General features: G+C 40.1%; 23 protein-coding genes and 2 non-coding genes across 31 annotated transcripts in view; 11 read left to right on the top strand and 14 right to left on the bottom strand.

Moving 5' to 3' along the window:
- Positions 1 to 11029, top strand: part of LOC128362539 (endothelin receptor type B-like) — a 13170-nt gene extending 2141 nt beyond the window's left edge. Inside the window, exons 2-8 of the mRNA XM_053323318.1 lie at positions 2932 to 3467; positions 4726 to 4838; positions 4923 to 5127; positions 7033 to 7182; positions 7272 to 7405; positions 7518 to 7626; positions 8152 to 11029. Of these exons, the coding sequence (XP_053179293.1) occupies positions 3081 to 3467; positions 4726 to 4838; positions 4923 to 5127; positions 7033 to 7182; positions 7272 to 7405; positions 7518 to 7626; positions 8152 to 8292 (1239 nt within the window). The 5' untranslated portion in view covers positions 2932 to 3080 and the 3' untranslated portion in view covers positions 8293 to 11029. The remainder of the gene's footprint in view (positions 1 to 2931; positions 3468 to 4725; positions 4839 to 4922; positions 5128 to 7032; positions 7183 to 7271; positions 7406 to 7517; positions 7627 to 8151) is intronic.
- Positions 11030 to 13846: 2817 nt separating this feature from the next.
- polr1d (RNA polymerase I and III subunit D) lies at positions 13847 to 17256 on the bottom strand. 2 transcript variants are annotated; one of them, XM_053323337.1, is made up of 5 exons: positions 17191 to 17256; positions 16547 to 16644; positions 16106 to 16182; positions 14779 to 14861; positions 13847 to 14162 (listed from the first exon to the last, which is right to left on the bottom strand). In XM_053323337.1, exons 1-5 carry the CDS (start codon positions 17227 to 17229, stop codon positions 14115 to 14117), a joined length of 345 nt encoding a protein of 114 aa, XP_053179312.1. In that variant the 5' UTR covers positions 17230 to 17256; the 3' UTR covers positions 13847 to 14114. The 2 variants fall into 2 exon arrangements, with proteins under 2 accessions (XP_053179312.1, XP_053179311.1); XM_053323336.1 differs by lacking the exon at positions 13847 to 14162 and adding an exon at positions 14169 to 14466.
- Positions 17257 to 17983: 727 nt separating this feature from the next.
- Positions 17984 to 24333, top strand: sybl1 (synaptobrevin-like 1). The gene is made up of 8 exons (XM_053323330.1): positions 17984 to 18172; positions 19129 to 19306; positions 21373 to 21430; positions 21805 to 21942; positions 22313 to 22403; positions 22520 to 22587; positions 22733 to 22825; positions 23250 to 24333. The coding sequence occupies exons 2-8, from the start codon at positions 19161 to 19163 to the stop codon at positions 23322 to 23324; spliced, it is 669 nt and encodes a 222-aa protein (XP_053179305.1). The 5' UTR covers positions 17984 to 18172; positions 19129 to 19160; the 3' UTR covers positions 23325 to 24333.
- Positions 24334 to 24649: 316 nt separating this feature from the next.
- Positions 24650 to 54849, top strand: mtus1a (microtubule associated tumor suppressor 1a). 2 transcript variants are annotated; one of them, XM_053323306.1, is made up of 15 exons: positions 24650 to 24752; positions 29911 to 31982; positions 32073 to 32307; positions 33584 to 33823; positions 35961 to 36053; positions 36584 to 36691; positions 42190 to 42407; positions 48640 to 48706; positions 50842 to 51056; positions 51233 to 51338; positions 51501 to 51574; positions 51717 to 51812; positions 53034 to 53150; positions 53265 to 53362; positions 53542 to 54849. In XM_053323306.1, the coding sequence occupies exons 2-15, from the start codon at positions 30015 to 30017 to the stop codon at positions 53768 to 53770; spliced, it is 3864 nt and encodes a 1287-aa protein (XP_053179281.1). In that variant the 5' UTR covers positions 24650 to 24752; positions 29911 to 30014; the 3' UTR covers positions 53771 to 54849. The 2 variants fall into 2 exon arrangements, with proteins under 2 accessions (XP_053179281.1, XP_053179280.1); XM_053323305.1 differs by lacking the exon at positions 24650 to 24752 and adding an exon at positions 27287 to 27743.
- Positions 54850 to 55778: 929 nt separating this feature from the next.
- On the bottom strand, positions 55779 to 61043 carry pdgfrl (platelet-derived growth factor receptor-like). The gene is made up of 6 exons (XM_053323319.1): positions 60817 to 61043; positions 59779 to 60052; positions 59542 to 59693; positions 57656 to 57949; positions 56928 to 57064; positions 55779 to 56040 (listed from the first exon to the last, which is right to left on the bottom strand). The coding sequence occupies exons 1-6, from the start codon at positions 60869 to 60871 to the stop codon at positions 55852 to 55854; spliced, it is 1101 nt and encodes a 366-aa protein (XP_053179294.1). The 5' UTR covers positions 60872 to 61043; the 3' UTR covers positions 55779 to 55851.
- A 995-nt stretch (positions 61044 to 62038) lies between these two features.
- On the bottom strand, positions 62039 to 76053 carry slc7a2 (solute carrier family 7 member 2). 2 transcript variants are annotated; one of them, XM_053323311.1, is made up of 12 exons: positions 75745 to 76053; positions 72818 to 73198; positions 72563 to 72718; positions 70893 to 71058; positions 70598 to 70734; positions 70296 to 70518; positions 68089 to 68225; positions 66295 to 66397; positions 65470 to 65681; positions 65192 to 65358; positions 64997 to 65105; positions 62039 to 64342 (listed from the first exon to the last, which is right to left on the bottom strand). In XM_053323311.1, exons 2-12 carry the CDS (start codon positions 73185 to 73187, stop codon positions 64161 to 64163), a joined length of 1962 nt encoding a protein of 653 aa, XP_053179286.1. In that variant the 5' UTR covers positions 73188 to 73198; positions 75745 to 76053; the 3' UTR covers positions 62039 to 64160. The 2 variants fall into 2 exon arrangements, with proteins under 2 accessions (XP_053179286.1, XP_053179287.1); XM_053323312.1 differs by having other exon boundaries at positions 72818 to 73195.
- A 4673-nt stretch (positions 76054 to 80726) lies between these two features.
- Positions 80727 to 91806, top strand: mtmr7a (myotubularin related protein 7a). Its single transcript, XM_053324364.1, has 14 exons — positions 80727 to 80893; positions 81218 to 81340; positions 81569 to 81731; positions 81916 to 82073; positions 82167 to 82295; positions 83667 to 83801; positions 83978 to 84110; positions 86917 to 87026; positions 89082 to 89207; positions 89627 to 89676; positions 89754 to 89954; positions 90195 to 90329; positions 90498 to 90624; positions 90714 to 91806. The coding sequence occupies exons 1-14, from the start codon at positions 80870 to 80872 to the stop codon at positions 91053 to 91055; spliced, it is 1956 nt and encodes a 651-aa protein (XP_053180339.1). The 5' UTR covers positions 80727 to 80869; the 3' UTR covers positions 91056 to 91806.
- Positions 91807 to 94347: 2541 nt separating this feature from the next.
- On the top strand, positions 94348 to 99616 carry cnot7 (CCR4-NOT transcription complex, subunit 7). Of its 2 annotated transcripts, XM_053324379.1 has the most exons (7): positions 94348 to 94502; positions 95172 to 95295; positions 95386 to 95579; positions 95975 to 96136; positions 97426 to 97570; positions 97689 to 97799; positions 97909 to 99616. In XM_053324379.1, exons 2-7 carry the CDS (start codon positions 95179 to 95181, stop codon positions 98038 to 98040), a joined length of 861 nt encoding a protein of 286 aa, XP_053180354.1. In that variant the 5' UTR covers positions 94348 to 94502; positions 95172 to 95178; the 3' UTR covers positions 98041 to 99616. The 2 variants fall into 2 exon arrangements, with proteins under 2 accessions (XP_053180354.1, XP_053180353.1); XM_053324378.1 differs by having other exon boundaries at positions 94348 to 95295.
- Positions 99617 to 99729: 113 nt separating this feature from the next.
- On the bottom strand, positions 99730 to 112418 carry zdhhc2 (zinc finger DHHC-type palmitoyltransferase 2). The gene is made up of 13 exons (XM_053324373.1): positions 112091 to 112418; positions 107975 to 108001; positions 107142 to 107236; positions 106285 to 106405; positions 106043 to 106112; positions 105901 to 105933; positions 104891 to 105011; positions 104279 to 104411; positions 103624 to 103750; positions 101829 to 101921; positions 101517 to 101632; positions 100998 to 101072; positions 99730 to 100908 (listed from the first exon to the last, which is right to left on the bottom strand). Exons 1-12 carry the CDS (start codon positions 112215 to 112217, stop codon positions 101032 to 101034), a joined length of 1104 nt encoding a protein of 367 aa, XP_053180348.1. The 5' UTR covers positions 112218 to 112418; the 3' UTR covers positions 99730 to 100908; positions 100998 to 101031.
- A 4571-nt stretch (positions 112419 to 116989) lies between these two features.
- On the bottom strand, positions 116990 to 135076 carry micu3b (mitochondrial calcium uptake family, member 3b). Its single transcript, XM_053324397.1, has 15 exons — positions 134822 to 135076; positions 132753 to 132912; positions 129953 to 129972; positions 129629 to 129707; positions 126879 to 126926; positions 126698 to 126780; positions 126538 to 126609; positions 124824 to 124865; positions 122824 to 122919; positions 122123 to 122211; positions 121731 to 121902; positions 119914 to 120022; positions 119601 to 119758; positions 118809 to 118877; positions 116990 to 117420 (listed from the first exon to the last, which is right to left on the bottom strand). The coding sequence occupies exons 1-14, from the start codon at positions 135074 to 135076 to the stop codon at positions 118809 to 118811; spliced, it is 1452 nt and encodes a 483-aa protein (XP_053180372.1). The 3' UTR covers positions 116990 to 117420.
- Positions 135077 to 135661: 585 nt separating this feature from the next.
- On the top strand, positions 135662 to 137970 carry fgf20b (fibroblast growth factor 20b). The gene is made up of 3 exons (XM_053324390.1): positions 135662 to 136253; positions 136565 to 136668; positions 136842 to 137970. The coding sequence occupies exons 1-3, from the start codon at positions 135962 to 135964 to the stop codon at positions 137085 to 137087; spliced, it is 642 nt and encodes a 213-aa protein (XP_053180365.1). The 5' UTR covers positions 135662 to 135961; the 3' UTR covers positions 137088 to 137970.
- Positions 137971 to 157799: 19829 nt separating this feature from the next.
- her11 (hairy-related 11) lies at positions 157800 to 162587 on the bottom strand. Its single transcript, XM_053323532.1, has 6 exons — positions 162534 to 162587; positions 161316 to 161411; positions 161110 to 161203; positions 160747 to 160933; positions 160344 to 160677; positions 157800 to 158003 (listed from the first exon to the last, which is right to left on the bottom strand). The coding sequence occupies exons 1-6, from the start codon at positions 162585 to 162587 to the stop codon at positions 157800 to 157802; spliced, it is 969 nt and encodes a 322-aa protein (XP_053179507.1).
- Positions 162588 to 165383: 2796 nt separating this feature from the next.
- On the top strand, positions 165384 to 166378 carry her5 (hairy-related 5). Its single transcript, XM_053324392.1, has 3 exons — positions 165384 to 165434; positions 165546 to 165641; positions 165896 to 166378. Exons 1-3 carry the CDS (start codon positions 165384 to 165386, stop codon positions 166376 to 166378), a joined length of 630 nt encoding a protein of 209 aa, XP_053180367.1.
- Positions 166379 to 170579: 4201 nt separating this feature from the next.
- pfdn6 (prefoldin subunit 6) lies at positions 170580 to 173888 on the bottom strand. The gene is made up of 4 exons (XM_053324395.1): positions 173701 to 173888; positions 173446 to 173516; positions 173196 to 173320; positions 170580 to 170898 (listed from the first exon to the last, which is right to left on the bottom strand). The coding sequence occupies exons 1-4, from the start codon at positions 173762 to 173764 to the stop codon at positions 170778 to 170780; spliced, it is 381 nt and encodes a 126-aa protein (XP_053180370.1). The 5' UTR covers positions 173765 to 173888; the 3' UTR covers positions 170580 to 170777.
- A 571-nt stretch (positions 173889 to 174459) lies between these two features.
- mmgt1 (membrane magnesium transporter 1) lies at positions 174460 to 177590 on the top strand. Its single transcript, XM_053324394.1, has 4 exons — positions 174460 to 174569; positions 174889 to 174941; positions 175786 to 175889; positions 176657 to 177590. Exons 1-4 carry the CDS (start codon positions 174491 to 174493, stop codon positions 176811 to 176813), a joined length of 393 nt encoding a protein of 130 aa, XP_053180369.1. The 5' UTR covers positions 174460 to 174490; the 3' UTR covers positions 176814 to 177590.
- Positions 177591 to 178423: 833 nt separating this feature from the next.
- LOC128363371 (NLR family CARD domain-containing protein 3-like) lies at positions 178424 to 182678 on the bottom strand. Its single transcript, XM_053324360.1, has 6 exons — positions 182491 to 182678; positions 180546 to 182312; positions 180288 to 180461; positions 179896 to 180069; positions 179121 to 179167; positions 178424 to 178989 (listed from the first exon to the last, which is right to left on the bottom strand). The coding sequence occupies exons 1-6, from the start codon at positions 182646 to 182648 to the stop codon at positions 178424 to 178426; spliced, it is 2886 nt and encodes a 961-aa protein (XP_053180335.1). The 5' UTR covers positions 182649 to 182678.
- Positions 182679 to 188313: 5635 nt separating this feature from the next.
- On the bottom strand, positions 188314 to 199457 carry ints6l (integrator complex subunit 6 like). Its single transcript, XM_053324362.1, has 18 exons — positions 199190 to 199457; positions 198987 to 199064; positions 195482 to 195631; positions 193843 to 193932; positions 193525 to 193708; positions 193263 to 193391; positions 192604 to 192767; positions 192092 to 192244; positions 191756 to 191888; positions 191404 to 191498; positions 191171 to 191281; positions 190237 to 190452; positions 189973 to 190099; positions 189666 to 189808; positions 189336 to 189567; positions 188818 to 189228; positions 188578 to 188671; positions 188314 to 188416 (listed from the first exon to the last, which is right to left on the bottom strand). The coding sequence occupies exons 1-18, from the start codon at positions 199352 to 199354 to the stop codon at positions 188314 to 188316; spliced, it is 2778 nt and encodes a 925-aa protein (XP_053180337.1). The 5' UTR covers positions 199355 to 199457.
- A 1269-nt stretch (positions 199458 to 200726) lies between these two features.
- mospd1 (motile sperm domain containing 1) lies at positions 200727 to 206046 on the top strand. The gene is made up of 6 exons (XM_053324389.1): positions 200727 to 200821; positions 202729 to 203029; positions 203127 to 203202; positions 203513 to 203745; positions 205013 to 205174; positions 205272 to 206046. The coding sequence occupies exons 2-6, from the start codon at positions 202876 to 202878 to the stop codon at positions 205301 to 205303; spliced, it is 657 nt and encodes a 218-aa protein (XP_053180364.1). The 5' UTR covers positions 200727 to 200821; positions 202729 to 202875; the 3' UTR covers positions 205304 to 206046.
- A 1543-nt stretch (positions 206047 to 207589) lies between these two features.
- pabir2 (PABIR family member 2) lies at positions 207590 to 211777 on the bottom strand. 3 transcript variants are annotated; one of them, XM_053324380.1, is made up of 10 exons: positions 211338 to 211777; positions 211095 to 211173; positions 210946 to 210999; positions 210520 to 210563; positions 210346 to 210400; positions 209922 to 210023; positions 209293 to 209381; positions 208649 to 208713; positions 208423 to 208519; positions 207590 to 208188 (listed from the first exon to the last, which is right to left on the bottom strand). In XM_053324380.1, the coding sequence occupies exons 1-10, from the start codon at positions 211460 to 211462 to the stop codon at positions 208050 to 208052; spliced, it is 849 nt and encodes a 282-aa protein (XP_053180355.1). In that variant the 5' UTR covers positions 211463 to 211777; the 3' UTR covers positions 207590 to 208049. The 3 variants fall into 3 exon arrangements, with proteins under 3 accessions (XP_053180355.1, XP_053180356.1, XP_053180357.1); XM_053324381.1 differs by having other exon boundaries at positions 209293 to 209378; XM_053324382.1 differs by having other exon boundaries at positions 211322 to 211460.
- On the bottom strand, positions 210116 to 210264 carry LOC128363541 (small nucleolar RNA U109). The gene has a single exon (XR_008321696.1). It is a non-coding gene; the product is annotated as a small nucleolar RNA U109 (small nucleolar RNA).
- On the bottom strand, positions 210764 to 210903 carry LOC128363542 (small nucleolar RNA U109). The gene has a single exon (XR_008321697.1). It is a non-coding gene; the product is annotated as a small nucleolar RNA U109 (small nucleolar RNA).
- Positions 211778 to 212673: 896 nt separating the features above from the next.
- On the bottom strand, positions 212674 to 218805 carry hprt1 (hypoxanthine phosphoribosyltransferase 1). Its single transcript, XM_053324387.1, has 9 exons — positions 218619 to 218805; positions 216368 to 216474; positions 215633 to 215816; positions 215432 to 215497; positions 215184 to 215201; positions 215009 to 215091; positions 214797 to 214843; positions 214588 to 214664; positions 212674 to 214417 (listed from the first exon to the last, which is right to left on the bottom strand). The coding sequence occupies exons 1-9, from the start codon at positions 218643 to 218645 to the stop codon at positions 214370 to 214372; spliced, it is 657 nt and encodes a 218-aa protein (XP_053180362.1). The 5' UTR covers positions 218646 to 218805; the 3' UTR covers positions 212674 to 214369.
- A 1804-nt stretch (positions 218806 to 220609) lies between these two features.
- On the bottom strand, positions 220610 to 228476 carry phf6 (PHD finger protein 6). The gene is made up of 11 exons (XM_053324374.1): positions 228282 to 228476; positions 225768 to 225932; positions 225194 to 225295; positions 223532 to 223665; positions 223382 to 223428; positions 222655 to 222815; positions 222419 to 222562; positions 222172 to 222276; positions 221952 to 222085; positions 221659 to 221788; positions 220610 to 221488 (listed from the first exon to the last, which is right to left on the bottom strand). Exons 2-10 carry the CDS (start codon positions 225897 to 225899, stop codon positions 221659 to 221661), a joined length of 1089 nt encoding a protein of 362 aa, XP_053180349.1. The 5' UTR covers positions 225900 to 225932; positions 228282 to 228476; the 3' UTR covers positions 220610 to 221488.
- A 4106-nt stretch (positions 228477 to 232582) lies between these two features.
- On the top strand, positions 232583 to 235778 carry cab39l1 (calcium binding protein 39, like 1). The gene is made up of 9 exons (XM_053324376.1): positions 232583 to 232867; positions 233402 to 233547; positions 233649 to 233813; positions 233988 to 234106; positions 234732 to 234900; positions 234990 to 235049; positions 235133 to 235198; positions 235320 to 235463; positions 235584 to 235778. The coding sequence occupies exons 2-9, from the start codon at positions 233431 to 233433 to the stop codon at positions 235773 to 235775; spliced, it is 1032 nt and encodes a 343-aa protein (XP_053180351.1). The 5' UTR covers positions 232583 to 232867; positions 233402 to 233430; the 3' UTR covers positions 235776 to 235778.
- A 9493-nt stretch (positions 235779 to 245271) lies between these two features.
- Positions 245272 to 283746, top strand: part of gpc3 (glypican 3) — a 107108-nt gene continuing 68633 nt past the window's right edge. Inside the window, exons 1-2 of the mRNA XM_053324365.1 lie at positions 245272 to 245428; positions 252994 to 253155. Coding sequence (XP_053180340.1) covers positions 245272 to 245428; positions 252994 to 253155 — 319 coding nt within the window. The remainder of the gene's footprint in view (positions 245429 to 252993; positions 253156 to 283746) is intronic.

The raw sequence follows: 283746 nt of genomic DNA, 5'->3' as shown, positions 1-283746 counted from the left end.
TTTTAAGATCTGGAGCCAGCAGAGCTAAAGGTCAGCGATGGTTACTAAAGTGAAATCTATTAGATTAAGGGGATCAGCCCAATTAAAACTCAGCTTTCCAATTAGATCAGACAATCCTGCTCTAACATAGACTAATGAGTTACCATCTTGTGTAAGAACAGGCCAGCACAAAGGCATTATTGAGATGATGGGGAGGATATGAATGGCAGATGGCCAAATTTTTCAAAACTGATTTCTTGTGATATGTGTGTGAGTTCATCCATGTGATTTTGTCTTTGTGTGTTTGAACAGAACAAGCCTCTGTGTTCTTGAGTTGAATGCAGCAATCAATGGTAGTTGTGTTTGAGAGTCTTTGTGTGCATGTGTGTGTGTGTGTGTGTTTTTATGGTGTGTAAGTGGCTCTGAATGCAAGTGTAAGGACATGCTGTTTTATATTAAGTATTTGTCCACAAACCTTTGCCTTTCCAAACCATGGTGTTTGCATCTGTTCAAAGATGGCGAGGTCATTGAGTGTGTGATTGTGTATGTGTGCATGTGTGTGCATGTCTTTCTGTCTTTGAGAGAACCAATTCAGTTGAAAGCAAAGTGAGGACACTGCTGCATTGTGAGGACATTTTGGGCAGTCCCCACAACTCCAAGAGGAATTAGAGGGTTAATTCTTGGTTTTATGGTGAAGGTTAGATTTTGGGTTAAGGTTCAGTTTAGGGTTGGATTTAGACATTTAGTTGTGATGGTTAAGATTAAGATAAGGGGCTAGGGAATGCATTATATCAAAGAGTGTCCTTGCAAAGTTTTAAATACAAACATGTGTGTGATTGTGCACCCTTATAGTGTGTCTCTACAGTTATTGTCGCCATTGTCAATCAGCTCATTTATCTTGAGAAACGCTTCTGGGCATTGTAGGGGCTACACGTGATTCTTTGGAGGCTCAGTCTTGGTAGAGTCGTCTGTAAGAGAAAGAATCTCTGTCAGACAGACACTCACTAACACGCACACTGAAGCACTGTTTCCTGTCTAAACTCTAAACTCGGTTATCACTATTCGTCTGTTTGGTCTGTTTTATCTTCCACCACCACACTGTCGTTCTGTTTTAGACTGGGTGATAAACTGATGACAATAATTATCTTCATATAATTTTCATTGATAGGAATAGAACAAATGTTCCATAAATGTTAAACATAATTAAACTGAGCAGCTGGGTCATCTTGCACCACTGACTGGGGCCTGGCTACCTACAGCAGCTAAAGATTGGGTTTCCATGCTGCAGAGCACATTTCCAATTCACAAAGCCTCACCTCCAAATCGGCAAATAAAGTACATTTATAGAAAGCCTAAATCCATTCCCTTGTGCTGTCCACTATGGGACTATATTTCATAAAAAATATGAATTATAGTGAACAGTAAGAGACAATTGTTTGATACTGTTTGAAACGATCATGAATTACAGTTCATCGTAAAACTGTTTAAGTATCATTTAGTTTGGTGTGAAACCACTCAATAAACTACATCTCTTGTCTCACACAATATGTCACCAACACCAACATGGCTAGGTCATTTAGTTAGCTAGCTATGTTCACCACACAGATGTATTTTACCCTATCCAGCGAGTCCTGGTCCTTTTGTCAACTGGTAAGTCAACGATTCCTGTTGTTGACTATTGTTCATATTTTTCTGAAAAAAGGGGGCTCATGGTGGTCCAGTCAAAGGGAAGCGACTCTATTATATGTTCCATTATCACTAAAGGAGGCATAAACATAAAGAATAGCTTAACATGAGACACACCTAACAACAGAGAGCAGGAGAGTCAGAGGCAGAGAGTGAAACCTAGCTGCTAAACTAAAGTAACTTGCATATCTTGTAGATCTGAATATTTTGTTAACAACTGTGGGATTAACGAGAAAGTTACTAAAAGAAGGGGAGAGCTTTGAGTGTTTGAGCAGAACTAGTGTGTGTTTCAATAAACAGCAGGTAGATAACTTATCTTGTGAGGCAGCTGGATTTGCAAGATCATGTTTGAATCTATCTTGTCAAACATCAAGTTATATGTACTTGTGTTTGGACTAGCATCCGATCAGCGTCCCATGAGGATTCTTGTGTGATTTTTTGTAAATCCAGCTGCCTCACATGATAACAGTGATAGACAGTAAACGAGGGTTCATCCTATCACCTGCTAAGTATTTTTTGAAAGTGCCTGCCCTTTTAATGATTCAGTGTAACAAACCATATGGTGTGTCATGTAATAATTAGCCACTGTAATGAATAAAATAGCTAGTTAACCTAAAAGTAAATAAGTTTAAATAGAAATAATGCTGTGTCATTTATTGTGACATTTGTAGATCTCAACTGATAAGAACATTTTTATGGTAATAACATTTTTGGCCATATTGCCCAGCCCTACATTTCAATCACACAATTTGTTTAATTTGACTATCAGTTTATCTTTTGGTTATTTAAAAAAATATATTAAATTAAGTTGTTAATAAGTTTAGACTATAAATAACAGTGAAAAAAAATGATCATCACATTTTCCTAGATTCCAAAGACGTGTCTAAAATGCAAAGAAATTTTACGTTTACAATACAAAAAACGCATTTGTGTGTGTTTGTGTGTGTACCCTACATATGTAGCCTAGATATAAAACTTGTGAAACCTAAGATGCCAGACAAAGACTGACATCAGCCTCAAATGTCACACAAATTCGTCTCCCTGCTCTGGGGATGTGTGGATGCAGTTTGGAGTGGTTACAGTAATCTTTTTGTTGTTAACAAATGAACTCGCAAGCCTCTTCAGTTCATTAAAGTCTTAAGTATCACCAGTTCAGTAAATAATCCCAGCATGCATCTTGGAAAGCCTGTATCACCATTTTTCTAAACACATGCAACTGCTTTCCTCTCTGTGCGTAACATCATGGTTTGTTCATTTTCTCTGCAGGACAAACAAGTTCTGACGCCGACCAACGCTGCCAGGCCCACAGCAAGGCCCATTGTGTGATTATGTGTGTGTGAGTGTGTACTTGAAGACTGCTGTGTGACTTTAAGTGAACAAACGTCTTGCTGTGTGAGTGCAAGGCTCGTGTGAAGATGAGGGCCGTTGCTCTGCTGTGTCTCCTGATGGCCATGGAGGTTGGAGCCTCTCGGTTTGTCCGCGATTCCAGGAGTGGGATTGAGGCTTCAGAACCCTCCAAGAACAACGCCTCCATCCTTCTTCCACCCTCACGGCCAGGTCGACCACGGGGATCCTTCCCCCCCATGTGTATAAAGCCTACGGAGATAAAGTATGCCTTCAAGTACGTAAACACCATCGTGTCCTGCCTGATCTTTGTGGTGGGGATCATCGGCAACTCAACGCTGCTACGGATCATATATAAGAACAAGTGCATGAGGAATGGACCCAATGTCTTGATTGGGAGCCTGGCACTGGGGGACCTGCTTTATATTATCATCGCCATCCCCATCAATGTGTTCAAGGTAACCACGTTCATCCTGTGTGTCTGTTTCCTCTGACTGATGACCTCTGCCAGGTCTCAAAGAACTTTTTGGAACTGTAGAACACGCTTTCATCAGTTATGAAGCGACTAGATAAGAATTGTTCCATTTGTTTGATGTAAAATCATAAGATGTCTCGTAACATCAAATCTTGATTCAATAATTCAAAAACAGAACTTCAAATCACTCAAATTAATTCAATATATTACACAGCCCAGGGCCTGTGTCTAATTTACTAGCCTATGACTTTAATCTAAAGTAATCCCCCTGCACTGCACATTCACAGCTATGGATGAGTTGTTAGCAGTGCCTTTCTTGGCACATTATGTGGTTAGATGTGATTTATGAGTTTCATGGTGCTGTTTGTCTCTATGTTCACTGAGTTCTGTGTGGTTTTGTTGATTTTCTTTTTTTGGGATAGACTGTGCAGACTTTACCACAACAACTGCAAGGGACCGTTCAACCTTGAAAACCTAAAAAAATCAAAAATAAAAGCAGATGTGAGCCAATTGTTTCGGAAAAGTGAAGTGTTGGAATTTTAGGAAAAACTACGCCTTTGTTTGCTTCACTTCCCTTTTGTGTGAAGCCAGATGTACCAGTCATGCTGTAAATATAACTGTGCGCCAATCGCAGGTTCCAAACAAAAAGGAAGAAAACAATATGTAAAATGTGTTGTACTTTCCAAATCTGATAAGATTCACTTTGATTAAATGACGCAAATACACTCTGCTGCCTTATCAAGATAAATCAGAGTAATAGTCACTTTGACTCATATTTTCATAGCTTTTAAGATTCTGTATTTCCGAGATTTTTGTCCAAAGTTGCAACTCAAACCGTAATGTTAAACATGAAGTGAGTGGGTGTATTTAAGATAATGATAAGATATAATGAAGAAAAACTATGTACGTGCTGAATTGATGACAGGTGTGGTTTTGTGTGGGGTGTTGGAAGGTCATTCTTTACTAGAGAACATACTGTAGATCTGTTGACTTATACAAAGTAGATTTGATGGTAAAGACACTGTCCTGATGCTGAACTGATTTGAACCCCCCACCCCCCTTCCTAAGAGGAGGCACACTCTATTGTTGGTTTTGGCTTTGGCTGCTGTAGTAATAAAGGAAGACACAAGGAAGAAAGGACCTCGAAATGAACCCTGAAGAATCTATCCATGTGTTTACACAGGTGACACTCCTCAAATGTCTCTAACTACAAATCTCTTTCCTCTTTGTGTGTCATGCAGTTAATAGCTGAGGACTGGCCCTTTGGGGTGTATGTCTGTAAGCTGATGCCTTTCATACAGAAAGCTTCAGTGGGCATCACCGTCCTCAGCCTGTGTGCCCTCAGTATCGACCGGTGAGTACAATCCCACTCTACACACACACACCTGACACTTACTAGAGCTTAACACAGCTAAAACATGTTTGTGTGCATGTGCAGCTACCATGCAGTGACATCATGGAGCAGGGTAAAGGGCATGGGGATCCCACTGTGGAAAGCAGTGGAGGTGACTTTGATCTGGCTGGTTGCCGTGGTGTTGGCAGTTCCTGAGGCGCTGGCGTTTGACATGTTGGAGATGCCGTACAGAGGCAACAAGCTGCGCGTGTGTCTGCTGCATCCAGAGCAGAGCAACGGCTTTATGAAGGTAGGCACTGTGAGGATTAGTTACACGTCAACATATACTGTAATTAAGAAAAGTAAAAAATATTGATTATGCAGCTCAGTAGAGAGTAAGTATCATATTTAATCAACTCAGCAGTTTTTTAACTAAATTCTTGATTGTCTGCATGCTAACATGCTCACAATGACAATGTTAATGAGATGATGGCGATGCAGGTTTACCATGTATAATTTTAGTTTAGGTCTCTTAACCTTTGCTAAATTGCTGGTATTTGGTCATAAACAAAAGTATTAGACATATTTAAAGTTGGAACTCAAGGAACTCATTGGGTTTCATCCACCATATTCCATTAATGTCTCTACAAAATTTAATGTAATCCATCTAACAGTTGTTGAGATATTTCAGTTTGGACTGAAGTGGTGGGCCAGCTGATGTTGCCATCCATTGAGCCACACTGCTAGAGTGGCTAACAAATTAGTCTTGACACCTTCTGGGCTCTGTTTATCTGAAAATGACAATCTAGGTTAAGGATAAAAAAACTGGAACGTATTCACATGGAAGTATGCGAGATCATAACAGCTGAAGGAATGTCTTTAACAACATAATAAACTCAAACAGCTGGATAATTCCATTTTCCTCAAATGATCAAAATAACTTCAGCCCTGCAGAATGTAATCAAGTATCAATTCAAAATGTTTGATAGGGATTGCATGTTATCATTTCTCCACAGGCGTTTGGCCAAAACATCCTGCACATTAGATTTCTCATCTCATCTGATTTAGATCTCTCTATTAAAGCTCACTTGTGAAAAAAAAAAACCTGGACTTTGCTCAGGCTGCACCTGATGTTACTTTTCAAGTTCTGAAGTCCTCGGACTGCTTCACTTCAAAGCTTAGCGACCGATCAGCAACAAAACAACTAGTGTGTTTCTTTAATCAAGACTTCTTTTTTCAAGCTCTGCCAACAAGAATGAGTCATCCTGAGAAATGTAATACAATACATACACACTGCATGCATCAACTGAATGTGACTGTTTCTCATAATATTTATAGTATGTTTTCGGGGCTGCACAGTAAAACGAAAATGTAAAGATATTTCCAGTGTGTGGAAATCTCAAGTTTATTTAAACCAGAAGGCCTCAAAGGAAATGAGGATATGGTAGAAATGAAGTATAAAGCTTCTGCTAAGTCAGTGAAGTGTAATTTGAGTTTAATGTCATTAGCAGCATAGACATAATTCAGACTGAGCCAGTCGTGTATTGATTTCATTGAACAAATGTCTTCAATTCACTCAAAACTAAACTTTCCAGCAGGGCCTACTAGTACAACGACCACATGAAATCTTAACAAATCTTTACCCAATTCAACATATTAATATTAACATAGCTGAACAAATTTTAAGTTCTTGGAAGTGTACTAAAATCTGTCTATATTCAATCCATAACCAGCTGTTGCAATGTCTAAAATCATGTTGCGTAGAACAGGTACAACAGGTAGTATTAAAAAGCTTTTTGTAATTCTTGCAATTGTATATATGTATGTTAGAGATTCTCATTGGGTTTTCTTATTTTATTTTTTTAGTTAAAATATTTCTTAAAACATTTAGCTGTTTGTACTATCATGCAAATAAAACATCTGAGATAAAACATTCAAAATAAGTAATTTAAAAAAAAGTGTTTCAGAAAAAAATCACTTTTAACTTTACATGTCTGCACCATATATGTTTTGACAGGACAAAGTCAAGAGCACATTAATAAGAAACATGTGTAACCTTGTTTGTAATACAGCATTTATGTTGTCATTGTGAATTCTCTGTTCCAGTGCTTTCTGGCCCGAAGGCTGCATTCCATTGCTGGAACATACTTGCCGTATGTTGTACACGTTGTATTTACTGTTGCACATGTTGTGAGCGGATCTTTTCTTATTCCAGTTCTACCAGGATGTAAAGGACTGGTGGCTTTTTGGCTTCTACTTCTGCTTCCCACTGGCCTGCACAGGAATCTTCTACACGCTCATGTCCTGCGAGATGCTCAGTCGCAAAAAAGGCATGCGGATCGCACTCAACGACCACATGAAACAGGTATACATGCAAATTCAAAACCACTGTAATCATAATCTGAAAACCTTGAAGCCACCCAGTAGCATCAATATTTGTCTTTGTCTGTGTAGAGGAGAGAAGTGGCGAAGACGGTGTTCTGTCTCGTGCTTATTTTTGCTCTCTGCTGGCTGCCCCTTCATCTCAGCCGTATTTTGAAGAAAACAGTCTATGACCAAAATGACCCCAACCGCTGTGAACTGCTCAGGTAGGCACGTAGATACAGACGTAAATACACTGCAAACTGAATCAAACCCATTGTTCTCTGCTCTGTGGTTTCCTGTAGCCTTTGTTGTAAACTTTGCCCTCTTCCCTGCCAGCTTCCTGTTAGTGATGGATTACATCGGCATCAACATGGCCTCCCTAAACTCCTGCATTAACCCGATTGCCCTCTACTTTGTCAGCCAGAAGTTTAAAAACTGCTTCCAGGTAAAAATGTATACACAGGCACAAAAAATGCTATTCCTAAAAAACACAGTCAGCAGAAGGCCATTAAAGGGGACATGCTTTTTGTAATTTATGATGTTGGATATCCACAGTATGTTAAACATGGTCAAAGTTCCCAAACCTGAGGTGAACATATGTCAAAATGCTCCCTGCAAGTCACATGCCCTAGCGTCAGCCTGTTCTGAATGCTTTGTTTTCACAATTACCTCTACTTCCTCCCTATGACCACATCAGATTGTTTTAGAAGGCAAACAAAGGGTCCGTTCAACTCCACGTGTGGAAAACCTTTATTTTAAGGTTTTGCACACGTTTTTGTTGTCCACTTGCATATTTGAGATTGGATTTGGGCTCAAGCTAAACTGAGGGCTGCATGAAGAGCCAGTCTAAGTCAAGTTTTTTAAAGCAAAGATATTCTAGTAAAGCCCCAGTATAAAAATATGGACCTGATACATCCCCTTTAATAACTGTCCCCTTTAATAACTGTGTGTGTGTGTGCTTGTCTCATAGTCTTGCCTGTGCTGCTGGTGCTACAGAACGTCTCCTCTGGATGAGCGAGGTTCAGGCGGACGATGGAAGGGCTCTTGCCACGGGAATGGACTGGACCGCTCCAGCTCCCGCTCTAGTCAGAAATACACAAGTTCTTCATAAACATACACACCCACACATTTATCACACATCTCCTCTGCCAAACCCACGTTCCCATCAGCTCCCTTTACGGAGAAACAACATCGTCACTGCTAAAAGTCCGGCGATCAGATCCTTCTGAGGAGGGGAAGATGGAGCGAGGTAGAAGTCATTTTTTACAGGACTCACAGCAGACTGCAAGACTGTAATAAAAGGATCGACCCAAAGTGATGAACGACGTAACAGGACTCTACCTGTTCGTCCTGTAATACCAACTACAAACAAGTATGAAGCTACATAAACCTGTTCATACTCGACACTGAGGCTTGTGTAGAGCACTAAAAGTCTCTCAGTGGACCACTATAGTAAATACATTTATAGAAAATGTTTTTTTAAGCTACGTGTAAATTTATGTACAGTATTATTTACATGCAGATTGCAGACCAATGATTATATTTAGCCTTAGTGCTTCATATGAATAACAGCACTGATGAGTATTACCTGTTGAAGCTTTAATACCTCACGGGGAAAGATAGAGGGAAAATGTGACCCTGAGCTATTTTCCAAAAAGCCTCAATGGTGCAAGCATTTTCATTTTCTTTTAAAGGCACAAGCACATTCTCACTTACGATCAGTAACTTTTTTTTATCTAGCCATCGACTGCATATTGTCATCACTCAACACCCATGTGCCCTGGTGACATCATACCAGAATAAAATGGGCTTCAGTCATGTGGGGAGTCGAACATCGGAAATCTTTTATCTGGAAATCATTGCTGCTTCAGGTCATGTGGAGGGCAGCTGTTGTCCAAGAACGCTGACAAATACCAGATGATTCCCATCATGCTACACAGAGGAGATCATTATAAGCACTTGTTTTATTGCAGTAATCGTGCTGTTGTTGAGTGGTCTCTGATTCCACTGTGTAAAAAGTCTTAATTTCAATGTAGCTTCTATTTTTCTCAGAAAATATTACAAAACACATGGAGCTTATTTAAACCTCCACATGGGCTGACCGGTTATAATTTTCAATTATTTAACCTCTATCGGTGTGTGGTCATGTTACAGAGATTCCTATGGCTGGAAACTACTTAAGGAATACATTTTCTAAAACTGACTCCTTTAAAAGCTTTCCGAAGGTAAAAGAAATTGTGTACAGCTGGGTGTTTTTAAGAAGTGAATGTTCTTTTTCATTTTTATTTCTCTTACTACCTAATGAGCATAGAAATCATTTAGATGTATCAGTTCTTTCCATTAAATATAGTGATCCGATAAATGCAGGTCAAATGTATTATTGATTTAATCTGGTTAATTCATCAATATTTTGTAAAGGAGAGATACAGGAAATGAATTATGTAGTTGGATGGAATAGAAAAATATCCCCAGCATTTTATTATGACTTTAAAGTTAGGACAGATGTAGCTAAAGCGTTGCTGCAGCACTCACTAGTCATGTACTTGTGATACATCTTGTGATGCCAACATATCAAGGAAAAACGTTTTGAATCATTTGGGAAAACCTTCTCATTCATGCAATAAATTCCCATGAGTCATGCGTTAGTAAAGTATTACTTAAGTATATGATTTGTACCATTATTATGAAGTGTTCCCAAAACTTTAAACCTAAATGAATCAAAGTTTTTAACACTGTTAGTAGTGAGCTCATACACTGATGTACAAGCAAGATTAATCCATTTTATGTGGTGCTTTTTTCGCTCTCAGTACATCGTGACTAAGATATGGTGTAACCTCACATATGTATCTTCTATATTACACTATTTAAAAATACGTTCCTCTTTTACAACCTAATTTGTGTTCAACAGCCAGACAATTGGCCTCATGCAAGAATATTTTTGTATTTTTATCCTAAAACTTTTTTTTGTGAGATTTGCTCTCATGAGTGTTCCAAGTCAGATTCAACATAATTACATAACACATTTAGGAGCATCAGTAGTAGGAGACACAAAGTCATTAAAAAATATATAAATCCAGTTGATGTGTCAGCAGAGCAGCTCTGTGCTGTGACAGAAATAAGGAGGGAATGCTTTGATATGCTAAAATGTCTTTCTAAAGCAAAGCACTCCATGTTGGGAGGTGGTCATGTTACAGTCACGGAGAATATTATAGTCTAGGTGAAGTTACACTGTCAGCTTCAACACAAGAGGATACTGGACACAGAGCTGCAGAGAGACACAGAGACAGCTGTTGGAGTGAGAAAAGTTTCCAACAACCAGTGAAATTTGGAAGTTGCTGCACTGAAATATGCCAATAAAAATCATAAAATCTAAAAAACATAATATTAATTTTGCATTAAATGTGTTATGTTCATTTTGGTATCATATTTAAATGTGAGGCATTTCATTAAAGACTGGATTTATATGTTTAATAGATAGATGAATGTTCCTTTGCCACTGTATCTCAGTGAGAGTTTGCAACAGCGCTCAAATCAGCTGATCATGCAGTATGTGACTCATTAACTCATCGTATCTATTTAAGCCATCTTCGCCCTGTTTTTAGCTGCATCTAAAAGCGACTGTGCTCTAGGAGATCTGAGCAGCAAGTATAGGACCACCAAGCTACACATTAGGAGGTAATGTGAGGTTGAACTGAAATGTAATGTGAATATTGGCCCTGGTGTTTTGAATTACATTTATATTGTATGTATTTGTTGAGAATATGCAGTAATAAATATTATTTTATAGCATCTGTGTCGTTTGAGTTATTTACTGATCAATTACAGTATAATTTATTAGTTTGGAGTCATTCCTGGTCACTAGTGATATGGTCTCATAGTTGCTGACATGATGTTTACATGTCACACAATATGGTGGGGTGAGTTTTCAGTTGTTGCTGCTGTTTGCTAAAGAATAGCCCAAAGGATTAATTGTTTTAAAGGTGCAGTGTGTAGATTTTAGTGGCATTGAGTAGAATGGGCTTTGAATATATGTGTCCCATTAAGAGGAAAAGGACTCTGTAAGAAGGAAATAGAAATAAGGAGAGAGAACTGAAAAAAAAAGAAAACAAACCTCAACTTGTCTTTATGAAAATCTGCTGTATGGATGACTATAAATGAGATTATGTCTATGTATGGTTTGCAACTCCTTTACGGAGTTCTTGTACTGCATTGTATGTGTAGAAGACATTATACAGGATGTAATGTGTGGAAGGAATTATGTATTAGTGTATAATACTATGAAAATATGTGTTTACTTTAGAACAAGCACTTTATATTTAAATAGAGAGCAGGTCCTCTTCCACGGAGCCCACCATGTTACAATCTGCTTCAAATATTTATTATAAAAACAAGGCTTAAGATATATTCATTGCGCAAGCATAAGATTACATTTATAAATGCTAAAACATTCCTCGTCTTTCCCTTTAAAAGCCTACATCTGTTTTATGCCAGTGCAAGCTTGACAGGAGTGAACATAAATATATTTCTGCTGCTGAATGCCTGTCAAAGGTTAACAATTATGTCATCTGTTATCTTACTTTTGGTCTACAGTACATCTGATTTCAAAGAAAGATAATCAAAAGAAAACATGTCAAATGAGGTACGAATTACTGTGAACATGCAGTTCCTGGTAGAACTGGAGACCAGTTCCAAGAAGCAGGTGTAGAGAGAAATGCTGATTAAGACCAAGAGAAGATCTATTGTATCAGCTCATGGTACAGATTTGAAAGGGGTTAACTGTGTTCTTTCTCTCTGTAAAGGTACCTCTTGTAAATAGCCACAAGCTCCATGAGGCCTTGCTATCATTGATTAGTGGTCATTTCTTATGTCGCCTCAGAGTAATTAATTAAGGTTTACCATGCGTGTTTCCACATCCACATTACAGAGACAACTATTTATTAAGAGCGGGGCAGAACTGTCTTGAGGGTTTCTCTTGAAATTCCATGAACCACAAAGAACTGGCTCTAGTCACTCATGTCATACTGAATTTTCGTACTTGAGATTAAAGACATTCAGTACACTAATGCATTAATAAACCTCAACCTCAAAAATAATTGAGCTAAATTAAATAATTAAATCCACAAATACAATACAGTACAATGTATTACAAGGGCTGTCATAAAGATATCAGAAAAAATAAGAAGAGAAAACAAAGAAAAGCTTGTTGATATTCAGTTTGGAGGAATTTCCCCTTTGTACTGGTGAACCAAACATACACTGAAAAGTCATCCTAATCTGTTTCAAATTAAACCTGGAATGAGATGGAAGTTCATCGCTTACGTACTAAATTCTGAGCTTCACGACACATTGACATTTTGAACAAAACCACATCAAGCATAGTGCAACCATTAAAATTATTGTTTATAGAGAAAATGATTTATTCACCCTATCGGCGCTTCAGTCTCCCAGTGCTGCTCTGAAAAAATGATTCTCTGAACAAACAACAATATCTTAAGTCTTGCTCCCACGCTGGATGTGATTTTGGACAACTGAAACGTTTTGGGAATTTTCCTTGATGGTTTTAAAATGTGTTGCATCATTTGAAAAACTGAAATTTAATCATGTTGAACAGTAACAGTGGCAGTTTGGGTCCTCTCAACATCAATACATAACTGACCCCAAGATACCTATTATATTAAGTCATTTTTCCCCAAAAACTCAATGCACTCAGTTTTATGCAACATTAAACGAACCGTTTGACATTATGAGAAAAAAGCTTTTTCACTTTCTTCATGATGAGAGTAGCTAGCTTTAGCTAGTTAGCTTAGACCTTTCGCTTAGAGTTAGCGAAGACTGGAAGCAGGGAAAAACAGCTAGCCTGATTCTTTCTAAAGGTTCTTAAATAAAAAATGACTATCACCACCTCTATGAAGTTGTTTTTGTATATATTAAACAAATAAGTTATATTAGTGAGTTTTAGAGGCTACGAAGCTAAGTTAAGCGCCCCCTTCCTGACTATGACTCGGTATTTACGTAGCATAAAGACATACGAGAGCTATCAATCTTCTCTTCTAAGTCAAGGCAAGAAAGCAAATAAGCTTATTTCCCAAAATACTGAATTATATTAAAATATATAATATATATTTTAAAAATATAATATATTTGAAATATATTGAAAATTAGGGAAGTCCAATATAAACAAAAAAATAGTATTGGCCTAATTCTGAGACAGAGCCCACTTCTTGTACTGCACATATATTTTGTCAAATATTTTTGTTGTTGTTAGTTGCTGTTTTTCCCTCAAACTATGTTCCATATCCGCAGAGACAGCCATGCGCAAACATGTGACGGACAGAGGGATATGATTAACCTCAAATAAACCTCATTATTTACACTTCTTTCCCTTCATTTTCCCTCTCTGTCTTCCTGGCAACGAATGAAGTCCCTCACACCACATTCCTCCGCTAATAAGGATATTCTATCTTCCACTGCTTGCTTTATTGTAGAACACCGCTTCAAAGGACAGATGAGAACAATTTGGTGTTTGAGGGTCTCATCACTTTAGGTTTGGACATCCCTCAAACAGCGTTATGTGAGTAGTTATGAAAATAAATATTAAACAGCACAAAGTGAAATGGCTGGGTGTTTTTCGCACTGTGAAAAACAGAAAATTATTTGGGTTTAAATTTAATATCTTAAACATGTTATGCTTATTTCAACAATTCAAGAATGATGGACACAAGACTGCAATAAAAATGTATCATACATTAAACACCAATTGGATCATAATACAAAAATGAAAACTGTACAAATGTTTGAATGTGAAGTAAGGAACTTTCCATACATGCAAGAAGTGGACATAAAAATAAAAATATCAAGATACTACTTTTTATACACTTGGTTTGTAGATACTGTGAGTCTGACGTCTTCATGTATTCACATATATGACGCTCTTCAGTCCATGGGCTGCTCCTGCCCGTCTTTGAACTCATTAACTCTAGCCTGGAACAAAATGAAAGAAGATGTAGTTACAGAGGGAGTAGAGACACTAGAGTGGGTGTTACATTTAATCTATGCTGACAGACTTCCCTGTCAACATACGACCAATACACAGAATCAACCAGCCAACCCAGGGTTTCTTCCTGCATCTCACATGAAAGCTAAATTACTCCATGTGTGGAAATTGAGGTTCAGTTCTTGCTTGCATTCCTCTGCAGGGAGGTCAGAGCATTGGGTCAGCCGCCGAACAGGAGCACTGCAGCGGGCCGAGACGAGGGCCCATCAGCAGGGCAGAAGTTACTGACAGCTGACGCAGGAGGATGACTGATGAGCCTCCCTGCTCAGTGCACGATGCTGCCAGACCACTAAGGATCACTAGCAATCCAATTTTGGTGGTAAATCAACAGAAAATGTGAAAATGTGCATTATTAACTAGCCAAAAATGGGTTGGACTGCGCTCCACTTGCAGCTACTTGAAATGAAAATAAATCTGACACTGAGAGACAAGTATAATGATTCAAAGCGATAAGTTCATACTCAGACCATTGCTGATTTTTCTCAGGAAAAAAATCATTGACTGGTTTACCACATGAAGGATGTATAGTTCACAAAGGCTCACCTGAAACGTGTTGAGAACATGCTGACAAACATCGCTGAGCTCATTCAGACCCCTCCGCAGAGGCTCTGTGGCTGGTGCACCACCTGAAACAAAAAGCAGACAACAACTGTTAACAATGAAAACAAATAATAACGCTCGCACTCTATAGACCAACCTTTTCTAAGCTTTATTTAGCAGTCAGAGTCTTCACAGTCCTTAAACAGCTATCTAAACCCATGCCCGTCACACTAATGCTTGATTTTGCACATTCAGTTATGTCGAGCGCAGCCATGATGACAGCTTGCCAGGGTTGTTAGAAAGCAAAACCAATAAGGAAAGAAATAGTACTGAAGGGCCAGCTTTCCTAAATTAGCAACACACAAGCTCCAATTTGCAACATGATACAAATATTTCCTCTAACTCATTTTGACGTGTTTTACGAATCAACCATTGGGTGAATATGCAAGGCCCCTGTATGATTACCAAATTGTGACAAATATTTGTGAAATGTGTCAAATCATTTGTAATGTTAACAGCGCTCACACATCACTTTTGTGCAGTCTGACCAAACTCTCAACCAAAGTAAATACAGTGATTTACCAAATAAAAGCAATAAATAAATGATACAATACTTCTACACTCTCCATTAGAAAGGTATGACATGTTAAACTAACTCAAACTAAATATGGCAACTGCTTCCCGAAGCTGATCAGTAGGTCAACAGGAAATGAAAAATGAATGTGTTACGACAGAGATTACACAAGGTTTTATCATAGATTAAATATTTTACAAAATTAAGAAAATGATCTATATCATATTACGTTTGTGTATTTTGATAATATGACTGAGTGGTGAACAGCCACCCGCCAGTTTTCATGGCCATGGTTTTGTGACAAACATATGGAAGCAGAGCTGAATGGAACTTGGGGTTTTTCCTGGTGCCTGAGAGGTAATCATCTTTTGCTGTGATGAAGCCATGAGGAAAGATCCTCCAGGCTTTCTCTAACTTTAAGAAACAAAAACAAGTTGTTGTCTCAGTCTTGCCGAGTCCTTTCATGTGACAAGTCTGCTGTTATCTGATGGCACTTTGTGTAAAGCGGCCGACAGATTATTTATGTAACAAGTGGAATGGTTATCGTTCTCTGAGAAATGGAAGTCAGTCCCTGCCTTACTTATTCGGCTGAGTGGACAAAGTGAATGCACCAGACTCCAATCAACATGTTTACTCTGCGACAGAGCCAGAAAATGTTTACTCTCTCCGGCTTTGCTACGCACGTATGCACACATAATTGAATGTGAAGAAGATGATGGCAAAACGGGGGGGGGGGGGGGGGGGGGTGTCTCTCACCTCTTGTCTGTATGCGAAAGTTGATCTTGCTCTCGGATGGATGGGTGATGGTGTAGCCACAAAACTCCACATCCGCACTGATGGAAAACAGGAAAGTGATAATCAATATTTGGATTAAAATGGGTGGAGGTGTGTTAGTGTGAATATAATTTCCCCACTATCAACTCATCCCAGCTGACTTAAACCAAAAACACTGGGAACAAAGACAGATCCAATAAGTGATTAAAGCCCATTTGGATATGATAATGATTAATATTCAAAAATATGTTTTCAGCTGTAATGACACAGATTAAAAATCAGTCATAATCTTTGTGCATTAAAACATGTCACAAGGGAGGTTAAATGATGTATACACAAAAAGAAAACAGGTCAAGCCCATGACTAATACATGCCAAGATACATAACAGTGCAATGCAGCATTGTGCTAAGAAAAGTACTGACTTCTTCATGATCATGTATCTCAGAGAATTTCCCAGTGTATGGTCTTCATCATGCAGCACAAACGTCACACAGCCCTCATCGGCTCCATCAGCCTGGACCTAAAACACAATAGAAACACTTATTATGAGATCACACATCCAACTCCAGACAGAAACATTTAAGTATTACAGAGATTAGTGAGTGGGAACTATTGTGCATGGCCAATACATGCAATACTTATTATCTAACAGATGTATACTGTCATGTATCAGTTTCTCATCATTAAGCAGTATGCTGGAAAAACTGAGGTCTTTGAAAGCACTGCCCCCCAGTGGACAAACTCTGAATGAGCTATATACTGAAAGGGAACCTTATGTAAATTAAATCAAGAGAATAGCGCTTCATATCAACTTACAGCACATTATAATTATCGATATCTAAGCTTGCATCAATAAAGACATCTGGTTTAGAGTTTATTTGAAGTGAAGTAACTGTTTTGTCATTGCTAGCTGGTGTGGCTATCCACGTGAGGAGTTTACAGACAGTGCAAATGCTATAATTAGCTTCCTTTAAACTGCCTGTTTTCTTTTAAACTCAGTTGAATGACGGTATGGTCGTGTAGCTAAGTGTGAAATGAAAAGTAAGTAAAGGTTTTCGCTTCTTACCATCTCCAAAACTGGTTTCTTTTCGCCTTGTGCTGCCATGCTTTTTCTTTACATGTCCGACTGTCAATATTAAAAACGACGGTGTTTCAGCCCTCAGCGCTGTCTGACAGGCAAGGGGAAGGGCAGCGGGGCTGAGCTGATTCTGGTAGATTGGACAAACTGATAGAACAAACAGAACAGACATAAAAGCTACTTCTCGGAGACAGTATGGCAAGCAATATGACATGAGCAAGAGCATATCTAATGAAATGCTCAACAAATAAACTGACCTGGACACTTTGACTGTGCAATATCAGTATATATTTACATTTCAACTTTAAAATCCATGCAATAATGCATAACTCAGGTGTATTATTATTTACCACCAATATTACTCTTATAATATCGGTGGTAATAATGTTCCTTTTTATTTATTTATTTTTGGGGTTTTTTTACTACTATTGTGTGTTTATCAAGTGTGTACTTACTTTATTATTTATTGTTCTTATTCTTTCTATTTTTTTGTTGCTGTTTATTTTTTTTGCTATAATGCAATAGTGCAAATTTCCCCACTTTGGGACTAATAAATAATATCTTATCTTATCTTGAATACTTGAATACTGTACAATACTGTATACTAATTACAGTTATACCATATACACAAAACTCATTCCTGTAAGACTCTGACGAGGGCAAATGAAGTTGAAATCCGGGACTGCCGTCATAATTTGACGTAGGTATGAAAACATTTGACGATGACACTATATATCAGGAAGTGAAAAAATGTAGTTCAAAAGCGAAACAACACAATTGAGTATATAGAGTGATGAACGTGGTAATAACTACATTACCCAGCATGACAGTGGATCTATTTCCGGTCTGGGTGATTTGTACAAGCAGAAGTCACTCGAAAGGGATTAGCTAGCTTGCTAGCAGCAGAAATCTTTTTAGATGTTGGAATTTGCGGTAAATGAGCTACTCTGAACACCACTGACACACCAAGGTATTTGATTTATGGTTATATATCACTGTGAATCGCGTTGGCTTCGTAGTTAGGGATGATATTTGGTGTTGAGTGAAAACAGCTGCCTACCTAACGTTAAGTCAAAAACATCATGAGCTAACTAGCTAGCCTGTTGTTTTCCTGTCATCGTTTGTCTGGTTTTCGCTTTCATTTCTGGTTAAATTTAGATCATGCAGCTAATAGTTAATATGTGATCAATGATACGTGAATTTCTATGTTATACACCAAAACACTTACACTCAACCTTGAGGTTTGCTTCTGATTCGGGGTTAAGGGAAAAGTTAAGGGAAATAATAATAAGAAATGGTTATATTTAACGGCTGATTCTACTTTGTTCAACCACTTTCACTCATAAAAGGTGTTAGACACAACCCACTTCCAGGTTTGTGAAACCTTTATTTTGCTTTTGTGTAATGTATCAGTTTTGTCGTCCTTTTTTCATGTTTTCTCAAATAGAATAAAGGTTTCACAAATCTGAAACTGTGTTTTAATGAGTTTCTGGAATCCACTAACGTAGTCCAGATTTGGCACGTGTAAGTGGTTTAGGATGAGGTCTGCATAGGGAGAAAAGCAGTGAAATCACCCTTTTTTCTGTTTTCATAAGCAAAATATCAAGAATCTGAAAATTAGGCTGAACAGCATTAAGGTTTTTAATAATATCCAAAACGCCATCACAAAAGTATGTGGTGAAAAAACAGAGAATCACAAACATGTATCTATTTATGTTTCTCTTAACTTCCCCTCAACCCTGAATCGGAAGCTAATTTCAGCATCGTCACCTTACACACAGTTTTCATCTCTACTGTTTGTAATGTCAAACATTTCAACACAAGCTTTCTCTGTTGAGCAATGTCCTCTTGCCCAATGTCACTCAGCTGTCAACCTGCTCAGGATCATCCAGTAACATCTCTCTGCTCTTGTTCTTGTGTTGTCAGCTAGCACCAGAGTTGAAAGCCCAGCTGTTGCCATGGCAATCCTCTTTGCTGTGGTGGCTCGTGGAACCACTATCCTGGCCAAACATGCGTGGTGTGGTGGAAACTTCCTAGAAGTGACTGAACAGATATTAGCTAAAATTCCCTCAGAGAATAACAAACTGACCTACAGCCATGGCAGGTAGGTGTAATGTATATATGTCTGTGTGCGTGTGTTTGTGTGTGTGTGTGTGTCTGTCTGTCTGTCACTCCCATACTGCTGTACTCATCCACACATCAGTATCACGCGCATGTCGAGCACCCTTATGTTGTGGTTACACCTGTCCATCAGCCCTTCTCAGTTTGGCAAAGTCTATATAATGTATTAGTATGTACCAGTGGTTGGGGTGATCTGTTACATGCATACAGCAATACACCAATATAAAGTACACAGTGGATAAAAACTGCAATCTTTTCTAGAGTGCTGTCTAAACTGCCTCTTAACTGATGAAATGGCTGAACCATACTCTTACTAAACTGGACTCTACATTTCATATCCCTCATTTAATCCCTGCGCTTGTCACTTTCATATATTTCTTCCACTGGACTTTACATTGTACACTGCATTCAATCTCAACTGTTATGTAACTTACCTCACATTTAATTTGTGCACTTATATGCACATATATTTCATACACTTCATTTCTTTGACCACAGCACAGTCCACATTTCTTTTGTTTTTTAGCACCACTTTGTTTCATCATCAGTATTATTATTATTATTATTATTATTATTATTATTATTACTCTTGTTCTATTTTTATACTTGTGTTCTGTTGCTTCTATTTTTATTCTTGCATTTTGTCATTTGTGGGAGGGAACACCATGACACATCCTTAGTATGCTGCTTGGCTGATGAACTGATTCTGATTCTTATGAATAATTTATGAAGGCAGACCATTAGTTCCCACCGGTTTACTCAAATGTAAATTTGTCAGCAACAATGACTATGCACACAGGCTTTACATCAGATTTGTAAACGTGATTCCTCTAAAACTCACTTCATATGTAGCTCTATGGTTGCAAAAGTTCAAAGTTGGATACTTTCCATGGGAATGAACAGGGATATATGGGAATTAACAAGAATTAATGGAAATTTACAAACTTGCATGTTAACCTATTACAGGGAACTTAAATGTAGTTAGAATAAAACATTTTATAGCATAATCTTGGCTAAACAACCAGATTTAATGCAAATAGAGAGAATATCTCCCCTATTCCTCAATCACATGCACATAGCACATTACTTACTGCAGGACCACACCCCCTACATGCACTGTGCATTCCTCCATCACATGCACACATGATTTCTGGAAGGAAATATGTTTATTTTACTCAACATTCACGTTTTTGTTGTTCAATGAAAGAATTGATTAAAGTTTTATAAATCAGTCAAAATGTAGTTTTTTGTTTTAAAAATGTTTGCTTTATTAGTTTGAATGCATGTCTGCTTATGACAAAACAAAATGTTTATATTTATGTTTGTATGCAGTTGATACAGTTTGTATAAATTACCCCAAATTTCCAGTTAATTCCCATATATATTCCCATGTAAAGTTTCCGGAAATGTATCAGAAATTTTCTGCCCCTTTGCAACCCTATGCAGCTCACCTTTACAAAATGTGCCATTGTAAACAAGACCAACAATGTAGGAACCATTTCCACTTACTCAGGAGATGTCATGTTTTACTAAATATTATTGTCAATAAGAGACAATAACATACATTTACAACATGATGTTAGCTCTTTTATTCAGGATGTCTTTCATTTACACTTTCACACATTTAGACTCAACTGTCAAAATGAGAAACCAGTCACTGTCTAAGGACCTGTGATGTCATACAATACTCAAACTCAGCAGTGATGTCATCTATATGCTCAGGTCTAGTGTGGACTGTCATGTATGAGCCCAAATGAGAAGCTGCAGAGCACTAAACACAGAGCACTCAGAGAGAGGTTGTAAACAAGTATTTACAACCTGAAACGGGAGCATGGAGTCACATGCCTCCAAAGTGCAATGTGAAGTGTTCTCACTTAAGTGTCTTGGTGAAGAGGGTAAAGGATCCCGCTAATGTCATTTAGGTTTACACTCCATTTACTACTGTTTACTTCTAGTTAAGGTTTACTCAGACATTTATAAAAACCTATTGCAATAATTGTGCGCTTCCAACTGCTTTTATGTTGACACATGTTTATCTTGTCGTTTCAGCTATCTCTTTCATTACATCTGCCATGACAGAATCATATACCTGTGTATCACTGACGATGTAAGTATTGACAGATGTGTTTGGATAAAAGGCCATCTGTAAATGTGTCATATTTGATGTGCAGGATTTAATATCAGGAGGCACTTTGTTTACTTTATAATTTCTTTTATTTAAACATGAACATTTGAATATAAACAAGAGCATAGAAGAACATTGGAGCCACTTTGAAAAATCGACACATACAATGACACACATGCCAAATACATCTGCAGCCACTTAAACTGCTGTTAGGACTAATTAGAAAATAATGATGGGAGGGATGGCCCAAATTAAATTTTTTGACATTAAGCTCTAGCAGAAATCAGATATACAAAGTTCACTAGATCTTTTCATCAATACGTAATTACAACTGATGCATCTTTTGTGTGTTTAAGGACTTCGAGAGGTCACGTGCATTCAGCTTCCTGAGCGAGGTCAAGAAGCGATTCCAGACAACCTATGGGTCACGAGCACAAACAGCCCTGCCGTACGCCATGAATAGCGAGTTCTCCTCCACGCTGGCAGCTCAGATGGTAAGCATGACAAACGCCTGAGTGTATTGAGCAACATTTGTCTTGTGAGGGCTTTGTGACTGCTGTTTTTTTCAAGTCTGTAAAAAAAGGCTCTCACATTTAAGCTGGAATTATGCCTCTGCAGAGGGTTTTATGGGTTAGTGTAGGTTGCAGATGCTTGCAAGAGCAACTCCCAAATCGTAACGTTGATACATTTCTTCATGTTTCTTACACAGATGCCTCATTCCTCATTTCTCTTATGTTTTCGTGGTGCTAAATGTGACAAATATGACCCCTAGTGGACTTTTATGTTACATCCCCAGTCTGTACAAGTATAAAGATGACAAATGACTCTTCGATCTCATTGTTCTGTCTGTTGTTTTCCATGCAGAAACATCACTCAGACCCACGAGGATCAGATCGCGTCACTGAGACGCAGATGCAAGTTGATGACCTGAAAGGCATTATGGTCCGCAACATAGGTGAGCTTCTCGTCAGTTTCCCTGTTGTTCAGTGATTCCTGGTGCGCCTTTTTGATGAAGAGCTACAAGATAATAAAGGAATCATTGTCTGTTTGTGTCTTTTTTTTTTTATACAGACCTGGTCGCTCAGAGAGGAGAGAAGCTGGAGTTGTTGATCGACAAAACAGAAAATTTAGTTGATTCTGTAAGTTTATCGTCCTGTTAGTTTTCTGATGCATGATATTTGGCAGTATGCATATTTGTATTTTGATGATAATTTAGCAAGCTATTCATACACAGAAATTATCACTGATTTTTCTTTTTCTTTTCTCTCTCCATTTTAAATTTAGTCGGTCACGTTTAAGACCACAAGTCGTAACCTGGCCCGTGCCATGTGTATGAAGAACTTGAAGCTGACTATTGTCATTGTGCTGGTGTGTTTGGTGAGTACGGACTGTCAGGGTAACTGGTAACATACAGTGTGGTTGTTCTTTACCCAAGTATGGAGGATTATTACTTCAACATTATCACTGCTGAGACATTGCCCATAGTGGGTCTTGAAATCAGAATGTCAAGTTAAAAATGTTATTTCTTCCTCAAATTTACTCAAATGAACTGCTCATAGTACACACACACACAGTACTATTTTTTATTTAGTAACATAAAATATTCCCAACATTATTAAGATATTCAGCTTCAATGAGGCTCATCAGTCCTCTAAAATTACAATAATTTACTTCAGTGTTAAGGTACTTAACACACATTGTAGCAGTGATGGGTGAATTCTCCTGGTTTGTATTTATGTGACACTTAATCAGAAAGTTGTATAAGAGATAACCGTTTTTTCCCCCTCTACGCTTTTTTCAGGTGGTTCTTTACATTATCGTCTCTGCTGCCTGCGGAGGCCTCACCTGGCACTCTTGTGTCAAGAGTGGGGATTAAAGAGAGGAAGATAAAGGAAAAAAGGAAGAGGGGGGAGAAGTGCCTGTTCAACTGTGCTAACCAGTGGACACAAAAGGAAATGCAACTTTCCTTGCTTAACTCCTCTAGCTTCGACAACCCTGGAAGACGCATGCTGCTGCTCCTCCTCCGGCCTCCTTCTTTTGCCTCCTCCTTGATAGTGTGCACATTGACTTGCCTTCAGGACAGCGAGTCCCACCTCATACCCACACTAATGGACAGCAGCCATGTGGCCTAAAACTGATGTGGAACAATAATCTTGTCTTAAACTAGTCTGGTACATTCATCCTAGCTCATGCACTTAGTGGCCTGATGTATCAGTTTGTGATACTGTCCTGCACCTATCTGTAATTAACCCATTCAGACTGATACAAGAATGAACCACAAACATAGCAAAGATTACTTTGTTAGTGTCCTGCTTTTCCTTTGATGTCAACAGAGACATATGGGACCTGCAAGTGCAGATCCACTGGTTAGAACTCCCACAATACAGTGTTGGATCCTCTGTGTAATCTCTGAAAATGAATATGTGACAAAACTGATGCAGTATACAGTATGTCTCAAGTGACAAGTGTCTTTAAAAACCCTATTGGTGGGGTCTCTAGAGTAACAAACACAGATCTTGTGATTTCCTTTATGTTTTATCACCAAGCACAGTAGTATCTTCTACAATGTATGTTGTAAAGTACAAGATATGATCATACAAATAAGTATTGTAAATTTTGATTGATATTACTAATTCTAAAGATATAATGCTTGCCTGATCTTGGAGCAAATCTGTTCCTCTGTACCACCTTGAGGCTTTCCTGTCCCTTTTACCTCTCGTAGGATGTTCAGTGTGCCCATATGTTCTCTCTGTTAACTCAATGCACTTTTTACATTGTACATACATTTGCTTCCTGGCATCATATGGTTTATTATCATGTAATTATTTAATTATTGTACATCCAGATTTGAAATAAAAAAAATCTGATGCTATCAAATGGTTGATCTCTACAGCAGAAAAACAAAGGCTATGATGACATGTTTTGTTACCTTTTGAAGTTTAGTCTGATTGTATTGGACTTCTAGACACCTTTATAATTAATACACTACTTCTATCATGAATTGATCAAAATGAGTTGTTTAAACTAAATGTTAGCTGTGGACGCCAACTCATCACATTATGCCTCTCGGGGGTCAAAGTTCAAACTAACAACACTGGTTCATCACTTCTGCGGCACAATTAGAGCTGGAGTCCAACATGACCAGTCTGCTTTTTTGATAAATAGATTGCATTAAGAGCCCGGCTGGCTCAGGTCAGGTCAGATCAGGAGGCTGTGAAACACTGAGGGGGAAAAAAACACCAGGTGAATTCTGCAACTCGTTAGTAACGCGCGCTCCTGTCGGACCTGCGCGCTCCCGTGACAGGTACGTGATTTCAGTTAAGTGTTGATTTAGGAGATAAACGTTAAATTAATGCTTTGCTACAATTTACTCCATGTCTTAATTGTCCGACCGGTGGTAAGGTAGTCTTATCTATTCTCTCCGACACTAACTAACTTATTAAATAGTTTTGTACCTCAAAGTTGTCCTCCCTGTCAGCATGAATGAACTTTATCGTTCTTGTTTGTTTGATAGCTAACGTTAGCCAATATTTTAGCTTGTGTTGGACTTTCGACCGCTGAAATTCATGGTTGAGGCCTCACTTAGTGTTAACTTCAGTGGCAGTGATTCAAAATCACTTGCTAATAATTAACTGGAGTTTATTAACATACTAGTGTATTCCCTAATATTTTACAGGGTCTGTACGTATTATCTGTAACGCTAGTGTAAACCATTTATGGACTTGAAAGAAAGAGCATTTTCCTTGCTATTTGTAGCAGCATCCTATGTTTACTCCTGTTCTAATTATAGAGCTAACTGGCTGCAAGAGGCCTCACATGGAGATAATCCGTCAATCAGGTGCAAGGGGCCATTTGTTTTGATCAGAAATGTGTGGTACAAATGACCCCATGTGTTAGAGGAGAAGGGGACAAATAAACACAGCACGATTCATTCACGCTATTTTCCGTCCTCTTAAACTACACACACCTTTATGTGACTGTGAACTCTGTTTCATCTGCTTGCCAAATTAATATGGCTGTGCTCATTGTGATATGAATTGTACTATCTGATTTTGTTTTGGTAAACAGGGACACCTTATTAAACAATACTACAAAGTACAACACCTCAAACACTTCCCTCAAAAGATAGTATATAGTTTAATAACATGTGAATATTAAATATTTTAGATACATAATTCATGTTGTCTACCTCCTGACACATTGCAGTTCATCCTGAGATACGTTTGCACAGCTTCTGATACACCTGACATGCCTGTTTCTTACTAGATGGCCACCACTTTGTCTTGAACACTTTTTTGTAATTTCTTACAGTCCATACTGAGTAATATTCTGCGTGTTGAAAGGACAGTGCCATGCCATTGTAACCAGGCTCATTGGTGTGGTTTTGTATCCTTGTGCTCTACAGAGGACAGCCTTGTCTCTGTGGTATGTTGGCTGGAATCCCCCAGCTTGACCTGCTGCCCCACTGCAGTGTGGAGCAGCTCTGTGCCTGGGCGTTTGATGGCTATCCCCGCTACCCATAACAGCCCACTGTGCAATATGTTCAGTCACCCGTGCAAAGGCAAGAAAAAGCCAGCCTGAGGCTGTCTGTGTGGTGCCTGAGGGGCTTCAGAAAAGAGTGGCATTGTGCTGTTGATCTCACGCTGAGTTTAATCTTTATTATGCAATTTGAAGGCAGAAAGTTGCATTGAATTACTCTAAAATTCAACAGAGGTCATTTGTGAGACCCCATGAAAAACAAATTGACCTTTTTGATTATTAATCTGAGCCAGATGCAACATTTGAGCCAGCCGAATAGGGATGGGCTGTTGGGATTCTGAAATGACGAGCAGATATAAAATTACCTTCAGGTTCATAGCATTCAGGGTGGGTAATGTTTAGTTGGCTCCGGTAAGATTCTTGGACTGGAGAGTATAGAAGCTCTTTTTTGATTTCTGACAGTGGACACATTCATGTTAACACACATTAAACCTGAGATTGCTATAACTATAAAGTCACTAAATTACACATTTTACAGGATATAAATCATCCTTCTTTTTTTAAAATTTAGGAGGTGACATGCATGCTCTATACCATGATTTACATCTTGTCTCCAGTCAAGATTAGACTATAGTTCCCAGGGTCGTGGCCTTGTATAGATTAAGCAGAAATAGCACGGGTCTTAGGGGTCTTAGACTCTGGTGTCAAACCACTGCTGTAGTGTTTGGATCAAGTGTCAGGCTGTTTGTGTACACCATGACGACATGTCATCAGCCAGTGACGTTGTCAGCGGAGGACTTTAGAGAACTTATCAGCTATTAAGACACTAATGTGTCCTGTTATTGCATATTGCTAATATTTTGATTGATATTGCAACTGCGATATTATTCTTATATTTATTACCATTTAAATTGAAAAACGTTTTTAAAAATTATATTATGATTTTTGAGGGCTCTGTACCTTCAGTCAATATAATGTGTTGGCCTGGACATCTCTGCAATATTTACACACATTTCTTCTTTTTTCTCGATATAAAAATTACAGTAAGCCATATTACAGTTTCAATCAACTGTTCAGCTGTAATTCAAATTTCTGGTTGGTTTCATTTCAAACTGTCAAAGTGCGACGCTCTCCTGCACCGAGGCCTCCCCTCATTCTGCCCCCCTTTTCACTTATCCCACACTAAAAAGCCGTCTGATCCATTCCCTCATAAAAGAGGGACTTTGGCTGCTTAGCAACCATGAATGCCAACTCAGCCTGGTAGGCTGTGGCCACTCCCCCCGACCCCTTGCACAGGGTTCAGCAGAGATAAGGTAACATGTTGATTTCTTCGTTTGTTCCCTCTGTAAAGTTTGGGAGTGGAGCTGAGCGCTGTCCTGAGCTGGACCTTGACGTGCCTGCAGCGGGGGAGCCGAGTCACTGCTGATCCACTGCTGCAGTAGGCCTGCTGAATGAAGTCACGTTACCTCATTGAGAGGGGAGGGCAAAAAAAGAGAGAGAGGGAGAGAGAGAAGCTAACACCAGTGCAGGGGGGCACCCTCGTCCACTGTGAACACGAGGAGATAGGAGTGTTGGGACGGGTGCTGTTGATGTGTGGTTGAAGCAGTCACACAACATCACTGTCCGCTCAGTCGGCTGGATTTAGTGCTTTGTAAGGAAAGTAGTAATGGGATTGTCTCTACGAGGGTCAAAATGAGCCAAGTGAACCTGCAAAAACTGAATGATCTGTGGAGGCGTTCACTTCTTCACTGCAAATCACTGAAAGAAGAGGACAAGTATGGATGTTTGCACTAGTTGATCCTTTTTTTTGTCAAAGGTAATTAATACTTTAAATTGTCTTTTTCCTTCAGTGGTGTTTCTTTCTGTTGGTTGGTTCAGCGTCTTGTAGCTTGAATGTCATGCTTTATTTTTCCATAAACATTGTCAGGTCATGATTTGTCTCAGGTGTGGGCGCACTTTACATAACACACACACACACACACACACACACACTGAGTCCAGTAATCACTGCTCTGCATCGCTATTTATGTGGAAATATACTGCAGCGGCCTCAGAGGGGCAGTTCTTACCAAAGTTCAATGTCCACAGCAGTGAGCCAAGCCCATATATTATATTTGAGTGTCCAGATTGCTTTGCACAGTAGAGTAACGTGTGTTGTTTCTCTGCCTCTTAAACAAACAGTGTTATTCATTCAGATTTGGACTGTCCGTCATGTTGACAGAAGCAGAGCTGCTTTGATATTTCTACTCTGTATTTCTCTCAAAAGTAAGACTGATTTTAATTTTAACATCTGGTAACTATTGTGGCATATTTCTATTTTTCAATATATGGGTCTTTATTTAGAAATATTTTTTGTCTGGGAAGTTTTGTTTTAAATGTATCAAACAATTCATTTTATAATAGACTCAATGATTGACTCAAGGATTCTCTGTTGGTCTCTGGTTTGAAGGGAAACTCGATACATTTGTATGTCATTTGTACATTTTGTTAAAAATTATATGTGCTTGTGAAAATAGTTGTGAAGGTGTCTGATCATTTGGCTATAAGGAAATAAAACTAGTGAATGCAGTTATAGATTTGTGACCTGCAGCTAGCTTTAGTGCTGCCATCATTGTAGTGACTGCAGGTGTGTTTGGGTCTTTAAATAGTTTGTCACATCACTCACTTTATTTATTCGACACCCAAACTATTCACACCTGCTGGATTATCTTTTGAAATTTCTACAAAAGTAACTTATAATTAAACACAGACAAGCTAAAGGGCAAGCAGGTAGCCATTAAAGACTGGAAACATATTTTTAGGGTGGAATTATCTGAAAACCAAGAGAAACCCTGGAGCTCAGATTTTTTTCGTAAAGTGACATGTTTCCTGATATTTGGTACAGCCTCACTAATCCTGCCCTTCTTTTAAACTTTATCTCCGACAATCAAGAGTTGTGTTGGTTTCCACTTCTTCATTGTGGTCACACCTGGGCCAGATGAAGCTATTGTATAAAGCATTTCTCTATAGAAACACGTTTAGATTAAGGAGTGTCCCGTTTACTTTAAGTGTAACATGTTCTTAACTGCATCAGGTTGTCTTGAGCCTCCATAGTGGAGCATTTTCAGTCAGTAGGTGACTTGATATCTTTCTGTCTGTTGGTGTGCACCACAATGCTGCTTTTGTTGTAGTGTCTGGCAGGCTCGGCCATCCAGTCAGCTCGAATAAACACAACAATACACAACAAAGCAGTTAAGATTGCCGTCTGTGTCTAATTTCACAGTAGAAATATGGCTCCATGTTTGGATCCCTCCTCACATTTAAGCTTGTGTGAAACAATGATTCAGCAGCAACAACAACAGCTGCTAAGTGTATCTCATAAGAAAAAGTAGCCTGTTTAACTTCACAGGTGGTTTATCGTAAGATACTGAGTCCACTGAAACTCATAGGAGTATGAGATATAGATAGTTAATAATTACTAACATGATATTAACCAGTCTATTCAAACATCTTGAACCACATAACACAACCAGGAAATGAATTACAGACTATTCCTTAAGCATGATCCTAATGGCTTTTGCATTTTTCATTGAACTAAGTCATAAATAATTTGAGAATCCAGGTACTGTTACAATGGTCAGTGGGTTCAGTGTTTTACCAGGGAAAGCCTTCCTGGAATTCTATTATTTTACACCCCCTAACACTCCCTTCTGTGGTAATGTGCTTTATATTCTTAAAGATAAGAGTGAGATCAGTTAATCAAATTTAATTGACCTTAATTAAAACATAAAGTTAGTTTACCATTCTTCCCTACAGGAAAAAACATCTATCAGTAATATTTCCCCAACCAATATACTCAATGTAAGAAAAGTGGAGCATCTGGGCATTAACATATGGCTCACATTACGATGTTCTTGCTAACATTATGTGAAATTACAAATATTTCGACATATATTGTGTTGTAGAATGATCATAACAGTTCAACCTTTTCCCTCTCTTCACAGTTATCGATGCCCGATCAACCAATTTGATGGATTACAGCACTGCCAACCAACTGTGAGTTTATTTATTACTACAGAAGCAGGAAAAAAGCTTTCTGAATTCTTAAATGTTTAGTAAGACATTTAACATGTCTACTGAGAATCACATTGAGACGGCCGTTCGTCTGCCGCACAGAGGCTTGCAGCTGGGCCTCTCTCCTGAGAGCCAATACAGCGACTCGTCTCTGAGCCCGTCACCTGACTCCCCCAGTAGTATTTCCATCCTGAGTGAGAGAGAAGCCAGCAGCTCCCCTGACGATAACATGCTGGAGTTCTGCCTCAGCGCAGCCTCTCCTGTGGATAACCCTCAGGACACAGTCTTACTGCAGGATAACTTGTTGTGTGGTGTGAGCATGAACCTCAACCAAACTTTTATCACCACACCTGTGAATGACAGCATGAATTTCTGGAATGAAAACTTGAGTCTGAGGAGCAGTCAAGAGACCACATCAGAGCAGTGCCAACCTTTTAGTAAGAACGCAGAGTGTGGAAGTAGCAGTGTGGTGACATCTCCAGACTCTGCGGGGAGGGACAGCCGGCTGAGCTCACGTGAAACGTCCCGTAGAGGGTCTGTGGAGAATGACTGCTGCTCTATCACCTCTGGGAGAATGGCGATGACGACCAACAGTTTTTGGCTGGCAGACCAGTCCCTTGTGGTGTTCTCTTCCCTGGAAGAATCTATCTCTCCAGCTGCAGTACATCCAGTGTTGCCTGCTGAATCTGACTTGGTGTCACCCACTCTGCCGGACGTGTGCGAAAAATCCACAGAATTAGTCATCAAGGACAACCTAGGCCACCCGTGTCTTGGCATGACTTTCACTGAGACAGAAAGCTGGGAGCTGCCCCCTGAGGAAAATGATATGGAAACATCCAACTTTCTAGTGCTGCCAAGTGAGAAAGAAGGAGGTATGCTGATGACCTTTACATGTGAAGCGTCTCCTACAGATGCTGAAAAGGAGGTGCAATTTGCTAGTGCTGAAGGCAAGACCTTTGCGTCCACTCTGTCAGCTCTACAAGACATTGGTAGGGATGTTAATACTTCAACACCAATACAAAACATTGGGAACAAGATACCCAGCCTCCCCTCCCTTTCAGAGTCCCCCTTCACTGGAAACGAGGACAGCTCAGGACTCCACTCTGCTAAACAGCAGCAAATCTCTGCCACTCCTACAAAACGTCAGGTTGCAGGTCTGCTGCCTTCAGCCAGTGGAGGGAAAAAAATGGAAATTAAAAAGTTTCCCAAGACAGACTTCAGCAATGTAAAGTCTAAAATAGTGACAAGAAATGTGCATCAAATGGCTTCACAGCATAAAACACCACAAGATAATCACTCAGCAAAACACACTGAAGTACATAGAGGAGCATCTGTCAGGATCAGTCCAGCTAAGGTGAGGAGCAGCTCTACAGTTGCTTCTGCCAACTCTAAAATGCTCAATGATGCTCAGAGACGGATGAATAAAGGGGCTGCACACATGTGCGAGACAATGAAACAGTCATCTGGCCACACCTCAGGGGATGAACTGAATAACAGGAGAGGATCCACTACTGATCACCCTTCACTTGCAAACACACATGCTTCAGCTGTCGAGTGCAGTAACGCCAGCTCTGAAACCGAGCAGGCAGCCTCAAGTCAACCAGCCCAGCATGCTGGCAATGAGACCTTCTGCTTCTCACCTTTAGAAAAATCCCCCGACAGAGGTGGCCAAGCAGATCCCAGACCAACTCCAAAGAAAGGCGTGTCAAAGAAAATTGAGGTCAAGTCAGGCTCCGCTTTAGGTCAAGACAAGCTTCCTGGATTCAAGACACGGCCTCGCCACTCATCAGAGAGTTTATCATTGTCCATGTCACCCAAGTTGCAGAGACTGACTCAAAGACTCTCAATAAGCGTTACCAATCCCAAAGATGACATCCACCTGGGCCAGACCAAACCAGGAAGCCTGACCTGCTCTCCCCAGAATAAACAGGCCAGACAGGCAAAGGCCACAAAGGGACTTGCTGAAAACTCTAATAGAGGGGTCAAGAGGATCAGCCTGGTGGTGAGTACGAACATCAAAAATTCAGCAACAATTAATTTCTTTTTTCATGGGGGGCTAATATTCATGTTGTGCTTTCTGCTCTCTTCGCAGGTAGAGTCCAGAAAAGCAACAGCCCCAGGAACCTCATGCAATGAGAGTAAGAGCAGATTTCTATTACAGCCATCCCCTAGACAAACAAGAGGAACACCACCGTCACAACCTCCAGCTTTTAGTCCCAGATCAGCCACTCAGTCAACCAGGCAGAGACAAGCAACCGTGGGGAGAGATGAATGCAGGATCTCCAGAGCTGTAGGCACACCACAGGCCAAGCACAAGAGTGCTACAGGTATGACTACTAATCTTTGTTTGACAGTGTTGAATACACAAATTTGTCATCCATTGAAAAGTTTGGTTTCTTCTTGAACTGGAGTATCTGCAGATTGATTCTATACAAGATATGTTATGTACCACTAAATTTAGGCAGGGTTCTTCTTGATCATCTGTTCTATGAAGGGGAAAGTTGACCTGTGACTAAGCGTTGACCCAGTCAATACACTGATAAGCTGTATGACATGGCTTTGACTAAGCAGCCATTTCCTGTGCTGTGTAGACAGACAGGATTGTGCTATAGTTCACTCTAACTCTTTGTGTCAACTAAACAACCACAGAATAGAAGTCGACTCAAACTGGACTTGAGGGATCATTTGGGATTGACAGCAGGACTACATGGTTTTGGGGGGGCGGGGGCTGTGCCAGCTGTGGCTGATGGCTGCAAAATTCTTCAAATTAACACGGCCATATTATTGTAAAACATTTTTATATTGAAAAATGGCAGATGTAAAGCATTGTCAGCAAATTTCATTTGCATTATGAAACACTGTACACTGGAGTTATTCAGGCAGTAGTTTGGCAGACTCTCCACCAGAGGGCGACATTGAGACAGTTCCTCTGTTTGCTCTATGCTCTTCCTCCTGTTTAGCTCAGCTCTGTTCCACAGGATCAGATACAGATGTCACCTCCGGTTTCTTGTCCTGTTCCTTGGGGATAAACGGCTCACTCTCCGCCCTGCTGCTCTTCATATTAAGAGGAATCCCTGGGAAGGAAGGGGACTCTTCCTCTGATGGGAAGCCATCTGTATGAGTGAAAAAACAGGGGAAGGAAAGGGAGGTTTTGAGCTCGCCAAAACTATTAAAGTGAGAACACAGTGTTTTCAAACGAGCTCCCTGAGCACAGTAAAAGCAAAAGCAGTAACATCATCATGCTCCGACTACAGGCACATACCAGAGGGATATATCATTTAACATTTTTATTGTTTCAAATTTGACATGTTTTCTGTAGTCAGAAAGATAGGTGAGTTTTATATGATTTCTGTATTAAACATGATTGTAGCACAAAGTAGGTAAGCTTTCAAGAATCTGTTTTATTAAGTCGTTTTTCAAGGTTTTACTGTTGGAAAAATGTCTCTTAAATATTTCCATGAAAAAGACTCATACTGTTTTGAGAAACTGATTGGCTGGTTTGTCAGGCCCTGTGTAACAATGAAATTAGTATTGCACCCCCCAGCTCAGGTTGTACTCATGCTGCTCATCTCTAATGTTAATTTCTATTTCATTGCATACTAGGCAGTCAGAAGGCTGAGACAACAGGAGAGCCCTCTCTAGGAACTGGAACTGCTTCAACAGCAAGTATTAAGCCCCAACTGAATGGATCCCGACCTCTACAGAATCCCACTCGTGCCTCTTTTATGGGCCATCCCCCTACTTCTGCTTCTAGACTAACACGCAAGACCCTGGGGCCATCCAGGAGCCTTACTGGGGCAAGTGTTCACAGTGAGCAGAGTGAAGGTGCTGTCAGTACACCAGGTGAGTCATACTGCATATATGCAAGTGCAAAATGGTGTCAATCAGTTTTATGTAGGTTGTTTTCCAGGGTCAGGCCTGGAAAACAACTTTTTAAGGACACATCTGAACATTGAGGGGAGGGGCTTCGGCTCTAAATGGTGACCCACTTCACTGCTGGGCTTGGGTGGAAATCTCCCCGTGGGCAAATCTTTGTCAGATTAAATACCTCCACATCTGCTGAGATACAGAAGCTTGAAATCTTAAACACAAATGGGAAATTTTTCAGATTTCTCAATTTTAAGTTCCTTCTGAACTCTGATCTCTGATAAAAGTCAGAATAAATTAGCTGAGCTCCAACAAATGTGTGTTGCCGCCAAGCTTTGAATGGTTCTAATGGGAACTTTGTAATGGTATTCATCTTCTGACTGGTGTATTGTGTTAAAGGGAAGGAGCCCTTTTCCTCTCAGCATCTTCAACAGCATGCAGGTCTGTGATTGGCTGAGAGGACCTATTTTCCAAAGTGGGGACCCCCCCCTCTTGTGTGGTTGTCATGGCAATGGTTTCTGTTCCAGTCTAGTTCACACACAGGGTTGCCCGAGTGTTGGCAGACAGGCATATTACAACTGATGTCGTTTGAGGTGAATGAAAGGAGAGAGCCACATTCCCTTTTTTATCTTTCTTTTTTTAATAAAAAGAGATGGCTGCTTACACAGGACTTCGAAGTTGCACTTGGACTGAATTTCCAGCTCATGTTTTCACCAACTCCTCTTTAGTGGCACAAGGCAGCGCGGGATCTAACTGTGATCTCACCCTTTTAACATGCCTGCTCATTGGATCCTATCGCTTTTGTATCATCCCTTTGTTGGCTGCATTTAATGGAACAGATAGAAAGCTTTGGAGAAGTAAGTGAGACTGGAAGTTGAATGGAAACTTGGGTATCCACGGTGAAGCATTTAATTTAAAAAAGCCTCTGGAAAATCTAATCAGCTCAGTGCAGCAAAAATAAACATTAGTTTAGTTTTACATGCTAGTCATTCATTCAAGGTCATTCATGTTTATTAATTGCATTCTGTTTGCTACATTGTCATTTTTGACATGATGGTCAGATTAACATCTTTTGTTAATGTCATTATTAAAATAGCAAAGAATACTCCATACTCTATAGTAAAATGCTTAGTTTTTGATATGCATGGAAACACAGTTTGAGGAGACACAAAAAGGGAATTTTATGCTAAAAGACTAACTTTGGAAGATATCCACTTAATAAGACTAACTCAGATATCTGAAGCTTCATATTAGGACTTCTGCATGTACTTTTGCTCAAAAGAGGACTGGATTTTGTCCTCCATCACTTGCATTGAAAACACGTTATGGTCATTTAATGGCAGTATGAACAGGAGGAATGATTACAGCAAGAAAACACCTTTCAATGTTCACATGGGCACCTGACTATAATTTAAAACAGATTGTGAATCTGACCTTTTTAAAAGACAGGTTCACAATTTTTCAAGTCTGTCTTAAAATTGAAGGAGGTTGTCCTTGTTGTTATCATTCCTCCTGTTCATACTGTGTTTGTAATGTAAGTGATAAGGGACAAAAACCACAGTGTGTCCACACAGTCATTCAAGTTGATCTGAAGCTTATAAGTCTTCTGCAGTCATATCAAGTGGATATCTGACACATTTACAGACTTTGTAGCATCAAATTCCTTCTTTGTGTTTCCCTGTTGAGCTGTGGTGGAAGTATAGTAATAAAAAGAGGGACTTTGGCACTAAAAAGACTGTAACGTTGAAACATAGAAGACTTGATTTCACTCATTTGGATGCCTGAAGCTTTATAGTCACTTCACATAAACTTTCAAATACATTTTGGCTCATAGTGAGGACCATTTGCATTCATTGAAAGTGCATATTGAATGATCTTCTAATGGTCAGTATGAACAGGAGAAATTATTTTAGCAAGAAAATCTTTTTTAAATGGGCATAAATATGGGAAATTGACTATTGTTTTAAAACAGACTTGGAAACATTGTGAACCTGTCCTTTAACATGACCTTACGAATCACAAGTGGTAAGCGACTGTATGAGATCAGTGGTAATGACAGCAGTAATGTATTGAAAGCAGAATCTTACCCAGAACGTCTTTACTTGTCCAACAGTTTCAGGAGGAACTGCACATAAACAAACTCCATTCAAAACTACTGCGCTGAAAGCAAAATTCACCACAACCTCGGGGAAAATCACTGGACCAAGTGAGATCACACCTGCACACACACACACTAAATTTTAAACTTGATGTTTTAATTTGTTTCCCTACTTAATTTTTGTCACCCAGCCTGCCTTTGATCACATTGCCCTTTGCAAACTCCCATTTGTAGAGTAACTCTGAGTGATCAAATAGATTTTTGCATCTTTTATCAAATCCTCATACTATGGTAGGGAAATGGCTCTGTTAAATCTGACTCGAGTGGAAAGTGATTAAAACCTCCCTCAGCACTCAACCACAAAATAAGCTATTGTCACTTCCTAATGTTGCCTCTATTGTGTTCTAACCACACGTGATTAGACCTGTTTGATCTTGATTAAATTAAATTACTTTATCTCTGTCAGCAAGTCGAACAGTATCTTTGATCAGTTCCCCCCCGATTAGGTTGTAACTTAAAAGCTCTCTGCAGTTCATCAGTTGTGGTCAGTTTCCAGTGTTCCTGTCACAGCATGGGCCAGATTAACTCCAACTTCTTGTCTCACCTGAATCTTCTGCTTGTAACATCTTTGCCCACAGCATGCAAGCCTGCAGCTTCTACCAGCAAAGGACCTTCAAATTTTACAGTCACTCCACTGAGAAGGACGGCTTCTGCAAGACTTGCTCGTGTAACATCAAGTGGACCTGGTAATATGTTTCTCTCTTTTCACTGATAACTTAACTGTTGATAAACTATCATTTGAGTGCCCCTCCAGTCAATATATAGATGTTTGAGCTTCATTGTGCAGAGTGATGCGTGTGCAGTTTGACTCTAGAAGGCTGTCTTCCCTTTAATCTGCTGAAAGTGGAAAGTTTCTCTGTGCTCATCTTAAGGGGTTTATAGTCACGAAAATTATTTGTGACATCACAACTACTTTGGAGCCAATTATAGTCTAGTATACAACTTACAGAAATGTGATGTGGAAACCTGAAGCCTCTAGTGCACAAACACTGAGGATGGAGTTCACAGTGAAGTAGAAAGCAACTTGAATCCAGCAGTTCAACATTAGAAAATACAAATATTTACATATTAATAGACTGTATTTTTAATGAGGGAAATAAGTCATTTTAAGGAGATCATTTTTGTGGAATAACGACATATTTTGTATGTCCTCAAACATGTCTAGAGCAGATTAAGTAAATAAGATGTAGACCAGCAGGATCAAATTATGGTATCTGCGGAGTTTCTGTGCGTCTTGCGAAAATGAATACACTACCTCTGTATGTGACCTCTGTTTTTTATTGACTTTTGTTGCTCTCTGCTGTTCACATATAATGACTGATCCATATTTTATTACAGTATAATTACAGGCCAGTATCTAGATGAAAAATATTACAGCCAGCACATTTTTTTGAGTCTTGGATTATAAATGGTTCACAGTCAAAGCTGAGGACAGAGACTTGTGTCAGCCAGGCTGTTTTCAGCTCAGCTCATGACACAAAACCTTGCCAACAGCAGCATGTCATCTCCTGTCATCCCGCTGCTGGTGACACATGGGCAAAGGGAGTAAATGAGGGGAAGTGCAGGGGGGGGGGGACTACACGAAATTCCCATTGGTTGCAGTAGTGTTGTTTTCCCCTCCCACTCCTCTCTCTCCCACTCCACCCCCTCCCCCTCTCCTCTCCTCTCATCCTAGCATCCTGGCTCTGTTACAGCACCGCCATCATCACGCTTGGAGATGCTGCTGCCTTGCTCTGCTGTGATAGATTTGTGTTGTTGCTGTTGGTGAATGGCTGAAGCTTGGCTTTACCAAGAGGATTAAAGGATTTTTATTTTTTTTTAACTTTTTTTTTCTGCCCCTATCACATCTATCAGGCTGTGCCACAAAACACTGGCCAGCCTTTAAACCTGTCTCTATCTTTGAGTTGGGAGACCTGCCATGCTAAACTGCGTGCTTTCACTTTTTTCAAGGCTGTCTCAGCAGTGTCACTGTTACTGTTTTTTATTGATTTACTTACTTTCGGCGAGTGCATTTGACCGCTGCTGTCACCTGAGGCATGATACACTGAGACACACCATGGCGTGTGGTTCATAGCCAGAGTCAAGCCTCTACATCTGGACACTGTTTTTTAATTTCTTTTTCTAGTAAATGTGGCCATCTTTGGTTTTTTGAGCGATGTTATGGTCTCCGAAGCTCTCCCTGTCGAACATCCACGTGCGTCTGACAGCCAAGGGTTTACTCCGAAACATTCAGCTGCTGTCAGGATACAGGAAAAACACTGTGGTTTTCCAAGCAGGTTTGTTATTTCAGTGTAAAATATTCCCACTGACAATGTTTTTGGGGTCTTTGTGCTATATTACTGAAGCAAGGCCTGTCAGTGTTCGCCTCTCGTGTAAACCTGAGCTGTTACTGTAGATGTTTCTATTTTTAGTTTGGTTATTTACAAGTCAGCGAGCAGGAGGTTCAACTTTCATTTACCTACCTCAGTCACCAAATTGTGTGACCCTGCGCAGAAATGTTTAAGGATACAAACCCTAAATTCAGAAACTGTTTTATTAGAGAAAACATCAGAACTGTTTGTTTCAAAATCATATTGACATTTTAGAATGAGGGGCACACGTTTGATAGGCCAGCTTCTTTATTTGACTCTGTGTCAAAACACACTTGGTCCTGTTTACGGGGGGAATGCCAGGGCTCTTGTTTCACCCTGAGATGAAACCAGCTTATTTTGGTCCTCGGCCTCTAGTTGAAGTGATGAAGACCTTGTTGTGGTTGTTGAACAGCACTTTGGGAATATAGAAACTTGAAGTGGTTCCAACAAAATTTAGCACATTCCTCTCCTGTTTTTGAAAGATTAGGGTCAAATATGGTAGCTTAGATTTACTGTTGCAAGTGTTTTTATAATCATCAAAAGGACATTATCTTTTAGTTGTTTAAATAAAAGACTGTATCATTAATTTAGTTTAAAAAATAATAGACACAAATTTAATGTCCCATGCATCACTTAGTTACAAGACTCATTTATTTTAGACAAGTGGTCCAGTGAGTGTTACACTGAGAATTATTGTCTGCTATTGTGTCAACAAAGCACTTAAACAAGTGCCTGATTGTGATGTGTCTCCTCACCCATCATGATTTGTACTATAGGGTGATGTCTCCTTACACCAGCAGAGCTCTGTGTCAAAATCACTCAGTATTTGATGTGAAGGGTGCTGGCTGGATTGGCACTAAATATTTATTGAATCCTTGAAGGAAGAGGAAATGAGCTGTACTGCTGCTGCAGTTTAGTATGTCCACATACTGTAACTGTAACTGTTCAGACAGTTTGATCAAAATAGCTGCAGCCTCTCTGTTGCCATTGAACAGCAGTTGAACGTAGAGACAGCTTACAGTCTTATGTAAAAGGAAATTAATTAGGAAAGTGCAGATTTGTATGTTTATTCAACACAAAAGCCAAATTCCAGTTAAAATGAGATCATAAATCCAGATGTTTGCTCATATCTGTGTAGCCCTCATATGATATGAATGACTGAGTGAAGCAAATCCAATACTCTCCCTATTAGCCTGATTATAATACTTAATTGCCATTTTATATTATTTACAATTTTAAACGTTGAAAAAAGCTGAGATGGGGCATGGATTGACATGTCTGTACTAGCCTTCTTCTTGGACCATTTTGAATTATTCAAATAGGTGAAAACATGAATTTTTAAAGTTCAGCAAATCTGTTGCATAATATCAACCTCTGGTCTTGGACACAAGCACGCGAATAGCTGGGAAAACACACATGGGAATATTTCTTCCTGCTAGTTCTTCTTTATTTGGACATGTTAAAAGTGGCATCAGTGAACGCAGCCATGATCCCCAAATGTTGTCCTTTTAAAGGCATGAAAAGGACAAACAGCAGTAAATACATTTTGTTTCAAGTGTAAAAAAAACCCTACATACTGCTTATTAACACCTACTAAACCGAATACTAGGATATTGGTTATATCATCACACAAATGTGATATTCCCACAGTGTGTTAAACCTCCACTCAGTTGTGCCAGTGGGCTTTATGCTGTATGCAGGTATGTTTGTGGTACAGAGCATGATGGCTGTGACACAGCTGGAGATGGTCTCTTACTGCTTTTTGCAAAACCAGCAGAGGGCATCCAGGTTCAAAGAAACCCCTTTTTAACATTTAATGAACTGCAGCATCATCAAAATGATGGAAAGCTGAGCAGCACAGCTCAACTGTGTGTTTTGGATCTTTAAGAAAAATGTTTTCTATTTTGACATTCATGTTTTCACACATTGAAATTGTAAGCACTACATTGCTGCGGTCAAAGCTTGAGAATATACTTGTATGTAATTAGTGAAAGTCACCAAATGAAAGCATTAGAGGTGCCAAACTTCTTACATAAGTGTGTTTTGTTTTGTTCTTTGTACTGTTCATCCATGTGCAGAACAATATTGTTTGTCTTAAAGGCGGAGCCCGTCAGAGCAGTTTAACTTGGCTGTGAAACACAGAAAGGCCATTAGAAACTAGCTTTCTGGTGAACTGCACACCCAGATACAAAGCTGTATAAACGCAAGTTAGTCTATGCGACAATGCAGTATATAATAATTCAGCAGTGTTGGATCTGGCTTTTATTATCTAATTCTCTCATAAAAAGGTGCTGATTTTACTGCCTTGATTCCTCACTTTGCCTTTTCAATTTGTTCCCTTGTCACAACAGTGTAGGAGCAGCTGTGGCTCATAGGTAGAGTGGGTGGTCTGCTAATCGGAAGATCAGCTGTTCCATCTCTGTCTCCTCCAGTCCACATGTTGAAGTGTCTTTGGGCAGCCCAAATTGCCCCTGAGGGCTGTGCCATGATTGTATATGAATGAGCAGGTTGGCACCTTGCATGGCTGCCTCTCTGAATGGGTGAATACTGGCAAGCAGTATAAAGTGCTTTGAGTGGTTGGAGGACTACAAAGCTACAAAGGAGCTATATAAATATGGTCCATTTACCATGTTCCCTCTGTTGTCCCAGCCAGTGTGAAGTGTTGATATTCTCTCAACATTATTATGTTGCAGTGATCCAGAGAGCTGTATGCTCAGCAGCTCCAGGATCAGTGAAAACACCTCCTCTTTGTTTTAATACCTACACTTGTAGAAACTGTGGAGTCTTATTTTGAAAATAAACAAGTATATGTTGCACTGTTTTGCTCAGAAAGACATCTGTGTCCCACAGATCCATGCAGGAGTTAATGTGGTATGTTATGATGCTCTCAGATGATACTCTGCTTAGTGTGTCTAAATTTAACCTGAATATGCTCCAGGTTTTTTTGTGCTCCATAAAGGACATAAATATAAAGTCTTCATTGGCTGAATTGATGCCTGCAAAGTATGAAGGCAGCTGCAGCTTTAAAGTAGACCTATCTTCAGGTTTTATTGGTATGAATTTACTATATAAATATTTTTTCTTATTCAGCTTGATTGGTTCTAGCTGCTGTCATTGAAAACACTATGTTGACAATGTGAGTGCAGCAGACAGCGCTGAGTGTTCCCACAGGCCGCTGGTGGTACTGTATTATATTCCACTCGTTAATGCTGGTATTCCTGATATTTCTCAGGCCGTACTCATTGCCATGTTACATAACACTCACTACACAGTCTCCCCATAGAGAAAGTGTTCTTATACATTAGAACATGTTTTATATATGTCAAATGTCAATAATGTTTTTCATTATGAAGTAGTTGTCTGTGGTAGTGAGGTGTGTTTCTATTCTGACTTTATAGTGTGAGTGGCAGAGTAAACAAAGTGCCCTTCATTAGTGGGATTGATGGCTGTTATACGGGGGTGATGTATTTATAAAGCTGATGTAAATCAAAACTACACAGCCTTGTTAAACCAAGCTGTCCTTGGTGACCAGTGTCTGCAGAGCACTGGATTGAATTAGGGTATGGAAAACTAATCGCATTCAGAGGATCCATTTTTGTGTCTGGGCTGTCTGTGGAGCAGCACTGGGAATCATCAGTGTAGCTGATTGGATAGAACAGTTGCGGACCACAGAACCAGCCAGGGCTTTGACACCGGAGCTTGCTGCATCTATGACCCTGACGTGAGTTGCATGTGGGTGGGTAGCGCTGCTGTCAGACCAACTGCAGCGGTTATGGAAGGTGGTGTGATGATGATCAACGTTGTCACAACGCTCAACACATGTTCTTTCACAGTGGACAAGAACAAACCCAAGGCCAACTCCTGCCAGCAACATCAGCAGCAGCAAGCATCACAACCAAACCAGAGTAATGGACCTCCGGATGTGGTACCAGCGGGTGGCGCAGAGAGTAAAAGAAAGGACCAGAGTATCCAGAAGCTCAGGGAACTCCTCGCAGCCAGTAACTGCAGATTTGAGGCATTCATCGTCGTCTTGCAGCACGCTCTGGCTGAGGTATGAACATTTAATTTATGATGAAACTATTTTCCTTGCAAGTTCTCTAACAAATATCGTAAAGGGAGGAACTAATGAAACATATTGCACTATTACTTCATCTTGCTGCCCTGTCGTCCACCTTCTTCAGAGAGGTATAGCAACTCCTTTTAATGACAAAGACTTACTGCTGTCAATGATCAGACTTTCAGCCTCATTCAGGCATTTTGCGCATTGAACCACAAATTAATTTGTGCTGTTCACTTTATAATACATCTGGGAATCATATTCTGATTCACAGCACAATATTATCACGATATGTTGCACAGTATGATGAATGCATCATAATAAAGGAAATGCTTACTCTTAATTCACATCTGTATATCAGACCTATTAGACAACACCATACCTTTCTAACTACAGATGTAACTATATACAAATAATAAAATAGAAACACATTTTGTTACATAATTTTATAAAAAGATTTAACAGTGTGCGAGACAGTACTTATTTTAGCTTTACGATCACATTGAAAAACATCTGGCAAACACAGAAATGCCAACAGAGTTCAACAGTAGTTAATAAGTTGAAGAAAGATGCTCATGATCTACACACAAAAAGTCAGAATGTATGTGACAATGATTACCTTGGATTATAACTACAAGTGTTGTAACATCAGATCCTGTGTGTTGATGCATGTACAAGGAAACCAAAATGGCATTTCTATTTACAGCAGCAGCATGGTGAGTGATTGTAATGCTATGAGGGACTACACACACGCAGTTGTACTTGGAAGTCGGCCAACACAAAACAGTCTTGTTGTTGTTGTCATCCCCCGAACAAAGAGATATTCAGCTCAGTTTAAGGCTGCAGTTTTGCACAGTTTAGTTAGATAGCATGCTGAATCCTAAAACTATAGCTACAAAACACACTACATTTTTCTATTGTACTGAGCTGCACTTCATGGTTATTCAGGTAGGTGAGCAAGTGCTTTTTAAAAAATATGTATGTTCAAGCTTACTGTTTGTTTTGGATCTGTTTTTAGAGCAGTGCCATGTGATTGGTTTCCAGGAACTGGATGCCCCAAAGGATTATTATTCCCACAGTGCATTTCAAACAGGCTTATCCTATCAGCTACCCTCTGCTCGACCCCCAACCATCGTACTCCCCTCATTTAGTTGTGGTTAAAGCAACATTAGGATGTGGCGCTTGTACTCCAAATATCTTTACATCAGAAGGCCTTCTGTGCAGCCTCATTAGTGAATTATAACATTAAATTAGATTGGCTTAATGCATTCTGCTCAGCCGCTCCATCATCCTGTTGAGCATAAAATGTCACAAGCTTTTTCAGTCACTCTGGTTCTCTGGTTCAGAAATGTCCTTGTGTAATATTTTCACACCCTATGTGTTGTTGATTTAATGTAAAGATTTAGATGATGCATTTCAGTTGTTTAACTCAATAATTTTCTTAGACATACAAAGATATTTACCGGCTCCCATGAAATGTTATGGCTCTGCCTTATCTCCTAGCATTACACCATTCACTCCCCCAGGTCCTAACTTCATGACTACAGTAATTGTTGATGCTTTTATCTTGAGGATTCCTCTTATTATGTAGGTCCTCTTTTTCTTTCAGTTGTAACATGTATGAGTAATCCTATGAGCGAAAAGCTTCAATCTGCTCTGAACACTCCACACATTTCCAACAGTTTTTATACTTTCAAACCAATCTCATGTCAACTTGTGACAGATTTCTTTATACATCTATCTGCGCCATGAACAGTGTGTGAGTTCACTACAGTATCTCACCAACATTATGGCATCTTTACATTGTTTCGAGCCATGACTCAAGTCGAGCCAGCACACTGTGAGCATTTTTCCATTACACAGCACTGCAAAGTAAAACAAGTAGTTTACCTGTTGGAGTTGTGTTGGTTGTGTGCAGCTCTTCAGCAAACATTCTAGCTGTTTCTGCTGTTTCTTATTCCTCCCTGCATTATTTCTAACTGATCCGCTGAACACAGATCTCCAAGTATCTCCAAATCTTGTCGTGTTGACCAGTAACAAGCTAAACTAGACTGGATTATATCATAACAAATACTAATAATGGTTACAATGCTGTTGTTGAGAAGGAGACAGGATTCTCATAATTCTCATTTAACGAGGATACAGAGCTAGTGGAGACTACATTTGGATGTAAAGTAAATGTAAATACTCTCAATAAAGTTACAGTTCATTTGTGTACCAAAAAACAACAAGTAAGTTTCCCTGCTTTTAGACATTTATCAGCAGTGGTCGCACCCTTTCACAAGATAAAATACTTGTTAGGTATTGTATTAATGATATGTGTAAAGTAGTGAGTTGAGGGTTATTTCCTGTGTTTCCCAAGTTAGGAAATTAGTTTTATTTTATCAGGGAGAGTCCAGATTCGGTAGTATAGGCGCAGACTTTTCCTCTAGACTCTACTGGGAACTTTCCATCAGTCTTTCTTCTTTTGCAATGACTCCTCTGGAACTTATCTGAGATTGCTGCTACCAAGACCCCTGACACACCGTCACAGAGTGTGGACAGCATATCCACTATGTGCATGCTTGTACTGTGTATGTTTTTTTCATATAACCAGCATTAATCGCTTCATTCTTCATCCAGTTTAGTATCCGTGTATCTACCTGGGTGGTGCAGAGAAAAGAGTCACTCCACCACACCTACAGTCTTCAATCCGAGCGTCCCATCGCACATAAGTAGCTGTAGTGTGGAAAGTTGGTGAATGATCATATACTTTTCTGTAGTAACAACTCCTGCTGGTTGTTAAGGCCACCTCTGCAAAGGAGGGTTGGATCCTGTAGTATTTACATGTTCCTGGTGAAGCTTATTGCTGCCAAGTTGAACATGGCTGACAAATCCCATCAGTACATTCTAAACACCTTTTAACAAGCTGATAATTTTTTTTAAAGTTGTACTACATATCACCAAGTGTCAAAGTGAAATGAAAAGGGATGCTTAACTCCTACTGTTATGCAGCATTTTAGCATCTACCGTGAGGCATGTTGCCAAGAAACAAGTGGCGTTCCCTGACTAGAATTGAATAAATGTGTGAAAGTGTTTGTGTACATGTGGTCTGCGCAGCCGAGAAGTATTTCAAAGAAAGGAAATTGCCACTTCTCTCTGTCGTAACGCACATGCCTCTTTTTTTTCTTTCTGACCTAGATTGCAACAGCTCCCTTTTACTCCTGCCTTACTCCAGAGTTTGACACCAGACAGAGCCCTTGTGGCTGTGCTCTGAATGGCTGCAGTTGTAATAGAGTTCACATCAGTCCACTTTTAGCTGCCATGCATCAGCTGCCTGCTAGTTTAAAATCAAGATTGTTCAGGAAACTTTAAAGCAGTTACTTAAGTTTCTAACCTTTTTAACTTTCTTTCTCTCTTATTTAATTAGCTTTAAGTCTGGGCTTTCTGTGTTAAGCATTTTAAAAAGCTGCCAGGTCAGGTTTGTTTTGCTACATAGGTATTCTGCAAGTGTCATTTGTCATTTTGCTCTTCAGATGTTTATCTTGTGAACAATTTTTGTTGTTGGAACAAAAATTCCAGCCATTATTTAAGCCAGTAGTAACTTATTCTTTACAGAGTGATATGGAGAAAAAATGACCAGATGGATATATGAAGTCATACAAAACAAACAAACAGAGCAGACTGTATTTCAAAATGATCAGATGTTGACCAATGTAACATGCCAGCTGATATTTAAAGCACAGTGTGTGATCTGTGAGGGTTGACTCATATCATGGCAGCGTTGTGAAACTGATTACATCAACAAATATTAAAAACACAAGATCTTTGTTAATCTGTGAGAGAAAAGCAGCTGCCTGAGCCTCACTGACTCAACTATAAATGCTGCATGCTCGGTTTTTTACCCTTGTGAATACTATTACAGTATCCGCAACACACATAACATAACCTGCATTCAGTCTCCAAACGTGAATTCAATATACTAAATTACATATTGTGTATCAGGTGTGTAAAAATAGACTAGTGTGTGTGCATGTGGTGCTGAGTGGAATCTGGTGGCCACTAATGAGACCGAGAATACCATCAGAGTGTGAGAACGTCCCCAGCCGTTGACTTGATATGGTTATGAACAGCGGCTAAACACTAAGCAAGGACTGTGCACTGTTTCTTATCATCTGTTTGGATGAAGTGTGTAAGCACTGGACCTAGTGTGCCATACCTTCTCTCATAGAGAAAATGTTGTTCATCCAGTATAGGAATGCAGACACATTTCTAAATAACCATAAAAATAATTCACTGTCTCGCTTTGCTTCACTGGCTTTCTCATATTCACAATATTATCATGACATTGGAACCTGATCTGAAGTAGCTACTTATTGATCCCAGTCCAAGATCAAGTGTTATTCTACACCTGACATGGTATCATCGTTGTATACACTGGGGACATGTATTGTGTTTGCACCCGGCTAGATATCAAGTTAGGTGATGAAAACCTCCACAGCCAATGAGATGTGGAATTACAGCAGTTTTCAGATACTTCAGCATGACTAGCAATGTAGGTTTTTAGAACTGTATAATTATAAGTAATGACAGTTTTACTATGTCATTTGATTTATAAAGCTACCTGCAAATAGTCTTCCCTCACATATACAGCCACAAAGATATTCAGCTCTAGCACACAGTCAGTTAAAATGTGGCAAACAAGTTATATTTGCCCTCAAGTGATATTGTGGAAGATAAAACATGAGCCCAGTGAGACATGTGTTTCATCCAGTATTCAGTGGTTAAGATTTGCTGTTTCTTTCACTGTTTCTAAAGCAGTCAGAGGAATAATTACTGAAACAGGTGGATATAAGTCAACAAGTGACTCATCATTTTTTCTAAGTCCATACATTGACTGTAAAGGCTCTTACTCACACAGAAACTGGAAATCTGATCAGTCACAGGACTGTATCATCACCTAATGGAGAGACTGTACCCATGAAGCAGCTCACAGTAGATCGTAAGGTACTGGTGCAGAGGGGTGAGGGGATGATTGAATGTAGGTTTAGATGACGGGTGGGGGGATGGTGGTAATGAAGCCTGTCTATGTATCTCCTGGGAAGGTCACTGCACAGCACAAGTCCTGCTCCATTAGCCTGATGTCAGACAGCTCTGTACAATTTATCTGTTTGCTCCACTCTGGCTGCTTTCAGCTCTGTCTTAAAGTGACCTCGCCTCCACGGTGAGGAAGCTGTTCTAGTGCGCAGTGTAGCCTGCCCCCTTTTTGTTTTTTTAGGTGGAATACGGTAAAGCACTCTGCAGTCACTCACCACAGCCAGTGAAGCGGCTTTTTCAGTCCTACCTCAGATGTAGTCAGAGCAGTCTAGGAGGAGGCGTGTGGAGGTGGTGCGTCCACCTGGACCACTGTTTGTCCTGGCGTACTGGGTCTCCACAGCTGGGGGGGTGGAGTGGGGGACTCCGGCACCCAAACCCCAGGCTGAGTCTGGATCATGGGCTGTTCTGGCAGCAGATCGTGCCTTAGTGCTCCCTGCTCTGCAGACAGGGTAACTGGCTTCTACATTGTTCTACTCTGCAGTGAGGAATAGATGTGGATCTGAGGAACAGTGAGACAGACTGGAATGTGTTTTTTTATTACCTGATGATCAGTGAAGTGATGTTTATCTCGTCTCATCTGTTACTGTTAACTTGTTTTGCTTCTTTTTAGTTGTTTTTGTCCAGTCATAATTGCTAATTATGCTCGTAGTGTGATGTAATGCACATCTGGTTATTTATGTGACTCAGCGTAGTCAGAGAAAGGTAGCAGACGAATGATAAACAGTTTTTGGATCATCTATGCGTCAGTTTAAGTCTGGAAAAGCACTGCAGCTACAGCGCAGCCTCCCCCACTGCAAAACTGAGTCAGAAAGGGAGAAGTAAAGGAGTTACAGCAACAAGAAGCATATGCTAAGACTGAAAACACAAGTCGAATGTCAAGTTTTGTTTTGTTTTTTTTCTTATGAGCTGCTGCAGTGCTATTAAAATATTTGCATTTGGCAGTCAAACATAATATCCTGGAAGGAAAACTGCATTCATTTATATGAGTGTGTGTCAGGGTGTTTCCAAATGCACATAACTTCTCTGATAATTGTGAATAAGCTGTGGTCTTGACTTTGCTGATTTAAGCTCATCTCAGTGTCAAAACAAATCATCACGAGCATGTGCATGACTGTTTTACTTCTCTTTTTATTTGATTGTTTTTCTGCAGCGTGATGAAGCCACGAGGCATTGCAGGGAGCTGTCACAGGAGCTGGTCAATCTTCGAGGAGAGCTGGGTAAGTCAGGTCACCTTGTTCTCACATGAGCTGTGTATACAGTAGTTATCACCAAAGTACACAGTCCTGGTACAGGGGTCTGAGTTTAAGTCTGGTGTTTAGTCATTGATTTGATTGTTGAGTTTTGATGAGAAAGTCAGGACACATTTTGGGTTATGTCTTTGTTTTTTCATCATTAGTATCTTGGTTTTCTTTTTTGGTTGTGTGATCAATTTGAGTCATTGGTGCTTTAAATTCTGTGTTTATAGTAATGAAATTTAGTCTTGAATCTTGAAGTTCAGTATAGGTTTTGTTTGTTAGAACTGGTGTATCTTAATTTAGATATTACTATTTCTGCATGCAGGGTGGGGTTTTTTTGTTTTTACTCCCCACAGAGATATACCCCGAGTGTCTTCCTCCACTTGTTAATTGCATTGTCCTGCGCTACCCATTTGTCAAAGCGCCTGTTTCTGAGTAGAGTGGTGTCAGCCCATTCCTGAGGCTGACCTCTGACCCCACACAACTGAGGCTCCCAGTGGTGGAATGCTGCACCACCTGAGGCCCTGTGAAGTCTGGGGACAATGTCTTACGTCCAGCCTAAGTGCTCCCGCACAGAATAACCTTGCACAACACGCGCTTACACACCAGCTTTTATCTTTCTTACTCGAGGCAGCAGGAGCGTTGTGGCTCCTCCCCTCCTCCTGATGCTTGTATCCAGACGTGCCACAGCCTCGGGACTTCCACATGACTGCTCTTATATTCTGAGCACTGTTATATCTGTGCTTGAACACATTCTTCACCTACGCTGACCTTAGATAGACCTTTTTTTTGTAGTGTAGTAAGTGTAGTAAAAGATGTTTGGAAGTCTTTAGCTTGCCTTTTTTGTTTGTTTCTTTGTCTCTGCCTGTTTCCACGCTGATCTCACTCCTCATACAGCAATAAATTATAGTCTTGGGCCGCAGCCAATATGTGATACAACAACACGCCCTTAGTTATCGTGCCTCATACTTAAAACTACATCTAAGAGGATCCTGCCTGTTTCAGCATCTGCAATATCAGTGACTTTCCAAAACCCTTGCCAAACTATGGGCCAAAATGTAGATAGCCTTCAAATAAACTGGGTCTTACATCCTCATATGAACCACGAGGTGTTTGTTTTGGTGGGTGGATTCGGACGGGAAAGTGCTCATATGACCAGATCTCGGTTACACATGGTTGGGGAATGCTGTCCTCCGTTAGTCGGGCTGTACATGCCAAAACCTGATAGATAGTCCCCATGTTAACTTGGCTTTTGTTCTTGGACCTGCTGCCATTATTCCAGTCTGGGCAAGGTGAATCCTTACACTCCTGCATTGCAGTATTAGTCCTTCAGAGCTCAGCTGTGCAAAAACAGACACTCTGCAGTCTAGGCAGCAACCGTCCAGTCTAATAAGTAGATTGTTTACACATCTTTTCAAAATGTCAATAGTATTTGGTTCAATGTTATATTGTGTATTTGAGACCTTCCTTATCAAAAAAAATGTACCTGCTGAATTCAGACTTTCTTATTCTGCACAGCTGCACACCATCACTGTAGCGACCAACACTGCTTGCACACAGGCACTTAAACTGGAGACAGCTTGTGGAGTTGGTCACCCACTCCAAAGCAGACATAAACACAGTGCAATGGAAAAAGTTTGAGACCAATATGAAAGGAACACAAAAGCCTCGACTCACACAAGCTTAAAAATGGCAAACTGTCGAAAGCGGAGGAGAGCACGATGTGAAATCTGTTGCCCATGTTACTGATTTCAAGATATTGTGAAACACTTGACACTTTTTTCACCATGTCTTCATCTTAGCCATAAATAACTGGCATGTGCAGTCAATTATTGGAGGCAACTCCCTGTTGAAGTCAGATTTTCCATTTCTTTTTAGAGGGCATTTAGTGACATATTTGCATCAAGGGGGATATTACTGAACTGAGACTCGTCAGTGGACATATCAAATGTCTTTTACAAGCAAATAGAAGTTTTCTCCGTCCTTTTTTTTTTTACCAATGAATATCACCCAGGCTGCACAGCTGCGTACAGTCCCTGAACATCATGTAAATGCCCTGTCACTGTTTCACCATGATGAAAGATGAAGGTTTACTGAGCGCAGTTTTCTTTTTCCAGTTTGCTCAGTCCATTCGTCTGAACGTCTGGAGAAAGAGAAGGAGGAGCTGCGATTGGCTCTGGAGGATGCGCTGCTGAAAGTGCAGGCACAGCACCAGAAGGACCTGAATGAGCTGGAGCAGAGACTGCAGGCCTTCTACCAGGCCGAGTGGGACAAGGTCCATCTCAACTACCAGGATGAGGCCGACAAGTGCAAGAGTCTCATGCAACAGCAGGTTTGTCTGAAGATGTTGATGAAAACGTATTGTACTTTTTTACACTTAAGAAGAAAACACCTGTAACTTATGATGTAATGCAGTGCTTGAAAGTGCCTAATGATCAGTACTGTTGTGGTTAAATTGAGTGAATTCTGTGTTTTTCTTCCCTTTTTAAAAAAAAAAAAAAAAAAAAGTTGAGTGAGCTTAAAGCCAATCATGAAGCCTTGAAGCTGGAACTTGAGAACAGCCATACAGAGCAGCTGCAGTGTGTTAAACAGCAGTATGAAAACTCGCTGGAAGGTGAGCAAAAATGACTGGACTGACTATATATAATATATAATTGGCTATTATAGTTCATTTATTGTATCTCAACATGAAATTATAATTTGTCATTCGCTTTTATTGTACTATTTTCTTATTCTAATGCCATAATACCTGTACCATACCATGTAACTTCTCCAGAGCTCAGGAAAACCCACAATCAGGAGCTGCAGTCTTTGGACAAAACTTTGAAAGAAGGAGAAGCCGCTTTGTCTGTAAGTTTGACTCTTTTTTTTTTTCTTTCTTTTTTTTTCCACACAAAGAATAATATGCCACAAGATGAAAATAACTCATGAACGGATGAACCAGTGCGTAAAAGTTTGCTCAGTTTGTTTGTGTTGTGCTGCGTGTCTGCAGGGACAGATTCAGGAGCTGACTGAAGAGAACAATGCCCTAATTGAGAAGTTAACGGCAGAGGAGAAGAGGAGGAGAGAGCTGGCTGAAAAGTGTCAGGTAATCTTATCTGTGGGCTTATTATAGCAGAGCTCCACTTTAGAGGCATCTCATGACTGGTGTTTCTCGCCCCTGTGCATAAAGCATGGGGAAATCTTAGACCCAGTGATAACCAGAAAGATTAATGACCAACAGGACAAAACAAAAATGAATGTGTTTTCTTAAAAGAGTTCCTTTTTAAGTAGCTCTGGAGCCAGTTGCAGCAGCTGATTTTTTGTTCAAACTTTCCTAGTTAAATGTTCAGTGCAGATTTATGCACCAGTAAATTAAAGCCAGTTGCACCACGCAAACAAGTTCTTCCTTAACAAACAGATAAAGCCAAGGTTATACTTGCTATCTGAGTAAAAGAAGTAATATAGAATATCTGACTTTTATAAATTTCACAAAAAAACAGGTATGCAGATAGAAATAAACAAAGTCAGACCTACATTCATAAAGTATTGAATTACAGTATTACAGTCAGTGATGCTACAGTGACTTCCTATTGACATTGGTTGGTCACTTCTTATTGGATGGCGTTACAGATGTTTCCTAGCAAACCATTTACATAATTTCTATCTTAGACATTTCTTAACTTTCAAGTTTTAATGATGCAACCTGATTTAGTAAAGCTAGAACTTTCTAAAAACTTAGAAAGGATTTTCTGCACAAATTAAACTGATGCAGCCCAGTCCAGATTCTATTAACCATTCTTTACCATGTAAGATGAACTGGAGAGGGTTAACTCTGCTAAACTGCTCCTCCTGCTCCTCTCTCTGGCCAGAACATAGATTGTAATTTTCCCAGAGTGCTGTGGTACGGTGAGGCTGCCACTCTTCATCAGTGTTAAGTGGCAGCCCCACATACTCAGCAGTCTGCCATGGCACAGCAGAGTCATTAAGGTAACTACCTCACATTACCCCTCCACTCCACATCTGCTATTAATAGATAAATAATAAGAGCAGTATTAGCAGCAGATCAGCTTACATATTGGTGTTTAGTTAAAAAGGACACTACCTAAAGTACATGTACAACACATTATCTTGTTGTAGATTTTATGATGAGTCATTAGTTTGACAATTAAACATGCTAATTTTGGTTGTCCCTGTGAGGTTTTAGTAAGCGATGCATGGCGCCCGCATGGTGTTTATGAGACCACCTGTATTTTACACCCTCATTTCATGAAGTGAAATTTCATGAACAGTCCCTGAACATCTCGGTGCTATTTATTTGTCCCTGCAGAAGGACTCCCACACCCTGTACCTGGAGCAGGAGCTGGACAGCCTCAAAGTGGTGCTGGATATCAAAAACAAACAGCTCCACCAGCAGGAGAAGAAGATGATGGAGATAGACAAACTGGTGAGGCCTGAAGCACATGAAAATGATTACTGGGCATCGAGACAAGAAAAAAAAAAAAAAGAACCCAAAAACACTTGAATCTTGAATTTCTTTTTTCTTTTCTTTTCTTTCCAGACAGAGAAAAATGTAAAGTTGGACGAGCACCTGAAGAAGGTCCAGCAGGAGAATGAGGATCTCAAAGCACGCATGGAAAGACATGCTGCACTGTCAAGGTAAGAGCTCCCCGCTCTTCTGTTTTGTTTTTTTCCCTGCACTCATATAAAATGATTAAAACCAGACTTTGAAGCATCAAACCACTTGTCACTGATTTTGCCGACACATCAGAATAAATGAAAAATGGAGGTTTGCTCTCCACATGGTGTCTGACATGTCTGTGTTTGCTGCTTTTCAGACAACTGTCTACCGAGCAGGCGGTGCTACAGGAATCCCTTCATAAGGAGTCCAAGGTGAACAAGCGTTTGTCGATGGAGAACGAGGAGCTGATGTGGAAGCTGCATAACGGAGACCTCAGCAGCCCCCACAAGGTTTCCCCCACCTCCACTTCACCTTCCCACTCTTTCAGCTTCCAGTCGCCCCGCAGCTCCGGCATCCTATCCAGCCCTCCGGTCTCACCCAGATAACGACGGGGCTCCTGCTTCCAGCAAGCAGACCTTCTCGTTTTTTGAGTTGTCCCTCTGGAATGAAGAGCCATGTTTGTTTCCTGTGCGCTTAGCAACACAACAGCTCGAGCCTTGGCTCCGTCAGGATTGACATTTTCTGTACAGAGACACTACAAACTGTTTAAAAAAAAAAAAAAAAAAAAATTGTTGTTGCACAGAAGCACTTAATAGCAAGGCCACCTTGTTCTTTGCCTTTCACGTCTGAGGGGGGAAGAGGGGGGAGGAAATCTCAGGACTTCTATGTAATGAAACACTATTTTTGTTACATGTAGTTGTTGGCAGAGGCTTGTCTTTCCTGAAGCTCAACACACATACAGTACATTCAGTAAAATCAATATGCATACATGTGCAGACGTAGCCCTGCAGTATGAGAGATGTCTTTGTGTGTTTGGAGACTACAGCCATGGAAAGTCTGGATTCAGAATTACAGATGCAGATGACATTGTCCCTCCCCGGGATGTACTTGTATTTAAATATGTTCGACATATGTAGCGGCTTCTTTTGGATTCCTGCACCATTTCTCACCGCTAACTGTGCAAGAGTGACACTTAAAACTGTCACGTTACCAACACACCCACTGCGCTGTACAGACCCTCCATGTACAAAAAAAAAAAAAAAAAAAAGACGTTATCGTTTTCATACGCAGGCTGTTTTCCAGCCCAGATCTCTCATGGGCATGTTCAGAACTTCCATAAGGTTATTTTTAGATCAACAGTTTTGAATAAGATCTGTGGCCTCAAACATGTTTATTTTTTTCACTTTTGTTTGTTCGACCAAGGGACCAATCCAAGTCTTTGTGCATGTGTTCGGTTCTTGTCAAACGCCCCACCCCTTAACTGAACTCCCTCACGCAGCTTTAAAGTCGGGGTCTTTGCAAAGAGTTGACGGGAAGTAGCTTTGCTTGTACTTGTCGGAGACACTGCAGCTTGGATATGTCTCAAAAGAGTATTTGTGTGGAATTGATGTTATCAGTGTGTTGATCCTGTTTGAAATATGCAATTAATAAAAGTCTTGTTTTAAATCTGGTATATTAAAGTCAAGATTTGTGTTCTAGTGGAAATATCATTAAGTGTTTTATGAAACCACAAACATTCAGGAAGTGAGGTTCATTTCAAAATCATAACAACCAGCAAAACTCAGCAAAAGGTTTGTTGAGAAAGCAAAGTGGAAAATGCAGCAAGTGTTGCGTTGGATTAAAATAAGTTCTGGGCCTGCACATCACATTCCACATACGGAGCGCATTAGTACGTCAGCCTGGCACACAGCTCAAGCTTTGAACCAGATTCTCCTCTTCACCACATGCTACTATAAACCCAGAGCAGAGTCTGATGGATGCTGCTCCTCTTTTCCAGCATCAATATTGAACTTAAATGTACCGTAGAGGCTAATTGTGATCAGTCACCCATGTTTGATAAGATGTCTGACCCAACCGAGTGCCAGAATTTACAGCAGGCGGGTGCTGCCTCATATGACAAATGAGGCTCTTTGTCTCACTGTCTAATATGCTTTTGGCTTACATTTTGCTTAAACTCCAGTCGTTTTTTTTTTTTTTTTACATTTGATATTATAGAAGTCAAAAAGTGTTAGCAGCATTCATCTGCTTGCTGTCTGATATCAGGGGTTTTTTTTGTTTTTTTTTTACAGATTTTGGCTTCTCAAATGTTCCCATTGATATTGAGTGTTGACATCTTCAGGACTTCTGATAGTTGTGATTCATGTTTAGACTCATTGTGGAAAATGAATCATTTTATCACAGCTATAAACCAGAGGAAGAGTCATGCCTCTGCAAAATAGATAACTCAGAATTGGTCAGTGTGTAATTGATGCTTTTTAATGTAAGAACTACAAAATTGATTAAACATCCCTGCACCCAGATATTAACCTTTCACACATGATGCTGTTTGTGGGCTGAATCTAAAAATAAAAGAAAAGATCTCATAAACAAATATATGTAGCAAATCTGTTTATTGTTATCACAATCTGTGATCTAAAAATACATCCAGTTTACAAACATAACCGTGATACAGGCCATCATGCTGGGGCTATTTGGAGATGATGTCGATTGTCACAATTGTCTCACCGTGCAGGTTCTTGGCTTTGCACATGTAGTTTCCAAAGTCAATGGTCTCCATGTCCTCTACAGTCATGACACTTTGTGATATGCGCGTGGTGTGACCCAAACCTCTGTTGACCAGCCTCCAGGAGGTTTGGACGTGAACAGGACGGTGATCCTACATGATAAAAATAAAACATGACTTTTGACTAACATCTTGTAACTTGCTGGTGACAAGCACTACAGGACGTTATTAACAATCATTTATTTTGTTGTAGTCTTTAACTACCAAATCATCTCAGTGTTTAAGAAGTTGTGGATGGTTATCTTAAAATAGGTATTACTGCTTATATTTTCAGGTATAGTGAACAACTAAAAAAAAATAACATATGCAGTAGTTTGTATGGAGGTTGAAGAGCGGCACTTAAAAAGACATTAATTTTTAGTGGTCATTGTAATAATTTTATTTTTATTAAGTGAGTAAATTCATTTACATTTCAACAATGCCATAAAATAACTAAATGATCATTCAATATAAATCTGTCTTTAAGTAACGACACATTTATTTGAAATAGTCTTGACTGATGTTGACACTAAAATTCTCAAATTGTGTTTTTTTATTAATATAATAATAATGTGTCTACTATCATATTCCATCCATATTGTATCCCCTTCAAGAAATAATATAATAAAAAGGTATTTGTTTGTTACTGTTAATTTTATATAATTTTCTCTTTTTATCACTCTAATTAATTTTAATAGCAAAATGTTAAGTGTAGTTTATTGTTAGTACTACTGTGACAAAGTGTACCATTATTCTGAATCCACTGTCTACTGTATGTGAAAGACTTGATATAATTGAATCATTACTGTTTCTGTTACAGAAAAAAACGTATATTTAATATAGTTATAGATATTTTCTATTACTTCTGGTTGTAAAACAAACATCTCCTTTGGCACAATAATGAAACTGAACTGAGCTGACATGTATAACCACAGTTTTTATCTAGGTGGCTGCTGGTTCCTTACCCTAACCCTTAATTTTGAGCCTAGTGTTCTTCTTACCTGACCAGGGTAAACCCAGGTGAAGTTGATGTCCACCTCTGGCTCACCCAGCACAGTGCAGGTTACATTGAGGTTGTCGCCTCCTCTCACCGACTCTGGAGACGCCTCTAGGCTCACAAATGGTGGTCCACTAGGAACTGTCAACAAAAGAAAGATATTCATTTTCTAGTTTCATCTCCTCCTTTACATAGGAAAGTATAGCTATCTACACTAACTCAATAGGAAGTGAGCTACATCAGATCAGTTACAGTTAAGTATTTTCTCTACAAATGTATTCAATGTACAGTATGTGATCAAAGCTCTGGGGTATTCCCACAGTCCAATGTATAATTTCTATTTCACTCCATCTATCAGTCAAACAAGCTATGACAGCTTAATATATCTAAACCACACACAATTCCATTTCATAAATTCATCTCTAATCCCAACAGAGTGTTTCCATTTCAGCTGGCGAGCGTCCACAATAAACTAAACTCAGCCATGAGAAGGCTTTTGACAGCTCTGAAATACGGCCATTTCTTGGATGATGATGAAGCAAAATAACCAACACTGATTCATGACTTTGTGAAAACCCCTCTCAACGTGGGTTTTGGCACTTTGAGTCAATAAGTTGACAAATTACTGTATAAAGTTACAATTTAAAGGCAAAGGAAAATGATTGCAGCAGAGGTGATGCAGGTTATTTATGATCATAGTAAGCAGTGTGTGTGTGATTTCTGCATCTTTACCCTCCACATAGAGCAGCTGGTACTTTATGGAAACCTGAGGGGTGCCCTTGGTCACAGCCTTGCAGTATAAGACCCCCTGATGTTCAAGGCTGGGGCTCTGCAGGATAAATCCCTTGGTGGGGTCATAGGTCACGGTGGTCCCATTGGCTGGGATCTCCTCAGCAGGGACCTCTCTGTGCAAGGACACCTTGGCTTGTGGGTCGGTTACACGACATGGCACCACAGCAGGTCTGTCTGGACGCAGGTACACGATCTCAAAGTGGATGGCAGACGGGACGAAAAGGTTGTCCTGGTCTGATCAGAGGGAGAGAAACAGTTAGTGGGTTTCACTGGAAATGAGGTTCATAGAGCAGATGTTTATCTGTCCTCTATCACAGGTCACCCAGTCACCAAGCTGAGACAGTAAAAGTGTCCATCAACAGCTGTTGACCTTTGAAGAAGGCATTAGACCACAGCAACACATTTAAACAACAAATTAGAGGCATCAATGTCACAAATGACACTATCAATGATTAATATAATAGGATGCAGAGTTTTGGGGCGATTATTAAAGACTTACATGTGAGGTTATAATGGCTACTAATAGGTTATGGTTTCCTTCAGGCCTGCAAGTATAACTTTGAAATGGATGCAGTTGCTCTACAGTAGGGTTGACCAACTATTATATAACTATTAATAACAATTATCACCATATAAAGTTGTTAAAGGTCTAAAGAGTTAAAGGCTCTTAAGCAGCTAATTGCTCCACTATGTTCACCTGCTAACTGCTAACTGCTGTTTAGTGTTAGGCACTTGGTGTACAAAGGTTTTGTTTTTTTGTTTTTTTTCCTGAAACCTGCTGGGGCTGAAAATGAGGTTGATGAGAGTGGTGAGAGTGAATAAAAACAGCTGCTGGCTGTAAAACCAACACAATGAGCTAAAAGATGCTACCAAGCACTATAGAGCTGATAATTCTCTGTTGGTTCCTCACTATGTCTGTTTCTTGCTATACTAAACCTTTCATATTACATGTACTCATTTGATCTGTTGTTAAAGGAACATTTTGCTACTTTATATGGATGTCTAGTCAGTGTTGATGGTAAACGTAATAAACAGAAGCAATAAATTCCTCAGTGAGTGCTATACTGACCAAGAAAACTGAGCTTTCCTTTTCACAGAGCCATGTTGGCAGCCATGATACAATTTGCACAAGCCTCTGATACCCAACACTCATACCCACTCTGGCTTTAATACATACAGCTGAATATCCGAGTCAGCTAAAACTGTAAAATGCAGCCTCATCGATAACATCCTCACAACTCATATTTTGGGATGTATCATTTTTACTGTTTGAAACATAGCGAGATTGCAATTTTAAAAAAAGCAGGATGTTTTAGCAGCATCTAGAGCATGCCAGAAATCCAAGCAGAAATAACCTTTAGTTATTCCTTAACCCCAACTATGTCACTTTACACCTCAAATCACAGCGCTGGTTTCTGAAGAACAGATCTTGTTGCTGTGTTGTAATTGGCAACAAATGCAGACATTTTTCAAACTGAATTGCTAATTCAGATGACTAGAGATAAGGCTGAAATTTGATGAAGTGATGCTTTAATATACAGTATTGACATCAATAATAAAAAAAATATTGATTGGTGCAGCCTTACAGGCTAAACAAGCAAAATGAGCTTCTTGGCAGAGATCACACACCAACTAAAGGGATACGTCACTGAAATGTGGCTTCTCAGCCTAGCAACACATACAATAGCTTATTAATGATCTGATTACTGTTAATAAAGAATGAATAACTAGTTTATTAATAACTAATACATGTCATGAACAACATGTAGTCTTTACTTCTTGTTAAAATCAGAAAATGCATGTTTGTGTGTATCATATTTAATCACCTGTGAAATAGATGTGTGAGACATATATGTGATCATGGTCCTTCTCACATTCTGTACCATCACATACAATCACCCAGCAGCTGTAGGGTCCAGTGTCAGCAGCAGAGGGCGACGTCAGGATCAGCTGACTGTACTTATCACTCTGCTTGATGCTGGAGGCGGGAAACAGAGAGATAAGACACTGGCATTAACATCGACTCAAAGCATGAAACAAAACAGCGTGTGTCCTTTAAGCACCTGAGGCGTGAGTCGTTGAAGGTATCAAGGTAAGCTGGGTACGACCAGCCGATGTTAGAGCCTTTGCAACGTAGCTCCATGTTCTTCCCAGGAGTCATAGTTGTGGTCTGGCCCAGGCGCAGGAAGCGTCCTTTATCCAACACCTGGGTCAGAAGAGACTGACCTTTCCCTCCTGCATCTTTTAGTTTGGGGTGGCGCACCTTCAACCTTTTCCCTGCTGGCCTGATGCGGTTTTCTCCTACATCTTTTCTTCGCTTGGGTTGTTGGCAGGCACCTGGATAACACAGAGAGCTAATTTAATAAAGACAACAAAGATAAGTCACAACATATCTTGTGTTTCTGTAAAATGAGTCTTGACAGAAACAGCAGAGGGTCAGAATGGTGTTCAGTATGCTCATCTGGAGAGCTACTCTTTGTGTTTCCCCCAGCTGTAACAACAGATGAACAGGAAGTGTACAATCTTTTTCACTGGCACAAAATGTCCAGAACAGCCTCTTTCTCAGCAGCCTGCTCTTTTTTTTTCCTCAGTGGGCACAGAACACATAAACCGAGAGGGAAAAAATTATTATTCCGTAGTGTAGATTTTCAGGATTTGTTGTTTTTATTCTTCAGCGGAGAGTTAATGAGAGCTCCAAGGAAAGGTCAGCAGTAAAGGCTAGTTAATTAGAAACGCCTGTTGCATGCCTCAGATGCAGCTGGTTTGAGTTGGTCTGCAGAAACACTTTGCAAAAACAAAGTTGCATGCAGCTCTTCTGTAAAGCTTTAACACATTTGAAAATATATCAAACAAAATGCAAATATAGAAAATGGGGTGGGTATAAAAATCTGTCTTCGCCATGTGTGAATGTGACTTATGTTTTTAGTAAACACACCTCCCATTCTACACCCATCACAGAGAGGTGTCCCCAGGCAATATTTACATAACCTCTGATTATCTCATTCTCTAAATACTTCCAGGCTACAGTCCAAATTCTTGTGATAAAGCACTTGCAATATTTTTTGCTTCAGTCATAAATCTATTGAGAGAGATTAACTCACCATTTTGGAGCTCCACCAAAAGCAATGCCAGGCAAAGCAGCACCCAGAGCTTCATGGTGTGCTGGCTGGATGGTCAGAGGGGTCGGAGAGATCAGGGTAGGTTTTGGTGAGGGGTTCGGTGGGTAAGGAGGTCAGACTCAGAGCTTCGCTGGAACTCTGCAGGCTCCAGCTGCCCTGTTTAGATTTCTAGCTCCATCCTCCTCTCAGACTGAGAGCAAAAGGGAAAATAAGTATAGAGCAGTTGTGTTTACTCCCTCTTCTCAGACCTTAAGAGTGGAAACTTGAACTCTGGAGCCCTCTGCTGGGTCTGACTGTCAATAATGTTTTTTAAAGAGCACATTCACACTGAATCAGGAAGCCACTGTGCTGTTTTCAAAGGGTTTTTACATGTGTGGCACATCTGGACAGTTCAGTTTAGAGTTACAATGTTATAATATGCAAAATACCTTTGTAGTGCTAACTTCCAACTATGTTATACATTGTAGTTAGATTAGATACAACATTATTGATCATAAGGTCATTGCATTACATTTAGTATATATTCAAATTATCCACATTTTACACACAATTATTTGCAATTTTATTTACTTGTGAATCATTGGTTTAGTTTACTGTGTGTCTTTTTCCCATAAACTATACAGAAATGTGTAACAAGAAAACACTAATAGAGCATATTGTATACACCTGCACAATCCTTGAAAAAAAAATTGGGAATATGTCATATGCTGTGGATAAGCAGTACAGTACACATAGTGATGGACAATTGATTGGCTGACTTTCATGATTTTTGGAGATTACATAAATCTTCAGGAATATTTGGACTTCTTAGAAAGTTCACAAAATGTCTATGTGAATCTAATACATGAACACTGAGTTTGGACTTTTAAATGTATCACCTTGTACTAGCGCCCCCTCTGTATAACTGCTTAGCGGTATGTACGTCAGCAACGTTTACACAATACACACAACAGTTCAAGAGTTGCATCAAACAGGCCGTGTCTACCAGAATTTTGCAATCAGTTGTTGGTAAAAGGTTTGAAAAGGTCCCTGTAAAAGAACAATCATGTTTTAAAGAAGACTGGATGAAACCTGCAGATGGTTTTTAATGAACAGATATTTATTAGACCAAAGGAATGCAAGAAAAAAAAAACGTTAAACTTTTTTTTTTAAAAGTGTGCTTTTATATCCTGCAGTTCAGGCGTTCAGCCACATGGTGGTGATATCTACAACAAAAACTAATCAGGTCAACCTTGCAAAAGAGCAAACATCAGGCACTGGCACGGATGAGCAGAAGAATGTGACAATTCGATGAAAAGCCTTCATCAGTTATATAGGTCAAACGTGACTGTTAAAAAAAAAAAAAAAAAAAAAAGGTTTTCCAACAGTTTCTCTTTTTTCCACATATTTGAACATGTCAGCCTCTTTTTCTCCAGGAGCACCAGTATTTTTGTGTTTTGTTTTTTGAGTGCTTTCAAAAAAAAAAAGTTTTACCCACTGATCTGCTATCTTTTTTTAGAAAACGAGTCACTTCTTTGATTCATGATCTTTTCTCTAAATCTCACTGAAATCTGGTTTTATAGTTGGAATATTTTGCAAATTGTCTCACAGACAAACATATATATATATATGAACTTGTTTAAAATCTAATTAAAGAAATGAAACGACATAAACATTGTGTTAATGGAAAATACATTTATTGTATTTATCTTTGCAGTCAGTAACAAGTGAAACTACATCATGGTTACTTTACTTGTGTGTAGGCCTACTTTATCCTGTAACATCACTGGAAGAATCTACACTGTCGATGTAGAGGTTCAGTCTAGTGAAATATGTATCTACCGAACGTCTGCTGAGACAATTATTCTCAATTTGTTCCACATGTATTTACACCACTGCACTTAAGAAGGAGTTAATCAGTCTATAGATAGATCAATTAGCAACTTCTTACAACCCCAGTGTCCAAACTCATAATTTCTCCACATCAGATGGTATAAAACCACAACAGTACAGGTGAAAGATCAGAAAATAAAAACACGTTTCTACTGTAAACTAGAGCTCACTGAGCCTCACAATTCATAGCACAAGAGAGAGACACACTGCTAAAAGCCCAGAGGAGGGAATGTAAGCTTCATGCAGTCCAGACCAGTGAAGTCTCTTCAAACCTTATGAAGCAACGCTGACTTTTAAGTACTGAACGTAGACACCAAGAACAAGAGAAGACATGGAGAATGATCAGTTTATCTCAATTACAGGTTTAAGATACTTCAGAACTGATTATGGTGTATTTTGTTAGGTGGCAAAGTATTCTGCTTAAGAGAGAATCATTTCATAACAGTTATATTCACAACATGTCTGTATCAAAATAGCACAAAATGTCAGATCAACATAAAAATGGAGCCTCTTGAGTACTACTTGAGTACAGTTCTTTATCCAATAACATCCATATTCAGATTGTAACAGTTCATAGATAAAACATATCCACGAGAGAATAACAAAAAGCTAACCTGTGCTGAAAGAGACCCATACTAACAGTTGTGAAGACCACAATGAATGTTTATGTAACACTAACAGAAGCCTGGAAATTTTCCACAGGCACTTGCCCTACTTTCAGATCTCTGACACAAAAATTGAGTCGAGTCATGACATGTAAGTGACTTCTGAAACATTTGACAAACTGTAGTCTAAATGTGGCAGTGTCTTTGTGATCTTTCTGCACAACTATCACACATGTATGCATGTAAAACAATTATGCACAAAACTGAACTAAAATGTATTTAGACATCTTAAACCTAATGTTGGTCCTTTTTCAGTTTCATGCACCTCAAAAAAACAAGTGCTTTTCCAATAAACTAATATTCTTTAAACTACACATCATTAATGTATCAAATCCTAAACAGATAGCACAGATTTTACTGACTGTACATTTAAAAATTCACCTGTACACACCTGCTTAGAGAAAAACTAAACTCTTAAAACACATGTCCATAATGAGACAGAAAAGCTTGTTGCAGTCTTCCATCGACTGCTTCAGTGTTTAAGGAAATGAACATTACTCTCCAGTGTGTTACCTGTCCTTTCAATTCTGCCTTCATGTTGTCCATGAAGCACAATGTGACCTACAGGAAGTGGTCCCATCACAGTGATAGAGATTAGAAGACAGTGCGATTCATTGTGTGACCGCTGATACAGAATACTGACATTGCAGATTGGATGCGCTTGTGACTGAGGCGCACATATGTGGAGCTGTATATACAGGTGCATCAAGACATAGCTGCTGTGTGCTTTAATGCAGGCCGCCACGTCACCAGGTGGCCTCACAGAGTCTGTAAATGAGCTGGAAAACTTTAACACTGACTGGTTTTCTCTGGGCAGATGAATTTCTCCTGGTCCTTTCCTGCCACGTCCTGCTTCTCACTGCTGGTCTTCTGTTCCTGGGTGCTGTTGCTGCTGTTGTTCTGAGGACCCTGGAGTAGGCGCTGGCGCTCCACACTGTGCCACATGCCGTAGCCAAAGTAGATTAGGAAGCCTGAGAGAGGTGATGGAGTAGCTGTTAGATATGAAATACACCAGCTTTGGCATTGTATCCTTATATAAGGCATTTCTGAGGTTTACACATGAAGATGAATACCAGCCTCATATCTGTCAGTTAAATATAAAGCATAGCATAAAAACTGGAAACAAGGGGAAACAGCTAATCTGGCTCTGCACAAACATAGAAAAACATCTTAAATTCACAAATTAACATGTTTTGTGTTTAATCTGTAACTACAACCAAATAGTAAAAATGTCACGTTGTGGTGTAACAGGGAGTTATGTGTCTGTCCATTTCTAACCCGGGAGCACTGACATATTGAGGTCTCCGCTGGTTGCCTGGCAACATCACAGTGATGACAAGACTCCAGGAAATCACTGCTCCGAGTCAAGATTAAGTATCTTTGGACCACACACGGTATATAAATCCTGATTAGTTATATACCGTCTTTGCTTTGGACAGAATCCAGTCTTTATGCTTACCCACACCTGGCGCCAACTTTATATTTATTGTAAAATCATGGTATCAATGTTCTCTCTTAGAAAGTGAATAAGGGTATTTCCCATAATGTCCAAGTATTCCTTTAAATATTCATAATAGGTCATGGCTGTTCATACTTGTCTGGACCTGCAGTTGAAAGTCACTTACCTACAGCCATCCACACGGAGAAACGTATCCAGGTGTCTCCGCTCAGCTGAACCATGAGGTAAATATTGACAAATATGCTCAGAATGGGCAGAAAAGGCAGAAGGGGCACCTGTAACAGCAAAAAACAAACATAAACTACCATATTTTTTTGTCATGGGTCAGAATTGTTCTGGACAGACTTCAGCTGCTACGTACCATAAAGGAGACCTTCTTGCTGGTCTGTGGCTGCCTGTAGATCATGTAAACGCAGCCGCTGAAGAGGAGCAGAAACACGGCCAGCGATGCCAGGATCCACACTTCCATGCCAATGATGGAGCTGTTGTGGTATGTGGTGAGATAGCTGGCCACACACACCAGTAGCACTGTGGTTTAAGAACACACACTTAAGTCTGGCTTATAAATCAATTACAAGATAAGGTATGAAGACTTGATCATACTTGAGACAGATCCTCAACCTGGCCTGCCTACAGTACCTAGCACACAGATGGACATGTTGACCACACTAGAGGAATACTCAGAGGGTGAGACAGGTGGATGCAGGACAGTCTGCAGGGTGGAGTTTCCACCTTTCAGCATGTTGAGGTGGGATTCAGACTCTGTCAGATCAGACTCGCCCTCCTCAGAGGAAAGGTAATCCTTCTCACCAGTACCTGCCCGCCGTTCCAGAGCTCCATCTGGCTGGTACCTGCAGGCATCAAGGGTCAAAGTTTGTGCTTTATTACAGTACATGCCAGAAACAAAGGAATAAGTGTTTTCATGTATGTTGTCACTGTTATTGAAAAAACTATCTACATTCCTTGAGTTGCTGCCTGTTTAAACCGCTTTAATTGTGCAATACTTTAAGGTGTTTGGTTTGACTTTGTAAGTGAAGCATAAAAATCCGGTTCAAACCAGCGAACTAACACTAACACTGTGTCTGTGTTCACTGCGGCTGTGGTGATGAGTCAGCTTGGTGCGACCGACAGAAATGCATAGCAGGTCCAGAGTTTAAGAACTCAAGTAAACACCTACATTCACTCAAGCAGCCGCTACACATTCATACAATGGCAGCATTCACAGCTCTTACATCACCACTGTGATGCAATAACATGAGATGTATGTTACACAAACGTGGTAATGATACTTGCGGGTTTTTGGAACAAGCTATTAAGGAAGCTCTTTCACAATTTTGCAGGTCATATATATATATATATATATATATATATATATATATATATATATATATATATATATATATATATATATATATATATATATATATATATATATATATAGGAGTTATCTATAAATGTGCCCACCTGAGAATCAGGACACACACAGCAACAAGCGAATAGGCCAGCAGAGTTCCAATGGACATCATGTCAACCAGTGCTTTGAGGTCAAACAGGAAGGCCATGATGGCTACGGCAAGCAAAGAAAGACAATACACAGTTATAAAAACATACATAACGCTAGTAAACATTACTGAGAGGAGCTATCAATGTCATTAAACAGATGAAAACATTAGTTTACACCAACAAACAGGAGTGCAACATTCATTTTCCTTGCAATCAAACACAGAAAAAGACATTTTCTTCTGATATAAAAAAAACAAAACAACCACAAATGATCATTAACAGATGCAAATTACTGGAAGTTTCATGCAGACATGTTTCCACAACAAGGACTAAGGAGCTGAATGTTTTCTCTGGAGTGATATGACAGCTGTAATCATCTCCATACTGAGTGTCGTTTGATGTGAGAAACACTGCGGTGCTGCTGTCAGTTTTCTCCCTTGCATCTCAGCACCTGACTCCAGTATGGAGCTGATCTCAGCAGCACGGTTCAAAAACAGAGCGGCGGTATGTATATATATGTGTATTAGTATATAAAACAAAATGATCTAAGAAAGCCCCCCTGCTCGGTTCCACCAGTTGCTCAGTACATGGCTTGCTGCATCCCTCTCAGGGTTCACATCTGCCCACCACTTCCCCTGGTCTCAATCCCACCAGCTGCATGTACTGTGCACCCGGATCCTTCTGAGCAGGAGCGCTTTAGATGTTTTTAACATCATATTAGCCACACCAGTCCAAAAGGCTTCAATTTCATCTTTATCAATAGAAGTCATCGAAGGAAAGAAGATATCATCTGACTTAAAGAGTAACACCAAAGTGAACAGTACTTTCTGACCACACCCAGTGGTGATGTCACAGTGTACTGACACACAACTGCATCACTGCTGCAAGCCAATATATTAAACTACTGGAGGTCAGCAAAAATAATGAAAGCAGGTGTTAAGTTGCTCTTTAAATATAGTCAAGTGGGGTGAAATGACTTATGTTGAAAATGACACCGCTTGAGTACAAAAGTAACAATTTAAAGGCTAGTTTCAGGAACTTTTAAAAAAAATGATATTTTATCATAATGAAAGGGCTAATTTGGTGTCTTGATGTGTCAATTTCTTTTTTTTTTTTTTTATTTTTTTAAAGTATATTTTTTGGGCTTTTTGCCTTTAATGTTCAGGACAGTGTAGAGAGACAGGAAACAGGAGGCAGAGAGAGGGGGAATGACACGCAGGATAAGACCGCTCAGCTCGGGATTCGAACCGGGGTCGCCTGCAACGAGGACTGTAGCCTCAACACATGGGGCGGGTGCTCTACCCGCTGAGCTATGCTCAACCCCGTCAATTTCAATATGAATACTAACAATAACATAAGAAAGAAAACTTAACAGCACTACTGTAGTCTACTTCTTTATTTTTTTTAAATCAAACTATGAACTATTCTTTTAAAGATGCCAGAATGCAGTCAAAGCAGAACCACATACTCAATTATTTAATTACTTTCTGGTAGCTAATTCTCTTTATTGTATTTAGAGAAAATACCAAAAGCCAAAAAGATATGAGGACTGAAGCGGTGAACTCAGATCATTTTTTAAATGTGAAAATGTTCAAGAACTTAACAGCTTTATCAATGAGTGTAATTTTTTTCTCACATGCTGGAATGGAAACATCATCACCAGATTTGACATACAGTCACCCAACACCAAAACCACCACCAAACAAGTCCACGATACCACCCCATAATAGGCGTGTCCTTGTCTTGGGAGCTTACCCGCAGTGGTACCTGCCGCCATGGTGGCAGCCACAGGCGACTGGCGCTTACTCACTTTGGACATAAATTTGAACAGAATGCCATCTCGTGCCATGGCAAAGAGAATGCGCGGCAGAGGGAACATGGAGCCCAACAGGCTAGGGAGAAGAGGGTTCATGGTTAAGTCGAGGGCATTCTGGGAAAGAAAACATGACACCTGCACAACTGTGAAAGAACAACATGTGTGTATATAGAGGGGGAAAACTCCCTCTAACGAAATGGATCATTTAAAGCAGATGGTGTAATAAAGATGGGCCAATTTGAGAATGGTTCATTAAATTAGAGAGCGGATGAACCGACTGATTCATCCGCATCTTCAACCGTGTCTCTCACAGTTGATTGGTGGAGAAAGATTAGCAGGAGTGATCTTAATTGGACGCTCCCCGGCTCTCACCTGCTACTACACCGGAGGTCATAGTGGCAATAAGTGGGGTCTTCGTCTTAGGATTGATTCGGGCTAAGACTTTGAAAAGCACCCCATCCTCTGCCATAGCATAGATTACACGAGGCATAGGGAAAATGGAGCCCAGCAGACTGCAGACAGCAGAGACATGCAAGACCAACACGTTAGTAAAAAAGAGCCCCAAACACACACACACACACACACACGCTCTCTCACTCACACACACACACACACACACACACACACACACACAGTCACATTATCAAAGCTTCAGAGCATGATTCAGATCAGAACGTGTCTTTCTTTCCTGCAGGTCATGGATGGAATACATCCGATTTTAAGCATCAAAGGCAAATGACGTTTCACTGATTTCTTGAAACAATTTTTCATTTTTTAAACTAGATTTCTGTAGTTGTCCTCAGTTGTGAAAGCTGGTTTAGAGCTTAGGTCACTCCCCATCAGTGTAAATATTCAGTGCAAACATATAAAAGCACAAAAGTGTGCGTAAGAGGGTTTTCACAACTAGTTGACATTGTGAAAACAACAAACTGCATTGCATCATAGTTTGATAGAACTGCCAAATGGCAAACAAAGTCACAGTATAAACACTGACAGAAGGCTTGTCCAAAAATATAATTGATTCGAAATTTGGTAATATGCACATGAATGTAGATCATGTGTTAGGTGACTGACATCCAATAGAAAACTAAAGAGGAACTGATGTACAAACCTTCAGGCAAGAAAGACAGAATTAAGTCACACCAGAATTAAATCACACCAATATAATGTTTTGAGACACTGCAAAAATTGCCTATCTTAAAGGGTACATATTAGTTTTTTGTGGCTTTCTGTTATTTATATACTGTTATGATGTTGGATGTCTGTGTAAAACATGGTTAAAGTTCTAAAAGTTGAGGTTAAGGTATGTAGAAACGTTCCATGCAAGTAGAAAATCAGTGTTTCGAGCTGCTATGAACACTTTGCTTGTGATGTTTTTTCTACCTGGCCAACAAACTGACATCATCTCATTATGCAAGACCACAATCAGCTGTCCATGCTGTAGTGTTGGTTGCTGCTAAAGTTTCTGCTAAGGTTTTCCCAAGTGTTGTTTGCTATGTCCACTCATATTTCAGATTGGCTCAAACATGTACATATCTATTTGAGAAGTTGAAAATTCAAGGAAAGAACACGCAAAAGTAGTGAAATCTTGCTACTAAGGTTTGTTTTATAGTTTGTTGATGTAGCCTCCCAAGCTGGTCAATCAGAACAAAGTGGGCTCATTGAGAGGGGGGCCTTAAAGAGACAGCAGCTAAAATAGCCTGTTTCAGACAAAAGCCGGAGGCAGTGTAAAGGGTCAATATAAGATAAATGAGGTGTTTTTTCTAACTGTAAATTGTGCCAATATATTCCAGTAGAACCCTAGGTTCAAAATATAGAGCTGTGAATGTGCATAATATGTTCCCTTTAAGGTATTTTAATTGTAAAAGACGTGCAGGTGTCTCAAAACAGAGAGAATTAAGCTGCGCCCACCATGTCCCATTAAGCAACAAGAATCAATCCAATACCAAGACACAATAAGAGATAACTGGTCATAATTGTTGACCACATCTCATTCACCATTATTACCTATTTACAGCATGCACATCAAATATTCAAAGTCGTATATAAATTCTGCTGACTCAAATACAGAAAAGTCTAAATACTCTTGTCTATTGAATATTGATATTTCGTTTTCAATTTAGGTTACAAAGTGAAAACTGGTTACCTGGTCGAGAGGGCGCACAGTGAACCCACCGCAACTACATATTTAGCAGGACTCCAGCCCACATATTCAAAGGCCATGGGCAGCGGGCTCTTCTCATCTAGCAGGTAGTAGGGCATCATCAGGGTGAGCGCGGCTGACACACCAAAGTACGCCAGGAAGCACACGGTCAGTGACACCACAATGCCGATGGGAATGGCCTTCTGAGGGTTCCTCACCTCCTCACCTGTCACGCACAGTCACAGGTGAAGATAAAGTTCAATCAAACCAAATTACAATCAACCAATCAGGTACCAAAGGCTTACCTGTTGTTGCAATGCAGTCAAACCCCACAAAAGCATAGAAGCAGGTAGCAGCTCCAGCTAACGTCCCGCTGAAGCCGTATGGCATAAATCCTCCGACTCCATAATCACTGCTCACATTGGCCGTCACTGATAAATTCCTGAAACAAAAGTAAGTAAAGCTGTATTTAATGAAGTCAACATCAAATAAATACATGTCCAATAAGCATGTCTTTCATTTAAGTACAACTATGTGTTAAATTTCCAATTTTAGCTTAATAAACATACAATTGCAACTGCTATCAAATAAATAAATTACCTTCTAACTATTGTGACATTTACAAGGGATTCTTCAGTTATCTTCCAGTTGTGTGTGTCTCCTTTGACAAAGCCGGAGATGATGACGAACAAGAGCACAAGGACGTTGACTGAAGTGAAGACTTTATTGACCCATGCTGACTCCTTCACCCCAAATGATAGGAGTCCTGGATTAGCACAGAGAACATTTCACATGTTAAAATCCCCCCTGTGACTCAGCATGTATTGTTATAAAGTGTTGCAATGTTTGGACTATCATGAAAAATGTCCTTTTAAATCTGATGAAACAGTGTGTGATATTCATTTGAAGTTCTTAAACAATGAAAAGTAAGTGAATTTGAAGTAAAGCAAACTGCAGTCACAGTTCTTAGCTTTGATTTTTCTCTCAGTTTTCACAAAAACATGCACTTCTATTTTTTGTTGTACAGATAGTGTATAACTGAGATACCGCATCTGTGATTCTTATAAGAACAACCAAACATTGGGGGATGGTTTCTCTTTCATTGCCCAAATACAATCATTGGCACGCCAATTTAGATAAAACACATGGTGAAGTTTTTAGGGTGCGACCTTTCCCAGAAGGTTCTTTTTGATGTCTATGCTGTCCATCCTGTGAATGTGGTGAGCTTGACGGTTTTGTTTAAATGTTTTTCTAAAATGACTGATCATCCTGAGAGCCGTAAAGATGGAATGTGACCAAATGTATCCAGTCGAAATCCCTGGACCCTCATGTACTGTCCAAGCCATTGATTGCAACTCATGGTACTCAACCATCAGCTGCTGCATTGAAGCGCCCAGTGGTCTGAGGTTATAGAGAAGCTGTAATTGTACTGGGCAGTTCTCAGCTGTGACTGTGGGGAAAAGAAGCAGGACACTGCTGAAGACTAGCAGGATTAGCAAAGTTTTTATCGTTGGCCATGGCTGGGGGCATCATATTTTCGTGTTGTTCCCATTCTCTTCTCATTTAGGAAATTCCGTCAAATTGGGCACAAACGTCCACCTGAACTCAAGGATGAACTGATTAGAATTTGGTGGTCAATGGTAACCTCACAAAACATGTTTTTGCCCATAACTCAAGAATTCATATACTCATTTGGACAAAATTACCCACAAATGTATAATAGGATAAAATTATGAAGGGATAACATTTTATATCCAAAAGGTCAAAGGTCAACTTCACTGTGACAGCATAATGTTCTGTAAAAACAATTTTCTGGCCGTTATTCAACACCATAACTTAGGAACAGAAGGGGAGATTGTGACCATATTTCATATTTGGTCAGATACTGAACTGGTGACATTAATCTTGGGTACCCACTTTGAAACAGTGGTGATTTTATTAAATTCCTTCAAAGTCGTCACGACAAATATCTGGACAGTCATGGATGTAAACTGCAACTTTAATGGTTGGCAGAGGTACACAAAAGCGAGGCGGTATTTCTAGTCGTTTAAAGGAAAGGGGTGAATGTGAGCTTCCAGTGGACTCACACATGATACATGTGTGAGTCATGCCCTACCCCATTACCCACTTATCACACAACATCCTGCCATCTCTATTGAATTATGCCAGCTGTGGCTCATTAAAGTTGGTTGTTTATTACAAAAATGTACAAATCCTAATTTCTGCTCTTCTGCTCTTTTCTTGATATCCAGCCGTTATTTGCTGCTTACCAGAGAGCAGCAGTATCAGGCACACAGCAAAGAAGTCGGGGTACTGAGCCAAACCAGGTGCGTTCATGCTGAAGTAGGTTTTACAGAATATCTCTATGTGCCCTCCAATCATTTCATCAAATGTGCCGCTCCAAGCCCGAGCGACTGAGGAGGTACCTGTGAGAAAACAGAGAACAGAATGCAATGAAGAACCAGCATCTTCTTTAGATGGTTCAGTGATGACTGTGATTGATTCAGAGGTTGTCTCTAACTCACCAATCACATAGGAAAGAATTAGGTTCCAACCAGTGATGAAAGCCCAGACCTCACCTACAGTCACATAACTGTAAAGGTACGCAGAGCCAGTCTTAGGGACACGTGCGCCAAACTCTGCGTAACAAAGTCCAGCCATGACAGAGGCCAGGGCCGCAATTAGGAAAGAGATGACAATGCTGGGGCCTGAGTTTCCTTTGGCGACTTCTCCGGCCAAGACATAGACGCCGGCGCCCAGAGTGCTGCCCACTCCCAGGGCGATGAGGTCGACAGTTCCCAGGCAGCGGCAGAGCTTGGAGTCCTCCAGGCTACTCATGTCAACCACTTTCCTGCGCACCAGGGAGCGACCGAACGACATAACCTGCTCCAGCATGTTGACACCTGCTGACAGAAGGAAAGAGAAAGCGGACAAGACTGAAAATTCCTGTACAGCTTACTGTAGGTGTGTGCTACTTTACATACATTTTTTATGATATTTTGTCTTTTGTTGTTGTCTGGTCTCTCTTTGTGTCTGCTGTGAACTGTCCTGTGTCTCATGTTGAGTTTCTTTAAAAATGCATGAATTTCTGCTCTGGTGTATGATTTGATGGATTAAATGGATAAATGATGGTAGGTGCGGAGGTATGTTTGCATGGGGGGCCTCTAAGGGGCAAATATACACCTAAAAAAAGAAACAAGTAAAATATTAAGACATAATAAGACACGAAATCAGCAGTCAGTAGATCTCACCTGAACATTATTACCACCCTTCATTTTTGCATCAATTTTTGCACTTTTTTAATTTTCAGCACAGTTTGATTCAGCTCCACCTGCTTTGCATTTGAAAAGCTCTCACAGCATGTCTTTCTGAGAAATAATGAAAAGTTTTTGATACTGCAAACAAAGGTGGGGTCAGGGGTGTTGAGTGGGATGTTAACCCTACATACTATGGCGCGCATTTTAGGAATGCAGCCAAGCACTATAGCGTGGTGAAGTTCATACAGTAAGTCCCATTAAAATCTATTGTTTGCAGTAAAAGTGCAGATCAGAGAACTCAAAGGGCTGCATTCATAAGTGGAACATGAATGCACCAGTTTAACACAATAAGAACATTCCAGTTGCTCTCTTTACTAATTACATTACCCAAAAAAAAGGAAAGCAAAGGGGGAAACTGCAGGGGTCTTGTTTTTTTTCACTGTTTTGTGTGTAGCAAATTATGGATATTATAAGATATTAAAAGATATTAAAAATAGCTCTCGTAATCTTGTAATGATGAGTTTGCAATACAATATGAATTCAACAGATTGTTACTCGATATAGCAACATGAATGAAAGATGATGGTGAATGATGAATTTAAATGAAGGATATGTAATAATGTGGAAACTAAGAACTTGTAAGTTTTACTGAGTTTTACTTTTAAAGAAAATTTGAATTACTCGATCTGACATCAACTCTTGATTAAAGCAATATTTGGATCCTACTTCGATCCATGGAGCGGCAGCCCTCAGCTGTCCATCCTTTAGAACCACTACGGTGGTTGTCTGCTAGCAGACTTTTTTCCTCTCGATTATGATGAGTCGTAGGATTGACAGACGTTTGTCTGCCCAAAAAGCTCTTGCAGGTTGATGAAAGATGGAGGAAAAGTCCAATTTAACTAGTTCACTGTTTAATAACTTTCTGGAGAGATCTCAGCGTTAGCCACACGTCAAAATCCTCAAAAATGTCAAAAACAGGCTGAATGCAAAACTTAATGATGTGTTTACTTAAAGAGCCTTTTCTCTGTACGTTTGCTGACAAAAATTACAAGACTCCAAAACTTAAGAACACTTAGATAAAGAATAACTAAAGATTAAAAGAATAAGATAAGGTGACTAAGGTAAGAATGTGTGAGGTGAAAGAAAGAAAAGATGGACAAAGCAAAACCTGAAATAACGCAAAGCCAAGTCAAGTCAAGCAAAGCTGGTTGTGGAGGGGTGCAACTGGTTTTTCTCCCTGGGGAGGGCTCGTTTGTCAGCCAATCAGATTCATCCCAGCTATACTTCTTTACTAAAAGAAGAAAGTAGAATAATGACAGTTCTTCAAATACACATTTATCTATGATCGCTGTAATAGCTGTTACAATGGAGGTTTCTTTAGGTAATTGATACTGATATAAGTAATTGGTATTGTTTAAACCACACTATTTACTGAGATGTTCTTGTTTAAGTTTGATGGTAGAAAGTTATGATGTCCAAAGGAGACACCAAAATCTGTCTTTTGTTACTTTTATGTAGTTCTTGTCACTTTGGGTTGCTCCATGGAATGTTAATAGATCTTTGTTCGTCCAAGAGAGAGACCCTATCAGTCTCTATATCAAACCTGGTCCAATTTACTCATCAGAGGGTCAAAGGTGACTCTGACCAGATGCCGTACTGATGCTGTGTCCGCTACATGTGTTAAAAAAAAAGACGCTTCTTTGCATTGATGAGACTGACAAGGATCCTGCCTACAATAATTACAGGGATAAAATATGATAATAAGGGATTGCATTTCACTGTTCTCCTCTGAATAGTTCCAAGCTTGCTTTTCAAGTTGAGGCGCCTTTTTTGAACCAAAAGCTCATTAACATTACAATGTGGGCGGCATATTACAGCGTCTCCCAAATACAGTGGATGGTCAATGAGGATTGTAAAAACTGTGGTGAAAATTCAGTTTTATAAAATCTAAACATAAATTGCAGTCATTTAGCCTGTCAAGTGAAATACTTTATAATATAATGAATCTAAATGTGTCAAGTACATTTTACAGTATGCACTTACAGTAACATTTAGTTCATATCTTGTGCTGAATATCTCTGCAGGCTGAAGTTTTACAGTTATGGTTTCTGCAAATTTGACTGTTAAATTCAAGCATTAGTTATTTCAAATTTTGTGCACAGGCTCTGTAGCTTCGTAAAGAGACATGCACCTACCTGTTAGAATGACACTGTGTGGATATGACAGATCCAAGTTCAGTCAAGGGAACCAGAAGGATGTTAGAAGTGTCAGTGTGTTTCTTCCAGCTCAGTTCTGCAGGGTGATCAACTGCACATGAAGGTAAAAGTCAAATTACTGATCCCATGAACTGCAGCATCAAAACTACACTAAAGCACTGTGCTCCACACGCATTCACTATGCTGGTATGTAAACTGTACAGAGCAGTATTTTTTACTCCTCCCCTCTGTCCCCAGTGTTTCTTCATAGGATATGCCCTTGCCTTGCCCCTAGACTCAGCCTCCAGTCCCGCCGCAGCCAGGGGAGTGACGTCCCTTGAGCTGTGAGTGGGGAGGTGAGAGAGGAGGAGGGGACCCCAGGGAATGTGGGGTGGGCTGAGTTTCATGTCCATGCTTGTGATTTGGGGGAGTATTACTCTGTGGAGGCAACATTGGACCATAAGCTCCCATCCTGCGATCACACAGCAGGACATGAGAGGAGAAAAGAGCAGGAATCTTTACGGTAGACAGTGTGATTTCTAAAGCACACTCAGGCCAAATAGATCCCAGCTGCCCAGATACTTACTGACTACTGATAAATGGTTAAGCAACTGGCGTTAACAAACATTGAGGCAGACACTTGTGTTTACCCAGTGCAGCCCACAAGAGTGCTGCTAAAAGCATGGGTGCTGATTGGTCAATGAAGGGTGGACAAGCTACAGTAGTGGGGGTATAAGTCCTCTTAATGGAAGACAGGTATTGCTCAATGTTCTCTGAGCTATTGGACCCATGAACATTACAAAATCAATAACACATCTCACTGTGGTACACCACCAAAAAGTCTGGCATCTCCGCAGCAACTTCAGTTACAATTCAGGAAAAAAAAAAGTCACATATTTTTCCTCAAACACTGCCTTCAAATAACAAATAAGGCTGGAGTTTGCAGCGGAGAGTATTTCTGCCAAGACCAGCTCAAACCAGCTTAAGACCTCAGTGGGAAGGTGGCAGCTGGCCCCTAGAAACACCATCCAACCCACAGACCAGAGACTCAACTGCATGACAACAGCCAGCTCTCTCTCAGTTTGTCCATCGAGCCAAGCTGCCAAATATCATGGCCGATCGCCCACCAAACCTTGGCTCCACGGGCTGACCTGCATGCTGATGGGAAAGAACAGACTGGAGACAATACTGTTAATGCTGGCTGTTTGACTTTAACCACACATACACATACACATACACATACACATACACATACACATTTATCTATGACATCGACCTGAATAAATTAGTTAAATAGATTACAGTGAACTACAAGGAGAGACATACAAAATAAAGTGTTGAAATAAAGAAATTGTCCTGTGTGCTTATAGAGAAATATCAAAGCGATCATTTTAAGTCATCTCATATTGGTAAATTGGATCATCCGTGACATCAAATTAGTTAGAAATGTTCATTAACATTTGTAACTACAAGAGCAAACTCACAAAACAGAGTGCAGATCTCTGCCAGGTGTGTACGGTCAAGATAAAAAGGAGGATTTATTAATCTCATATTGTGCCTAACTTTAAGTATCAGGTATAAAATTCATCAGCAGATAAGATAAAACCAAACTTTTTTATGGATGTCAGTTTTTTAGCCACACCAAGGGCCAAAATGTGGCTAGATAATCGTTGCTTTTAGTTAAGCCAATTGCCGGAAATGATTAATTGGTTTACTTGAAAAAAGCAAAATCTATATTTTGTTCATGAAATTCAGATGATTACACAAAGTATTTTCTTTGCATGACCCTCCTGGAGAATAAAAATAGTTGCTTTCGGAGTTGGCATTAAGTTTCTTTACATGCAGGTCGTCATTGTAACCATGGCAGGGATGGAAAGGAGGCTCTGGCTCACCGTATTTCATTGTTGACATGCACTAATTGTGTGAAGCCAATTGAATACATTTGCCCTCCAATGGCTGAGTGACCTAGCTTCAAAAACGTGGATATGGTCAACAGATTGAGTGGTGTTTGCCTTTGCGAACACCGGACTGCTCGCTCCAGTTAACAGTGGTGTCACCAGGAAATGTTAGAGTGAACAATTACTGGTAAGGCAGACAACAACTCCAAGTAGACTCAAGACTCCCCCTCCTCCAGGTTAAAAAAAGCAGTCTTTGGGTCACGTACAATCTTCAGTTTAACAAAAATATAATAGTTTATATAGATGCACCAAAGTCAGCTGAATGGAATATACAGAGAAGTTGGGGTAATGGACAACAAGGCCATCCAGTCTCTTTTGTGAAGAATTAATAAAGAATAAAAGCTTCTTTTTTTTAAACACATTAAAAAAGCCAATAATAAAGATTCAGTGTGCCACTGTGCCACAATGTAGACCTGAATATCTTCATCTAGTTCAGAGTAGCTCACTGGAAAAATGTGAAAACAACATATAAAAATAGGTATGATGCTTGTATGATCCATGTTTTAAATGTTGTACCTCTTGAGTTGTTAGTGTAGTGGCACAAAGCCTCCACATATTACATTTTAAGAACTGTCTCAGGACAAAAGCCTGAAGACATTACCTGATCTTAGTTTGACTTAATACTCTTTTTATTAGGTAGGAGGATGAAGCATTATCTCTGGATACATTCATTGTCACTGAGGGCTGCCTCTGAGTGCTTATGCTAAAAGTGATTTCCTGTCTATATCTGGGTCAGCATTTGACTTGTGTATGGTGCTTTCAGGTTTCTATGTAGTGGGTCTCGACTATAGTTGCACAAATATAAATGTGAGCATTATAGTTTCAAAAACAACACTGGCCAAAAGTGTTCATGTTCATCAGTAGATTACAAAAACTGTTTTCACCAGTACACATGTGCTCTACACATTTGGCAATATTATATCATAGTAACAGACTCCTTTAAATCTGTGATGTCCAAGAATCTTTTGGCCAGTAGGTTAATTATCGCCTCAAGCTGACTTTACTCCAAATCTCTCTACAGGATACAGTGACTTCCAAAAATGAATTCCACACTGAGAGGGCTGATATCACTTGATGTTCGCTGTGTGTTTGTGGACCATAAAGTCTAAATACAATTATTGCTGTAAGAAAAAGAGACTTTGTATTTTCTAATTGCATTTTCAAAGTTCCAAATTGGCCATTAGAGGAAAGTTAATCTGCAGTAAAAAACAAAATCACAAGTGTGTTTCACACTTATAAGACAGGTGGATGACAGGCTGCAGAATGAATTACAACATGCTGTATTTTGCTGTCCAAATAGAGTAAATATAGAGTTAGATTTAAACTAGGTCATGTTTGTCATGGAGCATCTCTCAGTCGTGGGATACTGTAAAATTGCCTGATACGTGCTGGGGATTTTACAGGTTTACAACCCTAATTAAATATTTAATTTCAGACCTTGCCTCTGCACTGCAATGAAAATATATCTTTTTTTCTTTTATATGGGGCTCAATTACTACATGTGATGAAACAGGTATCATAAAAAATATCAGTTCAGCCATCAATTGGACTGTGTTTATTAGTATATATAGCACATAATATAATTGCAGAATGAGACATTGTCTCCATGCTTTTTTTGGTTCCTCATGCATGAATGCAGAGCAGTAAGAGAAGGCGTGCAGCAGGGCTGCCAGGCGTCAGTAAGTCAATCACTTCTGCTTAGTTTAACTAACTACTTTTATTGTTTTTCTACTCTGCTGTACTGCAACAGATGGCTAAAGTGCCAGGTGATGTGCATAATACTGCCAAATATTAAAATACATTTGAAAAATTTGAAGATATCACAAAAAAAAATCATGTGTACTAATCCAGCTTTAACTCACTTTATATCTGCACTGGGGAGCTTCTTCTCGCAGTGCCAAAATGACTTAAACAAACTACTGATGTTTTAAGCTGAGTGACGGCATGTACTCTTACAAATTCAGCCTTTAAATAGCATTTAAACTGTTCTACTTTAACAACACATCCCTAAATGTCTTGGGCTGGTTGCACAAATATAGATTTTGATATTAGTCTTGACTGTGCTCTTAAACTGAAGTGAATCAAATTTGGCACCTTCACAAAAAAGATAGACTTGTTTGAGGCCTAAATGTCGGCCTTACATAAGCACTGCACACCTATGGTCTACTTACACAGGGTTTTTCACTCACGTTGCCTGATTAGGCCTCCTCTCAGTGTGGGCGTGTACAGACAGATTTACTTGTCCCACACGCCCCTGTTAGGCTTTGTTATACTTGTTGTGAATGATAAGTTTCAGTGGCAGGCCTTTCACAGGTGTTATTAATGACATTAAACATGGCTCAGTTAGTTTCATTCAAGTGTCTAAGTAAACCATGACAGTGTGACAGTGAGCCAGCAGGCACGTTGCCAGGACTCCGAACCTGAAGCAGCTAAATGGAATTCAGCAGTCTTATTACTTATACCTGTTGTTTTTCCACTGTGTCAACTCAAAATATTCTCAGTGAAATAAGGCTATTGGGATATTTTTCAGTTTTGGTTTCACCTAACATGAACCTCCACCTGGGGCTTTTAAGCCCTGTACTTCTAATGAAGACATCCATATTGCATTTGATGTAGGGCCTCCAACAATAACTGGCTCTTAGAAAAACAACTGTAATAGACTGGTGGATCAAAGTCTGTCCAGTGCCATCACCACATTCACCTGTCATCCCAAGTGAAAATAGTTTTGTCATTTGATAGCTGCAAACCATTCTTCATCATCAGTTCAATCTAAAACCATCTTACTTAACAATAAGAATTTGCTGAGTATGTACAGTTTAACAACTTTGCCTCCTCATTGACTTGAGTTCAGTAGACGTTTTCAATTGACCTACTTTTTCGTGGTCAACATTCACTGTCGTTGGTCGCATCCTAAAATGCTCTTTGACTTGTTATTGAGGCCTCAGCTCTGCACTTGGCGGGCTTTAGGACCCAGCGGTGCGGCTCTGTTGACGCCAGCGCAAGCAATGTAATGGCAGAGTTTACCTGAGCGGCACTGACGAACTATCTTAACCATTTAATATAACCTACAGCATATTTTAACAGTGCTGTGATACTAATACTGTCAGTGTTAGTCGTGTGACAGGCTCAGTGGTCGCAGGAAGCTGCGGCTCGTCTCTCAGCTGCTGATGGAGCACATCCGACTACCAAAGGTAACCGAGGAGCTGAATGCAGTGATTCTACATTTCCGCACTGTACCTCCAGTGACACTTCAACACAAACCGCCATGTGCACACACAGTTAACGCAGAGCTTTGATTAAAATCATCAGGCAAACATATAGGCCCAGTTTAAAGGGTGTGAGCCGTGTCGGCCACGTAGGCAGCAAGATCCTCCAGCTGCTAATCAGCTGCATCAGTGTTTGTTTATCAGTGCAGTTTACACACGTAGGCTACAGCTGTGTCACAACCATATGAGTAGGTGGTCATGTGTTGAGCATGAGTCTGTTTGTTGATGTCTTTTATCTCCCTCCTCCAGGTGGAGAATGTGAAGCTGCTGGACAAGATCTCCCCCAGAAGAAGTAGGGTGGGCACCCTCTACCTGACAGCCACACACACCATCTTTGTAGAGAATGAGGCCGGAGTGCGCAATGAGACCTGGGTAGGTGCCAGCTGGATGCACTGTAGGAATGAAAAAACAAATCAATTTTTGTTGTTCACTAATATGCTGACATGTGGCAGAGCAACAGAAGGGCTCAAATACAGTGCAAGACACAAACTGCACTCAGTCCAAACACTAAACGTCACTCACTGATTCATGCATCATGCTGCACAATGTGTTTGCAGGCCATAACAGCTCTATATTTGCTTTCCTTTTTTATCTTATCAGGGCCTTCACAGTTTGGTTTCCAGTGTGGAGAAACAAGCTGCCACCACTTCAGGATGTCCTCTGGTCATTCACTGCAAAAACTTCCAGGTCCTTCAATTTGTCATCCCTCGAGAGCAGGACTGCCACGATGTTCACCTGTCCCTGCAGCGCCTCTCCCAGCCAGGTCATCTGAGTTATGATATCAGAAAAGGATTGATTTTGTGATGTTTTCCTGCTAACATTGGGTTGTCTTTACTCTGCTATTTCACAGCTAAGTCAGTGTCAGTGTTCGATCCTTGAAATACTGGCATCACATTTTTTTTGTAGATAATGCTCTTCAAACATATGTCCCTGTGTGTGGCTTGCAGAAAGTTACGAGGAGCTGTATTGCTTCTCCTTTAAGCCAAACATCGATGAGGAGGAGAGACGGCAGGAATGGGACTTCTTGGACCTCAAATCTGAGTACAGCAGAATGGGACTCCCAAACTCCCTGTGGAAACTGTCCCCGGTCAACCATCACTACAAGGTCAGTGAGCCAACATCTAAAGATAGGTAGTAGGATTTATCCTAATATGGACAATCGCAGTTGCTTAGTCATTTTGTTTTGTTATTTTCAAAGGTGAGTGACACTTACCCCGCTGACCTGTTTGTACCTGATTCGGCCACGCCACCGGTCATCGTGGGCAGCTCCAAATTCCGAAGCAGAGGCAGATTTCCTACTCTGTCGTACTACTGCAAAGAAAATCATGTAAGTTGACTACATACCAACTCCTATTAATTAAAGGGGGATGAAGTGTCAGTAATGTCTCTCAACAGGTAGGTATCATGTGTTGGTCATCCCTGACACCGCCTTCATCTTCAAGCAGCTAAAAGTTTTATTCAGTGAAAAATGTGAGCTGGAAAGTGAGTTTTGAAAGACTGAAACGCCCCAAATAAACATAAACAGGCACCTAATATGTTCATTTCCAGCTCTATGTTTTAATTCTGGGTCTCCACTAGAGTAGCTTTGCATGAGTCACAGTTCAAAAACCTGGACATCAGCTTGTGCTGAAAGTAGAAAAAAAACCCAAAGTGTTCAGAGCACTTCTACTTAGGTTTACCTCAGTATTTGACACTTTTAATATGAACATCCGACATTGTAGTATCATATATATATATGACTGAAAATGAGGAAAAGCATAATAGTTCCCCTTTAAGTCACTGCTGTTGATTTCCTGCCATGGCCCACATATATCATGTAGTATTTTGGCCATTTTAACACACGATGTTGTATCAGTTATAGACACTGAGTCTGAAATTTTAAAAAATCTAATCAATGACGCTTTGATTGCACCATAGTAGAACCAGATTCTGTATTTAGTGTAAAGTTTAGTTGGTACTGTATGAGAACAGTCTGTTCTGCAATCTGTTTTTTTAGGCTGTTGTTTCAAGTATGCTAACATGTGAGTGTGTTCTCTAAATATGGTTAAACTGGTTTTGTACCTGTTCAGCAGAGATTCACCTGCTCAAGATGCGGGTTAAGGGTTTCCTTTCAGCAAAGTACTTCTGGTACAACACAGCTGAGGTATAGAGGAGTATTTTGTATGTCAATTCTGTTACTGAATCAAAGTATAAATCATTACTTGCTTCTACAACTTAGCTACAATCATTTTTATTTGAGCCACGTAGTCTGAACATTCAACATTCATGCTATCAATCCTTGATTTGACAATTGGGAGTGCTTTATGTGTGTGAGGTCAGCTTCCCAGGGTTGAGGGTACTGTGTGTGTATGTGTATGTGTGTGTGCGCGCGCGTGTGTTCGCGTGTGTGCGCATGTGTGCGTGTGGAGCTCAGATCGTACAAAGGGGCTCCACTCTGGTTCATCGGCCTGAAGGAGGAATCGCACAGCAATCCCCATCTCGATCCCTTGTGGCTAATAAATGGAAATATGAGAAAGCCTAGTTTATAAATTTGAACATGCAAGTCAAGAAAAAGTACTGTGAATTTGCACTAACCCTGCTTCTCACATTTTGGAATTTCTTGTCCTAAATGCATGTACAAAGTAAAACCAACTTCCTGTAACTGTCAGGCAAGTTAACATCCCCGTATGAAGCCTGAGTTCCTCTTGCCTCCTCCCAGGCTGCCATCTGCCGTAGCAGCCAGCCCCTGTCAGGTTTCAGCGCTCGCTGCCTGGAAGATGAACAGATGCTGGAGGCCATCTTGAGGTCCAATCCCCGCAGCGACTTCATGTATGTTGTGGACACCAGGCCTAAGGTGAGACCTCTGTGAACATACAGATTGCACTGTGTGTTCAGGTGGGCTCTATTTTCCATGCAGGGCTTTGCCAGCTGGATGTACTCACAGCAAAAGACTAGAAAACATGATCAATATTGTATAACAGATATTTGTCTAAAACACTTCTCTAACACTTAATTGAATGTCTTTCCCAGTTGAATGCAATTGCAAACCGAGCTGCAGGAAAAGGCTATGAAAACGAAGACAACTACTCCAACATTAAATTCCAGTTCATCGGCATCGAGAACATCCACGTCATGAGAAACAGCCAACAGAAAATGCTAGAAGGTAATTATCATATCTTCCTGAAATGACTTCCTCACACTGACTTTATTTATTGTTGAAACAATTAGGAAGTCGCTGTAGACCATTCATCAGTGCGTCAAAAATGTTTCACTATATCAGTGTTTGTGGAACAAAATGTATACTTTCTGTCATCATCTGTTGCTTCTCCACATTACTGCAACAGAGCGGGACAGCTTGCTGCCCCTGTGGCTTTCATATGCACTCATGCAGACTGGACTGTGCTGCAATCAGGCCTCAAATGAGCCCACAGGAGAATTTCTGGGTATTGTGCAGGGGTGCTCCTAGGAAGACTTTGAATCCATCTGGATTTTATTTCTGAGCTATTTTGGTTTCCTGGAGTGGACAATCCGGGACCTAATCCCCCAAAGAGAGACTGAGGGCGTGAGAATGATGTGATTTCAAGTCTGAAAAGTTATAGCTGTTCTTTAGTTGTGATAACTCTTTGCCCCCTGGCAGGACAGGGGAAGTCTTTAAATGCTGGAGACAGCACTTGCCCTTCAGAGACAGCCAGACTCTCTCTCTCCGATTCCATGCTTCAATAAAAATTTGAAGACCTCCCGCCTGGCAGCATTAGCTCAAACATTTCTTTAAGTGGAGGTCCGCTCTCTAAAGTGTTACAAAACCAAAGGTTGAACGAACTCGTTCACCTGCTCACTCTCCTATCAGTGACCACAGAGCACACGTACAGGTCAGCACACTGATGTGGTGTCAGCGAAAAACACTTTGTCACCTCTGTGAACATATGAGTGAGGAGTGAGGACATGTTTTCATAGTTATCTAAGGGTGCGCCTAAATTGTGATTGCTAATGTGATGAATTGTCCTTTGCAAATAAGATATCAACCATGTCCCTCAGTGAACCTACAAATATTTATATTGAGCCCTGAAGATAAGAAAATACATAGTTTCAGTTTTACAATGTAAACAAACAGCAGTTAGCTTTATGGTGCAGAAATCGACCAGATTTAAGTGTCTGCCTTGACTCTGTTATTATGTTTGGACATTTCTTTGTCCTGCATTGATATTTTAAAATGTTTAAGACTAAGAGTCTATAGCAAAGCTAGCCGCTCTGTAGGCACACTGGTGTTTTAACTAAACACTAACATCATAATGATAATGCTGATATCCTGATGTTTAGCAGGTATTACTGTATGTATGTTAGCATGCTAACGTTTTCTAATTAACGCTAAACACAAGGTACAGCTGAGGCTGATGGAAAAGCCATTAGTTTTGCAGGTATTTGATCATTAACTAATGCGTCAGAGGAAAAGTGGAATATGTGACCTGATGGGTGTGCTAAAGTAAAAATTAGGATCACCAAAGTTACAATTGAAGTCCAACCAATATTAAACTACCTTTTTTGTGTACTACAGCATACATATCTGCTCTGTAAATCACTTGTCCTGTGTTCTCATTTTAGAAAAAACAACAAACCAAATTTTCCATTTGAAATAGTTTAATTTCATTATGGTGCCCCCTAATTTTGCATTATTTTCATGAAATATATTTTTATCATTCACTAACGTTGCTGGATGCCTTATTATGTACAGCAAATGCTATCATAAAGCAATAATGTGGCATTTGATGACAGGCAGAGTAAACAGTCACACTGAGCCTGGTAGCATTCTACACATTCTACACAATTCAAAAGCAACTGTCACCATGAGGTGCACTAAGCTTTGAAGCCAATTTGACATAGTGGCCAAACCATGGAATTACAGCTTTCAGGTCCACCTTGGCCTTTTAAAAGCCTTTTTCCTGCATGCAATCATGGGAAAAGAAGCAGCTGTAAAACAGTGGTGGTTACATTTTTTTAGCATTACAACCACCATGAAATGGCTTAGTTCTTTAGAATTTGATTTATTTCGTCAGATAACATCTTGAAAGTCTAGGAAAGCCACATGATTGAATTATTTTATCAAATTTAAGTCAGCGGAGGGCCAAACCAGTTAGCTGGCTCAGCCAGTGGAAGTCTCTGGTGCACATGTTGTATAGGCACATTGGGCTCATTTTGCATTCATATGGGAATTTCTGTTAATGGTAGGAAGTGGCTCTTTTGGCTTCATGCGCCACTGAGCAACCTTCATAAGAACGAATGGGGTTCTGCCTCCCATGCTGTTTCCAGTTCCCTTTATACATACATGAAACAGACTCTGAACAACAACCCACATTAGCTTTACTAATCAAACATTCAGTGAGGAAAAGTGCACCGCTAAAGTCAGTTAGCAAGCTAGATAGCCAATTAGTTGCTCAGCTGCAGCACATTAAAACAGCATATAAGTATACCTGAAAATGCCACTTGGGACCCATTAGATCCCATTTGGTCGAAAACATCTGCACCATATATTATAGCAATCCACCCAATTGTTGTCAAGACATTTCACTCTACCAGCCTCATGCTAATAATACAGTAACAGTTAGATCCTTGGCCTATCACCTGGGAACTGTGAGTATCTGCACAAAATGTCACGATAATCCATTTAGCAGTTGTTGAGATATTTGAGTCTGGACCAAAGTGGTGGACAGACTGAATGTCTGTCACTGGCATAGAGACACACTGCTAGCCTGGCTGAAAACATCAACCGGGGTCAAAATTAACCATCACAGGAGAAGTTAAAAGGAAAACTGCTCTGAAAAACAATCCATTCTACTGTCCCATATTTTTCTCATGCCATGCACAGATTCCATCATAAATTTATGTCTGTATTGTGAATGTGAGGTTTAATAAAGTCTAGTGATCAGGTATGCTCTGAGTTTCCTGCCAGTGAGACAGCTGTGTTGTGGTTACAGTGTGCGAGCTGCGTTCCCCCTCCATGTCAGACTTCCTGGAGGGTCTGGAGAGCTCAGGCTGGCTGAAGCACATCAAAGCTGTTTTGGATGCAGGCATCTTCATCGCCAAGGTCAGTCTGGAGGTTAATCCCCCCTGTCTGCTTCAGCACTGCACTCAATATTAGCTTAGGTGTGTGTGTGTGTGTGTGTGTGTGTGTGTGTGTGTGTGTGTGTGTGTGTGTGTGTGTGTGTGTGTGTGTGTGTGTGTGTGTGTGTGTGTGTGTGTGTGTTGTAGCGTGTGTGCAAATGTGTTGATATTGTCTGTCTGTGTACTGTTGACACAAAGTTGCCAGTCATTAGGTCCACCTCGCTAAAACCAATACCAATGTCACATACATCCTTTAGATTACCTCCATAAAAATAAATGTGGTATATAAAGTATTTAAAACACTTCTCAGTACAACACAATACAATGTTTAACAGCTCCTGAAACTACAGCAGCCAAAATTGAAAGTTGAATCAGTAAATCTCTCAAACTGTTTAAACTTCACTTTATTACCTTCATCAAAGTACACATCTGTGACAGGCTGTTTTTTCTTTTTTTTTTCATTTATGCTTTTTTTTCATTTATTGAACTATGTTTAGTCAATGAAGAGGAATATGATTCTTCTCTCTCCTATTACTGACTTTGATTTATCCAGATCATCCCGTCTGGCTGTGTCACATATCATATAAAACTGCCTCTGCGTATCTCATACATTACACCTCAAAGACAGAACTTGTTCTCAGGCGCCACCTATGCATAAAGACCCATCCAAACGTGTTTTAATATATAAAAATACTCTGTGGAATTATGTGTCTGATGAGGTTTACCTTGTTCTCTCCTTGAAATATTCAGAATACATGATGCTTATATTTTTCAAAGTCCATTCTCAGTATATAGTGGGGGCTTCAAGTTTCCACATCGCACTTGTGTATGTTGGACTGTGATTGGCTCCAAACTTGTGATGTCACAAGTCATGCTTGTATGAACATGTCTTAAAACTCTGATTTAAAGTGAGCACAGAGAAACTTTCCCCCTTCAGCAGATGACTGTGAAAACAAACTGTTCACGTATATCATTCTGCACAATGAAGCTCAACCATCCCACTGAAGGGACGAGAAGAAAAACGTCTTTTTGAGTGGTGGGGGCCTTTTAAGGTTGTACATGGTTAAGGTTGGGGAATGGCTGTTGTTAGGGTCAGTCAGTCCAACAGACGGGGTGTTTGTATGCAGGCGACTGGAGGTGCTGAATGCTTTTTTTTTTTTTTTCTTTTTTAAAAGGTACAAATCATGGAACATAAATTTCTTTGGTAACCAACAGTTTCAAAGTTGCTGTTTACTTGAAAGCTTTTGATTACTGATAACCAACTGTGTCAGACTTGAAATAGAAATAGTACACTTCATTTCCATGTGAACCAAACTCAAAGTCATAGAAGAACTCATAAAACATAAAAACAGGAACTTGAGACATTCATTGACACCAATAGTCATATATTGTGCATTACGAGTTAGATAACAATAATCTATCTACATAATTTGGCACGTAACCCAAATAAGTTGTTTTTATGTTGAGATATTTTCAGTGGAGTTAAACAGCAGGAGGAGAAACATTACATGCTCTTACAACCATAAATCTAAAGGTCGTATTTTACTGTCAGAGTCAAAATGAAACAAAGCCAAACGTTTCGGTGACATTAAGCTAAACTCCATGAGAAGCACATACTACATTCATCTGTCACACATTTGTTATTATGACTTTTAGAAAGATTCACTCCCTTTACTACAATTTATGCCATTTATAAATCTCCATCAGTATGTTCTTTGACTACAGTGTGTTTCTAAATATATTTAGCTATCCAGCATGGGGCCACAACTAATAATTATTTTGCCAATTGTTTTTTCCATAATTTTTATTTATCAATAAAATGTCAGGAAATAGTGAAAAATGTGTGTTTATAGTTTCTTAAAGCCCAAGGTGACGTCTCATATTTAATGTTTTGTCTGATCCAAAATCCAAAGATAGTCGTATTACTATCATGTATGACACAAAAAAAGCTTAAGTTCCTCATATGAGATTTCCTGTTGATCGACTACTCAATTAATCAATTAATCAATTAATCAACTAATGGTGTGGGTTTGTGCAGGCTGTTGCAGAGGAGGGTGTCAGCGTCCTGGTTCACTGTTCAGATGGTTGGGACCGTACAGCTCAGGTGTGTTCGGTGGCCTCTGTACTGCTGGATCCCTACTACAGGACCCTCAGAGGACTCATGGTAAGATACTGAACCTTTGCCTTTGTGTTTATGTTGCAGTGTGGGATTACATCTCTGAAGTAGCACTGTGAATGTCACACACCCCTCTGGCACTCTCCGTATCATATGAATATATCTACTTACATTCTGGCTTCAGCTGATGGTAGTCCATGCTGTGCTCACAAGGATCCGCTCAGGTTAACGTGGAATCCTCCAAGAGCCACTGTGGAAAATAAATATAATAAGAGTGGTCCGCTTTTGGGAATTGGCCCTGAAGTCAGAGGAGAATGACCCCACACAGGGGGTGAAGAGGTTCAGATGTTCTGCAGGGATTAACTCTGCATTATGTCTGAACCTTTAATCACAAGTTCAAAATTCCCAAAACTATAATCATACCTCTGTTTTAGTGCATGATGATGAATGTCTTTTGTTGCACTCAGGTTCTCATCGAGAAAGACTGGATCTCATTCGGACACAAGTTCTCTCACAGGTTTGACTCTGAAACATTAGTCTCATAGCATCTACACTTTTAGATGTTTTTGATTTAATCTTAACTGTCCTCTCCAGATGCAATCACCTGGTAGGAGACCCTAAAGAGGTGTCTCCCATCATTGATCAGTTCTTGGAGTGCGTGTGGCAGCTGATGGAGCAGTTCCCCTGTGCCTTTGAGTTCAATGAGAGGTTTCTCATCACAATTCACAGCCACATCTACTCCTGCCAGTATAGCAACTTCATTGGCAACAACCAGCGGGAGAGGATAGAGCTGGGGTGAGATTTACACCTGCAGCCACCATCAGTTTCTTTTCCTTTTCACAGCTCAGACATGTATGTCACAGCTCTGAGAGGATTCAGAGGCAGTAGTATATTACATTACTTCTGCAAGGAAAGACAACTTTATACTTAAAAGAAAATAGATTATTCCAAATCAGTAACTTTCATCAAAAGCTCATTATACTTTCTGTATTTTAACTTTCCCTGTCTTTTGACCACCTCTTCACATTCATACAGGTTACGTGAGAGGACTCATTCCTTGTGGAGTTATCTGTGGACGAACCGCGAGGACTACATCAACCCTATGTACAGACCAAACCACAGCCAGACACAGGGGCTCCTCCGGCCATCTACTGCCCCCTACTGTTTTAAGTACATTATCACAAACAGCAACTAAAGCATACAACTGACTTTTAAGTCCTTTACACATATACAGTATATTTTGTGAGAACATCCATTTAATGTATAAATGAAACAAAGGAAAGAATCAGTGTTTGAGGTGTGTTCATGTCAGATTTGAAACATTCTTGCTTTGTGCAGATTTTGGAGAGGGCTGTACAACCGTTTTGACCGCGGGATGCATCCTCGACAGTCTGTAGCGGACTACCTGAGGGCCATCCAAGAGGAGACCCAGCAGTTAGAGGAGCAGCTGGCCTCACACAAACAGGTAGGACAAGACTGAAAGAATGTAAATATTGCAACAGTGGCTCTTAAAAGATGACTGTATTAATGTCATTAATTTTACATTATCAATAGAAAATCGCTAAACTGGAGCAGGAGCAGGAGTGCAATGTCACCAAGAAAGCAACCACTTTTGATAAAAGCCCCACAGCGTGGGCTCTCGGTAATGACCTGGGTCTGGCCAACACCCCTCAGGACTACACTGGGGGCTTCTTCACCAGCAGCCCCTGTCAGCCTAAAGCACCAGAGGGCAGCCTGATCCTCTTCCCACAGGACTTGAACAAAACATCCGACTCGAACCACTCCAACAGCAGCGACCCAGAGTCTGGGATTGCAGATCTGAGCTGCCGTTCACCCCTCAGTGAGGACAGCGGCAGGGATCCAGACTCTGATGAGGCCGCTTACTCTGCTGCCTAAGCAAATGTAGCATTTGGTGGAAGGTGCAGCAGCCACCAGCTGACCCGCAGGGCCACTGAACAAACACTACCTTGACATGCACCTAGTAACCCGGCTATTGGCTAACTCCAGTGAAAAAGTCTTATATGGGTTACTCAACTGACTTGCACTTTTGTTTGCATGTGGTGTGGCAGACACTCCCCGTTGCCACACATACTAGTTAAAAGTTGTTTGCTGTAGCTGACCACATTTTAGTTCTAACACACGTGAAAAGATAGAAGGTTCTCAAAGTAGGAGCTGAATATGATTCACTGTCATCTCTGTTGACAGTAAAATGAACCCAAAACTCTGCAAGCAGAGATGATGAAATACATCCTGGGCCACAGTAACCAGATTAATATTCTACTGAAAACTCAACTACAATTCATTTACATGAGTTAGGAACAAGTTAGTAACAATTCTGAACAAATCAGTGCACATGTAAAGTGAGTGCATGAACTCATCTCAAAGAATTGTGAGCCATTGTAGTGTTTGTGTCTCTACTTTGTACCGTTCCATAGATTTAATTTACTCATCAGGCATTTGATAGTTAGACGTCTACAGAAGTAAAGATTTAATCCCGGTGTGAATCGGCAATAAAAGAACAGAGACGGCGCTTTGATATGCGAGTTTTCAAAGCAACATGAGACGATCAGCAGAGCACCAAAGAGAACAAATCAGTGCAATTTCAGCTGCATTGATCTGAGAGACTACAAAATTAATTAACAGAGAGGGAAATTAGAACACGATCAAACAATGGAAAAAGATGAAACAGCAAATGGATGAACTAAAGGGATATTTTTGTCTAGCACTTATTTTTGATGTCATCACACTGTGTGGTCGCTGCTCTTTAGAGGCAGTCTGGGTTCAGGATGTAAGTCTGGCTGGAATAAGGAGCAGTAATCCAGTTCAACACAATATTTAGTTCGAATGTAGCAAAGTTTGAACCCCAAATGACATATTACAACTAAACTATAAACCCTCTCAACACACCACAGTGACCACAGCTGGGTTTTGGACTACAATAACTGATGGTTAGTTGTTGTTTGGCACCTTGTGATCCACACCAGGGTAAAGGATGTGAAAAATAAGCTTTATTTTATTGTAGACAAGCAAACGTTATACATTTACAACCTCTGTGTTTCAGTACAAGATTTGTTACGATCAAACCAAAATTCATACCAAAGGGAATCCACTGTCTGCTGGTATAAATATAGTGTTATGAGTGAATGATTAGATGTAAAGAACCAGCAGACCAGAGCATGTGAACACAAATACACTGTTTCTTAGGGCTGGAGATTACTGACTGATTATTTTGAATATTTGTGCCATCTTCTTAAGAACAATATATCTATAAATCTATAAAATTAGGCCTAATACAAAATTGCAAATGAACATTGCACTTATTATTAAGCAAAGCATGGTAAGATATTTTTGTACTTTTTTTTGACTACTGTAATCTTGCTTTAACGCATGTTGTTTTTATTTGTATCAGAGTGTCTAAAAAGTCAGGTCATAAAGAATTTTAACCTTGTATAAAAGAAAGCGCTTCATATTTCTGGGTTTTCTGTTGTGGAACAAAAGCCAAAATTGTCAAACTTATCTAAATGTGTAATTGTTATTTACCTGTGAAATAAATAAATGCATTACTGTCCATGTCTATGTTTTTTTATTAACTCCTGATTATGTTCTTGAGCTTTAATAGCTTTGGTTTAATTTGCCCTATATTTTAGATTCATTTCAGGGATTAGTCCCTCCAACTCAACAAACCATTGGTTTGGAAGAAAGTAGCTCTAATAACTGTTGACATTAGGTTTAGTTTTGTGGATTTTCTGGAGAAGCAGAGACACTGATCCATGAAAAACAAAACTACTTTTTAAAGTTGTGAGAACCACAAACAAAATGTCATTCGCCTTCATTGTACTGGGGTGGTGACAGAAATCTCACTTATATCACATACGCCAGGAAGATAAAACCAATGCTATCTGCAGGCCAGTTACTGCTACAGTGAAGTGACAACACACTTTTAAAATGTTAAAGAGTAGCAGAATTAGTTTTTCCAGTGCAGTACAGTCAGTAAAGTCTAGGCTTTTCAGATATTTGTCAAACAAACTCTGACGAGCAGTGGTGGAAAGTAACTAAATATATTTATCAGGTGCTGTACTTAAGTACATGCTAGTACTTTACTTGAGTATTTCCATTTGATGCTTCTTTATACTTCCATTCCACTACATTTCAGAGGGAAATATTTAATATTGGAATATATTGGAAATATTGTCTTTCCTCTCCCATTAATCATCTCATGACCCCTCAGATTTATCTGGTGACCCTTCAGAGGGGCCTGCCCCTAGGTTGGGAATCACCGAACTAAGTTATAAATAGCTCCACCTCCAGCAGCTACAACAATAACATGCTGCTTACACACTGATGCTTCAGTACTGATAATCTAATGTTGTCATATATAATAATGTATCAGTCAGAGGGACCAAAACTACATCCAGCTTACTTTACCTTAGGATTTTTCATGAAGGCCCTTTACTTGTAATGGAGTATTTTTTTTTTCTTTTAGTAAAGGATCTGAATCTACCACTGTTGATAAGTGAGTTGCACAATCTGGCATCTTGAGAATGACCCACCACACATTTTTGACATTCAAAGTATGTCCCTCCCTTTCACTTTTTATCATTATACAGAATCATTCATGCATATGTATAATGAGCTGCAAACTACAAAAGACTCTTAAGTGTTGAGCAGTATGAGTAAGTTAGCTAGTACCAGATTTTATGGCATTATGAAAACGGATTCACTCAATGGAAGTGAATCCTGTCTCAATGAACATCTGTCCAGCTGTACTGGCCTGGAGCCAGGCCCTAAAGCCCTGCCAGCACCAACAGAGCCGCTCTGGTTCCGACCACTGTATGCTTTCTGGTTCAACTGCTTACAAAGGCAATTTTACTCCATCAACAATGAATCCTTCTTTGTTTGTAACTATTATTAGTGAAAACAAATGTCATAGTGTTCAAATGTAATGTTCCAGAAAAATGCTCCAATGTTTCTCATGAAGATTACATTTACTTTTTGATCATTTCTAAAAATGTGGCAGTTTGTTTGGACAAAAAATGAAATTCAAACATTTTCTCTGAATTAAATTTTTTTTTTTATTTATTATTATCAAAAGTATTGAAATAGAAGCAGCAGACAGCACGTTGGTGCCGCACGCATACATACGCACATGACGTTTTCCTGCTTTACGTGATGACGTCGTGTGGTAGGCTCGGCTATGATGGCAGCCGCAGGTTGACATCGATACAATACTGAATATAAACTATTTAAAAGTTAGCGGAAACCCCCCTGACACAATAGCGTAGGTCAAACTAACCGTTTTCAGATAGTACACGCTTAAAACACACCCGCCCGGTTTGGGGAACGGTAAGTTACCGAAGCTACAGTGAGCTTTGCAGTATCAAAGTGGCACAGAGAGAGAGAGAGGGAGAGAGAGAGAGTATGTGTGTGTGCTGCTAGATACTCGCCTCTTTCTTGGTGTGCATACACCTGTTTATCTGTCGAGACCGGTGTCTACCTGAGAGCTGTGCTGAAACTGAACACACCTGTCCAGCCCACGTTAACTAGTGCTAAGTGTGCAGCCTGTTAGCCGCTACAATCAACCTAGCTGGCCCAAAGTGCTGCTGACGAGCTAATGTTCATGTTAACAGCAGCTGGCCGGGCTCGTCCTTCATATATTACTTTGAGTAGACAGCTGCTGCTCCCACTGTGTGTCTGCCTTCATATAACTTGTTCATTTAGCTTTTAAAGTGCACAAGTCCAGGTGTCATGAAGCTCAAACTCGCTCTGAGACTCACTTAGCTTCCCAGTGCTGAAGCTGACATTGACATCTTTGTGATTTGTGATCAGGTTGTGTGTCCTGTAGTTTATATTAGAATGATTTAACAGGATTTCTTGGATATGCAGGGATCATGCCTCAATACCTGTCACAAGTCTGCATGCCAAGGCAGGACTGTATAGCAGCTGTTTTCTTGAAACTACTCTTTCTTTCCCTCTTTCCATTTGTTTTTGCATCTTTGTGTTTGCATGTTGAAGTGGCACTATGCCCGCAGCTACTGTGGATCACAGCCAAAGAATATGTGAGGTGTGGGCTAACAACTTGGAGGAGGAGCTGAAGAGGATACGACATGTCATCCGAAAATACAACTACATTGCTATGGTGGGTGATGCTCAAAGAGACGTTGACATAGACATGAGAAAAAACACTGAGCTGGATTTCCTTAATGCGTGATGAGTTTTCTCTTTGCAGGACACAGAGTTTCCAGGTGTAGTAGCCAGACCAATTGGAGAGTTCAGGAGCAACGCCGACTATCAGTACCAGTTACTGCGCTGCAATGTGGATTTGCTCAAGATAATCCAGCTGGGCCTCACATTTATGAATGAACAAGGGGAATACCCTCCAGGAACATCAACATGGCAGTTCAATTTTAAGTTTAACCTCACGTAAGATGACCTTTCATGCATCTCGCACTCTTTCGTTTTCTTGCTTGCTTGCTTTCTTGTTCAGATGCATAACCCCTATGTGTCCTGACATTATTTACAGTTAACAGGCAGCTAATGGTTCTAGCTTCACAGCGTCTAGTGCAGCTTGTCTGGTCTGTTTATGTGTCCAATTAGAATTGGCTTGATTTGTTCACTTTATGGTGGCACTGGCAAGAGAAGACTCCTACAGTACGCACAGATGAGACACATTTAGTTTATTTTGAACTTTCAATCCAAACTTCTGACTATTTTTATACAATAATGATACTTAATTAACAATCTCATTCTGACTGGACTGTCTTTTGTGTTTCTCATAATAATAATAATGAGACGTTGGTGCTGTTCTTTCTCCTCAGAGAGGATATGTACGCACAGGACTCCATTGAGCTCCTGACCACTTCAGGGATTCAATTCAAGAAGCACGAGGACGAAGGCATCGAGACGCTGTACTTTGCCGAGCTGCTGATGACATCGGGAGTGGTGCTCTGCGACGGGGTCAAGTGGCTGTCGTTCCACAGGTATCCCGCCTTTGAAGTCAGCAGTTATTTTTAATACAGCCAGTTACGTTTGAATCGAGGCCACTGTCTGGTAGATGACGGCGTTGCAACGTGACTCATATCTCCTCTGTGTCCACATCATTTGAGGAAGGATGACTCAAATAAATTTGAAATGACTGAAAGTTTGTTCAATTGGTTCAAGTGCTTAATGTTTATTTTTGCTCCTTGTTTTTACAGTTTGCAGTAAAGGTAATGAGTGATAGTTGTAGCACCATAACAATACTTAGTTTGAAATGATAGTTACATTTTGAAATTTAGATCCTTCTGTATGATATGGCAATTATTTATAACTTGTTTAAATTAGTGGGTATGAGTCATCATATTCATGAACCATACTGCTTCAGTTAGGTAACAAACAAACATCAAATTCAGATAAAAGAAGGTGAGAAATATCACATTTCTATTCAGACATCAATACATTAAACACGTGATTTCTTTCATCTAAACTGTTTGTGATGATGATTTGCTGCCCAAACTTTTTTGTGTAAAAGAGGTAAGATGTTACGCAGAACAAGAACCCATTATTTACTCATAAACATTTTAAAAGATCAACACATTCTGTTAAGATTTGCATTAAAGTTTTTGTTCCAACGCTAACAAACATATTTATTGTCTTATTGGTCACTAGCGAACTACAATCTGCTGCTTAACATCTTCATTTCGTACTCAGTTTCCCACTGTGTCTCCATGGCAAACTGAGGCTAAAGATAACCCAGGCTTTGGAAAATAAACAAAGCTTAGGTTTGAAACATCACTGTCGTCTCTTTCAGGTACTTTTGAATTCACTTTTTTAAACAGGTTTTATTGTGAAGTTACTTTTGTTTACGTGTTACTGTCTTATTGTATTTTTTTTTTTTTTTATCCTTGTTTGTTGTATTCGGTTTTAATCTCATTTGCTTTTGTTTGTAATCGGTCTGTCGTGAATCAGTGTAAGTCGAGTGTTGTAAAAAGCAGTTCCACGTCACAAAGTCTTCTTGGGGATGATGCAGTGGCATTATTTGGCCTTGCATTTATCTGTATCTGTATCTGTATCTAAGTTGTGTATCTGACAGGTGCAGGCGTGACATAAAGGAATCCAATCAGCCAGTTCTTGATTCTTGACAAAATCACAATGTGTCAGAATCTAAAGAAGGCTGCTGGGGTGTGCACTTTGATAACACAGTAAACTTGTATTTGTGTGTGTGTGTGTGTGTGCGCGTACGTGTGTGTTTGTGTGTGTGTGTGTGTGTGTGTGTGTGTGTGTTTTGCAGTGGCTATGACTTCGGATACCTGATCAAGATTCTGTCCAACGCTAACCTGCCTGAGGAGGAGGTGGACTTCTTTGAGATTCTTCGCTTGTACTTTCCGGTCATTTATGACGTCAAGTACCTCATGAAGAGCTGCAAAAACCTGAAGGTACTTTAAAAAAGGATTCCAGTTGTTGTTTTATTTCACATCCTGATATGTGACCCTCAGGCTGGACTTTTGACTCAGAGAGTAGACATTGAGTGGATGGCTGTGTTATTGTTTTCAGGGGGGACTGCAGGAAGTGGCTGAACAGCTGGAACTGGAGAGGATCGGCCCGCAGCATCAGGCCGGCTCTGACTCTTTACTCACAGGCATGGCTTTCTTCAAGATGAGAGAGGTAGGAAAATGGGTACAATATGTTTTTTAAGGATAAACTTATGACTTCTGATTGTTTCCATGATGGGAATTTGCTATTTAATGAACGTGTAAATGTCCGTTCCCCACAGATGTTCTTTGAGGATCATATTGACGATGCAAAGTACTGTGGTCACTTGTACGGGCTCGGCTCCGGCTCCGCCTACGTCCAGAACGGAACAGGGAACGCTTACGAAGAGGAGGCTAACAAGCAGCAGTCGTGACATCACTCTGTAACTCTCCCATCCGGTGGTTACGCATCCACAATCAGCGCGGCGCCGAAGCCAAGCATCGACATCTGGATGACAACAGCGGAAGAACATAAAACATACACGCATCGTTTAGCAAGCTGTTTCTCATAGGTTCTGCTCACCTTAGACAACTGAATATAATGATGGTCAATAGGGGGGAGGAGGGGAGGGGGGGGGATCTCACAGCTGTCCTCACACATAACGCCGGTGCGCCTGTGTGGGTTTAGTGTTTTATTCCTACGAAGCAGCGTAGACTGTCTGGTTGGTTCAGTTACATTTAACATGCTTGAAAGAGATGGGATTTTAGTTTTCCTAAAATGTTCTGTAGAAACGTTTTGCACTTTAAAGCTCTAACCTGATTTTATATGGAAAGCTGAAAATGTTTCTGGTGTGTGTCTCTCCTCTTTGTTGCCTTCTCTACGTTCCCATGTTACATAGTGAACATGTAAACCTTTACTACCACAAAGACCGCTTTCACCATGCTCAGCCTTAATATTAGCTGCATCTTTATCTTTTAAACTTTTAATTTATTGTGCTGGTTATCTGACACTAGATGCCCCAGTCAACACTGAGACACCACAGGTCGTGGTCTTCCTCAGTCGTTTCTTGGATTCCTCGTCTGATAATGAGAAAGGGAGCTTTCAGTTAGTTTTTGTTGAGTTTTTTTTTCATATAACAATGATGTTCGTAAAGACCTAAATAAGCTCTAGAGGCCTCTAGCTGCTTATAGATGGGATGTAGAATTAAGTGAACACCACGTCCTCTGTTGTATTGGTTTTCCTGTCTGCATTCATGATAATGATCGGAATAGTTGCATACAAACATGTATCTATCACACCATATCATACTTATGGAGGAATGCTTCAACTAATGAAAGCATTGATTATTTGTACCTGTAAACGCCCTCATTGAGTCCAGCACACATGAACACAGATGCACCACATCTCTATACAGTGTTGTGCTGATTTCAACCGGGCGTCATATTCAACAGACCTGAAGAAACAATTAAAAAGTATAGAAACACTTACCTGCTGTAGGACAAGCTGAGGTTACTTTAAACTACTCTGTTGAGAGTAAATGTTCTTTTTTTTTTTAATTAAAATGAAGGTTTTGTAGTTTTAGTGTTGTAATAAAAAAAAAAAAAACTTTTACTCATCGGGGAAAAAAATTATTTTAACATCTTTGTTTCGGTGGAGTTCATTTGACTTGTAGTTTCTGGCCTTTGAATGACAATTTTTTGTGCAACTTCTTTTCTTCTTGTATTGCTTTCCAGTTCATTCATGCTGCATAGAAGAGCCGCATGTACTAAAACGTTTGAATAAATGCTGTGTTGTTGAATAGTATCCAGAACTTCCATAGGTGTGTGTTGAAGTGTAGGTTCACAACTTATTAACCTCCCTCGGCGTCAGATACTGATAACTGAAATCCTTTTTTTTGTTTCTGCGGAACATCTCTCACACTGTAAAAGAGTTTAAAAAAAAGTATATGCAATATAAAAGAGGATTGTTTTTAGATTATTTTGTAAATAAAGGCTTGAAACTTTTCTACCATAAAATGCTTGTCTTCATTGACTGATGCTAGTATCCAATTCATATATGTGGCACAATATTGAATGAGAAGACAGAAGATGAGCTCTTTTTATTCTTTTTAAGGCATTACAACTGTACAGTACATCAGTACATTGCCCCACACATCCATATTGTCTCTTGAGTCGTACAGACAGAAGAATAGAAAAATATAGATTGACACGACTGTCACCATGACGATTTTTTTCTTTTTTTTAAACAAGCATACATTCTCAAATCATTTTTACAGTCATGGTTTGATCATTTTCCAGCCCGAATGAGAAAAGACAGAATCCTCAGAAGGTGAAAATATACTGTACAAAGCAGCTGGAGCAGGTATCTCTTTTTTTTTCTTTTTTGCTCGGCAATACATCCACAACATCATATTTGTGAGTTTTAGAAAAAAAACACTCAACAGTATCTGCTTTTTTTTTTTGTTGTTGATGGTGACAGGGATGTGCAGCATCACGCGGAGGCCAGCCCTCCGGAGATAAAACAGTCAGGAAGCTTTTTGGCCGGCAGTTTAGACCACCAGATGTTGCAGCACCAGATTTCAGGTGTTTCTTGTGTGGCGACAACATCCTCGCTCATGCCGCGACGAGTCAGAAGAGCCCTTGTTCCAATGTAATTACTATGTTACTACACGTTGGTTGGTTTCCAAGCAAAAAAGGGGGAGAACATCTTGTGGTACAGTTCACAACAACAAGGTGTGTTTGTGTTGACATCCTGAGATGAAAGCATGCATAAAGTCCCACGACACTCAACATTGTGGGGTTGAAAACCTGCCCACACCCCTCCTCCAAAAAAAAAAAAAAAAAAAAACCTTCACTGGAATAAAATGAGTGCAGGGAATGTCAAATACATCACGTTAACACCACTACTAGTACAACTGTTGTAGATCATTCTGAGAGTTTCTGTGACATACAAAAGCAGCCCCGATTGATTTCCTAGTATACAAAGTGCAAAACATCCCCTCTTCCATCGCTGCTCTGTGCTTATTCATATACAAATGAAAGGAGATCTGATTGCTGGAATGCAGTTATAACTTGAATCCTCTTGTTCGGAGGCTCAATCACTTTCAGATAGCAGCGGACAATCCTGCTCATAATAACACAGGTGATAATAATTACCAGTTTTTCTCAGGTTTAGATGTAATGTGTCAGTCATGTGAACCTCTCAGAAGCAGGGTGCATTATGGGAAACAACAAATATCGATGATGTCACCACCACGTTACATTCTGGTAGGCACGAACACTGAAGAAGGGGCAGCATAGACCTGTTGAATGGAAAAAAAAGAAGTACTGGTACATGACATTGCTTTTATATCTTGACATGTGGATCATTTCTACATGACTGTAAACTTACTTTTCTGGATAGAAGGTGTCGACTCTATCTCTGGTTACGCCTCGTTTTCTATGGTCATCCCCGGGTTACTTGCACCTGAACACGCAACAAATAAAATATATCAGATTACATCTAGGAAGGACAGAAGGAGTAAAAGTAAAGTCAAAGTATAGAAACAATCCTTTAACACAATAAGAGGTCTATGGTCTACTACATCCTTGCCCTTTCTTCTTAAAAAACTTAACAAACACTCACATTTGGCCTCAGGTGACTCCAATACTGTCAATACAACATTACTAACAAACCAAATCATATCAATGACCCCAGAGCTTAAGTAATTGGGACTCCACTCCAATCAGAACTGAAGAATCCCTTTGAATGAGAGGCGAAACAAGTATCTACAACCATCCAGTTCCCCTCCATTCAACCCTCCATGAGTAACCATGATCTGGATCACTGAGAAGCTTCACAGAAACAGACGTTATGTAAGGAAGCAGCTTTTGGGGGAAAACCATTATAGGGAGGATATCATTATCTTACCCTTCTTGTCCTTGTCTGCTGCACTGTCACTCTCACACCAGGAGGGGGTGCTCGTGAGCAGCCGACTCTGACTCTCCCTCAGCGGCTTGGAGGGGAACTGGCGACCGTCTGCTGCACTGGAGACACACAAACACACATTAACAGGAGAGTAGCCAGGAATTATAAGAGTAATATTCCCCGCACCTCCTTCTTCAAATAAATTAGCCCTGAATCCTGTAATCTTCTTATCTAAATGCACAACTTAAAGCAGGGTGATTTTATCATTAAACCTACAGAGTTAATAAACTACTAGGGGATGACAAGGGGACTTACGCCTTGCTGGCAGGGTTGGAGTCGGTGGGCGATGACGGTTGCTCAGGGTCCAGATTCACCAGGCATGCAGGGAACGAGCAACCGTCTCCTGAACTGAGGAGTCATAGAAGAAAGTAGTTTTAATAACAATGTGGTGATTTAGATTATGTTAAACCTAGTTTATGTAATAAATGTAAATGCTAAAACATAGTGTAACAGTAGCTCAAGTCAGGAGAAGTCAAGCATAAGGTCAGCAAATCCTCCTAACTGTATTGAATTGAATAAGGGTGTAAGTAATTGCTCATGAATTGCACTTTTCATTGGTAAGAGAAAGATTATGGATAACGTGGATAACGTTTTTGGATAATGGAATGGAATGGGTTTAGACTTTGAGTTTATATGTCTCTCAGATTATCTTGCAGCCTACTTAGCTGTGTAGCAGTGTTTTTTTTGTTTCCTTTTGGCTGCTGGTATTTAAGGCTTTCTTGATGCAACATATTGTGTTTTCTGGGTTTTTGGTTTTCTGTTTGCTCATATTTCCCTCCTGTGTTCCTGTGCTTGCTTTTCTCTTCACACCTGCCGTCCATTCAGTCTCGTTAGTCTTGCCCTGCTCCCTGTGTCTTCCCCAGCCAATCAGCTCCCAGCCTGCCCTTATGTCTTGCCACCTGTTCCTTGTTGTTTCATTAGTTTAGTTTGTATATAAGTCCTGGTTTTCAGTTCACTTTTGTTGGCACCTCTCTTCTGTCTTGTGCTGTAGTCTGTTTTGCTCGGATCAGCTTTGTTTTTGTCTGCATGAGTCTTGAATAAAGACATTTTATTCTTCAGCTTCGCTCTGCCTACAGTCTCCTGCATCTGAGTCCACCTACTCCGTTCCACATAACACGTTCATTTATTCAATCATGCAGGAATCCTGACATCCTGATTTAGATTTTGTTAAAATATGCATGTACATAAAATGTGAAATGTGAAATTATTTGGATAACACACACACAAATATACAATCCCTCTTCATCCATTCAACTCTCTGCTCTCATATATTTATCTACTTCTACTAAATTTTTAAAATGAAACTGATGACACTCATCAGTTTCATGTGTGATGGTGTGAGCATCAGTAAAACCTTTGTTTATTTTAAATATTACAAAGTAAATTCTCTAACTGCTTTCTTTCTTTCTTATTACCATTTAAGCCAAAGTATCTTAACAGGTTACAGATTGGATTTGATTTTAACTGGTTTATTTGTGTAATGTGTCCCAAACAATGCTGCATCATTTGACTTATGAAGCAGAGCCAGAAGTCTTCGACCTAGACTCAAAATTACGGGTAATCATCCGCGCCTGAACTGAACTCTCAAACAACTTGTCTGGGAAACAAATCATTTTTTAAAGGACCAGTGTGTAGGATTTAGTGGCATCTAGTGGTGAGGGTGCAGATTGCAACAACTGAATACCCCTCCTGCTGCCCCTCCCTTTCCAAGAGAACCTGCAGTGGCTGTGTAACTCATGAAAAGGTCCATTTGTCTGTTCTAGGCTTCTGTAGAATGGTGGTGCAACATGGTGGGCTTCCTATGTAATAAAGGGCTCATCCTTTCAGCTGGTCATAAACTAATTAAAACATACACACATGAATATTATATTTCATTTTTGCCAAGTCTGCTCTGCTAGATGCAACTAAATTCTACATGCGGCACCTTTTAAACATGGATTGCTTTACTTGATTCGGCTTTTAGTTTGCACAACTTAAATCTTCAGTTTCATTTAATCTATCTCATTTGACAGATATTTTACATCTGTCAGAGCTGACCAAAGGAGCTTACCTGGAGAAAATGGGAATGGGCCAGTATTTGACTTCATCACCAAACACCTGGCGGAAATTCTTACTGAAGCCCAGACTGAATCCGTTCTTATCTGTGCCGTGACGAAACACTGGGGCACGCACAGCCTCTGAGAGGACAGAGACGAAGAAAACAGTGAGTCACATGAACACAACAGATCAACACATGAACGCTTCCTGCTGAGGAGCAACTTCAGTAGAACAACACTGAATGAAAGTGTCTTTGTTGTGCAGATCTTAGATTGTGCTGCCAGGTGTGACTTCTCTTCCTGAGCGGCGTGGCAGGGTCTGTTACTAAGCTGCTTACAGCTCTGAGCCTTATGTCTTTGCATTACACTGAAACATACTCCTTTGGATAATCCATTCGCCTCAACACAGAGACAAAGTGTGCCACTGTGTGCACATAATGAGAAACCACTCCGTCTGATACTGGCCCAAAGAGGCTTGTCAATTCACTGCGCTGATGAGGACGGTGGGAAAAACATCATCATTAGTGCAAAGACGACACTGTGCGAACAGCCAGCAGACTGAAAGCAGATATTCAAGATACACAAACATGAGAGAGCTGGGTGTAGAAACACTGCATCAACAGACAGAACACAGCACACATATACACACAATTACTGCATGCCACCTACCAAGAGTGGATCTGTTCTTGCAGACGAGCCAGCAGTGATAGATGAAGAGCGAAGCGAGGCTCACTGAGAACATGGAGGCCGAGAAGAAGAGGAACAGGATGTGGAACTTCGCCTGAGTGTCTGGCAGGCCGTTCTGAGGAGAAACCCAGATGTGAACACAGCTGCACCAGCACAGAGTATGAACAGGACCAGTATGACCTGAGGCTCAGTGGGTGTAGTCTACTGGGTGCTAAGTAACACCTAATAGATTTCCACTTCTACTAATCTACTGGGAGTTTATTACAATCTTTCTATTTCATCACTACTGATTGGTTGATTGGTTCATACCAAGTATTCTCTCAGACGGAAATGTGCTCTACCTCCAGCCTTGTAGAAAAACAAAATTATACCACATATATGAATCAGGTCGAACATTCTGATTTTACTTCATTTATAATGAAACACACAGGGGGAAAAAGGCTTATCTCAAGATCAACATTACTAGCTTTTTCATCAAGCAATGTTCAAACTACTATCTCTAAGGCTGACAATGAACGTTCACACATGATATGCATAACGTAATAAAAGGTTTGTGTTGTATAGTGTGTTGCAATAGTCAAAATCCTTGCTTACCAACCAAAATTTAATGAAGTATTTCAGATCTGTAGCAGTTACAAAAAGGCAGTAGAGTAGTGAATATGCCAAGAACAGCATGAAAAACTTATAATTGGAGAATCCCACACAGTTGTTCACCCTGTAAAGAGGAAATGATGCAGGTTAGTGTTGGAAAATGTCTCCAATACATGTTGAGACATATTTTCTAGACGTAAAGACTTTTTACTTGACATTTGAGCCGGACTATAAATATTGGAGATGGGCTAGGTTGGTGGGAGAATATTTTGCTATAGTTCATTTTATCATTTTATCCTATAATAATTATGATTATTATGTTGCTTCATTACAAATGTGTGCATATTCTATTTTTCCAGTGTATTTTGAACAAACTACAGTAAATGCACCACAACTAGCAAGGAGATATTCACTATAAAAACACCACTCAGAAGGTTTGCTTCATTTTAATGAAAGGACATGGCATTTTCAGCCAATCAGGTTGTAGTAGTGTTCATTAGGTATGTGCAGACCATTGACAAAAAAAGCCCTTCTGATGCTTGAACAACCAACATGACATGATGGAGTGTTGCATAAATTAAAAACTATTTCTCATAATCAGATCATAATTTTTCATGCTCTCAACACTTGATTTGGAGCAACATGGCAAAGACAGAGAACAAATTGATCATATTTATTAAAAAAAATACACTGACTGGAATCAGATTTGTCTCTCACAGCTGCCAAAATCCGTCAGCTGGCAGGATGAGAATTTTGACTACATCAAACTGTCCAGTAAACTTAACTTCACGCTATTAGCAATCGACTAATCAACATATAACTAAACTGAAATTTGAAGTCTTTTCCATCCTGAGCTTAAATACTTTTGATCACAAAATCATGTCACCTGAATACTTGTTGGGCCTTAAATCAAAAGAAGATGAAGTAATTTCAACACAGTGTGAGAACAGTGTATACTAGTATATTTCTTTCAAATTCTATTCCTGCTCAAATCAAAGAGTCTCACTACATACCAGGGGCAGTGGTGATCCATCTTCAGGATGCATCTGTAACACAGCAGGGTCAGACATCAGTGTAATTGAATCTTACTCTGGCTGCCAGAATGCAATATATGGTGGAGTCTTTCTCTATAGGTGCATGAGCAGAGAGCCATACTTATCACAGACTGAACAATGGTGACATCGATCAGGCTTCAGCAGCTGGCAGCGGTCACAGAACCGGATTGCTGAGGAGACACAGCCAATTCAGTCACACGGCTGTCAGCAGCAGCCTCTCCTAACACTTGACCACAGACTAACAAGGTGACGGGGGTGAAATAAGCTCTGAGAGCTGTGTGTCAGTCTAGACTGCTCCTGTTGTTCTGCATCAGCAGCACTGTGCACTGTATTGTACTGTACCTCCAGAGTTGGTGCGGGTGTAGATGGGCAGATCCTTGGCTATCCTCCTCAAGATCTCCTGCTGAGACTCTCCCCGATCTTCACGCTCCAGCAGCTCTTTGTCAGAGTAGGACAGGTGAAACTATGTTGGGCAAAAATGAGGGAAAAACAAACAACACCTGTGACTTATCGGTATCGTCATCTATGAGCAGTTATTTCTGATGAATCATAGCTTTGCATTTGTCAAAACTAGTATGAATATTTTGTCAGATACATGCCGTGTTAGTGTCAGTAATGCAGAAATATGTTTTAAGATGAAGTGCAGTTCAGTAGGTAGTGAAGGGTATTTCTGTTTCCTCCATTTGTTTGTTGTTTTCTGCCCCAGCAGGCAAATGGGAGCAAAGCAGCACAGAGCTGTGATATTACTTTCAGTCACTCAGGCGATTCATGATTGAATACTGGAAGCAAATAAGTCTGATGATAACAAACAGCTCAACACACAAAATTTTTACTTTTATTACAAAACCTCAAGAGATCCAGTGATCGCATCTCATAAAAGAAAGCTTTCATATGAGGTGATTATTGCCTGCATGTGCTTTGCCTCAGTTGAAATTGAAATGCAAGATGGTTTTTCTCTGAAGTGTCCTCTGTAAGATATGTCTGTGTGTGTGTTTGTGTGTGTATTCACACTGCAGAGCTGAAGTGCTGTGGTCAGGATCAGAGCCATTAGAGTGCAGCTCCAGGCACTTCCACTGGAAAGTATTATTAGTCTAAATGCAGCTTTCAATCACACGGGGAGGCTGTAACCTACATCTGCACTTCCCACAATGCCTCATCATCCCAGCCCGACAATAATGCTGCGTCGCAGTCACACTCACCTCCTTCAGGGGGTTCATGGGCTTGGTGAAGATAGTTTGCCAGTAAGCCCACACAAACATGATAAAAATGACATGGTACACCAGCAAGTACACGACTGAAAACAGACAGAAAACATAAACAAAATCATCATCATCTGTCATCAGGGACATTTTATGCATTGTCTTTTGTAGGCCAGTGTGAAAAAACGGTTAAAAAACTGGCAAAGAAATAGGACCAAATGAATAAAGCAGCAGAGCAGGACACCAGTTGCATTAGCAGTCTACAGATCTATCTATGACCATAAAAGACACACAAGATTTTGATCATAAATACACTCGCAGGCTCAGCATTGGTGACTAATTTATTTTTCTGAAGCAGAGGCAGATGAAAAACTGTTTAAATGGATTAGTTTGTCTTAATAGATACCAAAAATGAGACATGGTTTTGCCACATAGAGTGCAAGCTTTTTTTCTTTTTTTTTTTAAAGGTGTACATTTTCATTAAGGTGGGTGTCTTGCAAGAGAGAAATTAATGGTGAGAGGGATCATTTTTTTCTGACTTTATGAAGCTCCTCCAGGGCCACAGATGTTTGAACATGCAGAGTAGGACTCCACATGATCTATCTGCACATGTGGGCAATCTGTGGGTTACCCCTTAGAACATACATGAGATCGTTCAACACACTTCCAGCTGATCAAAGCTGATAAAAGAGTTTTGATGTGAGCTGCCTCTGCACAGACTGAAGGCAGGGAGATCCCGCTGAACCTCCTCAGGACTAAACTCTACTCAACATCTGACACAAGTTTAAATAATTCCTCCTGATTTCTGACAGTATTTGATTTCTAACACTCACCCTTCTCTCCTGTGTCTTCGATTGACTCTGCAAAAAATGAAAAGACACAGTCAGGTCTGTGTCAAATAAAAAAATATAAAAACACAGTGTGGAGCATCTTGGTGGAAAGGCTGCAGGGGTTTTTTTGTATTATTCCTTTACATATGCTGCTTTTGTTTACCTTGATACATGTTTGGATGACAGTCAAAATTCAATTTGGCAAAACTGAAAAAATGCTGACTAGTGTGTAGCTTGACAACCCCAGTGACACACAATCAATATACACCAAGCTCCCAGTCAGACAGTTCAACGCATTGTTCCTCTCGTATAGATAAGCATTACTGTGCATTCACAAAAGAATAGAGGAACATCCTGCAGGGTGTGTGCGCACGTGCGTGTGTGTGTGTGTGAGTGCGTGCGTGCATGCATGCGTGTGTGCGTGTGTCCGTGTGTGCATGTGTCCGTGCGTGTGTGCGAATGCTGACAGCTGCTACTGCTCCCACCAAAGAGGGGACTGGCAGACTGAAGCTGCTGATTGCAGGCTGACATCAGCACCCACACACTTGATGAGCACCCCAAAAAAACCTTCACAAAAACACACCTATACAGACCTGGACCCACAGGCTTCAAAGTATAAAAATGTGTAAAAGAGACAAGTGGAGACCTGTTGGAAGATGAGATGACAGTTTTATTTTTGTCCCAATACCTGAGGAATGATTAGCTGAGTATACAGAATCATCCATTTCCAGCAATTACCAGGCACACACACACACACACACACACACACACACACACACACAGCAGGAACTGAGGAAAGGTGAGCCAAGGAGGTGAATCGAGGCATGCAGCCAAAAATCGTGTGCACGCTGTCTTGCCAGAAAGCCCCAGAGTCTCACAGTGAAGCATATACTGTAGGTGTGTGTGTGTGTGTGTGTATGTGTGTGTAAGTGTGTGTCTGTGTGTGTATATGCGCACGTGTGTGTGGATGTATATTAATGTGTCTATTGAAGCAGCATGCTCACTGCCGTACATCAGCCTTCCCTCTTTTGCATTCTCGCTCAAACAAGTTACATTTCCAACTATGCACAGACTCTCCGAAAATAAACAATTATCCCATCTTAGAAAGAGAGTCAACTGTTTGAAGGCTGATGTTTGGTGCTTTAAAAGAAAGTGGGTCAACCACAGATTGCTTGGGGTGAATTATGTAAGGCAGACAATGGGATTAACTGAGCTGCCGAACGAGCGGTATCAGCTGATGATACTTTCACACAGCTGTCCTTGTGTCTGTCTGCAGAGCACATGTCCTGCCCTGCTGCTGCTGTTTTCATCTGTCTGTCCCGTGTGACTTGAATGCATCACAATTTATCTCTTGTTCCACCGGATGCAAAACAACACAGTTAAAAAGGCTGATCTAACAGTGATTTTGTTTTTGTTACCCTGCAGTTATGAAGGATGACCTATATCCCGGGAAGGCACCGGACATGGTGTCCTGTAACTCTAGAAGAGGTTCATCCTGGGACAAACGCCTCTCTGGTGAACCCACTTGCACTACATCTCTTGCAGCACTCTCAGCTCTCACAGAGAGGTCTATATGGATGTAAAAGACCGACATAAAAGTGCATACTTTCGTGCTTGGGGACATAACTGTGTTTGTTTCTGTTTGGTCTCATTAAACCGTCGCCATTTCGTCCCCCTTTTTGACAAGAGATTTTCTTTCCTAGTGGTCTGAAAAGCTGCCAAGCGGAGCACAGTGTAGGCTGCCGAGATTCCTCTGAGACATCCTAGAAACCATTACTCACTATTCAGGTCAACTCTGTGTTCACCGTTCACCGAGGAGGCTCGCTGTCTGTAACCACACTGCCCGGCGTTCAGTAGCCAGAGAGAGCAAGGAGAAAGGCAGGCCTGACTGAAATCCATTACTGTCAGACTTCTTGCCAAAAGATAATACTGGTGGTGTTGTGGTTCAGATAATGAAGCTCAGCAACTACATGAAGCTATTACAGTAAGTCTTTAAGATAGTGCTGATACAGTGGTAGTCATCTCACAGTGTAGATGAGTGAGCCACATGGCCTAATCCCTTACTGTACCTCCTGCCATAAAAATGTTGTAAAAGCTGCTTCACAATGGAGGCTATGCAAGGGATGTGAAAGTAGGAGGAAGTCACTGCAGTTATATCAAGAGTGGCAAAAAGACTAATAAAGCTAGGCTCAGGCTACGTCCACACCAATACATCCATACTAACATACCTGAATATGCAAGTAATATGACCATTCAGGTAACCTGGGGATGCACATACTAGAGTAAACAGGAAGCTGGTTTGTAGCTGGTTGCTTAGTTGCAGAAAAATACTACGGAGGAAGACGAGCAATGGCGTGAAGTAAGACCAGAGATTAAAAACTGCACAACAGCTGCTAGCATAGATAACAAGGTCAGCAACGCCTGCAATTTGTTATCCATGTTAAATTAACCACGGGTAGTTTAGACCGACACTCTTCATTTTTGTCTGCAAAAAGGTCACGATAGGGGTGTGACCACACAGGGAAATACACTACGTGACTGATAAGACTCAATCAGGCAGCAAATACGGGTGTCATCATTTTCAAAATTCTCCATTTCCACATAATCCAGACTACAAGTCTTTGTTTAGGGCGTTCGAAAATGCCAAAGTAGTTAGCATGCTAGGCGTAAAAATAGCAAAAGTTATGGATGTAGCCACCCTTTTGGGAGTTTTGGGCTAATTTTTCCTATAATCCACCCCTTCCGACAATCGGAGGAGAAATCTAGTCTACATCCTAGGTCCATACTGATGTTCGGCTCAGATTAGTTGGTAATGTGGACCATGATAGCCAGTGAGAGAGATGAGTCTGCAAGAAAACGGAAGTAAATGAGAGAGACTTTTGAAATTGCTACCACAATGAAACAACAAGCTGTACAAGTGCATTGGACATCTTAGAAGCATAAAAGGCTTGTCAGTATGTGGCAAGAACTTGACTTATCATAGGCTAACCGCACAGACAAAGAGAAGAGCATTACTAAAACAAGTTTTTGTACTATGTTGGTCTCCATTTTGTTCACATCTGCTTCCCCATGAGTGAGCTGGTGCAATATCCTGCAGTTTGTGATGCTCCATAATTTTCAAATCTTGCTGTGTTTGCACGTTTGAGATTACAGAGAAGAACATCTGTGAAGTTATTCCTAATGTGTGTGTGATGCAACCTGATTTCAAAATCAGTTATAGGATTTTTAAATTCCTGTGGCCTGAGCTCAGCTTAATTTACTGACTTTTAGCATTAGCATTCAGCTCCAATGCTGCGAAAAGACACATCTAAAATGGGAAAGAGCTGTTATGTGATTGATGGTGCAAATAGAAATCTAAGCTATTTTTTTATAGAAAGCTAAAGAAAAGAGGTTTGCAGCAATTCACAGAAACAACTAGAATCCAGGCATTGAAATGTCATGTGTGTTAGATTTTGGGGTACAGTCATATTGTGGTGTGTTGTGTACTCATCAATGAAATATTCGGCATCTTTCATTTATATTCTATGGGACTGTTAAGTTTTTGTTAACATTTATTAAAAGATGTCTATGATGATAGATGATAGTTCTACTAATGGGGGGTAGACGGTGTTAATCAACCAAGACAAACTCAGTTTTCGTGGTGAGACAGATCACTTTAAAAGTTGCTACAATATATATTGGACTTTTGTTTATTATTAAAATCCTAATGGTTGGCTGAACCACTGAAATAATGCCTCCCCACACCCCATACCCCCCCTCTCTCCTGGTAGGCTACAGTCAAATGCTGTAGGTAAACCCTTATACTTCATGTGCAGGATGCTATTATAAATTAATAACAGCATAAATACTATTTAAATATTACACTTCCTTGTAACATTAGTCTACATGCTGACAGTTCCTGGTTGAACTGTTATTGTCATGTGACTGACACTGTCCACACACTGCGTAAACAACAAGCCAGTCTTCTGCATCCAAAAAAAAAAAATCAGCATGGACCACAAACTGCTCACAAAGACGCATGTCTCCTCCACCCCATCACCAAAAAAAAAAAGAGGCATTTTCCCCTCACACAGACACACACACCTCCTCCTCATACTACCCAGACAGCTGGTTTCTTACCTATGCAAAGCTGCAGAACATAGGCGTAGTACGACCATGCCACTATGAGGGCGATGAAGAGGACCGGGATCCAGTACAAAACTCTCCAGCAGCCCCACTTGATACCACGCGAGCCCGACGGTGCCATAGTCTAGGAGCGGATCATCTCCCGTGCGCATTCGTCTGTTTCTCTCACTCCACGTCCTCCTCCCTCCCTCTCTCTTTCTCGCTCTGTCTGTGAGTGTGTGTGCGTGTATGTGTGCGTGTGTGTGTCTGTGTGTGTCTTCCTGAAGACTGTCACTGCATCGTAGCTCCGGGTCTGATCAGCCTAATCGGCAGCTCAGACGCATCATCCTACCAGCCAGCCTCCCACCCCGGCCCGCCTCTGATGCTGCTGCCACCGCCGCTGCTGCTTCTGCTGCACTGCTCTCCCACCGATCGTCCTGCTCAGCCACTACAGACTACTACACAATATTGACAACACGCACACACACACACACACATGCACACACGCACTAAGAGTCAGCACCGCCCTTGCTGCCTTTCCCACGGGTTGCCATGACGTCCACGGGATGCTGCAAGCCTGGCACATTTTTCACTGGGAGCAGATGGGTTCAATAAGTTCAAGCTCGTGTGTGTGTGTGTGTGTGTGTGTGTGTGTGTGTGTGTGTGTGTGTGTGTGTTTGCTGTCATCTCATACACAAACAGACACTCACACATTGGCACACATTTGAGATATGACGATGTTGGCTTGGGGTCAATTAGGTCATTTGGTAAACAAATCAGTCAGCTCCTGAAAAACCCAGAAAAGAAGAAGTCACTCACATACACACAACACAGAAGTGTGGGGTTTGCCTCTCTGTGGATGGCAGTGTTGGTCTGCCCACCACTTTGGTCCAGATTCAAATAATTGTCCCCAGAGGATGAATCATTTTGACTTTTCCTCTAGCGCCACCATGAGGCTCTTTCCTCTCTCTCTCTCACTCTGCATGTGTGCGTTGGTCCAACAGACACAGTGATAGCAGAAGCAGCACAAAGCAGCACTCTGCACACAGCAGAGGAGGGAGAGATGGAGAAGCAGGGGAAACACTGGATCAAATCAAAACACAGCAGTCCTGACCTCACACCCTGTGCGCTGTTATTGGTTGGGGGCTACACACCCACTACCCAAAGGCTGACACCCAGAAGCATCCCTAACACAGAGAAATAATAAGATATAATACAGGCAGAGAGCAGTCTCTGCAGATAAATACACCACCACACACTTCTAATGGTCATAAGTGATGATTGAGAGAGATTATTAGTCTATATGTTGTTTTTCTGCATAGTTTACCTTTAAAATTAAAGCATTAACTTTTACATTTCTTGAAGTATCTTGATGATGACTGGATGGAGTGCAGTGAAAACATGGTGCAGACACCAGATGATGAATAATACCTTCGCTTTTCATTAATGTGCCATCATCACAACAATTCTGTTTTCCCACTACTTATGTTTATGACCAAATACCTGCAAAACATCTCCATCTTTTTCCATTGTAACACTCTAAACTAAGATGGTAAACACCGCCTATAGCATATTGTGTTTTGACAATGTAGTTGGAAGTCTGCAAGATCCACCTGCTTCTGCTGCTATTGTCCCCAGCTGCACCACATTTTCTTTTTTCTCTATTTTTCAATTCAATACATTATAGGCTACATTACCAAGTCCTCCTACAAGCTGCAGTGTATTCATTGTGTGCCAGCTATCATCATATTAACTGAATACATTTACAAGCTGTGTAAAGATTCTCCTGTTTAAAGGTGACATAAGCTATTATTTACCATCTGTTGCTAATTTGATGCATATGTAAGCAGAGGATTAGTATGCAACGTGACGTCTCAACCTAAGAAAAATCATTCACGCCTCAGAGGAAAACTGAACCTGTTTAGATGCATTTTGAACTAGATGCAAAGAGTACACTACCATCACACTGAATCACAGCTCCCTATTTTTCAACCAGCTACAGGTCTTTCTCAGGTGAGTACTTGCGTTAAGACACTATAGTCATAAGAAGAATAAACACATTAATATGACAGATCATGCAAATATATATGATAGAAAACCTTGATGGAAATTGTGTGCAAAAAATCACAAAAATTTGCAATGAAATGTAGAAAATATTAAACATTCATTTTATGTATTAAATAGTAGTAAAAGAATTGGTGCTATAGGTTAACAATACATTTGGGGGCAACAAGAGTAATTAAAAAGTATACATAGTGTGTCCAATATAGAATGAATAGAATAGAATAGAGGAATACCACATGCCTTTTATGTATGTACACAGGAGAAAAATGCCTTTATATGTAAATATACACCTGGACTGGACTATATGTGTTACAGGCACTAGAAACAAATGTACAGTATAGACCAGTGTTCTCCAACCCTGCTCTTGGAAAGCTACTGCCCTGCATATTTTAGGTATCTCCTCACTCTAACACACCTGAATCTAATTATTAACTTGTTATCAAGCCCGTTGACAAGCTTCAGCTGCTTGATAACGAGTTCATTATTAGAATCAGGTGTGTTAGAGTGGGGCAATGCCTAAAACATGCAGGGCAGTAGCTCTCCAGGAGCAGGGGTGATGGCCGCTGGTATAGACCCTAATGACTGGTTAACCTACAAGAAGGGTTTAATATTAATCCAGTTTAAACAGTACTGAGTGAATGTGTCCAAATACAAAAAATACACAACTAACTCCATGTGTGACAATAGACAGTTTTAACATAAGTACATTTAATCACATATATGCTCTCTATTAAATCTTAAAGGCTAACTTTTGCTGAACTGCACAATTAAATGAAAATGGACCACTGAATCTCCCTTTATTTAAGATTCTCTTAAGTCACTTACCTTACAGACATCATCATTGGGTGAACAGTTACACAGATAGAGAAGAGCCTTCACATCAATATTTATCTAAAGTTAGCTATTGTTAGCTAACGTTAGGCACCAGAAGGAAGTGGTCATATCAGGCCAAGCTGTAATGAAATGTGTTTTACTTCTTATTAATCCAGCTTGTCAATTGTAAGAAGATCTTGAGCATTTTTACATTTTTAGGAAAAATGTTACACCAACCCTCAGTTCTCTAAAGGAGCATTCCAATGATTTTATGCATTTGAATTTAATAACTTGTCACAAGGAGTACCACTCAACCCGTGATGACAGGTTGTAATGTGTTTTTGTGCCGTTATTAGAGTTATCTTGGTTTAAGTTTGAGACTTTAAAATTTGAACAGAAAGCCTGATATAAACTGGGGCCCTGGACTTTGAGAGATGTGGACATTTACCAAGCAGAGAAGGTCTGACAAAACATAAAATGCATTATGGACATTGTAGTATCCAGTGTTTTTGGAGTTTGACACATACTAAGACATACAAGTCAGGTTATGTCAACCTCTGCTGATTAGTTTTAAATTGTCTCTTTTGAGTCCCTAAATTATTTGACTGTCAGCATTATCATCACACATCTGTCCCAAATATACAGGCCAGGCCAGGCCAGGCCAGGCCAGTTAAATTGCTGGGGGTCCTGTGGGGAACAGACTAGAACCAGGCAATAGAGGATGAAACTATTGTTACTTTTATACATCTAAATCCTATTTATGTAACAAACTTGAACTGATAAATCTAGTCAATAACAGATGGGGAAAACTCTAAAAAAAAAAAAAAAAAAACACTTTTCTCACAATGTACCAAATACAAAAGAAACTCTGTAATTTAACCGTTCTTCATTTTAAGGATCTGTTACACAACCCGAAGGACCCGTTGATCTTACTTCAGGAGCTACAGAGTTAGAGTGTGAGACTGCAAATTATTTCCCTACTGAATTAATCATTTAAAGATAAAAAGTCCCTGATTAGTGTGTCGTACACCCACACAGCCCTAGGTTCCTGATGATTAATACTGTTAATGATTTGCCTTGAGGTTGAGGGGGAAAAAGCTAATTTATTCTTCTGTGGTCCAACCATCAGACTGCTGTAGTCAGAAAGAAAAGGTTTGTGTGAAGCAAAGTGTGAGCAGTTCACAGTTTATTATCTGACATGTGTAAACAGCAAACATAACTGTAACTAAACTCATTTGCAGTGTGTGTGTGTCAGATTGAGGGTGACAGAGGAAGCTGAATACAAACAGGAATCCAAATATTTTAAGTTCTATTTATTCCGCCACGTCATTATAAATACACCTGGGCTTTAACATGAGTAAAACAGTCGAAGCCTAATTAAAAAGAAAGGCAACAAGTTTCCAAAACTCTTCCAGAGGTAGTCTAACTAATCAATCCACACATCCAAAATAAAAAGAGAAAGTAGGCTGAAATACAAAGACATTAGTTGGGTTAATATTTGAGCGTGTCACATTTTGTTACCTTCATTCAGTATTTTTCAGTACATTAACTCCACCCAAAGCAAACATCAGACCAGGACACAAGTCATTAAAAATTCTCAATAACAAATAGTACCAGTGCAGATATCTTTACAGTGTAGACTATGCCTATATAGCCTAAAGGGAAGGTCATTTTTAACATATTGCTCCTTTAAATACGACACTAATTTAAGCTGTGTGTTCCACGAGTGGGACAAACGTATGGCTTCACTATTCTTCATATTCAGTTATAGAAAAGGGAACTCCTACCGGTGCCATGGAAATAGCACTTCTTTTTTTAATACAAGAGAATGAAAAGTGCTCTTCAGTAAGAAATGATTAACACTGTTAGCTGCCTATATTTAAACAGTGAGAAACACAGACTGAGCAAGTGTGTTCAGGCCTGCTGGCTCTGGGAGGGGAGGGGAGGGGGGGGGGGTGGGTGGTCCTGGAGGATTTTAGCTGCGGTGCTTTCGGAGAGAGGATGAGGAGAAGGAGGAGGGGAGGTGCTGTCCTAAGCTGATCTGTACAAGGGGGGGGGGGGGGGGGGGCTGCCAACAGGAACACGTATATAAGCAATGCTGCCGCTATACAGAAAAGATAATTGCATTGGCAGAGCAGTATTAAGACAAAGTAGAGCCTTTAAATAAATAAATAAATAAATAAAACCAGTGTTAACAATCAACTGATACATATATTTACAAGTAGATGGATCAATAAATAGTGTAATATCTTCTCAACAGACTTAAGAGGATTTCCTTGTTACATTCATCATGGGTCACCTCTTTCAACAGCTTCCCATGAGGCTAACCACATCCTGTTTATTGTAAAACTAAAACATAGTGAAATAAGATGCTGCAACATGCATTAACTCTTCTATCGTGGTAGAAAGCTTGAAGGAGGCACAGTTCATCCAGTTTGTAAGATGTGCACTGATGTTGGGATCTTCACCTGGTGACGACACAAAGAGAAAAAGATCAATTAAAATCCAGTGAATGCAGAGTATGATTAATAATCTGTATCATTCCAGCACTGGAGCTGCAGGCAATTATTTCTTGCGTATTATAGACCAGAAATAAGGTACTGAAAACCTAGAATACATCTTACGCCTCTTAATGAAATAGTCATGGAGCACAAGTTTTGCAAGCATGCAGAAAAATATCTGGGTCCTCTCTCCACAGTGACCACAGCTGTGCATTTTCAGCATCCAAAGCTAGTTTTAAACAAGCAGCAACCTCTAACTGTTCCCACATACCGTATATATAGAGATTCCACACATTTACTAAATTATTAAAAGGTAAGAGGTGAAAAAAAAAAAACATGAACTGAAGAAAAAAGTCAAAAATTCTCTGACAAATCATTCAAAAATATTAAAGGAATTGACATTTTGGGAACTTTCATGCTGAGATGAGAAAATGAATATCACTTTCATATCTGTCTGTTAAACACCAAGAAGACTACAGGAAGTCATTGGTCCCTACCAAGAAATAGTTCACACATGACCCCCCCATAAAACCACAACATGTCCGTTTTAAACTCTCTAGAAAAGAGATAACAGGCAGATGGCTTAAAGGCTGGTTCTGCTTTTGGTTGGTTGCCACTGTTGCTAAAAGCTTGTTCATGGGGGAGTGTTGGGTCTCTTTAAATTAAATTAGAGTACAGTCTAGACCTGCTCAATGTGTTTTGTTGTGATTTGTTGCTATATAAATGAAACTGAATTGAACTATATGTTAATTAATTAGCTTCAGATGTATTGTCGGGTGGATTTTGTCACTTTTGGACAGAGCCAGGCTAGAAAATGATGGACTATTTCTTTAACTGCTGACAAAGTTACACATATGAAAGTGAAATATTGACTATTGAGAATACTTCCATCCTGATCAAAACATCACAACAATTGTAGTTAAATAGTGTTTATTAGTGTTTGTTTTCACTTAACACTCTCTAGATATTGCAGCTCAAGTCCTTTTATCATGTATTATCATGGCAGATTATCAAGCCCTCTCCACAGAGGTGCATTACCTTTGAAACATTTATACGGCTTTAAACTGCACTGCTTGCTGCTCATGTATGCAGACTTAAGCTGGTATCTGGTGGCAGTTGATCAGGCATTAATATTACAGTGTAACTCGATGCTTTGGGTGAGGAGAGCGTAGGCCTCAAACGCATCTGAAAACACTGACTACATACTGGGACAGTGTGCATGGGAAGCTCTTTTAGGGAGCTGTTTTAAAAAAAAGATTTTACATTTTTGCAGCTGCACAATCATCATTTTAAAAATAGCATATTCATTGTCACCTCATTTTTCAGAGAACGCTGACAGTGGGAAAAAAACTTACCTATTTGCCTGAAAGCGTCTTCTTCAAGCACGACCTAAAAGAGGTGAACTTCTCCTCCACTCTGACGCCCTGAGAGTATATATATATGTGTGTGTGTGTGTGTGTGTGTGTGTGTGTGTGTGTGTGTAGAGAGAGAGAAACAGAGAAACAGAAGGGAAAATATTATGAGAAGATCAATTCCCTGACGGCCCGCTAGATGGCAGTATAATTTCACAATAATCACTAACTCAGAGGTGAGATGTGTTTCAGTGATAAAAAGTGGCAGAGGGTAATTTAGACATTATGGTACAGGGTGTTTAAGTATACCACTACCTAAAAGAAAAAAAACTCATAATTAGTGCTTCCTCAAAGCCATATTTAAGCAGGAAAGGGGTTATTTGTGTTACTAATTGTTGCTTAAGTGTTACTAATTTTGTACAAGTACTCTTTTTTGAGAATAAACGTGTTTTTGAGTTCAGCATCCACCCTTTTTTTCCTATGTGTCCTTTATTGCGGTAAATCTGACTTTGCATCTGTGCTTCCATCTTTGAACCCTTTTTTTGGCAGCTCTACCCATATTTGCCCGGACAGATGACACATTAAGAAGTAGCTGAAAGAAAGACTGATAATGCTGGTATCTTTCACATCAGCGACACCTGTGTGCTGCTTTTACCCCTGGTCAGTTCCTCTGAGAAGCTGCTCTCACGAGGGAGGAGGAGGAGGAGGAGGAGGAGGAGGAGAGTTGAGTGGGCACATCTCTTCTGTCCCCTTCAGAGTCATAAAACAAAGATAAACATCTTGTAGCTGTCTCACCCTTTTGCCGCGGTGCAGCCGGTCCTTCATGATGCCGATGAACTCCTTGTGGCTGAGCTTATCGTCGTGATCCTCGTCAAAGATCTTGAAGACCGTGTTCACCACGTGGTGGGTCAGCTTGATGTCCGTAGCCACATAGACGGCGCGGCTAAACTCCTCTGAGGGAGAAGAAAAACAGTCGATTAGGTGACCTCCACTCAACATTTCCACTAATATGACATTTAAATTACTGGTTGTAGTTTTTAAAAGTTGCTTTAGACCATAACTCGCCTAAATCCATTAACTCAGCTGTAGAATCAGTGTTCGACGTTACCTTGACCAATAGAGCGGTTGGCAAAGTTGTACATTTGCATGGCGATGGTAAAATCCTCCAGGTTGTTCAGGAACAAGAAGAAAGCTCTGAACTCCTCGAAGGTGATTCCCTGCAAAGAGATGGGAACAATAAAAGGCATTTATTTCATGGAACATAAATCTTGTGATCTACAACATGAGATATTATAGTCGCCGCATGAAACAAACTGGCTGCATGTGTCAACACTCGGAGCGAAGGATAGCGCTCCAGTCCACACAATACATAATCTGCTTTCTTTCATCCTGAGGGGGAATCCTTTAGTGTGTGTGTGGGACCTTGAAGCCATCAGATAGATAACACACCCAAACAGACAAAGTATACATTGCTGGATTTTCCCTGCGCAGTATGGACACGCTGAGCTGTCAGCAGCTGGGGGAGGATTGTAGCTTTTGGGAAGAGGTCAGGCCGCTTGCAGACTTTTCTAAGGCAGATTAACCTGATACTTGAATAAACAAAAACAAAAGTGATGAATCCCCAAACATCTCAGGCTTGGCTGATGACTCAAACACTGGGGCTATTGATCTCCACTCAACCATCCCGCGGCTACTAGCTCCTTCTCTTGCCCGGGGCCCCGCCAAACAGGCTACACACACACACACACGCCTGGGAGTAATGACTAATCTGTGACGCTTTGCTGTTTTAACAAGGCGAGGGCCATAAAATATCTCTCAGCCTAATGATGAGACCCACTTGATTATCAATGGAGATCTAGCAACACGCTACTCGAGGCGGCTGAGGAGCTGCTGGTGTCTTTTCATGTGGGTCAGCGTGCCGAGGAGGAAAACAAATTAAAGCTAAAATGAGGATGCTTCACTCAACGGCTTATTCACAGAGCAGAATCAAAAGAAACAGAGTACTCACATACTCACATGCAACCAAATACCTACAAACCTTAATAGTTAAAGCTGCATGTAGAGTATTTATGTTATGTAAACTATGTTTCCAGAAAAATTAATACAAAACTGCTGCAATTCAAGTGTTGTGGAATACTGCTAAGTGTCTTTTTAATGACACTAAGTGCTGTTGAAATTTAACACACTGGGGCTCCCTTTTTCCTAAATGAATAGGTCTCATAACAAAAAAAAGAGGAAAGGAGCTGCCAAATGCAAAACAGTGAGAAAATTAATTATGCTCAATATATATGCATGAATAGAGGCAGTAAATGATGAAGAAAACAGCATCGGTGCTGCCTGAGGAAGACTGCCAAGCTCAAACATGCTGCAATCCAGACTAGCTGCTGATCCAAGTGTGTGTCTGTGTTCTTCATGCTATTTAGTATATTTAGCAAATCACATTTTTTACATTTGATGGCTCTTCCCACATGCACATTCTGTGTTTTCTGTGACCCAATTGGAAAGCCTTTTTTCCACTGTTTTCCTATGAAAATGAATAGGTCACATTTGGGGGATTAGCTCATGCACTTTTCTCTTGAGAGTGAAAAGAGACGGATGCTCTCATGCCTGTGCATATGGAGCTGAAGGCTGGATGTAGTTAGCTTAGCTTAGCATAAAGACTGGAAGAAAGGGTAACAGCTAGTCAAACAAAAAAACACATAAATAAACCTTACCGTTACCTGTGAAGGTTACTAACTATCAATATGTATTTTCTTTTATTGATCTGTTGGAGTTAAATACTTTAAATGTACTGTATTCCTTTATCACTTCAGCACTTAATTATACATTTTGTAGTCATCATTGTTCTGTGTATCATATTGTGAGGAATAGCAGTTGTCTGCTTTCAGGGTGACAAATTGAACCTCGGGGGGAGAAATAGTGCACCTTTTCATCTGGTATACTGTGGCGAATGTTCTCCATGTATCCGCTGATGTCGACCACGTTGGTGTAGCGCAGAAGGATCCGAGCGAAGTCCTCCTCGCTGATAGTGGGCATGCCTTTGGAGTAGGAGAGGAACTCTATCTCAAGCATCTCTGTCTGCAAGTTGTCCATGAACCTGGAGGGGGGGGGAGGGAGAGGACGACAGCCGCTGACAGGAAACGCCACCACCAGAGTCTCGCACGCACAAAGGAACACTTAACATGGTGACTAAGAAAACCACAACAGGTTTAGTGTTTAGTGTTGTATTGGTGTATATTACCGTGCACTGTACGATAATCATTTTTCCTGGGAAGTCATGATCAATCACTGAGCAGACAAAAGGTTTCAAAACTCACTTGTAAAAGTCTTCAAACTTCAAGTCGGCCTTCCCTTTTTTCCCAAAGAAGTGCACCAGCAGAGTTGTCTCGATTTTTTCATCCACGTGCTATCACAGAAAAAAAAAGACTAAATTATGCTTCCTCATAGCTTTCATTATCCACCTTACATGTCATTATTCTGTACAAGACACATAAATGCAGCAATCCACAATGCACAACTGATTACTGCCAAACTTTGTGTTAATTTGCACAAAATCTCTGTTCCAGCAGCTCTGTGTATCTAACCAGGTAAACATTAACAATGACATTTATTTAACCATGCTGTAAGCTTTAAGTATAGATGTTAGTTAATAGCTATGCCCAGATTCAGCTATTGAATAATTACTCAGAGTTAATGGTTAATGTGCCTGAAACCAAACAGAAGGCGACTATTTCCCATTTTCTGCATGATACAAGTACGTGCCATGGAGCAGATTCATCAAACATGCTACAAGGCCTTGGTGCAGATGTGCTTCTGTTACAGGAAACATAAGAGCAACTTTCTTTTAATATGTATTCTTACTAACAAAGGTGGTGTATAAATCAAGAACGTGTTCCACTGTGCTCACTAACACAGAACCTCCAAAATGAGAAACAAAATGATAGTGAGCCAATACATGATATGCTGTATGCCGTAAGAGCAAAGTCATGTAGAAGCATCTTGAAGAAGGCTTGACTACCTCAGTGAGATCAGAAAACAGAACTTGACTTGTGCCGCGTTTGAGAACATCCCACATGCCCCGGGCCTCCACATGCTGACTGTCTTTTTTAAGGACCTGTGGTAGCAGTTGAAGCACAGCTGTTAGAAGACAAAATAAATCTGGTGCATGTTAGATGAGGGAGAAGGTGACAGACAGACATCAAACAGGGACGCTGTGGAGAGGTAAAACTAGATAGGAGATGAAGCATCTGACACATGTAACAGAGCACAGACAGGTGAGCATGCCGTCCACAGAGACAGAAGGACTGACTGGCATTTATCCACACTCAAACAGGCAGAAACAGACCGAAGCTGACACCCATGTATCTGGCAGGCCCTTCAGCCCTGACATGAGCCTGCTCTGCAGTCATGCATGCAGGGCATTGAGCCGACACAGCTAACACATGCCCAAAGCATGCAGGGTGACAGACCTGAAGGATGATTCATGCTGGGTTTACCTGAACTGAAATACATCATCATTTGATGCTAAGATGCAAGGTAAATGCAGGTTATCAGACACCTTCCATCTCACTGTTGTGAAATTGGGTCAGATATTGATCATATGCATTTTTCTGGAACACTTTTAGTCTTTTATATGTCTCTCAAAGCTCAAATATAATATTTCTGATGTGATAAAAAAAGCTGTCTGGAACAAAGAAGCCACTCTGTGCTATTTTTCTCAATGAGGTCATGCTGCTCATCTTGGATTAACCAATCATTATTATTATTACAGTTTACACTACTCTCTTCACTCTCCCTGCTGCTGTGGAGCTATTATAACTACAGCTACACCAAACACACAACTGTCAACAACAATTTGATTATAATTGGTTTTGTGTTCACTCTAAAAGATCACAGAGAATCTGTGTTCCAAATAGTGTAAGGAAACCCAGATTTCTCACTCCCATTCATAAACTGAACCAAGTTTGGTGCCTTCTGCTTTTTCATTTGATTCCTCTCAAGTCTCGACATCACCTCAATCGAAAGCAGCGTGAGCACACCAGAAACTAACAAGAGACAGCCAGCCACTCTCGACACGTGTTCTTAAATACTGCTTGCTTCATTTCCTAATATTTATTTATCTTATTCAGTTTTTTTTTCTTCATCTCCCAGGCCTGAGGGGGAACGTGAGACAGCTGATAACTGTCTGAACAGCTCTTCCTCTGCGCCTCATCGCTTTTTACCAGAGAAAGATTTATGACATGATCCCGCAACTAATTACGGAACAACTCTTTAATGCGCCGCACCGTTCCCATCTCATCCCATGAAAAGATCTTGATACACTTGTAATTAGAATATGCTGGGGAAAGCCCAACCGCAGGACTAAAGACATGTCTGTTATGTGTTTTTTTTTTTTTTTTGAAAAGATTTGACTTTTGAACTTTTGCTGTAAAGATTCCTACAGTAATGCCGAAGGAATCAAAACAAAAAAAGACACACCTGAAGGTAAAGTCTTCAAACGGCGCCCTGAAAAGATGGGTCTGTCCCTCCGTTAGCTGTAGTGTGTGCGTTGAGTGCTTTTCATAGCACTGCTTCTCCTCTATGACTGGCATCTTCATGGTCAAACCCATCACAAAAGGTAACCTGAGCCCAAATACCACTCCTCAAGAAACTGTAAAAATAAAACATGGGGGTCTGGGCGAAAACGTTGTCAGTCTTCAGGTAAGAGCTTTTTGAAGTGGAATCTCTCGCCCAACGCTGACAAAAGGTGAGTACATAAATCATCTGGCCTGCACTACCACACACACACACACGCACAAAGACAATATGTCAGATAATGTTGTAGTAGGCAATGATGTATTTCAATTTCAATGAATGTGAATGAGGTTATCTGGTTTTAACAGAGACAGATAGGGGTGGTGTCAGTCCCCGAGACAGATTTTCTTTGCTAACTCACTGTGCAAAAACATTTTCAGGCAGACTGCATGCCAAAAATACATGCAACAAGCAGAACAGAGGGGAGAAAGGAACAATAAATACACTGTGAGGCTGGGATTTACGTTGACCGTACAGTTGCAGGCTCTGAAATGTGCATAGGTGACAAAAACACAGCAGAAAGAGAAAAAATCATGCATAATTCATCAAGTATTTTAGAACAGAAAGATGTTTTGAAATAGCTTTCAAATGATTGTTAAGTCGTAGCCATCAGGTTTATATGATATGCCTTTACCCATGATCCAAGATCAGTCCTCCTATTCTTAAGCTTTATGAATGCACCCAGAGTCTCCATCCTCAGCTTTGTTTTCCTGCAAGGCATCATTATATTTCCAAATCTAGAGTACCCTTTCTAATGATCTTTTTGATGGTTATATGGGCTTCAGATTAATGTAAAACTGTCCAGAGATGCTAACATTTGTCCCAGCAGAGTAAGCTCCTCCATGTTGTTTTTGTGCGATAAGACCTCAAAGAGTTGCTCTTATCGTGCTTTTCAGCTCTGCCTGTTTACATCCACCTGCATGCAGCATAAGACTGCCCTAAAGAGATGAAAGCCCCAGGCATGTTTTACCTTGTATGACCACATTCACCTCTGTGCAGTCTGTGTTCTCTCTAGGAACATTATGTTACATGCAAAATCACTGCCAAGTTAAATTTCTTCCAATTTACGGTGCAGACCAATGTCTTAAAGCTGCTGTAATTGGTAGTTTGGCCTTTCAGGGGCAGCACCAAGGTGTAAACACAACATATTGTTATTTTATAAAGTTAATGTGCTAAAGCTTATCTGTTAGCAAACAGTTGTCTGTTAATACCATTGACTGTTTAAAGATGAACAATATAACAGCTCCCCAGGAGTGAAGCAAAAAACATCTTGATTGCCCCCTACTGGCTGGCTGCGGTATAGCCAATAAATCCTGCTCTCTCCATGTTAGCAGATGTGGGGACATAAGTACACGTCAAATACATTTATCCCAAAGATGGTTTCTGTCTTTTTAGATAGTCCTTACCACACTCATGTTTGTTCAAGTGCTCATTCTTCCGACACGTTTGTTTTTAATTAGTTATTTGATTATATGACATCATGATTGACAGCTGTGATTGACAGCCACCCACTAACCTCCGCCAGGTGTGGCAGACAAGCTGAGTGAATGCTGCAATTTCTGATGGAAAACACTAATGCATGTTTTGGTTTTTGACTCACTACCATCTGCAGCTGCAAGTATCCGGCTGATTTTGGCTGGTTGACTCTACCGTGCAGACTCTGGCTCCAAATTACATTACACAAGCAAGATGGCAGCTCCCAGGGAGGAGATATTTTGGCTTCATTTTTGCATAGTAGTTGGAAGTGGGGACATTTTTATATACGTGGCTTCATTAGCACTCATCTGTAGTCTGACTGTTTCTGGCTACCAAAGAAATTAAAGTCCAACATTCAGACCATTTTAGCTTTGTTTTGGCATCACTATGTTCACCAGCAAGTTGACAACTTTGTCTGTCTGCTGTTTGGGGCTGGTCAGTGGGTTTATCAGAGCTTTTTTAATGAAAACAGCTGCCTGTTGTGTCTGCACCATAACAACGAGTAGAGTGAAAATGATCTGTGGCTTCTTAGCTAACTACTGACTCCTTTGAAATTACACATAGCTATCAATTTATCATTACAGCTTTAAATCTGCATTGATTGATTTTTTGACCTCAGTGAAAAAAGTTTAAAGCACTAAACCTGGAAAATAATATAAAGGCATGTGAAAGCAATTCATACCTGCTGATCAAATCTTTGCCCATCTTCAGTAACTTCCTTTCTGTCCTTTTTCTTACGGAAAATGTCTTCAAGCTGGTAAGAAGATAATAAGTTATGCAAACTATAACATAACTTATCTGATGTATTTTCATATGTCACAACATCAAGATGAAGCTCATACCACTAAGAACTCCCTCTTGTCCACCATTTCATTCCCATCTGCATCAAACATGTTGAAAGCAATCCTGAATCCTGCTTGAGGCTCTTAAATAAAACAGTAGTGAATTATATTAGACATTTATCTTTTAAAGTTAAACATATCCAAACTAATTCTGCCAAAGTAAGTTGAAATAAATACTGACTTGTTAAAATGCAGAGCAGGAAGAGATACTCCGTGTAGCTGATGACACCTTTGAACAGATAGAACAATTAGTCATGAAACAAAAACCAAAATGTTCCTTTTTGCACACAAGACAGCATCAAACACCACTAAGCAGTTAGCCCAAGGTGTTTACAGATGTTCAAAGTCGTGTCCCAGATGAATAAGCCATCCAAAGAAACAGTGCACGCCTTCAGACAAGAGTAATCTTCTCTTGCTCACTGATAACATCTCAAAAGGTGCCTTTTACTTCATGCTTGGTGTTCCCCTCACACAAACACAGGCTTTACAACTGAGCTGACCTATCCGGACACAAACCCAAACAAATTTAAGGCCTACGGCTTCTGATCGTGTTTGGGTAACAAGTTGTAATACATTCTCTAGTGATCTGTCACTGATTGAGAATGGCCGATTCAGGTTTTTGTGTCGTGTCCTTCAGCTCCCTTTGTTGTATGACACGGAGAAGGGAAGAGTAAGTGTCAGGAGCCATCTCAGTCGACTCAGGAGGCTTCTCCCCTCTGCCTCTGAAAGCATTCCCAAGCTTTTGTTTGCTCGGGAAGATAGAGAATCGAGCACAGATAGTTCTGGGTGACTGCTCTGGGTGTTATGGGAAAAGAATTCAGGTTTGGGGATTGCTGCAGGGAGATTTCCAGAAAAAGGAGCACTTGAGGGGGGGAAAAAATACTCCAAACTAAGATGTAAAGACAAGTTTTTCTCCTCTAGAAGATGAAACTAAGCTGTCAATAGGATGACATGGAAGCTAGTGAAACACATAAAGTGAGGTGTGAAAAGAAAATTAGCAATGCGTGCCATTAGGCAAAGTTCATGTAATAATTCCCCACAACAAAGGGCTCCGTCTTCTCACCCCAGCTCTGTCTGTTTGGCAGGTACGGCCCTATAATGACAACAGATCTCTAGCTTCAAAGCCTTTAAAGCTTAAATGAGTTGAGGAGAGAGAGAGAGAAAAAAAACTTTTAAGATTCCAGCCATGTCTCACCAATACCACACACACCTTCACTCCTGGAGGGAGCCCACCCCTCCTCTCCCTCCTCCCTCCAGCTCAGCCTCTGAGCTCAAGTAGATGTTGTTAGACAATACAAAGAATTCCACAGAAACACTTCATACAGAGTGGCAGTCCCGGAGATGTAATCCAATGCCATTCTTAGGCTTCATAATGTCCGTGGTGATCAGGGGGGTGGCCAGTGGGACATGTCTCGACATAGCTGGGTTCAAACAGCTCCCTCATTCTCTAAAGCAGCGCTTTGTTCACAGATCAATCCAGTCCTTTTTTTCCTGACAAAGCCGCAACGTTTAACAGCAGGATTAAAAGCCCCAAATCCCAGCATTGGCACTTAGCTAAAGCAACAGGGGAGGGAGAAGAACAGTGAGATCTGATGCTCCACTGGTTCGTCTGACCCACTGAGAGGGAGTGTGCAGGCCCAGGTGGGAAAATTAAAAAGATCCCCGCTCACACTCACAACTTCATTTTCTTCATCCTACGTTACTATTATAGTTGAAGAGTGCCGTGAGGATTGAGAGAAATAAGACCACGAAGGCTCTGAGTCCAGTGCTCACACACATGAGTCAGTGCAATAAATATCAACGGACATATTGACGGCCTGAGAAGTCCTCAAGGCAAGTCCTGTTGCCTCTTTTCCCTATCAGTCAGGATTTGTTGAGCTACGGCTTAGAAGACACACAGCCATAAAGATCTTTAAAAAGTTTTAGGGCTGCACCAAATGACAACTTTCATTATTGATTAATTCACAAATATTTTCTTAATTAATCAGTTACATGTTTTGTCTATTAAATGCCAGATAATAGTGAAAGTTTCCCATCACATTGCCCCATAGCCCAAGGTAATGTCTTTGAGTTGCTCCCAGCCACAAATTAAGTGACTGAAAGCATTGCTGTAGCATTTTGTTTCTTAAACAATTAATCAATTAGTCAAATAGTTGCTGATTTATTTCTGTCATCTGACTAATCCAATGATTTACTAATCACTCTAAACATGTTATGCATGGCACTTAGCTACACAAACAAAGGAAACATCGGGAAAAGGAAAGAAAAAGATTTATTATCAGCAGTGGGAGGCATTTCCACAGCTTGTAATACTGTGATTTAATCTAGAATGGTCACATAAAGTGCTGCAAAAGTCATATCTAAGTTTCATTTTGCAATAGTTTTTCAAAGGTTTTCTTTTTTTCCCCAGTGAACTGCTAGAGAGCATGCAAAAATATGAAATTCAGGAGAGTATATACTGTAAATCGGTTTATAAGTTAAATTTATATTTACTTTTTCTTTCAAGAAAGTTCCTAATTCCCTTATTTTGTAATACCAAATTATGTAGCTATTGTGTAGAAGCTTCTTGGGAAATTATTATAATAGACCTGTAAAATAAAGCAGTATCAGATGTTTTTATTACATAAATAAGGGAGGATCAGGCTGTATCAATAGACCAGGCCCTCCTGCAAAGGTCACTTGAGAATAAATCTACATCATGTAACCAGACTGATGGAAAGATAAGATAGCATTTACAACACACACTGTGCTGGATCTGAATCATACAGCAATGTTATGCACAATAGAGCTCAAATGAAACAACCAAAGGACATAACATAACATAACATAACATGACATAAAACGTTAAAGCATAGAAGGGAATGACTTCTACTCAAGGGATTTGTGTGCGCAGCTACAACACATCGTGACAGACAAGAGGTGTTACTCTACCTTGCTCGCGAAGATTTCTAAACAAATTAGATGATCCTTTCCAAACAGGTGGGGTATCAGCCAGCATCTTGTCTAATTCCTGCAAGAATAGAAGAAAATCCCAAATCACTCATTCTTTTCCAAATCCTCAGTACACCAGCAAATCACAGTGCAATGCAGTGTTGTTGGCATTACAGTAATTAAAGGTTTTGCACAGATAAAGAAGAGATTCACCTCAAGTTCTACAAAAAGGAAGAGATAAGAGTCTTTTTTTTATGAAGAGTTTCTCTAATTGAGTATTTATTTACCTCTTAGGATATGTGAAGAGCATCAAATACAGCTCACCTTTTTTGTTAAGGACTTCCTGCATGTCGTCTTACCTAAAGAAATAAGGAATAAACTGTTAGTTTATATTCTAGTATATTATTGTGACTTACGATAATACTTTTCAGATTTGAGGACTATAACGGGAATACAAAACAACAAGGAAACAAAAGTGAAAACAGTGTTTATGTGGATGGCAACACAAGCTGTGTATCCCTATGAACGCATTCCGATGGTCAATAAAGCAGAAGATAAGATGGAGACGTCGTAAAAACACCTAGCTGAGAAATTACATCGATAACAGCGGCAATAACCCTCTGCTGACACTTTTTAAAGCGTCTGAAAACAGGATTATGACGGCCAGCCATGTGATCGCCTGCACTCCACCGATGTGAGGTGTCTAAGTGAGTAAGTGAAGATTAAAGGGTGATATTGTTCTCAATGTAAGCACGAATATGACACTTTCAATTAATGTTTCATAACCTGTAAAGCCTATGGAGCTGATATGAATAATTTAAGGGACAGCACTTTAAGGTTTTGACTCAAACATGAGACGCTACAACTTCTTTAAAGGGAGCAGAGAATCTTCCAGATTACTCATACACTTTAATGCTTCACGTCCATAAATCCGTCATTCTCTAGCTGATATGCTTCCTCTGAAAGTAAACCATCAATGATGCAATCGTCATGTCCAAACCGCCCTAAAATGAATGAAGGAATTTAATTTTTTTTTATTTTAAGCCCCAATATAACCATAAGACACCATGATTTCTCTATTGCAACATATTAGCCATGACGCAGAGAGTAATGACCTAATGCATGTTATTATATTAGTGCGGACTTTGTGTGCCGATGAAGTCGTGTTCAAAACATTACAGCAGGTCACACACTGCCAATCATAAACAATCACGGTAATCAGAATGTCTTATCATTACATTTATGACATCTATGCAGCGTTGTTTGGTCTCTCTGGGTCTCGGGTTTGTTGCCATATAAATGGGCCATAAAAGTGGGGTTGCTGGTAAAGATGTCTATCTTTATGCAGGTGTTTTGACTGAAGCACTTCAAGCCACAACTTATTGTCCGATGACACTTCACGGGCCCACAGCAACAAGTACTTTTACAGGAAACAACACTGGGACTTTTAAAAATCTCAAATATTTGGATGGATGAAGTGACAGGGATTTATCTGATGACTTGACGTAAGTGTAATTAAGCAAATGGCTGCTGATTGATGTAGTTAATTTATCCACAGAGTGCAAAGATTAAACAGGCTGTGTGGCATTTACAGGAAAAACACACACAGTTACAGCACAGGAACACTGAGGAAAGATGGGCTGCCACCTCATACAAAATGACTCATAGCAAACATTTAAATCTGCCCTAATATTTTTAAATTGACAATAACTGAATGACAGAGAATTTTCAAAAATAATCACCCCACTATTCACAAACTGTCAAACAGCAGTGAAGACAGTGGAGCATTTAGGAGCTCAAGAGCCAAGGATATCTTTCAGGAGTTGGTGGACACCAAAAACAGAGCAAAAAGATTTCTAGACACATGCATGCTAATGAATGCTTATGTTGCTCTGTGTCTCCAGATGTGTACATAGTAGGGATGCAAGTTTTAAGCAATTTCCTCAATCAATATTCGGCCATGCTAACAATTCATTACCAATCAATCTTTAATAAATTATCAAATATGGTGGATGTATTTTTCCTTAATCAACAGTAAATCTGTGACCTGTAACTTTCTCCAGTAAGTATTAAACAGGTTCTGACTGGTTTTATACAGTAGTGTGCACACCTGCTGGAAACAGCTGTTCAGCTGGAACAGATGTACACGTACTGTCACTTCATCTTTATCTGTCTTAATCTTTTCACATTAAAATGCATTTAAACTCAGAGCAGTAGAGAGTGTCACTGATACAGTTCAATACGTCAGTTTTGATTTACTTAGCTTAGCATTTGTAATTAGAGTACTGCTTGACACTGACAACTGACACTCAGCCTGCGTAAACCGAGCAGTTGCTTCTCTACAACATGCGAATTAGCATTAGCATGGGCCTCAGGGAACTAGGTAAACTGGACAGCCACCAGACAACAACTCCTTTATGCTAGACCACTGCAGTGAGTAGAGTTGTTTTCTTCATCAGGCAGCAGGGAGGTGCGCTTGTTTTACAGTTTATGCCATAAGCAAACGCAACTCAACAGCAAAGCTACACAACAATTTCTAACTGCTACACTTCACGTCTCTCATCTTCTGCATTATCATTTAATATGTTAATAGATAATCATTAATCACTGATTAATTAAATCATTGATTAATTTATAAATTAATAGATAATCCATGAATCACGGACATCCCTAGTAGATAGGCAACTGTTTGCTGATTCATTTGCTACATCAGCTTTAAAATATAACAGTAAGTCCATGTTTTACTGCCACCAAGTGGCCAAAAAAACAATGAATAAAGGTTTAAAACACATTTTAAAAAACAAACTTAAAAAACATATAACATATTACAGTCTTATAAAACCACTTTTACAGACTGACTTCATTAATAATTAGTCTATTCTATTATATTAATTAGTATCTCAATTAATTGATTAATTTCTTCTTTTGAAGAAAAAAAGCCTGTGGTGATGAATTCAAATTTCTTGATGAACAGTCAAGGACCCAGAGATAAAAAAATAATAGCAAACTCACTATAGAAGTTAGAACTGCTAATGCATTCAATTCACTAATTGATTAATGGACTAAGTGCTGTTTCTTTTTCCTGCAGAGGATGTGGGGTGTATTGGGAGGGAGCTGAGTAATGAAGCACACTCACTCTTGGGTTCGCTCAGCGTGACAGACTCGATGAAGTTGAGTGGCGTCATGTAAAGCTGGCCCTCACACTCCACAGAACTGAACAGACGGAATCTGTTTTCATGGGACGACATGTACACGTCTCCATCATCCAGGCCGTAGTTCCTAGCCTGTAAACACACACATGCACACACACACACTCATGAAATATTGCAAATCATATCGGCAGTGATAATACTGTCTGAAAGATGCTTTTTATGAAATCCACGGGAGCTTTTCTTGTCACGAAAAGCCTCGCTCACACGGAACAACAAAGAGGCCCATACTTTAATTCAGTAATGGGGCGCGTGTTATGTCAGCCCTATTTTTCATCCCTGTGCACCAGATAATGTCCCTACAACTGTTCAAACCCAGCCAGATCAGAAGGCTGGATTGGTGAAGACAGAGTGGATCTCTCTGTCAGGTGGCACGGTGCCAGGTCCACTGGGCACAGAGCAAACACCCAGGGAATGTGTGCCCCCCTCTGCTTAACCATTAAACCCCCTCTAACCACCCCCGCCTCTCATCAAATGTCAACCTCTCCGCCAAGACCCAGTGTCCAGTTTCCTGTGTCCCTGGATTCCTGCTGCCTGTGGACACCAGTCAAGGTTAGCTCCCTCCTAACTGCAGATCTGAAATAAGGAATCTGCTCTCAGGAGGGAAATGTGCAAACCAGACCTGGTTCACATGTTTACATGGTTGTTCACACCTCCAGTGATCTGTGAAATTCTTATCAACAATACCCGAAACATGTCAACATGTCTGAGCTAAAGAGATTTAGAACTCCTGGAGTGTAATACGGACAAAATATTCAACACCTGCTGTAATGCAAATAATTACAACAGTGCTGCAAAAACCTGTATAAAGATCATAATTACTGCTAGATTAAATCATCTATTAATGAATTAGTTATTAAATATGAAGTCATGCAATGAACACTAAAGATTAATTGTTTAAGACATTTATCAAGCCAATGTGCCAACATTTGCTGGTTTTAGCATTGCATGTGTGGGCTTGTGTACCTTTGGAAAACCTTTAGTGTTCAGTTGTTGTTGATAATGTATCAGAAAGGTGTTGATTATTTTTTTCCAGGCCAGAGTTTGTGGTGTTGTTGTTTTTTTTATTTCATTTAGTGTGTTCCTATTTTTATGTCCATTTCAAGTATAAAGAGTTTAATCAGTAAGTCTCATTTTCAGGGTTTGCGATTGTTGGTAAAACAAATCAAGTAATCTGAAGACTTCCTCTTGACATTGATGTTTTATAGACTAAATAATGAATCTCTTATTTAAATAAATACTGAATAAGTTAGCCAATATCAAAAATAATCAGCCCTACTCATCATGTTTGGATTTTTGAGACTATATAAAAGATGAGCTGATTAAACTCTTGTGTTTATATGTCTGTAGATACTGGACAAAATAACAAGAGCATCTCATCTAATAACACCAACAACACAAACATGGCCTCAAACACTGCCCCAAATATTTCAATACACTTCACTCTCCAGTTGGTCTGTCAACTCTCTGATATCAACAAAAGCTGATCACTGCTTCCTAAAGATGTTATACATTGCCAGGCTACTGTATTAGTTTATATCTTACAGTCAGGTGTTCTTGTTATATTGTCCACAACCTAAAATGTAAATATAAATGTTGACATAAATAAACATATACACTGTATCTTTAATTGCATGAGGTTAGCGCTGAAGTAGAACAGCAGACTGAATCTTTGGTTTTTTATGGTAGCTGTTAGGTCACGTGATCTAAGACGCCTTTGACCATTTTGCCATTTCAGCACCAAAGGTCGCGGATAGCTCCATGTAGTCACGGCACATCATTATTGTGGCTAATTTCACGTGAAAGAAATGATGTCATTATAGATGTGGTAGACGTGCAAAAGCTGTAGTTACCATGTCATAAATACCGACACTGACTCTGAATCGTTTTTAACATGACTGCGGGGGTTTAGGGGGCAGTATGTGAGTCTATAGGTCTGACTCTATGTGAACTCAGTGTTGTCACTAAAGATATCTCACTGTACCTTGTCGGTGGCTGAAACTGACGGTAAAGTCAGATGCAGGAGTCGAGCCTCGACATGGCTCGTCAGTACCGGGCGCCTACCGACCACCGAGCAGTAGTAACAATAAGCGGCACCGGCCACGGCGGTGACACACGCTCCGGCCGCGACAACTTTCAGTGGTTTTGTCGTCTTTGAAAATGTTTGTTTCCCCGCCGTAAACGTCCCTGTTGCGGAGCTGCTAGTGAACGAGCGGATAAGCCTGCGCAGGGCAGCCATGGTTGTTTACACTAAGGTGTCGTAACCGATAACTACTGCTGCTGCTGCTGCTGCTGCTACTCCGAGCTCGCGAGACATGCCGTGGGTATTTCAAGTGACTGTGGGATTAAAGGGCGTCAGATTCATGACACTGAAGGAACATGTTGAAATATTTAGAATAAACATAGAAATATTTACTAAATTGTGTCTCATTTAAAGTGGGTGAATTTGAAGAGTGTTACATGTTGTGTTTACAGGTTTCATTTGAATTTTGCGTGATGTAAGTGCTCAGTATCAGCTCACAGACTAACATCAACTCTCTCTCCCCTTATGACTCTCTTATTTTATGCCTTTGGGAGAAGGAAAAAAAAATCCCTGCCAGGGCACGTCTGAACTGTGACAGCCCCGCCCATTACTAGTCCTGTGGTTTTGCACCTGCCTCACCACCCCTGCCACTTTGAGCGCAAAATCTCCAGGAGCTCCTTTTACCTGCACTGCAGCGTTTACTCAGCCCCCTTCTCACTCATTCCTGCTCCGCCGTGTCTCCTCCACGGACCCGCTGAGGCATCACCATCCGCTATGAACAGGTATGCAACATGAGGGCTCTCTGAGCAGCAAACTGTCTGCAGCCCACCTCCAGCTGATGAAGACGCAACGTTAAAAAAAAGAAGAAGGGAGAAAAAAAAGAGGAGAAATCGGTGCAGCCAGAAACGGAGATTTGGTGAGTGTTTCATGTCAGGGGAGAGAAACCCACGCTTGTCCTTGCACAACGGGGACATGTGCTAAGTGACGGAGGAGCTGGACGTAAACATGCAATAAGTGACAGTGGCAACCAGGTAGCCTACTACGCAAGAGCGCTCCCTCCGGACCTCCTCACTGAACTTTACCCGCTGTGGTTTTGCCGAGATGGCTGCTGCTGCTGCTGCTGCTCTGGGGGAAGTTGGAGGCGTCTTGCACGGCATCGATGGTATCGTTCACGCCGGGTCCCATTTCCTCCTGACCCCTCTCGGAGACAGTCCGACCCTGCTCGGGGAGCACCTCATACCTGGGGACAGGCTCTCTCGGAGCACCCCAGCGGATTTAACGCACCTCAAAGGGATTCTCAGAAGGAGACAGTTGTACTGCAGGACTGGATTTCATCTGGAAATACTTCCGGATGGCTCAGTGCAAGGGACGAGAAAGGACCACAGTCGATTTGGTAAAAAATTATACACTTTATATGTGTGTGTGTGTGTGTGTGTGTGTGTGGGTGTGTGTGTGTGTGTGGGTGTGTGTGTGTGTGTGTGTGTGTGTGTATGTCTGTGCGTGTGTGCGCAACAGTTATTTATTCTAACAAAACAAATGATTATCAAAGGTAACCAGCAAGAATGAAAGTGAACATGAGTTATCAGAGTGGTAGTGCTGTAGTATGTCTGTTCATTTAGATATTTTTTTGCACCAAAACTGAGTTACTAATTTATTTCATCTTTGTCAAAGTCTGTACTGAACAACTGTGTTATTCTTCTGCAGGTATTTTGGAATTCATAAGCCTTGCTGTTGGGTTGATAAGCATTAGAGGGGTGGACAGTGGACGCTATCTGGGGATGAATGACAAAGGAGAGCTGTATGGCTCAGTAAGTATTATTTTGCTTATTCATGTTGCCCAAATCATCATTTTTGATGAACAGATACCTTTTTTTTAGTCCTCATATTTGTAGAATTTGCTTTTTAGGGAGAGAAATACAAAGTTTTTCTACTTCTGCATCATCAGGTGGAACTTCTCTTATGTTGTCATATGTGTTTTCAGGAAAAGCTCACAGCTGAATGCGTCTTCAGGGAGCAGTTTGAAGAGAACTGGTACAACACATACTCCTCCAACCTCTACAAACACGGAGAAAAAGGGACTCGGTACTTTGTGGCATTAAATAAAGATGGGACACCAAGGGATGGGACTAAATCCAGGCGACACCAGAAATTTACACACTTCTTGCCCAGGCCTGTGGACCCCGATCGTGTGCCAGAACTGTACAGGGATATCCTGGGACACAGCTGAGACCTGTGGAGGCCTGGTCCAGATCAGGAATAGCTGCTGAAGCCCTCACAGGCAGGGAGTAGAGAGAGAGAGAGAGTGGGGGGACGCAGGCAGGGATGTGGCCAGTGCAGGCTGGTGGACAGCAGCCCGACCAGCAGGGATAAAGGCATGTCTCTCAGCAGCCAGCAAGGCAGGCTACAATGTCTGACTCTGTCAGCCTGCACGCTCAGCATGAGGGGGCCATTTGTTTCAGAGGACGAACGACCCTAGAAGCACCTGCGTGGAATAGGAGACGAATGGGAAACAGAGGTGAACGGTCAGAGAGCATCTCCTCTGGTCGGATGGAGATGTCAGCTGACGTGGAGTCTGTGGGAAAATCACACAGATGGTATTTTGATTTGGTGTCAGAGAGTTTGTTCAGAAGGACTTTGAAGGAAATCTGTTTTTTTAACCTGTGTAGACCTGTTTGAAAAGAGCAAAGTGTAACAATTTATTTATTCATTTTAGATACATATATTTATGTTATATATTTATTTATTTGAGAATATATTTTTACAGTTAGGTACAAGCAATATAGAAAAAAACCACTAGAAACTGTATCACCTATGTAAAGACTCAGACACTGACTGTACAATTATGACTTTTATCCTGAGAAAAGCTCCAACTTACTGTAATATGAGCAAACATATGAAACATATTGGCAAAATTTGGAACAGACCCCCAAATGCATTTTTATCACTATGGCAACTGTGAATCAGTTTTCAATTTTTTATAAAAGAAATCTTTGTCTTTTTGATTTGGTATTGATATCCAAACTACTGTTACACATGTCACAAACAGAATCTAAAGTCAACCAACTGAAAGCTAATTATTCATGTCAAACAATAAATTTATCAGAATGTGATCAGCATGCTTTTTTTTATTTTATTTCAGCCAACAATCAGAGATGAAGATATTTTGTATGTTTGTCACTGTGTCCACTCATAACCAGGTTTTTACTTTTAGTAAACTAACTTTATTGGTTACCTTTTGTCTCTCAGAGTTTAAACATATAAACCTGCTTACAAGATCAATGTTGTCTTTCTTTATGGACATCATTATGCTGAGGGACAAGTCGTAGACCTGATGCACACATAAAACTTCAAAGCTCCCCTCCTGGATCCTGTGAACGAAGAGGCCACACAACAACACGATCAGGGCCAAATAAAATCTGACCTTTAGCTCGAGCCCATCGACTCAGCAGCTGTATAAAACTGGAGGTCGGAGCGATAAGGATTAAGTAACCTGTGCTGACAGTTTCAGGGTTGTGGTCTTGTTGAAATGTCGTGTTAAACAGTAGAAGTCAAGGCAGCACAGCACACATCTCATTTCCAGACTGCTTCTACCTGTGTATGTTAAAGGACAAGTTCACAATGTTTAAAGTCTGTGCTAACACTACAGTCAGGAGCCCAAATTAATGTCAATGTGAGTTTTTTTCTTCTTGTAATCATTCTTCCTGTTCATGCATTCCTTCACCCCTTAAAATGCTTTCAATTCAAGTGATGGGACACAATCCACAAGCCTCCTTTTGTGCATAAATGTATTTAAAAGTTGACTTGAAGCTAATATGAAGCTTTAGATATCTAAATTAGTCAAATCAAATGAATATCTTTCAGTCTTTTTAGTTCCAAATTCAGAAAAACACTTTCCACTGAGACACAAAGACAGATTTCTATTTTATTATATTTTATGTCACTCATCTGAAGCCTCATATTACCTTCAGATAAATGTTTAATATATTTTTGCTTTAAAAAAAAGGACTGAATTTTGCCTCCCATCACTTACATTGTGAGTACAGGATGAAGAGATCCACTAATGGTCAGTATGAACAGGAGGAATGATTACATACATCATTTGGGCACCTCACTGTCATTTGAAGACAAGACTTGGAAAAACTGTGAACCTATAGTTTAAATATGTCTCATAGGAAGATTGTCTTACTGTGTCGCATCTTTTTGACCAACAGAAAAAGGTGATGATGGAACTCCAGCTGAATTATTTTTAAGAAGCCACTATCTCGTATCTGTGCACAGTTTCCTTCACGGTTGGGAGCAGATCTGTGTTGAAGCATGAAAGCTCAGCCTGTGATCTCAGCGCGTGTGTGATGGCGAGCCAGGGGGGTGTCTCAATACACGGAGTCAACCCCGCTGCCAACTCTCTCTTGTCTACAGCGTGATACTGTGGGACTTTCCCACCTGCACACCTTGAACATCAACACGCTTCTGTCGTCGATTAATGACAGCACCCAGAGTGTTTTATAACCTGGCATGCACGTGGACATCCCCTGTCCACCGTGCATGCCTATTATGACATGAAAAAAAAAAAAGATTGTGGAGCTTGTTTTTGGAAATATACTGTCACTCCTCACCTTTCATTAGCTTCGCACAAAAAATCTTAACAAGCACAGAAGTGATCGACAGGGTGTGTGCGGCTGTCTTCATTCCTGTCCGGTCCCATCTTTCCAAGAAAAAGTTGCCATAGTTGTTTTTCTGGTGTTGCAATACATCCAATGATACTGGAGTTTCAGTGCAGGGCTCGTTGCCATTACCTTTGTGGCCATGAAAAGCAGACTTTGTGCAAATCTAACAACATAACCCCCCCTCCCCTTCCCCTCCACCACCACCACCACCCCCTTCTTTCTTTCTTTTTTTTTTTCTTCTTTTTGACATTTTGAAGGTCATCGCTCTAAACAAGCTGGAAATCCTGACTTGTGATACCTGATGCCCAGAAGTGCTCTTTGGCATTTGTTTAACCGATGTTTTTGGAGACTACCTGGCCCTGAGACAGATGCTTTTGTTCCACCTACTCCACCTCCTCCAGGTGGTCTGTGGCTCCTTACTGAAAACACTTAAACCCCTCATCCGCACCCACTGTGAAGGCTGTCTCACACGCTTAATGGACGCTCCCTGACTTTCATCACCTCCTCAGCAGCGGCCTTAGAGGGCTCTCTCTCGAGGAAACCCAATCAAGTGTGCGTGTGTGTGTGTGTGTGTGTGTGTGTGTGTGTGTGTGTGTGTGTGTGTGTGTGGCATAGGTCCACGGGCAGGTGTGGAAGTCAGTGATCTTCCGCGTCTATCTTCGCAGTCCGGTCAGACAGCGCAGGTGTTCTCCTCTACACTCTGATCTCAGCCCTGCTGTTTGTCAGCTGGGGATATGAATTAGCAGGAGAAGGGTGGAAATTTAACCTATAGCTTTGTTGTCTGCCCCGAATTATCAGAGGGCATAATTTCTATATTTAGAAGGCTCCCTGTCTTCCCCAGCGAAGACAGGGGAGGTGCCGAGAAGCTCACCTGTTGCTCTAAAGCTGTGGCCACTTCTAAAGAGTGTGTTTGCCCAGGGATGGTGTCTGCAGCTTTGTGTCATTTGAATCCTGCAACTATTGATTTCAGGCTCTTTGTTGTTTGTTTATTCCTTAGTAAATTGCCGTGCGCACAAATTATCAGCTGCATGTGTGTTTATAGGGATTAGAGCAGCAGTGTAAGTATAGCGTTATCCACTTGATATTTTGGAGTCCAATGAGAGGCATTCTGGAAAAATGTGCAGCCAGTCGCTCCAAATATCATCCGTCAATCCATCCGTCATTCGTGTTTTGTGGCCCTGACAAAAAAAAAATCCTCTTTGACACTTGCTGTATTGTACTTCATTTGAGTTCAATCATTTTTAGTGTCATAGCTAAGAGGATTTTGTGGTCTGCCTTCCGCAAGCGGCAATTAGAGCAGCATACCCGATTTACTGACACTCCACATCACAAGCTGTCAGCTCCAGTGGAAAATATGCACCTCTGTTTGCATCTCCATGGAGACATTAGTAGAAAAACAACTATGTTTAGGTGTTGTGGAGAACAGAACAAAAAAAAAAAAAAAAAAAAAAAGAAGAAGAAGAAGAGGAAGCTGGGGTATTGTCATTTTTGCAGAGTTTGGTGTCTCAGTTGAGGCATATAGTGAACATAGCTGCTGGTGAGTGACAGGGTTTGGTTGAACTAACAGGATGTGAACACAGAGTACCTGAGAGAGGATGAGCTGGAGAATCACACAGCTGACATCTGCAGCATCGACAACACAGCACACAGAGGCAGAGGCAGGTCGACAAGAAGTAAACAGGATATAGTTGTAGTTATATAACACATAAAGACAATATACTATGATATACTGCATATTTTTGTTTTAGTTAAGAGATGTGAACACTTTTATCCAACAGTAGGAATGTTTTAGTTGATCAAATCTAGGGGGGGGGGTGTGGGGGGGTTATTATGTTTGTTTTTTGGAATATTAAGCTGTTAAGTTTGTGGACTGAAGTTTACTCATGAGCTGCAGACAGTGACAGTGTTATAGTACAAGTTTGATGATGATTTGCTTTAGAATGATTCTACTTTATTGTCCATTTCAGAGACAAATGTTCTCCTCATTAATACACCACATCAGTATCTGAGAGCTATAGTCACTAAACTTAAATTAGGACAATTTAACTTTTAAAAAATATGATTTATCATTGTTATAGTCTAAATTACCCATCAGTATGTAAAGTTGTTTAAATGAAATGAGCTCCAGCTTGACCATCACATTTTTACAGATTAAACTAGTTACCAGTATATAAACTAGTTTCAATTAGTTCCACCTCCAATAGCTACAACATTAATATAATGCTTATACATTCATGCCTAAGTAATAATAATCCAAAAATATCATAATAGTGTAAAATTCACAGGGGTCAGTACTTTTTTAATGTTTACTTAAATATAATTAACATTTGACTTGTATGTGTATTTTTACTTTGTGATAATGCTACTTCTACTCAAGTGAAGGATGTATATACTTCAGCCACTGTTGAGGGGGATCCAGGTAAAAGCTTTTTACTCTTTAAAACAACTGATATTTCAAAAAGGGGTCAAACTATTTTCTCTAATGATTTATAAAATTCTGAAATCTAGGATCACAGACTCTTAAAGCTCTAAACGTCCCATGCTGTAACCTCTCCAGCCCCTCACATCTGCTGACCAAACTGGTGTGAGAGTCCCCCCCCCCCCGGAGCAGCCGTGTCACCCCTTCCTCTGGTCCATGTTTGTCCACATTACAAAGTCACAAATTAGGTCTTGACATTTGGGCGCCATAATTGCCCCCCTGAAAAGCATGAGGCATCAATTAGGCTCCCAACACCATGACAGGTTATCCCTACAGGACATAATCACCCTGCTGGACTGTTCGGCTAGGCTGCCCTGCCAGGACACACGCACACACACACACACACACACACACACACACACAGTCTACTTAACTGATGAATTGTTGGTACCAATACAGCCTAGATGGGTTGTAAGATTTGCCAACATGATGTATAAACAATCTGACATTTTCAATAACAATTAAATAATCATTTCAGAGTGAGAGCTGTGTGACAACAATGAGTGTGTGGAGGCCTCGCTGGGGGAGTGGCATTAGGTCTCAGGGTGCCGTTTCACTAATAACAACGTAGATTCCTTTGATTTGCCGACCCTGCTGCCGCCTGACAGTTTCTGCTCCCACAGGGTGTAGAGATTTTTAGGGTCAGAAAAAAGGTCAATTGGTTCATTTCCATAGCTTCCACTTTAAACATTCTTCTAGGCTTTTGGAAGCAATTCAATCAGCAGTGAAAACACTAGTTAGCAGCATGGAATTACCAGCCATCGTTAACCATCCAGCACACTCACAAATAAGATTGATGTGTACCAGAAATACAACATGAACTGTGTGCAGCTCCGTGGGATTTGTTGTTTTTTATTCATTGCTGAGATTCATTACACATAATAGACTCAATATTTCCTCTGAATATTAGAACTAAATACATTCAAATGCTCAAAACGTTCAGAGTGATGAGCAACAGTCATGTATCTTTGAGTCATTTCTATTAGTGTGGTGAGATGGTAGATGATGATTTTTAGATTTCATATTAATGATTTGGTTTTATGGACAAATTCACACACTTTCACTTGCTAAATATAAATTAGGAGGATTCCCTACAATAAACAAGACTTGGAGAATGCATGTTCAGAATGATCATTGACCACTTGATTTCTACTTTATCATTCAGTTTTCATTTTCTTTTCACTTACTAGGATCATATTTAGATATGTAGATATTCCGTCTGTGGTGTACACATACACATAAAACACAAGACAAACATAAAAGACAAAACAACACAACAGAACAAATAAAACAATACATATTAAGTAGATAAAGTACAGGATACTTCATAATGTACTTCATATGGAACTAAAAAGTACTACAGTGATTATAACAACCGCTCAATATTATATAATATAGAAAATGAAGAGAAAGATACTTTAAATTAAAGCTGCTATAGTCAGGATTTTTATACTAGCAGTGAATCAAATGACTATTGGGAAAGGGGTTTCTCATGGTGACGTACCCACGGAGAGTTATCGCCTGGTCTTTGGAACGTTTTAGTATCTTTCACTTTATTATTTATGTTTTACAGCTCACAAATGAACTGTCTAGATGCACTCTCACCACTCTCATCAGTGTTTTTCTAGTTGCAGCACCAGTCAGCTGCTTGTAGTAAAACAACAAACTCTGATGAACGCATTGTACACTACCTGCTCAGTACCAAGTGGCAGAAAGGCAAAGTTAGGAACTAGCTGATGAAAACGGTGACATATTTAGAAGCTAAAGATCCAGAGACTTCCCTGAGGAGGTGGTGGAGACCACAACTGAGCTAAAAGGACTTAATATTCACCATGGCCAGAAACATGACTCCAAATGTTGTTCAGTGTCTGTCAGATGTGTAATTTGGCAGATGCTAAGATGTGTTGATGATGTAAATATTGTGTACTAACCCAGTCTCATAGCAGTTTGTGATATAGTCACAAAATGTAATCTATAGATTTGCAATCAGACTACTTTCAACGTATTTGGAAGTATATTTTGTGCCTGCACCACATTTGAGTGACAGACGCCATCTATGACATCAATATGAGGTACAAATGTCCATGTTTGTAGGTGACAGGCTGGATAGATAGCTGGTGAAAGCAGGAGACCACTGTTCACCTCCTGTTTCCAACCATGAGTGCCATGTTTAAAACAGCAAGTGATGAAGATTGGTTAACTTTAGGCAAAGTTTACAGTTAACATTAGTAACTTTATCATTTGAACCCGAACCATGATCTTTCCCCAACCCTAAGCAATGGTTTTTGTGCCTAAAAAAAGACCTTCAACATGGCGTTGTCACACCATAAAACATCATTATTTTTAACATTATTTCAACAGTGATTTGCAATGCTTTCCCAGTACTGACTGGTAGAAAAAAATGTATTGCTTAAAAAGATACTTCCAACTGAAATACGAATCTATAGATTAAATTAAATTAAAACTATTTTACAAACTGCCATGAGACACTGTTGTGTGTACAGCTTGTTTTAGGACCATGTCAAAAACAGACCTTCCTTCTCTTCATCATGAGAGGATGAAGAGAGAAGAGAGTTCTTGAGACATCTTGACAATTGTTGTCTTCATACCTCACTGTATTTGTATAATTTCAGAGTGATAGCTGCAAACAGTAAAGAATCCTGCTCTGTGTAATGCTCTCTGCCTGGTTAAAGAACATGACAGAGGAAGACTGTACTCTCACTGCCTACCAGTGAAAGTGGAAATGTGCTTTGTTGCCCCTCAGTCAGGCGGAAAATTGCAAACCCATTTGTCATTGTGTGCCAAGATGCAGAGGTCAGTCAATGGATTCCTTCATGACAAGCTTTCGGAATTGAATGTTTTTCCACGGCCTCACCCTTTCACACCTGCACCTCCAGGTAAAATAACAAAACATGGGAGAAAGAGAGAAAAGAGGGCTTAGCGCGAGCAACTTAAAGACAGGGGAGAGAAAAACGATATGCGAGAAGAATTTACCATGAAACCCTGCACGTCTATTGGCCATTTCAGCTCATTTGAGCCCAATATACATTTAGCTCACAGTGGCAGATGAAATGCCAAGGTTTGGCCATCGTCCAAAGCTGGAAAATACCACTAATTATCCCTGCCTGCAACCACAGAGCAGTCGTACAGGCTCAAAAGGATGTTGTTTGTTATCCTCTCGGTCAAAACAGCAACTGCTTGATTTGAGGTAATAACAGAAACACTTAACAAAACTTTTCCACTGCTTGATTGACTGCTTAATCCTGCAGAGAAGCTTCGAGGTGCAGCTTGGCTCCCCACAGCACTGGTGCACAGCGAACATCAAAGACAGATACCAATCTGATTCGGCTTTTTAATATTAGTCACTCATTTTAATAGTCTGTGTGCAGCAAATAAATGATGTAGTGTCTGCAGAAGATCAATAGAGATCAATATCAAAGACATATATGCCTAAATGGTTTTCTGCTTCAGAGCACCTTTGCATGAGAGAAATCATATTAGCTTAGTTTGGTGTCAAATGCAATTTAGTTGTGATCACATTTTGTTTATAAGAGCAAAGATCCATGAATACATGTGTCACATTACAGCTTATAGTTGTTTAGGTAGTACAGTCAGGACCACAGTTGTGGATTGATCATCTCTGTAGAACTATGCTGGTAGCATGGCTAAAAATCCCCTGTAGCCTCCTGTGACCACCATTATATACCTAACAAAATAAAGGAATCTTCAAACAGCAAACAAAGTCCATTATTACTGTTGGTATTATACATTGTCAAACCATGATGGTTGAATGATTTGTAGCCTAACCTGGAAAAGCCACTTTTGTGCATGTGACGAAACTTCAATATAAAGTCTATCAGCCAAGCAGAGAACAGAGACATGAATGGCCGCACGTCTAACCAGCAAACCAAGACGAGAGAAATGTTTTTGAAGGTTTGCGCTGGGTGAGTAAATTCATTGGACTTCCACCCGAAAACGGGTGCCATCTTGGAGTCAGGTAATATATTCATGAATCTCAAACAGCACAACAACATACATGTGTCATAGTGAGGTACCATGCGTTTACTTATAAACACTCAAAGATAATGTAACTAACACAAATAGATAAGAGACAGTTACACAGTAATGTCTTCCTGAAGTTAGCTAATGTTAGCTACTGGTCGTAGCAGTCATAGTAAGGCTTGTAGCAGCAAATCCTCCTGAGTGTATTGAATCGGCCAAGGTTCATTTTATTGCTCATGAATCCAACCTTTGATTAGTAGTGGAAAGAGTGTGATATTGTTTATCTTAAAAGTTACACAGTCTCGCTTGAAAGTGTGAAATTCCTTCTGCGTTACGCTTAGATCAATTCTTGTCAAGTAATCCTTAACAGACAACAAAACATTTCCACTCCAGATGAATGTGTCTAGTAATCGTGAACATCTTTGTCCTTTGACAAGATTTTTGCGCAGATAAAGTTTAAACAGGGCTTTGCCATGCAGTACATTAATCTGTAGCTCTTACATAGTTACACTGTATAAATCACAGGGCTAAACATGAACAAGTCCCGGCGAGTCACAAGGCACAAGTGATCCAAGAGTGCCGCTTGAGTCGCAGTTGTTTTGGGGGAACAGAGAAGAGCCTGAGCCAACAGAGAAAACCACTTCAGAGGAATCAATGTGAATCAATTGACCTGTAATCTGTCGCGCTCCAAACTCTACATTCAATCCCTAATTACATCACTTATACACATAGCGTATGTGTGTTTAATATAAAAGGTGGATAAAAGTGGATCTGAACAGTTTACACAACTGTCATGACGGCTATAACATCAGGATGCATTCAAATTGATATTTGCAAAGAAGAAAAAAGAATACGTTATTGACTTTTTTTGTTTGTGAGGTGACTTCTTCGCCTGCTGTGATCTGTGGGAGTGTTAGCAGAGCAAAATGTTGTGGGGGAACTTCAAACAGGCGGTGCAGCAGAGCTCAGATCCTCCTACACAGTAATAACTTTGAGTGCTTCTGGAAGAAGGAAATCCCCTGGCCAGGAAAGACACATCACTCCACTACAGAGGCAACAAGCCGGGTGGTTTAACACAGCCAACCCACAGACTCCACCTTGAAATAACAACGCACAAGACTACTGGTGGTTAGAAGGTACATGTTAACTGCATGAATCCAACATTTCCTGCAGATTTTAATGACATTTAAATACTACTTGATAGCATTTAATTTTGGTGAGCAAATGCTTAGGTGGTGCCAGCACGTATTCATGTTTTCAACTGTGTGTGGTACAAATTAAAATAACATTAAGACTACATTTACGATAAGAAAATAACATATAATATAAGAACAATGAAGAATAAAAGGTATAAATCACAAGTTTGTCTCAGAGAGCTTTATAGCCTGAACACCATTTAGTACCCTTGATGCTTAGAGCTTTGATTCAGATAAGAAAGAAATCCCAAAAAATAAATTATATGGGAATGGGAGAAACTTTATGAAGGTCAACAGAGCGAAAACTAACTATACCATTTGTTTTTTAAAGGTTAAAGCACACCTATGTAAAATTACCTGAGAAACTCACATAGAAAATCCAGCCTCAGTCAAAGAATCTACAGAAGACTTTCAGGCCCATATCCATTTAAATCCATTCCAGCATGCCTCTTACACAGCTGATTTCTCCCAGCTTATCACAGATTCAGACGTTAATCAGTAGATTTTTTTTTTTTTTGCCAAGGCCTGCATTTCCATCAGTATCAAAGGCAACATGAAAAACCCTATCAAGAGGCTGAAGCAGGTGATAAGCTGCAACCACAATGAAGATTCACCCTTCAAAGAAAAACTCTTGGACACTCTTATACTTCTGTCTTTTGATGATTAAAGGTCCATTCATGCAGTTATATAATCATGCAGCGTAGTTCTTACAATATAGTTATTGCATTTATACAATGTAGACATAGTGGGTTTTATAAGATTAGCATATTGAATTTGAGAAGGTGCAAAACACACAATTTAAATCTAATTCGGTCCAATTTTGTATGAAAATTAGATGCAAAGTGTTTATATTGTAGATATATCTTGTCAAATTTAAGTAGTTTAAATTTGGTCAAGTTAAATTTACTAAATAAGGACTTTATGATTATGCTCTACAAATGTTTTCCATAAGGAAGAGAAGCTTTCAGGGTTCAGTTATTGGTATAACAAGATAAGCAGTTGTCAGACACGAGGAGGGGGGGGGGGGGGGGGGGGTTGATGACGCCTCAGACTTCTCCCCCTCCTCCTCCTCTTCTTCTTGCTCATAAGCCATGCATGCATACCTTTCCACGTCCCAGTAACTAATCATCATACAGATCTGGCCAAGAATAGAGTTGTTGAACACAGGAAATATCATCTTCAAGCTTTCTAGAGTTTCACCTATGCTTCCCAAGTTCATTTCCCATACCTTGACCAAGAGGATGTCAGTATTGTCTGCTTCAGTGGGCAGAAATTACACTTCAAAACCCCGACACTCCAAGGGAGCCATTTATTTCCCTACAATAATGTTTACTGTTCTTGCACTAATAGGCTGCTCCAACCCACATTATTCTGTCTGGTTGGCTCTTACTTACCCAGGTGTGTTTTTATTGGATTCAGACTTATCAGTGAAGTGATCAGAAAGCTGTTGCCAACTAGGCAGGTCAATCTTTGTCTGTTATGAAACCAGAAACAGCTGTTGCACAAAAAAAAACATCCTCATATTTCTAGTAGAAGATTAAAACATAAAATGTCTTACATTATGATGCCAGACTAAGAGAATATGATTCATTCACTGGTGGAGATAAAGTTTAATTAAATTTATTGAAGCTACTTTTAAGAGAAATGAGCCAGAACAAGCCGCAGCCCCCTTCCCTCAGATAGTTGACACCCGCCTGCTCGGGAGGATCAAAGTGCTTCTCTTGTGCACATTAGGAAAATATGGGAGACTCATTTCAGCCGCTCAAAGTGCCACCTAGATGCTTAGCCACACATTCCCCCTGTCAGAGGCAAACAAAGACAGTTTTCTGGGAGGAGAAAGGCATGCCGTTTCACCAACATGCCTCACATGTGGTGACCAATCACAATTGCAGTTACAATCCCGAGCCCTGAAGGTAGATAGGTGAGGGTTTATGTTGTCATTGGTGCATGCTTTACAATCGGGCGTAATACATCTCGCAGTTAATGTTTATTTTCACAGGGACCACCTCATTCCTTTGGTCTGACCCAGAAAGATGCAGCGTGTAATCATAACAGCATTGATAGGGACACGTTTAAATGTCTGCAGAGCGGCAGACTTGTTCTGTGTCAACAAGCAAGCTGTCAATCTGTGAACGGGAAAGGTCCTGATATTAAATAAAAAAACGTGTATATTAAAACACAGGCAGCAATGAATAATAGAGTTCCTGTCTTCAGGGTGACTTTTAAAAGTGCAGTGTGAAACAGAGGCTGTTTATAGTGATACTGAGGGTGCAGCCAAAGGGAAACATTTGTGCCAAGTTCCTGAAGGCAGCGAGCGGTGGCTGCACTGACAGTCCCATATTATTGTGTTCCTTTATTCATCACAGTGGGTTCACCTGAACCAAACAATGTTAAAGGGTGACTTGAACCAAATTACCAGAAGCATATTTTCACTCACATCCCTAGTCAGCCATGCAGATAGAAAGGTAACAAATGAAAGGAAAAACCAGTATAAAGTATCTTAGTAAAGTGTTGGGCCACCATGTGCCACCAGGACAGCTTCAATGCACCTTGACTTGATTCTACAGTCTGTGAACACCATTCATCCAAAAGATAGTCCCTCATTTAGTGTTTTGATGATGGTGGTGGAGAGCGCTATCTAACAAGTCAGTTCCAGGTCTGGTGACTAAGAAGGCCATAGCATATCATTCAAATCATTTTCATACTCATCAAAGCATTCAGTGACCCCTCCTGTCCTTTGGATGGGGGCATTGTCATCCTGGAAGAGACCACTCCCATCAGGATAGAAATGTTTCATCATAGGATAAAGGTGATCACTCAGAAACACTTTGTATTGATTTGCAGTGACTCTTCCCTCTAAGGGGACAAGTGGATCCAAACCATGCCAGCAAAATGTCCCCCAAAGCATAACAGAGCCTCCAGATCCCCTCACTGTAGGGGTTCAAGCATTCAGGCCTGTGCCATTCTCTGAGTGTACACCACATACGCACTCACCCACTTGTTGAAAATATGAATAAGGATGACTCATCTGACCATATCACTTTTTCCCACATCTCTGTGGACCACTGCTTTTGGTTTTTGCATCACTGAACTCTCAAATGTGCATTCATCTTTGTAATGAGAGGTTTATGCACTGCAACCCTATTATAATATCCCTCTCTATGTAATTGTCGACGGACTGTTCTTGCTGACACAGTCTGTTTCCGTACATATCACACTAACAGACGAGTATCATCAAATGTGCGTTGTCGTCCACAATTTCCGACTCTATTTACTGATGTCTTTCTCATAGATCTAAATGCAGATGTCACTTTAGTCTCTGTTCCTATTGAAACAGCAGCCAGTTGAGCAGTCATTGTGACTGAAGCTCCTGCCCAATAATCAACCCTCTTTCAAAGTCACTTAAATCTTTTCCTTTTGCCATATTGATACACTATCAGAATCATCTGGACCTGCTCAGCATTTTATACATGTCACAGAGCATGATTGGATGTTCATTTCTTAATTATACCATGCAATGCACCTGTGTGGAGGCATCTGTATTTGTTATATTTCTTGACTCATTTATTCATGTTTTCCCTTTAATTCCTGCAGTCACTATGTTATTATGTAAAATGACCTAAATATCAGCAGCAAAATGTGCTAAAATATTCAATGTAAAGTATTCATTATACAGTGTGGCTTAATTGTTATTCTATACTACTATACAGTTGGTCAGATTAATCTATGACAGTGTGTCACATTTTAATCCAAAGAACAACAAAACAACTCCACACTTAGGTAGTGGAGTAAATGTTTTCTGTGAACTGGAATGACCTCAGAAAAGAGTTGCTTATTTACCAATCTAGCAGGCATGGAGCAACACTGGCATCCAATATTCACTTTCATTTTTTGCTCTGTTTTGCTCTCTACAAACTCTTAAAGGGAATATCTGACTCTTCAGCTGCAAAACGTTATATTCACCAACTAGTTGCTCACTTTGTCTGTGTGCTGTATGGTGCTGGGCAGGTAGCATACAGTCTGTTGGAGCTTCTTGTGCTGAGGGCGGCTTCCTGCTGCTGCTGGGAATGATGTTGATGAGAGCCGTGAGAGTGAATCAAAACAAAAAGCTCAAAAACCAAAACAAAGACGCCAAAAACAAGCTGGATCGTCGGCTATGATTCACCTCTACAAGCTTTTCACGTTACATATATTCATTTGATCCATTGTTCATATGAAAAAAAAGATCCACAGATGTCTTTCTGAATATGCCCCATTGCACTAGACTATTTCTTTGCTGTGATCTGTGCATCATACACACTTTCATTGACATGGTTTCTGAAAAGTCCAACTTTTAAAGACTAAAGAAAAAAGATTGATTTACTGTAAGAAACCAGGTGAAATAGCACTATCCATGTTAGAATAGATAACATGAAAGAGGCCCCTTAGTCTCACAGGGAGCCTGTCGCTGTTTTCAGATAAAGTGAGATTAGCCAACTTTGAAGAAATGCTGTTTTAAGGGTGGAGATGGAGAGTGTAAATCTGCTGGCTGATGTGTTGGCACTGCGGCTCTGGACCTCACTGGGACTCGAAAATCACAGCCGGCCTGGCACTGGAACTCAGGGCCTCCAGTAATCTGACAGAGCATCAGATCAATAATAGAACATTACTGATAGGCTCAAGCTTTAAGCTGTCCAGAGACAATGTAATAGAAACTGTACACACATTCATTTATGATGGATACAATAACAGAAAGAGCCAGTGAGGTAGATAATTAGTGGAGCAGACAGCTGAAGCCGACGTCTTTTCTTTTTTTTTTCTTCTAAAAGCAGTAACATAAAAGTATTGTCTATTCACCCTGCTGTGATGTTGTGGGACAGAAAAGGAGAGAAGAAAAAAGCTGATGACAGGGTACTTTCATGTTACTTATCGTGACACCCTATCACAGTGATCAAGATGGGCCAGACAAAGTACCACCACGTCCCCTAGCTTTGAGCAGAATTTCATCTGTTTCATCATATCTCTCTGTCTTTAACCCTCGGGGGAGATGAGAGGTTGGTGGTCCACGCATTTAGACCACAGTGAAAAAAGGAGAGCGGGCCTGAATGACAGATAAGTCTAGTCTTATTCAAGAGGGGGCATCTGTGTTTTATGAGCAACTTACAAATATGGAGCTGGATAAAAAGAGAGAGACAAAAACTTCTGATAAACTACACACACGCCGTCTCACGCAACACTTCTCAGGAGGAGATAGTGGGCTCATCTCTTAAACGTCCCTAAAGCTTTAAGAGGGTGCATGTCATGATGGAGGCAATGAGGAAACATTCAAGGGCTGTTGGCATAGACTTTGGCATGCATTTCTGAAAAAAAAAAGGAAAAGCACACCAACACAATAGTACAATGCACCAGCAAAAATAAACATTATAAGAGACAAATAGCCCCTTTGTGGTTGACTTATCAGTGTCAATGACTGTGACGTTGAACAAACTGAGCTGGTTCTTTTATCTTAGAAAGTCATGATTCCCACACAGCACATCTTGTCGCCTCTCTGGGCCTCCACCCTTCAGCATGTGCTGTGGTGATGTTCCCAGACGTCAGTAGATGTATATCACAGAAAGTTGGAGCAAACGTTAGCACGAGTGAGTACACAGGAGCTCTCTGAATAAAAATTCACATCTGCTGTGCTAATTTTGACATGGTAATTCCATGCTAACCGCTCTGTGAGGCTGTGCTTAAGCAAAGCAGCGCTCCCAGTTCAATGCTAGGTATTTGGCAGTGAAGGTATGTAATTTCCTTTTTTAACCGTAGCTCTTGTTCAGTGCTTGTTCCTGCATGGAGGTGATGCAGCGGGAAACCCCAGCTCCCCAAGACAGAGCACACTCTGCTCACCTGCAACAGTGCTGCCAGGTGTCAACCTGTGACATTACTGCAATAAAAAAGCATTTTTTCCATACTGGTAATGCCTGAGTGAGAAGTCTATAAATAGCTTGAATGCTGGCTTGATTGGATTTGTCATTTCTTCATTTCTAGTTTAGACTTGGGCTGTTCTAAAGGATTTAGTTTTTGATTTAAGATTTGTCTTGGAGTGGTATATTTGGAGCTTTGTCATCTTTTATCACACTCTCCCTCCACTCTTAAATATAATACGACAGCTGTAAATAAAACCAAAATTGCAAATGAGACTAATTTTAAACTAAGTGTACTCTGCATTATTCAGAGACTTCAGATGCTGTCCTAAGCAGCATCAGCAGCGGTGGAATTCTTACATGGCAGAGATAAGGACAGACTGGTCTGTTTGTCAGTGCATGGGGCCCCTTAAGGGCCCAGAGAATCTGATGTCCACACACTCTTTTTCTCCTGCACTCTGACATTTTCTCAGCAGTATGAGGTTACATACGAGGGAAAAGACATCTACATCATCAAGCCCCCTTTTCTGCGAACAAAACGGCCTCTTACTCTTGTTTCTGGTGACATCAGGACAAAATGTCAAAAGTTCCCAAAAGGTTGCCTGCAAAACAAAGTATTCTCTAAATGAGAACGGACAGGAGCTAGTATTTTTAGATGACCTATGAATCACTTGCTATTTTTATCGGCAGTTTCTGTTTAGTCCGCTGACCTGTGCCCCGTTAGGTTCTTACTGAATTTTAGAGAGGGGCAAAGAGCACAAAGTGTACTCAAGTACATCCCTGGGATTACAAGCGTTCCAGGGTGAGAGTTTGTAACCTGCAGTGGCTGCAGGCTAGTAGGGTCAGAGCCCACCCATCAGGGACGGAAGGCTAGGTCACAAAGGCTGAGGAGGACGCATGTTCCCAGACAAAAAATAGACAGCTCCAGAGCCTGAACACAAAACAGGAAAACACTCGCAGACAGGAGAGCAATGAAGAAGGGTTGCCTGTATGAGAATAGCTAGAAATCTATTATATTATATTATAAATGTGATAAATGCAGAAATGTGATGGGGCCAATAGAAAGACAAATCAGCTCAGATCTTGCTCATAATGATCTGAACTTTGAATCAAGAGATATCTCAAGATATATCTAAGCAGAGCAGGAAAGATTACAACTACAATCCTCTCTTGCATACTTGATTGCAGCGCAGTCCTTTAGGAAAAAAAGGTTATAGGATCTCTGAAAAGGCAGCCATTGTTTGTCATCTCCAGCAAAATGACTTTGTAAAATTGAGAGGAAGAAAGGCAAACCACTGGACCAATGTGATAGCAGCCCCTGAAAGTTGAGAGCACTGATGCATGAGTGAAAAGCGCCTTATGTCAAATATAATTGTCCTGCCCTGAAAAACAAGCTAGCGATGTCCGATTTGATTCCCTCCTGTTTGGCTCAGGTTACTTCCTGTCTGCTTTAAGCACCATGACAATGAAGCTCCCGGAGAGACCCTGGGACGCTCCGATGTCTTTGTCCACCAAGGAGCTGAATTAAATTTACCTCTCATTTCCTTCTCTTTAGCCATGTAAGCTAGGGATGGCTATGTGTGTTGGTCAACCACTTTGATCCAGACAAACTATATCTCCAACCTTTTGTTGAATTGCTGTGAAATTGCATACAGACATTCATCATTCCAAAAGGAAGAATCCCTCTGACTTTGGTGGTCCCCTGACTTTTCATCAAGCGCCACCAGCTGGTTGAAATTTCTCTTTGTCCAATACTTTTGTTTATGACAAAATACCCGCTAAACAAATTACATTCCCACCAGCCTCAACTGTACTGTGCTTAGTTGCTAATTGGCAAACGCTGTGCTGATTAGATGCAATCACCCAGCAGCGTGAAGCCAAAAGTCCTGTTTCCTGTCTGGTCCACGTTCATCCCCTCGATCTTATCGGTCTTGACCTCTCCTGAATAGACCTGACGTTCATTGTAGTCAAGTGTGAGACTGTTGGGGTCAACCTAGATGTGTTGACCATCACCAATCATTCCATCCTATCTAGTTAAGCAGCTATGCTATACTAACACACTAGATGATGGTCATAGCTAATATTACCAGTTTAACAACAGTAAGCTAAAACTATTTTGGAAGCATTTTTTGTCTTTTTTTTGTCTTGAAAATCTATTACATCCCAACAGCAATCAATAAATCAAATATTCCAACAATGAAAAGAAAAAAAATCTGATATCTGTGGTTGTTGTCGACCTGCCTGTCAACCTACATTCTATGGCGATTGTTTGTATTCGAATAAAAGTGTAAATAGGCATAGCAATCCTTTCTTTCTTTTTATAACTCATGTTGTGTTTAAATTAGTGTTCTTAAATGAAACATTTTGTAAAGACCATGGACAACTGCCATGACCACTCAGCCAAAACTGAGTTCCTCCAGACATACAGATCTGTAGTTATTTATCTGTCATTTGACAAGTTATTTTTCACCCTCAAAACAAGTCATTTTAAAAATGTGTGCATTTCCAAATGCCATAATCTGGCTTCAGCTCGACCCCTACTTCCTACCTGCCAAGCAGCGCACACTCTGTCTATGCATTAATTTCGCATCACCGGAGTCTTCCACAAGGTTGGATAGACATAATAGAAAGTTTGAAGGTCAGGGGATAGGAAGTGACGGGGCTGCATTAATTTCAGATGGAGATAAAAAAAAAATAGAGAATATCAACAGAAAGAATGAAAACAAAAACACGATCATCGGATGATTGCCTGCAGTGGACAATGAAAGAGATAAGATATAACTCGTATACAAGCAGGGAGATGGGATACTCATTACTTTTGTGGTGGGCATCAAACAGGTGAGAGGCAGTCCTGCTTACCATTTACTGTTCTGTCTGCTGGGAGGGGCTTAGGACAGAGAGAATAGTGGGGAGAGCTGCAAGGGGAGGGCTATATCTTTAAATTCTGACGTTTGGGTTTTTTTCAGGGATGGGGCAGGTGGGATGTCTTCAAGAAAAACTGCCTACTCCAGCTTTAAGTCATTGTTCCTCACAGAACTGCTAGCATGGCTACAGATGTCTTTTTTTTTAGTTTGAGGTCAATTTTTCCTTTTTACATCAGATGTTAAACTCAAACACAGAAATAAACTAATGTTAACAAACCTCTTCTTTTATTCTAAACTCTATGACTGGAGGTGCATGCAGGCTGGATGGAGGAGCAGAACGTCTCCTGTGGAAGCTTGTCATACTCTCTGCTACTTTGCTCTGCTGTCCAGAGCTGTTGGCTCCATGCTGAGATGTCTGCAGTGGCCCTTCTCCTGGCTTTTCTTTTGCCCGTTGCTGCTGGCCTGGAAGCATGTCCAGCTGTCCCATCATTCTGTCAGCACCGCTGTCTCCCTCAGCCCCAGATTAAAAACGCCAAAGGGGCCGCCAGGAAAAGTGGCTCGCCCCGTCTCTCAGGACTTATGTCAAAAATGTTTCAGTCCTCAGGTAATTTGCTACAGTCTGGGATCCTTTCACTATTTACTTCAAAGAAACTCGCAAAGAGGGGGACACAGAGAGAGAAATGAAAGGGAGGAAAAATGATATTTAGTTGTGGGTAGTGACAGATCTACATTCTTGAGTATTGACATGCGATCTGAGTGAGGAGTCCTCCTCTTCTGGTGCAGAGATGCTGACGGAGTCTGCAACAGTTTGCAAATCTGACTGATAAAAAGCAGTGTGTCCATGGACTGTCTTTTTTAAAATAGAGCTTAGTTAAACAAATTGACTCAACTCCAAAAGAATGCACAGTCACTCCTATGCAAATAGACACCATACTTAACAGTTATATGTCCTCTCTATTGTAACAAGTTTTGGAAAATCACAAACAGTGACTTTATTGAGCAGTGTATGATAAGGTTAATCATGTTTGACACTTTTTAAGATATGAACAAATAACAATGATTTGAATAAGGTTGAATAAGACATCTAACCTGAGCAGGTACTCTGATAGGTAGGTAGGCCTAAAGTGTCTGAATCAGTCTGAAATGTTCTTGGAAATGTACACTCATGTCTTTTATTCAAATGTTGGCAACAAAAGTGAGTTCTGCCCTCTGTAAGATAATCCTCTGCTGTTGGACTTCAATACAAACTGGTTAAGACCTGTGGAATGAGGAAGAGAAATTGGAAATGTCAGTGCAATTAAATGCAGGCTTGGTAAACCTCACAGGGAAGTTTGTTTTATTCATGTGGATCTGTCATTGTTGACTTAGTATTAAGCTACTGAATTAGTGTAAATTGTGTTATTTACAGTAGTTTGAACCAAAATTAGACATGACACCCAGATCTGCCAAGTGTAGCAGTAGATTTCGTGTTTTCAGGGTGTGGATGTCTTTGTCAGAGACAGTCATGATCTGCTGAGCTACATACCAGCAAAGCACAGTGTGCACTTTTACAGTTTAGTGTGTAGCCTATATGTTTCACAAGTGTGCACATGCGTGATGAAAATGTTTGACATCAGTCCCGTCTCAGCATTTGGATTTTGAAATGCACCAACACGAAGGAATTCACAGATCCTCAACAGGACATGACAGACCTGTGACATCTCCGCAGCACAACATCTCCACTTTTCCCCAAATCAGGAATGCATGGGCACATTCACTGCAAACAAAAAGGTGATTAAAGAGGGTAACAGGATCAGCTCTAATCAGTGTGTCCTGAGTAAATGCCAGGGAGTTTTCAACCATTGTCAGGTCACTCCAAAGAGGTGATCTCTTTCTCCCTGGCGTGAGGGACCTTCTCTGCTTTCATAGAGTGATCAAAACATGCAGAGGGACTGTGGGGAGAATCAAGCTCCAAATGACGTGCCTGCCCTCTCATTTCTCTGACAAAGAACAATGGTCGCCTCATAAGTAGGCCTAATGGCACTCGCACCGGCTTCTTCAGCGCAAAGGGGAGCTAAAAGGGGGGAACGATAACTATTATCCAAAGACATGTACTATCATGTGATAAATTCTGTTTTCTCAAGCCAAATCCTTCGCTGCCTCCCTACGGAAAATATTCAGGGCTTGTAATAGAGATTTGATCATCAGATAAAAAGTGGGTTGAGCATTTATGCGAGGCTGAGAGACAGACGGAGAGAAGAATGATGATGTGAAGGCTCAAGCATCTTGGGCCTATTGCTGATGGAATAGCTCAATGACATCCTCTATTTAGCTGAAATGACAGCTCCTTTTATTATCCCTATTTTGAGAGGTCAGGGAGGGATAGAGATCATCTACTCTGCTCCTCCACTACGCTGAGTCAGTGCTGCCCTCTGTTGATCACAAGTCAAACAGCTGCAAAACCTCTTGGCTTTGGGGTGCTTTTCATTCTTTCTCACATTCTTTTATGTCCCATATTAAGATGAAGTTTTCCACCAGGTGACCAGGTGATGTGTTTAACATGAGGAAGAGGACATAAACACACTTCAAAGTTTTAGGATGCTGGAGAGTGTGATGCATGTCCTCCCAGTTAAGCTGCTGGTCAGAGGAAACAGGCAGGCTAAGATGAACAGGAAGTCCTTTGATTGCTGAAGCTGTTGATTGGCTGCCTGTGAACAGTATGTACAGGATGGATTAGTGAAACTCTCCTTTCATTCATCACCTATTTATCTCAGACCCTCCCGCCGGCTTTGAAAATGCTCAAAGTGCTCAGTGGAAGGAAAAGCACAGGTGTAAACAATAAAATGAATGCTGGCTCACTGCCATGACTGACTGGGACACTACAATAAATCTGAGTCACTGTTAATGTTAATGGTAACCAAACAATGGGTGGTGAAGCAGCTGTAAAAGTTACAAAGCATAATAAAACTTTTTGTTGATTATTTAAACAATCAACAAAAAAAATATTAAAATGTTTCTAAGTCGTCTCTTTAATTTTATCACCAACTTACTAAAGCAAAATGGAAACTTTATGTTCATGCTGATATTTTGCATATCTTATTCATGGTTGATGCCTATGCAAGCTGAATTTATTACCACCATTTAAAAGAAAAGCAGAGCCAGCATGGTAGTTTCAGTGTGCATCTTCTACACAGCACTGTGCAGTCTGCAGCAGTACTGTTGAGGTTTTCAGCTTCTAATGAATCTGTCATGTCACTTATAGACATGATACATACACACAGACAAAGTACAAAAAACAATATTACCATCATCTACCCATAAAAAGGTTGAATCTACATTTTGAACTACAAAGCCACCAATTCTATATTTTAGTTTTGCAGACATAGTATCTGTAGTGATCTGTAAGTCAAACTGGAACTGAAGATAGACACAAAACATTAGATGAATAAAGAGCAGAGAAGAGTTGTGCAGCATCATTAACTTCTGCACATGACATTCATATGTTACCACAGAAAAAGGATTGATAAACTGCTGCATGTCTCTGCTGGGTTAACAAAGGATGCTTGAACCATATACTGCTCATATTTCCAAATGTCCCCATCCTGTCTGTGCTGTTCTATGATCAGTGAGGATCTCATATTTTATTCACTACTTTTATATTGTGTAAGAAATTCTGTAAAACATCTGGTAGCCAAACAGCAGCTAACCACTAAGAGCACATACAATGCCTAATAAGAACCATCTATGACTTTTTAAGACTCCTGAAAAACAGTGTGTCTCTACAACTGTCCTCCTGTAAGTCATGGATATTCACTTCTTACTGTATGACTTTTTGGCACGTTATAGCTAGAAAATCGCAGATGTAATCAAAGACATTAACGAGGGTTTTGCTCCATTTAGCTGTGCCTGTGATTGGCTCACTGAGATACTGCAATGGAGAAGAATCAATGTTAATGCTATTAGTTCCACTTGTGTGTGTCCTGATATGAAGAGTCACGACATCTGCAGTGAAAAAGGTCATGATACTACAACCTGCAGTCTTAATTAAACATTTTCTTATTTGATTTAATTCCACTATTCTTATTATGTAATAAATCAGTTCTTTTTATGAAAGAGTAAATATCATAATGTTCTTGTCGGTCAATATAAACCCAAAAAATGATGAGAGACGCAATTTATTTTTTATTTTTTAGCAGATTTAGTTTTATTCAGAAGCAAAATACAAAATATAGACAATTTTAATATTATATACACTGTACATTTCAGGCATGGAGAGGGATCCATCCTGTCACCCTGTTGTTACAGTTAGCCCCCACTAGAGGGCATCACTTTTCTTGGATTGTCAGTCTCTGCTTCATCTTCAAAACCAAGGTCTCCACATAAGTGAGGGGACAGATGACCCCTCCCTCCTTGCGGGGTGTGGGGGGGGTCTCAGTGTGGTGAGTGAGGGGAAGTGGGTGACCGTGGGTGAGAAAACAACAGGAGCGGGCAGGGTGTGCAGGGACTGTGGAAGTGTGGAGAAAGAGGTGTTGGAAGAAGGAGGTGACAGGCAGGAGGGGAAGGAGAAGTGACAGGCAAATGATGGGAACGGAGGAGAGTATGTGGAAAAAGAGGGGGAGAACCAGGGGGAGGCGGGAGGGGAGAGGGTGTCGTGGCACGGTGTGGAGCAAGACTGAGGCTGAGGGGGGGAGTGAGACAGGAACAGTGACCTGTGGGACCCTTCTTTGCTCTCAGATGTGCAGATGACTGTTGTTGATGTCGCATGTGGCATTTCAGTCATTGTCTGGCTTGAGTCTGTAGCAGAGGATGAAGAAGATGAGGAGGATGAAGAGTCCTGTCCTGAGCTTGTGTTGCTCGGCTGCTGGTTCTCATTATGATGTTTAAGTCCCTCGATCAGGCTCGTCCTCTGTGCAGGTGTGATCTTGTGCATGTAGCTGGCCAGCTGAGCCACACACTGCTGAAAACCTGCACTCTCAATGTTGAGGTGAGAAGGAGGACTGGACTCTGAGTGATGAAGGTTTAACACAGGAGTCTTCATCTGACCATAAGTGGCATCTGTGATAAATGAGGGATAAAAAAAAAACCATATGATACTTTGCTGATTTGTTGCTGCATAAGAGGAATATTTCTGAACAAAAATACACATTATTACAAAAGAATGAACTATTTATTTGACTGACCATTGCTCAAGTTCTTCCCATCTGTCCATTTCTGAAGATAATCCACAACCAAGTCCAGAATCTCTGCTTTCTCTATTTTAGGATTCTGCAGCCGCTGTTGATGATAAAGGTTGAAATATGGGGGGAAAACACAGGTCATTACTGTAAGATTATGATTTCTGTAAATAAATGTAAGTGGCTGGATGTGATTTCTTTATATGACTCACTGGATCGGCTGTATATTTCAACAACATAGTTCTCAGTTCTGCAAGACTTTTATTTATTCGATCTCTTCTCTTCTTTTCCACAGCTGGTTTCAGAATCTAGAAAGAGATAAAACAGTGTTATATGAGAATGATAAAGCTGTGGTCACCCATCAATGTGAGTTAGTTTCATTCACTTCTCTGATCAATAACAAATACAATATATGCATTTTTCCAGCTGTAAATGGCCATGTAAGAAAATCTTGTTGGTTATCATGTCTGTATTATAAAGGCCTTGCCATCAAGTGTGTGCTTATAAATGTTAATAACATTAATGGTTTTTGGTCCGAGGGCTCTTCAACTCTTTACAGGAAGATCAGAGGTCAAACTGTCTTTTGAGCAGTGTTGGGGAGTAACTAGTTACATATATCAGCATTAAATAATTTAATTACAAAAAAAATATTGTAAAAATATGTGTAATCAAAGTACTGTTGAAAATGTTGATGATTACAAAGGGGGTTAGATCTGAAATCAGTCTTTAAAAATAAGAGGGTTTTTCCTGCTGTTTTTTATTCTAAGAAAACAATATTTTTTAATATTTTGTAAATAAATCATAACATGGGCTTAAATTTTGTCACAGTACCAATTAGACCCATGTCAGATTTTTGACTTTTTTTAGATAAAATATCTTTATTTTATACTCAAAATCTACATGAACTAATGAATATATTTTTAAATGAGAGATACATCTTGCTTTGAATAATAAATCTTGAATGATCTTCCTTATAAATCATGTCACTATCCATGAAAAACTGCTGAATGCTTAATGGGTACACTTACCCTAACAACTGCAAACATTCATTAGAAAATTAGAAAAGTAATCTAATCAAAAAGTAATCAAATGTGATAAGTTACATTACTTTGATTAACTAATTGAAATAGTTACATTAATTATTACATTTTAAATAGGGTAGTAATATGTAACCTATTACATTACCAAAGTAACCTTCCCAACCCTGCTTTTGAGGGAGACTTTCTGATGAGAAAAAGAGCTAAAAACACAAAGCATGTGTCCTTTAAAACAACCTGGAAACCCCAAAACTGTTCTTATTCTATCCATGAAGCATTAGAAACTCGCTTGAACTTTAAATAAGACATGATTAGGGCCCAAGCACCAAATAGTGTTAAGTCCCTGCTTTTATTTTGACTTTGAAATGTTCATAGTATAAATGATGTTCTCACCCTCTTTCTGCTCTTGGTATCATCCACAACTGGGTTTTGTATTTTCCTGGTCATGTCGCAGTGTTTGGTCCAGACTGAGAGCAGCAGCAGAGGAAGAAGCCTCCTGATGGCCTGCTGGACATTATAAGCAGACCTCGTGCTGCCTCTGATTGGCTGACAGGTGTGAGTGACGACACTTAACCGAAAATGGTTTTATTGTGGGCCTTGGACAAAAAAAACGAAACTAACTTTAAAATCAGATCATTTAATTGTCTCTTTATTATGTAAACCGACAAAGAGAATTTAATGGCACATGAAAACCTGAATTATCTCCAGTTCTTTTAGACAGAGAGGGCAAGAAAGTTTTAGTTTTATATTATTAGATATTAATTGTGAATGGTTGATGTATATTTAACACTTATAACATCTTTCAAACGAATTAAAGCTGTTTGATTTGATGTGCTTATTATACATATTAAATATAAAGGAAGTAAATAAACACGATGTAATCAGTCACATTGTTAATTCACACACTTATTATCACTAATTCAATTTAAAGCTAATTGTAAATGCTGTGGTTACTTCAGCGTTCCCCTCAAAATGCCCCCGTGAAGTGAGACGATGGGAAACGATGCTTTTTCCCGTGGGAAGAGAAATGAAGTGAGAAAGTGAGCAACCATGGCTTTTATGATGTGTGAGACATCAGCACTTTGCATTAAGTGATGAAAAAGACCAAATGACATTACACCACGAGTGTTGGTCCAAAAAAAGAAGATGATCTTATTTAACTACATGTTTTAATCTAAGATAATGGGTGAAACTGCTGTCTAATAAAACGAATAAATTAAATATATTATTTCAATGTGAACCCACAAAGTATCAAAGTATAGCTAAAAGCATCCTGTGAGAACTGAGGGGCCAAAGGGAGCAGGTCACGTTTGGCTGCTGATGTGATGAAGTGTGAGGATGATGATTACACCTGAGTGTCAAGTGTGCTGCCTCGGGTCAGCTTCATACCTGATGTTTGCACTTCACACACAAGCGCTTTAAAAACAAAACACACACACACACACACACACAGAGAGAGAGAGAGAGAGAGAGAGAGACGGTTGTTGATTCCACACACAACACATACAACCATGTAACTGATTTTTACTCTTTGTGTCAGTGTGGCTGATACACACGAGGAGTCACGATATTAGAAGTGAACGGTCCATTTCTCCCCCAACAAAGGCCACATTTTCACTAATTAGTTTCCATCACAGGCTCAGGCGAGCACATTATAGGACTTATTTATGGGGCGGGTCCACGTGGCTTAAATCCTTTACACACTTTGCACACATACACACACACACACACACACGGTATCAATTGGTATCATTAATAACTATAATGATCCTAACAACACATGAGATTTCAACTATTTATTTTAGGACTCTTCATGCTGACTTAATGATCATATTATATTCCTTATCAAGCAAGAAAATGACAAAAACACATTAAATATGTGTTTATTTAAAAAGCCACATTGTCCTCTACTTTTCCTTACAGAAAGATGCCTTAAGTTAAAGATATCTATTGTTATAAAGCTGTGTGGTGGTTTTCTTCGCTTCTCACTGGCTGCCATAGCTACCAGCAGTAATCTCTGAGCCTCCACTAATCGCCCTCTCTTTGATTTTAAACGGAAGTATCATTGCCTCTGAAAAGCCACTTAATCTCTGCGGGATGCCCATGATCCGATCATCCCAGTGTTATCTCCACACTTTAGCCTATTATGGGGATCAAGACTGACCATAAATGCAGTGCAGAGAGAAAGCTACCCCACATCCCAAAGCTCAGTCACCTCTCACTCACTTCTGCATGCATCCTCTCAAAACTGTGATGGATTGTGAGTACTAAAAAATCAGGATACACACACACACACACACACACACACATGATCTTGTGCAATCCACAAGAGTCCTCGTGCAGGTATTTATGAGGGACCACGCCCTCTAAAGACAAACACAACACGAGCCTTGAGGTGTGAATCTGGCAGTTTGGTTCAGGCAGGTTTGAGGGCAGTGTGTGTCTGTGTGTGTGTGTGTGTGTGTGCAGGGGGGATGGGAGTCGATGGATTCCCTTCACCAGTTAACTTTCATTCTATGCTATTAATAGGAGTATTAATAGCATTTGTGGATAATGGCAGCTTGCCAATTTCGGTACCAGTCCCTTGAAATGCCTGTTCCAAAATCAAATCAAAATATATTTAAAGTGAAATCAACTGAAGCAAAAAGTGTGTGCAATCTTAAAACCTCACATTTAACAGTTTCACTCCTCTGCAGTACAAACAAACTGTAAATTGTCGCATGAGGGTTTTTTATTTCATTTTTTTAAGTAATTTAATGTAATTCAGTTTTTATATCCATCTTCATTATATCAGGGTGGTGGCTTAAAATGAGGCTCTCAAAAGTTTTGCACAGTTGCATATATCACTGAAACTACTGTATCTGAATGTTTTGATGTTTTTCATTTATTTGGGTGAACTGAACCTTTAGCCGATTAAAAGAAAAAACCTAGACAACATGGCACACCCTTTATTTCAGGTTAGATGTGTTTTATAATTAAAGATATATAATTATAATAAATATCTCTACTAACTCTACAAATCAGATGATGTAATTAGTCAAATATAGAAATTCAAGCAGACTCTAGAATGTAATTCAGCCCTATTCAGTGCCAGTGTGCCACAATGAATGGGGGGCGGGTCCAGCAGGGGCGTGGCTGTCTGTAGGCAGATCAATATATTGCAATGAGGGACACAAACAGGTACCTGACCGCTTCCAGTTTGGACTTCCACGAAAAACAGGTACAGATGCGAGTTATTTGGCCATGAAAGCCTTAACTTCACCAGCGTCCCCCGGACAGAGGAGTATGAGGAGGGTAAGCTGCTGCATTCTGGCTGTAATCAAAACTTCTGCATGGAGAAAGATAAATCGAGTCAAATGTACATTGTTTAATCACTGTTGTAATTCTCTTAATTCACTCTTCCAGGTGTCTAAACCTGTCATGGAGAAACGCAGACGGGAGCGGATCAACCACAGTCTGGAGTCACTGAGGCTTCTGATGCTGGAGCAAACCCACGATGAGGTTTGTCTGCGTTATTGTTTTATTATGGGTGGTTATTCTTTAATTTGGGAGCTAAAGCTTGTTTTTAAAAAAAGAAGGATGAGGATAAAGATGCAGTTTCTCATCGGGAGCATGTATGTGGCAGGGAAACAGTTAATAGTTTAAATCCAGGTGTGCCAGCTGTTTGGAGTTAGGCTGATTATGCTGCAGGCCTAAAAATCAACCAGTGAGTGATTTAATGAATGATTTGTATTTACTTTATTTTCTTTTTTTAGAAACTGAAGAATCCAAAGGTGGAGAAAGCGGAGATCCTAGAGAGTGTGGTCCACTTCTTAAAGAGGGAGAAGGACATAGAGAAGGGTCACCGCGCCACCAGAAGAGTCCTGTCCAAAGAGCAGAGACCGACCTACGCCCGCCAGCACAACTACCAGGAGGGCATGACGTCCTGCCTGCTGAGGATCAGTCACTTCATAGCCAGCAAGAGCCAGCAGGCAGAGGAGGGCGACGGGCAAACATCACTCTCTGACCCCCAGACGAGCCCCTCCACTCCCGGGCGCCTCCACCACAGAGCGCTGATACCCGCCGGTGACTCTGCTGCTCTGTCTCCTCAGCATCCACCTCTCCATCAGCGCCAGCACGGAGTCCCCCACCCGTACCTCACCCAAAGGACCGACCTGTGTGACACCAGGAAGCTGCTGTCCTCCACATCAGCCTGTACGAACATCAGTGATCCTGTGTGGAGACCCTGGCCGCAGTGACTGTACATATGAACTGAAGATGCCAACAGACTGTAAATATTGTATTTTAAATGTACAGCCTGGATTCTTTTTGTACAGTGAATATATTTTCCATGAAAACTCTCACAAAGTTTATTTTTTAATGTGACGTTTTTGACTTTTTCTTAACGTCACATACTTGTTTTGCTTCCCCTTCACATTTTATTTTTTTACATTTCAGATGTAAATATGAGTCAAAGTGGGTGTGTCCACATTTAACACCATTTCATTGCATTGGTGTTGCAGAGACTTGTATGTAAAATGACTTATTGTTCTGTTTTATTTTTTGATAAAGTTTTTTTTTTTTGCTCTGAGATGTCACAGCACGATACCACGATGGAACAAATTCTATAAATGTGCTTGCTGATGTGATGAATACAATAAAAGTGCAATTTCCCCGATCATCAGTTGTGGTCAGTTTTCTGTGTGAATAGCTTGTACTTGAGCAGTCAGAGAAATGGGGAGGGGGGCATCTGCAGGACAGTTAACACATACTTCATCTAGACTGGACTGTAGTTATGACTCATTGAAATGGTGATGTTGCTTCTATGATCTGTAAGTGTCGCAGAGTGGCCATTCACACACTGTACAGCATCCAGACTGATTCTGTTGAAGCCAATCTACAAAAAAAACACAAAAACAGTTTAACGTCTAAATTCTGCTGGAAATGTTTAGACACAGATTTGTTTTTATCTGCCAGAGAAAGCATCCCAGAACCAATATCAAGTTTAGTAACGTTTGATTTTAACTTAAATTTTACTTTTATATTTTGTTAATATTAAATAGTTGAATATATAGGCCTACAATATATTGGTATATTACTACTGCAACTGTTTAGCTTTAGCTTGGTGAAATGTTTGGATTTTCCCTTTTATTTCATATACTCTGTATTTAGTTATTATTATAGTCACAGCACCTCACCTAAAGTATATGGCAACACGTGCTCAACTTTTAACAACCAGGCAAGGTGCCAGGTTGAGCGTGTGTGTGTGTTTGTTTGTGTGGGAAAAGAGCAATCAGCCAGCTGTCTCTCATAACATATAACCAACAGATTTAAGAAAGTTATTTTTATTTTTTTTAATTTAATTTTTACATGTTTGTAGTTAAAACTTACATAGGCTATTTGTAAAATAAAATAAAATAAAAATAAATGATTATAACATCTCATAAAGCACAAAATGAACAATTCCAGTTTGTATTTGGAGTCACTTTATTTTCCCGGTAAATATAAAACACACTATGTATTGATCAGAACCAAAAGCGTGTTTATTTCCAAGTAGGTTCAAACATGACATTTGCCTTGATGTTGTGTTCAATACAATCAGAAATAGCAGGTAAGATAAATATAATCACCACAAAAACCATGTAGGCCAATTCGAATAGAAAATAGTACAATAAAAAGTAATATATATATTCTTAATGCAAACAACTGTTGGAGTCTTAAAAAGTAGAATTGCCATACATAATTGCGCTAATATAAGGTTAATAATGGATGTACTGTATTGAATCATCCAATTTTTTTGCGTTGATGTAAATACAAATAAAATATATAACCCTATGATATAGAGCCCAACATGAAACCGAGCTATTTCACAGTGACTTGTGTTTTGTTGGAGCTGTAAAGTGGAACTGTGTGGATGCTGCAGAGTGTGTGGACAGCGTGTTAATGGCCACCGTCGTTTGTTTTTCTACATTTGAATACTGCACTAAAAGCAGTGGACTCCCTTACATCAACATTTCAATGCACAGTTGAATGTGTCATAACTGTTGTCCATCCTGGATGAAGTAAGTGTTAACTGCCCTCCAGATCTCCTCCTCTCTCTGGAAATGTCTCACAGTTTATCACATTCTCAGTTGCCTGATGGTTTGGGAGTATTTGAAATTCGTTGTGGTATCTACTTGTATAGTCTGATAATATGGATGCTCAATAAAAACCTCCTACAGGACAATATGCATTTCATTTGTTTAGAGTGCCCCCACAAAAAACAAACCATCAACCTATCATCACAGGTTAAAACGTGCAAGTCTTCTGTCTCATACCCCAGCCTCATTTTGTGCAGTCCTATATTTAACTTGCAACCCCTCGGTGGGTCCAGACTCCAGGTTGGTCCCATTATGGTCCCCACATTGAGCGAGCATTCCTTCAGCCTGTTTGAACATCTTCTATCAAAGGAGGTGTTAGTCCCGCTGCTCTGCTCTCTGACAGGATGCTCTTTTGTGCGTTTTGAGGCTTAAACCCCCCCTGGTGAAAAGTAAATCAATTAAAGTTTGAATCAGATTAGTGTTTCTTTCTAGGAGCAGCTGTCTCAATGAAGATTAAATGGAGAATTTATTGTCAGTGTGAAATAAGGATTAGTCCAATGCGGATATTTTGGGTCATTTGTTTTGCTTTATAGACAAAAAGCGCACGGAAATTAATCTGACCTGAAACTTCACTTGGAAGAAAGTGCTGCATACTGCAGTTTATGGAACAACAGAGGGACGAAGAGTTCATCTAAACAGGTCTGCACGTGTTGATTTTTACCACCACAACACGATGGGTTAGGTGATACATTCACCTTTTGGCCTCATCAGCAAACCATTTGATGTCTGCAGTTTATCTACGTACATATTACGCAAAAAATACTTCTGGAGTCATTTCAGGTTTGTCTGGATGTTGTCTTTGTGTTTGTTGCAACATCAATGCGTCTCATAATGAACCCACACGCGCATATACTTTGACTTTAAGGACCATGATGGATTATTTTAGACTGTGTTTGACCAAATGTGAAGGTGATACATCTTCCGCAAGTGGCCACGTGTCAGTGAGCCTCACAGCCTCAGTCTGGTTATTAGGGTTTGTTGGCACCCGCGCGCCACAGGTGACAGGCTCGTGCGCCAAACAGCTTTGGGACGGTGTTATTATTGTAGTGTCAGTTATCTGCAGCACAATGCAACCTGTTACTGTAGTAATATAATAGGTTACAGATTACTTACTCTGTTTAAATATAATAAGTAATGTCACTATTTCAGTTACTTAATCAAAGTAATGTAACTTATTACATTTGATTACTTTTCTCATTTTCTAACCAGTGTTTTCAGCTGTTAGGGTAAGTGTTCCCATTCAGCACCAAAATCTAAGTTCAGCTGTTTTTCATGGATACTGACATGATTTATAAGGAAGATCATTTCTAATAAAGCATGATGTATCTCTCATTTTGAAATGTATTCATTAGTTCATGTAGATTTTTTTTTTTTTTTTTTTTCAGAAAATAAAGATATTTTATGAAAAAAGTCAAAAGTCTTGTATGGGCTTAATTGGTACTGTGACACAATTTAATGTGTGCTCCAAATAAGCCCACGTCATGATTTATTTACAAAAAATTAAAATTAAAATAAAATATTGTTTTCAAAGAATTAAGCTATTTAGATTGATTTAATTGGCAGACTGCAAATTCAAACAAGAGAACTGATCAAAAGCATTGGAATAGCATCAAATGGCTTTCCTAAATGGACTTAACTGGAAATAGCAAAAGAAGGCATTGAAAACAACAAAAGCATGCAAAGCAACATATAGCCTATCTTTTTTTTTACAAAAAAATATTAAGATGTAACCCCCTTTGCAATACACATTTTTGTAAGTGTAATTTAATTACACATTGTTCCCCACTAACTATAATGGATTAGTTACATTTATTTTGTAATTAAATGATGTAACTAGCTACTCCCCAACACTTCCTGCAGTATATTTATGTAGGCTATGTATATACCAAAAGGGCTGAATAACAAATGAAACATCTTGGCTTTATTTATAAGAAAGGAAACAAGACTGAGCTGAACACTATTATGTCTTTCATTTAAAAACACATTTTTGGTAAATATTTTATTACTCATAAAGCCAGCTTGGTCAATACTGTTATAAATTTAGTCTAACTGTTTTGTTTGTTTTCACTCATGTTTTTGATTAGACTATTCATGGTTTTAATCCCCCGCTGGTGGTGGTCATGGAGGAAAAGGCTTTAACACACAGTCATGAATGTGAACTGTGCTGCACCACTGCAAGCTGAGGGGCGGGGCAGAGACTGGAAAACATCTGCTCCTGTGGTCAGCAGCCTGCCCCAGTGATTAAAGCTAATGTGCCCCCCCCCCCCCCCCCCCCCCCCCCCCTCCACACACACACACACACACACAGAGAGAAGGGTAGAACTTTTCGTGAAAAACACATTTATTAGTTACAAGAGAAATGTCACAGTAATAAAGCTGCAAATGAATGACAATGACAAGCAGAATTTACTGGCATGACGCTGTAGATCTATATCATAAAAATGATACCAACTAAAGTCCTTTCGACTGAGTTTTCTTTGTCTATATGTTAGAGCATGCGTGCAGCATCATCACTTGGTCAGACTTTTCCCACAGCGAGGCCTTGAGCTTTCTGAAACTCCTGCTGTAAACTGGACAAGACTTCTCGGTGCTGTTCCGATTTCTTCTCCATGTCTTTCAGGAGCGTCTCATACCTTTGACTGGAATGAAAAAAACGGGGAAAAACAAAAAGCATAAGACTTTTCAATAAGACTTTCACAACTTTTCAGATGGTAGTAAAACATTAGAATAAAACACAGGTAACATAATTCATCTACACCTTTTTATATAAAACACAGACACACACACACACACACACACACAGCACACACTGTCACTTTGTTTTCTGATAGATTTCTGGAGCTGTCACACTATCATCAGCAAATTAAACTCATGTTTTGGTAAAGCTGTTTTTAGTGTGCATACTTAAAGTTTAAGTATATGTTTTTTGTCATGATCCGGTCTTATATAATCAGTCAGTGAACTGTAGTGAGCCAGGAAGGGCCAGGAAAACTTCAGCTGAAAGTCTGGATTGATAGACCACTCAAACATCCACAAGTGGGGAAATAACAGACTACATGTAGGTAATGACTTATTAGGTCAAGTTAGCCAAAGATACAGTGCATCCAGAAAGTATTCACACCCCTTCACTTTCCTCACATTTTGTTATGTTACAGCCTTATTCCTACATTGATTAAATTATTTTTCCCCCTTCATCAATCTACACATAATACCCTACAGTGACAAAGCAAAAAAGGTTGTTTAAAAATGTTTGCAAATGTATTAAAAATAAAAGACATGAAATATTGCATGTACATAAGTATTCACACTCTTTACTCAGTGCTTAGTTGAGGCAGCCTTGGCAGCGATTACAGCCTCAAGTCTTCTTGGGTATGAAGCTACAAGCTTAGCACACCTGTATTTGGGGTATTTCTCCTATTCTTCTCTGCAGATCCTCTCAAGCTCTGTCAGGTTAGACTGGGATGTTTAACTGCGTTCAAGTCTGGACATTCACAGACTTGTCCCGAAGCCACCAGTCTGAGGTCCTGAGCCCTCTGGAGCAGGTTTTCATCAAGGATCTCTCTTTACCTTGCTCTGTTCATCTTTCCCTCGATCTCCCAGTTCCTGTCGCTGAAAAACATCCCCACAGCATGATGCTGCCACCACTGTGCTTCACCATAGGGATGGTATTAGCCAGGTGATGAAAGTGCTGCAGAGATGGTTGTCCTTCTGGAAGGTTCTACCATCTCCACAGAGGAATGCTGGAGCTCTGTCAGAGTGATCATGAGGTTCTTGGTCATCTCCCTGACTAAGGCCCTTCTCCCCCGATTGCTCAGTTTGGCTGCTCAGCTCTAGGAAGAGTCCTGGTGGTTCCAAACTTCTTCCCTTTACGAATGATGGAGACCACTCTGCTCTTCAGGACCTTCAATGCTGCAGATCTGTGCCTCAATACAATCCTGCCTCGGAGGTCTACAGACAATTCCTTAGACTTCATGGGTTGGTTTCTGCTCTGATGTTCACTGTCAACAGTAGGACCTTATATAGACAGGTGTGTGCTTTTGCAAATCATGTCCAATCAATTGAATTTACTACTGGTGGACTCCAATCAAGATGTAGAAACATCTCAAGGATGATCAGTGGAAACAGGATGCACATAGCAAAAGAGTGTGAATACTTACATACATGTGATATTTCAGTTTTCATAGAAGAATGGGAAAAATACCCCAAATACAGTGTGCTAAGCTTGTAGCTTCATACCCAAGAAGACTTGAGACTGTAATCGCTGCCAAGCCTACCTCAAATAAGCACTGAGTAAAGGGTGTTAATACTTATGTGCATGAGATATTTCAGTTTTTTATTTTTAATAAATTTACAAAAATTTCTAATAAACCTTTTTTGCTTAGTCATTATGGGGTATTGTGTGTAGATTGATGAGGGAAAAAAAGGAATTTAATCAATTTTGGAATAAGGCTGTAACATAACAAAATGTGAGTAAAGTGAAGGGGTGTGAATACTTTCCAGATGCACTGTATGACTCGTCAATACTGCAAAACAAGGGATTAATGCTTAGCTTGACAAATGCTCCTCAAAGTCTTCCAGTGACTGTTACTCAACAGATTTATGTTGAAGCCGAACTATGGAATCAAACATGAGTATGGCAGTCTCTTTTTTGTTTAAAATAAGTATAGAAAGGGAAACATTTGTGATCTGAATTCAAAGTCGAAAATACCATTATTCATATTTTGACCAGAATCATGCAGCCCCAATACACCACTGCTCTCTGCCATTAATAAATATCAAACGCTCGCTAAGCTGCAGGAAGTGAAAGTGTGTCTTTATGTTCACACAACATATTTTAAAACATATTTCTTGTGCAGGTTGACGTCTCATAGTCTCAGTGAACAGAATGTAGCACATGACTTGACTACTGCACTGTACCACAGGTTTAGTGACTCACATCTCTCCGTTAATATACTCCAGCCTTTTTGCAACTGTGGCTTTGGCCTCATCCAGGTCTTGCTTCACTAAAACTGGACCAATAAGCTTATAAACTGTGTTGGTGCTGTCCAGTAGATCCATCTCCTGTGAATAGAGGGAGGGACGGACAGAGAGAGAGAGATGTGAAGCTGAACATTGCATTTATTCCAAATGAAAGGGGCTAATAACAGTGACACTAGTCTCTAAAGCAGATTTAAAGAAGGCGTTACCTCTTTGACAATGTTGTTCTCTGTTAGCTGCGTCTCCAGCTTCTGTCTGGATGCCATGCTCTTACTAACATCTGAACAGACAGACAATACACCACATGAGTTTAGACGTATTTCTAAAAGGATGTAATAGTAATGGACCCACAAATAACAGTTTAAATGTAAAGTAAATGTCTTAATGTCTGTCCTAATATGGTCAGTTAGCACGCCACACCATGGCACAATGTGAGAAACCATGCAAAGCTAGCTGGTACATACCTTTCTGCATTTGCGTGTATTTTTCTAATTCTGCTTTCAGTTTCTTTTGAATCGCCTCTGCCATATTTGCGACTAGTTGAAGGTGAAATGTGCTACAGACGGAGAAAATATACCGAAGAAGTAATAAGTGACTCGGTAAATGTGGTTGATGAAAGCTCTGGTAGCTAACAGGAAATGGATGCGGCTAGAGCGGATGTTCCGTCACGTCTCCCTTCAAGGTAAGAGTATTGAAAACAGCCAACAGAAATAAAATAAACTGCTGCAAAACTGTGGAGACCTTATTGATTCAAAGTTCAATGAATAAATGAGTTCATTATGATGATTTTTTTTTGTATCCATTATTATAATATATATTCATAATAATGATACATTTTTCAAATATTTCATAAAATAATGGATACAGTTTATGAATAATGGAAACATATAACATAATGATGGATACATATAACATAATAATCGAAAATGTATAATAATAATGGATGCATATTTCATAATATTGAACTTATATACACTACCATACATAATAATTAACTTATTTATTAATTGAATTTTGAATCAACTGGGGCTCCATACAAAAAACCTTCAAATAAAATACTTTCTTATTGAATTGACAAAAGTTAACAATTATAATACATATACTATAATCATCTAATGTTATTTAGTAATATGTACCTCTTTATTTATCTATTTGTATGTGATTTTTTTTTTTTTTTTTTCGCTGTCATGGTTGCGGCTGTTTACGACAGCGTTTTACGACACTGCACGGAGCTCCTCGTCACTCTGGTTGAAGATGGCCTCGTCGTTTTGGAAAGGGATTGTCGGTGTCGGACTCTTTGCCTTAGCTCATGCAGCTTTCTCAGCGGCACAGCGTGAGTGTCGTCGGAGGGGGTGAAGGCACCGGTGTCGGTATCGGTATCTTTCACCGGGGAGGGGGGCTCCGCTGTCACCGGACGGGGTGATAAAACAGCGGACTGGGCCTCGTCGTCCATCGGCCAGCTAACCTGATGCTAACGCAGTTTAGCATCTCTATTAGCCATTAATGTCACACTATCGTTTGTTATTTATATGGTCTACTATAGATTATGTAGTGTTAAATTGTAAAAACGGTAACGTGATTAAACTGTCCTCGGTCCTCTCTTCTGTCTCAGTGTAACGGTGTAAAAATAATCTCTAATCTTCTCCCATCAGATCGATCATACATGCGACTCACAGAGAAGGAAAATGAAACACTACCAATCGACGTGAGTCCCTATACTATCTATAATGTTTATTTCGACCCTCTGTACTCTCCTATTAAACCTTACACTTTATCTCACATCCCTCTTTTAATGCGTGCACTCGTCACTTAAATATATTTCCTCAAACTGAACTCTATATTGTGCAATTGATTTTTTTTAACGTGCATTTGTATAAAGCATGCACTTAAACATCCTACCACAGCATTTATAACCTGAGCTAGTTTGCAATGCCTATATACCCAGATGGGCTTTTTACATATATATTAAATTCAACAGTAAAATACATATGAAACTGCTCAAGACTCAACAATACATATACACACGTTTAGACATAGTAAAACATTGACAGTGACACATTTCTTTTTAACAGAATCTTTGACTTTTATTTAACCTTGCTGGTTGCTGCTTTTATGCTCTTATTTGTATGATTTATATTCGTTTTTGTTTTTATCTGTCTTTTATTTTGATGATTTTACTTTGTAGCACTTTGAGATTTGCTTTATGATTACATATACATACTTAAAACTTAAAACTCAACAAAGTCCATACAAAAGTCCATAGAAAGCAGCACAAGCGTTTTATAAAACAAGCACCAGATCACTCTTGACCACATGATTGACCCCTCTTTAAACTCTTACATTAAACTTGTATAATGTTCTTGAGTTTTTAAATTTAATTTTAATATTGTTTTGTTTATTTCATTACTGTTAGTATTCTTCTATGTTGGATTAATGGAAGCAAAAGCCAAGACATATACTGTGTCTGCTGCATACTAATACATTGATTCAAATTCTGTACACTCAAAATCATTACCCCCTCTTTACCATTACCTGTTCTTTTATTACAGATTGTATTACAGACCCTATTATCGTTTGTCATGACCTGTTACGGTATCGTCCACATCGCTGGAGAGTTCAAAGACATGGACGCCTCCTCAGAGCTGAAAAACAAGTACGTCAGGAGTCACTGCAGCACCTTACTCTCCTGATAATGTGCTTGTTTGTGTCCTCTGCCACAAGGGAAGCTTGTCACTTCAACATTTATAGCAGCAACACTGTGAATCAATTCCCACAGACACACACTAAACCCCCCAAGCTGTTAGAGACTGGATGTGTTATTTTAGTAGCCTGTATACTGTAAAGGTCACGTGCAGCTTGATTTTTCACACCTGCACATCTTCTACTGATGTGTCAACAAAGACATTAACAACAGACACTCTGCTAAAATGATATGCATCAACTGTTTTTAATTCATTAAAAAGGTTTTTTTCTATTTTCCAGTTCCAGTAGTTTATAAAATGTCAGATAATAGTGAAAAATGTCCATCACTAACCAACAATGCTAAAGATACAGTGATTTTAAAAAAGGGTTAATATTTGAGAAGCTGGAATAATATGATGATGACTATCAATTATTGAACAGTTTGATACTAGTAATTGACTGACAGATTGATTGGCTGGCTGTTTTGGATGACCAACAATATTGTCCTATGTTTGGTGTAACACACGATAATGATGGATATTAATATCAAAGTTTTTTTTCCTGTATGTATTAAAACTGTAAAAGGGGAAGACTCAAATATAATTGGGGTTTAAAAATACACAACCTGACACATACAGTCTAATCCACCTGCTCTGATATGAGCCCATAACTGCCTCTTTGTCTCTGTATTTTTGCAGTAGAATTGTTTTCATGACCTTACTCTTTCTTTTCCTCCAGAACATTCGATACACTGAGGAATCACCCATCTTTTTACCTTTTCAATCACCGGGGTCGGATGCTATTCAGCTCGCCAGAGGAGGAGCCCTCCTCCGTACGCAACCAGCAAGCAGTTCCCAACCCCATACGGCTACGCAAGCTGGAGCATTTGCACTGAGACTGGCCTTTCCTGCCTGTAACATTATCAACGTCAGATAAGGGTTTTTTTTTTGTTTTGTTTCTTTTTTCTTTTTTTTTTCTTTTTTTTTTGTTAGACAGAGGGGGCAAAGTGAGAAATGATCTTCCTCTTTAATTTGTATTTGTACATAAACTAATATGCTGTCTGAAAACATGCATCTCTGTCCATAAAAAGTGGTCACCACCATATTCAACACTGACTGTGCCAACCCTTCAGTTTTTCAAGCAGATTTGTTTGTATATACAGTATGTAAATGCTTTGGAGTCTTAAGATACAGAGACATCTGCCATTCTCGTCCCTTCTGAACTGAATTGGGATACTTGCTGTCCTTCGTACTGTATATCCTCTAAATGAGGGGCATAAAAATAACTCCTGTTTCGTTAATGTATTATTTCAACCACACATCAAGTCTTCAGCAGCCGTCTGGTCAAAAATGCAGTTTCAAGTGAAATGAGTTTGTCTGTATGAACGAGAACCTTTTTATTTCCTTGATGATTTCCTGGAAGCATAAAGCTCATCTGTACATCCTGTATGCAATAAAGAGGTTTGATTTATGTCACAGGAAATCAACTCAAGGCGATATGTGAGAACAGAAAACATTAGCCAGCTGTTCTAATGATGCTGTGAACACTAGGCTGGAGTAGAAAGTGATGGTACATTTTGTTTGGGTGAAGTTGAATTTTTCCTTCATTTTACATTTTGTTAAGATTTAACAGATTGTTTTTAATTTAATAAAAGCATACTGATTTTACAAGGCTGTCAGAACCTTTTTTTCGCCCCCTCATATAGCTCATTTTGGGAGCGTGAATATTACCCTTGCTAGACAGAAGTTGGGAAACTTCACAAAACATGAAAGCAGGTGGTCAATGAATGTGATGAAAGTGGTTGCAATGGTTGATGAGCAAGTGCTATATCCAATTTTAAAAAATCCTCTTTCTGGGTTTAAAAGTTCAAAGTAAAATTACAAAACAATTTTTTTACCCTGAGATTGGGCAAGTTTAACAGGGTGTGGTGGCTGAGTGGTTAACCAAAGACCATGGGTTTGAATCTCATCCAGTTAGACTACAAAACCCGTCAAGGTGAAACAGGTGAGTTTGAAACATTTGGACTGTTACAGATGTTCAAAGCCATGCTCAAATACAATGAAATAAATATTGCAACGATCACTTTGATATATTGATAATCCATAATTTATTTGTACATCTGAAACATGAAATTAACATAGTTTAAAGATAACTAATGGCAAAAAAGTAAAAAACTATAAAATCAGCACAAAACATTTCTGCTCTAGTGATATAGCTCATCATGTAAACAAGATACTTTGTATTTAAGAATAGTTTTGCCCTTAAAGATTGGTAAGTGTAACTGGAAACATGGTAACAGAGAGAGGGATATGACATGCAGCAAAGTTCCCTTGACAGAATCCATCTTGGGACATTGTGGTAATATAGTATTCATCAGATGGATCTTTTGTTTTCATTTGTCCAATCTGCTGATACAAACTGTCAGGTTTAGACAACACATTTACAACCAGAGATCAGGTTGGTACCAAATAACAAGAATGTTTCTCCAACAGGAGACTCTCCGTCTTACAGAGAACACAGAGACAATGAGGAGCCACACTTACCAGCCCAGAACCCTACCCCAAATCCAAATCCAAACCCAGGATAAAGAGGTTGAGTGAATGTGGTGTTGAAGGTGTAGAGGTGGATCAGTGCGTCAGAGGAGACTTTGTAAAAGGAGAGAGTGCCAGCAGGATAGTCCACATACACTGCTACTCTGTTAGAGACGGAGGAGGACGAGGAGGAGGAGGGGATGACTACTCCAGTATTATTGCAATTGATAGAGTAACCACTATCAGAGCAGTACAGACTCCAGGACTGATCATTCCCTCCAAACCTGCAGTCATTACTGTGCCCTCTCTTTCTGATTCCTCTGTAAGTCACTGATACGTAAACCTTGCCACTCCACTCAACCTCCCAGTAACAGCGACCAGTCAGACTATCTCTACACAGCAGCTGAGGCCAGACTTCAAATCTGTCTGGATGATCAGGATACGACTGATCCTCCTCCACATATGTCACCTTCCTGTTGTTGTCAGACAGTTTGAGTTTTGTGTTTACTGTGTTTGAATCCAGCGTGAGTTCACAAGCATCTGATGGACAGAACAAGACACAATACAGCTACAGTTATTGCTCATTGTAATTCCCAATAGGACCTGAATGAATGATTTCACAGTTTGAAGTTTGCTTTGTTTTTATGAATGAAATAAAAAAACACACTTACACTTCCTCAGACCTGGTGTCAACCATCGGTCTCCAGCAGGCTGCACTCTGAAAGGAGGAGGGGGGTCAGAGCAGCAACGTTCTCTTTCAGCATGCACACATGGACATTACATTGCTCTAGACTACAGTTTTATTATTCTGTTCAAATGTGGGGTTGGGTTTTGATACCATTTTATCCTATCTGAATCCAATCCTAATCAGGTTTAACTTTCAACATTTACAGGAAATTGGAGTTATAAATAACCAAAGCTCAAAGATTCAGTTGAGATGTACACAAAGCATTTACCAAAAGAAAAAAAAGCTGCAGGCCATTTATATAAAGCCTGGGCAAATTATTACACCTTCTCTTAATTTAAATTCAAACGTCTTTGAATATTTTGTTACTCCATAACTGTATATGTTTATTCTTGTACACAGGTCTCTCTTGAGAAAGAGATTGTGATCTCAAGAGACTGTCTGACTAACTATCTGATACATGACAAAGTCAAGCATGAGAAATGCATCCAAACTGGCTTTGTGCTGATAAAACATGATAAAAAAGAACATTCACCAACAGAGGTGAACTTACTTAGGAGGTCATGATGGTTCACAGAATACAGTGTAACACGTCTCACAATTATGAAAATCCCAAGTCATATTGAAATACTAAAGTCATAATTATGAGATACTTCCTTTTTCTTCTGTGAATGTAATATGCTTATGTAGAAATCTGTGATCTCTATTGACAGAAAATGTTTCCAACTCTTTGTCCTCTACCAAACAGTGGCTCTGCATACCTGAGGGTGTCCAGACTCCAGTGTGGATCCTCCACTCCAGCATTTAGCAGCCTCACTGCTGAGTCTCCTGGTTGATTGTAGCTGAGATCCAGCTCTCTCAGATGGGAGGGGTTAGAGCTCACGGCTGAGGCCAGAGAAGCACAGCCTTCTTCCTTAATCAGACATCCAGACAGTCTGCAAACACACAAAACGACACATGTAAGACAGTCAGAGAATACTGCAATGTGCAGTCAGATACAAACTAACTAAGAGATTAACTGAATCAAGGAGGTCTAAAAGAACAACTTGTTTAACAAATCATATTAAACAATCCTACGTAGGTTTAATGTTTATCTTCTAATATCATTTAGACTTTAAATGGCCATCTGTTGTATTGGTTGTTGAATCCTGACCTGAGAGTTTCCAGTGTACAGTGTGGACTTTCAAGTCCTACAGACAGCATCTTTGCTCCTGAATCCTGCAGGCTGTTGTTACTCAGGTCCAGCTCTCTCAGACAACACGATTGGGAACCGAGAACTGAAGACAGAGCTGCACAGCTTCTCTCTGACAGGTTACAGACACTGAGCCTGAAAAAAACAAGTATGAAGTTATTATTGTTTTCCTGCTGAAACAGACTAGTGAAATGATAATGAATAAAGCTGTGTATTTACAGAGCTTTTTTGGAGGCTTTGACCACTGGCAGCAGTTTCAGAAGAGCCTCTTCTGAAGCAGAGTATTTCTTCAGGTCAAACATGTCCAGATCTTTATCTGATGACAGTAAGATGAAGACCAGGGTTGACCATTGAGCAGGAGACAGTTCATCTGTGGAGAGACTTCCTGAACTCAGGTACTGTTGGATCTCCTCCACTAGAGAACAATCATTGAGTTCATTCAGACAGTGGAACAGATTGATGCTTCTCTCTGCAGACAGATCCTCATTGATCTTCTTCTTGATGTACTTGACTGTTTCCTGATTGGTCTGTGAGCTACTTCCTGCCTGTGTCAGCAGGCCTCGTAGGAGATTCTGATTGGTCTGCAGTGAAAGACCCATGAGGAATCGGAGGAACAAATCCAGATGTCCATTTGGACTCTGTAAGGCCTTGTCCACAGCACTCTGGTAGACCTGTGTCAGTACAGATTTTTGTTTATCTTCAGACCTCTGGGATGTTTGTTCTTCTACTAGCAGATTGACTCCAGAGTTGATGAACGTCAGATGGACATGAAGAGCAGCCAGAAACTCCTGAACGCTCAGATGGACGAAGCAGAACACCTTTTCTTGGTACAGCCCTCTCTCCTCTTTAAAGACCTGTGTGAACACTCCTGAGTACACTGAGGCTGCTCTGATATCGATGACACACTCTGTCAGGTCTGATTCATAGAAGATCAGGTTGCCTTTCTGCAGCTGCTCAAAAGCCAGTTTTCCAAGACACTCGATCATCTTCCTGCTCTCTGGATTCCAGTGTGGATCTGTCTCAGCTCCTCCATCATACTTGACCTTCTTCAGTTTGGACTGAACCACCAGAAAGTGGATGTACATCTCAGTCAGGGTCTTGGGCAAGTCTCCATTCTCTCTGCTTTTCAACACACCCTCCAGAACTGTAGCAGTGATCCAGCAGAAGACTGGGATGTGGCACATGATGTGGAGGCTTCGTGATGTCTTGATGTGGGAGATGATAGTTCTGGCCTGCTCCTCATCCCTGAATCTCTTCCTGAAGTACTCCACCTTTTGTGGGTCATTGAACCCCCTGACCTCTGTCACCATGTCGACACACTCTGAAGGGATCTGATTGGCTGCTGCGGGTCGTGTGGTTATCCAGAGGCGAGCAGAGGGAAGCAATTTCCCCCTGATAAGGTTTGTCAGCAGCACATCCACTGAGGTGGACTGTGTAACATCAGTCAGGATCTCATTGTTGTCAAAGTCCAGAGGAAGGTGACACTCATCCAGACCGTCAAAGATGAACACAACCTGGAACTCTTCAAACCTGCAGATTCCTGCTTCTTTGGTTTCAGTAAAGAAGTGATGAACAAGTTGTACCAAGCTGTACTTCTTCTCTTTCAACACATTCAGCTCTCTGAAAGTGAATGGAAATGTGAAGTGTATGTCCTGGTTGGATTTGTCTTCAGCCCAGTCCAGAGTGAACTTCTGTGTTAAGACTGTTTTCCCAATGCCAGCCACTCCCTTTGTCATCACTGTTCTGATTGGTTCATCTCTTCCAGGTGAGGCTTTAAAGATGTCTTCATGTCTGATGGTTGTTTCTGGTGTGACTGGTTTCCTGGATGCTATTTCAATCTGTCTGACCTCATGTTCATCATTGACCTCTGCAGTCCATCCCTCTGTGATGTAGAGCGGTGTGTAGATCTGATTCAGAAGGGTTGGGTTTCCTGCTTTAGCAATCCCCTCAAACAAACACTGGAACTTGTCCTTCAGGCCAGATTTGAGTTTACGCCGACAAACTACACCAGAGGTTTCTGAATAAGATCAATAATTGATTAATTACAGTTAATACAGTTTAATTGATTATATGAACATGTTTTTCTCTATCTCTTGATTTCATTTATCCATCATGTTAAATCTTTATAGAAATCCTCTTACTGCTCTGCAGACAGTCAGCCAGCTGCTCCTGCTTCATTCTCCGCAGGAAGTGCAGCGTGATCTTCAGAAATGCCTCTCTGCTGCTCCTGCTCTTCTCAACTTCCTCCCTGTCCAACTCCTTCTCATCCTCCCTCTGACTTTCTAAGTATTCTGGGTGATCTGAATTCAGATCTTTCTGCATCTTCCTCAACTCAGCCTTCACAAAATTGATGATGTTCTCTTCCAGCAGCTGGAACACAATACCATATGAATGACACATTCAAACTAAAATCATGGACACAAACATCAGATCCATGTTAGAGACACTGACAATATATTGGTCTACAAAGTGCAGCATTGAGATGATTGTGAACAGAATGGATGTAGAAGTAGTTGTTATACATGTACAGACCATAAATATGGAATCCAGGTTTGTCTGGTGCTGCTGGGCAGACTGACCACTGGGAATCTCTGAGCTCTTCTGGTCCACTCTGTGGAGGAATTATGAAGAATGAGCTCACATTATATCTGTCCACACAGAGACAAATACAAGCTAAAGGTCCCTCAAGTGGATATTTGGATTTGGATAGTGAATCAGATGACTCTGGTAAAGCTTTTCTTGGTCCTGGTCATCCCACTGAGAATCAACAATCAAAATGATTGATGTATTTAACTTTTCTGTGGGAAACACTGTTGATGATATCAAATCATCTCCTTTTCATGATCAGTTTTAAATCTTTATCTTTGATCAAGAGAGCAGTGCCTTTTCCTTGAATTAAAAGGTTGCTCTTCAGTCTGGTCACTCGTCATGGAAACACAGCTGGGTTCAGTGCAGTCTGGTTTCTCCGTCTTCCTCCTGATAAAGACGAAACAGATTCTGAACTGTACTGAGAAAAGATATGTGCTGCTAATATATTTGATCATTTTAAAATTTCATAAAACAGTGTAAAAACATGTTTCACTGTCCATACTAGACAGGCTGGCCCTTTTCAGTGTTTTTTTCGCCAAAAATGGAAAACATTTTTTGAATACACTGACCTATGACTATCAACTCACACAGATATGATTGCATACATCCAACCATCAGCAACATAAAAACTAATTTCTGTTGTCTCACACTCTCTTTGATTGTTCATCTAAAGGATAATGCCTCGTGAAGTTTATGTTCTACAAATTAACTGAATGATAAACCTCAATTTTGAATATTTGCTTCGTTGCAATCTATTACAATTGTGGACTGAAAAAAATGTCATCCCATGCAGCCATCCGCCCATTTTCTGCAGTGTAAACAGGTCTGGGTGGCAGTAGCATAAGGCTATGCAAGGATATGCAAGGAATCATTCTGATCAAATGTCTAAACCACCTCAACTGTGTCCTATTCATGCAAAGGAGTAGCAGATTTACTCTGACCCCCTGCCAAATGTCTGACCTTCTTACCCTGTCTGTGAGGGCTGATTTTAAGACTGAGGACAACTTACTTTTTATCAGATGAATGTTGTTGTTTTAAATTAACAATGACACCCTTTGACCAGTCACTCTTGAAGGACACACAGCTGGGTTCAGATTCAGGATCAGATCCAGATCCAGGTCCAGGATCGGGATCATGCTGGGATCCAGCAGAGTCTGGTCTGTGCTGCTTCCTTGTTCATCAACAAAACACACACAGAGCTTTGAATGTGAATAATGATGGTGGACTGATGTGAGTGGAGAACACTCATGGACTGATATACTTCAATTACACCTGGCATTAAAATGTGATCTGTCTCTGGCTATGTTATCTGGATAAGGGAACATACATATTAACACAGTTGTAAATGCACTCAGAACTCATTGTGATCAGAATGTGATCTGATTGGTCAGAGCACATTGGAAAGTGGTCAGACTTGCATTGTGATCGGTGTCAGCAGGTGTAAATACAATCCGTACAGCAAGAACACATTTTAATACCAGGCAGGTGTGAAATGGAGATAATGCATCCAAATACAGTTAACATGTTAATGCCATGTATGAAGGAGGCCTTAGAGATCATCATATTACCTCTGAGCTTTGGTCTGGCTGTCATGTTCCCCACACAGAGAGCTTTTAGAGGGAAGGACTCCCTCCTCTCTGTCCTCATACTGATCCATGCTGCTGAAGTCACATCCACATCAGTCACATACACTTTCTACGTTCACCTGGAGTGGAAACACAAATCATCCTTTCATCATCATCATTGGTCCTGTAAAATCCTAAATATCAGCTGCTCCTCCTGTGATTGGCAGTTACTTTCTGTTATGTGTGAGTGTGAATGCAGCCAGATAGCAGTGTGAGGCAGACAATGCTACAATCAGCCGCTCTATTTCTACCATCAGTCCACTAAATGGTGTTATGAAGCTGCAATGGAGTGAAGAATAGCATGCATGATGCATGGAGGAGGATTTACATTCACTGACACATACTGACTCAATTTGACTAGAAGCTTAATCATTAATATTAATCATTTTCAGTGTGTTTAACAAAACAATCTAAAACTAAACATTTAAAGGTGAGAAAGCTGATAGTTTGGTTACAGATGAGATGTGACTACAAAAGGAGAGAAACTGACCAATCAGACATGACATCATCTTAGTTTTATAATCTATATCTATAATCTAATATTTCCTGAGAATCCGTAACAATTTAAATATGACATTGAGGATCTTAATTTTAAAGATTCCACAGGAAACAGTACTGTTGTGTCTGACTTTATGCTTTATGGAGACAACGCAAACAGTTATTTGAGTTTTTTTTCTGTCAGTTGAAAAACGAAATACTCATCAACTATTTGTTAATATAGTTTAATTTCAGGAAATCAATAATTCAACACCTTCAGCCATGAGAGCTCTCTGAACTTTCAAGAAACAAACCCTTAAGTTACTATAGAGGAACTTAAACTATGAAACAAACCAAACCTTCAGTTCATACAAACAGTCCAAACTGTTGAAGACAAAGACTCTCCACTCGACGTTTTCAGAAAAGCGTTCAACACAGGTGAGATGTTTCCCGGAATGAGTCAAGGAAACGACTCTTGTTACAGGAAAAATAGAGACTGTGTTGAACTGCTTCTTAAGTAAAGTAATGGAGTGAGTATTTTAAATGACAAAAGCAGACACATTTACAAAGGCGACTATAGTTCATGTGGGAGGAGTGTTAATAATAAGAGCTCTGATGCAACTGGTCTTATGACACAGTGCTGTCATTCTCAACAGCACCACAGTTAATTATTTAATAAAAAAATAATAATGTAGAGGCCCCTCATCACTCACTGACTGAACGCCCTACAAACTGCTGTCTACCAGTCAAGTCCTACAGTGTAAATACAATGACATAACCACACGGGAGGTTAAAGCTAATCTAACCGCACATAGAGTCTCAGATAACGGGGAAGCAGCGGCTCATCTCCGCCTCCTCCACAGGCTGATTCAAGCAGGATGACCTACCACCACTTATCAGTAAGTGCTGAAACACAATAGGTAATAACACTGTGTTCAACTACCTCAGCTATTATTCCCCACTCTCAGACTCCTCAACTACAAAATATTTCCGCCTGTGTGAGTTCATTATTAATTCCTAACGACAATTTTTAACAAACAGATTTCTGCTTTCTTTGGGAGTTTAGTTATTAATGTTACTGCTCACAACATGAACAATTAAGAGCTACTAAAATATCAAACTCTGAAAACTGTTGGTTACGTTACCTTTAGATGGAGAAATGAACCTGCGCCACCACAATAAGAGAAAGTGAAACTGTACTTCCTTTTTTTAATCTTCCCTCCTCTCCGAGCACAGACCCAACATTCCTGGGGGTCTGAAAATTGGAGAAATTAAGCAAATGTGAAGGTGCTTTAAACATGCATTCTTTATAATGACCAGCAGGGGGCAACTCCACTGCCTACATAAAGAAGCCCATTGTACAGAAGTCTATAGGAAAATGACCCTAATTCTCACTTGATTTATTACTTTCCTAATGAGTTTATGGTCTCCATTACTACTTTCAAGTATTCTTAAATACAGCATGATGTTCATTTTATAAATTATGGGCCCATAAAAAGTAAAAAGATCAGAGGCACAATTACATTTCTATTGTCTTATATTGTTACTCATCTTAATCACAGAAAATGTAGGTAAGATTCAGTTAACACGTCAGTGGATAAAAACACATTAACCCATTTACTGAAAATTCATGTGTTTTTTGAAAAAAGAGAAAAAATAGACAATATTCTGTATTCAGTTAGAAATAAACCGAGTGACACAAAGCAGCAGATACCATTCTACTTGTGGTTTATTCATTTTGTAAAAAGACAGTAGCTCAATAAATTTTCCACTTTATATATGCATTTAACAGTTTACAAAATTGGCTTCCAAAATATTTCTTAAACTCTGAAATAAACAAATTCACAAAAATAATCTATTTTTATTTATGAACATTTAAAAAGTAGTGTACATCTGTCGTAAAAACAAGGAGAGAAACAGAGGAGGGCTGCTGACTCGGGTTTATGTGAAATGTGTAACAACAGGTGACGACTGAGTCCGGACACATGCAGAAATTCCTTCCAATAAAGTCGGAATTCTGCTTAACAATGGAGGGTTTGTGGAAGATGTGTGTGTGTGTGTGTGTGTGTGTGTTGGGGAGTGTAGGGGTCGCCACAAGTGGACACCAACAGCTGCATACAAGTTGTCCTGAACATGTGATCTATTGCTGTAATGGCAGGTAACTGTCCTGTGTTTCATGTTTGACACAGTGTTGTGCAAGAGCCTTCAACACAGACACATCTATAAAATAATGCATACACTATAATATGAAGTCTGTCTCCAGGAGTGTATCCATACACAATATAGCTGTCCAATTTGTACACAAATTAACATTAGAACATTTAAAAGCCATTGATTTACCTTAAGACTGGCATGTGTGATGTTTAAACTAAAATAAATGTGGGTTGTGCGATATGATAACATGTACTGTGAGATTAGAGATATCTGCCTACCATTTGAGGTTTTGCTACACCATTCATACTAGGGTCTATCTGTTGAATTTGGCATGTTTTGGATATGCAGTATGTTTGCATCAATGTGATGAAGTACCTTGATTTGTTGTGTATTTTGTCTGGATTAAACAAAGACAGGCAGTAGCATCTGGTTATTTTATCAGTCAATGCTTTCTTAATTGAATTTGAAACATGTATATATTGCTATCACAATATAAAATGACATATCAGTATCAGCAAGTACAAATGGGAACATATTGAATAACGGCATCAGTTTGGGAAGGAAATAAACATCAGTGCATCCCAATGAAGGTAAAAAATATACCAGAGCAGATTTGTCCTGTCAGCAACAGATCTGTGAAACATTTTATTACTCGTAAAAAGATTTGTTGCAGTCTCACAAACTCTTTTCAGACCAGCTGAAGAAAGGTCTGCTTTTAAAGAATATCTGGAATAATCTTGTTTATCCCTCGCTCCGCCATTCAAGGATCTGTTGGCTTATTGTACGTGTGTGTGTGTGTGTGACGGAGTGTGTGTGTGTGTCTACTGAGTTAATGTGCCGATACAGACAAAAGCCATATGGATGTTTAAGGCATCTGTCAGTACAAAGGGGATTATATTTAAAGTCTCTGTCCTCATCCCTCGGCGGTTGGATCCTGAAGGCCCCTCCTCCGGTGAAACCTCTTCCTTCCCCCTTTTAACAGGAAGTGATGTAACAGCACGTGGAGTGTTGAAGCATCTGCAATCAGTGCATTTGTCCTCTCCCTCAATAAAGTTCCTCAATTGGTCTTTTTGAGGCTGCTCAACAAGGACGTCTCTTAAGGTGGTTTAACACTTGACACAGTGTTCTTATGAACGGTGAAACTATCTGCCGTGATCATTGGGAAGCCGTGAAGATGCTGCGTGCTTCTCGTCCAACTCGGTGAGGAGCGTCTCCAGCTGCTGGATCAGTACCCGCTTCTTGAACCTGGTGCAGAGGCGGAGAGAATTAGAAATCCAGGAAAGCACGTGGGCAAAGCTTCTTTAAAAGACTATGAAAATGACTGCAGTGTAAACAGGCATGTTCTGTGTCATGTGACATCTACTTGAACCATTTAAACAACCCAAAATGATTCCTCGTGTCTTTACCTGGAAGCCTCTTTGATAGCATGTTGGATGAAGAACTTCTGTACATTAACCGGTCCTTTGACCTGCTGCAGTAATCCCAGTATTGCTTCATAGTCTGAGAAAAAAAACACACACACACACACACACACACACACACACACACACACACACAAACAGATATTCAATACTGCTCCTTCTTCAACAGATAAGTTTGTTTCTGCTGTTCCTAACATGTGATTCACTGCACTGCTTCATACTCACTTCGTCCTGGTTTGCGGACCTCCTTGATGACCCGAGACCGCAGCTCTGCATGGCTGCCATCTAGTGGGGCTATGAATATGGCCTCACTGGACGCGTCCGGGTCAGCTTCAGCTTCAGCTTCAGCTTCAGCTTCATCGCCTTCTAGCTGGCTCTGCGGACTCAGCCGTTCAAAGTTGAGTTTCTCCTCCAGCAGCTGCTCGTTCAGATGATCTTCCTCGAGCTTCTCCTCCGTCACGTCCACTTCCTCCTCCACCGGGTCCGCAGCCCCCAGCCCGGCCTTCTCCTCCAGGCTCAGCGGGGATGCGTTCTCCGGTGCTGCGTCCATCTCAACGGGCCAGATCTCCCCTGAGTCAGGCCCGAGAGCCCTGTCACCATTGCTCTCAGTGACCACTGCGTTGTTGCCGTCCACTCCTGCAGGGGGTAAAAAAAAAGAAAAAAAGATTTAAAACATCCTTTTCATATCATGTTTCATATCATACAGGACAGCACAGCTAATCATGCTCTGTCTTGACTCCTACCTTTGTGCTGCGGGATAGGTTTGAGGAGGTTCTGCTGCCCTTGAACTCCTGCTGGACTCTTTCCAGCCACCACATGGTTCGTGTTTCCTGGTGGAGTCTGCGGCCGCCGCAGCAGTGGAGACATGCTCCGCCTTCTCTTCATGGTAGTACTCGAGTTGGAATCACTGGAATTTCCTCTTTTTTTGTTTTGAGGGCCAACGACAAACTCATCTGCTTCATCGATCATCATCCCCTGAGATAACCACAGAAGGCATCAGCACATGAAGGACTAAATATGACACAACATTCATATTTCTTATATTTAATCATTTTTCTATGTTGGTATATTACCTTTTTGTCCTGCTTGAACGGATTCCCAAACGTGTGCAGCCGTTTAGGTTGATCGGGATCGATCTCTCTCAGAGGGGACGGCATCATTTTTAAATATTCTTGATAATTTCCCATCTGAGCCACTGGAATACTGTGAAGGTAGTCTAACAATCACAGGAAATGATATTAGTATTTTTAAAATACTGCAGTAACTAGTGTGTGTATTTACTTTAGATTGTTTGGTCATCATTGATGTGTTTTGATGAAACCTTTAATTTAAGAAGAAAAATGTGTGTTTGCACAGTCAGGAGGTTGTGTTAGACTGTACCTTCATCTTGCCCTCTGATCAGTTTCTGTGACGTCCGCAGCAAATTGGAGCGCATTCGGGTGAGCTGATCCAGAAGGTTGCGTCTCGGGATGTCGTAGGCGTTTCGATAAGCTTGAGGCTTTAAATCCTGTGAGCACATCGTATATTTAGAGCAAACCTGCCAAACGTTGCCCTCTCCTTGTGTTTTCCTCTAACCTTTTCTGCCCACATCATGAAATTTGTATGTTATGGTTTTTTCGGGAGATCTCGCTGTCTTAAACTTACCTTGTTGAGCAGAGCGATCTGGAAACCGGCAAACTCCTTGAAGTTCATGTCCACCGTTCGGAGCGGCCCCTCCCCGGTGATTCCCTGAAGTAACTGCTTGAAGTCTCTCCGGTGGGCCAGAGACAGCGAGTTGGAGTGGTTCTTCACCTTTATGCCTGTTTCCTGGGGCGCCTTCTTCCCCACAGACACAATTAAACGGTCCGATTCTATCTTTGCCTTGATACCAACAAGAGAAGGAGAAACACTATATTTTAGTGAAAAGCCGACATTATGTTGCATTAACTGCTCTACCACAGTATTTTGCTTTCCTAATGTCTGGGTGACAGTGTCTGAGATATATTACATTAGAAGCTTAAATTTGTTAACGTGCATCACATTGTCAATGTTTCAGCAAAGACACATTTATAAGTCCACATTTAAAGGCTCAATCTGTAATTTTTTGACCACTTATATGACATGCCCATTCATGTACATGCTGTTAGGTCTGTCACAATAACTACTTTTGTTGGATGATATATTGTCTCAGAAATAATCACGATAAACAATATTATTAGTCATTTGAAGATCATTTTATACCACTGATATAATGATAATATAATATAAAAGCATAATAATGCAAGGGGGGGTTGGAGAGTGAGTGCTACACTTCTGTAAAAACACAGACTGCCATTATGGGACAGGACAGAGTTATTTACCTCTAATTTCATATAAGTGGCACTGCTTGCTGCTGCAGTCTCCACTCAGGATGTTTATTACTCAGTTTTAAAATAATACTAATGTTACTTATGATGATGTTAACTGTTGCCTTGTGTAATTTAAATGACTGCCTTTAAATATTAAAAGACCAGTAGATCAGTTTAGAGATTCCATCTGATGCTTTGAGTTTGAGAGGAGGAAACACGTGTCACCCTGCCTACTAGACCTGTGTGCTCACCTGCTGGCTGAGCTTCTTCAGATAGGAGATGACACTGTAACTCAGGCCGCAGTCCATGGTGTCCGCGATCAGATTAGGTGCACCCATCATCCTTAAGGCCTTTTTTAAGGGCTGTTGAAAGATAGCGAGAGGACATTGAAGATTGTTAGTTATGTGCAAAAACAATATTCATAAAAAAATCGATGTGATTGAAGGATTTACTGCAGGTAACGGGAGAAGTGACATTAGTTTACCAAGAGGTAGTATGGAGGCATGGTCTTCAGGTACATCTCAAACGACTGTCGCCACTTGAGGTTGGGTTTTAGTTTGTGCACTTTAAACAAATCATCTGAAAGAAGACAAAGGATGAATGCGTTAACATTTAAGTAGTGACTCCAAAACAATCATCAAAACATACACTAAGAGTTTATAATGTTGCTATGTCAAGTTATTTGTGATTGTGTTTATAACTGATGACTGAAAAGAAGCTCCCAGATGAAGATGTGTCCCAGAAAAACATTTTTAAATTGGAAATCAGCTCAGACCTACTGACCCACAAGTTTTGAGGCTGCTTTAGAGAAGAAAAAGGTTTATTATATGTCTTACCGAGGAGTGGGAGAAGGACTGGAAAGTTGTAAGGCATGACAAAGAGGTTGACACATGTGAGAGTGGTGCTGGCTTTAAGGTAACCGAACGGCTGGCCCAGGTCATTTTGTTTCCCACTGCTGCTAACAAACACCTGAGGACAAAAGGAGAAGGTAAACACATTTTTGAAAAATAAAAACAGGCAAACAGAATTTTGTATTCCTCTGTTGCTCTGTGGCTTATTACTAATTCACACCTGACAAAAAGCTGAAAAGATATTTTAATAAATCTAGCAGAAAAGTCCCTGAGGCAACACTAGTGAGACATCACACAACCTTCAGAGCTGATCTATCCTACCTGCCAGCACATGTGTGGAGACTTCCTTTCCAGAATGAACTGTGTGAGCGGAGAGGGCTCCAGTTCGTACTTGTCGAAGGGAAGTTTGTCTATCACCATGGGCTCGCAGTCCACACACGAGAACCGTACCGTGGGATGAGCGGTGCGAGGTGGCTGAGAGAGAGAGAGAGAGCGAGAGCGAGAGCGAGAGCGAGAGAGAGAGAGAGAGAGAGAGAGAGAGAGAGAGAGAGAGAAATTGTATTAAAGTACTTTTAAAACAGATAGAATAGAAAAAAGAGTGAATTTGTAGGACACTTTATTACATTAACTGTAAATCAAAGTTATTGGTTTGTTAGAGAAACAGTGGACTGTCGATAAAAGAGAGAAACAAAGAGACAAAGTGAAAGTCAAAGAGCGAGTTTGTGTGTAAACATATACAGAGAACATACAGACATTAAAAATAATGAAAGAGGAAGTGTTTTATGTCATGTACAGTCCTAAGTAAAGTTAGTGATGCAGCTCAGATCTCTCACCAGAGTTGGAGAGTTCTGGTCTGGCCAGAAGGACTCTGGTATGGGCCAGTGACCGACCGGCACACCCGTCTTTGGGTTCGGCCGCACGTAGATGAGTTTGTGGCAGCTGTGCCACGGCTGAGTGCTGAAAGATGACGCGGGACGGCCTGACTCCACAGAGTTCTCTGTAAAACCAGAGAGGACATTTCTCAGTCAAATGTGTGAAAAGCTGTGGTTGCAGCTGCACGAAACTCAACAACCTCAGACGTGAATTAACTTTTATATCATTGTGTTAAATATTTTTGAGCTCTCTCATGTAATAACACCACTTTTACCAATTCAGTCTTGTACAAGTCAAAGTATTTCAGTAGTTGTGAATATTTAAGGAGGATCTTCCTGTAGGTAACATTATTTTCACACTGCTCAGATACAGAACATTCACTCAGTTCTCCTTTTAGTGTCAAACTGCACTACAGAGATCCTTCTGCTTTCTTATGTTTTACAGCCCATAGTATCTTTATTTCAGCTAACTGTATGATATGTGATAACATCCTAAATACAAACATACCAGAGTAGTTAAACATTTTGTCTAAATAAAACTGTTAATGTGATTTTTTAACAACTGCTCAAGAACAAGTAGATTTGCACAAAGGAACAGCTGTTTTGCCTCAATAACTCACCATCCCCGGCTAGAGGCGGATCGGGCCCGGTTTTTTCAAAATTAATGACGACACCGCTTTGAACTTTTTGGACCAAAGACTCCAAACACTGGTTCAACATCCTCTGCGTCCGCACGCAGTACGATCGACCTGCGTGAGGGAAAAACAAGATTGCAAAATCAATATGTGAACGCTACAAAAAACCAAAAGAATAAAGGGCGAGCTGTGACTTTAAACATTCAGCTGTAAATACAACAGAGGAGAAAATGAGAGAATGCCGAACCTCCAGTGACTTCACACATTTGGGTGATGGCAGACTCATCGGTGGGGACGCTACCAAGCTGCTCGTTGTCTGGTGTGGCTGCTCCCGGCAGCCGCAGCACCAGCGCGAACAGCCGTTGGTCCCAGCGGAAGGGCTCTTTGGTCAGCTCGCTTCCAGCCAAAGGAGAGTTTAGAGGCAGGTGCAGCTACACAGAGAGAGAGAGAGAGAGAGAAAAAAAAAAGAGGAGATGGAAGATGAGGTCTTGCTCAGATTAACAAACAGCATAAGCATTGATGGTACATTACACAGCACCACTAGTGCGTTTGTTTGTGTTCTCACATCGTCTGGCACTCCGGAGCTGTGTGTGAGCTTGTTCCCGTCAGTGATGGTGATGATCACAGATGGCTCCAGGAAGAAGGGGTTACAGCCCTGAGGAAGAAACGGTAACATCCAGCAGTTAATTACAAGTTCAGACAAACAGCGACCCCATTCATTCTCACTAATCCACTTTCCCTGTCTTTATGTTCCACACCACAAACACACTGCTCTAGTTTCTGTGTTCAAAAACATTCTCATCTCCTAAAACACTAAATCTAATAGTTCTTTCATGCTTGGAGTAATGGAAAAATGCGGGTGTGATGTTCAAACAGAGGTTGACTTAAAAACAGTAATTAGTGTGGTATTAGCGTCAGATTTATGGGAACCTCCTGCATGCTAATATGAAGCGTGTGCTGCAGCTTGTAATCTTTGCTTTGTGTCAGATGTGTCTGTGAGCTTGCAGAGTGTCCTTGTGCTACCCGCTGAGGACGGAGGCCTCTGCTGCTGTACTGTAGGGGTCAGCCTTGTCTAATTTGAACACACAGAGAATGCTTAAGTAGATTTACACACTCCTGATGCACAGAACTCGAGCGTAGTAATCCATCTCTGCCTTCGAGCAGAAAAGATGTGTGTGTGCCAGGAGCTGATGACAGGGCTAACTGAGGCAAGATGGAGTGGATTAAGCTGCAATCAAAAGTCAATCTAAATCCAAAGAAGCAAAAAGCCAATAGCAAGCTGTGTTATATTCATCAAAATCTGTATTTATCCGGGAAAAGTAGGCACACGTGTGTCGACTTTGTGAGGGAAAGCTCCGCGCTGACATTCACACTGGTTTGTTAGAACAACTTTAATCTTTTACAGCGTTGGCTCTGGAAAGTGAAGCCTTGCTTGTGTGCACTCAGCGTCCTCCACTTGTGTTATTGTCAGTTTTTCATGGATCTAAACTGGCATCTAAAGCCTTTCTTGTGACCTCTGCTTCTACTGCAGGATTATCCTGACGACCTTAAATTGAATTTTCTGACGTGGCCTCACAGAAATGATCCTCAGTTTGAAAATCACATCCTCGGAGGGGAAAATAGATCCCAGTCGATATCAAAATAAAAGTTCTGTTACCCTTTAAAGCAAATAACTATATTTGTTAACTTCTGTAAACATCCAAAATAGCCTCCCCTCCTCTGTGAGGTTGTAGAACCATGTGGATTTTAAATATAGACTTTTTGGAAAATGTTTTTCCCTAGTGGCAAGGAACCATATATGGTAACTTAACTGACCTTGATTGACAACATAAAAATCTAAAATTTCAAAAAAAAGAAAAAGAAGTCCTGTAATACTCCCTGATAACTATCTAGGGTTGAAATTTTGAATTTCCAAGTATTTCAATGATTGGCCTATAAAGGGTTAATGGATCACTGTGGCCTGATTGTTCAGTTTTACTATTAACACAACCAAAAAAACATAGACTTGTCATCATCTCATCTATCAGTGTGTTTGTGGTAGTTAAAATGTTTAAACTGTCTGAAGGTTTTATGAACTAATAGTACTTTCTTTATAAATAAGTAATAATTAAAATGATGGTCAAACTTTAAAAGAAAAACACTGACACTACTTTTCTCTCATGGCAACAGCTGACACTGGAGAACAGGACATTAGTGGCACGTACCTGTCCGTAGTTGTCGATGCCTGAGACGAGGCGGTTGAGGTTAAGCAGGTCAAAGGCTGTGCGAAGTGCGTGACCCAGTGTAGTTAGCCCAGATGCCTGCAGGTTCTTCAGCTCGCACATGAAGGTAGCATGGTTCTCCTTCCAGCCTGCCTGAAATACACACACACACACACACATACATGCATGCATCAACCAACAGCGTGCCAAATGTGCTCCCGTACAGCTGAGCAGAGAGCGTCCTGAACAGCCACGAACCAAAATAGACGTGCACCCACAGATACCCACACTGTGTAATTACAAAGACAAACAGTGAAGAGTTTTGTTCACTTGATACTACCGCAAACTGATGCCTGTCAACATCTCAGCAGCCCACTAATTCTGCATCCATCACAACATAACAGTGACCATAAAATTAAATCAGGTTATGCGGAGCTCTGGAAATAGAAGATAATATTGTGAAGACGCAGACTGCTCCCGTCCCACGTTGGAGCCGCATAGTTCTGTTTTTAAGGCTCTCATTTTATACATGACAAGCATAAAAAAAAAAATACTGATTCCACTGCTGCCCCTGCTCTGTCACAGGAGATACTTTCCTCCGGGGGAGGTCAAGTACCTTACTGCTGCAGCTTCATGCTTAATCTATGGATGACCTGCGAGCTTATAGCTTCCTTTATCGGGAGAGGGAGGGGCAGAAGCTAAAGACACACGGAGAGAGAGATGGAGACCAAGAGGAGGGGGAAAAAAGCTTTAGTATCAGCATGTTTGCTCTGAATGCGGCAAGTGAGATGTTGGTCGATTGGTTGTTTGTTGATTCTCGTTCCAAAATCAGGATTTGGGTTGAATTTGTAGGAAAAGTGTGACATGTTTAATGAATGCGAAAGGTCACACGAGCAACGCGACTGAGCAGCTGATAACAGAAGGTGAAAACACATCAAGTGGGCTTGTAGCAGAGTAACAACCCAGACACTGACCCTCGTGTAGGCCAGCAGTAATGTAAGGCTTAGCCTGCACTCAATAATTCAGACTACAGAATATTTCTATTTTCTTCCTGCCCAGTCTCCTCTCTCTCTTTCTCTTTCTTTCTTTCTCTCTCTCTCTCTCTTTCTTTCTACATCAACAATTTATTGCCTCTGTGCAATCAGAGTAGCCTCATTCAGTATAACCTTGTCCTTTCATCATTATACTCGGTGTACAAAGCAGGTAGAAACAACAAAGGAGGAGGCAGTAAAAACAAAGAGAGGAGGAGCAGGAGGAAGAGGAGTGGAGGACAGACTTTACAACGAAGGAAAAAAACTTCAGACAAGTGACACCTGAAAACAGGAGAATCCCATCTTAGATTGATTTGCCACATTTACATATGATTTATGAGTGAAAACAATGAGCAGCATCCACTCATCACATGTTTTATGATGACCCTCCTCTGCTCACAGACCTACAGCAACACAGTAAACATGATGCAGTAAGGTTTTAAGTGCTGAGGTGGTGATTTTTCCTGTTTTAATACGGAGGTCAATAAAGAGTTACAACACTTAGTAATAATACTATAGTTATATATCAAGTCTCTTTATTTTATATTTGTATTTGTTTCTTTTACCTACCTCACTGTTTTGTATCAAGTGGCTATTGTAACACTTTCACTTTATTTCCCTCTGGGTAGAATAAAGTACTCTATTTATCTACTACAGCACTGAGCCAGACGGTGCATTGGTTGACTGAATACATCATTTGGTATTTAAATAATTATTCAAGTCATATCTTTAAAAAATGTGATGAATTATAGAATTAAGTGTTGAAAGTTGACTACAGAAGTAGATATAAATGTAATTTGGTCATTATTATTTTTGAGCAAATTAAATGTATGTTTCTACAGATTATAGACTAGAATGGTGAATTTGTGTTCCAGTCTAAAAAGAAAGGGAAGTTTGATCTAGATTTATTTGTCTAACGTGGATTAAAACAGATCTCTTAATATATCTGTATATCTGTACAAAGCCTTTTCTTATATCAAAGCTAAAAAGAGCCCAGCAAGGGACAAATGTTACTAGCAGACAATTAAAAAGTGTTTAACTGAACTGAATACATATTACATAAGTACAATATTTTAATTGATTGTTTAAAAAGAAAGCTGCTTTACTTTATCTCAAATCAATTGTTAAAATAACATTTATTTTAATCCTTTTAAACTTAGCTCTGCCATCAAACTCAGAGCACATTTTAATTATTTACACATTTCCCATTTTCTTTGAAGCTTGTATGATCATTAAATGATCATTAAAATGCATTCCTATGATAAATGAAAGTGCAAAATATGACATTGTTTTTCCATACTTATGTTACTCAGTTATCACGAGATAGACTGTGACAGTGTTGCTTTTGCTCTGGGGCTCGATAAGAAGCTGCAGCTGTTGGAAAGGCGCAGTGACTTGCGCTCTGAAATTTCACAGTATTATGAAAACATGAAATATGGAATTAACTAGTTATTAAATGAAACCTGTAACTTCAAATGATATAAAAATGATGCTTCTATATCATCTCTAAATCTCACACCAGCAACCACTATTAAAGATGAAGTAATGAATTACTTTGGAGCCCTAGCAGAATAATGTGTTTATGAGGCATGCAAAAAAAATCTATATGTCAACAATTTAATGGGAAAGCAAAGTGTTTTATGTGTCGTCAAGCATTGATGACATGGGATGGAGTCTGCCTCCAGCATACTGTGTTGAGAGCATTGTGTTGTTTGTACACAGTTAAGACAGCCAAGAGATTTCTACTAAAGATCTGCAGCTGATGCAGACCTGGAACTTCAGGGATTCATGTGGGTACTTAGGATTGCATTTTATTGGGCATGAACAGCTTAAGAGAAAGATGGGTGCCAGGTCATAAAACAAGTCAATAGATGAGTGGCAAGGATAGCTTTGCTGACATGAAGGATCTGAAATTGAAAGTGATTCACAGGTTGCATTAATATTGTTTTTCCTTGGTGTGTGACAAATCGAGTATTTTTTGTATGCTGGGCCATAATGCTCATAGTGTCGGCATGACAGATAATTATCATATGAATAATGATCATTTTCTTCTAGCGAACTCATAAAAAATACAGAAAAAAATCTCATGATGAAGAGGGCTTATCAACTTTCAGCCCACATTGGCCAATAGTAAAGCGTGGATGATACAAGGGGCGGGTTAGATATTGATTGGCGGTCTCCTTGACCAATCTAAACATTGTACTGTCAAAAAAAGAGCGACGTCATATGCGATAATAAATCTCTCCGCCTCCATCTCGACGCCCGAGAGTTTTCTCAACACAAAAGCAAAATGTCCGCTGGATGTTAGGAGGCAGTGCAGCTCCGGGTCTGCGGGTATTTGGAGCAAAAAAAGCCGTTTTTTTTCGCCACCGGGAAACCGCCCGACACTGGCTACAAACCAGAAGGACAATAAAGTCTCACTGACAGAAAAATACGTTGGGCTTAACAGTGTAATAATTGTATCAGTTGCTAATTACCTTCACTCCGTATGGTGGATCATCGAATGTAACTAGCATGTACCTGTCGCCTCTACTAGCCGGGTCTCGGGCACGCAGCTGTCAAAAACAAGAAAACCAAAACAACATATATTAATTTCGACCGATCTTGCCCAAGGAACCCTAGAGCTCACCAAAAGGTGCATACTTGCTGAGAAAAGTCGGGGGTAAAATCATTCCTTTACCTTCATAAAGACCTCAACCGCGCCTTTAGCAACGTCCAGATACGTCGTACCCAAATAAGTGCGCTGATTCATAGAGGCGGACGTGTCTAACAGGAAAAGTAAAATAGGCATTTTAAATGTATAGCCGCGGTTGTATGCTTTTCTAAAAATAATTGTTATCCACATATGACCTATCGTGCGGCCACACAGTTCACACGTGTGTATATATTTGTTATAATAAGCCCCCCCTCCAGAAGAGGGCCGTTGCCTCTGCCCTCTCTCTAACCGCCTTTCCAGAGCTCTGTCTCGGCTCGCGCTGTTCAACTTCTGCTCCTAACCGAATGGAACGCCCCGCTCCCTCCGATGCAACGCCATTGGCTGAGCCGGGTCACGTTGGCCACGCCCCCTTCTATATCAACATACATAACGAGGTTGACATGGTTGACATAGGTCTGTCTGTAATGTGTACACATGCCGCCATGGTTATCTGCCTATATGCCAACCGGGCGAATATTCAAAAGCAAGACCAGTGAATGGCTCTGGTGTGCATTATTACGTTCGTTATGTGTGTTGTCCTTACTATAAGTATCTGTCTATCTTGACACCACACAGTTGACAGGTGTAGCTAGAGGTCACACTCGAAATGTATTGCCATTAACCCCCCCCCCCTCCACACACACACACCACAAACACACAACACACACAAACAAATACAAACACAGAGAAACGCACGCACGTATTAACATGCACACCCAACAGGCACATAAACCTTGTATCCGTCAGCTTAGTATCCGCATCTTTAAAATATGTCTACATTTGATAATAAGGAAGTGTCTTGCGGCCCCATACCATGACAATGGTTGCAACATACATTAAAATGCATTAAAACGTTTGGCTACACGTGGCCTAACAAGGTAACAAAATATTTGTGATGGAAATTGTCTATCATTAGTCGGAATGAACACAGGATTTTAGGTTACAAACAAAAATTTTAAGAAAAATAATGTCATATTAAGAAGGGAAACGTATTTTCCACTAGGCCTGTAACACTACAACAAGTCCCGCCTTCATTTTTCTGTTTCGTTTGGTCATACTTTCATAATTTTAATATATCCAACAGCACTTGAAGGCAGCATCACTGTCTCATCAAATATACCCAGAAATAAGATAGTTCAATTACATAGGGAAATTAGAGTTCCAAGCCTATTGCTTTCTGTCAGAGCAAGGCGAAACACGTTAGTAAAGTGTGATCTATTGTCCTTATCATCGTGATGTAACACTTTCAAAATGAGCTATGTTTTCAGAAAAAACATTAATTATTCTCGATTTTGTGCTGCTACTAAACCAATAATTGATCAGTGTACAATAACTGGTAACAGCCAATACTCAATTAAGTGTGTATTTGTATCTTTATACGTTTAAGCATGTTATAAAGTTATAACAAACATTGTGTTTATTATTGTTGTTTATCTTGACGTATCTTTACGTCGTTTTGTTGACGTCTTGCACGTTGTCGTCCTCCCAGCATGCACCGCGAGCTCTGCATTGACAAAGAAAAAAAAAGGGCTGTGAAGAAACAACAACAGGGTGGATCAGGAGCACTAACCTCGGAGACAACATAAACAATAGACTAACCAACGTGCTGACAACAAGGTAAAGTCTCTCTGTCACTTTTTTCTTGACATAAAATAACTTTTGGTTTTATTTTCTGTAATGACACTGCGTGAGGATGAGGTTTAGTGGCTATCTTAGCCGGCTAACGCTAGCCAACGTTAACACTATTACACAGCCTTACAGTATTTCATATTATGTTATTACAGTGTCATAGCAAGCAAATGTAATGAAACTGCAGGGCTGGGTTACCAATTGTTATTAAGGATGGTATATTTTGTTGTAAATGACCCTGTCGTTAAATTAATATCCAACACGTTTCCTTAAAGACCTGTTTTCTGGTGTGTGTTTACGGTGCAGCTCATGATTACACTGCAGTTTAACGGCAGCGTACATTTATACTTACATATCATGCATATACGATTATACAGCTTGCTGCATAACGTATTTGTTGGAGAATACGTGTAGATAGTGAAAATAAACTTCACTACAGCTGCGTTTCTCAAAATGTTTTTTTTTTTTTACGTGTACGTGAAAAAATGTTGCGACACCACGAGCCTGGTCCACGAGCTCTACTGTAACCATGTAAACACACGCGGCCACGTGACCAGCCACATGGAGCTTACTTTGTCTTGTCTGCTTGGTTGAACCACACTTTACCTGTTTAATCTTGAACACATCTCAAGAATCAAGTTGCTGTGGCTGTCACTTATTATTTCGCTGCTCAAACTGTTAAAATAATTGAGATACTTCACCAAAAAAACACTAAAACCATGCATTCAAAGTAAGTAGTGATATGTCAGCCATTTAATGTACAGTTCTAATAATTGTAAAAAGTCAGTATACAGGTTTTAGATTTGGATGAACTTTTAAATGTACACTATGAATATCACTATAAAATCCACTGTGCCTAGACATTATATATATTTATTTCAGTCTAAAATTCAAAATGTGCTATACGTTTTACTCATTACTGTATATCTGAACAGGCTGTATATACTGTACATAACCACTGACTACATACATATAAAGTAACATGTAATTTTTACCATTTAACATTTATCTCAGCACTATATGAATTCTGTTTACAGTTCCCAGAAACGGTTTCACCTGAATATAGTCATTCCTTGTGTATATTGTGTTGTTATTTTTGTGTAAGTACAATGAGAGCCACTAAAGAGGAGTGACTATCAGTGTACACAACATTTCTTTCATGTGTAAATATATTTGGCTAAAGATGATTTTTATTCTAATATTTTGGTATTTGACTCATCCTAAGTAGTGCCAAGTTTTGTCCAAGTCTGCTTCAAAATACTTGTCAGACTGTACATATTATTAAGAAGTCCATACATAAAATACATTGAAATAGTCTTTGGTTGCTGATTGTTTTTCAATTCTGGCATAAGGAGATCACATCCACTCAGCAATTGAAGTTTCAGTTGAAGCCAGCATGAGCCTTCAACAGTCCCAGCTAGACAAATCAAGTACGAAATCAGTACCAAAAATGTAATATTTCCTCTTTATTTGACCAGTTCTGACTGTTGAAGCCTGACTGTTTCAATGAATATGAAACAAAGTAAAGACTGGGTATTTTGTCTCCAATCTGTTAGATTGGAATCACATTTGGAAGCAACCACTTTACAGCCAGTGTGATGCGTAGAGACAGTTACAGCAACCAAAAGCTGTCTAAATGTAATTGAGTATTGATTTGAGAAAGAGTTGAACAAATGGAAACTTGTGCTTCATATTGTGTAATCTTCCTTGTATTTGTCACAACGTATTCATCTTCAAAGTAACTGGAAACAGTAAAATAAAAATGAATAACAAATGCAATGTTTTCCTCAGAAATGTAGCAGAGTAAAAATCTTATTAAAATGTAAATAAGTGGAACCCCAGTGCCTCTTGAGTAAATGCACCCACTCATTCTCCACCTGTGTTTTTTTTCACAGTACCATATCATGGCCCTAAGGAGCTGATAGAAGGAAGTGCCCTTCTCACCTAAAGGGTGTTAACACAGCTTGATAGTTTGTAGAGAGAGGGGTGGGGGGGCCCAGGCAGACCGTGGACGGGGAAGGGGAAAAGCTCAGCTGGAGCCAATGCAGCAGCAGCACCGACAGCCTGAGCTGGTGGAAGGAAGCCTTCCCGTGTTCGTGTTCCCCACTGAGCTCATCTTCTACGCAGATGAGCAGACGTCTCACAAGCAGGTGCTCACCCTCTATAATCCCTATGAGTTCGCTCTCAAGTTCAAAGGTGAGTGAGCAGAGGAGTTCATAAACATGTGTGCTTTCTAGTGTTTGGTTTTGATCCCACATGATTGAAATAATCTGTGTTTTTTCTTCTTTGTCAGTGCTGTGCACAGCGCCAAACAAGTACACTGTGGTGGATGCTACAGGAGCTGTCAAGCCACAGTGCTGTGTTGACATGTGAGTTTCTTATGTTAGTAGGGATCACTGTGATAGTGTTATATCACCGTAGGAGTCACGTGTCTCATATGTGATGTTCTTGCTAGATTCCTGCTCATGTCTTTATTTTTGATCACTTACTTTGTTTAATATTAACTTGTAGGCTGATGGGTTTGATTGTAAGTTGTTAGTCAGGTGGTTCATCACAGCTTCCAGCTCCAAGTTACATGACACTTTATAATTACACACTGTGTGAGCTTTCCAGCATTCAGTGCTGTTTGTTCCCCACTTTTCATGCTTCTCCTCTGTCTCATTTTCTGTGTCTTTGCAGAGTAATCAGACACAGAGATGTGCGGGCGTGCCATTACGGGGTGTACGACAAGTTCCGACTGCAGGTGTCGGAGCAGAGTCAGCGGAAAGCTCTGGGCCGCAAAGAGGTGACAGCCACGCTCCGTCCCTCGGCCTCACAGGAGCCGTCCAGCCTCCGACCCCAAGATGAGGAACGCAGACTCAAAGAGCAGCTCGCAGACAGCGAGTTCTTTGAACAGACTGCCTTTCAAACAGGTAGGATGTAGGACTGTTGTGTGGTCACTAGATGGAGCCAAATACTCATAAGGCTCATGTTTGGGAACATTTTACTATTCACAAAACATGGTATCTTATATTCCATAATGCTGCCTCTATATAACCTATCTCCTAATCTATATTATCTAATGTAAAAATGATGACTTAGTCTACAAAGTAAGACAACAATAATAGTAATAATAATAACAATGATGATAAAGTCTGTTCATCTGCTCCTGCACTCATCTTTTAGCAAGGTAGGTTCATGTACACTGTCTTTTAGCTGATCTCCTGTTTGGCAATATACTGTTAAGATAATCATATGCAAAGACATCTTTACTGTATAACATGTAATATAATCTTTACACAGTCTAAGTCTGTTATTATCAACAAATACAAGATACAAGAATACAATGACCTCTACTCTCATCTCACCACTGTTATATTTATACATTTCAATGCTTTCAAATGCTACTTATGATGACGTGAAATTGCATAAATGCAAGAGAGGTATTTAAACTTTAGAAGAATTAAAATGAAGGTTTAAACATATAAATAAAACAAAACAAAACAAAAAAAAAAAATATATATATATACAGTATATAGTGTAGAGTTGATGGTGAAGACACAAAATAATGACAATGAGTTAGCAATTTTGGACACAGCCATTGTCTATGTCTCCAAAGTCTGTTATATATTTTTCCTCTGTGCCACAGATCCACATTATTTATTTATATATTTTTGTTAAAGATTTTGTTGGCATAGACACCTTTATTTATCAGTAGACTGACAGGAAACATGAGAGAGAGGGGGTTGTGATATGCAGCAAAGGACCTCCGCTCGGGATTTGAACCGGGGTCAGCTGTGTGTATAGCATGCGCTCTAACCACTCGACCACCTGCGCGCCCAGATCCCCATTATTGACCTGTTACACCATTAAAACACACATTAGTGAACCGTATTGTAGAACTGGGTGACATTTTCCTCTGTTTGAGTCAATCCTGCACGCACTGTCCTGCTGCCTTAAATACCTCGCATCTGAACCTCAACAAAAAACCCCAAACTAATGAACTACTGTTAACTCATCTTTAACTTAAACTAGCTAGAGTTGATGCCACGTAGTATTTAGAGACTGACTGAAGTCTGCTAGTTTTTGGTCTTTTCATGAGATTTGTTGGCAGTAACAAAAAGGTAAAATATTGTCCATAGCTTGGCTTGTGTACCTTTTCACATCTGATGTCAGTTAGTGTGTCTGTGTGACTGACAGAGAGCCGTCCTGTTGCCGGAGGACCCAGTCTGTTGACGGTGCTGCTCGGGCTGGTGTGTATGGCCGCCCTGATGCTCCCGACGTTGGGGGAGCAAGAATCTACTGTGCCTGTCTACCTCCACTTAAGTGTTAACAAGAAACTTGTAGCTGCTTATGTTCTCGGTGAGTGATCGCAATCAGCGAAGATAGAAAATGGTCAGATTTGATGTTCTTCAAGAAATCATTCCATTGCTCTGTTTGGTGTCTTGTTATATTTTAGGTCTTCTTACAATGGTCATCCTACGCACATGAAGTGCCCTGAGCTGAGAGAGGAGGAGGAGAGTGAGGAGGAGGAGGGGAATCTTAAAAAGACAGAGAGAACATTCTCACACCAGAGGCACTACTTCGCTTCAATGAGTAGAGCTGACAGCATGGGGGATGGGGGGGCACGGGGGTCTCCTATCTCCCTGGAAACATTCAGTACATTTTAGAATACTTGTTATAAAATCCACGTATTTGTGTTAATACATAAGATTGACACAATAGTGAACTGATGCAAACAGCGCAGGACCTCCTGCGTACAGGTCAAAGGCACGGTAGCGTGAGAGGAGGAGCTGTACCTTGAAGCGGGCCATGAAGAATCATGAGTCCATTCAAAGTGTCGTCTGGCCTCATATACCCCCGCACCCCCACCCCCGTGTCTGTATTTCTATTGCCATTATGTAAACACAACATGGTTAACTTGAGTGTGAAGGAATTTACATGCAAACATGTATATAAAGCCATTAAAAACGTTTTCTTATGGTATTCACCTGTAACCATCATTATATTGATGTTTTAAAGCATTTTCTTGTGTGTGTAGACTCTGATGACTAAATGCAGTTTATTTGCATGTGTGGGTACCCATTTGAATGAGTTTTTATTTTTCCAGCAGTTAATATACAGAACTTTTACATGTCACCGAAGGAAGGTCATCTTCTGGAGATAATGGTTTGTCTGCCGCAGTATATCAATGCTCCAAACGTTTAATAAAGTCTCTACGCATCTGTCTGCTATGATGTTTACATGTTGGGTCAGTAGGGCAACTTTATGTGACTAGTAAACCTTTGTAATGATTCTTACTGAAAATAATAGTCTCTCTGGAGGCTGGATGTTGTGACATGATTGGTCACTGCTTGCATACCATTTAGTTCCAGAGCTGTAAATAGTGTTTCCTTGAAGCAGTGTTAATGTTTTAAATGAGTTGTGTACTTGTTTAAAGGCTGCAGACAAGAACACTTTGAATATTCAAAACAGTTACTCGCACACATGTATAATAAAGAAATAATTTATTTAGTCCTGATGTCTGATGGCAATCACAAAAAGACACAAGCATAGGCATGGTGTTAGCCATCATGGCAGATTACAGTCTTTCCATTACCCAAACACTTCCTAAGATGACTGAGGGTGGGGGGGCAATAATCATCTTGGAAAAATTCATCTTGTTGACAGCAGGGCGAGCTGACAGCTTTTTCCATTTTCTAACTTGGATAAAAAAGGAAAAAGACAATCAGTGAAAGAACTGCAACCACACTTTTCTTTGTTAAAAAAGGGCACACTTCCATAAAATGATTTACAATCACTTCCTTGTTCGCACACAATCAAAAGGCTACGGGAATCATGGAGGGGTTCACATAGAAATAGGACATTGGAGCTAATGGAGGTGCAAAAGACTCATTACAGTACAGACTTCACCTCATACTGTACTGCTTTGATTTGTTTTATCCAATACGAGAAGGTAACGTCTTCCTTGCTTTAGACTTGCACACAGGGTGAAACATAAAAATTCTGGGCAAAAAAAAAAAAAAAAAAAGCACTAAATGTAACCACAGCAGAAACAGCAGCCTCTTTACTAACAATGTGACGCTGCCATTTTGTTTTTGCTGCAGCAGGTTGTGACAACACAAATGGTTAATTTCCTGGGGGGAAAGGAGAAGGGGTAAAAACTTAACAAGCTCTGACTTTTTTTAATGTTTTTTTAAACATGTTGCCAAAAGGAGGAGAGAAAAAAAAGGGAATCATTACTATACTGTTCATCTACAAAAACATCCTGACAAAAACACAGGATACAGCAGCCTGTAGTGTTGAAAGCCCAACAGTGGTAATCATCTAATTCTGTCCACAATTAACTGCTCATTCAAGGCAATTAAAGCTGCAGCATTTCATTGGGGGGAAAAGGGGAGGTCAAAGCTGAAATGTAAAAAACAAAAACACAGTTCACAGCCTATACCATAAAAATAATCAGAATATCTCCTTGAAAACATAACTTTCTCTTACAATATAACAGTAAGGAAATCTCCATAGTTCTACCCTGGAAGTAGTTTTGTTCCTTTACAAAGAAAACATCAGCTGTTGGAGACCTGTGCCCACATTCATCTCACAGCCACAAACTTTAAACTATGTATGACATATGACAAGGTTAATATGTACATAATTACAAACAAAGCAGGAAAACAATAAGTTAAATCTTTTCTTACAAAAAAAAAAAATCTGCACACTGTGTACATACAGAGGCCTGTGGACTGAAGTTCTCCAGCACTAATGTACACATCCAAATAGTCTTTTTTTTCCTTTTCTCGTTTTGTCCAGTGCTCGATGTCTCTCCAGTGAGGGGAACTGGTGGGACAGATTTGCAGGATAGCCACTTATATGAAAACACGGTATCACTATGAAGTCAAGCACCATCCCGAGATCCTCTACTAGCAGCTGGTGCTCGGTGTCTTCAGTCCATCCCAGTTTGACTAGGTTTTTTTTTTTTTTTTAAACCTCTACACGCATCAACTTGTCCATGGCTTTAGTTTCCTTAATTCAAAAAAACACATCTGGACCCTCCCACTAGAAGCCATGAAAACTGCCGTTCAGAAGCAAAACATGGAATATTTTCACTTTGACTAAATCTAAGCGATGGTGAGGTGGAGGGTCTGAGGAACAAACTCGTTCCCTGGAGAGAGAGAGAGAGAGACACACAGATCTAGAGAGGTCTGTTCTTTTACAGCCGTCCTCTTTGTGCGTCCCGTGCTCACTTTGGAGACAAGTCCTGGAGGGAGGCGAAGGGCGAGTTGCTGGACGAGGAGGGCGACACTCCCTCCATTTTGCCCGGGGAATCTGTGGAGGAGCCGACGCTGCTGAGGCTGCCGTCCAGCAAATCTGGAGAGTGACTGAAAGGAAAAAAAAAAAAAAAAGGTTACATTGTGCAGGCTGTAGGAACTAACAAACAACAAATTATGTTGCTGCAGTATATCCATCTATCCAATTTCAGTTGAGTAAATTATTTAAAATACATAACTAAAATTTTGCTTTAAATGTAACAAAGCTAATCCAACCACAATGTAGCTGGCTGGCTAGCTTGACTTATCACCCAAACTGTGTGATTTTGACACTTCTCATCTTACCAGGAGCTCAGTTCTGACAGGTTGGACACATCAGAGGACAGCATGGTGGTGGTGCCCTGGAAGAGCCTCTTAGGTTGACTCTCCGTCTCCATCTCACCTGTGGAAAAAGAAAGAGAGCCTTACATTTAATAGATCTGTCAGAGCATGTTTTCTTCAGATATTTATTAGTCATTCTAAAAGCACACAGTGATGCATTTAGGTTTTCCAGCTATGTGAAGCAGCTCACCTTTACGTTTCATTGGCCCGAGTATGCTGGCTCTGATGCAGTTGATCGGGCTTTGACTCCGTCGGCTGAGGAACACAAAACATGCACGTTGTCACACCAGTATACGTGTTCATTAAAAGCCACTGTCAACTGGAGCTGCTAATGATGCTGTACGAAAGCATCTGCCACATTAACATTTATCATAAAAGCTGCAATCATGAAGTCATAATAACTAAACTGCAGCGAAATCAGCATTTCTGACAGCAGACATATTGACTTGTCACACAATATAAAGCACAGGTGTTACTGGTAACATTAATTATGGCTCCGTTCCATTTAAGTGTCCCAGTAAGACAGGCGTGCACAATATCAGGGCCCTGCCATTGGAATTCACTCATTCATTAAGTTATTTATTCCTGTCTTCCTACCGTAACATGCTATGTCTTCTGTGAAAAATGCCTGTTGTCTATTTTGTAGACAGACTGGCAATGGGTAACCCATTTTATGCAAACAGGGGGGAAATTACTGTCAAATTGGAGCCAGCTGGTGCTATTGTAGCCTCACAGGAAACAGTACAACAGATGTTCATCAACTACACATTGGACTGAAGAGCAAGTAAAAACTGGTGAATTGTAAAGGACATAAAGTAAAGACTTGTTCCTCACCTGAATCGTCGTGTTGGGCTGGGTATTGGGCTCGGTGTTAGGCCGTTGCTGCTCACAAGGATTTGTAGTGAAGGAGAGAAACACTGCTGCTTGCAAGAAAGAAAATTTAAAAGAAATTAAAAATAGACACTTAGACCAGAGGGTAACAGCTCAAGCATCCAAAAATGCACTTAATTATTACCAGATTACAGCTTCAGTAAAAGTTAATATTTTATAGGAGGAGCATGTGTAACCAAATTAGCAGTAAATTTACTGTTTCTATATGGAGATGTGGCCTGGATGCAAGCCTGCACTGAGCCGGGGGAGACAGCTGCATGGATTAAAATGAGTGTATCTGTTGCATGTGACATGCACATGAAAAGACACATCTGACAAGCTTGTTGCCCAGACACAGGGTTAACCAAAATGCTCAGGACTCCTGTTTACTTTTTTTTTCTCTTCCCCCCCAACGGCTAATAAATTGTTTCCCGCAGGCGACCACACAGTCCTCCATTCATCAGTCTGGGTTGTGAGTTACTGGTGAAATCAGGTTACCGCAAACCATGGAAACACTTTAATCATTACCTTCATCTGGTTATTCACAGTGTTATCAGGTTACGTGTATATAAACATACTGAGATCAGATGTACCTTTTTTCCTATGCCTCTGGTTGGGGATGGTGCAGGAGACACAGGGACAAAGTCGATACGCTTCGGGGATGACGATGCAGACTTCTCCAAGTCATTGTCACTCTATAAAAACACACAGTCATCAAACACATTATCACGCCTCAGTGTATGTCTATGATACTGTGTAGTGAGGTAGTAAAAAATCCATCAAAATCCAGTGTTGGAGTATTATACTACCAACTCAGCCTGACCTTGAGAGACTGGTGGCCCTGTTAACTCCAAAGTGTTGATCTAGCATGTTTGTACTTGCCCCCTCTACAGAAATACAGAGGGGCCAACGATGGCCTAGGGCCAAAACATGCAGTGGGAAGGTACAGGACAACAGAACATATCAACAAGACTGATGGGGGCTTGGACGAGCTGTAATGAAGAGTTAATTCTTTACCAGACTCAGGCTTTCTTCCCAGGATTGGCTCATCTGCATAGCGGCTTGAACTTCCCTGTGTGTGCAAGAGTAGAAAACAAGGAAGATGTTCTCATCATTGTCTTTAAAACAAAGTGATGACAATTAAAGCCAATCTCTTCATCCAGCTGGTGTGTACATAAATACACAGCTTACCGCTCATGAGCAGTTTCCCTGTTCATCACATCTACACCCTCCTCCTGCAGGAGCAAACGAGAGGGTTAATGGTTTTAAAGTATTAGTTTACTTGCTTATTTTGCATTTTCCCCAACTACACATGCGCTTAATAAGCATTCCCAATTCAACATTCTACCACTTCTATCATTGTAATTTAGGCCTGATTCAGGCTCGGATGTTACAGACTAATAAAGCTTAACTAATCCATTGCTTCACATATTCTCTCTGTTGGAGTCTGATACTACCAATTGATCAACTCTGGAAGATCGATGGCCCTGTTAACTCCAAATTGTTACTCTAGCATGTTTATTTGACACCATCACTCCCTATGGCTTGAGAGGGAAACGGCGGTCTGACATGCTTGAACATCAGCATCATTTCCAAACACGACAACTGTGTTCTTACTTGTTTAATCTGATGAAGCCTGGTGCTGGGAACTCGGATGGGTGATGAAGGGACCTGTAAGGAAGGATGCGTGTGGATTGAACGCTCAAGACTGAATCAATTGAGAGACAATTGCTTTATAAAACATGTGTTTCATTTAAGGATTGTACCATATTGGGCCTGTTGACAACTGTAGTGCTATTTCTCCGGCTACGCAGCACCTCTCTCTGGAACACTTGGGAGTTATCGCTGTAATGACAAATTCACAAACCAAACATATGTCTTAGTCCATTGCCCCTACCCATGAACTCATTGTAATGTGATTACATCAGGGAGTTACTTCAATACATGTCAGGGCATAATAAAACACAATCAATTAAAGATTAGTTATTGTAACTGTTATATTGTAGAACCTTAAGCCATTTATCATTGGTGCACTGTTGGATCTCCTCAAGTGTCCATCGCTCTGAACTAATGAAGATGGGATGTCCAGATCCAGCTCCATCTTTTCTTGTGGCATGACTCCTGAGTTGTTCATTTTGCTTGCTAACGCTGACTGTCACCAGCTCGTTCAGTTAAAAACGCTGTTACATTGCTGCTCTCCAAACTTTGCCAACTTTACATGATTACGTGAAGAATCATTATCATCATCATCAATCAAGGCAACTGAGCTGACGGGAGATAGACCAGCTAACGGAATGCAGTCAACAGTCTGCTAAGTTAGGCCCTTTGCTCTGTGTAACTCCGCCGTTTAAGCAACTTCTCACTGGCTAATAAACATAACGTCTCCTCATATCGCAACTCTACAGTGAGCTACACCTGGCCTGTGCTAACGTTGCCTGTAACGTTACGACCAGTCACCAACTTTACTGATGGATGGTTAGCATGCCACGGCTACATACCGCACAATGCCCGGTAACTGTTAGCTACCGACCGGAGAGTCTGCTGGTGCGACCGAGACACTGCTGGACTACTCCCGCATGTTAGCGCGGTGAAACAGGTGACGTTAAACTACCGACGCCGCCGTTAAGTGAGTCTCATAACGCGAGTGTACCTTCTGACTAGCAGCTACAACCAGCAAACCCCGCTACCTAGCCGCACAGGCTAACTAGCTGTTAGCATTCATAGCCACAATGCCATGTCCAGAGAGAGGCCGGGTCACCATTTCGCCGGCTAAATGTCCCCGTCCATCAGTCTAATTGTTGCTACAGCTCACAGGCGATAACTAAGCCGTATATGCTGTAATTATTAAACGCTACACTGGCCCGTTTCTTTCGTTTCTGCAGAGCACCGCCAAGAATGAGCTGGATCCCAGAGTGGCTAGCGGCTAGCAGCTAACTTCACGCCCCTTTTTATCGTCATCGGATATGGCCAATCAGAGAGCGTCATTCGCCAAGCCTATCCAATCAGAAAGCTTCATCTTTTGGCTTTGTCCAATCAGACAGTTTCCTCTGCCGGCGTGCTCAGGAGGACTATGCTTACCTGCAGCGTTTGGTCCCGGACTATCAACTCTACCTGCAGATACTATCTTGTGTTGTTTTTCCATCTGGTTGACTGTACTGTGGATTTCAACGTACCAAATTCGCTGCTACGGTAGACATATGCTATGAACAGTATAGTTAAATATGTACAAATAGATGCTATGGCAGCTGGGCAGATATAGTCTATGGTTTGTTTTCATTTTTTTCTTTTCTTTTTCCTCTTTGTAGCTCAGGCCTATGGAGTAAATGGGGGTGGGGTGTTTGTCGAGTTGTTCTGATAATGTAAAGACCCTGGAGAGAGAGATTTTATTAATCTTGACTGAGTTTTTGATTCACATTGAATGTATATTCTTTGCAAGACAATTCCTCTTGTATTGTGTACCTTGTACCCTTATGTCAATGTAGATGTTCTATCATAAATATAGCATATCTCAGGTTTATATTGAACAAATTTTACATATTTTCATTTATTTACCTTAAAAAATTTAAATCAACTTAAATGTAAGCCCACAAGAGGCCCTTAGCAGACAACTCAGGGAGGACAGAGGTATAATTGTTCTGAAGCATTAAGCAAATGTTTGCATTTATCAAACTTTTACCAGCAAATGTTTGGTGCTGTCTTTAACATGACTAAACATGCATAAAATGACAAAAGGCACGGGGTACATGAAATAATGAATGTGAAGACGCTTTGCAAAGGTATTGTATGTAAAGGTATTACACAACACGTCCTAGTCAGTGACCTTGTGTACAGTTAGGGCAGTTTGCAGGTCAAAGTTAGATGACAACAACAACAGGTCAAATATTTATGGTCTTCACCCTGACTCAATGCTAATGCACTTTATGACATTCCTAGAAAACTCAGGAGTTCAGTTAACTCGCAGACATGATGCAGAACACTTTGCTGTATCACTGTATACTGCCTGTGTCTTCATCATACTTTTTTGTGAGATCACCATTGAATTTCCTCATATTTTGCCAGGAACTATTTTAATGTTCCAAGTATTTGGTGTGTACAAAGCTTTCATAGTAAAACCCGCTAGTCACAGGAAGGGTGCGAACATTTAATGGCTGGTGTTGAAATATTCAGTTGACAATGATTTAAGCGATGGCACCACTGAATGAGGTTCAATTATATAGCAACAATTTTAAAAAAAATATTTAAATTATGCCTGCCTGAATCAATAATAGGGGTTACAGTTGAATTGATTTAAACATATGATTGAGTACCATTTGACTTAAAGTTGAAATATTTTCCAGCATTTAAAAAAAAAAAAAAAACCCACAAAAAACCCTCAGTATTACACAAAGAAATTGTATACATGATCAGACAATATAACCATTGTACACTCATAAATAAGAGGATATTTCATCTTCAGCATATCCATGTGTTCAATTAAGGACAGCAACCAATATTTGTGGTACTTTTTTTAAAACACTATTTATCTTATCACATAACATAATAACCTCGTAAAATGTACAGAGACTTAAAGAAAATGTAACATCCTCTTTATGAGTGCCCACAAAGCAGCTATTGATATTTCCCAATAAAAGTACAATTACATTAAAAGAAATAGTTTATAAAATAATAAGTTGCCAAATGTTGGAATTTTATAATAGCACATTAATTGTGATATTGTAAATTAAGCTAGCAGCATTGTGCTGAATAAATTACTCCATCGCTTACAAAGTTGGGGCCTAAAAGCATTGTACTAACTCTAAGCAAGCTGGGCTCCATGCTGTTTAACCCAGATGTGGTTCTGTCTAAGGCAATTCATTTTGAACCTAGCGTGTGCGGTGGCTAAAACTGTCAGGATTGTCACTCTAACAGTGTATCCTCAGGGACCCTGAGCAGGCTGAGTTTTTTTTTTTAATGACACAAATATGATGCAATCAAATATAAAATGAAACTCAAAAAAAGGAAAAGATATATCCATATGTTAAAAATTGTTACTAGCTGCTCTTCATGCCTTGTATTTCTCCTTCCCGGTTTCACTAATGACGCAGATATGCTGCAACAGAAAACCAACAATTAGTATTGCAGCATGTTATTGATTTATATTATTTGTTCTGTGCTTCTTTCCCTGGTCAACATCAACAGACAAACAGTACAAACTCTAGTAAGCATAAAAACAGGAGCTACTTTACTTATTATGCTCCTTTATCTGTCTCATATACTTACATTTAGATCTCTAAAGTACTCGTTGTAGTCTAGCGCGTAGCCCACCACAAATTTGTCCGGGACCTCAAATCCTACAACTGAAACAAATAGATAAATGAATTAGTAACTCGTCTTTGCACTAACTACTGTATACATTGTATCATACAGTAATCTACTTAATATAAATTCAACAAATAGTCTGATTAAAACATTTATTATCTTAAACTCACAGTCTGGTCTGTAGCCAACACTCCTTGGTGTTCTCTTCACCAACAAACTGGAGACAGGAACCAAGTTGATGAGCAAAATGCATTTAAAAAAAAAGAGACAGCTTTCCAGTGAAAATCACTACATTCATAGAAAACATGATCGCATGATTCCTGTTATAGCATGAGATACAGGAGTAAGTGCTTGAAAGGCAGTGGAGATGGGATTAAATTACCTTGCTACTTTAACCATTTTGGGATTGTACTGTTTGAGGAGTTGCAATAATGTCTTCATTGTCTTCCCTGTGTCGATAATATCCTTCAAAACACAGCGTGAAAGGAGCTCATGTTAGAAGTATTGAAATAGAAAGTCCATAACAACAATAACAAAAGATCAAAACCAATACATACCTCCACAATCAAGACATTCTGTGTAAAAAAACAAAAAAGGAAGAATTATTTTAGTGGGACACTCTAGTTGGACACATTGTATGTGAGTGTGACTCAGTTATCTCTGTGTCCATGGACTTTTCATTACACTGTTGCGTCAGTGCACAATAATGAGAGTGGTTGGGAGGGAGACCACAGAGAATAATGCTCACAGTATCACCACAATAACCAGATTCATTCATGGTTATGTTCCCCTCTTCCCTTCTCACCTTGCCTGTCAACGTAGACAGGTCATCTCCTCCGATGACTTTGATTTCACCTGTTGACTGGTCATTCTGTGAGGATGACAATCAAGTGGATCAATCAAGTTCATATAATACTGTTGTACAGGTGCAGAGAGTAAGTCAAAGAAATATACAAATAAACAGTGTATTGTGTATGTAATGTGGTAAAAAGTGATTGCTATGTACACAGTAGCTCTTGAGGCGGATGAAGTCCACTGTCATTGGGATGGAGCGGTCGCTGTTCCTGTTCAGGGCCTTGATGTAGTCCAGCAGGTCTGCAAAGAACTTGTAGCCCCCTTTGAGGACGCAGAGGGCCACGATGTGGTGCCCCCCCATTTCCTTCATAATCTCTCTGGCCAGTCTCTCTGTCCTGGAATCACGTGTGTGGGAGAGAGAGAGAGAGGGGGGGGGGGGGGGGGGGGTGTCAGCTCAGTTTTCTGCTACAGTCAGCAGTAGTTTCCATATCCTTTCTGTGTTTGTCAGCAGGCTGAGCTGTCATTACTAAAGCACTACTGGAGCCCAAACTATAATAAACACCAAAGATTGAGTTTTCATAAGTTAGTTTTAAAGAAGAAAAAAACAACCACTGTGAATCATTAAAGCAGAAATAGAAAAGCAGAAATAACACAATCCAAAAAAAGTCCAACATGCAATATAGACTTGTGACTTCTGTGTAAAAGCAAGCCTAAAAAATGTAAACGCATGCTTTAACGATTACTTCTTTTTTTAAACATCTCTATGGTACGTTTAGCCACCAGTTACAGCTTAGAAACCCTAACAGCACTATATAAACTCTTCCTCATGCGTGTCTTTTGTTGAAGCAGACTAGTCAGACCAATCATTCACCTTTCAGCTGACCCCCACCATCCATCACATTTTAACATCCCTGCTACATGCTGCTAAGATAATGTGGCAACCCACCTGTCCAAGATGAGTCCATGTGGGATATAGACCCTCTCCAAATCAGTAGCATAGTGCTTTGGTATGCAGAAAAGGTCCAGGTCATACCCCTGCTCCTCATCACTGATCTGGAACACAGCAAGACACACAAGGGTTAAAAAAAATCTCAGGGGGTATTACCTAACATGGAACACGGGGTTTGCATCTGATACAGGGCAGTACGAGGGGAAGGGGCTAAGCGGTTTACATTCCCATCAACTCCCTCCATGTATTTCACTGTCTTCAACAGTTTGTCTGCAACAAAATGCAAACCTGGAGGACAATGCCTGATTCTGTACAGTTTAGTGAACAACCAGGCTCCAACACTGACACAGTTGTTATTGCTCAATACTAACCTGAGGTTATTAGAGAAAGGAATCTCTGTTAACATGTCAGTGAATTCTTCCCTTTGCCTCTACTGATGGTCTATTCTAAGTAAACCTTCTATCCAAATAGCAATTTGACATTTTAACAGACATGCCTTTCCTAATTCTTCAGAAGGTTTTTGGTATTTCTCATATTTTGTAAACAACAACAACAACAAAAAAGGAAATCCAATTTCCTGCTCTCGTACAAACTGTGTGCCACATGAATCCAGATGACAAAATTGGTATCATGTGACAGCTGAGAGGCTGGTGCAGAGTTTGAGGACGCTGTGGGAATGATGTGAGAGACCACAAGCAGACTGAGTATTTATAACTTATATGAATCCTCCTCCCATTTAAACAAATTGACATTGTTGTAACATAGTCATAAGCAAAGCATGATACCCGCCATGACATCACATGTGGTTAAACTAGAATAAAGCATTCCCCACTTACACTTGCCAAAATGAAAAAACACGTCCATCTGTTTGGGCTACACCCTTACAATTCTAAATAATACCAACTTATACTGAGCAGATGTCCTCAAGGTCACATGATACAAAGGAGTTTTTTCCACTGTTACTCAAAGGCATGTTGTCTGTGAGGTAAGAAACTAAGTTGGAAAGCAAAATATGGAAAACAACCCAATGATCTAGACTGAGGTCAGCGGCGGGGCAATCTTGTAGTTTGTGCTGGCAAAGTCCATGTTTGGCAACAGTCCACTTTACGGCTAATTTAATTTGAAATGGGATACAAGAGGCCGGATCAGATCTTCCACTCACTATTTTAATGCGGTTTTAACAAAATGTGCATTTAGCTTCATTATCTGTGTCAGCAATTAGGCATGCTACAGTCTGCTGCAAGGCTTGGTCACATTAAAACACTGGCTGTAATGAAAAGTGTATAGTGCATTGGTTATTTTCTTACTTATTCCAGTACAGAGGCCATCACAGGCAAGTCACCTTATCTATAATATTAATAATAATAATAATACTAATAAAATCTATAATCATTTCAAAACACACACATATCCCATTCTGTAGTACTGTGTGTTCACTCAAGCTGCCATAAAATACCATAAAAGAAAAGCCTTGTACATGTGCCACTTTACATATTTAATTTAAAAAAAAAATGTCCTCATACTGTAGGCTTCATACCTATTCTCCCTACCAATGATGCTTAGACAACTGATTTTGTGTTTTGATTGAAACACACCCTTTGCTGAAACAGATTTTTGTCCTCAGGCAAAACTGTAAAGCCTTCACACTCCTCATCATGACATTCAGAAAATGTCAGAACACTCATAGCTGTGGACATACCCTTTTGAATTAATTCAAAAGACATGTTGAATATGCGCCTGAAGCCAGTCAGTCAGACATTTTGTAGGCCAGTTATACACATAAACATCTGCCTTGCACTGTAATGCGTAACCCAAAGAGGCGCGCACACTCAAAACACGCCCCCTTGTTTGCAGCTCGCACATTTCTTGCTGTAGTGATGTATAATCATATAATTACATAAATACAACCTGAAACCTGCTGTCACATACACACACACACACACACACGCGGTTTTAACGTGTCCGTCCAGAAAAGTCTCCTGCGTGACGTGCGCACAGGCGTGGAGAGCGCGTGTTGGCAGGCCACGCTTTAGAGGAAACACACCTCGGTACACCTCCAAAACCTGTTACCAAGGTGAGCATACATACTACACACAAGCCATTAAAGACAAACAACCTCAGATACATTTAAGGACTTTATATAGCGCTGTAACGCCCACATACACCGTGTTATTTAAGTGTGAACATGTAGCGGTAACCTACGACCACCCTGTGTGCTTATTTCGACTGCTGGGGGGGGGAAACTTACCACAACACAGGAGCTGGATGTCGCCATGTCCGTATGGGTGCTTGCCCTTCCCTTTGGTGTAGCCTACCGTGGTCTTCAAAGAAAGGTAAAAATGACAGCTCGGTTTCGGAGACCTTTCGCCTTTATAAGAGCACATACATGTGCTCACTGCTACAACGGGCACTGCTGTCTTTTTCCGGGCTGCGGCCGTCTCTACAGTCTCAATGTTGTGTGACGTGGGAACGCAGCGGGCCAATCATGTGAGGGGTTAGCCCCGCCCCGCCAGGAGATAAAAAAAGTACCCTACAGTACTGCTTTAAAAACTCTTTAAAATACCTTATTCATTACCCTCTGTGGGTATAAATACAGTACTGGGTGCCATCCATCCATGAGTCTGGCTCTTAAAGTGAAGTCTGAGATTCATTGCATTCACTTTTGAGCTAATATGTCATGTTGTATTACCACAACTTGTTTTATTACTTTTTAATTGCATACTATATATACATTTTAGTCCTGTTTGCACATTTGATCTCATACTCTTAGAGTTAAAATGTAAACCTGTAGCAGCTCTTCTCACCTACAATATATTTTACATCTTTTTTTAATAGTTTTTTATTTTATTGTATTTTTATATTATTTAGGATTACTTAATTTGTGTACACTCTTTACTGTTATGTGCAACATCAAGGCAGTCTTAGTATGTGCAATCCTTTTGTACAATAAACCTGATTCTGACTACCATGACCTTGGACTGCTGAACCAAACGTTTTATCTTTTCAGGGCAAAAATGGCTCCATGTAGGACAGTATGGTTATACAACTCTCAATCCTATGCTGAGAAAACAACACTTTTGAAGACCAATAAGCAGGGCTGTAGTTATACTAAGGACAATCTATATGAGCTGAAAGCCTTCATCAGGTTATTAATCAAACATAAACAAGCCTGGTTAACACACCAACCCAAAGGATGTTTCTAATGTGGAGGATGGAAACATTGCATTATCACTGATGTCGATAGTAGCAAGATAAATGTGATCAGTGGATTTATTAACTCCAACTCCTCTTTTTGTTGTTCATGGCTTCATGCCCCTGTGGATGTTTTTTATGTTGGCAGGACAAAACAGGAGCTGAAGGAACTGGAAGTTGAACAGAAGATTTCTAAATATAAACATGCTAAGAGTTGGAGGTAAGGTATATTCCAAGTGCAGACACTGTAAAACTACACATAGAAATAACCTTGATTCTCTCAAAAAGTTGCCATTGAAGTCATCCTGCAGTGAGTATGTACTGTGTGTCACAATAAAAGTGGCAACATTAAGTATACTCAAAGTCTGAGGATGCCATCTAATAAATGGTGGATCTTTTGTGTGCTATTCATGCACACTGCTGTCTCACAATAAAATGCACACAGGAAATGAAAGAGATACAGCTGCAAAAATCAAAATGCTGACAGCTGAGGAGCCTGTTAAGATTCATGGCATCTTCTTTAAGTTGCACTCTAATTGCCCTTTATTGCAAAACAAATAACCTTTTGATTTATTGTACACTAACCAAAAGCTGTGTACTACACTGTATACAACATACTATAGAAATGTAATATGTTGTAAGGCATTGGGGTTTTTTTTCAAGTCATATGCAGTCAGTGCCTAAAATGTGTGCATTTGTGTGAGTTAAATGCACAAAATGATTAATATTAAATACTAGAGAGGAAGAATGAATGTTCCATATGTGAGGATGAGAGGGCTTAGACTGAACTGAATGGAGAATGTAAAATGAAGGTAATGTCACAGTCTGACTCTACAGCCGGTGTGACATTCCTCACTATTCAAACCACACCTGGCCCCATCAAAACACCCTGTTACCAACCATACAAATAGTACTGTTACATCACACACACACACACACACACACACACACACACACACACGCACACGCACACGCACACGCACACGCACACACACTCCAATAAAAGACTCTCTTCTTTTGCTTTTTTTTTCAGTAAATGTGTAAAATAAAAATATTTTCTATTTCCAATCATTCATGGGTACATTTGTAGAGATACAAGTAACAGTACATCAAACAAAGTCAAGCCAACGCCTCTAAAGAGCTCTACTTTGCCCTTTAGCAGCTAAATAAAAACAATGCCACCTTTAACAGTGGGGAAATCCAAGTGCATGCTGGCAAAACTTGTACTCGTGACTGTCTGAAATCCAGATATTCAAAATTACTCATGATGATAATACAGTAGCAAAATATTACATATCAAGAAAGAAAGGCTAACGAAGAGGTTTTTTTTAAGACATGATTACAGAAACAAAGTAATCAAACTGCACAACTTTATAGAGAGACTAGTAACAAACAGACCCCTCTTAAAAGTGAGTCCTTCAAAGCTAAGGAAGAGAAAGAATGTACAGCACTAGTCAAAAGTTTAGATGCACCTTCCCATTCAACTTGAATTGGAAGTGGGTCTAAGTTTTTTGACTGGTTCTGTATCTGTTTTCAGCATGTGTAGGTTCTGTGGGGACACAGGCAGTGAGTGACAATCGAAAAGATCAGTCCATTCAGGTCTTATTCATGGCAATAGTACACGTGTTTGAAACTGAGCCCATAAGTGACTCCTGGTAAAGATAAGCCGTGGCTTTTCACGATCCTGCAGCGGTCCAGAGAGCTGCAGAGTAAAACCAGTCTGTGAAAAGCTCATTCAGTCAAGTCAAAAAAAAAAATCTGGGATATCCTGTCCAAAAAAAAAGAGGGGGGGGGGGTGTGAACAACTCGTGGGAACTTGTACACCACGACTTTGTGAGTAGGCTAAGATTTAGTATAAAAAAATATCTCTCCCCCGTCTTTGAGTTCTTCTGTTTTTTCCCCCCACGTCACATCCATCGAGCCAACCTGTAAGAAGAACGGCACCAGTGAAATGACAGGAAATCCCCACTTCCCTCCAATTTCACTGTTGTGGTAGGAAAACACTCAATCCTCATGTTTGACAGTAAAAGAGGACAATGCATGTATTATTAACCATTATATTTATACTTAAATAAGCATAAATGTTAATCTTGTACCTAGTTGCCATTCACTTGCGTTGACGGTCTTCCTCCGCGGTCGATTGCTGCTCTTTCTCTACTGCGATTCTCTCGTTCCTCGTCTTCCTCATCCCTCTCCTCATTGCCACTGTGGTTCTTACAATATAGTCTAAAAACACAATGGCGTTATTTAATCATTGTGTAAAGAGCACTAATGCAAACCAGTGATAACAACAACCTGTGATCTGTGACTGGAATCTCTAATTATAAAAAAATACAATAAACTATATAGTCCAACCATATGTTCTCACTATGTTAACTCTGTGACTCACTTGTAGATACCACGCGCCATGTTTTCGATGTACTTGGCTTTGTCCTGCACGCCGCAGTGATAGTGGTAGGTCTTCACACATGCTTTGATTTCACACCCAATGGTAGCACCCAACTGAGTGCAGAGTGTACATTTCTGGGGAAGAAAAGCAATTTATTTGATGAAAATCACAAATTAAAAAAAAAATAATTAGAAACTGAAATATAGAAAAATATTCCAACCATTCTTTTTCCCCTCTTGATTTCCTGGATGACTGTTTTCACGTCAAAGTTCCCGAATTCAGCCCGCGATGTGGTTGTCAGCTGGACCGTTCCCGATGAAAAAAGCTGCAATGAATCATAGCAAACAAAACAAGATGTAATGATGAAATAGAGGTCTATGCTTTGCAACATACTGTATGAGAATGAGATGCTCACACATGCTCTCACACATGCTCTCTCTCACACACACACACACACACCATCTTACCATGCACTTGTAGTGTGCCGCCACCTTTTTGGAGTTATCACTATGAAGCATGCCCCTTGTTTCATTCTCTTCCTCTCCGGCGTGGCAGAAGCCGCAGCGCTGGCCGCTTTCTCCTGGGCTGGACCGCAGAGGTGACCTATCCCGCTATAAAACACACACAACACAACTCAGACGTTACTAACAGAGGCTACGTGCGACTTCATGGACTGCCTTCGCAAACGGGTGTGCTGACTTACATGGGAAGAGCTCTCTTCATCTGCCGCCTGCGAGGAGGTGGAGCGAGTGTCTTCCGATTGGCCGCGAGATCCCACCTTCGCTCTCCCCTTCTCGAACCTTCCTCTGCCCCTGCCTTGTGGAGGCGATGAGTCCGAATCGTTGGCCACACCTTCCTCCTCATCTGATAACAAGACGACAAAAGGTGCTTAAAAGGGGAACGCCGCTGATTTTACACAGAGACTACTAGTTTGAAAATGAAAACTCAGGGGTGTGGAGATATGGTGCGTTCCTTTTGTACTCAGAAGTGGGAATTATGAGTTCCCAGTCAGAAATTTCAACTAGAATGCGCCCTGAAGTTGGATTTACGACTGTGAAGGCTGGAGGAACCACATCAGCCTGTGCATCAACAGTATGAAAGTTGTAGTAATATTAGCACTTCTGTCCTATTTGTGTCTCATTAAATCAGTCATACACACAGCACTGTCCACCTTCTATCTGTAGACATGATGCTAAGAGCCCGTGTGAATGTGGTTTTTATGATGTAAAAATCAGATTAGGAACTCAAATGAGACTAAATGTAAAGTGCAAAGCAGATAAAATCACAATCATCATGATATTACTGGTGAGAAAATGACAAATATATCTGGAATCCTGGTGTTTGTATTTGTGCAGTGACTGAAAGCAGAAACAGACATCCAGCTGTGAATCTGATTATCTGTGTAGCCGAGTAGTATGACAGATGTTTACCTTGAATGCCATCCTGAGAAGCATCCCGGTGTTTGCGACAGTAAACGCTGCATTAAGGAGCAAAAAGAATAGTGTTTTATTTAAATGTACATGACATGAGAGCAGTATTTAGAGCACGCTGACATGCAGAGGAGTTTAAACGTGACTTACAGGTAAATCCCTTGTGAGGGATTCTCTTTGATCTGGGCTTTGTCCTTCACAGCACAGTAATAGTGATACGTCCTCCGGCACGTCTTCACGTCGCAGCCGATGGTAGCGCCCGGCCGGTGACATGAAGAACACATCTGTCGGAGGGAAGAAAAGACAGCTGCAACTTTCAGAGAAACTTGGCCGAGCGTGCGTGCCTGTGTGTGCATGTGTAGCTCCACAAGCCTTTGATGTTCAGTGCGTGATGAACAATAGCTGACAACCAAAAATGTGATTTTAATTCCATTAGTAATGTGAAGTGTGATGTTTTCCAGCGTGGGACAGAATAATCATTTCTCTGCAAAGACCACTCGGACTGATGGACGAACACAAAAGGCCGTATGCAAATATCATGAAACGCTGCTCCCTGTGGGGACTATTTAATGCAATTCAGCAGGGAAGAACACACACACACACACACACACACACACACACACACACACACACACACACACACACACACACACACACACACACACACACACACACACACACACACACACACACACACACACACGTACAAATCATGAGTAAAAAAACAGCAGAAAGAAGAAGAGAAAGCTAGATATTAATAAAGCTGAAAAGTATAATCTAAACATTTTTATGATTATGCAGATTTGCAGACACATTTATGGATTCATTTCGATGATGCATTTGTCTTTGAATTGTATATGCAGATGTAATAATGTAAAAGCATATTGCTGTATATCTATAGTACATTAATAAACACACTGCTTACAGATACGTGTATAAATGAACACTTTGCTTGCAAATATATGGATCATCTTTCACAGTGTGGTGTCAAAGTTTCATATATAATAATCATGATGTAGATTGCATGAGCTAAAGGAAGCACGATGAAAATGAAATACAAAATAACACGTGAAGCTGATATTAATTTACAGAAACATGTATGCTAATTAAATGAGATGTGCTGCAAATTAGATGAAGCCGCACCTCGGTGTCAGACTCCTTTGATATTCACACAGGCAGGAATTAAAACAGCACAATCTTACAAACAGACAGCTGCAGTGCATCCCATTAACATTCAGTGTCTGACACACTCACACACACACACACACACACACACACACACACACACACACACACACACACACACACACACACTAACACAGGTACAAACTGACAGTCTTCCTCACGCAGTCTCATTTCCCCAGCTAAACACACACATACACGCAGCACTCCTGGCTTACAGAGAATCCATCCTTCAGGAGTTTGTTGGATTTAAGGAGGAATAAATACTACTAACTGTTCAATCTGACCCGTAGAACTCTAAATCTTAAATTCTACAACAAAAGCTTATTTTCCCAGATAGAAAACATGAGAGGGTGATCTGATGTAATGCTATTAGCTATGTTGCAGTAAGAATTATTGCAAAATCTCTCTTTAGTTCGCCAATGCGTCCTGCTCCATGACATGAAATCGAAAGCTGAAACAATAACCTGCAGCTATTAGTGATGTTCTTCTATAAAATAACAGTTTGCTCCCAATGTTATGTACATTAAAAAAAGCTCAGATGATTTATAATCTGCACATGAAATATCTCAGATCTACATGGCTCCTTGTTCCAATGGTCCACTGAGAAGGAAAGAAGCCCATACTCACCAATTTATTTCCTCTCTTGATCTCCTTTTTCACATCCGCAATGGAAAACCCTCCAATATTTTCACTTTCAGAGTGAGATGTGACCAGAGCAGAGGAGAAAAGCTACATGCAAGAAATGAGAAAACAAATATGGAGTAAGTTGTGTTGTCTTTTTTCCTCTCACGCACACCGATGTACAGTAAACTGTGACAATGATGATGCCAAAACACTCCACAGTTTCTTAAATGGTTGCTATGTACAAAAGAGATTGATAATTGAATTAATCAACTGATTTCATGCGTTTTAACAATGTCAGACTACAAAATACTACAATTGCCATTTTTCTAGTATACTTTTAAGTTAATGTATCTAAATAACTGGCTTATTTCCACCATGAAAATGTGACCCCACCCCCCCATAATTTCTCACTGTGAAATACATAATTTTTGTAAAGCTTTTACTCTTTCTGATCAAACAACACAAGAAATATAAACAAGAGAAAAGACAATATCCTCCTTTGGCAGAGCTGTTCACAATGACTTTGTTTTAAAAGGATCAGCGGCTATGAGGCTTGAAAGCACTCTGCTGTCCTCACCATGCACTTGTGGTGGGCTGCCACCTTCTGGCTGTCGGACAACATCAGCTGCCCGCACTCCTTGTCCCGGTTGGTTCGGCAGAAGGCACATTTCAGCAGCCGCGATGCAGCTCCTTTCCTCTGTCCTGACATGGCTGAAGCCCTTTTTTCTGTATGCCCGAGTTTCTAATGAGCAAAATAAAAGAACACACAAATGATTAAAGTAGCATTCACAAAAGAACTTTACATTGCATGTGAGGGTTAATCCTTTTCTTAATATTAGAAGCAGTTATAAAAGCTGTTGTCTAGTCAAAAATATTCCAGTAACAATGCCTTGTCTTATATCATTAAAGCATCTGAAGTGATAAACATAATCATAGTTCATATCTGATTCAAGCTGCATACCAGATGACTTTTTATTGCAAACAGTACATGTGTGATTTTTTTTCACCAAGTTGATTAAAGTGATGATGATAACAGTAGTGCAATATGATATCAATAAGACAACATGACATCCAGATGTTCAGATCATGAATGTGTTCATAATTAGGCATAAATGTTCATTAATGTAAAAATCTGCATCACTGTTCATTATCGGGACGTAAAACACCCATTACATATTCAAATGTAAGAGAATAAACTGTGTCATGGAAATCTGATTGTTTTGAAAAAGTGAGTATTGTGAAATAATGAATTTTTAAAAAATCTGGGAAATGAGCCACTAGAAACGCTTTCCCAGAAACAGCTGGAAACAAAACTTTTGACTCAACTACCACTTCGAGTGGCTCCAAAATAGCAACCAAAGTCACAAAAGCAGTGTGTCCTGAAAAACGCTGTTAAAAGCAACTGACTTGCTCAGCAAAGCCTCTGATGGATCACACATGGGGCCCACACGTTCGCTTGCGGGACAAAAGCTTGAAACTTTGCCTACTTCTGATGCTGGTTCATTTAGGCTGACTGAGCTACGGAGAGCTTTCCCATAGCCTGCAGCGTGAATACTATTTTTTTTTTAATCAAAAGGATACCACAATTGCTGACAAATGCCAGAATTTTGGGAGATCTTTTGATTGTCAAAATTGTTGTTTTGTGTATCCGTGTCCAAGGTGTCTATTCCGGGCGAGTCAGCATAACGCAGGCCTGCAATAACGACATTCACCAAGCATCCCTGCTCTAATGTGATTAAACTGGAACATGAAGGGAAATCAGCAGCAGGACTCAAGGACCAGTTGGACTGGATCTAAGTTAATGAACAAGAAGCAACCCAGTTTACACACACACACACACACACACACACACACACACACACACACACACACACACACAGAGGGACTGTTTAGAACACCCCCTCCGCCCCCCTTACATGAGTAGTTTTGCTGAAAATGATGCAACATGTTTCTAATTTAACATTCACAGTCTTCTCCACTATATCTTATCTGCCCCAACTCACATCCACCCTTAAAAACAAACCTGGTTCTGTGGAAAATGGTGTTATATTGCTTGGTGAGATGATAAGCAGTTTGCCTTGAAGACACACACACATACACACACACACATCACCAGGAGCTAAGATGATTCAAACAATTGTGTTAACATTGTATCATCCCCCAGCTGCATTTTTAATTAAAAACTTTTAAATATGCTTTAAACAATTGCATGAAAAATCAGAGAAGATTGGTTGCAAATCATCACTGTGTTACAAAAAGAGGAGTGGATCAACCCTCCAAAATGTGTGCTGTCATTTGCACAGATCAGTCTATTTGATGTAGTCCATATTGTAGCTGCAGGCGCCATGGATACATTAAATATGATGATTAGAAGAGATCCACTCCGTCCACAGACAGAAAGTGGGTGTTTTTAAAAAAAAATCACAATAGCAGTGTGCTGCGACGCCTTGATAGAGCCATTACTGCCATGATAGCAGGGCCAGGATTTCACTGCGGCGGCTACAGCGCTACAGAGCCGGCGTGCAAACACACAATACCGCCCGTGTAAATAACACCAAATATCCTATATTTCAGCCCTATGCTCCCCACTGAAAGTCTCTCATGTCTCATTTGTTATCTACACGGCGATGTTGTGGCCGACGTGTAGCTAGAGCAAGTGAAACGTAAAAACTCCTCCAGCTTTCTCTAACAAAGTTTTGAATTAAAGGGGGTGTGTGTCTCTTTCTCCAGTGAAAACTACCTCCAACTGAAAACTATTTTCACTAAGAACATCTCAACGCCCCGAAAACCATCTCAAGGCCTTTTCAAGCAGGGAAATAAAGGTCGGTGGTAGGAAAATATGACACTCGGACTTTGTGTGTCTACGTGAACCCCGAAAAAACTGCGATAATTTCCCTTTAAATGAGGGAAATTATCCTGACAGGCGCGGGTCTTTGCAAACCGTTTCGAAGGCAGAGCGCCATACGTGATGTCTCCCTGCGAAAAGAGAACAGCTCGGCTTGTCCGCCAGCAGAGAGACGGCCTGAGACGACTACAGGCCACAAAATACAGCGGCTACCATATAGCTACTCATACACGGCTCACATCTTACCTGCTTCTATCGTTTTATTGCGCCGAGACGTTAAAAGGATGTAAAAGTGTTCCGGGCAGCAGCTGTATTTCTCTCCCGTCCTTCACAAGCTATCGTGTGCTTCTTTCACACTAGCATCAAGCTAGCTGCAGCCGCCATGACAGCCTCACTTCCGGTTGTGGCTTTCTCCGTAAAAGTCCTGTTGGCGAGTTTGCGTTTACGATGCTTTAAAGGTGAAAAGCTGCAGGAAGCTAATGATGTAGACTCTGAGAGCCTTTGATTAAAAATACCCCACGGAAATGACTCATTTTGAACTATAGATATCCCCAAAGAAGCTAATATGACTTTGGGGAAGGGTTATGTTGCATGCATGCAGGTTTGATTAATAATAATAATAATAATGATAATAATAATAATAATAACTTTATTTATATAGCACCTTTAAAAACAAAGTTTACAAAGTGCTTTGACAGACAAAGCAAAAGCAGTACAGTAAATATGATGTACTGTGTAAAATAAAATAAAAGACAGCAGCAATAAACATAAAACATAAAAGCTAGTCTGTAGAAATGAGTTTTAAGAAGTGATTTAAAAAAAGTTACTGATTCTGCCAGCCTTATTTCCTCAGGTAGTTCGTTCCAAAGCTGAGGGGCCCTAATGGCGAAAGCGCGGTCCCCTCTAGATTTCAACCTCGACTTTGGAACAACCAGAAGGGCCCCACCTGAGGATCTTAAGGCTGCGGGCCGGCTCATATGGAGTCAACGTCTGCTATTTAGCTTGGAGCGAATCCTAGGCGTGCTTTAAAAGTAATCAGTAAAATCTTAAAATCAAATCTAAAATAAACAGGGAGCCAATGAAGAGAAGCGAGGATTGGGGTGATGTGATATCGTCTGTTAAATCCAGTAAGAAGCCGCTAGCTATGTCAGATTTAGTGCAAGTAATTTCAGGTGTGTTAGTCACAAAAACTGCTATGTATTTTATGTGGAATTGCTTAGGACTTGAATGTAATGAACTTTTATTTATATGTAAAAATTTCACAAATGTCAACTGAGTTCACACAATGCTGATTAAGTTTATCACCAATAGAAACATCTCTCTGTATCTCACAGTATACCTGAGTTTTCTGTCTGGTGTCATGTTTGATATTCCCACCCTGGACTTATGAAGTACATCACTGCAGAGCATGTGCACAAGCGACTTCCTAGACTTTCCAGATGTTATTGGACTAAATTAATAAAATGCTGGTAGTGAAACAATTCATTTCATGGAGCTTGTGTGACACCCAAAGGAATTTACTCACTGTTTTAAAGCCAAAGCAGTAGTGATGGATGGAGATAGCGTAAGCACGTTATGACAGTGACTCTCTGCCAGAAGGAAGAGACAAAAGTCCCACACTCCAGCTTTAGATAAAGGTGTAATATATGACATTCAGCCCCACTAGATGTCGCACTAGAGCACCAGCATCTTACACGAAAGCAAATGTACGTGTTATTAAAAGAAAGCGGTCCGTGAACAAACAGCTCATGAAACTCAGATCAAACTGTCAAAAACTACAGCGCTGATCAAATTTGGATCAAGACTGTCACTGCATTGTCGATTACTGGCTTCAAATGTTTTCAGAAACATATGTGTACTGTTTAGCAGTAATATGAGAAACTTTGTGACCCCACCACTGTGTTGAACAAGGATGCGGGAGGACACAGAGCACACGCTGCCAAACCGGTTATCAAAACAAGGAACAGAGAGACTTGAATTACAACACACACGGACTGAGTGTGATTTCATTCTCTGCTCAGGACCCCATTACTCCACTATATCTTTACAAAGCAAATTGCTGTTTCCTGACATCTAGTGGGGCTGAATGTTGTATATTGCACCTTTAATTTTGAAATATCAATATTCCAAATAGAGGAATATGACTTTAGGGAAGGGTCATGTTGCATGCATTTGAACTAGATAAACACTAATTATGTCAGATTTCTTATCACAATGAGAGTTGTTGCAGGTCATTTCAGGTCTATTAATCACAAATGCTGCTGGGTATTTTATGTGACAATTCATATGGTGCATATTCCTAAAAGAAAAAAGTTGTCTCAATAAACTACTTTATGATGTAAACTTAAAGAGAACTTAGCAGGTAAATGCACAGTGCAGGGTGTTGAGGTCAACAAGGGCAGAGGTTAATCACCACAAGTTAATCTGACTGTCAGTTTGGCAGCTTTTCAGAGTCCTGAGATGGCAAATAAGGATTATTTATGTCTGGAGCAAATAAAAAAGGGTCTAAAGGTGATGTCAGTCATGATTGATAGTATCAAAACGAAATGTTAATCAAGTCTATAAAATCATTCACAACAATACGAGGCACCAGTAATTCAGACACTGCTGAAATAAATTATTATCCTCCAGAAAGGTAAAGTTTTGAGTTGACCAATGATTCTAGGATTTTAGACAGACAGGACACCTCAAATATAGTCTGATTGTGTAGTGTCATCACCTTAGTGTACTGAACATACAATGTTGCCTGTAAAATGAGCTCCAACAAGTATAATAGTATTTAAAAGTTTGGCTAGCATTCAGAAACCATGGAGATACATTATATGCTACAATGAGCACAAACCTGATGTTTTTCACAAATGTTTTCAACATCTGTATTGGTTTACTGTACGTTTGGAAGAGTGATGAAGGGTGATTTCCACCCACAATGCCAGTCATGAACTGTTGTGAGGATCTCAAATATTATGGGTGCCATATTGGAGTCATGAGTTCCAAAGAATGTTCAACATGTCTCTTACAGCATCTTGCACAAGTAGAGACTCAAAAGTCTGAATCAGAAGAGCAAATAAAGGGACCAGCTTAAGATTTTGTGTGATGCCACTGTGATGAGTTTCAAACTGAGGAAAACAAACAGTATATAAGTGCAGAAACAGACTTGTGAAGTATTTGTAAGGCACAAAGCAATTCCCGTTTTTTTCTAATAATATTAGAGTTTAGATAACAGGAAATTGCTTTTTTGGGGGGTCATATCTGAACCTGGGAGGATTTTACACCTTCAAAGAAGAAGTTTGGCCAAAGAAGTCTTTTGGGTTTGTTTTGGAATAGGAACTTAAGATGCTAAATTGTATGTTAAAGCTAGTCAAGATCCAACAGGTTTTATTGTCACATGCACAGTATCACAGCAGATGGCAGATTTGGCTTCTTTGAGCTCTACTTTTAATTAGAGTGTATAATAAAATAAGAGATTGCACATTGGTGCACAGGTGTGGTATTGTACATACAAGTGAAGATATATATCTCACAATTATACAAAGAACGTGAGTTATAGGTTTAGTACATCATGAATATTCTTGTGACTGCTCTGATGAGTTGTTTTTTTCACTCCATAAACCAAAATATGTTGGATTGATATTGAAGACTAAAAGCCTTGACTCAAAAATGCATTTTCCTCCTTTTCCTAAAGTTGGATGTTTGAGCTTCACTGTGCAGAATGATGTATGTGTAGAGTTTGACTCTAAAAGGCTGTCATCACATTCGTCTGCTGAAAGTAGAAAGCAAGATTTGTGACATTATAACTAGTTTGGAAGCCAACACTGGTCCAATATTCAACTTAAAAAAGTGTGATGTGGAAACTTGAAGCCTCCTGTGCACAAACAACAGTATGTGCATATTCATTGATTGTGGATTTTTAAGGATGGAGAAGGAGTAGATGCCATTTTTAAGGACTTGAATGTAGGATTTAGTGCCACTAAATACTAAATCCTACACACTGCACCTTAAAGGTTTTTTTTTTATCAGATAATTGAACTTTTTTGTGGAAAAGCCTTAACAGGCACAAATGATTTTATAAATGTATTATATACACCTTTAAACATGTCGGGAGGGGATCTTTAACGCCAAAGACATTTCATAAAAGCAATTTTGTAATTCTAAATATGTATCTAAATTCTGCTGCTAAATTCTCTTTTCATTCAAATTGCTTGTGATACCAATACTTTCGTATACATAAGATGAGAAGAACTGACTCCAAAGTAACTCTGCCTCATCTTTTCTTGAGAATTCAGGTGCGCTTGATTACTATTACATGTGAGTCCGGTTGTATAAGGCTTCCCTTGTGCTGTTTTCTGTGTCCACCCGCACGAACAAACACGAGCTTTGAAACATGCGCATCTCCAGCGGGGAGGGCGTTTTATGTCGTCACTGTGGCGGCTGACGCTGATTGGCTAAAAGTGGTGACAGTCATGTTGTGAAGCAAAACATACCCGCCCAGTGTCCCCGGGATGAGGAGAGGACGAGAGAGAGAACTGCAGCAGAAGAGAACAGGGAAATGAAGTTGTCAGACAGGCCAGCCCAGCAACTCTCTCTTCACAACTAGGTAGCTAGCAAGTTAGGTGACAGACGGCCACGGGAGGAGAGATTTACATGAAACAGCACCGCTATGAAGGTCGTCCGTTTGTAGCTACAGTCGGTACGAGTTAGAGCTAACTTCGAGATCTCAGATAACATTTCAAAGTAACCTGACAGTGAGGAAGCAAAGTGGAAACAATTCGCTAGCCTGCCAGCTAACCTTTTAGCCTCCGACCCTCTTTCAGCTTCAAACCTCTGTTCAGTCGGTAAGTCTTGACAGCTTGAGCTGAATATTTCAGCAGTGTGTTGAGTGTGTTTTCTGCGGTGTTCGCCGCCGACGTACACACGCTATAGTTGTGCTCGTCTCTCGCTAACTACCAGCTAACTAGGTCACAAGCTAGCTGAACTTGTGTAGCTCTGACATTTTCAGCGTCTTTTTGCCTCGTTTCAGTGGAAAGTTTGCGTGCCATATTTACTGTTCTAATGTTAACGAGGGGAAACTAAAAACCTAATGTAAACTGAGCATAGGAGTGTTCATGTAGCGCTTCACAGTCGCTCACTATTTCGGAAAACTAACTTGCATGTTAATGCTAGCAAAGTCAGCTAGCTGTGTGCTGTTATTGGCTTCAACAAAGTTACTTAACAGTTCACTTTTGAGTATCAACAGTATTTTTAACCTAGCTGCTGCAGCCTGGTGTTCTTCAGGTGTGAGTGTTTCAGCCATTTCCTGATGCACAGAGGTACAGGAAGTTATATAGCATTCAGTAGCACACCAAATAAAACTTTTTATTTCTTTACAGATTGGACTTGGATCACACTCGTTTCAACCATGCCTTTTCCTTTCGGGAAGTCACAGAAGAATCCAGCTGAAATAGTGCGGAGTCTGAAAGAGAATGTGGCATACATGGAAAAGCTGGACGCTGGAGACAGCAAGAAGTGTGAAAAGGTCAGTGACAGTGTTTCCTCTGCCTGTCTTTTACTTTCAAAGCTGCTTCTGTCTTTAAACATGAACGAATAGACCTACTTATTGTCTATTTTTCTACTAAGGTTGCAGAGGAAGTGTCAAAAAATCTGGCTACCCTGAAGGAGGTACTCTGTGGAACAGGTGACAAGGAGCCTCAGACCGAGGCAGTGGCTCAGCTCGCACAAGAGCTGTACAACACCAACCTCCTGATTGCTCTCATTGCAAATTTGCAGAGGATTGATTTTGAGGTGGGGAAAACGTTGTTCTTTCTGCAATAACTCTGTCTGTTAAAAGTATTGATCACTTTGTGCAGATAACAAACTAGTTAGTAGAGTGTGTACGCCTGACATCTCTGCCCAAAGCATAAATGTCACTGCATATAATTTGCACTCAGTTGGTTGTTTGTTGTTTTTTTTGTACAGGGGAAGAAGGATGTGGTTCATTTGTTCAGTAATATTGTGAGACGTCAGATTGGCACCAGAACACCCACGGTAGAATACATCTCTACACACCCTCAGATCCTCTTCATGCTTCTAAAAGGGTAAGTTAATAATGTCAGGCGTCAGGAACTCATTATTTGGTGCGTTAGACATGAGTACTTCTTCCCCATTTACACGCTTTAAAGGCAGTCCACTTTGAGTTGCTAGTAAACTGTTAGATATCGTTAGAAATGACTTAGTTATTCTCTTATTTTCTGCTATAATCACTTTCCCTCAGCATGCCTTGTGATTTTCTACATTACCCAGAATGTGTTCCAACAACTCCCAGAGAACGAGCATGAACTTGTTGCATTCATCTGTGGGTTATAGACGCAACGCAGGCTGATGAACAGAGTGATAGCAGAGTGCTGGTTTCACAGCTTCAAAATCTGAGTCATCAGGCTCACTCAAAGAGCAACATGTCTTACTGCTGCACTGCATTATAGTCAACTGAGGCTGCTGTCAGTGGGTCGAATGCTGTCTTTGTGATTGATTTCTCCTGCTTTAACTTTAAAACATTATTGCAAAATGTCCCAGATAAGTCTGATTGTTGATGTTTTGTTTGACAGCTTTAAAAGTTGATTTGATTTGTGTTGTGTAGTTTGATTTTTTTTTTAATTGGCATACAGTGATTCATGATACTGCTAATTTACTTGACCCAGACCTGACATGTATTAACCTGTGCAGATACGAGAGCGCAGAGGTGGCTCTGAACTGTGGAATGATGTTGAGAGAGTGCCTGCGTCACGAGCCTCTGGCACGGACGGTGCTCTTCTCTGAAGAGTTGTACTGCTTTTTCCGTTACGTGGAGCTCTCAACCTTTGACATAGCCTCAGACGCTTTTGCCTCATTCAAGGTAAACTCTTTGAATTTCCTTTTGTGTTTCCAGCATCATGATACTAGCAGCTCTGGTCTAACGTCCTGGTCTCTTCTGTTCCCTGTCAGGATCTCCTCACAAGACACAAGATTATGTGTGCAGACTTCCTGGAGAATAACTATGACAGGGTGAGCTTACAAGTTTGTTTCACAACATTTAAGAGAAAACATGTTCATGCCATATCTAACATACTTTTAAAATGCGTTATCAGGTATTTACAGAATATGAGAAACTCCTGCACTCTGACAACTACGTCACTAAACGACAGTCTTTGAAGGTACTGGCTCTGCCTTTCTGCCATATCTACACACTCTAAACTATAAAATCACTGTTAAGGATTTATTTGAGCCACATATTCTAATGATATTAATATTGATTAATTATATATTATTTTTCAGCTCCTTGGGGAACTTCTCCTGGATAGACACAACTTCACTGTCATGACAAAGTACATCAGTCGGGCAGAGAACTTGAAGCTGATGATGAACTTGCTAAGAGACAACAGCCGAAACATCCAGTTTGAGGCCTTCCACGTCTTCAAGGTGTGCACTCAAGATCATTCAGTGTTACTATATAAATAATAATAAAATGGCCAACGTGGTTTTGGAATTTAAACACTTCTCTTTGGATGAACAAGTCTGTTTTGTTCTATGCCATCTCAGGTATTTGTCGCAAACCCCAACAAGACTCAGCCCGTGCTGGACATACTGCTGAAGAACCAGACCAAGCTAGTGGAATTCCTGAGCCACTTCCAGACAGACAGATCCGAGGATGAGCAGTTCTGTGACGAGAAGAACTATCTGATCAAGCAGATCCGGGACCTGAAGAGGCCCGCGGCACCCGAGGAAGCTTAAGGCGGCGGGGTCCAACCGCCTCCCTTCAGGTGGTAGATGTAGGGGTGGTGGCTGGTGCCGCAGATGGCTTAAGTGAGAGAGTCTGACAGACATGCTCCATTAAGATTTAATGTTAACTACAAAATATAGGAAAAAAAAGTAAATATTATTTCCTTCACTTTCTGTTTTTAGCGTGGATCTGGAGGTGATTTCCATCCAGAAACCTGAGTGGGCCAAGAACTGTTATATAAACCATAGTGCTTCTTTAGTGGTAACAAAATATATTTAGTCTATTCTTGTAATGTTGGACCTTCAACTGTTACCCTTCCACATTGTTGCTGGCAGAGACCTTAGAATGACAAACTTCGCCCCATCCACAGCCAACGTGAGCTCTGAGCTGTTCCTGAAAGTTTTTTTTTTTTTTTTTTCAGAAACTTGTCTATATTTTAGAGAGTGAAAAACCGAGGAGAAGAAAATATATTATTTTTCTAACGTGTCTTGATGGTAAACAGTAACTCTTTTCTCTGGCCATTGCTTAGTCTCACTAATTGCATAGGTTTGGTTTATTGCCTTATTGTTCGCTGGTCTGTTGTACAGGGAATTGAATTATCTTTAGAAATACGGCTTCGGCACGGTGACGCGTGGATCACATTGGCCAGGTCAGCACATAGTAGTTTTTTGGTGATTAATGTATAGTTAGTAGGCCTTGGGTTGCGTGTGTGTGAGGTTACAGAGGTCAGAAATGGTCCTGCAGTGCTGTACTCGCCAATGCATTAACTGACACAGGAAGAGAGAAAATCAAAACCATAGAGGAATCAATTTATTGTGCTGTGATTTTTTTTTTTTGGCTCAGAGAGGCTTACATGACTGAAATAGAAACAAGGCATCAGATAATGCTGCAGGGTACCTGCTATCCATTTACTAACATGGACAGCCAGGATATACCAATTGATCTGACTGGGAGCACTCCATTTCACCCTCACATACTGAGCACAGATGGCGCTGATTCATTTAAAACAATGACTTCAACAATTAATTCATGGGTTGATAAACTATTTAATATGTCTCGTTTTTAGTATAAGCACTGCTCAACAGAAGAAATAACATTGCAGTTTACTCTGAGGGGGTCGTCCATGAAGATGCATCATAAGTATGTTATACTGACAAATATTATGTTCATATCAGAGCTTTGTTATTTAAAATGAGTTGACAGGTAGAGGAATTCCTTTTTTAATTTGATACATTCAACATCTGCTTCACCTGACTTGGACAGGCTGTAGTTGAACTAAAACTGTCTAATCTTGTGTAAACTATCTTCTATTTATACAGTTAAGCCTCTAACAAAAAGAAACTAAGCAAACACATGATTAGAAAGGTGTTACTTGGTTATCTGATATGGTTGTAATATTATTTTTGAATCACTATAACGTACCTGTGATGGATCAGAAAGCTCCTCCCAAAAATGGTCAAATTACCAACACGCACTGTTTAAACCAAGAATGTACTGGGTGATGAGCACTGAATTTCTTGAGTTCCTCACATTTATCACTGATTTTAGATTACTTCAAAAGGATTCTGTTGAATAATTGCCTTATTTCTGCCATTGTAAGTAAAATGGCACATTAGTGATTTCAAAATGTGTTTTCTGTGCACACAGTCTTCTAGTATATACCTCATGGGATTTGAGTTTGCAAATGCTGTGTTCTTTTTTTTTCCTTTTCCTTGACAAAATATTTTATTTGACAGTTTAAAAACGCAACAGTGGTTTGTATGCATGCCTGAACTTGATGTATATGTTCAAACTTGAACAGGGACTGCAAACTAGTTTTCACAATGGAAAACTAGACTTTTAAACTTAAATCTTTCATTGGGTGGTGCCACACAAACGTTAATTCATAATGAATTGCAGCGTGGTACCTCGTAATGAATGTTGCCTTATTTAAAGACATTTAATAGATCGTAATGATCATGTAAATTTCCAGACCTCTTAATTTGTTTTGTTTTTTTAAACCAAAGTCGATCTGAAAAGGGGAAAATGGGGGAAAATTCAAAACCCAAATGCATCGCTAGTGTAGTGTAGGTCTGTCAGCTGCATTACGCTCCAAACAGGATCCTGTGAGTGTAAATAAAGTTTTAACAGTGATCAGGAGACAACACTCAAAATAGTGTTTTGGTTGTAGTTAACTGGCTCTTTTTTTTTTCTTTTTTTTTAATTCCTCATAACTATTTGGTACACTGCTCCAGACAGTCCTGAGGCCGGTATCAGGCCTTTTAGGACCTATAAAATAATTTGGGAAGCTGTGAATGTGGTACATTATGCACAAGCAGACTGAAGTCCTGCACACAGTGCACTGTCATGTCAAAAGTTTGTGAAAAAGCTTTTTCTCAAGGTGTGTTTGAGTTTCTTATAATATCTGGAATTGTGTTCCATATTTTTCCAAATCATTTATGATATGAAATGTGTGACACAGTTATCTTAAATGATATTAATACATTGAGCTTAAAGGTGCAGTGATTAGAATTTAGTGTCATCTAATGGAACAGACTTGGCAGAGTTGATATTCATAATTATGTTTAATAGTGTATATATAGCTGAAAATAAGCATAGTCTTAATGTTACTTCATAATGAACTCTTTATATCTACACAGGGAGTAGATGCCACCATGTTTCTACCGTAGCCAACAACAGACAAACCAGACTCTGGCTCTAGAGAGGGCCTTTAGCATTTTAAACGAGTTTCATGGCCACCGTAGGTTATTTTTCTTTTCATGCTTGGAAGGACAGGGAGAGGGCAATTCAGCTCGTCAGGTTGTTGCAATCTACAACCTCACCGCTAGATGCCACAAAATGTGACACACTGCACCTTTAACCCACATACACATCAGTCATTATTAATGTTTCTATGAGCTCAAACAAATGTAAAGTCCCAGTGAAATGGAAGTTAGAGAGTCTTAATCTTCTGAACTGCAGCGTTTTTCCCAGTGACACAGAATATTTGGGCAGTGCACAGTTACAAGAGGGAGTTAAGTTAAGTTAAATCCTTTGCATTTCATTGGACCACTAAAAAGTTGGCAGGACTGAAAGAGTCAAGTGCAATATGGAGCTACAGAGGACTGTTGGCTCCACCTCCACCTCCACCTCGCTCTCCTGTTTGACCAGGAGGAGGATGAGGGAGGATGAATGAATTAGACCTCACACACATCTTTTCTATCTGTCTCCATATTGCTCTGTTAGCTACTACAACCTACAAACAGTGAAGTGCGGTTTTATATGACCGGTGCAGCTAGCTACTCTCCCAAAATCACATATGATTGGATGAACTTTTGTAATATAAAAATACTCTTAATATGTATTTTAGATGTTTATTTGGCATAGAACAAGAGATAAACAACACTCAGGATTAAAACTGGGAAAATGTATTCTTCATTTCACTGGAACTTAAGAGTGAAACAGGCTTTCCTCTGTAATAATATCCATTTGAAAGAAATCCCCTGAAATATCAGCACAATGACAATGTGTAAATATTCATCCAAACTCTGATCAAACATGAGTCCATTCATGACGTGCACTTTGGGAAGTATCTGCTGTACACAGCCATCCCACCAGAGGGAGCTGTCGCCAACAATTGGCACCTTGTATTAGTTGTACAAACAAAAACATTTCATGTTTCTATAACCCTACCTCTAATTATGACTATATATAAATCACTGGCAATATTATTACAAATTCCTAAAATCAATGCTATATATTTCCTGATTTAGAGATTTCTGTTTAAATATTTGTTGTGCTTTCTTTCTTTTCTTTCTTTTCTTTCTTTTTTTTTTTTTACTCTATTCCTTCTCTCCCCCTTCCACCTCCTCTATCTTTCTCCACACTCCGCATATTTTCTTTATTTACTATGGGAGCAAATTATGTGTACATAACTTTATAAAGGAAAAAAGTGTGAAAGCATTCATGAAAATAAAACTTTATGGCAATTTATTTTTGTGTGGTTAATAACATTGTTTTAGACAATTGAACACAGTCACAAGACGAGATGATGGAGATAAAATTCAATATCCTTAATTATATGATTTATTTACATTAACTTTTAAGCATAACATTATAACTAATCTAGATCACATATGCTTGGATACAGATGCTTATTGTATGTGCAAGTCACAGGTAAGTTCTAATACATTTTGAATTGAGACATTTAGATACTAAACTATGCAGTGGTAGCTATGTAATTCATTAGGTCATAGTATGTATGGTCTGTAGCTGCTTTGTAAAATATTGAGATATTGAGTTAAATAGATGCCTCATAAAGCTTCACCTCAAGTAATATGACAGCAAATTCTAAGTATTTCTCATTTATTTCAATTTATTAGATTAAAATGTTATGTGATCTGTACTGTCTATGATTACGAGGACACTTCTTCCAATAAAATGTACCTTTATCTCCATAGTTACCATTTTCATCTGCTCCAACTTATTTATCCAGAGCTGTATATGAATATAGACACAAATAACCCCTCCTCCTCCTCCTTCTCCTCCTCCTCCTGGTTGCAGCTCTGTGTGTGGAGCCGTTCAAAACACTGGGACACATTCCAGCCTACCAGGAGGTATCCAACATGAGGCCTGTTCAATAGGCTGGCAGGCTATTGTCTGCCTGGAGGTCAATTATAATTTGTGCAAAGTTGAATCAACCAAAGACACATCATCGCTGACTTAATAAGACCGTGATTCATTTGATTTAAAAAGCCAAAATGACCCTGTATCATTAAACTAACCCTAGATTTCTGCATTAAAAAAAAAGCTCCAAAACGTTCCAGAGCATAATTAACCCTCATCCTCTATCAGTGGCAGGCTCCAGGAGATCAAACATAGGGTGAAATGAATTCAGTAGAAAATGGGCAGTTGCAATTTGCTTCCCATGAACTCAATCCCAGCCTACAGAAGCAGAGCAAAACGCAAGTATGGGAAAGTAGGTTAAAGTTCAATCGGGGAAGAAGGCAAGTGAGGCAACGCTGCAGCCCGTTCCCACAGTGCAGGGGAACCATGCCACCATGCTTTGACCGGGCTCTCTCACCCTCTCCTCTCCTCTCCTCTCCTCTCTGCGTGTTTTTTTCTTGTTGCATACGATCACGGTTAATTGCACTGTGGCAAAAGCAAAGTTACCGAGTGATATTTGTGTGTGCACATTGGAAGGCGGGATTGTGGATGGGACGTGCTCTTGCAGACGGAGCAGAAGGCTATGTGGGGGCAGGGTTTACAGGGGTTACAGGTCACAAGCCTCCTGGGTTCCTTTGACCAGCACGGTGCTTGAATGGAGGAGCGAGATTTGGATGTGCGTGTGTGGGGGTTTAGAAAACTACTCGCAATTCAACTCTTTGCACAAAATAATTGCAGGAGAAACTTTTTTTTTTTTTTTTTTTTTGCAAGGCCGCTGCTGCAGGAGAGAGCTCTGAAACGTGCACCTTCAAAAAAAAAAAAAAAAAAAAAACGTGCAGCATGTGAGTGTGAGAGGATTTGGAGGACGACATCCGCAAAGACTGCGTCGCCTATAGCTGCGTCTCTCCTCTTCCCCACCCCCACAAAGAGGAAAAACAAAAACAAGAAAGAAAAAAAAAGATGCTCTCACAATTTCATGCATGACAAAACTTTTTGTTGGTACAAAAAAAAGGGGGTGGCAAAGAGGGCTGCAGAGGACACCACATCTGCGAGTTAAGGTACGTATGGCAATATTGGGAGTTTGGTGCATGGTGGGGGGAGCAGAATAGTGAAGGGATTAGTTCACATGCATCAACAACATCGGAAGGTAGGTTCTCTGCAGCTTTGCCCCCTCTTTATTCCACTGTCTTTCTGTCTTTAGTAGAAAGTAGTGTTTAAATATATGGAGTTAGAAGTGTTTAAACAAGCCTCATAATAATCTGAAAAAGTTGTGACTGTAGTAATTTCACTTTATTGGATGTTTGGATCATTAGGCAGCATGTTGAACATGGCTGGTGCATTCATCTAAGTGTTTTACATGTGTTTAATGATGATAATGAATACCTGGAATAGTCACACTTGGTTTATTTAGTATTTCAGGACTAACAAGAGCTTTTAAAAAGTTGATTTGTTGAGATCTTTGTTGGCACACTAAACTCAGGCTGCACTGTTATCATCTAGCTATAAAGACTGGCTCGTTCAGATACCCACGGCTCGTCTATTTGGTAGTATGTGTGTGTGTGGGTGTGTGTTTGTGTGTATTCGTTACGTAATTGAATAAAAGCGGATGTGATTGTCATTGAGAGCCATTTTTTAATTAACGGGAGTGGACGCGCTCATCACAAGGCGCTGCTGCTGCTGTTGTTGGCGCCACTTTGTTCAAGCTGAACACAGAGAGGGAGAGAGAGAGAGAGAGAGAGAGAGGCTTAGACCGCATTTATCAGCCTGTTTACACCTCTATTATGCTGTGAGTATGTTAGAGGTAATAACCGAGAGAAAAAAGATTGATAATGAACTCTGTTGCACTTTTCCATTCCAAAAAGGCAGTCTTCAGGTTTAAACCCCCCACCTCGTGGTGTGCTTAACATCAGTGAATCAGTGTGTTCAACCTAAACAGTGAATGAAACCTTCTGCACGTCAGAGAAACACTACTGAAAATACATGTATAGAGTAAAGCTCATAATCAGCAGGTCAATAAGAAACATGATGGTGTTATCTGCAAGACTTATATAGAGAATATATGCTACAACATTTCAGTTAAACTGATGTAATGTTTGGATTCAATACAATTTCTGAAGTAGCCTATTATAGATTTTAAGTATTTTTTACTTCTACTTGTAATTTACTTGGCCATATCCATTGTATATTACTTTTTTCTTGTATTTTAAAGGGAAATATTGTACATTTTCTCTCTACATTTCTTTCACAGCTATAATTACTTAGCAGATAGAGATATTAGCTGTTCATATGTTCATAGATTCAATGTATAGATATAAATAGCTAGAATGAGCACCAGCTGCACATATGCTGCTGTATTTGTGTTAATAGTATTATGGCAGTGTAAAGGGCCGTTCTGCATATTAACTTTTATTTGAATATATTTTGGTTGATGATACTTTGGTTTATGTGAATATAGGTCTTTAACATGGAACCAAATGGAGTTTTTTATATAGTGTTATTGCTACTTTAACTTTAGGATCTGAGTAGTTATTGCTCAAAAAGATATCTCCAGTCTGGCAATGAGCACCAACTTCAATAAAACTCATCCTGCTTTTAGAAGTATTATTTATATATTATTTTATATATTATTTACAAGATCCTATCTCAACATATTGTGCTCAGGGTTTAATTGTAAAGGTTTGTCATGCTTGAGAATCTTTATAGTTCAATTTGGTTGTTTAATCCCTAACTGTATATTTTGAATGTAGCTGCAAACCATGTATCTCCTGCAAGTTTAGATATTTATGTTGATTTTAACATTATTGATTCTGTTTCTGCTTCAGATGGTCCACACTGGAAGCATCTTTCCTGGAGTTGGAAGTAGTGGAATACATCAATCCCTTCCAACCTCTTGTGCCTCTACTGAATTTAAGGTCCTCCAGCTAAGGTGCATCTAGTGTAGTTAGTGAAGTAGTTCAGTATCTACTGCCCTAGTTGCTCCTTCTGGCTGGAGGGCTTGTTCTTTTTCAGATTCTGTTGTTTTTTGTGTTGCCAACTGCTTCATCGCTTCTGTCTCTCCTTTTTAGAACACTAACTTCTCTAAGTTAGTTCTTCCTGTTACCGAGAGCCAGGTTCTCATGTGCAAGAGGGTTGAACCAGCAAATGTTTGGTATTTTTCCTTCATAAATGATTAAATGGTTTGATTTTATCTTCAGTAGACTAATCAATAACCAATCCATTGCTACTGTAAGTACATAAGTGCAACATAATACAACAACCAATCGTTCAAGAAGGTTCAAGTGTCTCTCGTGGCTTTGTATGTCTCATGCTCTCGACTCGGCAGCTCCAAAGTGCTCACAGTGCAGGTAGTACGCTCTGATCTACTGCAGTTTGTGCACTTAAGGTGTTGCCGGTCACCTTCCCTCACACGTCAAGCCTGTTGATGGTGTTGAACTCTGGCGGGTTGACAGCGAGTTTTGTTGGTTTGCTTTCAGCTTCTGCCGGTCTGTGCTGTGCAAATCCATGCAAAGCTCTCTGTTTCTCAGCCACGCACTCCAAAGAAAGAGATATGCTTTTTTGTTTCCTGTTGTTCCCAGCTTTGATGAACACTTGAAAGACTTAAAAAAATCTCCTTCACCGCAGGCACAGGAGAGCAGCTGTTGTTTTTTTCCCCCTCCTGTTGCAGTCATTTTAGACTATAAAGACATCTTTGCGTGAAGTTTTTCCTGCCACTGCTGTTTGTCTCGCTGTTTTCGGGTGGATGACTTCGCAATTTCAACACTTGACAGGATGAAAGAAATTGCACAGTATCCATCTGCAATCCGCCAGATGTTGTGAGCGGCTACACATTTATCAGGTTGTGGTAATTAGCATAAAGACATTTTAAAGAAATTACCACATGAGAATTGCTCCATTCTGCAGACAGGGTGAGGTAAAAAAAAAAAAAGAAGAAGAAAAAGAAATGACATGAACTGAACACTAGATGGCATCATTTCAACTTTATTGGCTCTGAAGCTGAATGGAGGTGAAATAAGTGTCCACTCAGGATGGGAGTGATCAAGAAGTAATTGTGGAATTAAAACGCTATTAAATAAAGCCACTGGATTAAGGTTTGAACAGTTTAATGAGACTCTTTTGCCTGATTTGTGCACATTTTATAAGTCAACTCTGATTCTGAGATTGTTTTGCTTGATTTCTACATCTGTAAACCTACAGTTGAATAATAAAGATTATTTCTCAAATCATTTACAAGTTTGTCATTTTTATTGTAATATATGTGCATCCTTCGGCCATATGATGCTATACTGCTGCATTAATAGTATACTGCACATATCATGCGCCCTCATTGCATCCTATAAAACACAGTGCCATTCATCTAACACTACTACATCCCCTTGTGCCGCATTAATCCACTCCTTATGTCTCCAGCCCTGCAGCCTTATGAGACCAATGTATCTGTGCAGATCTCTACTTTTAGGCTGCACGAGTGTGTATGTGTATCTGTGCGTGTGTGTGTGTAGGGGGGTATCTCTGTATACGCGCAGGTTCACGCTGTGGCGCGCGCTTTTGGGGGGAGCGCGCACATATATCCGGGGCTGGTTCATCTGTGCAGCGAGCCGAGAGTCAGTGCCGCAAGTGAAGAGGGACTCATAAGTTATCAGCATCGGAGGAGATTCACCAAGAGCTGTTTTTCCGGGCGGACGGGCCGTGGAGCCACAACTGTGAGGAAAGGAAAGAGGAAGGATGCTGATCCAAGCAGAGCCACGAGCCGCAGCTTCACCTCATCAGCACCAGCACGAGATTCTCCTGTAACTTTTAATGTGTTAAGTTTATCTCGGCTGTTTATTTAGCTTGCGCTCTTGTGTCCGGTGCTGCTCGCCAGCCATGGTTGGTTTATCAGCCCACGGCGCGCTCTTTCTGTGCACCTTCCTCCAGCTGTTCTCCCTGCCCGGCGGACAGGTGCCAAACTGCCAGGAGGTGCGCACAGTGTTTCAGTCTCTACACCCGGGCTCCAAGTGGGTCCCTGAAACACCAGTGTCAGGTAACTGCCATTAAATCTAAAGCTTGTAACTATAAATCCGCGCTTTTACGCACATGATGTCTGGTCACTGCATCTTTAGATTGTCTGCACCTCTGTTTCCCTGAAGGCTAGAATAGATAGGTGCAATTTTACCACTGACCGAGAACACTTCCAACTCCATCCCACTCTCCAGTTTCACCATTATAACAGCCCTCTAACGCCATCGAGCTGTTCTTTTTCTCCCTATTTCATGGTTGCTGACCTCTTCAGTATCAGCAGTAAGAGCCAACCCACACACACTCTCCAGCCACTCTCTAGCTGAACATTTACCAGCCTGCTCTGAAAAAGAAAAATCCATTACTCCATGTTAAGCATCTTGTTAAAAATGCAGGTTGAATTATATAAACCTTTGTTAAATAATATGCTTTGAAAAAATTGATTCCTTCCAGTATTGATTCCAAACCTGAAGCCAAGTGAAGCTTTCCTGAAACCTAACTTTGATTTGGTCAGTACTTTTAAAGATGGGAGGCAGATCCAGGCATCTTTGTGCAGATATTTGTTGTGTGGGTTTGAATCTTCTCCCAAGTTTGAGGTTTGTTCAATAGAAAGATCAGCACTCTCCTTTTACGAGAGCAGTGATTTATAGTCTTGTTCAGCCGTGTCTCTTGGCAGCACTTCCTCTGCCACATTGTCACAGAATATAGATTAGCGGTGACTACCCCGAAGACACTTTTGTAAAGGATGCAATCATCCAAACAGGATCATTATTGTTTCCCCGGGAGTTCAGAAGTCACTCAGATGACAGGAAGTAATGTGTCTCAGTAAAGTTAAGGACTTTTGGGACATGAGGAAAAAAAACAACACAGTGAACTAATGGTGAAATAATTCAGGGCTTGTGGGCTGGAGTAACAACATCATCCTGTTTTTGCAGAACACAGCATGTTGGTGTGGTGCTGGGGCCTGTTGCATGCAGTCTGATTCATTATGGAAAATTGAGATCCCTCTCTCCCGAGTGGCTGAATCTCAGCCAGCTGCAAACATTAATTGGGTGTTTTAGTGTCATGTCAGCATGGGGGAAGTGCTCCAGGTTAAGTGAACTGTTCTTTCTCACACCTCCATCCCACCAACTTCCCATCATTTTACCAGCAAAAAATAATACTAAATGTTTCATGTGCATGAAAGAGTGTGACGAATCTGAGAATACTCCAAATCAAACAGCAGGAAAGATGTGTAACGCACTTTGAAGCATATTTTGTCATGCTCCCTCTACCTCCTATTAATCTCCCATCTGTGGGTGCATGCGGCTCTCACTGCTGAAACCTACATTTCTCTATGCATCCATCTTTCATCACACAGCGTCCACCTGGGCCATCAAGCATTTTATCTGCCAGCCAAAGGGAGAAAAGAGAAATATTTGGCCTCCCCAAGTCTCAGATCAGTCTATGCATCTCCATGGAGGAGTCAGTCTGAGCTGGCGCACTGAGCAGCTCACTTGAAATCAATTCACCAGTCAGCCAAAGGACAATTTATCTTAGCCAGTTAAGATCTATTTAGATTTACATTTTCCAATGGTTCCTCTGCTACAAACTAATTGCTGGTTTTATTAAGTGACTTAGTTGTAAAGTAGGTGACTGATGACAAAATCAATTTCATACATGCAAAGTTAATTTGGATTTCTTGATTGAGGAACTGTTGAGCAAACCTTCAAACTAGAAGAAAAGCTCATACACATGACTGATGATGTGTGAAAGCTGCTAGAGAACATGATGCATTACTCTGTTTGGGCTACAGTGGATTTCCATCTTCTGAAAGTCTGTGATTGATGTTAACAATACTTTTCACGCAACACTAGCCCTCCTAAATCATAAACAAGTCTATAGATTTCTGTTGTTGGAGTTTGTTAATAAGAAGTCTAAATACTGTAGCTCTGCACTTTTTTGTCTGTGAATGACTTTTTGGCAAAGCAAGGAAACATATTTAACATAAGTCCTCTTTAATTAAGTTTTAACATTTGTCACATAATGCCACATGTTTGCGTTTTGTAGATATGCCCGATACAAAATGACATATAACTGGTCCAGTATATTAACAGCAAGGACCTAAACCTGAAAAGAAAAGAAAGAAAAATGTCCTCGTCTCACATTGACCCCTTGTGACTAGCGAGTAAAATAATACAGAAATAAAAGCAATTCTGATTTTCAGCCAACTGAATCACAGTGGAGGATCTCAGGACCTGCTTCACTGTACTTAAAGTATGATGGTATGTGATTTCAGAACTCACAGGCCAAACAAAATAAGTGAGAAATGGAATGAGACATTATATTGTAAAATAACTTTACAGTGTTAGGATTTGCGGAGATTTAAAAAAAGAAAAAAAATCCCCATATCACCTCAGCTAACGGAGTAAGGATGTCACACAGCATTGGTTGTGCTGCAAAAGGTCTTTCAAAGAGTAAATGACTGAAGCCTCTTCACTCTGACAGCAGCATTTTTGTAATGATGAGAATCCAAAGAACAGTGACTCTATCCTTGTCAAATTTGGTACATTTGATGGAATGGTGGTTGCTAACCTTGTATTACATGGATCATTCTCAGAGGTAACATTGTCCTGTAATTCACAAGGAAATATGCTAAGATTTGAAGAAAGTAACAAAAAGAACAAAAAATGTCTTTCCTGCTTCCTCATTCTGTCAATCATCTTCCTTCTGACATTTCTCTTGTGACACGTGCAATTTCTCTTGTGCAGGAATCCTGACTCATAGTGTGGGAACTGTTATAGAACATGTGAGACTGATTGCTTTTCGGTGTGTGTGTGCAGAAATAATTGGATTACCAAACATGACGTCAACAACAACAACAATGACTTTTCCTGCTTACACTCTTATATATTAAGTGTCAGGTGGTTCAGATCCAAGTATTCACATACTGGAGAAAAAGGAAATACAAAATATGTGTATTTAATTATTCTTAAAAGTGTGGAAAATCATATGCTAGTTCTAAATAAATGATATTCAGCTCTTTTAAGTGGAAAAATGTGCGTCTGTTATGAAGAATAGAACACATATTATATTTTGCAGGCATGTTTCAGCAGTAATATCCTGAATGAGACAGAGTTATGGTGCAAGACTTGTACTTTAGTCGGGATTTCTACATATCCCAGCTCTTCTTCTTTTTCTTAACGAGCTGACTTTTTATTTAAAATTCTTCCGAAAGCATGAAATATGCAGTCACTTTTCATGTATTTAGTGCATTTTTTTGTCCAATGTATCTTTGCTTCGCACCTCATCTATAATGTATCTTTGTCATTAATTTATACAGAATAAGTTGGAGGTTTTCAGTCACAGTTAAATCATCTTTAATTATTCTGGACTTTGTGCTTGCATAAAAATTTGGCGAGTAAACGTGGAACAGAGGGCTCGTCATGCAGCCTAATGTAACACCAGTTCCTCGCTGAGGCATGCAGCAGATGAAAGATTGATGAAATTCACTGTTGAGGGTGGCTCACTGTGATTTGACTGAGGCAAGAATCACTTTCTGTTGTGTTGTGGTGCATTGTGTGTGTGTGTGTGTGTGTGGTGGTGGTGGGGGGGTGTCTGATTCAGAGAGATGTCCGCAGGAAGGCAGAGCTGAATTCTAATAATGCTGCATGTAGTGCCAGGGGTGCAAAACACTAAAAAGCTAAGTTTTTCTTCATACCAACGTGATTCAAAACAGATTTTAGTGAAGATATGAAAATGGAAAAAAACGGTGTGATGGGAGTAGCTACCACTCATGTTCGTTCTGTGGGTGGTAGTAAGTCTGAAGGGTGAAATGGAGGCCGGGTTTCACTTGGCTCCATGGTGTCATCATATATGTGCAAGAGGGCATATGAGGAGTACCAAGCACTTACCCTAGGACATGAGCGTTCAGGCAGCTCCATCAGTGTCAGCAGTGGATCTCTGACAGCAGCAGCTGACCTGATTCATGAGAGCAGCATCAGATTCTCACTAAATGGAAGAGTAATACTAGTTTGCTGGAGGCTGAGCTGACAGCTGCCACTTATTTCAACAGAAAATCCTGAAAAGTGGTCTTGCAAAGGAAGATTTTTTTTCATTTCCTTTTTTTTTTTTTTTTGGCGGTAAGCTGAGACAACGCTTTGCAGGATGCCAGAATGAGGGGTCCAAAGGAGGTGGACCTCTCTGTAATTAGCTGCGAGGTCAGCTCGTCATGCCGCCTCGGCGTCCAGGCGTGTTGTTTATCACGAAAAAATGAACAACAAAGAACAAACGTCCCTGCTGTTTAAATGCCACTGGATGCAGCTAATAGGTGGATCAGTCTGACCCAAAGTGAGAGAGGTCGCTGTCTAATTAAACACTGATTTGTTTATTTTATTTTTTTTTTTTTTTAATGAAGTACACTTTGTGTTTGCTGCCTCTTTGTTTTGTGTACACTTTTTATAAAAAAAAAAAGACCCCAAAAAACAATGCAGAAACCGGGCACTTTCACATTCATGCTTCCAGCTTTCAAATTATTGCTTCATCAAACGACTTAAAGTGGAGCAGTGAGCAAAGCACTAAAAATACTTAAAACAATTGTATTCCCCAGTAGCTAATGATATTATCCTTCCTTAGGTTGGTTGTAAATTGCGCTTATCTTAATTTCATTTATGCGTATTGTCTTTACAAAGTGACATTGGCTTATTTTGCCCTGGAGAGGAAGCCCCATGCTTCTACCCAACACTGGTAGATGATGTATAATTTATGCTCATAATGAACAGCTTTTAACATATTCTATATCTTAATACAACTTGTTTTTCCCCCATGGTCCCCCATCATTAAACTTGCATAGTGATAGCTTTCTAATTGGTGCTGTGGAGACTAAGAGACACACTGTATTTGTGGTTGCCCCGTTTTCCCTTGGTCTCAGAGTCCACATGCTTGTTAGAGATGTGAGGAAAGGGACTCTTCTCATCTGTGTGTACACGGGACTGTTTGAGCCCCCCTGCTGGAGTTTTCGCCCGTGGCATCTCTTGAAAAAACTTTGTCACGATAGGAGCGGGCCGCGTGAGGATTCTCAGATAAAGCGGCGACAAACTGAAGGTCGATCAATGCATTTTTTAAGAGGCGTTCAAAGACCTTGACGCTCGTGAAAACAGCAACTGTTCTGCATGTGGAATTGTCCGGACCCACCATATCAGCGTATTGATTGAGAGCACGTAACAATTTAAAAGGCGTCACCTTGAACTGAGATTGTATGTTGGGGAAATTTACATCTAAATTGCTACTTGCCTACACCTTGTCTGTCTTCATTTTGTATGAGCGTATTGGCCATCAGGACACAAAAATTGACTAATTAACCAATAACAGACTGATAGAAATGGGCTCTCGGTGCCTGATTAGGCTCAAGTTAGGTGAAGTGAAACAAGCTCAGAACAAAACTGTGCAGGGATGACAAGGAATACAAAAAAAATGAGGGAGTATAGAGAGAGCTGAGCTGAAAGCAAAGAGAAGCAGGAAGCTTATTCCCAAGTGATCTGTCAGTCAGAAAGAAGGCTTTATTTAGACACTGTGATTTTTATTATTTGTGAAACTCTACGGGGAATCATTTTCCTGCTATATCCTTCCCCTATTCCCCACCGCTGCGCAACTTGTGTAATGAAACACATTTATCATCTGCAAAATGCCACACGTGCAGATGAAACTGTCTGTTTTGTCGGAGGTAATTGCTAAATCCCTGTCTCTTTCTCCAGCGGGCACGCTCGCCACACCTACGATGCTATTGACAGCTTAATAATTTTGCCCCTGCAGTCTGAAATTAACTTGATCTTATCTGTCAGGAGTCCTTTGTCGGTATTGATTTAAGATATTAAGCCTGTCAGTATGCATTCAAAAGGTGCAGCGTGACAGATTTATTGGCTGTTTCACTCATTAGACGGGTGCACCTGATGGGAGCCAGGAGTGAGCTTGGAGGTAGCTGAAGCATCTCCCCCGTGCGACTCCCCGCGACTTGTTAATTATCAAGACTGTCACTCTGGTGCGTCCCCTGCTAGTTTAACTTCCCCTCCGTGCTCGCTGTTTCATTGTTACAGTCTGAGCTCTGTTTCTGAGGATCTATTGTTTGAAGATCTCAAAGAGACAAAGCCTCAAACCAATAGATATTCACTTTTCATATTAAGATAAACCCTCGACAAAAGCCTTTCTGCTGTCTTTTGACATACTTGTTATCAAGACTTTTCTGATATATATTTACTTTTAGAAATACATTGACAATCCGAGCCCTCCTTCCAAATTAATCTCTCCGCTTCTGTCTCCTTATCCTCTGCACTCCTAAGCAGCAGCTGAAGCTGGCAGACTCCCCTGACATTTGTTTACCACGCCATCAATCAGGCCCTTGTCACTGGAGCTTCTCAGGCAGCAGATCCTTTAGACAACCCCTCGACACAGCTTGGCACGTTACGACTGCAGCCTCCATGTGAAGCTTTCCACATCCACATGGGACAGACGGGAGCGAGAGCACGGAGGAGAGGGGTTTTCATAGGAACTCCTCTGTTTAAACATCACATCCTTGTGCCCTATTTATGTCTATGATGTCTGCGTAGCTGGAAATACATGTCTAGTGTGTAATAGGTGTATTTTCCACTGGACTGCTTTTACTGTAGAGGTGTTGACATAGAAATGTGTGTTCCTTATTATTTAAGGGTGGCACTGTGTAAAAACCACACAAGTTAGATCCACAATATAATCTCTTTTTCAGACTTTACAGTAGCATTGTGCTATTGAAGGCATGTTAACGTTATAACACATGTCCTTCACTCCCATCACATAACCCTGCAGTTCATTCACCATCACTGTGGCAGCAGCTGAGGCACCTTCACTATCCTTGATCAGACTAAATTCTAACCGCGTAGTCTTTATCTCCCTCCTTCTTTCAAATTGAATTAATTTCTTCAGGCTGTTTTTTCTTTGATCCGGTCGTGTACGGCTACATCGCCCCAATGAAACATGCTTGTCACCCCAGTTTAGCTTTCACTGGCTTACAGATGCACCTTTCAAACAGAGCTCTGGGAATCCAATTATTTCTCATGTATGTGTAAACAACCTTTAGTGTCAGTGGCCAGGTGCAGAAATATTCCTTCATCGCCTCCAATCATACTCGTGGCTGTTTTTTTAAAATGTCATACATAGTGAAATCATGTCAGAACCTGGGTTTGTTTGTCTGCTCTGCTCCCGGCTCTCATCTTTGTGCCTAAAAAAAGACTTTTTTCTTTTAATCCTCAGTGTGGAAAGTGTAGCCTCGAGTGTGAGGGAACGTTTCTGTTGACCAAATTGATCTCTGAGGGAAACAACATATCGTTTGAATGTGTATCAAAATTACTCGTTTTTTAAGCTGCAACCCTGCTAAATAACACTGCCTACATAATAATCATAAGCTCATTAAGGCTACAGAATCTGCTGTGGATGGTGTTCACTGTGTGTTTAGCATGCAGAGGATGCTTCTGAATCTTTTGTGGGGATGTGTGAAGGAGCGGGCTTCGGTTTGGAAAATTAAACATCAGCAGCTCTGCTCATTCACACTGATGTGTCCTGTCTCTGTTGATTTCTTGCCAGGTGCGGATCTGCAGATTTGCCAAACCAAAGGCCCAACCTGCTGTTCCAAGAAGATGGAGGAGCGGTATCAGGTAGCCGCACGCAGCAACATGGAGTCTGGTCTACAGGTTGTCAGTGCTCAACTCAAACGTATCATCATCCAGAACGCCGCCATATTTCAAGGTAAGCAGTAAAGTTTGTTCAAAGAGACGTTTTTGTAGCTGTGAGGCAGAAGATAACATCATAGTCATCTTGAGATTTTGGTGCACTGCAGCGATGACTGAAAAGTACCAGTCAGCAGTGATCCAGAAAATCACTCATAGATGAGAAAGGTGAGAGGAGCCTGACTGGTAGGACCAGTTCAAGCTAACAGGCCACAAATATTCAAAATCACTCATTCAACAATACAGGCTGCCAAACCTGAAGACACCGATGTCCACTCTCTTTCCAGCTGTCACATTCATCTTTAATGAGGGCTACTAATCCTGTTAAAGGAATAGCGCAACATTTTGGGATTTATTTGCTTTCTTTGATAAGATGACTGATACTACTCTAGTGTCAGTACAGTAACAACAGTGGTGGACAGTAACAAAGTAAATTTACTTGAGTACTGTACTTAAGTACAGTTTTTGAGTATCTGTACTTTACTTGAGTATTATTTTTGGGAGATAGTTTTACTTTCACTCCACTATATTTGAAGGACAGATATTGTACTTTTTACTCTACTACATTTCTATTGATGCTCTCGTTACTTGCTACTTTTGAGCTTACATCAGCTGATGATTTTTTTTTTTTTTTTTTTGCAAAATTCTGAGAAAAATAAACGTTCTGCTGATTTGCATATGGTTTGTCCTAGTCGTATTGCCGTACATGTACTACATCGTGCCATACAAAGAAATGAAGAAACTCCCACCGAGCAGGTCTTATCTCAAACCCATGATTGAGATTTTTGTCACAGAAACTGATCACGACCTACAAAAACTCGTCTTCCAACCTGAAAAAGTATGTTGTGGTAAAGTAGCTACTAATGTTAGCTAGCTTAATGTTTGTTAAATTGCAGATGCACATTTTAAACATAATTGTATGTGCTTGTAGTATCATAGTTGCCATTTTTAAACGGTTTAAAAATATGGCAACTGTTGCAGTGCAGTTGAATGATTAAGTTGACTTTCTGTTCATGTTTTTACACAATTCATATCAAAGAGTCCTAGGTAGGGGTTAGGTGTGTTGAAATGTAACTGTGTTCTGAGGCTTCTTGACTTTATGTGTTTATTTTTGAGCTATAAACATCAGAATCACATTAGCGTATTGTATAATGACAATAAAGCTACTTTCCTGTATTTTCTGAGATATTTTTAAATACTTTTACTTAAGTAATTTTTTAAGCAAATACATACAGCCAGTTAGCTTAGCATAGCAAAAAAACTGTTGAAAACTTTAAAGTTGCTGGTAGGTAGATTTTGTTACCTTAAGACAAAACCAGGCTAGCTGTTTCTTAGTCTACAGTCTTTATGCTAAGCTAAGCTAACTGCCTCCTGGCAATAGCTTCATTTATCATACAGACACATTAAAGGGTATCATTCTTCACACATAACTCTCTCAAGAAAGCCAAAATGTCAAACTATTCCTTTAATACACATATTTGACTGTTTACAACCTACTATATGTAACTTGGACCATCAACAAAAAGCACAAACATAGCTTTTTTGGCACATTTACAATAATCTGCACTGTCCCTGTTGAATAAACCAGTAGAGTTTAAAAATATGTGAAATGCTCAGTTATGCACAGTACATGACAAAAAATATGTTCAAAATTATACTTTAAAGAAGTAATGTGTCTTAAATGTTTTGGGGAAAATATTTGCTTCCTTGTGAACTGTTGCAAAGATATAACTTTTGAAACTTGTTATCTTCTCTTTATAAATGCAAAGTTAAATTCATAATGCAACAAAACACAACAGAGTTCTATCCAGTACACACAGGGATTTTGCTGCTACCTCTGTAATTGGTCCAAATTGTTATAATGTTAATGTTTTTACCGTCATGCAGTAATTAGTGAATATAGTTATATAAATTCACTTTAAGCATAAACTTCAACTTAAATTTGACAAAGTAAAATTTCAGATTTAAAGGTACAGTGTGTAGAATGTAATGTCATCTACGCTATCAGAACAGACTTGGCAGAAATTGAATATAATATTCATAATAAGTATGTTTTAATCAGTGTATAATCACCTGAAAATAAGAATAATGTTTTCATTACCTTAGAATGAGCCGTTTATATCTGAATAGGAAGCAGGTCCTCTTCCATGTCGCACTGCCATGTTTCTACAGTAGCCCTGAACTGACAAACCAAACACTGGCTCTAGAGAGGGCCTTTTGCATTTTTCTTGGAGAAGGGGCGGGGGATTAATTCGGTTGAAATCAACTACATGCCACTAAATCCTACATGTCCTTTAAGTAAACTCCACAACATCAACAATGAGGTAAAAAACTTTTCTTTCACTTTGCAGCCATATTAGAAACAGTGGTTTTGAAATATCCTTTTTCATATTGAATATTGAGCTTTTGTTATCACGCAACACAGGCCTTTTCAAACCAGTGCAGCAGCTCTGTTTACTGTCTCAGTTCCACTTGAAGTGGGATGTACGGACACACTGGGCCAACTTTTTTTGAGAGTGCAGACACATGGGTTGTGAAACGCAGCACCACCCTGACATGCCAATTAAAACTTGAGGTTTAATGGGGACCGTGGGGTTTGCTTGACTTGGTTGTTACGCACTAACTATGTTAGAGACTGCTGCTGTGGTTTGGCTGCACTTTCCTAGAAGGGGTTCAATACTAATTGCTTTAGCATAGGGCTAGAGAGAACTCCCCAAACAGCCCCCGGACTGAAATCCTTTTAACATCCTGGTCTTATCTGTTTCCCTCTACTTCATTTTCATCCTCTCTCTTCTCCTCCCTTCTTCTCTATCTCTCTCTCCAACCCTGTCATCCTCCCTCTCTGTCTCTGTCTCGCTCAATCTACTTGACTTTCTTTCTCTTTCTGTCTTTCTCTCTCCGTCTGTCTCTTCCTCTCTCGCTCTTGCCACTATTGGGAATTGAGTGCATGCCTTGTTTGCAATCTTCTTTGCTGCTCTCTGTGTCTTTTCTTCAGTGCTCACTGCTGCCAGAGATCAAAGGGCTTCCCCTCTCCACTCCTCTATCTCCCATCTCTGAGCACTCTCTCTCTATCCTTGCATCCCCCTCTCCTTCCAGCTCCACCTGCCCCACTCCGATTCCCAAGCCTCTGACTACACCAGAGGTTTTCACCCTTTTGAAGTCAACTTCTCCAAACAATAGAAAAAGTAATGGCTCTCTCGATCTTTGTCTTTTAAGCGGTAAGATGACAGGCTGCTTTAACATTAGGCCTTTCTTCAAGATCAATACCAGGAAATAGGTAAGGCATTAGGAATTTCGAATGATGTGTGGCTCTTGCGCAGAATATCTCATATGCCATCTGACAATCTAATGAGCCTGAGCTGAAATCTTTATGGCATATCAGGGAAATACCATGTAATATATGAACTGCAGCATGCACTCTGTTATGTGTCAGACTCCTTGGATTTAATTTTGATTCACATTAGTGAGATCATAACACCATCTTCCCCCTGCATGGTGTGATTGCCTCTCTCTGAATGGGACTGATGTTGTCAATTTAGTTCAAAATGAGAATCTGTAGACCTGTGCAGGATGCTCATCTTTACACCTAATATTTTAAAGTCAGAAGCCAATCTTGTGCATGCTGAGAATTAGATTTGGTAAATAAATTATGAACTTCAATATTTCTGAAGAGTGTATCAGTATGTGATGCAACCTGGAGATAACTCGTCTTGATACATTTTGTTTTGAGTCAATGCTGAGGAGAGAGGTGCTAAGAGTGACCTAGGAGTACTTAAAGGGGCACTACAAATCAATGTCAATATACTTGGGGGAAAAAAGTGAGTTTACAGCTTGTGGGCATTTGCAAGGAATGGAGGTCCTAAGCATCAAGTTGTATTATGGGATGTGTAGGATTCACTGTTTTTGGAGCTTGACCAAAAAAAACTGGCCACACTCACCCTCTAGTGGACCAATTTTGACTAATAGTTTTTTCATCTCTCACCAACATTATGGAAGTTTTTGACTGCATCTAATGATTATTAACATTATCAATTAGTTGGATCATTTATTTCAAACTGAATGCCGAGAAATAGTGAAAATTACTCATCACAATTTCACAGTGCTGAAGCTGCAAATGTCTTGTTCTGTCTGACTAAGGGTTTAAAATCCCCAAAGGATCCAATTTAAAATCCTACAAAGCAGAAAACTGTCACATTTAAAGTGGAATGTTTTCTATACAGCAATAATTTATTATGGTTGAACAACCAAAGTTAAAAAAAAAATGTATGTGAAATAAAAGATACATTTTCTGAGTCCTGATTTTGCATCCATGGGTTAATTATTTATTTATCTCATTATATGTCAACCACATATCAAAAACAACATTTTTGAGTATTTTTTCACATCAGAGTCCTTATCTTTTCTCCTGCTGTAAAACATTTTCAAACGTTTGATGACTCATCTTGAACTGTGACTTTGGGCGACTGGCTAACTGCACACATAATACGAAAGTGCAACTTGACTGCTTGTGTGGGTCGTAGTAGCTCGCAGTGTGTGTATCAGTGAGCAAAAACAGTTCTCTGCAGCTCCATATATCAAATCCCTCTTGTGATTCTACACCACTCACATATTCTGTTTCGCCAGGAAATATTGCAACATGAGCAAACAGCCCCATAACTGTCATCAGATTTTGATTTAAATGTTACTAAATCCTGATTTCTCTTAGTGTGCTCATGCAGGATCACATCGATCAGTAAACAACTGAGGAGAAAATCAGTTTCTATGACCTTTAAACAATGTTGATTAAATTTCTACTGGTCAATTTAGGGATCAGTTGATTAACTGTTTGAGCACTGAAGTGCTTCACCTTGTACAGTATTAAAAAAGATGCCAAAAGGAGTGTACATGTGGGGGTCTGAGGTAAACTCACTCAGCTCTACTTTGAGGCTGTAACGATTTCCTGATTCCAAAACAATAGCTCAGCTGACTATAGCACAGATTTATGTTTGTGATGTGATTATACGACACATCTCATGTCATCTCCTCTCTCCGTTTTATAGCTGCCCAACAAAGCAGAAACTCATCCAAAACCATCTTTTGGCATTTTGGTTGACTGGCAGCTCTAATTGTTGTTATTTCCCCATCGATATGTCCTTCAGAGCTGCTCTGCTGTTATGATGCTCACACTGAGCCACGGCCTGCAGATTAGAAATTAGATTATCCTCCTTTGTTAATGAGACAAGCTTTTATTTAACTTCTTTAAAAATGATTTGTTGCGGGTAATTATTGTGCAAGAGCTGAAAGCCTCTGCGGCTGAGTGTCACTGCAGGCAGGATGTGGGTACTTTTAGTCGTGCGGCGCTTGTGTAAAGCGACACATCAGAAAACAAGCCTTCCGCTGACTGCAGTGCTGGTGGAGAGAACAAGACCACACTGCTGTCTCCTCAGTTTCATCACAGCCCAGTGCTCCTCTGCTGCCTGAGGAGCAGTCTTAACCCAGGGGGGAGCCGCACTCAAGTCCAAAGAGCAAACCCAATTAATAAACATGAGAGGACAGGATTGGCCCGATCGCTTTTAAAGTCAAATATATGAGGGGAGGAAACTTGTGCGGCATGAGAGTGTGTGTGCAGATATCAGAGTCTTTGTGATATCTGCTGAAAAAAGTGGGACAGCCAGCCTGGTGCTCCTGGAATGACTCAATGAGTCCAAAGAAGACTGGCACAGTGGGGTATTCGAAAACAGGTCTGAGTTGGACTACTTTCAGGCAGCATGAGGGCTATATGTATGTGGCTTCACTCGTTGCCGCAAGGCAGGGGAGCTTTCTCCACTTTATTCTGAACTCTTGGGGGCGACGCTCTGTAAATGATCGGGAGTTTGGAAGGAGGCTTAAAAGGATTCTCATATCTTTTTATCAAACATAAAGACACTGGGCAACCTGCAGCGCACACTGCTTGACAAACTTGTCGAATAACTGCGAGGACGTATATATACACACACTCACACCCCATAGTTTACAAAGTTAACTGAACAGAAGCGTGAATAAATCTTCTTTTGTGTCCTTGAGTTCCTCATACCTCATTCCTAGCGGGCCAACAAATTAGCATCTCATTAGCAGTCACAAAAAAATCTATCGACTTCCCCCGCTTCTTCTGGATGGGTTTTAATTACTCTAAGTGTATAAGGAATTAGAATGGCAGACCCCCTGTGGCCCTGGTGAAGGTGGTTGTTGACCTTGAGAGGAGTTTGCCCTCATTTGTCTCCGATAGTGCTGAATGGACATTTGCTGTGGTAGTAAGCCAAAGGAGATGTGGCAGGAGGTGGATGACGCAGAACCAGGCAGGCCTGTCCATCCAGCATCCAATAATCAAAATCAGACCTTCCTGCCCTATGCATCCATTCCCAGTATCCTGCTCGTTAGCCAGCTGCTCAATCGTAAGTGCTCCAGGCGCCTGGCCTGAGCAGGTCCTTTCCTCTGTTCTTCCAATCATCTACTTTCCAATAATAATCCCCTGCCTCACTATCTCCATGGAGTCATTTTGTCTTCTGGAGAGGTTTCCCCCAGTAATCCAATAACAGTGAGGACTGGTGGGATGTATGCCTGCTGCGAGATGTCTGAAGTTGTTTACCCGCTGCCTGGGGCTAATCTAATAACTTAATGATGGGGAGAGGCAGTTTTGCTATGTCCAATGGGCTCCTTCGAGCATCGTTTACCAGACGCGATGGGGTATACCAGCCATTACCACATCTTCTTCTATCAACTTGTAATTTGCTTTTAACTTAATTGCTGTGTTTTATCATTATGCATCACTTATTAGTTTGGTTGTAATGAGATTTTTTGGATCTTTCTGAGCTCTCTGCTGGGCTGACAAACTGTTGTACAGATTGATACCACATAAAGCAGACGATTTCTGAGGAGTGTGCTATCTGTTTGAGTTCTGCGGTTTCTCTTGGAGCTTGGGAGGCACAAAGGGAAAGTCAGTGTGTCTCTTTGCAGTGAAAAGCCTGAAAGCACAATCTAGTGTTTGTGAGTCCTAGAAAGAAACATCATGTGAAGCTACAGACCCCCACACAAAAAGCACCAAAACATCCAAGTACAGCAAAAGCAGCAGTGATGCCACCCTTCTTATTATTTCCTCTCATTATCCTGTTGACTGTGTGGAGAGAGTCTGCATATGGAACTGTGTATCAGGCTCATATTACCGGAGGCAATTACAAAATATTTGGGTGCAGTTTGCCACTGAATTAGGGTGACATGGTTTTTATGTGAATCTATTAGCAGTGGAAAATGTGTGGGTTTTTTTCATTTTGTCTTTTTTTCCCATCTGTCTGCTGTACAGGACAGGTGAGGCTGTCTAGACTGAGCTAAACAATTCATTAATGTAACAGCTACTGGCTTAGTAGAAGCAGATAATGTGAAAGTGTCAAAAAAAGGGGTTTTATTCAAAAAAAATAGTGATGTGGATGGAAAATGTGTATATTTTTCTTTTTGTCAATAATTGTCATGTACAGAGCCAAACCAACAATGAACTCATTCTACTTACAAGTATTGTGTGTGCATCCAAGGCTTGATATATTTTATTCTTCTGTGCTACATTGTGCATTGTAATTTTCTCAAAGAACTTCAGTACAAAGACAAGAGGTTGTGCTATGCAGCACAAGTGAAATTCTATAAAACCATGTTCTTAAGCAGGTGCAAGGAACTACTCTCTGGAGACTGAAAATTAATGTATTTCCTGCCTACACAACATTTAACTGACACATGCCATCTATAATGTCTACATAGGGTTCAAATTTCCATATTTTTATAGGTGGCATGTTGGGTAGATGGCTAGACCACTGTTCACCCCCCGTTTCCAACTGCGGGTTCCATGTTTCCAACTGCAAGTAGGGACATTTTTTGTTGTGGTGTTTATGTTGCCATGATGACAAAGTTTGCCTAACTAAAGGAAGTAACATTTGTAACTCTATGATTTTTGTGATTATTTTGACCCAAATGATATTCCCCTAGCTCTAACCAAGTGGTTTTTGTTCCTAAACCTAACCAGATCTAAAACACTGCATTGTCACCCCATAAATCATCATTAATTTTGTAACGGTTTCCAAGGGTGTCATCCCTATGTTCCTACTGCCCTACTGTATGTTCCCACAGCCCTATGTTCCCCCAGCCTTATGTTCCCTTGAGGACTATGTTTCCTCAGGCCTGCATTCCCATAGTACAGGTATGGCCCTTAACTGATGCACATAATGTGCTGTTGCACCCCCTTGCTTGAAGACAAGTGAAATTCTTGATTTTATTATTAAACTGAGGGAACATAGGGCTGTGGGAACAAAGAGACACTCCTGTTCCCAAGTCCGTTACCCGTCACCAATCACTGTTAAAAGAAATGTGGCGCAGGCAGAAAAAATACTTTTAATTGAAATATATTAGTTTGAAGTCATGAAAAAAATGGAAAATGTATCCATCTACACAAATCTTTAGCCTCTATAGATCATGACTATTTCATGACACACAATGTATCTCTCCAGCACTAAGGGACTTTCATACTAGACAGACTAACACTGTAAGATTTGAGTTAATTCGTACTGCTGAAGGCTCATTTTAGCTTTAGCTGAACTTGGAATGCATATTTGCTCAGATTGTGGCTGTTGCCCTTCATCTCTCAGAGAATAGCTGTGTTTCGGTGGAATAGCTTCAGGGCTAGTATCAATCGATCTTTATACAGCACCAAATCACAACAAAAGTTATCTCAAGGTACTTTTCAAATAGAGAGGTTCTAGACCATACACCTTAATTTAATTTAAGGAGACCTGACATTCCCCCATGAGCAAGCACATGGCAACAGCGGCAAGGAAAAACTCCCCTTTCACAGGAAGAAACCTCAAGCAGAAGCGGCACACTGTATCCAGAATGGAGAATAGGAACTGTTACAGCCACCAAGACCCATGTCCATGCACATATTGGCAAGTCAGCATTGTATAAAGACAGACTTGAAAAAACACAAACCTATCCTTTAAGAGACAAGCTAACATTACAGTAAAACAGTCTCACTATATGTGTAAGTATATTTTAAACAGCCTTACCTACATTTATTGTAGAAATGCTTCTACGTGGACGTCTAAGATGGTTTGGTGTCACAGGTATGCTTTTTGCATGCCTCACTAGGTTTCCCCATTTGATGTAAGCTTAGACACCAAGTCTCTTAGTATACTTAAAGTGTAATATCTTGGTCATAGTTCAAGAATGACTGCAGCTGGGCTACATGGTAAGTAATGCTGCATTTATATACTGAAATTTTTTTTAAACTGATTTTTATAGATGAAATGTTTAATTGTTTCCCATGTTCAAATGCTGGCCTCAGTTTCAAATAAAACGTGACTTTCATGGTTGAGCTCCATCAAAACTCGGACTAGTTTCATGGTCGTAACAGATCGTAGAGAGAAATCCTCCTCTGAAGATAGAAAAATGCACAGGCCACTGTTGTATGATTTGCATATTAATTAATACTGGTAGTTATTAATAGAATGCTAATTTGGCTTTAAAAGGGGTCGCTATGATTGTTTCATTAACAGGTGTCAAGAGCATGGAATGATTCAAATGTATAAATATATACACACAAATATATATTGTTTATACAGTGTGACATTGTATTAACATTCTAAACCTATTTTTTATTATCAAAGACATTTTATTATATTGCTCTGAGAGATTTTCCAAAGCCCCATCTGCATGTCAAGGGATCCCATATGAGCTCCAACTCCCGGCTTTAGAAAGTCTAGTCTAAATTATTGCAGGAACTAGGGTGCAGGGCTGACTCAGTGGGGGAAACACAGTAAAAATGGAAGTGAGTAATCGCTGTGGTCGTCTTTCTTTAGCCCACAAACCGGGTTGAAAGACTGTTGAAAGACTGAACACAAAATTACCTCTTGCTGTGAACCATTCCACTTTCTTTCCTTTACCCAGATAAATCTTTGTTTTTATTTTTACATGCATTCACTTCTCATTGTCTAGCTTTCCAAACTGTCTGTCTTATCTCTCCGGGCTTTATGTAGGTTGCCAGGCGCTCCCTGTCTCTGCAGGAGGCCCCAGCATCCTATTCCCAGCAGGGTTGGCATTCTGCTTAAAGTGCTCCTGTTGTCTCGCGTACTTCGCCGTACACCTTTTTAATCGTGCTTCCGTCTTTTGATTTGACCACACTGAAACCCAAATGCGACGGCTGCCTCTCTGCTGATAATATGTCAGCCACTCAGCACCCCATGGGGTAGATATTTGCATATTATTTCTGTGGCTCTGGAAATCTTCAATAGCAGAATTATCACCTCTGAAAGAGAAGGGAAAAAAAGAGCCAACTCTTCCAGACTTACACTTTTGGTTCTTCATCTTATGCGTTTTCTCTATTATTCTTAAACAAAGGCTGATTTCTCCACTGAGATTAAGAGTCGTTGTAATAAGGTTATATTCGGCTCGGGTAGATCTGTGGAGAGGAAGATTGGTTAGCTCTGCTTTTGAGCTTGTTTTGGAAATGAAGGATGAAAAAGCAAATCGACTTAAAAAGTTGCACATTTGTTTTTGTCCGTGCTTGTTTTGTCTTGTGTCCTTGAGTGTTTTCTTCTGAACAACCATGTCTCAATTGATAAAGAAAAGCTTTCATGGATTTGAAGTTTTAACTAGTAGTTGCATCTCTCAAATAAGTCTCCTCTCCTTCTTTTCTTTCGCTTTAAGGCTGGAATTTGTGATTTATTCATCCCAGACCAGAGGCAACACTTAGCTTTGACAGATATGCCTCATTAGATTCATTTATTCTCCTTCACTCCTTGTAGTGAGGCCTGAGTTTTTTTTTTTAACTTTAGTGTCACCTGAGTGGAACGTTATCTGCAGGGAGAACACATCATTTCTGCTCATCTCTACAAATCCTATGCCACCTACCCTGTCGTGTTCTTTACACCGACGTGACACAAAATTGTCATGAGTGGTTTCTAGGGACGAACGTGGCTCTCCACGTTTGAGCCACGTTTTAATGATGCGCCCTGTTGCACGCCTCTCGAGCGGAATTTCATCATAGAGGAAAAACAAACAGTGTGGAGTGAGGATCAAAGTGTCATTTGAAATGCTATCATCAAACAGAGCTGAAGGGACTGACAGCTCCTCCCTGCTCCAGCTGAGAGAAAGAGCTTTTGTTTCTTTGGCTGTCTGATGACTAGTGCATCAGCCAGGACGGAGGGGAGAGGAGAGCAGAGGAGAGGAGAGGAACGGAGAGGAAAGGAGAGGAGAGATAAGAGGTGGGTGATGAGTGAAAGCAGCATATTGACATGAACACATCTCATACAGAGCTAATGAGCTCCTTTAAATGGATCACCCGGCATCTCAATACATCATGTGAGACTTTTTTCCGACCTAATGGATGATACTGATCTGCTTTTCAGAAATGCCCCCAGTTCTATTTAATCAAAGCTGGTTCTGTGGGCTAAATCAATGCAAATGTAAGACCACATTTGTACAGCCACATCTAGTAACAGAAACCTATTAACAAAAAGTGAGAAAGTGCACATTTGTCTTCATATTCACTCAAATGGAAGCTATTCTTAGATGTCACTTTGTTTGTTACTGGACTATTTACTATTATTATACTGTTTACTATTTGCTAGACTGGTTGAGAGACACAAACACTATGTTCAAAAAGGACCAGAGTCATCTCAAGTCAGTTTATTCATATAGCACAGTTGCAGCGACAAGCAGTTGACAAAATTGCATTGCATAGAGAAAAGTAAAATGTACAGAGCAGTTATGAATGCCACACAGACACATGACAAAAAACACACTTAGAAAGGCAAAAAATACAAGTGGGTCCATTGATTTCAAATATTTAATAGGGGGAGGTGATCGAACATGGAGAGGGAGCCTGTTCCACTATTTGGGCCACAGTTTGAGTCAACTTTTCCAACTGAGGAGGCTCAGGTCCTCCAAAATCAGCAGGACCATGTTCTACCACTCCGTAGAACAAAACAAAAATGATCATGGTGAAATCTCTGTTCCTTATGCCCCGATGAGTAAAGATGAGACAAAAAAGTTGTGATGTTGAAAAAAAAAAAAGAATCATCTCATCATAATGAAAATCTAAGGGGAAAAGTATTTTTGGGCCAAATATCATCATGCCATGTTGTAATTACACGGTTTGTCTTACTTAAATTGGCTTCCTGTATCCAATTCTTTTTATACATCCATGGTGCTAGAGCCTACTAGTAAATCTAAGCTACCTGTCTTAAAAAGCTGAACCGACACATTAGCTGCTGCTGCTGGCAGCTGGCTGGCCTGTCAAACGATGAGTCCCTCATCTTCACCAGTCTGTCAGGTGGGAAGAGAGAGGTGAGACGACCTGTGGACACATTTCTCTTATATTCAAACTGGATTTGGAGTGCCATGAAGACTCAAGATGGGTGAATAAAATAATTTGAAAATACTTTTGAAGACACGCTGTTTCTGCCAAGGTAAATTTGAATTATGTATGTTGATTCATTCGAAAACATACAGGTTAATTCTGTTTTTGGACTAAATTTAATATTAGTGTAATGTTAAGTTGTTTGTGGAATTAGGGTGTATTAGCAATTAGCTTGCCTTGCTCCGTTAGCATACTGTTAAATGTAATGGACTCATAGACAGACATTTACTCATTTGGTGAACATTTAACATAATTTTGTATTCATTTTTAGATCCATGTAAAATGAATGACCATCATGATCTTTCCCAGATAATGTTTGCCTGCTTTAATGATGCAGTTTAACATGACACATTTTTATAACTGCTGTAGTTTAGCTCAGTAACATATAAAAAGCCTGTTTTGTTAGGTAATAAACTTCTCAGCATCATAGACAATCGCTCTTACCCCCTGCATGCCTTCTTAGAAGGACATCAGAGCACACGCAGCGGGAGACTCCATGCTCCTCAGTGCAGGACTGAACGGTGCCGGAGATCCTTCCTGCTGGAGGCCATCAGACTCTATAATTCCTCCATTTTCAGGGAGATCACCTAAATTGAGTATGTGCACTAAATAATTTATTTTCCAGATCTTCACCCCATCTGTTTTGCTTTTGCTATCATGACTACGGCCATCATTTTATCACTTAGAAATTGTCACTTTCAAAATATAAATTGTCACTTTCATCCTGTCACTGACAGTTACGTAGTTATTTTTTTACACCATCATTCCATGTCTATAACCACACTGTGAAAGTATTTTTATATTATTAATATTATATAAATTGTACATATTATTTTAGATTTTCAGATTTACTTTGGGGCAGAAATATTCATTTTAAATGTAGAACTTGAATAAATCTTTAGAGCTGATGTGTTGTGGCTGCAAAGGTTCCCGTTCCCTTTTTACTCATATCTATCACTCGCTCAATCTAAAGTTACTTGAGTTCAGCTCTGTAGGGCCAACTCTAGTGAGAACATGTTTGCCTGTCAATCTTTTCCTTTGTGCACAATGTTTGGCAGGTTGTGGCATGGGACATCTGCCCCAGAATTAATCTTCAAGGTCTCGTTGTTTATGAAAAACATCCCGGCTTCTACAAAGTAGCTCTCTGCATTTGGATCACTCACAGGTCTACGTTGTTTGAACCTTATTCATGTTGCAGCTCCATGATATCAGAGCAGAGTCTCCTTAAGACTGTCACAGCGTCCCATTTATTTCTGCTCATGTTTACTTTCATAGTTTTTCCTTCACCTCATGACCTCAGAAGCTTGCCCTCTTCCTCTTTCTTCAACCATGCACTTATAGTTCAAAGAGATGCATTTTTCATTTCTGCCCATCAAATATTGAAACGCTTATGCAACATGAGCTCAGCCATGCAGACATAACAACCGTGTCAGGTCAGGGTGGAGCAGGGCATAGGGGCTGATCTTACATCTTTCGGATCTAATGGCTTATTTACAACCGTATAAATATATAACATCAATTAGCCAAATTGAACTGATGCTGAAGACAGAGACTCACCTGAAAAATGACTTTATCAGACCTTAGATCAAACACCTTAATTGCACTTAAATGTCTCTATTCTGAAAAGTGACCTTTTGCTGTCATGAGTTATTTCTGTCTACACTAAGTGGACAGACATAAAAAAACAGCTTGTGTAACTTTGAAATGGTAGACTGCAGTTTTCAAAGCATCCATCAGAACTGGTGGCTTTAGATGTGGATGGCAGTGTTCTTCTAACCTTAAGAAAAGGTTAACCTCAAACAAGACTAGACTTAAACTGGCAGAAACGCAACTCCAAATCTGAATATTGCTTTGTTACTGAATATTTAAATAGGCAACTGTTAACTGTTACCTCATCAACTTAAAATGTGATAACTCATTGTTGGGTTTAAAGGTTCTACTGCTCCCAAATGAACAAAAAAAAATTTATTGCAAGTTTAAGATTAGGTTGGTTCCCTAGTCCTTAACCATAGAGAGAAACTTTCAGGTTCTGCTTCACTGCATTAAAAATCACTCTGACAGTTGTAAAAGGCAAATGACAGCAAATTCAACTCTGGAACATAAATCTACTCTACAGTATGAAGGGTTCACTCAATATAACGAGGGTGAATTTTCTAAATGCATTGTGTATTTAAGTTCCCATAAGCCGTGTCCTTGAGTCTGTGAAAAGAAAAAGTTGGAAAACAGCTTTGGAAGAAAGTGTTGAGGGATACAATGGCTTTGAAAAACATGGTATGATGGTAGTAATTCATGTTGTGCTCCAATTAGTTTAGGTCCTGTGTATTTCTAAGTAAGTTCTGTAATGCTGCCCATATACCTGATGAAGGTCAGACATAGCAATACATTGTGACTTATGTTAGCAGTAAGCGAGACAGTGTGTGGGAGTTCTTCTAATTGTTTTCAATTTCTCTTCAGACCACTGAAAGCAAGGCTAAATGAAGTAAATTAACTTATAGAACATTTCACTAACAGAACAGCAGCTCCAACTCTCTCGATAGATGGCACATCAGAAAACACATAATTAGTTACTTTTGAAGACACTGACAATTAAAAAAGGGTCAGAGTATGGGGCTAATGACTATTATTGCAATATTGCAATACCACCAGTGGCCACTAGGAAAAATAGTCTGACAGGTTGTTTCTGTTCAACTCTTACATTACATCCATGGGTCAGAGGTGAAGAAGTTATCAGACATTGACGTTTCAGAACGAGCAGAAATGTTTACCAGTAGTTTCAGAGGTTGACTTTATTAATGAGCTCACAAGCTAGCCAGGTAATTAACTGCTAACAGTGAATCAACTCTGAGTTACCTTGGTTGTAAATTTGCTAACTTCAGAGTTTAAACATGGCATGGCAGTGTTTCATTTGCGGGGTAAATTAGTTAATCTTGTCCGTATGGGTCATACAATTTTAGCAAAGGCGATTTTTATTAAATTAGGCTTTGTGGTATATATATAATTGAAGCACTGGACAGAAAATGTGACTCTTAGGCTACTACTGCCACTGTCATTTTTGGTCTCAGATTGCTATCTCTCACCAGCTTCATGCCCAGATGCACAGTTAGCAGGGATGGCCTGATTTGACAATATCTGTACTGTACAATGTTTCTTTCATTGCTTGATGATATGGTGGACTGTTCCCATGTGGTTCAGTGGTTGAAACAATGTTTTATACATTTCTCTTCATATCTGCTTTGCTGTAACTTGATCTTCTACTTACTTTGGAAAGTTCTGGTCATTATATCTGAGTCTTTGCCTCAGATTTCATTAACTGACTGAGGATCCTCTCTAAAACAGGTGTCACCCCTGGTTTAAACTCAGTTCCTCTACAATAAAAACAGTACAGCAGTCATCACATGCAGTTTTAAAAACAATAGCACTGTCAGACTGAGGCTGTAGCTGAGAGCAGAGTTGTCTTATTGAAGTGATTGACCCTAGGAATTATTGATGAAGCAGGACACCATGTTAGCCCAGCAGGAGTGTGTGAAGAGGGCACCATAGCCCAAGGACGAGTCAGGACTGAACGGCTTAACGAAGGAAAGAAAGAGAGGTTTTTGAAGGAGCTGCTGCACGCTTCTCTGCCCGCGTGGCGTGACTGATGTGAGGAGAAATGTTTGGGTGGGTAAGGAGTCTGCTCCACGTCCCGGCGGAGCCTCATCAGTGGAGCACCTCTCCATCCTCCACCCCCCTTCGCTTTACATCCCCACATCTCCAACCACCCTGGCTGGACGAGAGGCTAAGTGGTGTGAAGCAGGGAGCTCTCCGACAAGCTCCATTACTCCTCCTCAGCCAATTCCCCGGTCTGCCTGTCAGTGTAGAGGTGATGGGGCGGGTGCTGGGGAATGGTGGGTCGATCAAAGGGGTAAAAAAGTGGAGAGTCGCATTCATTTACCAGCTCCCTTACCAAGTATATAAGCTTTTTAGTAACTTCATAATGATGGCTTTAAAAGTAGTTAATTCTGCCTTGTTAGCCTCACTCTTTAGCATTCAGTTAGAGATCAGCTTGTGTTTTTTTCTTCTCCTGAGAGGGAAACTCAGGCAGTGCGAGTGGCGGGAAGATGGGAGGCAAAAAAGAAGGAGGAATAACTGTGTCATGGGTAACTCGGACCTTGTTAATATCGATCCCCTCAGACAGAGCACCCTTTCATTTATAATTCATCTCTGTCTGATGGGCACAAATTGAGGTAGGAGAGGGTGGGGATGAACTGTGTTTTAGTATGTTTTCATTAGCAGTCTGCAATGTTTTGTTGCGAGGGTACTGTTAATAATGAGCCACCAGGGGGTTGTGTTTCAGCCTTTAGTGAGGGCCCATGTGACTGGATGTCTCAGGCCTGAACCCTGATCTGTCAGGTCTGATGGGTGCTGTAGGCGGCTGCTCTTCTGTGTTTCAGGAGGCTAGGATGTATGTTCCCAATTGCAACGTTGCGGTCCACTTCAGGGAATGTCAGTTTGAACAAGGCGAGTGGAGAGAGGGCGGCAGGGGGGGGGCGCTCCTTATTAATATTTGAGGAGCTCTCGTCGCTGCAGCTGTTTACTTAACAGAACACGCTCCGGGGCTCCCCTGAAGAGCGTGCTGCAGAAGAGCTGACAGCGTCACCCTGTCACTCACTCCTCTTGTCCTCCACCCACCATCCCCCCAGCCTCTCATGGGTGCTGTACTGCTACCTGTCTTTTTTCCCCAGAGCTCCATCTCCCCCCCTCATCCATCACTATCTCATGCTGTTGTTTCCTACCTGTCACCCTCTGCAGTGACTGTCATTATTTTTCATTTGTACAGCCATGTGCACCCGCTCACTCAATGAATGATGTCGTTTTTTCCCTGTCTCTGTCTCCCTTTCAATTTGTAAATGTATCTGTATCTATATCTGTGATCTGCTCAGTTGAGATGTGGCTGATGTGTCACAGCACTCCTTGCCTGTCACCTCAGAGCACACCAACTGGATTAATGACTGTTATGACCAAACTCTATCGTCCCGCGGCACTCTAAGATGACAAGCACTCACCCGTTCAGGCCGGGACACTCGCCGCTTCCTTCGCCAGATGTGTATATCACCGCTCTGAAGTCAGACAGAGTTCAGAAGTTCATGCAGTTTTAATAACCGAGTTCCCCCAACCCTAATTTCTCACTGTCTCTTTTCTGCACTTATGACAGTTCAAACTGTTTCAGCACAGGAAAGGCCATTGAGAAGGCCTCTCTGTGAGAGCTCAGATGTGAATTAATAGAACAGAAAAAGACACGATTTAAAATGGCCTCTTAGTACTTTTAGGTCAAGTGTTCTTTTTGTCTTTGTCTTGCCTTTTTCTTATTCCTCCTCTACGCTCGCCCACTATCCGGAGGCTTTCTGTTCTCTGCAGTTGAGCAGGATTTGTCACAGGTGTTAACAGGAAGCTCTCATTCCCATTAAACCATAGAGTCTTTTCTTGTCCTGATTTGAACTGTGCTTCATTTTGGCTCTCTCAATATTGGAAGCAGACTTGATATGCATGAATATATCACATAATCTTAATGGTCGAGCTGATATTAGGCTGAGTGGTAAGGTCTGTGTGTATGTGTGTGTGTGTTAGAAACACCCCATTAATTGAAAGAACAAGAGCTTCATTTTCCCTGAGCCAGTGCAGATTTCCTCTCTTGTTGGGCTTTGTCTTGGAGAGCATAATTTGCACACCTTATGCCACGCTGTTAGCTCTTAAGTTGTTGTTTTTTGTTGTTTGTTTGAAGCCAGGAGCCAGACTGTGTTTTTCTCTAAGTGGGCTTATTTGTTAAGCAAAACTGCACAGTCAAATGCACCAGGGAAAGTTTTAGAGGCTGGTCACGTGCCTGTCTCTATGCAGATAACATTGGTCATATGCAGGTTTATTTCATTTTCATATGTTTCTTTATGATTTCTTTTTCTTGCCACATTTTGCCATATGAAATCAGTTTCTAATCCGTTTATACCATCGCAGGTGAAGGTTAGATCTTGGTTTTGTATAGACATTTATTACATTACATTAATTTATTAAATTGTTCAAGAATGTGGATTTCTAAAATGTTTCACATCTTTAAACATGTTTGAGTTCCTACACTAATGTGAAATGAAAAACACTGTTGGGGTCATTGTCCATTATTTTGAAGGTGGAAGGACAGTTCATTTTTCTGATGAATCAAGTTTTCTTTTTAATGGAATTCTTTATTTTTCTTTTTCATCTGGATTTGTAAAGAGTTTTACAACATTGATCCATTTGAACACGACAAAGTATCATCTTCGCGTTTTGAGCAAATTGTGTAGTTAAATTGAAAAGTTGAGATACCGTGTTCCCGCTGGTTAAAAGGTGGAACACGCAACCTTGCTCTAATGACAGAATAGCAGCACTCTTTTTGATCTTATTCATGCATTTTTCAAAAGGGTTTCAGAGAGGTTGTTTCTTTTTGGAGAAACAGAGTAGTTGGTAAAAATGACACACACATGCACACACACACACACACACTAAGAACTGTCCGAACCTTGGTAAAACCCCAAGAGAGGTGTTGGGTTTAACCGCCACATTTCAGAGCAAACTGTCGACAAGTCCCATGGGGTGTGGTGGGGACTGGATCTCCTTACAACGCTCCAGTACAAGCACAGATGCCCACATGAGGTTAGGAGGGTAAAAATTAGAGTGCATTCACAGGCTAATGACCAACCCAGGGGATAACGAGTTTGGTCGCATGAAAAGAAAGAGAAGCAGGCTGGTGAATAGATGGCTGCTTGTCCAAAAAAGATATAAAAAACATGTTTTCTCTGTGTTATGGCCTAAACTTTAGAGCTGCACTACTCAATACATTTATATCAACAATGCATCAAATGTCAGTGTGCAATGTTAAGGCTGTTGCTCGCAGTGACCCACCCACAGGGGATTATGACTCGAATATGCAGTTCCCCTCAGTTTTAAGGAGCCAGCATGATCTGTTCTTACCAACCTCGGTTCCAGCAGCAATAGGCAGCTCTTGGGCGAAAAGACCCTGATAAATCAACTGTACGCTATGTTCCCAGCACCAAACAGCAGACAGCCAAAGTTAGCAAGTAGCTGGAGAACATAGTGGAACATTTAGTAGCTAAAATCCCAGATATGCACTCTAAACAAGAATGAATACCAATTTATATTCAGCAGATGGATAGAAACACAATCAATTTAAATCAATGTGTATGTTGCTCCATGTCTATGCTTGCTAATAGGCCACTCTTTGCAAATAGATTCACCATTACAATTTTGCAAGGTGATAAATTGTGTTTAAAGCTTGTTCTGTTGCTCTCAAGTCGTCAAAAATAATTGAATGGAGCTTTAAAGTATAAGATATAAATGCTAACCCCAAAGAGACTTAACATTAAAGAGTAAACCTTAATTGGGAAAGTTCAGTCGGAACCATGACAGGAAGAATCTTCATATTTAAAATGGCTTCTCTATGGCAGTGACAGGTACATACATTGTAGTTACTGAATTAAAAGTTTAATTAATAGATTTTTGCCCACTTGGGAGCAGCACAACAAGCTGAAAACACAATATTTGACACAAGATGGCCTACTGAATTGTTGTTAGCGAACGTATTAGCAAACAGTTGCCTATTTATACATTTAGCAAAAAGCAACGTTAGCATTCATTTAGAGTCATGTTTATATCCACCGGAATGCAAGTCTGATATTCACTCTATTAGTAGCTTTGTTTTGATCTTCACCAACTCTTGAGGGACATATGTGGCTCTTTAGCTGCTAAATGCTATGTTCTCCAGCTAATTGCTAACTTTGACCCTCTGCTGTTTGCTGCTGAACAGGTAGTGTACAGTGGGTTCATAAAAGCTGTTACTGCTACAGCTGGAAATGAAACTGGTTGATGAAGCTGAACCAGAATAGTAAAACTTTGGACCAAAACAATGAACTAAATCATGTTTGATAGCTCCACAGAGATAAGAAGAAGTGGGAGTCATGATTCTCTGTGAGTTCATCACTATGAGTGATTGATACATTTTTCATTACACAAGATCATTTTATTCATTGTTATTATAAAAATATTGAGTTATTATAGTGCCATTTTAATTACAGCAAAAATATGCCAAAGTAAGACTAATCTGTTTTAGTTGAGGTGTAGGATTTCAAGTTGATTGGAGAAAAGATCAGACTGCTTGTGGACTGCAACTTTACTTACGACTACACATAGATAACAGACTTCCACGGGCAGTCAAACGTCCTGTAATGACCAGTGTGACTAATGTTCATCTATTCAACCTTTATTTGTATAGAGTGGTTTGACTGAGAAAACATGCTGCTGTACAACACCCAAATAAACAGATACAGAATGAACAGATAATTAACAAGCTGCAACAGGCAGGTAGGAGATGAGTGTTGAGGAAATTCTTGAAGCTTCAGAGAGATGTTTTATGCTTTTCAGTCGCTATTCATCTATTCACTGAAATCAACTGTATCATCACAGTCTTTGTTGACCTCGGATTGAATTTGAACAGACAAAAATGTCCATCTGTAGCCAGAGAACCTTGCGTTCTTGGCCGCTGAAAACAAGGATTTTGCTTGATTGTAGATACTGACCCTGACCGGCTATTCTTTGTATTTCTGTGGTTCATCCTGGAAGAAAATTCCACTGTTCTTTGAAAAATAATAGGCAGCCTTGGGAATGTACTGAAATGAAAGAACAAGGCAAGGCATGTCAGGAAATTACTTTCTCTCTAAATTATATTCTAAAAAGAATTCACTTCTCTGAAGCAATGTTCTCTATTGACCGGTTCCCGTTGGGTCTTTTTGTGAGTCTCTTTGTGGCCAACTGAAAATAACAATTTTTAAAAAACGCACAAATTGAATGAGGCTTAAACGAAGTAACTTTTCTTGTAAAGAGAGCACAATCAGTAGCTGTTGCTGTCATTTCCACGGCAAGAGAGACTGTCAATGTCATTTGAAAGTCTGCACAGTTTGAATGACAGTAGGGACGCAGCTGCTTTGAGGCTCTCAGTGAGACATTGAAGTGAGGAACACAGAGAAATTAAATCTACGACACAGAGCCGGAGTCTGACTGGCGACGTCTGTCACTTCGCCTGTGACTCTCTTTCAACCAGCGTGACACCGCACTTACACCGCTGAGCCGCCCTGAGAAAGTTAAACTGTTTTACTTATGAATACTAAATAAGGGAAAACCTCAGCTGTAGGTTTTTTAGATGTATTGCGGGAAGCGAATGCTTGTCTATATGCATGCATGCGTGTGCGTGTGCAGCCGGGTGCGCGTCTTGCTCTTGTGGTGGTGGGTCTAATTACTGAGCCTCAGCTGGAGCCAGAGGCCAACAGGTGTCTAGGAGAGGCTGCTCTGGATCAAAGCCAGTGAAAATAATTACACAACCCAGCTCTCCCCTCTCCTAGATAAGACTAACTGCCTGCCACCTCTCACTCGGACACGCTCTAACCGCAGACTACCTATCCACAGCCCAAAATCGTACAATCAGTAACATTTGTGCACTGTGGCGCGCTGACGTCGGGCAGACAGATGGACAGACACCCTCACGCTTTGTGCTTATGCGTGCACATATGTCTGGGTACACCGAGCGCTGGGGGTGAGCGCAGGCAGACAGATGCCGAGTAATGCCACTCAGTTGAATATTTTATCTGTTCATCATTAACATGCAGCCAGGAAGCCAAGAGCAGACTTTAAAGGACACAGACACACGCTCCACCAGTGCTCTGGCATTTTCATGGCCTCATTTCAAAGCGCCTCTTTGAAGTCTCTTAACTAACTACATTCGAGCCACATTTATCTAAAACTACTGTACGGCGATAAAACTGATCAGTTCATCAAAAAAGGAGCTTTATTTGATTTGATTCAACTCCAGCGGACTTGCGCCACCGTGACGTGACTAACCTTGACTCGGTTTGATTAGATTTTTAGTCAAAAGGAGATATGAATGTTGAAAAGATTTCCAACTGTGACCAGAAAATAGTACTTTGAGGTTTTGGAAAACATGATTAATAAAATAGCAGCATATATCGTGATGTGTTTAAAGCAGGAGCTGTTAGACTGAGTGCATCAGGAGGTTAAATTTCTTGTCTTTAAAATCAGACACAACCTCATTATTCTGAAAACGAACGGTGCATCATGAAAATACAATATATGACAAAAATTGGGTCGTGTCAATTGGTTATTAATCAGATATTTATTCATATGGAAACATTGCAGGTTATCACTTCAGCTCTGCACAATGGTGCTGGAGTGATATTCTATCTGCGTGTTCCACAGCATTAGCTCCAACCCTGCGGTTACACACGGGGATATGGGGCCTCTGGCAAAACGCACACTGGATGTGATGAATATGGAAATGAAGGCATATCTTCCTTTACATTATGATCTGATGTCTGATTCTGACTTTGACTCTTGTCCTTGCAAAACTGAAATCCCCATGCTCTTTCTCTCCTAAGGCTCATGATGAATATACATTTAGTCCCAGTTCACGAAAATGAAATATGAAAAGTATTTGATGTCATTATCCTAGAGTATTTGCACTCTATATTGTGCACTCCTGACATCCCTCACGTGTTGCTCTTAAAGGTAAAAAAAGGTAAAAAATGCAACCAGAGATGTTGTGAGGATATCTTGCATACCGAGTTCCTGTTGATTATGAACAAAGGAGTATATTTTTGGCTCGACCTAACATGCCTGTTGTCTAACCCAAGACACAGTTTAACATGATCAAGGACAGATTATTGTGTTGCATGCATTCCAAATATCATCATGGCTTTAGCTGTACACTCAAACCCTGAGGGAACATTATTTATGGGAAAAGAAAAAAATGTACTAAAGCATTTCATCAATATACAATATACATGGAGCCAATGCATGTGTTTAAGGGGATCAAGAATCATCAGATCTTGTCTGAGATTGTGTCAGATTGTGTATAATCTTTGCTAATTCATCATCATCCTGATCAAAACATACAATAGCTTGTGATATAAGTACTGAAAGTGTGTCGGCTCCCTTTATGAGGGCCCTGTCTACATGTTTAGAGTCCAACATGGTGGACCCTCCTTGCCCTCTTTCTCCCCTTGCAGAGGCAATCAGATGGCATTGTGTGACGTTAACCTGCTTGCAGATTGAATCAAACCTGATTAGCTTGAATTTAAAATTACATCCTGAGTGCAGAGATCCTGTAGCCAGACTGTGACTCATAGTTCATGACCTGCGTGCTGTGTTGGTGTCATGGCAGCTCTTTATAGCCTGTATAGCTGTCAGAGGGCAGCGGGTACTCTTTGTAACCCAAGTTCTGTGAGCACAGGTGGAGCTCTCTGAACTTGAACTTGGAAGTCTATATGAGGTTAGGGCTGTCCAAATCCATAAGGGGCCTCAAGGGATTTCTAGAGAATCTGCTAAGTGCAAACATCAGACTTTACTGGGAAAATTATACATAATCCAATATGAAAGTGACAATGTCTTATCAATAATTTAAAAAACAACAACAATAATTAGCATCATAATATAATAACCATAATTACATTTGATGATAACTGTGTTTTTCCCAGTTTTGTTGTATATGTTTATTGCTGGAGTTAGCTGTTAATGTGAAAATGATGTTGTTTTGCATTTCATGTAATTGGATTAGGTTGTAGCTGTTGTAGCAGCCCTGCATGCTATGCATATGTTGCCAATATAAAAACCATTAAAAACTGTTCAGAAAAACACTTTGAAATTAGTTACAGTATCAGGAATTTAAATTAAATTGACATTTTAAGTCCTGTCTCATTGTGGATTTTGTCCCCCCATGACCCTCGCTGATAGTATGACCGAAGTCCAGACGGTGCACATCTGGATTCAGCCTCACTTACTTTAAGGATGGTCTGCTTTGGTACAATGGACTTTATGCAGGGTTGAGATAGTGGGTCTTTATAGTCTGTTAAAATGACCCACATGTACTCACAGAACCACAGCTACAAATCATATAATACTTTCCTCCTTTTGAAGCCACTTTGTGCTGTACGGTATTAAGGGTGTTCGAACTTACACTGTTTTGATGTATTTTTCATCAGTTAATATCAATATTTATGTATTCTGTATTAACTTTGATTCAGAATAAAGCAGCATTAGTTATTTCTAAAGTACTTCTCACATTTTAACTGGCTTATTGGCTGCACCGCCGGATGGTGTTGTTCCAGCTTTCCTGCGTTAGCACTGACCTGGGAAAGACAGATTTTACATTTTGTGCTCCACATACCTGGAACAAATTGGAGCATAAACTGAAGGCTGATGCTGTGAGTGCAATAGGACAAATCAGAAATCGGATGAAAACCTGATTAACTTGGAACGTGAATGTTTTAACTCATTTGTAATGAATGTTTCGACAGTGATGAATTGTGTTGTTGTCATTTGTGCCTTTTTCTCCTTGGATGCAAACTTGTTCATTGTGTTTCTTTGTGTTAGCTGTAAATGCAATGATGCAGTACAAATGTGAGAACATTTAGGCGTGTGTGTGTGTGTGTGTGTGTGTGTGTGCAGTTTGTCCCGACTTAAACTGGAACAGTGAAGCTCTCACCTCCCAGCTCTGATTTCACAGAGTGGCAGGGCTGTGTCATGGTGAGATCAGGCATCACTGGACGCTCGAGCTTGGCTGCCTGATCTGCCCGCGAGCCAAAATTCCTCCCTGGGGTCTGACTGCCAGGCTCAGCGCAGACTGTGTGACAGACAAACTGCGTCTGTGGCAGCCCACAGTGGACCTGAGCCATAGAAGAACAAGGCCCAGTAGGAGGAAGTGTGTGTGTCTGTGTGCTCGCATGTGTGTGTGTTTGACTCTGTGTGTGTGTGTGTGTGTGACTGTATTCATATAGTCAAGGCTCTGCCTGAGCTACTTAATACAGGCAGAAATGTGACGGGACCCCCCAGTGAGACCTGAACTATCGGCCCTCATGGCTCAGGCTCAGAGGCTGTCAGGGGCTACTTTTAAATCTCTCTGCTCTGTGATCACATGATCAGAGCTGGAGAGACCCATAGTTTTCATCTCAGGTGGATATATAATGTCACTTTAACGAAATTTTACTCTAGTGAAATGAGAAGTTTTAAAGCTGTGATTGTAATTTTCCACATGTTCAAACTAAAGCCAAGATGACAGAGCGTGTCATGAGTTGTATCTTGTTGTCAGGATGTAGTGACAGTGTTGTGTCACTCACTGCAAATGGTCCTCACAAATGTGTTCATTTTATGGAATACAGTCCAAAGCATCTAATTTCAACTAATGGAAGTGCAGTCCTTTAAAATATATTAAGAATCAAAAGGAATCCCTTCATTATGATATTAATGACTTCCAGCAGTAAGAGTAAACGTGATTATTTACTGCCAATCTTGAAAATGGTGAGCAATAATCTTTACTTACATGGTGGAGCTCAAAGCTAACTTACAACATGTTTTACATCAAAGCAAGAACGGGGTTCATGTATGTTTGACGGGATTTATATAAAATAATCAATCAATAATGTAATTATTTCAAAACACCACAAAGAACCTTCAGCCATGGGTTTGACTTAAAAAAAACAGAAGGCTTGCAGGTTTTACACTGCAGTCTACTCCATAGGGAATTATAGCCTCTAGAGCAGCCATTAGATTTATCTTTAGTTCAAAAAGAGTTTTAAAATGGAAAAACAATTCTTTACACGTGAAAAAAACAACTCAGAAACTACTTTCTACGTGATATTACTGTAGATGAAAAACATTTTACAGTTCACCTCCTAAATAATGAAGACCAAGGCCGACTGTTGAAAATAGAACAAAAGAAAATACTATAAAAAAAAATATGACGGTCACAGTTTGTAATCCGTGTTTGGTTGTAATCCAAGTGCCCCGGTGTAGTTTTAATTAGACACAAACACAATAAAACACACAGAAAAGCTGACATAATTCATCCAGTTTCTGCTGTTTTCCAGTAGAATCACATAATAACTGATGCCAACATTTTTTATTTATTTTTTATTTTTTTATAGATCTATGGATTTTCCCATTGCTCAGAATTTCCACAGCTGCTGTCGTCAGCATTAAGGAAAGCACAACAGAAAGTCTCTCAGTGCGTGTCATTGACCAGCTCATATATATTTACCGCATGCATTCTTTGGCGTGTGCGCTGGTTGCCGTCGACGATGATAACACAGAGCAGACGAGAGACTCTTCATCTTCCCTCAGCGTCACATCCTAGCTGTAAAACCACCAGGGAGACTGTGACTTTTTTTATATTAGTGAAGTTATATGCTACAATTCCACTGTCCTCTATAGGTTTTGAGCTACTATAGCAACCAACACATTCACTGGGAAAGAACAAGACCTAGCAGTGAGAATCTGCTTAACATCCAGAATCAGAAACAACCAAGTATACAGTCATAGATTAGAAGCTAACTTTCATATCAATCTCATGGTTAAAGAAGTGTAAACTTTCCTTAAACCGTCAGTGAAAAAGACATCACAGCTCAACCAGCCTGCTCGTGTGTAAATGATGGATGTAAGAAGGAGTGTGTGTGTTAAGCTCAGCACATTTCTTGGCTCCCTCCGTGCGCGCGGGTGGTGCCGTTCCCTTTGATGATTCCTTAAAAAGTCAATCGACTTGTGTGAGAGATGAAGCTGTGTATCAGAGTGAGGAGCGAGGAGCAGCCAAAGTGCACACAGAGCTTTTCCGACGTACGTTTAGCGGACTGGATCTGCTGTGATTGTTTCTTTAATGTCAATGATTACTGTCGATTTGTGCTTTATGGCCTTTGCTCTCTGCTGTCGAGGGCTGCTTGTAGTCTCATGAGATGATTCCCTTATTGTTAGGTTGGTCACAGAATGTCGCTCAGTCGTGTGAAGTCATCAAAAAAGTGCGAGTGCAAAGTCGATAACGATGTTTGTTCTTGAACAAGCAACTGAGATGCAAATAAATTGTTGGGACTGGTGGAGGAGGATGGATGATGATGACCGGATTCAGGAAGGATGTACCATGGCTCCCAGGCTCAGCAGACCCCCAAGAGACCTTATGAGAGATGATAAAAGAGACAGAGGAAAGAGGGAGGTAGGGCGGGGCATACAAAACAAGAACAAACAGATGTTCAGGGCAGGTAGGTGTTTATAGATGTATAACAGGAAGAGGTGTGCTTCTGCTCCTGAACTTCAGCTAAAATTATCTCCAGTATCCACAATGTGATGCAGCTGAAGTTTACCACAGTGACCAGATTTCTCACTTCATATCAAGAAACAGATGGGAGCGCCCGTAATGACCAGGTGGGCAAACATTCATTTACATATATATCACCTGTATGAATCTCTTGGGCTGTGTTTTACTGCGAGGAAAGTTTACATTTTGGAGATAATTCCTATTTAAAGATCCCCGGTAGACGTTTAAAGATACATTAACATTACTCTTCTGGGAATGTCTGATTTACCACAAAAATCTTGTTTAAAAAAAATATTAAAATTGCATCTTCTCCATCTCCCTCATTAGAGACTCCAGAACCTATAAATATGCACAGATGTTTCCCTTCAAGAGTTTAACTGCTGGATGCAAGAGGAAATACTGGATGATGATTAGCTTCAAGACCAGTTAGAAAGATGGATGGATGGATGGATGGATGGATAGATAGATAGATAGATAGATAGATAGATGGATGATGGATGGATGGATGGATGGATGGATAGATAGATAGATAGATAGACGGATGGATGGATGGATAGATAGATAGATAGATAGATAGATAGATAGATAGATAGATGGATGGATAGATAGATAGATAGATAGATAGATAGATAGATAGATAGATGGATGATGGATAGATAGATAGATAGATAGATAGATAGATAGTGGATGGATGGATGGATAGATAGATAGATAGATAGATAGATAGATAGATAGATAGATAGATAGATAGATAGATAGTGGATGGATGGATGGATGGATAGATAGATAGATAGATAGATAGATGGATGGATAGATAGATAGGTAGATAGATAGATAGATAGATAGATGGATGGATAGATAGATAGGTAGATAGATAGATAGATAGATAGATGGATGATGGATGGATGGATGGATAGGTAGATAGATAGATAGATAGATAGATAGGTAGATAGATAGATAGATAGATAGATGGATGATGGATGGATGGATGGATAGATAGATAGATAGATAGATAGATAGATAGATCATACAGAAACAATAAATATGTAAATATATTTCATTGGAGAAGTTTGTTGGACACAAGTTGTCTCCTACTTCACTGTAAACGTCCAAGTTTTAAGTTTCCACATCACGCTGGTATAAGTTGAGTATTGCACCAGGATTGACTTTAAGATTCTGCCTTTAACTCTGTGTTTTGTTGAGCACCGAGAAACTTTCCACTTTGAGCAGATGAATGTGAAAACAGCCTTCTAGCATCAAACTGTTCACATACATCATTCTGCACAGTGAAGCTCAAACAGCCAAATAAGCAGAGGAGGAATTTAAGCACGTCTGAAGCATTTTTCTAACTTTAACTAAATTGATTTAGCAATTTAAATGAACAGAACTGTTTTCAAAACAAATTTTGTCTCGCCTGAAAATCTACCACATATAGCCTCCTCACATAACATACAATGTACATGAAGCAACAGCCTTATACAGCGCCTCCAGTCATGACTGCTAACCCAGTTTTTTGGAATACTCATCATCAGCTGACAAAAGAGCGTTTAACAGTCTGATGAGAGAAAGAGAGAGAGAGAGAGAGAGAGAGAGAGAGAGAGAGAGAGAGAGAGATGAGAGATGAGAGAATTTCGCTCCTCTCCTGTTTTGATTATTTTGTGACAGGGCATAAATTTCAGCATGTTTTTGAAATTGATGTTTTATTGTTGACCTATTTAGGAAGAATTCTGCACGGTTGTGAAAATATAGACATCAGACACTTCCATTATAGCGTCGCCTTCAGCCCGCCACTCATGAGCGGTGACGCACATGACAAGTGACACGCTGACGATCTTGGTTGTTCAGTGTTGTACATGTATTTCTCAGACAGATGCACCATGGGAGTGATATGTGGAGGTGTTTAGAGTTGTTTATGCCGTTGAGAGTTGAGATAAATCATCAATAATCACAATTCAGATCATTCATTAGCAATATAATTCTTTATGTACACTTAAAGCTCCTCATCATCACTCCAAAACTTCTCTCTCTCTCTCTCCCCTGTCATGTCTTTGTCTTTGTGAAATCTCTGGATGATCGGTGTTACATCTATAAACGCGCAATATGTCATTTAATCATGCAGTCAAGGACAAATCTCTGTTGACTAATTCCTCTTTGGATGTTTGTGTTTAGTCGATTAAACACAATGATGTTTTTGCACTGTCACGTCTCATTTTCATTATTTCCTCGCTCTGTGTTCTGCCTCTTTGTGCGGCCTCACTTTCATTTTTCCATCTCATTTTGTTTTGGTTTCCGTCCACCACTCGCTATCTCCCCCTCTCACATCACTTCAGACGCATATTTCAGAGAAAACAAGCACTAAAACAGAATGCAGAAGTATTTTCTCTTGTAATCTCGGGCACTTAGCGTCATTCTTTGGAAACGAATTTTCTAAACTATAATATAGAAAAATGGAGCTCTAATGCCTCTGATTCTATAGATACAAAGACGTGGATGAGCTTCCTCTGATGATATTCATCCTGAGTTTCTGTAACTGAATCCAGTTGTCTTTAGAGGAGTTTGACATTCAATAGTGTCATGTCAATAATGTGTCCTTGTAAAGAATCTGTCCACCTTGTATAAAGAACATTGAACACACAGTCATACTGTTTGATGTATTTCTTTCAGTCTGTACCTACATCCTCATTTAGTTGTTCTTTTGTTGTGTTTACCTTTCTTTTGTTACCATACAGTATTGTACCCTTGAGCAATGACATCAATTGTAACATAAAAGAGACAAGAAGGACAAATAAGAATGAATCTTATGCATAAAGGTTTGTTATTGACCTTGGAAACAGCAGCTTGACAAGCAAATCTAAGCAATACTGGAAATGTCCTTTCAGCAGCATCAGGTGCCTCAGCTTTGAAAAACCTCAGATTAATAGACCTTGTAGTATGAATTTCGTGTCAAAAATATATAAAAGTAATCTTGATGTAGCATCCGCTATAATTGGAGTGTTTATGTTTTCACTTTCATATTTCTACAACCTCTCTCA

This window comes from Scomber japonicus, chromosome 8 (genome assembly GCF_027409825.1).
Source record: "Scomber japonicus isolate fScoJap1 chromosome 8, fScoJap1.pri, whole genome shotgun sequence".
In the NCBI taxonomy this organism is placed as follows: Eukaryota; Metazoa; Chordata; class Actinopteri; order Scombriformes; family Scombridae; genus Scomber; species Scomber japonicus.
Note: the sequence above shows the minus strand (reverse complement) of the source record. Positions and strands in the feature narration are given on the sequence as shown.

Bases quoted from the DNA above. Each gene is read 5' to 3' on its own strand.
- micu3b (XM_053324397.1), bottom strand. From the start codon at position 135,076: ATGGCTGCCCTGCGCAGGCTTATCCGCTCGTTCACTAGCAGCTCCGCA. The intron at 124,866-126,537 runs GTATGAATTGCT...TGCACATTTCAG, and splicing joins GGCAAAGATTTGATCAGCAG to AGCCTGCAACTGTACGGTCA. The intron at 121,903-122,122 runs GTGAGTTTTGAA...CCCCCCCTCCAG, and splicing joins AAGTTTGAAGACTTTTACAA to GTTCATGGACAACTTGCAGA.
- phf6 (XM_053324374.1), bottom strand. From the start codon at position 225,899: ATGTCAGGACAGAGGAAAGGAGCTGCATCGCGGCTGCTGAAATGTGCC. The intron at 223,429-223,531 runs GTAAGTCACGTT...TCCTTAATGCAG, and splicing joins CCCTCACAAGGGATTTACCT to CGTTTACTGTCGCAAACACC. The intron at 222,277-222,418 runs GTAAGATGGTGT...GATTCATTGCAG, and splicing joins CGGCACACTACAAGTGCATG to CTTTTTTCATCGGGAACGGT.
- pabir2 (XM_053324380.1), bottom strand. From the start codon at position 211,462: ATGAACAACTCAGGAGTCATGCCACAAGAAAAGATGGAGCTGGATCTG. The intron at 211,174-211,337 runs GTTCTACAATAT...TTGTCATTACAG, and splicing joins CCAATGATAAATGGCTTAAG to CGATAACTCCCAAGTGTTCC. The intron at 209,382-209,921 runs GTACATCTGATC...CTTTCTTGCAAG, and splicing joins CCAGAGGCATAGGAAAAAAG to CAGCAGTGTTTCTCTCCTTC.
- her11 (XM_053323532.1), bottom strand. From the start codon at position 162,587: ATGACCAGGAAAATACAAAACCCAGTTGTGGATGATACCAAGAGCAGA. The intron at 161,412-162,533 runs GTGAGAACATCA...ATCTCTTTCTAG, and splicing joins ATACCAAGAGCAGAAAGAGG to ATTCTGAAACCAGCTGTGGA. The intron at 160,678-160,746 runs ATCTTCTTCATC...GACATCAACAAC, and splicing joins CAGGACTCTTCATCCTCCTC to AGTCATCTGCACATCTGAGA.
- mospd1 (XM_053324389.1), top strand. From the start codon at position 202,876: ATGCAGCAGCAGCACCGACAGCCTGAGCTGGTGGAAGGAAGCCTTCCC. The intron at 203,030-203,126 runs GTGAGTGAGCAG...CTTCTTTGTCAG, and splicing joins GTTCGCTCTCAAGTTCAAAG to TGCTGTGCACAGCGCCAAAC. The intron at 203,203-203,512 runs GTGAGTTTCTTA...GTGTCTTTGCAG, and splicing joins CCACAGTGCTGTGTTGACAT to AGTAATCAGACACAGAGATG.
- hprt1 (XM_053324387.1), bottom strand. From the start codon at position 218,645: ATGGCGACATCCAGCTCCTGTGTTGTG. The intron at 216,475-218,618 runs GTAAGTTTCCCC...GCTGTGTTCCAG, and splicing joins CATCCAGCTCCTGTGTTGTG to ATCAGTGATGAGGAGCAGGG. The intron at 214,665-214,796 runs GTGAGTTTAAGA...TATTTGTTTCAG, and splicing joins TGTTGGCTACAGACCAGACT to TTGTAGGATTTGAGGTCCCG.
- slc7a2 (XM_053323311.1), bottom strand. From the start codon at position 73,187: ATGCTGGAGCAGGTTATGTCGTTCGGTCGCTCCCTGGTGCGCAGGAAA. The intron at 70,519-70,597 runs GTAAGCCTTTGG...TGTGCGTGACAG, and splicing joins TGACTGCATTGCAACAACAG to GTGAGGAGGTGAGGAACCCT. The intron at 65,106-65,191 runs GTACGTAGCAGC...TTGCTGTTACAG, and splicing joins GCAAGAAGGTCTCCTTTATG to GTGCCCCTTCTGCCTTTTCT.
- ints6l (XM_053324362.1), bottom strand. From the start codon at position 199,354: ATGTGGATAACAATTATTTTTAGAAAAGCATACAACCGCGGCTATACA. The intron at 191,282-191,403 runs GTAAACTAATGT...ATCTTTCAACAG, and splicing joins TGCCTCCATACTACCTCTTG to CCCTTAAAAAAGGCCTTAAG. The intron at 190,453-191,170 runs GTGAGCACACAG...GTTGGTATCAAG, and splicing joins TGAAGAAGCTCAGCCAGCAG to GCAAAGATAGAATCGGACCG.
- mtmr7a (XM_053324364.1), top strand. From the start codon at position 80,870: ATGGAGCACATCCGACTACCAAAG. The intron at 83,802-83,977 runs GTGAGACCTCTG...TGTCTTTCCCAG, and splicing joins TTGTGGACACCAGGCCTAAG to TTGAATGCAATTGCAAACCG. The intron at 87,027-89,081 runs GTCAGTCTGGAG...GGGTTTGTGCAG, and splicing joins CAGGCATCTTCATCGCCAAG to GCTGTTGCAGAGGAGGGTGT.
- polr1d (XM_053323336.1), bottom strand. From the start codon at position 17,229: ATGGCAGCACAAGGCGAAAAGAAACCAGTTTTGGAGATG. The intron at 16,645-17,190 runs GTAAGAAGCGAA...ATTGTGTTTTAG, and splicing joins AGAAACCAGTTTTGGAGATG to GTCCAGGCTGATGGAGCCGA. The intron at 16,183-16,546 runs GTCAGTACTTTT...GTTTTCCATCAG, and splicing joins AGATACATGATCATGAAGAA to TGCGGATGTGGAGTTTTGTG.
- her5 (XM_053324392.1), top strand. From the start codon at position 165,384: ATGAAAGCCTTAACTTCACCAGCGTCCCCCGGACAGAGGAGTATGAGG. The intron at 165,435-165,545 runs GTAAGCTGCTGC...TCACTCTTCCAG, and splicing joins GACAGAGGAGTATGAGGAGG to GTGTCTAAACCTGTCATGGA. The intron at 165,642-165,895 runs GTTTGTCTGCGT...TTCTTTTTTTAG, and splicing joins TGGAGCAAACCCACGATGAG to AAACTGAAGAATCCAAAGGT.
- cab39l1 (XM_053324376.1), top strand. From the start codon at position 233,431: ATGCCTTTTCCTTTCGGGAAGTCACAGAAGAATCCAGCTGAAATAGTG. The intron at 233,548-233,648 runs GTCAGTGACAGT...TTTTCTACTAAG, and splicing joins ACAGCAAGAAGTGTGAAAAG to GTTGCAGAGGAAGTGTCAAA. The intron at 235,199-235,319 runs GTACTGGCTCTG...ATTATTTTTCAG, and splicing joins CTAAACGACAGTCTTTGAAG to CTCCTTGGGGAACTTCTCCT.
- sybl1 (XM_053323330.1), top strand. From the start codon at position 19,161: ATGGCAATCCTCTTTGCTGTGGTGGCTCGTGGAACCACTATCCTGGCC. The intron at 21,431-21,804 runs GTAAGTATTGAC...TGTGTGTTTAAG, and splicing joins ACCTGTGTATCACTGACGAT to GACTTCGAGAGGTCACGTGC. The intron at 22,588-22,732 runs GTAAGTTTATCG...TTTTAAATTTAG, and splicing joins CAGAAAATTTAGTTGATTCT to TCGGTCACGTTTAAGACCAC.
- pfdn6 (XM_053324395.1), bottom strand. From the start codon at position 173,764: ATGGCAGAGGCGATTCAAAAGAAACTGAAAGCAGAATTAGAAAAATAC. The intron at 173,517-173,700 runs GTATGTACCAGC...CTGTCTGTTCAG, and splicing joins ATACACGCAAATGCAGAAAG to ATGTTAGTAAGAGCATGGCA. The intron at 173,321-173,445 runs GTAACGCCTTCT...CTCTATTCACAG, and splicing joins AGAACAACATTGTCAAAGAG to GAGATGGATCTACTGGACAG.
- pdgfrl (XM_053323319.1), bottom strand. From the start codon at position 60,871: ATGAAGCTCTGGGTGCTGCTTTGCCTGGCATTGCTTTTGGTGGAGCTC. The intron at 59,694-59,778 runs GTGCTTAAAGGA...TCCCGCCTCCAG, and splicing joins TTCAACGACTCACGCCTCAG to CATCAAGCAGAGTGATAAGT. The intron at 57,065-57,655 runs GTAAAGATGCAG...TTTTGTTGACAG, and splicing joins CCAGCTGCTCTATGTGGAGG to TTCCTAGTGGACCACCATTT.
- LOC128363371 (XM_053324360.1), bottom strand. From the start codon at position 182,648: ATGCAGAAAGATCTGAATTCAGATCACCCAGAATACTTAGAAAGTCAG. The intron at 180,070-180,287 runs GTCAGGATTCAA...GTGTGTTTGCAG, and splicing joins TGTACACTGGAAACTCTCAG to ACTGTCTGGATGTCTGATTA. The intron at 178,990-179,120 runs GTAAGTGTGTTT...TCTGTCCATCAG, and splicing joins GACACCAGGTCTGAGGAAGT to ATGCTTGTGAACTCACGCTG.
- cnot7 (XM_053324379.1), top strand. From the start codon at position 95,179: ATGCCCGCAGCTACTGTGGATCACAGCCAAAGAATATGTGAGGTGTGG. The intron at 95,296-95,385 runs GTGGGTGATGCT...TTCTCTTTGCAG, and splicing joins AATACAACTACATTGCTATG to GACACAGAGTTTCCAGGTGT. The intron at 96,137-97,425 runs GTATCCCGCCTT...TGTGTTTTGCAG, and splicing joins AAGTGGCTGTCGTTCCACAG to TGGCTATGACTTCGGATACC.
- fgf20b (XM_053324390.1), top strand. From the start codon at position 135,962: ATGGCTGCTGCTGCTGCTGCTGCTCTGGGGGAAGTTGGAGGCGTCTTG. The intron at 136,254-136,564 runs GTAAAAAATTAT...ATTCTTCTGCAG, and splicing joins AAAGGACCACAGTCGATTTG to GTATTTTGGAATTCATAAGC. The intron at 136,669-136,841 runs GTAAGTATTATT...ATGTGTTTTCAG, and splicing joins AAGGAGAGCTGTATGGCTCA to GAAAAGCTCACAGCTGAATG.
- mmgt1 (XM_053324394.1), top strand. From the start codon at position 174,491: ATGGCCTCGTCGTTTTGGAAAGGGATTGTCGGTGTCGGACTCTTTGCC. The intron at 174,570-174,888 runs GTGAGTGTCGTC...TTCTCCCATCAG, and splicing joins AGCTTTCTCAGCGGCACAGC to ATCGATCATACATGCGACTC. The intron at 174,942-175,785 runs GTGAGTCCCTAT...CTTTTATTACAG, and splicing joins ATGAAACACTACCAATCGAC to ATTGTATTACAGACCCTATT.
- mtus1a (XM_053323306.1), top strand. From the start codon at position 30,015: ATGTTTAGTAAGACATTTAACATGTCTACTGAGAATCACATTGAGACG. The intron at 36,054-36,583 runs GTGAGATCACAC...CTTTGCCCACAG, and splicing joins GGGGAAAATCACTGGACCAA to CATGCAAGCCTGCAGCTTCT. The intron at 48,707-50,841 runs GTAAGTCAGGTC...TTCTTTTTCCAG, and splicing joins CAATCTTCGAGGAGAGCTGG to TTTGCTCAGTCCATTCGTCT.
- zdhhc2 (XM_053324373.1), bottom strand. From the start codon at position 112,217: ATGGCACCGTCGGGCTCGCGTGGTATCAAGTGGGGCTGCTGGAGAGTT. The intron at 106,406-107,141 runs GTGAGTGTGACT...TGCCCAACATAG, and splicing joins CCATGAACCCCCTGAAGGAG to TTTCACCTGTCCTACTCTGA. The intron at 101,633-101,828 runs GTAAGTCCCCTT...GTGTGTCTCCAG, and splicing joins TCCAACCCTGCCAGCAAGGC to TGCAGCAGACGGTCGCCAGT.